This window comes from Hippocampus guttulatus, chromosome 7 (assembly GCF_054856545.1).
Source record: "Hippocampus guttulatus isolate MCC_2025c chromosome 7, RoL_Hgut_1.0, whole genome shotgun sequence".
NCBI lineage: Eukaryota > Metazoa > Chordata > Actinopteri > Syngnathiformes > Syngnathidae > Hippocampus > Hippocampus guttulatus.
This window is the reverse complement of record NC_141267.1, coordinates 10,923,610-11,166,357: the sequence shown is the minus strand read 5'-3', so window position 1 is coordinate 11,166,357 and position 242,748 is coordinate 10,923,610. Positions and strand designations below refer to the sequence as shown.

At 41.0% G+C, this 242,748-nt stretch overlaps 9 protein-coding genes and 1 long non-coding RNA gene across 33 annotated transcripts; 7 read left to right on the top strand and 3 right to left on the bottom strand.

The window, feature by feature from the left end:
* Positions 1-20,731: 20,731 nt before the first annotated feature.
* On the bottom strand, positions 20,732-34,032 carry cth (cystathionase (cystathionine gamma-lyase)). Of its 9 annotated transcripts, XR_015101369.1 has the most exons (15): positions 33,752-34,029; positions 31,865-31,946; positions 30,824-30,919; positions 30,633-30,742; positions 30,262-30,396; positions 30,104-30,161; positions 29,576-29,653; positions 28,030-28,182; positions 27,013-27,134; positions 26,698-26,750; positions 26,001-26,148; positions 23,536-23,607; positions 22,271-22,328; positions 22,113-22,140; positions 20,732-21,115 (listed from the first exon to the last, which is right to left on the bottom strand). XR_015101369.1 is itself a non-coding variant. In XM_086115549.1 (14 exons), the coding sequence occupies exons 1-13, from the start codon at positions 33,932-33,934 to the stop codon at positions 22,311-22,313; spliced, it is 1,308 nt and encodes a 435-aa protein (XP_085971675.1). In that variant the 5' UTR covers positions 33,935-34,029; the 3' UTR covers positions 20,732-21,115; positions 22,271-22,310. The 9 variants fall into 9 exon arrangements, 6 of the variants coding, with proteins under 6 accessions (XP_085971675.1, XP_085971679.1, XP_085971676.1 ...); XR_015101368.1 differs by having other exon boundaries at positions 22,113-22,328; XR_015101370.1 differs by lacking the exon at positions 23,536-23,607 and having other exon boundaries at positions 33,752-34,028.
* Positions 34,033-36,696: 2,664 nt separating this feature from the next.
* Positions 36,697-58,898, top strand: LOC147202234 (ankyrin repeat domain-containing protein 13C-like). Its single transcript, XM_086114779.1, has 13 exons — positions 36,697-37,075; positions 41,807-41,848; positions 46,839-46,943; positions 52,372-52,457; positions 53,103-53,148; positions 53,575-53,641; positions 54,000-54,144; positions 54,281-54,412; positions 54,508-54,669; positions 55,765-55,844; positions 56,157-56,255; positions 56,433-56,533; positions 56,949-58,898. The coding sequence occupies exons 1-13, from the start codon at positions 36,697-36,699 to the stop codon at positions 57,077-57,079; spliced, it is 1,575 nt and encodes a 524-aa protein (XP_085970905.1). The 3' UTR covers positions 57,080-58,898.
* A 5-nt stretch (positions 58,899-58,903) lies between these two features.
* Positions 58,904-66,441, bottom strand: LOC147202233 (uncharacterized). 4 transcript variants are annotated; one of them, XM_086114784.1, is made up of 12 exons: positions 66,127-66,441; positions 65,319-65,535; positions 62,790-62,899; positions 62,631-62,720; positions 62,130-62,176; positions 61,922-62,055; positions 61,682-61,763; positions 61,127-61,240; positions 60,054-60,140; positions 59,814-59,885; positions 59,553-59,730; positions 58,904-59,470 (listed from the first exon to the last, which is right to left on the bottom strand). In XM_086114784.1, exons 2-12 carry the CDS (start codon positions 65,470-65,472, stop codon positions 59,270-59,272), a joined length of 1,269 nt encoding a protein of 422 aa, XP_085970910.1. In that variant the 5' UTR covers positions 65,473-65,535; positions 66,127-66,441; the 3' UTR covers positions 58,904-59,269. The 4 variants fall into 4 exon arrangements, with proteins under 4 accessions (XP_085970910.1, XP_085970906.1, XP_085970909.1 ...); XM_086114780.1 differs by having other exon boundaries at positions 65,319-65,452; XM_086114783.1 differs by having other exon boundaries at positions 59,559-59,730; positions 65,319-65,452.
* Positions 66,442-66,872: 431 nt separating this feature from the next.
* Positions 66,873-84,634, top strand: xxylt1 (xyloside xylosyltransferase 1). 3 transcript variants are annotated; one of them, XM_086116342.1, is made up of 6 exons: positions 66,873-66,992; positions 67,300-67,359; positions 68,014-68,616; positions 71,145-71,292; positions 77,759-77,891; positions 82,477-84,634. In XM_086116342.1, exons 3-6 carry the CDS (start codon positions 68,098-68,100, stop codon positions 82,871-82,873), a joined length of 1,197 nt encoding a protein of 398 aa, XP_085972468.1. In that variant the 5' UTR covers positions 66,873-66,992; positions 67,300-67,359; positions 68,014-68,097; the 3' UTR covers positions 82,874-84,634. The 3 variants fall into 3 exon arrangements, with proteins under 3 accessions (XP_085972468.1, XP_085972470.1, XP_085972469.1); XM_086116344.1 differs by lacking the exon at positions 82,477-84,634 and adding an exon at positions 78,734-80,495; XM_086116343.1 differs by lacking the exon at positions 67,300-67,359 and having other exon boundaries at positions 66,896-66,992.
* Positions 84,635-89,704: 5,070 nt separating this feature from the next.
* On the top strand, positions 89,705-135,043 carry LOC147202231 (uncharacterized). The gene is made up of 4 exons (XR_015101409.1): positions 89,705-90,091; positions 102,211-102,375; positions 102,457-102,508; positions 134,504-135,043. It is a non-coding gene; the product is annotated as an uncharacterized LOC147202231 (long non-coding RNA).
* Positions 135,044-141,214: 6,171 nt separating this feature from the next.
* Positions 141,215-143,285, bottom strand: fam43a (family with sequence similarity 43 member A). The gene is made up of 2 exons (XM_086116660.1): positions 143,234-143,285; positions 141,215-143,119 (listed from the first exon to the last, which is right to left on the bottom strand). Exon 2 carries the CDS (start codon positions 143,088-143,090, stop codon positions 142,062-142,064), a length of 1,029 nt encoding a protein of 342 aa, XP_085972786.1. The 5' UTR covers positions 143,091-143,119; positions 143,234-143,285; the 3' UTR covers positions 141,215-142,061.
* Positions 143,286-143,973: 688 nt separating this feature from the next.
* Positions 143,974-149,574, top strand: lsg1 (large 60S subunit nuclear export GTPase 1). The gene is made up of 14 exons (XM_086116619.1): positions 143,974-144,202; positions 145,332-145,458; positions 145,645-145,765; positions 145,847-145,933; positions 146,023-146,109; positions 146,186-146,246; positions 146,327-146,503; positions 146,633-146,974; positions 147,131-147,232; positions 147,316-147,459; positions 147,547-147,670; positions 148,526-148,605; positions 148,742-148,912; positions 149,012-149,574. Exons 1-14 carry the CDS (start codon positions 144,104-144,106, stop codon positions 149,189-149,191), a joined length of 1,902 nt encoding a protein of 633 aa, XP_085972745.1. The 5' UTR covers positions 143,974-144,103; the 3' UTR covers positions 149,192-149,574.
* A 1,828-nt stretch (positions 149,575-151,402) lies between these two features.
* Positions 151,403-158,369, top strand: tmem44 (transmembrane protein 44). Its single transcript, XM_086115727.1, has 10 exons — positions 151,403-151,590; positions 152,349-152,475; positions 152,545-152,635; positions 152,784-152,944; positions 153,860-153,946; positions 154,034-154,204; positions 154,326-154,451; positions 154,591-154,656; positions 154,780-154,911; positions 158,184-158,369. Exons 1-10 carry the CDS (start codon positions 151,403-151,405, stop codon positions 158,367-158,369), a joined length of 1,335 nt encoding a protein of 444 aa, XP_085971853.1.
* Positions 158,370-163,007: 4,638 nt separating this feature from the next.
* atp13a3 (ATPase 13A3) lies at positions 163,008-198,455 on the top strand. 6 transcript variants are annotated; one of them, XM_086116445.1, is made up of 34 exons: positions 163,008-163,215; positions 172,833-172,920; positions 176,020-176,106; positions 176,208-176,381; positions 178,088-178,309; positions 178,503-178,573; positions 178,808-178,891; positions 180,507-180,576; positions 180,709-180,843; positions 181,270-181,342; positions 181,556-181,687; positions 181,763-181,945; positions 182,165-182,322; positions 182,844-183,032; positions 184,393-184,454; positions 185,637-185,787; positions 187,062-187,178; positions 187,375-187,392; positions 187,709-187,862; positions 188,115-188,235; positions 188,453-188,577; positions 188,748-188,908; positions 189,093-189,221; positions 189,303-189,382; positions 189,472-189,514; positions 189,615-189,724; positions 189,827-189,923; positions 190,175-190,247; positions 190,321-190,498; positions 190,742-190,920; positions 191,012-191,100; positions 191,178-191,258; positions 191,837-191,920; positions 193,538-198,455. In XM_086116445.1, the coding sequence occupies exons 3-34, from the start codon at positions 176,056-176,058 to the stop codon at positions 193,706-193,708; spliced, it is 3,765 nt and encodes a 1,254-aa protein (XP_085972571.1). In that variant the 5' UTR covers positions 163,008-163,215; positions 172,833-172,920; positions 176,020-176,055; the 3' UTR covers positions 193,709-198,455. The 6 variants fall into 6 exon arrangements, 3 of the variants coding, with proteins under 3 accessions (XP_085972571.1, XP_085972573.1, XP_085972572.1); XM_086116447.1 differs by having other exon boundaries at positions 191,878-191,920; positions 193,538-193,688; XM_086116446.1 differs by lacking the exon at positions 191,837-191,920.
* Positions 198,456-199,722: 1,267 nt separating this feature from the next.
* opa1 (OPA1 mitochondrial dynamin like GTPase) lies at positions 199,723-226,533 on the top strand. Of its 6 annotated transcripts, none has more exons than XM_086116449.1 (30): positions 199,723-199,893; positions 201,018-201,327; positions 203,695-203,791; positions 204,368-204,475; positions 205,839-205,889; positions 207,052-207,128; positions 209,818-209,973; positions 211,437-211,490; positions 211,566-211,670; positions 211,817-211,903; positions 212,205-212,318; positions 212,519-212,599; positions 212,679-212,753; positions 212,863-212,934; positions 213,300-213,399; positions 213,502-213,632; positions 213,804-213,876; positions 214,026-214,098; positions 214,215-214,330; positions 219,448-219,512; positions 219,697-219,773; positions 221,229-221,394; positions 222,222-222,374; positions 222,487-222,595; positions 222,735-222,814; positions 223,715-223,855; positions 223,935-224,051; positions 224,153-224,246; positions 224,431-224,541; positions 226,460-226,533. In XM_086116449.1, the coding sequence occupies exons 1-30, from the start codon at positions 199,814-199,816 to the stop codon at positions 226,522-226,524; spliced, it is 3,138 nt and encodes a 1,045-aa protein (XP_085972575.1). In that variant the 5' UTR covers positions 199,723-199,813; the 3' UTR covers positions 226,525-226,533. The 6 variants fall into 6 exon arrangements, with proteins under 6 accessions (XP_085972575.1, XP_085972574.1, XP_085972577.1 ...); XM_086116448.1 differs by having other exon boundaries at positions 201,003-201,327; XM_086116451.1 differs by having other exon boundaries at positions 201,003-201,327; positions 225,095-226,533.
* Positions 226,534-242,748: the final 16,215 nt, after the last annotated feature.

Genomic DNA, 242,748 nt, shown 5'->3' with positions numbered 1-242,748 from the left:
GCAAGGTCTCAAAACAATTTAAATGTGTCCTATTTGCTGATGATACAACTTTCTACTGTTCTGGAATAAATCTGAAACAGCTCCTGACAACCGTAGAAAACGAATTAAACAAATTAAAAAACTGGTTCGACAGAAATAAATTGTCACTTAACCTGAAAAAATCGAAGTTAATTGTTTTTGGCACAAGACCAATCAAACACCAAGCTAAAATTATGGTAAACTCAATTGAGATAGAAAGAGCGTATGAAACCAAGTTTCTCGGATTAGTAATAGACTCAAAACTATGTTGGAAGCCACATATCGATAACGTAAAAAGAAAAATAGCCAAAACCGTAGGGATCCTCTACAAAACCAAGGAAGTGCTAAATAAGAGATCTTTGTACACATTATACACTTCATTATTATTACCATATATGACCTACTGTGTGGAAATATGGGGAAATGCCTGCAAAACAAACACACTCCCTATTCTCAACCTACAAAAAAAAGCAATTCGAATTATTAATAGATCAAAATATACGGAACCCACAAATCCACTATTTATCAAATTAAATACGATGAAATTTTATGACCTGGTTGACTTTAAAATCGCCCAATTAATGTACAAAGCACACAATAACCTGCTCTGCCAAAACATTCAGAAATTTTTCGAAATTCGAGAAAGCAGCTATGATTTAAGAGGTACCAACTTATTCAAAAAACTCAAAACAAGAACAAACATCAAGCAAAGAAGTGTATCTATCAAAGGTGTTAATCTGTGGAATAATCTCAAAACGGACCTGAAAATGAGTAAATCGCTTGCTGAGTTCAAAAACAAATTCAAAAAAATAGTACAAACAACCTACATCAATCAGAGTTAAAATGATAAATTCAAAACATTAAATATAATGATAAATCAGAACTAAGTTGATAAATAGAGAAAGGTATATAAATATCCATTATGAATACAAGAGAAAATTGACACGAGTGTCAGGGTGTGGAAGTATATAATCCCGATACAAACCAAAAGTTGTAAAAATATCACGGTTAAGGGTAAAGTATGAGCCTTAATGGAGACTTCTTTCTTCTTACTTTTTTCTTTTCTGATTGATATAAAAATGATTTATTAGATACAATCACATAACGGGGTAGGACTAGATAAGTTTTTTACTTCTTCCTACTCCCTTGAACATAATAACTGTGTTGTATGAAGATTGATTTCTTTCTTTTTTTATCTACCTTATTTTCTGTCAAATTATTACTGTATATATGTTTTATGTTCAATAAACAAACAAACAAACAAACAAACAAACAGATCATTATTTTGGCAGATCTACTTTTTGTGACATTTTTGTTTGGTGGTGGGCATTGATATTTTTCCAGTGTCAGATATGCGTGTTGGATGCAGGATTCACTGGATGTTGTGCACCGATATGTATGTGGAGGAAACTCTTCATTCTTTCGGGTTACCACTTCCTGAATGAGCGTATCCAAGCATTATTCATTCAGCTGGGCGACATTGGTAAGAGTTTGTTGTTGTTATTGTTTTTTAAATACAGCAATGTTCAAATCAAATAGTGATGGACATATGAGATTAAACCGCGAAGAGCTGTCAATCCCACCTGCTGAAATCAAATCTAAGCGTTGAGTAATCTTACGGAACAGAAGAAATACATTTGGAAACAGGACCGTTTGATGGCACAATCTAAATTAAATTGTGTTTTATTCCTCCCCAGTGTAAAGTAAAAATAGCAGAACGGAGCAATGGTCTCTGCCACGTGTGATAACACTTATTAAAAGGTGTTTCTTTTTCAGTTGTCATGCCTCAGAGAAATTCAAGGAAGCTACCCGTGAATTTAATCCTACTTATATTTATCCATCCATCCATCCATTTTCCGAACCGCTTGATCCTCACTAGGGTCGCGGGGGGTGCTGGAGCCTATCCCAGCCATCTCCGGGCAGTAGGCGGGGGACACCCTGAATCAGTTGCCAGCCAATCGCAGGGCACACAGAGACGAACAACCATCCACGCCCACACTCACACCTAGGGACAATTTAGAGCGTCCAATCAGCCTGACATGCATGTTTTTGGAATGCGGGAGGAAACCGGAGCACCCGGAGAAAACCCACGCAGGCCCGGGGAGAACATGCAAACTCCACGCAGGGAGGCCGGAGCTGGAATCGAACCCGGTACCTCTGCACTGTGAAGCCGACGTGCTAACCACCGGACTACCGGGCCGCCCTACTTATATTTATTCATCGAGCAATTCCATTGATAAAATTGATGAAGTGTTTCATTGTAATGTGAAAATAATAAGAGACCGCGTGGCCTCTGAGGGGTGCATGTTGGAGGAAACTAATGAGTCATGGAATGCAACTTAGAATGCTGGAAGCTTATTATTAGGTGATTGTGTTCACCTCATTGAGTGTGCCACTAACTTACCAAAATGTCAGGGAGGAAATGAAGCGTGAAACTTAATGGGCAGCTTTTACAGGCCTGTGTTATAGTGTTGAACAATTTATCATTTTTCGATGGAAATTGTGATTTGAGACAACACGATCGCATGATGACTAAAGCCACATTTCTTAGCTTAGTTTTGTTTCTTCAACACTTGAGGTACCATACCACTGTTACAGAAAAAAAAGAGAACGGCTACATAGGAAGTGGATGTGCTGGAAATTAATCAATAATGAATCAAAAGTATGTTCATATTTTTAATGTTAGCCATGTTATTTGCGTTGTCTGCGCCATAATTTGCATGTCGACCTCACAGTGCAGAGGTGCAGGATGGAATTCCGGCTACGGCCTTCCTGTGTGGAGTTTGCACGTTCTCCCCTTGCCTGTGTGGGTTTTCTCTGGGTACTCCAGTGTCCTCCCACATTCCAAAAACATGCATGGCAGGTTAACGGAACACTCTAAATTATCCCTAAGTGCAATTGTGAGCGTGAATGGTTGTTTGTATACGTGTGCCCTGCTATTGGCTGGCACCCAGTTCAGGGTGTATCGCGCCAACTGCACGAAGACAGCTGGGATGGGCTCCAGCACGCCGGTGACCCTCGAGAGGATAAGCGACTTAGAAAATGGATGCATGGATGGATAAAGTACAACTGACATGTTTATAGGACAATGCAAAATTTGAATGAAAAGAAGTTGAGAGCCTGTACAGGATGTAACACTTTTGGACTTTTTTTAAACAGTAAATATGTCCAGTATGTGTGGATGGGAAGCAGGAAAGGAGGACAACAGCATTCTCCAACAATCATTTATTTTAAAAACTAAAAGCATGGAAATATCGAGATTGCTGCATTTAAAGCCCCAAAACAAGATTCAAAGTCACAAACAAACACAAGGACTTGACAATGTAACAATTAACTGGAACTGAGAGAGCAAACATAACAACCCCACAAAGACAGAATGCAGGAAAGTAAATACTGTACAGGCAAACTGACTGTGTTTATTGCATGCATCAAAATTACAAAGCCACATATACAGTATAATATTCGGCTGAAGGGTTCGTGTGAATGAGATGTATCACTTCTCTCACAGCTCTTGAATGCCTGCATGCGGTTTGCAACACAGAATATATTGTAGAATGTAAATTCAATCTCACCAGGACGGATAGTAATCAGTATAATGAATAAAAATGTTTAAAATGTTCTTTTAACTTCCAAAGTTAAAGTGTGTCAAGAGATGAGTAATCGGGAATGAAAAATGATAGCGCAGTCCACATTAGTACCACCTTCAAAAAGTCACAATGTCTTTCTGATGAGCGAGGAGTGCTAAAGCGAGAGAAATGTGCCGTCTGTGTGGAAAGTGAGGGAGAGGGGGTTTGATAAATGAAAGATAAAATTTCGTGTGCCACTCTGTTCACCTGTTTAGCCCAGTCAAGGACATTTCCAAAAGTCGCATTGTTTTGGCAGGATCACACTGCTTCGAAACAGGTGGCACTCCCTACTGTGGCATTTTCCTGCACAATCAGAATGACTAGAAGTCATTATCTGGATGTTTCGAGTCAAAGGATGAGAATGCATTTTCTGTCTGCGAGGAGAACACCATGTGGCCTGGTGCCATCTCAGATTACATAGTATTCTTAGTGTAACTGCCCCTTCTTAAATCCATCTGTGAGGGCCAGAACTGTCTGTGTGGAGTTTGGAAATGTTGTGAGTAGAATAAAGATAACAGACTAATGACTCACCCAAGGGAAAGTGTCTGTCCTCTAACCGCATCTTGCCTGCAAATTTAAATTGATGATTGCTAAAGCTCGTTAAAAGTTTTACACCCCTTTTTTAAAATCTGTCTGATAATACCACCTTTTTCTCCGTTCTGTTTAAATTTAGCTAGAATTTGTTTGATACCATGTATCCTGCTCAGGCTCAAAAGCTGGCTACATGCTCAACTGGTCACCAGTCAATCAGAGGGCATCATTGTTTTCATCTATGGGCAATCTAAACTCTTCAGTTAGCATTACTGTTTGTTTATTTATTGAACATATAAACATATAATAGACATGTTGGCAGGAAGTAAAGGGAAGTTAAAAAAAAAAACGACCAGGAAAAGACAGTCATCATTCAGCACAATTTATATGTGCAAAGGAAATAGAAAGAAGTTTAAAAAAAAAAAAACGTATCTAGTCCTATCCCTTATTTTTTGTATGTTTTAATTAAGTTGATATTAATATTGTAATGCATGTATTTGAATGGGAGAGTAAATCACCGAAAAAATGTTAATATAAGTGAAACAAAATGGTCAGACACCAGGGCTGGACAATTTGGCGCCGCACATTAAGTTCCTCTGGCCTACAGTTCTGTCTTGAAATGAGCAAAGAAAGTACATTTGCTCTATTTTCACTTGTCCATATAAATGTAGTACGAACATATTTTTGGATCACGATACGCCATGTTATTATATATTGCACTGACTGCACTATCTTTACAACTAAGGGTGTCACCGAGTCACAATAATTCGAAAACTAGCGATAATGCAATGCGTGACTAGAAACAGCAGCCCTGTAACTATTCTACATGCTGTATGTACAAAAGAACATATTTAAGACGCAGTCACAAGTGTTACTTGTGGTGACAAAAAGTTTCATGGGAAGGCTTCTGACTGTTGCTATAGCGATTGTTAGGTTAGCGCCGGTCAAGCTAAGCCGTGCACCAGAGATGGTTTGAAATAGGTTTGAAAATGCGGTGGGAACAGGAAGTGCCAAGTTCCTAAACTATTGCTGGCTCAACAATGTTTTGATAAATCGACCTTTTTTAGTGTGAAGTGTAAAGCGTCTCATCCCATGTTGTGTGCACTTGCCTCTTTTGTCCATTTCAACCACTTATGTCCTCAAACTTGTTCAAATAAACACAGATTGTTATCTTGTAAGCAGGTTCAATTGGAACATTTGTGCTCACTCAGTTCTGCGCTGTCGCAAATAACAATCAGAGCGGCCTCACTAGATGATGTGGGTTTTCTTATGTTACTCATGGAGACTCCCTTGCTGTCTTTGTACAATGTTGGCTGCTGTCCAAGCCATGATTGTTCTTGTATGCGATGCTTCTTTTCTCTCCTGACAGCAAACGGTAGCTCCCATGAAATGTGTAAAGCAAAATCTAATATTCTCTCATGAACCCGTGCACAATGGCAAAGAATATTGTGAAGGAACGGTCTGCCTTAATTCAATTGTAGAAACCGAATCTGATATTTGTGACGGTGCAAACAGGAAGTGACAGGCCACAGAAAACTGCTGCGTCACTCAGTGTTGGCGAGTCAACACTCATAGCTCAGCTCCAAGCAAAAAAAAGGTGTTATTTTCAATCTTCAATTTTGTTTCACCCCAGGGGGGCAGGAGAGAAAATATTTTATGATGAGCATCATGACAATTATTATTATTGTTATGATGATGATTGTGGCTGGTCGTTGCACTGTGTACTGATGAATCCTATTTGATTACTCATGTTTAATCTCCGTTCTCGTCAGATGTTGTTAATGTCCTTTGTCACCGGCTGTCGCCTCGACTACCAGCAGATGTTGTTATTTTGATTGTTGTCGTACGTGATATCTATCCTCCATTTTCACAGTCTGCATGCCAAGAAATAATGTACAATTTTCAAAAAACTCTGCTTTGGAGCCATTTGTTGTGTTCAGGCGCTAAATCAGACAGTTACAATAAAAAATAAAAAAAACATTTTAAAAAATTAAAAGAAAAGGTACATCACTCCCAAGTTTGGTCAGCCATAATATGAATATAAGAGCAATTTTTGATAGACGGTAAGAAAATGTTGAAAGGTCAGTGTGACTCATCCTTTTTTTCCCGATGCTCATAAATATCAAAAAGATTTGGTCTAAATGAGCCAAACAAATGTCAGGTGTCTGCATCTGAGACTCAGTCACGGAAGAATTTTGATCTCTCCAAACAGATGGCTCAATAAAGTCATCAAACTACTTTACAACCTTGTCTGTGTGTGTTTATAGATCCCAACCTTTCTCTGGGAATCAAAAGAAAAGGACTCAATTGACAAGTTTCTGTCTAATGGCTCTGAAGATCGAGGAGTCATGGACCACAATCAGCCAGGCTCTGGTTCAGCTTCAGACCATGGCGACCTGTCACTTTGGCTAATCTTGTGGAGCTGCAGTTTCTATGGAAATCCTTCAGGAGAGTTATTTACTCTGCAATACAGGTTCCAGTAAATGAGCATGTTTTTCCCCCAGCAGCACTCTAAATGCAGCATTGTTTGCACACAAAGTGAGCTTGGTATACACAATCACATGGAAATGAGTATACGCTTACCTATTTAATGCCAGCGACATTGTTGTAATTCCTCAACCAAGGTCTTGCTAATTGGTTAGTTAATGGACAATGTTTGCACGTTGTTGTGCTTGAGCCTGTTCCCTGCGACCAGTTCAGGGTGAAGTGCGCCTTTCGCCCAAAGTCAGCTTGGATAGGCTCCAGCACCTCATGCGACCATGTTCAGGATAAACGGTGTTGAAAAGGGATGGATGGATGGATGGATGTACTTGAGCCCTGCATAGCAACGCCGTTTGACTTGACGACGCTCGTAATGACCTTGAAGATGCTAAACACAATGCAGTCTGCCAAAGAACAGGAGGGACACGTGGCGGTTTTTCAAATTGGGATTTAATGGAGAACCAGCCGCAGTAAATCAATAAAGGCCTGAACTCAAAACTATGCACTCAAGTTGCAATAAAACTGCTTTGGCACATCAAAGTTGACCGCGGTGCTGGGTTTTCCATTAAGTGGCGTTATTGAGTCACAGGATTCCGTAAATCATAAACCAATTACACTAAGACGCGAGCTGGCCATCGGCTTTCACCATTAGCAAACCACAGCTGCAACGTTTTCATCACATCTCAGCGTGTCACTGTAGCTGCACCACAAAATCAATACGCAGCGCATGTAAGTCTTGTATTTAAAGGAGGAAATAAATAAATAATCAGCTGTATAATCACACCCTAAACATTTTTGCTGTTGTTGACAAAAGGAGACCTTTTTCATCTTCTTCTGCTGACTCTACCACAAAAATCCAAAGTGTCCTTTCCTGCCTCACTACACAGCCATAGGTCTTGCTACTTCCCGGCATCGCGTCTCTATTTAGCTTACAATGGCTGAAAAAAAAGGTCTCGTGGTCCTGACCTGAGACTGAACTGAATTCCAATGAGCCAATACTCCAACAAATGGACGCTAATTGCTTGAGTTTGCTCATGCCTTTTGAGTCAGAATGGAAGAAAGTAATGTATGATTTGATTTCCAGCTTCGATGGATTGGATCCTCTCAAATGGCTTGCTTGTGATTGTGCTCAGTGACCTTCTCAAAATTGTTGTAGATCTATTGTAGGTCTGAATACAACCAAAGATAAGCCTACTGATATATATATATATATATTTAATGCAAACCTGTCTGAACAAAGCTTTATTTCAGATAATTTATTAACACATTGATATTAACCCCTGTTAGTAACTGGCGACCAGACCAGAGTGTATCCTGCCTTTCGCCCAAAGTCAGGTGGGATAGGTTTCAGTTCACTCACAACACGAATGAGTCCAAGTGCTCTCGAGAAGTAATGGATGGATCAACCCCTCAAGGGAAAAACTGTAACACAAATACAGTGAATGTCGCAAAGCTAATATTCAGCGAGTAAAATGAACCATTTTTGTTTTGTTGGATCTCCGTACAACCTGCTTAAAAACTATATGGTATAATCTTTATGCATTAATGTGCAAAAAAATATCTATATCGTCTTTTGCTTTCGCTTTATCTCTGGAAATGTGCTATTCTGGAATCCTACTTGGACAGATGAAAGGTCAAGAGGAAAGTATGGCAAATGAAGGGAACAGCTCATGGAACCTCTTACCTGGTACAGAGGGTGTTCCACAGGGGTCAATTCGGAGTCCCTGCTTTTTTCTGCTTTATATTTGTACTTAGGCTATTGTTAAGTCAGTATTGTTTGTCTCTTTGTTGTCATTTTTTTGTTTTTTTGTTTTGTTTGTCTGCTCAATGTCATTGCAATTGAGGGCAATATCAGTGGTCCAAGAGATTAAATAAAGGTGAGTGACAAGTCAAAGCATACCACATAATATCAAACATGGTGGATGAAGTTGTGATCTGGGCCTAATTGGCTAATGGAACTGGTTTACTGGTGTTTATTGATTACGGTATATGTTGACAGATCCAAAAAGACACATACTGTAGACTGACACATAGAGAAAATAATACAGATAAGTATTAGTGGAGAAAGTGTATACTGTATATTCTGCTCTCACATTCAAACAAATGCCATAAAAAATATTTCATAATGCAGATTGGCAATTACAGTACTTGAAATATACTGTGAAGCAATTGTGCACAGGTTCATGAGGCAATATTAGATTTTCCTTCACACATTTCAAGACAAAACATTTGTAAATGGTCATGTCAGTTGCATGATTTCAAGCCAATGGAGCATTCTTTGCTCTTCCAGCAGACAATAAAAAAAAGAACACAGTGAGACCCACAAATAGCAGGTCAAGATGACTGTAGTGAAGGCTTGGCAAAGAACATTCAGTCTTTGTCGATCTAAAATTTCCACCGAAGTCTTAAATTAAATTAAATCTGGAAGTGAATCAATTGTTTTATTTCTAAGGCATGTTCATGGTGTTTAAGGGCAAAATCCATTCCAAGGAACCCTGACACCCCTCCCCCCCACCACACAGACTCGCACACCCCATTGTGCAATACGGTTTTACGGTGCAATACTTTTGACGTGCAATACTGTTTTCACTGTGCAATACTGTCTTTACTGTGTCCTTACTATGCAATACTGCTCGATGTGCAATACTGTTTTGTTGCTGGAACCACTACCTCAAGACCTCAAGTGATAAGCCCTACTCTCATCCTATGTTTTTCCTTTGTTCTGACTGTCTCTATAATAAGCCGCTCTCGCACAACTCTAATTGCCCCACGGGGATAAATAAAGTTTTCTGAATCCGAATCCTAAAAATTCACAGTCACTGTCCTTTTAAGCTGTATTTTTGTGGAACGACTTTGGTGTTTTAAGTTGCCCATGGTGTATATTCTTTGCTTGTATGTTTAGTGAGCACAAATTGGACATCAGCATTCAAGCCCTGAAGAATAACAATCGATGGTGACAGTAAGCAGTGTGAATGTTGTGGTGATTAGTGCTTTCCTGGACGTGACATGCCTGCTGGACAGATGGACCGCTGCACCACTGAGGAGCACATGCTTCTGTTTAAACAAATTAGCACCAAAGAGAAACTTGAATATTTAACTGCTGGCTGCACGGTTGAGTTCACAAATCACCAATATCCATGTCCCCGAACCTGACAACAGATGGTGACAGTAAGCCAAGGAGGGGCCACGGGAAAACACATACTCTATTTGCTCCACAGGATTATTCCATTGTATTCTATTAAACCCATAATCCTGCATAAATTGTTGGGTACAGTATTTAATTTTACTTTGTAATGACATAATCTGAAGAACAATGGTGACTTGAAGCCATTTTATGTCACCAACAGTAGAATTGATTGGACACCATTAACAGGACTCCTCTGACATTAAACCAGGGGTGTCCAAACATGGTCCTCCCTCGAGGACCCTGAGCTGAACATGCCTGCATTAAACATACAATATTACACTGCTCTGTAACACTTGCGTAATGAGTGCGTGGTTGCTTTAACTTAAAAATATATAGATTTTAATGAGTAATCGTATTGTTTATTCTCCTGTTTTTCTTAGTAGTATATGTAATTTATTCATTTTTATTCTTTATACAAATAATTATAATATACAATTCTCTATACAGTGTATTTATATCATATCTGCATAACTCCAAAGAATTATAATTATTTGTAATGTAGTGTATTTTTTAAAATTTCTATATATTTTCAAATTACACTCAATGTCATTTATAAATAAAAACACGTTTTCCAACACATATATTTATTTTCTTGCCATTGTCTTATTACAATTATTTACAGTTATTTATTTCATGTATTCATTTTCTTGTCATCCACAACATATTGTTACTGTCACTGTAACACACAAAAACAAGAAGGATATCTTACAAGATGCGCGGAATTGATTTACCAAGTAGGTTACATGTTGTTTTACATGTGTATAAATTGAGGAAAAAGCATCTCAGAGAATGGATGGATGGATGGAGTTTAAAATGACCTCAAGTTACAAAATATGTTTTCAAAGAAATATAATTACAATTTGGTATGCGTTAAATAATTCTTTAGTTAGAGCACAAACCAGTGACGAACTGTTGAGTGTAAATGAGCTTTGCTTGGATTTTCTGATTTATGATGTTCTTAAAGTCTGAATCTGACAGCATGTGTACTTCTCGAGGAAGATCTTCAGAATCATCGCTTCCGTGCCTAATGAGTGAATGATTGTCTTTGGTGGGTTCTTATTAAGTGTACATCACATGTTACCCGAGCAGCTGAAGCAGCAGCAGTGTGGGCTGCTGCACTCCCTTCACGATAAGGGAAACGTTATTATTGGTCCATTTCGGCACTGTGCTGTGCTGATGCGGTGCATCGCGACAAGGAGGAGCATGCAATTATTGTGAGCTGCCCAGACATGCGTTGTCGTCGAGGGCCGCTGGGCTTTTTCCAGGAATGAAAATTGGCTCGATGAAGACAAATATCGTATCCTTGGAATGAATTGTTTTGTCTGGGGGCCAGACATAAACCTTCTGCGGCTGCTTATTCTTGCATTGCTGATGATTCCCTTCACAATGATGCATGGTCATGTCTATCCATCTTCTATACCAGTTGTCCTCATTTGGGTCATGGGTGAGCTCGCGTCGATCCCAGTTGACTTTGGGCGAAAGTCCAGGCACACCCTGTACTGGTTGACAGCCAATCTTAGGCCACACATCGACAAAGAACCGTTCAAGCTCCCCGTCACCGACGGACAATTTAGAGATTTTGAGTTTTGGGGAATGGAGGAGGAACCTGGCGTACCCAGTGACACACAAGCAGATGGAGATTCAAACTTAGAATCATAGAACTGTGAGGAAGATGTGCAAGCCACTAGACCATAGGTGTCAAACTCAAGTCCTGGAGGGCCGCTGTCCTGCATGTTTTCCAAGTGTCCCTGTTGCAACACACCTGATTCAAATGAACAGGTTCAACGTCAGGCTTGCACAGAGCTTGCTGATGATCTGATCATTTGAATCAGGTGTGTTGCAACATGGAGACTTGGAAAACATGCAGGACAGCGGCCCTCCAGGACCTAAGTTTGACACCCCTGCAATAGACCATTATGCTTCCCAAAGTTTTGTTTTGTATTATTAAATCCTCAGCGTGGGCCTGTAACTGATCTGTGGGTTACCTGAAAGAGAGCATTATCACTGCACTCAGTACCGTTGAATAATTGTATGGTATGTTGTTTTGTGACGAAGTGGAATGGCAAAATGCAGCATTTCAATGGTGAGACTTTGCCGACCTTGAAGAATAAATACTCTTTGAGAGAAAGCCAAAACAGGGCATTTATTCCAATTTCACGCTGTGTATTGACAAACAAATTTCCCTGAGTCTGATTTCAGCTGCACTGTCCATAAGAATATGCAGTGCTCTTTCTAATAGCATTGTAAATTGGGTGTTGTCAGATGGTGTCAGGAATGCAAATTCAGCAGTAATGGAGTGTGACTACCATCTTTGTAAAGCGGCTCTTCTACAGCATCGCGCCCATGTGGGGAAAAGCACTTTGTGCATTCAAGATGGTGCGAGTCAACAGGTTAATGCGTAGAATGCATCCCGGCAAACATTTTTCACTCGAATGGTCATGCTAATAGCGGTATAATTCCCGCACTTTAAACAGCAAATATTTCACGATCAAATGAATATAATTCTTTATCTTTGTCATTCAGTGCTGTTGTCCTGCGAGATAGAATAGGCCACTGAGCAAAACAAACAGGAGAATTTTGTTGTAATATATCACTTGAGGAACGCATGGATGATGATTTAAAACCCTGTGTATTTATTTAATTGCAAGTCAACTGATCGTTGCTCAATGTTGTCTCCATTGATCTGGTCCGAGGGACCGAATTTACATAATCAATTCTGGCAGATCCTTTTTTTTTTTTTTTTACGTTGTGAGACTAGGGGCTCACGAATACAGCCTAAAGGTTACTGTATAAACAATTCAAAATATTGCAGATTGATTTCAAAAGCATTAGTTGCTACAGAAGATTTTTTTTTAAATCATCTTGCATCGTATCTTTTTCACTTAAAATATGGACAGTTACAACTGTTTAAGAGTTACAGTTTGTGCAATGGGAGCTAAATGCTCCAACACAATTGTTTCAGTGATGCTCAATCTCTTATTCATTCACACCTCAGAACAGTTTAACTATTTTAAAATCTCTTTCCGGTCAACCTGTCATCTTCATACAACCTGCAAAAGCAGTCCAGACATGCACTGACTTCATTTTGAGCATCATGAGGTACACTGAGGTCTTGCGGTTTTAACACCAAAGAATATTTTGAATGAAAGGTTAATATATAAATATTATGCTACTCATTTTTTTTTTATCACGGTGCGATGGGAAAAGCTCCCTGAATGTTTTGAACTCCTGTTTGTATAGCATTGTTGAATCATGCAGACTATCGCTGCATGATTCTGTCTTCTTTCTCCTTCAAAACACAAACTCATTCAAAGTGAAATAAGGGCACCTCTGCTGATTGCTGATCACTAGGGCATGCCATTTTGCCTCTGCCTCTTCCAGACATGATTAATCAACAACGAATCCATCAAGCCAACCAGCATATTTGCAAATAATCAACTCTTATGCACTTCCCCGCTCTGAAGGTTTTGATGGCGATCCCAAATTTTCCACCTTGGTTAAGGCCTTCTCTTTGCTAAAGTGCTGCACTTCTTTTTGGTAGCATTTGATTGCTTTGTTTCAAAAGATTGCCTTGGAGTACTTCGAAATTGGTGAACCTTCTGTGAACATATGATATTCATTTCAAAGCTGTGAAGCAACTACACCCTCTTGGAAAACAAGTTCAAATTTACGACTGAAGACATCTTTTCTGTCTTAGTGAGAATTGTGTTACTTAAGGTGCTCCACAGTTTCCAAGTGTCTTGTTTCATGCTGCCAGAGAAAGGCCGAATGGGTTTACGCCACATTTTGTGCCAAATTGCGAAAGCATTCGCGTTTGAGCAGTGAGATTTGGCTGAAATCAGATTACATCAAGTCTCAACACAAAAACATTTTTAACCCTTTCAGGGACAGCGGTTACTACAGTGGACAGTTGATCATGTTATCAGGTTACGGGGCGCATGAAAGGGTTAAATCGCCAAAGGACACATCAGTGTAGATGCAAATCACCAATTTTACATACTAGCCAGCAAAAATGCGATGATTTCTCCTTCGACAAGCAATTTTTGTTTGGCTTTTCATAATCTGTTATTCTGGATGCACTGTGGCCACCATGCTACCTCTCACAAGTTAGCCCTGAGGAGGAGACTCAGGATTGTGGATGAAAATATTGTTATGTTTGTAACGTACGGTGTTGGTCATCCATAGCACACCACACACTCACAGCAGTATGCACACCCATGCTGATTTTTGTTTTTTTGCCTTGTCAAGTGTGAGGTCTGTAGGTTCCATGGAGGAGCTGGACGAAACACTATCGGCGAATCTCTTTTCATTATTTCTAAGCTCTTTGAATCCGGGCTCCTCCTACCAGATATTCTATCGAGAGACTCAAGGAGATCACTCGAAGAGCAAATACATGTTTGGAGAGATGAGATGCTGTTTCCCCAAAGGCCTACATTTGCACAGAGATGACAATTCATTATGATGTGGGTCGCGGATAAGTTGTCTCTGAGCCGGAGTTACTGCAACGGCAGCAACATATTCATGACAGTTTTATGTGAAAGCAGTCCATTTCTACCAGTTGTTAGGCCGAATGATATACCTGTACACATGTTAGTTGTTGGAGCAGAGTCGATCATTGTTGTAAAATACTTTTAGCCACAACAGTTAAAAAAAAGAAATACCGGTCAATAAAAAGTCGTCGTTTCTCAGAATTCTGTGGAACAAAAACATCAGTTGGCTGAACCTTGGACAAATATCACTCCACGAAATCAGGGTCTCGACCTAAAAGGATTTTTTTTTTTTGAAAGTCCTTTGAGCTTCATGGAACATTAAAAGAAAAAAGGTTTGATCGTGCAGTGGAATGTTTAACACCCAGAAAGGCCTTCTGCGAAGAATAAATGAATGGAAGTTAAATTTAAATTCCAGAATGCACGATCGTAATGGTTGCCACATTTACTGTCACGAATTCCTGGTTTTGTAATTAAAGAATGAATTGCCGAAAGGTGACTTTGAATGGTTATTTGTCTATATTTTTCTAGAGAGAGGCTGCCGACAAGTTCGGCATGTACCCCACCTCTCACTGGTGATAGGCTCCATGTTACCCTCGAGAAGACAAGAACTACAAAAAAACGGATGGATATAGTGGTGCAATCACTTGACTTCTGAGAAGGCAATGTTCATTCACATTTCATTCAATGACAGTGTGAATGTGAATATGAATAAAATAAGAAAATAAATGTAATAATATGAATAATAATAATAATACGCACACGCACGCACGCACGCACGCGCACACACACGCACACACACGCACACACACATGCATCTTCAGAATTGAAGCCAGTATTTAAAGTGTGACACGTAGTCAAAGTGCTGTTTGGTGACATAGCGTGTACCATCCTAAACAAGGGCCAGAGGAATCAAAGGAGAGAGTTGTCAAAAGTTGTCCAGTGACTGCCTCAAAAGATTGTGGAACAAATAATAAGTTATGGATAAACTTCATGGTGTCCAATCCTGTTTCATTTTTTCAAATCATTCTGTTGAACTATAATTCAAGAGCAATGCCTGATTTTCAATGCTTAATTTTAATATTTAATTTATTATTACTATATTATTGTCGTTATTCCATCCATCCATCCATCCATTTTCTGAACCGCTTCAGAAACCCTCACAAGGGTCGCGGGGTGGGGGTGCTGGAGCCTATCCCAGCTGTCTTGGGGCAGTAGGCGGGGGACACCCTGAACCGGTTGCCAGCCAATCGCAGGTCGTTATTCCTCGATTATTTTTTCTTTCTTTAACAGAGGGGTACCGCACTTTTTTGTTCCGTGTATGTGATTGACTGGCAACCAATCAGAACTATGGTGTAGTCTGCCTTTCGTCCAAAATCAGCCTGGACAAGCTCCAGCTCCCTGACTTTCATCACAGCTGACGTGGGAACAACTGCCACTCAGTGCATCATTCATACACTCTCACCCGCTGATTGACTGGTGAATCCAGAGTGAATGTCGCACTTTTCCCTGTCTAGATGTGACAGTGATGGGGTATTTTGTCATGCTGTGACTTAATAATAGGCCTCTGATAGCAAAGATGGCAAGTTCAAGCAAATATATCAGATCTTGACAGCTATACACACACAGACACAAGTCACTAGCTCAGTGTGTGAATAATTGATGCAGCAGCTCACCTCCACAGGGTTAGGAGGTGGGAAAACATCCCCTTCAGCTTAACTCGCTCAAGCATCCATCTCCTCCAAGTTATTACGACCTCATGCAGGAGTCATTTTATTTTCTTCTCTAATCTGCCACATACCTCTTGCTCAATATCGTTTCAGGAAGGCAGTGTGAGCATGTGGTGCACTGATGATTTGAGAAAAAAAAGATGCATGGGGGGTGGCGCTCATGATATTGGGAAACAAGATGCAATTTTCTGCTTCGCTCACTCCCATGCTTGTACGCAGTTGAAAGGTTGTCATGCTGTGCCACTTCACAGATTTTAACCCCCATGTTAGATCAAAAATGGACATGTATTGACCTTCAATTGATAATGAGTGAGTTGGAAAAGCCTCTATGTAGAAGCGGTGCACTTGTCTTGAGGCTGTGAACAAAACAAAAACAATCTTGATACAGTGTGACTGTTTTGGGTCCATACATGAATTGATTGCAGAGGACACGGTTCATTCCACTTAAATACGAAGCAATTGGCACAGTGAGGATAAATATAAGCATATACAGTACATGATACTGTATACTGTACATGTGGAGGTAATGCAGAGTATGGAAGATAGTATTCATGAAAAAGAAAAAAACAATTTGTGACCAAAAATAGATTTCCATTGTATAATGTCAATCGCTGGCATTTGTATGCGGAATTTGCATCCATTTATGGAATCGTAGAAGAAAGTCCTTTACAAAGCTCAAGTTAATAAGCAAACACTTGAGGTCAACCATGTCCCAAGAATGTTTAACTGGCCTCAGTATTGTAGACATTAAACACACATTTGGGGGAGAAGATACCTGACCTAACAAGGACATCAAAGGCAATTTTGCATGAAGTACAGCCAGAGGACAATGTTTATATTGTAACAATCTAATCCTCAAGATAATAACGGAGGGATACAAAGTCAAAATTACTGCAATAAGATTCCTTTCAAGTTTTTCTGTCATTTGTGCTATGCAAGAGCAGTGTTGTTGTTGTTTTTCTAAATTTTGCAATTGCTGTATTGAATTGAATTGAATATTTAGTTCAACACTTGAGTGACAGGGTGGTAGATTGGTTCGCATGTCTGCCTCACAGTGCAGAGATGCAGGGTTCAATTCTGGCTCTGGCCTTCCTGTGTGGTGTTTGCATGTTCTCCCCGTGCCTGCGTGGGTTTTCTCCGGGTACTCCAGCATCCTCCCACATTTCAAAATCATGCATGGCAAGTTAATGGAACACTCGGTGTGAGTGGCAGCGCGAAGGATTGTTCGTCTATGCGTGCCCTGCGATTGGCTGGCAACTAGTTCAGGGTGTCCCCCACCTACTGCCCAAAGACAGCTGGGATAGGCTCCAGCACACCCTCGACCCTTGTGAGGATAAGCGGATTAGAAAATGGATGGATAGATGGATGGATGGATAGTTCAACAATGTGACCAAATGGCATCAGCAAATCTTCAAATGGTACTTTTCCAGGCTTTTGCCACAGACTTTCGGTTGTTATTTTGGGTGGGCGGGGGGGAGGTACTCCCTTCAGAGCAGCTGGAGTGCTTATTCTGTGTGCTGCAAGGCTTACGATTGACTTGGGCTGTCTTCCATGTATTTATTGCCAGTGATGAACTCCTCTGCTGATTTGGCAGTTGATTTTGTGTCACTGTGTTTTGTTTTTGTTTAGATTGCATTTGGTTTTGTTCCCCCATGTGTCCTTATTGTCGCCACCTGTTCTCGTCAAATGGGTCCCTTGTGTTTAACCAATCAGCTCCCTCAACCTTTTGTGTCTTGTCCAGGTGTTTCTCATTGTCTCGTCACTTTGCTTGTATTTAGTTCCCTGAGTTCTGCCAGTCTTGTTTGCATCATTGTGTGTCTATGTTCCCCTGTCATGTTGTGTTCCTGTCATATTTTTTTATGTGCGTTTGTTACTTTGATTATCGTGATTTTCAGGACATTATTTGTGTTTTTGATTTAGTTTCTCTAGTGTACCCTGCAAGTGTTTTTTGTGAATACATTTTGCTCAGTCCACCCTGCTCCTTCTCCTTGCCTCCCTGCTTTTTGGGGTCCTCTACCTACCACCTCACAACACAAACATGACAGAATTTTAAACAAAAACATAACACGCTGTTGATTTTGTCACTTTTTTTTTCTTTTTTTGTGGAAATAGCCAGCTATTTGTTTTAAGGTCTTTCTTTACAGCTCTCATCACGTCTCTGTCATTACCTGCTGTTGTTTTCCTTGAGATACTCATTCGTCATCTGTTGCATAGAATACTAGTGGGTTATTTATTCTTCAGGACATTCCGAATGAAATTTCACTCCAAAAAAAAGAAATTGCCTTCCAAATTTTATTGGCTATGGCCAATGTTTGTGCAATGGTTCTAAATCCCCTTTAAGCTTCACAATCACTTGTTTTTCCAACTACAGACAAGTTGTGTTGTCTAACCTTTAACCTCTATAAATGTACTTTTCACAGGGGAAACAAAATCTGAGCATGACAATATTTGTAATGGCAGTCCAACAAAGTTTGATGTGTGAGACTTTCCTCAATGACCTCAGGCACTCTGGACCACTGTTGTTCAGGGAAAAGTGGATGATTTGCTGTTCTTAACACTCAGCACAGGTTTAATTATATTCTTTTGCTTTTCTGGGAAACACAGAGACTCGGGTTGGAAAGCTTTCACATCTGTCATTAGTGTTTAGCTACATCTATACTTGTCAAAAGAGTTCGACTCAGCCTGGTTAGACAAACAAATAGGTGTGTTGCCAGAAAGTGCAGGAGAAATGACTCAATTTTGTTCATGATGTGACTTCAATCTGCAACATGAGCATTTGCTCTAAAGCATTGCAGCCAAACACATTTTAGGTGTTTTGAACAGGGTATTAAGATAAGATGGCAAAATACACCAACAGTGGATTTCTTTGCACATGTTTGGTCTATGAGATATACCTGCAACCAGATCATAAAGATTTCTATACTGTTTTTAAATACCGTATATATATATATATTCTTGGTCATGTCACACGATCTCATGACCATTTTTAGTTCTTTGTGACATACAGTATACAAAGTTTTTGATCAGTAAAATTCTGTACAGTATATTGACCAAAATGCTATGTGTGGGTGGGACAAAACACAGAGCATCAAAATCAGATCTCGATACTGCTCCTGAATCATGTGAAACATTCATCTTTAATGTGCCTGGACAAAGATATCACCACACTAATATAGCTGTTTTCATTCCAATATAGAATAATATATTGTGAGTTGTGTAGTATGGTTACGGGCAAAAAAAAAGTGTTTCATCATGTGACATGCACAATACATATGACATTAACATTCAGGATAATGTATGGTGTACATTGTATTTATCTTGTTCATTATCGGATATTTGTGTCAGTTTGAGCAAACATAGGCCTGCACTAAACTGTTAAATGGTAATATAAATCTTAAGTGGTCTTGGAGCCAGGTGGGCATGCAAAAGATGACAAAGTGGACTTTTATGAATGCTTTGTGTATTCGCTGTAATTTTACCTAGATAATAAAAACCACAGTGCATACACATCTTACTGTTGCTTCTCGGTGTGTCTCCCGAAGACAAATAGTGCCATTTGAACAAGACACAATGAGTTCAGCGGTCACACATCACATTCACCAAGACAACCAGTAGACTGGGGATATTTACAGTAGATGCAGTGAACGCCAACTTATCTGGGTGCTACTGCCTAATACGGGTTACTTTCTATGGCAAATCATCAAACGCCAGTTTTTTATTATTATTATCCATGCAGCCATACATCAATTTTTTCGATCCGCTTTATTCTCACAAGGGTTGCGGGGGGTGCTGGAGCCTATCCCAGCTGTCTTCGGGCAGTAGGCGGGGGATACCCTCAACCGGTTGCCAGCCAATCATAGGGCACACACAGACGAATAACCATCCGCGCTCACACTCACACCTCGGGACAATTTAAAGTGTTCAATCAGCCTGCCACGCATGGTTTTGGAATGTGGGAGGAAACCGGAATACCTGGAGAAAACCCATGCAGGCACGGGGAGAACATGCAAACTCCACGCAGGAAGGCCGGAGCCAGCACCTCTGCACTGTGAGGTTGACGCGCTAACCGCTCGACTTATTATCTTATTATTTTTTTCTATTGTCATTTTGATGTAACTTTTGGGTATTGATATACTGTGGAATTCCAACTCATGCACCGTCGCGAAACCGGTTTCGAGCTGCCGGTCAGCAAGTTGGCTCACCAGCTTGCCCCCAAAGCTGCAGCAACCTCATATCCCAATCAGAGTGGATGATCCAAGTGTCATCTCTGACTTTATGCGTGATCGAGAGCACATGGAAGCTGCTTTGTCCATCTCAGTTAGGCAACAGCTGGCACTCACAACAAGTACCGTTTGCTTGGAGTCTAGACTTTGGCTCCACATTTCGCTGCTTTAATCGGTGACAATGCATGTGATGAATCACACTCTTTTAAACAAACACCCAAAAAATCCCACATGGCCACAACATGACTACTCACTTTTATCTCGACTAAAACAGGCTGCATGTGGCCCACCAACATCAGCGAACTAAGTTGCCTTACAGACATATCAAGACACAAATTCACTACTTTGACAACTTTCAAGGATTGCAAATGATATATAATATGTATATAATGGCTGCGACAGAAGCCACCCCGAAATCCATCAGGAAATACAATTGAACAATGAAGCATTTTAGAGTATCCTTAAATTGTTTTATTACTTGAAGAGTACATGTACGTCAACATGTAACACTGTATCATAATCATGTTTATTTTCTCCATGTGTATTCATTATCCTCCATGTAAACAAGTTATCGGGATTGTGCTCAGCCATTTACAGAGTGTGCTGAGAAAACCAATGAGAGCACAGGGAGAACACGCAACATCTGCTCGAATCCACCTGTAAGTTACTCAGTGAGTAATTTAGTCAAGAGAATGTCAATACAGGATGAGCTGGAGTGAATTCAAATTGCTAAAGCACAAGGAGATGGAGAGGATTGCAAATTCACATTGTGAATGTTAACTTGTGATGCTGAACTCCCATTCACCCTCCTGGTGTTTGTCTTGGACGATTCCTGTTAGAAAGTGAGTCACATACAGATTGTTACGTTCCGGAAAACCGATTTAAATATACTGTATTTACGTCTCTTCAATGACTCTTACTGGCAATTATCTGTCTTAAGAGTAAGAAGATAACTTGTAAACAGTAAAAAAAAATTATATACCGGTATATATATATATATATATATAAGTGGGCATTAAAAATCTGTTTTATCCTCATGTTTATAGTACAGTGGCTTGGCATCGGGCAAAGAGCTGCTGCTGTTGTTGCCATGGTAGCAGATTACTTCCTGCTTTAATATGTTAATTAGAATACAGGTGGATGAGCCAGGACTCCACCCACGTTGTAGTGCCAGTACTAATATTTCCCTTCATAGGTGTATGCAGAGCTAATGTAACGAATTTAGCTTTTGAACATGCCCAACCTTATTTACTGCTGTCGTGTGTTTTGACCACACTGTAAATGTTGACATTTGTTCAACAGCATTATTATAATAACAATTATTATTACCGTACTGTATCGTTTCAAAATTGTGTAATTTTTTTTAATAAAACAACATTATTCATCTAACAAGCATATCTTTTATTAAATGGGAGAAAATGCATTTAACATTCATTACAAATCAAGTCAAATGAAGATATCATGTCATTCTTGCAAACACGTTTCAAAATGAATATCCAGAAAGTTGTTCTTGGTATGAACAAGTTTTATAATAAGTAAGATTCTGTCATCAAATGATTGACAGGAAAGACGGAAATCTGCGCTTCTCTTAGCGGAGTTGGTGTTATAGCACGAGCGCGGTCATTGATACATTCAGAGTGGCAGAAGAGAATGTATGTTTTGGTATGTTATGTAATGAGACATACATCGGTTGATGCACTTAGAAGAATCTCGTGTTCAACAAACTCTTCAATCTTGATGGCCTAAGATTTTTGTCTCATTTAGCTCATTTGAAGCATTTCAAAACGAGCACACAAAAAAAAACAAGTAAACTCAGATAAGATAAATACCGGTAATCTTGCTCTGTTCCCATAAAAGCTGCATCAAAAGAAAAAAAGAAATCACAAAATGTTTTTTTTTTATTGTATCTTGTTATGAATAATAAGTGACATTTTCTATTTGTGCGTTCAACTAGGCAACCGCGTGGTGGTATGTGTCAGTCACCTACATTTAAGCCCTTTCATCCCGAAGAACAAGCCCTGCAGACACTAGTTCTTCTTTGAGTTCTAGAAGAAAAAAAAAGACAATAGAGATGGATAGAAGTCAACACTCATTCATAATATTCATCCACAAAGCAGCAGGCAGACATTTTAATAACATGCTGCTAATAAGATGATGTGTTTTCCGTGCACGCACACACACACAAAAAAAAAAAAAAAGAATGAGCCGTGAGCTCCCTCCTTTGCTTGATGAGTAAAGGCGGGTGTGTGTGGGGGGCGGTGCTTTGCGAATCACATGCAGATTAACTGCCGGCACACCGGAGTGACAGCCGCTCAGAGTTATATTAAGGATGGCATCCGCTCCAAATCAGAACCCAACAGCCAAGTTTGAGACCCAAAAGTAGAATGAGAAAGCTCGACTTCTTCAGTCGGCGCCACCATCTGGTTCAATTTAATGCCTTGCTCATCACAGGTGCATTCTCACACTACCGCAGACATGTGCCAATCCAATTCCCATTTGCTACAAATGTGCTCGGGGAGGACTCGGCATATATTATTTGAATGGTGAGTCGGACATTGAAGTCTGCTGCATGAGAGCATCAGCAGGGCAATTTCTGGAAATGTACTTTACTTCCTGGCAGCGTGGCAGTGAGTGGGAAACGGTGATAAGAGAGCCAAAATCAGCTCACTCAAGGACAATTAAAGCCGTGTGCTAAAATCTATTATCAAGTCTTAAATGACATCCAAGACATTGTGCAATTAATGGGGGGGGGGGGGGGGGGACGTATCTCTACATGGATGGTTTGGCTTGAAGATGGTTATTTAGAGTACAGTGGAAAATCAAAATTGCAATCCCCATCAGGTCATACCATATTGAAACACCGATCAAATCTTTCAGGGAATCATGCGAGATCTCAGCAAAACTCATGAGACCTCACCAGAATGATTAACAAAGGGTACGTTTAAACTTTATTTGATCATTTTGGCCTTTTTTTTTTAAATTGAATGGATGGTTAACTTATTTGAACACTTCAATTATTTACAATACTACCTGTACAGTTAATAATGAGTCATTAATGATGGTGACAATTTGACCCTGGAATAGGTTATTTTTAATCTACATTGTTTCCTGTAAGAGATGACGCGTGTCCGGAAATTGATTGCGTTGGAACTTTTGAGGGTCCACTGTAATTCAGATATGATGCAGACAGCAATGGTGCACAACACTGCACAGTTAGAGAGAGAGAGAGAGAGAAAAAAGTGCACACAGAACCTGAGAAGAGGATTCTGGGAAGACGCTTGTTGAGGGGCCATCTGCTGGCCTTGCAAAGACTTTGATGTCTTTCTGCAGCAAAAATACAACACGAAGGCATACAGAGTACTACAAATGGACTTTGAATCTACAAATGGATTTTGTGAATACAAAGTCAGAAAGTGTTTTCTGAGGGCTTTTCCGAGTAGTAACTGGGGGAAAAAAAAGAAACTCGAGAAAACTATGACTAGGGTGCACAAAAAGACATCTTTCTGACTAATGGTCATGGAGCAGTAAACTGCTGTAGGGGTAGTAGACCAGAGCATCCAACAAAGTAACAATCACGTTTTCCCTCTAGCCTTCATTTGTCTTCATTTTGACAAACGTGGTGATGACTTGAGTAGATCAAGTGAATAAAAGCAAAATGCTAAATCAGATGTTATTTCCACAGTGGAGTTTTTGAACCTAATTATCACTTTTAAAGTGCAGCTTTTGTGCTAACATTTGCCTTTTGGGGGGAATGGGGATGGGGTTGGGGGGGGGTTTCAGAAGTGCAAGCGCGCAATTTGAGGTTAGTTACAAGCTTGAATAAAAACACAAGGATCCTTTTACACTGATTAATCATGACTGTGTTTTTTGAAGCTGTGCCCCGCTAGATCGCTGGATCTTTTGAGTTGAGATGGAAATGAAATACCGTATTTTCCGGACTATAGGTAGCAGTTTTTTTTCATAGTTTGGTTGGGGGTGCGATTTATACTCTGGAGCGATTTATGGGTGAAATTATTAACACATTATTATATCATTTCACATGTTATTTTCACATTTAACCACAAGAGGCCGCTCTAGACCTGTGTTGATAAAACCTTGATGAGTCTGATGTAAGCGACGTAGAAGAGGAAGCGCTGCCATCTTCCCCCTCTGGAGTTGGTGGAGTTGTTTTAAAGTGACACAGAGGATGAAGATTCCATTGGATTTAGTGATTTGGAGTGACATTGATGGTTTAGTGAACTTGTTAGCACGTTCTTTATGCTAGAGTTATATGAATAACTCTTAATATGTTACTTGGAACATACCAGGAACGTTCTCAGTTCGTTGTTTATGCGTCATGTAAGGTTAGCATGTCGTACACTTGTTCAGCGTGTTGTTTTCTATTTTATTTTAATTTTAAATTGCCTTTCAAGATGGCATGTATGTTCTTGGTGTTGGATTTTATCAAATAAATTTCCCCCCAAAATGCGACTTATACTCCAGTGCGACTTATGTATGTTTTTTTTTTGTTCTTTATTATGTGTTTTATGGCTGGTGCGACTTATACTCAGGAGTGACTTATAGTCCGGAAAATACGGTAAGCTTGCTTCCACAATTCAATTTCGACCATTCTTTATCCATCTATCTAGAGATACCTATCTAGAATGCATGAGGAATAACGTGTTGTAATATTAATTGTTGAAAACAAGCTTACAAACCTGTTTTCCAGATGTTTTGTCAAAAGCCAAATTGAAAACCTACATGCAGATCAAGGAAAGGTTTACACCTGAACAATATGTTTGATCTCAGTTATCAAGAAATTAAAAGTCTGGTGTTCTCTCTCTGGCCATTGAAACGGGTCAATTGAGTAGTATTCCCGCAGATAACAAATTATGTAAAATGCTTGTCAGGAATGATGTGGAAGTGAATTTTATTTTCTTTTATATTGTGCACTTTATGGGGACCCAAGAGAGTGTGTGTTTACTGACATTGAACAACTTTATCTAAAGCACGGAGAACTGTTTTTGACATATGATTCTGTTCCTGCTGTTGTTGTTTTTCTTTCTCGCATGACACAGTAATAAAAAAAATGTCAAATGTCTAATGATTTATTTTTAAAGCCACTTTGTTCCTGTCAAACCTTCCAGTCCTTTTTTCTGCTGTGTGATGCAGTAAATCCCTCTTGGCATATATGCACGCTTTTTTTAATGGGCGACACAAATTCTGCCCACTAACAGATCATTATGCAAATGTGACATAACTGCAAAAAAACCCCAAACAAATCTTTTGATCTATACTGCGGCATAAGCTGCACGCTAATTTGCTGTCAGGAGAAAAAAAATGGCACTAAAACAGTGCAGCAGACAGTAAGACGGTGCAGTAGTACTGTGTGGCCTACATATAAACACACCGCATAACTTTGCAGAATGTGTCTCAACACATTCTCACAGCCCTCGACAATGTGACTGACAATTTCATTTAATTCACAATTTATACCCAAAATGAACCTTTCTGAGGGCAAAGTATTTTATCCTCTGGCATACACAGCCTTAAAAGTAAAAAAACAAATTAGTGGGCAGAAATCAGAGGGTCTCATTAGAAAAGAAAGGAAAAGCATCTGATGGCAAAACCATTCATCATTTCGAAATACTTTTTCCTCACATTTCAATTTTGGGTATGGATCTTAAGATTGGGCTTTTATGAAATAGCTAGTATCTACCTGCTTTTTTGAAACTTACAGAATCAGCAGCGGCTGCAAGTGCTTGATCCAGATCTTCAATGATATCCGCCTCATCCTCCAGTCCCACAGAGAGCCTGATCAGAGTGTCACTAATGCCCAAGATGCTCCTTTCCTTCTCAGGCACCGACGCATGAGTCATAATTGCCCTGCGTTTGAAAAAGATGGTGGCAATTTGGGGTGAGTCACTTGCTTCAACGCATGGTGTGTGTGTGTGTCCAACAAAAGAGGGTTCATCCGACTTTCCGTAGGGTCAAAAACTATCCAGGACCAAATAAGCACTGTACACACAGTATGTAAAACGATTATTTGGTAATTACTAGGAATAAAAGGCAGGTACAGCAAAGGGAAGAAAAATAGCAAAATAAACAACGTCAATTTAAGTCACTTCAGTTTATGTGCTTAAAATTCAAGCATTAAGTAGAAAGAAATCTCTTAGCGCACAAAACCATATTTAGTTTGATCTCTGCTTCCCTCTTGTGGCATTTCGCCTGAAATTACAGCTCAGCCGTTTCAAACACTTCATGCTTCCTTCCACCCTTCTTTACAGCTACTTGTAAGGGCACATACAGACAAACAATCATTCACACCCACGTACAGTAATTTAGCAAGCACGGGAAGAACATGCAAACATGCCGGAGCCGAGCCCTGACCAAATACTGTTTTCACAATAGTCAATAATATGTAATTCTACTTACGGATGTTCTGCTAAACTTTCATAACCACCAAGACTCTCGGCCACGACAAACATCTGAAGAAAAAAGAAAAGAAGTCAGTGGGTGGCATCATAGTAGTATATGGCCATTGCAAAATGCATCACCGCTGATCTGACCCTAAATAAAAGATGAAGAATAAATATCAGTGGTTTGAAGTCAACATAACTCTACAAATATTGTTCATCATAAAGGGCTGCAAGAGAAACAGGCACACGTAACTAATAAGCTCTTTCCATGTTTGTATAGCTACCGTTTGACAGTCCTGAATGGCTAAAGGAAAATGTTGTGGCTAATTACTTTGAGACTGGTGAGGAAGGTGTTGGCATGTTGGAGTTTTCCTTTAATGTAGAAGGTGATCATTCCAGGACATCCTGTGCATTGCTTTTTCACCACATCATACTGCGGGTGAGAGGGCAGACCTGTCACAACAGAGGGGGGAGAAACCGTCAAAGTAGACAACGGTGTCATTACCGCATGTGTAGGTGCTCTGTCATTTGCTATGAGGATCTTGGCATCCCAAGCTATTAAGGTCCTCATTTGACGGTGTCGACAGCATATTAGTTTCACAAGCCTCCTAAATTCCATGCAACATTTTACAACTGCTTCATAATACTTACTATGAGTCAATTAAGTGAAGATAGGAAGGGTCAATAAGTTTTTCATAAGAATTCATTAAATTCCACATTCAAGTAATGCTCGTCGGTTCATTTAATGTGTTTCATAAATGCAGAGGCTCATTACAGAAAATATATTTACATTATAGGCAGAGTGGTGCTGGGTTTGTGGACCAAAATGTGTTAAGGTGGGCATTAAAACAGTGAGTGTTATGGATACAAGCTTGCATTCTCTCCTTGTGATTCAGTGTTTTTTTTGTTTTGTTTAGTTTTTATCCAGTACTCCGACTTACTTCCACAACTGACATGCATGTTAGATTAACTCAGATAGGGTCCAAATGCCACAAAAGAAGACAAGTTGGATAGAATATTGAATGTTGGATGGATGGATGTTATTAATGCACTTAAGCGTGCACTTAAAGTACACTTCCAGAACTTTATCTACAGCAAAGACTCCCAATCACTCATTTATGCACACATTTGTACCCGAATGGGCGGCTACTTCTATAAAAGGTGCTGGCTGGCCCATTGGGAGCAAATTAGGGTTCAGTGTCTTGCAATAGGACACTCCTACAGTGGAAAGTAGTGCCAGGATTCAATCCTGACACCCTTTGGTCACTGTACAACCAATTGAACGAAAAAGCCTCCCTTATGTCATCATGCACTATTCGGAGTCAGCTGCATGATTACCACACTCGACCTGGGTAGATGACGCGCTCCACTCGAGAATCAGCCTCGAGAAACTTGGCTGCGGCCAAGGCGTTCTGAAAGTGGCGCTCCATGCGCAGATGCAAAGTCTTCAGCCCGCGGTTGACAAGGTAGCAGTCAAAAGGGGATGGCACACACCCCAGAGCTAAAATGAAGAGACACACATGAAGGGAGACACTTTTACAAACCGATTTATAAAAAAAAGCCTTCATCATTCAAACATGTTTATACTGATACTTTGACCCATTGGTATGAGAGGCCCAACAGATGTTTCCTCCAGTACACCGAATATAACAGTAAAGCATGAACTGACTTTGATTTTACAAGCACCATCTTGACATATCGTAACTTTTGGACCTTGACCTTTGTAGACGAGGACCGCTTTTCAAAGGTTTTTCCACAAATGTTTAACAAAGTCACGGTATGCAAGTTGGTGTTTGCTAGGTTCATCATAATTTGTATACTTAAAAACAGAAATTAATTATGAATATGAACCAATCAGAAGCATATATTCCTTTTAAATTATGATTCAAGAGAATGACAAAAAAAAATTACCGGTCAACAGGCCTGGACAAAAATAACAGTACCTTCAACTTAATATGTTATTGCACAACCTTTTGAGGAAATCAAACACTTTTTGTAAGATGATTGAGATTTCCCCAGCACACAACAGGAACCTCCGCTATGTGTCACAGTTGGGACATTGTTCTTTTCTTGCTATGCTTCAATTTTGCATCCGTGAATGTAGAGCTGATGTGCCTTGCAAGAAAGTTCCATTTTAGGCTCATTTGTCCATAGGACATTCTCCCAAAAGCTTTGCAGCTTGTCAACAAGCAGTTTGGCAAATTCCATTCTCACTTTTTTATGATTTATTTTCAACAAGGGTGTCCTCCTTGGCCGTCTCCCAAGTCCCTTTTAGCTCATATGACAACAGATGCTGCATTCTGACACAGATAACTTGACCTTGCAGTTCACCTTTGATTTCTTTGGAAGTTGCTCAAGGATCTTTGGCGACCATTCGTATTATCCCTTTCTTCAATTGGTCATCGATTTTCCTCCTTGATCTTAAATTTTTGAATAGCATGTGTAACTGTAGTCATGACAAGCTGCTTGGAGATGGTCATGTAGCCTTTATCTGTTACTTAAAAGGCACAACTTCGTTGGACAAATTGTTTTTGATCTTTTCGCAGGGGTGCTATCATTTTTTTCCAGGCTCGTTGGATGAATTTTTAAAAATAATTCTATTGAACCACAATTCAAAAGCCATGTCCAATTTTCAATGGTTAATTTTCATGACATTTTTATACATTATCGCGTTTACCAGATTCAAGTTATTTCTGTCACCACTGTGGGTTTTTCGTTCATTAACAGAGGTGTGCCAATAATTTTGTTCATATGTGTACACAAAATGTGTCCTCTGTATTTAACCCCTCATAGTGGAGCACAGACTGGCGTTTCGGTGTCTCACTCAAAAGCACACCAGTTGGACAGGGTTTTTGAGCACTTGGCCACAGTGGCAACATGATCTTTTCACTCACCATTTTGTAGAAACTTTAGTCGGTCGTACAGATCCTCCCGGTTGACTGACATAAGGCCCATAACCACGTCACTGTGACCTGCCGATTACACGGACAGAATGTGCCTCAACCCAAAGGACATCCATGCGTGTCAGCAAATATTTGAAGTTATATATGCAGGGTGAATGACATTTATGCTATAAGTACGGTGGTCACTGTAAAAGATGCTCCTTCCCAACCGTGGATAATGAGCCTCATGTTGCTTCACCATGCCAGACACATGATTACCTGAAGCCAGGTAACAGTCTGTCTATTTTTGGAGATACATTCTTTTCTTTGGACAAATACGATATATAAAACGTAAACACTTTAATCCATGTTGCTTCAAACCCTAACCTTATCCTTCTCCAAAAAGTTAAAAAAAAAACCAAAACAAACAAAAGCCTACTGCTGAAAATGAAATAAGCATAACTGATGTTTATGTAGCGAGGCCCAGAATGACAAATAGCCCTTTTATGAATAAAATAGAAGTAGCTCAACCTGACCTACCATTCATATATTTAGTGGCCGAGTACATGCAAATATCTGCTCCCAAAGCCAAAGGACGCTGAGAGAGGACACAAAGTAAATATGAACAAATCATCGAGACATTTTTGCACACTGACTTTAAACTTGAATTTGGTCAAGTGCACTTTTCAATGTCACACCTGGAAGTAGGCAGACATGAAGGTGTTATCGACAACAACCACGATGTCTTTGTTGTGATCGTGCACCAAGTCGGAACAAGCACGAATGTCGACAACTTTCATAGTGGGGTTGGTTGGCGTCTCAATCCACACCATCTGCACAAGCAGCAAGAAAAACATAACAACCCAGGTGAGTCAGGCAGATGGTGAAAAACACGGTGCCTTCTGATAGTGCAGCTAAAGAGTAATTGATGACGGAGACAACGAACAAACAGTTATGTGACACACTTATACACCCGCGCAAGAAAAAAAGGCCCTATCAAATAGCTGTGTAAACATGATGTGAAATGTTTGCTGGAAGGTGACCAAAACAAACAGTATTCTGCACTTACTTTAGTGTTGGGCTTGAGAGCCGCCTTCAGTAGCTTTGGTTTGGTACAATCGACTAAGGTGATCTGCAGCCCAAATTCAGTAGCCACTTTTTGGAAGTAGCGGTTTGTCCCTTGTAAAGTTGCAAAGAATAGAATGTCATCACTTCGTGAAATGTAATCTACTCATGAGTGTGTATTGAGTGAGTACTCACCTCCATAAACATCATCCATGCAGATGATTCCATCCCCTGCCTTCAGCATGTGAGTGATGGTCAGGGTGGCAGCAAGCCCTGAAGACACGGCAAGGCCTAGAGCAAAAAAAAAAAAGAAAAAGCAAACAAAAAAAGAACGTCAATCAAGCATGAATATCGAAACAAATACAGTGGCACCTCGCATTGAAATGTCATTTCTGTGCTACATTTTTGTGTTTAATCAGACCTTTGGAATATATTTCTCTAAAGGCAGACAAAAACACTAACTTTGAACTACCATAGCGCATGACGTCACGTTTGTTAATTTACAAACCCTATTCCAATGAAGTTGGGAGATTGTGTTGAACATTAAAAAAAAAAAAGAATCCATCTATCCATCCAATATCCAAACCGCATATCCTCGTGAGGGTCACCGGCAGGCTGGAGCCTATTCAAGATGTCTTTGGGCAGTTGTAGGGGTACACCCTGAACTGGTTGCCAGCCAATCGCAGTGGTAAACATGACTCAGTCCCAGCTTCTTTGTTGTGTTGTGTTGCAGCCATAAAATTATAAGTTCATGATTATTTCCTAAAAACGATATAGTTTAGCAGTTTGAACATGATTTCATTCAATGGGTTTTATGGATAGTTTTCCTAAAACTGGTCTGTTAAAATGTTTTTTCCCCCATTTATTTCTTATAAATCAAAACAAGATTAGTAAAATTAAAAACTTTGAACATGGTTTATTGAATAATGCTTTTGTCATTTCATTTTTCAAATTCACAGATTTTAGATAATATTTCACATGTTAGGTTAATCAAAGACTAAATTGACAGCTAAATGTGAGCATGAATGGTTGTTTCTCTGTATAGAGTACTATGTGTCCTGTCCCGCCTCTCGCCAAACACTCAGCTCAAGCTCATCCCGCGACCAGAGTGATGACAATCGCTATATAAAATGGACAGATGGATAGCTCAAGCTATGAAAATGAATACTGGAATGGACTATGGCCATCCTTGGATGTTCCACTTCAGTCTACATGTGTACACATTGTTGCACTGACAGTGCTTTGCCCCATCCAACGCTGCCACGGCCTTCTCAAGACAGTCTCTTGTAGGGTTTCCACTGCGGCTGTATTCATAGCCCTGTATTTAAAAAAAAAAAAGACCATGCATTACAAAAACTCTAAACAATGCATGCAACTGAACGACAAAGTCAAATAAAGTAGATTCTCCTGCGCCAGTGTGTTGAAGCGACCTCAGAGCAATGCATCCCTTCAATTTCACTTTTAATACCACTGAACCCACATTACTTCCTGCATTAGTTTTCCAAAATACAGTTGCAAAGCCTTTTCTTCTTCAATGGCGAAAGAAGTGCCTTGGAGAAACAAAGTTGGGCCCCTATTCTAAATAAAAAACAGACACAACATTCTTTGTGGGACAAAACCATCTCATTGTTTGCCAGTCCAAAACAACATGTGTTAGAGTGATAGAGTGAGGGACTTTTTAAAAAAAATGTATTATGCAATGCATTCTTGTTGCTTCTAACCAAGTGTAATGATTCCACAGGAAGTTGTGAAATTCTGCGAAAAAAAATAGAATAATTTCTCATCATAGAAGTACAAAGGGTCCTTGACTTAGGACGCTTTTGACACATCATAGAACTCAAGAAAACATGCTCATATCATTTTTCATCTGTTTTATATTTATGGCTTTGAAGTGTTTTTCCAAAAGATCATTTGCTGTAATTACGACTTTACTAGGGTGTTAGCATAGGTTCATGACAGACGTCAGCAGTGGTTCCGAATTTACACATTTTCCAAGAACATCATCATGAGCCTAACGCCAATAAAACATGCAAGAACTAACAAGTCTACCCTTAATGTCATGGGGATTAATTGGTTTGGGGAATTTTCTATTTCAATAATCACGAGTGTCAATAGAAATTATCTTAGCCAAATTTATTGAAATTATTTATTCATCACGACTTATTATAATGATATCTGAGCTTTTAATTGGACCAAAGCTAAGGCGAGTATTTGCTTTATTTTCCCTATTAATCTGCATTTCATGGCTAAATGACAGGACACAATAATTTACTGGAATTATTTTTGTGGGCCCTCAAGGTTCCAAGGTCTCCAGCTTGAAAACCACTGGACTGCAGCACATTCTGACGTCTGTGCAAATTGGTCTTATCTCAAAGTGATATTGTGTACATATTACAACTGTGAATTCAAGTCATACGGGTTACTGTTTGCCTTGGAGGTAACATGTTAACGTTCCTGTGAACAGCACCATGTGTGCAGAAGCAAAGCAGATAGAGCAGTTGAATTTCATGACTACATAAATACACTTAAATACACCCAACAGTCAACAGACGTCAGCCTTCGTCCCACAGGCCGTATAATGGGCTTTCCGACTTTGTCTATAGAACATGTGGCCGATGTAAAACAGGGGCACGCTTGTGGGGTCATGCATACCAGAATCATCAAAACAATGTCAAAGGTCAGTAAACTAGCAGAAGTGGATTTGGAAAATGTGTAACTTCACGTATGCACTGGTGTATTTTCATCACCTCATAAAAGAGACATGGACATATTGGAATTATTCTGTGATGCCTCCACTGAAGAAAAAATCTCATCTTTCTTATTTCTTTATTCCTTACTTTCAGCCTATTTTTACAGTAAACTTCAAGCAAGCCGAAAGCAGCGCGCACGTCACCTTCTTCATAACTGTCTGAAATATGATACATAGTTTTATGTTACATAGATGGAATCACGGCCCCTTACGGACGTGAGAAGGACCCAAGAAGCAACATTAATCTGATGCAATCCCCTACCCCCAAATCAACGCTTGCCTGATTAGAAAAGAGGGGTTTCGAATTTGGACTTTCACTTTCGTTATGAGTTCAATGTATTCACACAGTATAAATATAGCTGTACAGTACTTACGTAGTGCTTTCCGGGTTGGCTCTGTTTAAACGTGGTTGAGAGCGATATCAGTGGAACTACGGCCCTGGAGTTCCATTGCTCTGGTTCTTGGCCGACGTGGATGGCATCGGTGGCGAACGACTTGAAAGCCGTGCCGTACCCGGGAAACACGTCGCTCCATGCACCCTCGATGTGGTTCTCCATAGCTATGCGGTCAACTTGATACGACCAGAAAGCCCTGAACTGGAAATGACAGCGCAATCGCAGCGCTGAAGCGGGGGAAGATCCCTTTGATGAACAGCGGCTCTGCCTCGCCTCGATTGGTGGACTACAGGGGCGTCTTAACACGTGACCAAAACGTAGCTGTAGCGTAACATTTCCTGTCGTTTGAAAATATAAAATTTTAATGGAATGATGCTAAATTGCAGCCGGGCATCCTGTAACATCAGTATGAAATGCTTTTGCATTTATTTTGAAAAAATACAATAAGGTATCCAAATTCTTTAAACAACTTCAATAAATCATAAAAAAAACAAGTTGAAACAAGAAGCGATGTAACGCGTCGAACGTTACTGTTTGTACGAACAACTCGATCTAAAATGGGGCTGCTCTTCCAAGAGATAGAAAATGTGGCTGCGTTTTCATCGGTGTGGGGAGCTTGGCACGTTTTACCAAGTTCAGCTTTGAATGAAGATACAGTATTATTATTTCCCATTGTATCACACTTGTAAAATATCATTTTTTTTCCAGTGTAATAAAACAATTGTGTTGTTTTCTGTGTTTTGGTTACAGCGGCCGACAGGGCCATACGTGCTGCAAACCACGGAAAGCTGCAAACACAGGAATGCCGCAAACAAAACAAATACGAAGCTAAACAACTACAAAAAAAGACAAACACACAGATGCAAACCAGAAAACACACCAAATAACTGCAAAAGAAAAACGTTTCAAGACAGAAATGCTACAATGCTGCAAAACGGTCAACGACTGCAAACATAGGGATGATGCAAACAAAAAAACAAACACATAAATGCGAAAAAAAGACATGAAAGAAATGCTGCAATCACCTCAACAAAGTGGAAGTAAACCTTAAAAAAACTACAAAATAAAGAAAAAACGCTTCGGCAATTCGAAACACACCGACTCAAAAAAGACAGGTAGAAGCAAATTATGCACGTTTATGCCACTAGAATGAAATTTTCCAGGCCACTAGGGGACACCGCGGGACCAGTCCTGTGAGACCAGATATTCTGGAAAGACCAGAGAGGAATTGCCTGAATAGTAGGTGCTATAATTGGCTATCTGTTGGAGAAAATAAAAGGTACTTTACTTCATGTCTTTTTAAACATGGACATTTACTTTTATTATATTATATTAGAGCAGCATAGTTACATGGTTCAAACCGTGTTTGTTTGTAAAAGCTTGTAGAACTTCTAATTAGCATGCAACACCTACAGTAAGTAGAATTACACAACAAAGGATGATGGTGAGCTTCACGTGTGACCAGAAAATGGGGAGGATCTGGTCTCACAGGACTGGTCCTGCGTCGGTCCTGAGTTGGTGTGTTTTGTGTTTCCACAGGGTTTTTCCCCCCATTTTTTTTGCCACCACTTTGTTGTGATTGCAGTATATTTCTGTCTTACGTTTATGTTTTTTTAACCTCTATTTATGTTTTTTGTTTGCATCATTATTGTTTATGCAGCCTTTGGCCGTTTGCAGCATTACTTGCAGCGTTTTTGTTTGACAGTATGTGTGCTCCAACGTTGGCCGTAGGTGGTGACTGTGGCACCTATACCAGCATATCGTTAGACTGGCTTTACAGGTTACACAAACGTGTATTTTCATGTTCCCCAATCACATGTTCCTGTCCCTTTCTTCTCAAAGTTCTGAAGTATGGATGAATGGTTATCCCTGTAAATGGCTGACGTCAAGTTCAGGGTGTACCCCGCCTATCACTCAAGATGGAAGAGGCTACAGCTCACCAACAGCTCACATGAGGATAAAGGGTTAAAAGACAATCATTTAACAATTTCCTTGTCATTATTTACATGAATTAAATAAAATCATGGTGGTGTTCAACTGATTCGCCCGTTGGCCTCAGAGCGCAGGGTTCGATTCCGGCTCGGGCTTATGTGTGGAGTTTGCATGTTCTCCCCGTGCCTGCGTGGGTTTTCTCCAGGTACTCCGGTTTCCTCCCACATTCCAAAAACATGCATGCCAGGTTGATTAGGCACTCCATATTGTCCCTAGGTGTGATTGTGAGCGAATGATTGTTTCTTTGCAATTGACTGGCAACCAGTTCAGGGTGTACTCGGTCTACTGCCCCCAGAGGGCTGAGAGAGGCTCCAGCACACCCGCGATCCTGGTGAGCATAAACAAATTCGAAAATAGATGGATCAAATAAAATAGAATTAATTAAAAGGTTTTAATGGTTTATTCACTCGTGTTTTATTTCATTTTAAATCATGTATGCAGTTTGTTTTTGTGACCAGTAATAATAATAATAATACATTTGATTTATAAGCGCCTTTCAAGACACCCAAGGACACTTTACAATAACAAAAAACACAAAACAATACGGGTTGAGCAGCGGCAGCCAAAACGCGCCAGCGTTCACTCAACCCGGAAGTCAGAAAGGAAGTCAGCGTCAGTAATCTCTGGTGTGAACTCTCGCGATAACTCAAGGCGGAAGACACCAAGAGAAGTCAACGAGAGGCGCTCGTGTTGTGCTGACAGTAGCGATGGGAGGATAACGAGCGTCTCGTAGTTTTTGTATTTTTTACACACTAACCACTGAAAAAAAGAATTTGCGGCGTTTTGTTCTCGTCAAGAAGCCCCCAATTAAAGTGTCTTTCGGGTTCTTTTCTTCATATTGGTTGCTTGAAGACTTCCAGCTGGCGAATTGCATCAGTTGGCCCGGAGGGTCCTCGTCACCCTCTGCTCCCCTCACGTCAGCGCTTTAAAAAATGACCGGAGAGAAGATCCGATCCCTGCGGAAGGATCACAGACCTAGTCAGGACGATGACTTGTTGGAACCCGACGAAGAGGCAGCTATCGGGACGTTTACCACATCCAAGACGAATAACAAGAGCAGGGCGAGTCGAATCTTCAGCAACCACAAGTTGGTCAAGTCAGCCTCCACGCAGCAGCAACCGCAGAAGCAGAACCAGCATGTCAATGCCAACAGTACGCTGTCATTAGCCGATGTCGTTGACGACAACAACAAAAACCCCATTATCCGAAGTGGACAAGACTTTCCGGTCCACGAATGTGTGTTCAAAGGAGATGTGCGGCGCCTGTCGTCGCTTATACGGACTCAAAACATATCTCAGAAAGACATGCATGGTGAGTATTGCTGTGCGACACACCCAGCATGAGGGGAACGTCCCAAAACACATTTTGCTCAACTGTTTTAAGTCTCGGCAAGCTTGCTTTTTAGCCAACGCAACTTAGAGAAATACTGTAAAGCAAACCATTGTTTACAATGGAACACTATGTCATTTAGGAATACACATGAAAAAAAGCTAATTCACAAAATACAATGAGAAGAAGTCGCTTTAAGTCATTAAAAAATAATATTAGGAAATTACAGTTCGTAAATAACGTATTCTAGTCAAGCAGTGGTCCTCAAAAGATGCAAAAAATCGTCAAGCCTCATTTTGTCTCAGTCGTGTCGAATAGTTTGATGAATGTATATAGTCAAGTCAACTGTATTTATAGAGCACTTTCAAACAGCCATCGCTGCATACAAAGTGCTGTCTGTACATGGAGCAATTTAACATGCACAATAAACAGTAAGACAAATCGGTAATAAAGGCGGTAGAAAGCACCAAACAGTAAAACCAAGAACAAATCTAAGTCATGCTGAATCGAATGCCAAAGAATACAAGTGAGTTTTGAGGAGGGTTTTGAAGATGGGCAGCGAGGAGGCTTGCCGAATGTTCAGTGGGAGGTCATTCCAGAGAGAGGGACCAGCAACAGAAAAGGCTCGATCCCCTCTGAGCCTCAGTTTAGTTCTTGGTACTTCTAATAATGTCTGGTCCACAGACCTGAGGCGCCGGGCTGGTGTGTAGGGGCGAATGAGCTCAGAGAGGTAAGGTGGCGCGAGATTATTCAGAGATTTGAAAACAAATAAGAGGATCTTGAAAATAACTCTAAAATGTATGGGGAGCCAGTGAAGGGATGCCAGAGTAGGAGTTATGTGCTCCCTCTTACGAGTACCAGTCAAGAGGCGTGCAGCGGCATTCTGGACCAGCTGAAGGCGCTTAATGGAGGACTGGCTGACTCCAAAGTAAAGGGCATTGCAGTAATCGAGCCGGGATGTGACAAAGGCATGAATTACTGTCTCAAAGTGTTCATGTGAGAGGAGAGGTTTTATTTCATATAGATGAGAATACTACTTCAGGATTACTGGGCTTTTTTGCTGTGAGTTAGAAACTATGGTCATTTTTCATGCACATTTAATAACTTTAAAAACAACAACAACAAATAAATAAAATGTACTGTGCTGCATCATACGTACCTAACGTGACCAGATCACCTGAAACGAGACGTCACATGTGCGTGCGTGATGCACGCACAATTAGTGTTGGTAATGCCTACGCAAATACTTTCAGCAATTGTCCTGAAAGGATTAAGCCTCATTGTTTGGCAGCAACACGCCCGAATAGGCCTCGAGAGAGATACTGTACTTCAGATGATGAAGATGAGTTTCCACAATAGCATGTTTTTAGGACCGACCTAAGTCAAAGTTTAGCCGACTGCCGGCTGGCTCGACTACCGTCTTTTGACTAAAATGACAAATTTAAATAAATCAGTAAATGCGATGTCATTCTGAATGTGGGCTTCTCATGCCTACCCTCATCTTCATTTTGGTCGGTCGGTCTTCTCTGGAAACATACATCCGTGATTGTCAACAAATGCCAAGAATAAGTTGCTACGACTGATATCTCTTTAAAACGATTAGCGAACTAGCAAGATGACATACTCGTAACATCACTTTCATGATTAGTGCGTCCCCATTCGATCAAAATGTTGCTGGAGTAGTGCATTACATCATTAAGAAAGTGTATTTTTCATTGTTCAGGTGCTTTTGTTCAGCGAGGCTAATTACTACCAATCAAGCCACAAATATTAATTTGACAAGTATCCCTTTAAAACATTATCGGCACAGCTAAAATGATGCACCAGTGACATATTCACTCTAGAAAAGATGAATTCAACCTAAGAATTGAGGATAAGAGCACAGAAAATAGATGAATGGAATATTTTTGAATGACCCCCCGAACTGGAAATGCAAATCTCATTTGTTTGTGAGTTTTCAGTTTGTGATCACCTCGCAAAGTTGTGGAAGTTCCACCTGCCAGCACCGATTCAGCAAGGCAAAGTCTGCTCAGATAAAAACAGTATTTCCGACCAAACACACCCTTGTTGTTCTTGTCTCTACTGGAATGTGGCCTGTCCTCATATCACAGCTCAGACTACAGCACAAGCAGAGGTCAGCCGTGTGGATCTTTGTTGTGTTGGAGCGCCAACTTTTGTTTTGTTCAACTGTCAAGCGTCCGTGTGACTCAGTCTGCGGCTCAGATTCCATTGCATTGGAGCTGAAACCTCTCAGGCCTGTCATATTACACAGGTTCTTTACCTTTATTAAACACTACTACTTCTCAGTGCAACCAGTATGCTTTGAGGTAGATGATAAATTCAAATTGTATCATTCAGGGTTGGCCTCTGCCTTAATCCCCCTTGAATTTACATTCTTTGTCTGACCAAGATGGAGATTTGTATGCTTCTGGCTTTGTGGGAACTATTTGTGGATGGCGCTTTTCTGTTCCGGCAAGACTCAGACTTCACATAAAAAATTTGCTGTGAAGAACCTTTCGAGGAATACCTTTGGAATGAGCTAGTTTGCCTCACAATGCATTGAAATCGGCAAATCAGAACAAGTTTAATTGAAGGCTAGGCCACTACTCTCTCTCTCCCTCATTGAAATAAATTGATCCACATTAATCATTATAATTAGTTCTTTTGGCACCTGAGTCAGAGTCTTTGGTTTTAAGTATCTGCCAATATCGAGTACCGCTCCAATGCCTCAGCAATGCGTTAAGAAAAAAAAGCTGTCCGTTGTGCGTTCAGCTCTCTCAACGAACTCTTTGACGATGCCGCTTTGCGAGGAGCCTTCTTTATATCAGGCAAGGCACACCTATTTTGGAGCATCTTTTGGCTTGCCTCTCCCTCCAAACAAGCTATGAAGACAAACCCACCTCTCTAACCCACCTCTCTGTCTCTGCCTGCAGTAGAGCTCTGTACAGCGAAGGAGACATGTCTGTGAGTGTGGGCATGTCACGCGAACTATATTGCTACAAAAAAAGCTACTACAGTTTTATTATTATTTATTTTGTAAGATATGCATGCACTTGGATCATTATATAGCTTGTGACCTTCAAGTGGTCAGAAAATAGTACAACCAATCTTTTTCACCTGATACCGAATCAGCTGAAAATCTCGTGATCAGCCCCGATTTCCAATCACGTGATTGGATTTGGACATTCCTACATAAAATATTATTTTCGGTAATCTGAACAAATTTGTTATTTCAGAAATGTGTCAAACTGTTAGCCTGTCAAATTACTCAGTACCCAAGAAGTTGCTATCATACCAGAAGAGGCTACAAATACATGAGACAAAGTCCTCGTGTGTTTTAACAAACTTGGCCACAAAAGACGATTCTGATACTGAACCCACAAATAAAGACTTGACAGTGACCGAATGGCAAACAGTCCAGAGCAGGGGTCAGCAACCCAAAATGTTGAAAGAGCCATATAGGACAAAAAACAAATAAGTCTGGAGCCGCAAAAAAATAAAAGCCTTCTATAAAACTTACAATGAAGGAAACACATGCTGTATGTATGTAGGAGACTGGACTGTCTCAGAATTGTTTGTTATTCATTCCTTTGTTTTGTGTTCAGAAACACCCCCATAGAATTTATTTTGTGATTTCCTTGCTTGATTTTTTGTTTTGGTGCATTATTTTCGCTTTTCTTAGTGTCAGTGAAGTGATCATTAATTTCCGTTTTTCGGAGGCTATCTTTGAACGCCTCTCGAGTCGAACAAGAAGAGAGAAGGCACGGAGTCGGACGCAGACGTGTCTGTGTTTGTCGAGACTTAAAAGCATAAATAAAGTGTACGTTTTAAAAAACCAACACCACAGCTCTCCTTTTTCGGAGCTGCAACACGTATCTACATCTATTTGAGCTATTTTAGCCTACTATCAAAATCTTTTTCCATTTTCAAACATTTTTTATAAAGCTCCAGGGAGACACTAGATGTTGCTAAAGAGCCGCATGCGGCTCTGGAGTCGTGTGTTGCCGACCCCCGGTCCAGGGTGTACTCCACCTCTCAGTTTGGCTCCAGTTACTCGTGACCGTAATGAAGACAAGTGTTGTGGTGTTGAAAGTTCATCTGTGAATAAATAGCACAAATGGCAGGATTTTTAAAAAGGCCTTTTGGTGGTGGTGGTTTTCTGTGGAGAAGAAATACCAGTGAAGCTCCAAGTACCACCATGCTGACACAATGATCAGCCTTTTGATGTTTGTTCCCATTCCATTCATAAAATTCCACTTAAAGCGCCTGCTGCGAGATCTGTGTTTACTTGTTTCCTAAAGCAGTTTTGGACTTTTATCAGCAAGTTTTTTTATATTGGAGTTCTTCAGTTTGTATTGTCACCCACACTTGGGTTTCTGCCAAAGAGAACCAACTTACTCTGGAATGCGTTTTCCTGCTAATCCTAAAAGAGAAGCTCAGTGAGCGCTGCTTGGTTTTCCCTTGGGGGGATGCGCCAATTTTCCAAGAATGCATTTCGAGGAATTTCTTCCCTTTGCACTTCAGTGTTTAGTTACTAATCTCATTTAACAATCCATTTCCTTGCTAAATACAGTGTGCAGTACTTTCGCAGCTGTACATCTTTTGAGGATAGGAATGCACAACACATTCATTTATACAACGTAATTGCTCACTCGTTGTTGTTATAGTCTATTTTTACTCACTGCAATCAATTTGTCTTCTTGTCTTCTCCAGGAAACACACCATTGCATCTGGCTGTCATGTTGGGGCACAAAGGTGAGCCGGTTACATTTACATCCATGTCAAGCGTTCTGATTGTCTAGTGAGATGTTCATCCATTTGACAATGCTGGGTATTAAATGAATTTTGTTCACAAATGAAAGAAATCTACAAATGATTTGTACGTTGGAACCTGAAGTTTCAAACTTAATTTGTTCCGTGCGCACGTTTGAATCAAGTCGGATGTTAATGTCACTTCCCCCCAGAATAACATTTGATGTTCACAATTAATATGTGATGATCTATCAAGCATACAGTGTAAACTTGAACTGATTTTTGTCTTCAGTTGACTTGCTGAAGCTGGACTGAAAGCTTGAGTCTAAAATATTAATTCACTGCCCCTCTGATTGTGCCAGTAAGCCATGGAACGCAGTATTGAAAAATGCATCCTCTCAGGGAACAATTCGAGCACGGTTCCACAACGAGCTGGACTTCAGACTTGTTCTCCCAATGGAGCTCAGCATGCAATTGATTCCACTTTTCCGCCATAGCCTGAACAGAATTCAAAAAGCGGAGTAGGATTGTACACGGTAGAATTGACTGTGCTAATGAGGTTGTCGGTCTTTTGCCTGAGCTGCTGCCATTTCCTCCAGGGATCCTCAAATTAGACAGACGGAGGGCTATGGCTTGACATCATACAGTCATCGGGGTGTGGCTGCCCTTCTGGGGATGCAGAGAAATTGTTTGTCTGTGCAGGCTTTTGCGTATCTTTATTAACTGTCCCACTCCAACCCCCTGGGATGTACAAGTATATTAAAAATTAATGAATAAAAGCACTCAGTAAGTGCAGACGTCCTGTAAGGTTTTATCCTCTTTGAGGTCATTGACTGAATGGCGACAGTCTATGAAAGAAATTAAAAAAAATATTGGAGAAATTCCATCATAAGCAGGGTGTGTCCTGGCTCAAATTGAGGCAGAAATGGTACCATCCTGACCATGCGCCATGACTTGCATGTATTCTGTAAATTCAACGGACTGACTTTCTTTAACAGGAAACAGACTAAGTTGATCATTCCATGCGTGTTGGATATGGCAAAAAGAAACAAAATTGTGAAAATACCTCCTTCACTTGCTCATACCTGTCAACTCATACGGTTTAGCCATAGTTCATACGGATTTTGTGGTGAATCGTACGTATATGGCCGTATCGCACAAATCATACGGATTCTGAAAATTTCCGACCCCCCCACCCTCTAACGGGTAGTTCCGCTTGCTTTTGCCCAGAATGGTGCTAGTCTACTCGAATGCTTTCATTTCCGGTAACTTTCCAGTAAATCATGTGGTTCCTAGTTGAAACCTGAGAACTGAATGGCTATTTTTTTCTGTGTTTTCAATATTTGGAGTCGGTGAAAAAAGTAACGCAGGAATACAACTCTGAACACAGTAATGCCACTAAGTAGAATGATGATTAGACATTAACCAGACATTGTATTATGGAGATCTACAATAAATATCATTGAAAATTTTGTGGGTTTTTTTCTGCCGTTATTTTGACATATAAAATGCTTTGGTATGTTATAAGAATTTTTTGCTCTTTATAAGGATTTTTTTGGTAGTTTATACAGGTTGACGCTCCGAAAAGTTTACAGGTATGCTTGCTCTTTGGGGATGTGTCATCGAGCAAAAATTAATACGGAAGAATTGCTTTTGATTGCACATATAATAAAGCGGCTGGGCTGACAGATAGGTTCGACCCGGTTCAACAATTGTCTGCGACAGCAATTAGAAAAAAAAAGAAAGCACATATGTCTTCATTTTAGATTTCCAAAGAGTGTGTGGGTCCCATGAATCTGGCTGCATAATTCCGACACTAATGTAATACGTCCCTCCTCCCTTTCCGCATGGTGAGGCATCATGACAGTCTTAAGCCGCACTAAAGGAACCTAAACATCGTCTAATGTACGAAAACTGCAATCAATTTACTTTTCCTCACATCAACCTCTGAAAATATTAGCATGAGCGTCCAAGTTTTAGGGATTTTGCAGTGTTTTCCTCTTCATAGAGCCGCTCACTACAAAGTTTATGTCACTTTACGAGAGACACACCACATTACACAATGCCACTCTTTGAAAAATGTGCAGGAATCTCACATGCAAACTTTTGACGTAGTCATCGTGTTACGTCTGCGTGCCGGACCTTTTTTTTCAGTAACGCCGTGATTGGTTGTTCCAGATAAGACTGGTCATCAATCAAACAAAAATGACATCCATGTTTCTTTATATTAATAATAAGAATACATTTCATTTATAAGCACCTTTCAAAACACTCAAGGACACTTTACAATCAAACAATTATATTTTAATGTCTTCGTGATAAGCAACTCAACATTAGTATTTCACAACACCAAAATGGCTGCTACGGTAAATTAATAAAACTAATCATAAAAACATTACTTTTCGAAATCTGTGCCTCAAATGGTATGTTATGAAATTATACATATGCAAAGAATGATGCTGAAACGCCCACATATACAAATCCCAAGTAAAATCTCGACGCTGCATCAGTGAAAGCGAGCAGTTCTTCAGGCAATGAGAAATGGCTCTCAGATTATGTAATATGTGTCTGCTAAATGTTGTCTTTACACAACATTGGATAGCATATGCCGGTAAAAAGCTTCAGGATATGTGAGAGTTACGTCACAGTGCACGTGTGTTTTATGAGCAGTAAACCCCCGTTATCAGCTGCCTCATCCCTGAGTTGAAATACAGATGTTTCTCGCAGCATGGGACACAGCTGCTTGATGTTTTACTTCTGATATAAAACCCTCATGGCAGCTGCAGTCTGATCTGCTGGCAACACAATGCTTCCTAATTCCATTAGCGAGAGACCACCCTCAGGGATCGATGGGGGGACAAAGACTGTAGCTGGGTCTCAAATTCAATTTAGGGTAGATTTACAGGAAAATGATCAGCTAATTAGTTTTTATAGTGTGTATATGGTGTTAATGAGGTCATTTTAAAAGCTGTTTGTATTCTTTTGTCCTGCAAACAAGGAGCCAAAATGAATGCACAAGTAAAAAATTGGTTACCAGATTGACAAGCTATGTTCAAACTTATTTGCAAGGTGCCCCTCTCCTCCGCTTGAAGCAAATCGAGCGCAGTTGTTTAGCAAACAAAAGCATGCCGGAGCCGGTCTGAACCTCGCATCATAGTGCTAAGTCTATTAAATAAACATATGGTGCAATTAGAATAAACTGCTTACCATACAATATTTCACTTATAATCAGGTGCAATTTATGGATGAAACTGTATGGCAGGGGTCCCCAAACTACGGCCCGTCAGCACATTTGGCCCGGCCCTCTAACCCTCCTGTTGTCCTCGGGTCAAAATGACCCGTCACCTAAATGATAATTTTTTAACTTGAAATTTTATGACTTTTCCTAGATTGGCCCCAACTGCAGAAAAATTGAAATGTTTTTTAAGCTCCCCTACGATCGTCACACTTTTTCTGTTACAAACTGACACCGGCCCCCCATCAGAGAAGGGAAAAGTTATGTGGCCCTCACAGGAAAAAGTTTGGGGACCCCTGCTGTATGGGGAAAAAAAAATAATTTACCCCTTCATTGGTATTGTACCTAATAATCCGAGTAATGCAGTATTACACCAGGCTTTACTGCCAATGGCCCTAAAACAAACTACGTACTCATGATTTTACGACAAGTCTTGCCTCGTTGAGCAAGGTGCAGGTGACAGGCTGGTTTGAGCATGTCACCTTCCTTCTCATATGCCGTCATAACTTTTCCACTCAATTTTGACACGCTGACTACATTTCAGCCTTTATTTTGAAATAATGTAACCTATTTTCTTCTATCAGCGTCTTACATAGTAAAGCGGACGACTGACCATTTGCGGCATACGGCACCGTTTTCTAATATGGCGGCTGTTTTTTATGCATCATAATAAGCACCAGCGTTTTATCGACATGCGCTCTTACTAGTTTTGTCTTATATTCAAATAAAGGAAGATCCTTCTCCACTATAAAGAATACATGAGCGTCCGACCTTTTTACTCATCTATAATTTACAGGCAGTTGATGCGCTTATCATTGTGTTACCCTGTTTTGAAAGGTTTCATCTTTGGAGTAGACAATGCTGGATTTGGAAAGTGGCTTGCAACAACAGTTGTACTAATTCTGATGCAGAAGCACTTTAAGTGTGGAGTTGCTGTACTTTATCTGCCTCAATGTATCTGTTTCAGTGCTTTAAAAAGGTGGCGGAATAGCCTTTTCGATTATGCAAGTTCAGCCTCATTAAATGAACATTGTTATGCATTTAGCAGATGACTGCACTTTGTTGCTTAGTGTCCCGCCAATGAGCTGTCTAGACGCCGCCAACCTTTTTAATGAGTGACGTCATCATGACAGAACAGGCAGCTGAGCCGGAACAACAGGATTGGTATTTGGGCGGGTGTGTGTGTGTCCCCCCCCTTTCTGCTCACTGAGCAGAATATGTGTACTCCTTAGCCGACAACTCCTCGTTATGAGTATTTGTCAACCAGTACACTCTTTGTATTGCGTTTGCGCTTTCCTTGTCGTATTTCCTTTTGCGTTCAATTGTCGCATGCATCGGCATTCATGGATGGCGGTCCTGTGTGATGATGATGAAAATAAATTACATTGCAACAGCATTTCAAGGCTCACTGCTTTAAATATTTAAATAGAAATATTGTGTAAGATTTGTAATAGGTAAAATGATTGCTATAAAATGGAAAAGTTAAAAAAAAGGTACTTTAAAATAGATACAGCAATGTCCTGCTTATTTACGTATTTATTAAATAACTTATCCTGTCCTTTCTAATCCTTTTCTAATTTTGCTGAACAACACACATTTATGTTTTTTGTGCTATTTATATGATATTCAGCCGTTTTGGGGTTCATAAGTGTACTTACGGTTCAAACAATCCTTATAAACAGGGGTGGGGGGTGGGGGTGTAAGTTGCTTGTGTTTTACACTGTTTTGATGTGCTGATTGATTCCCTTCCTCCGACAGAGTGTGCCCATCTGTTGCTGGCCCACAATGCACCAGTGAAGGTGAAGAATGCTCAGGGATGGAGCCCCCTTGCAGAGGCTATTAGCTACGGAGATAGACAGATGAGTAAGTATCAGACTGTTTGACATTGTCCTGTGAGATGAGGACATTCTCTGAAGTGTTTCAAATTTGAACTGGAGTTGAAAACAGTTGCAATCAACAGATGCAATTCCAAGAACGGAACGGTTCTCTCTGCTCTTTGGCTAATTTATCCCAAGCCCCCAATTCCACCCTCTAATCCCCACCCGTCAGTTAGGTTCTTGAATCAAGTATATAGTAATTCGAAACATTTTTTTTTCTTTTTACAAAATTGAGATACACTTTGAAAAATAAACGGTCTTGGTAGAGTGTGTATCAAATAAAGGTCAAAATCATCATCAATTTATGGGAAATAAATCATACTCCATTTAGTCTTTTACGAATATAATCATTATTTGTAGCTGTAGTGTGAATAACCCGTAATTGATTTGAGTTTGGTGAAGTCTCAGAATTTTTTGTTGCAGACACACACACTCGGTCAGTAAGAAATGGTTGACAGGAAGGAATAAGAAAAGAACAAAAGATGCATTTGGTTTGGGGTCACTTAAAAAAAATGGACAAAAATAAAGTTTTATGTAATTCTTTCAAATCGAAGCATCGGTAACTTGGCAAATCGAGTACGAGTATGTGTGCGCCGCGACAAGCCGCCGGCTCATTCTATGAAATTTGAAAGTGCGATATAAATAAAGATGTTTTGAATGTTGTATAGTCACTTTTTTTTAAACTCATTAGCAAATAGTAATGGTACTTTTTAAAGTAAACTTGCACTGAACAAGCTAAAGCCTCATCACTGTGAGTTCCATCATTACTTTACCGGAGCAAAACATCTTCCATTAATGCCATCAGTGCTAGTTGACGCTTCTCCAGCGAATTTAGCCAAGCATAACTTTTTCCCTGCTTCTCTTATCAACGCATCAGTGAGCGGTGATTACTGGCGGTGTAAAGTGATGTAATTATTGTGGGAAACGTATGAAAAAGAAATGAAGAGCAGGTGAGTGATAGCCATGGCTGGACTGTCCTCCTTACGTTCACTGCCACCGAACCATCAGCGCACCCGTGAATGGTCGCGAGGGGCACTTAAGCCAGCAAGAGAGTGTGACGCCGGCCCTGGTTTACAGTATAATTAAATTAATGTAAAACTTGTTTACTTTCAAGTGAGTGCAGTCGAAATATACCTGATCAACTTTTCAAACTTAACTCTTTCACTCCACAAGACGTCTTTTTAAAATTAGGCCCCGCCTACCAAGGACATACTTGTGTCTGTCTTTTTTTTTTTTTTTGCATCATAGAGAAGAGGAGGGTTTGATGCAATCTGTGAATGAGAATAAGCCATTTGCATTGTAAATCATGTAAAAAAGGGACCAGTAGGTGGCAGTGGTGCCTCACGTGATTGCTGAAGAATGGAAAAAGATAGAAACACAATTTTTTTTCTGCTGAAAGAAAAGAGTCCAAACTTTATTTTGGTAGGCTCCATGTTTATATAGCATTAGAACCAAATATTCTGTGGGCCTTGCGAGATCAGTCAAAATCCAGTAAAACGCTGGGATTGAGGGGGTTGCTCCAGTGAAAATGGCTGGGATTGAATGATTTACCGTATTTTCACGACCATTCGGCGCCCCGTATGGTTGGGCGCAGTCTCATTAATGGGTGCTATTTCTGTATTTTACACATAGACAAAACGCACTGTATTATTGGGCGCAATTTTAAAGTGGTAAAACATACGCCAGCTTAAACATACGGCATGCATGCGCGCACGCTAAAAACACGTTAGCTTGAAGCATACGGTAGCATGCCAAGACATACAGATACAAGCTAAAAACACGTTTTTAAAAAGGCAACGGAAGCAAAACTGAGTTCCGTTGTATTTTATTTAGCCATCGTACAATATACTCACGTTTTTCGATCAATCATCACCCAGAAATCCATCAAAGTCCTCATCCTCTGTATCAGAATTGAACAATTGTGCAAGTACCGGTAATCCATCAAAAACGCCGGGTTCCCTCTCGTTGTCAGTCACTCTCATTGCCATGTGGCTCCACAGAAATGATGCCGGCTTTGCCAAAAACTCGAACAACAGTGCAAGCAGCCACAATCCATTCGCAAATTATGGCGTAACTCGCCCGGCGCTGCCTCTCACTCTTTGTAAAGTTGTGTTTGCCATCGATCATTCATTGTTCCCATGCCGTTCGCAACTTTGCTATGAACGCCCGGTTGATGCCGATGTCCAGCGGTTGGAGTTCTTTAGTCAAGCCTCCGGGAATAACGGCAAGCTCAGAGTTCATTTGCTTGACTTGGTTTTTCACCGCTGCTGTGAGATGGGCACGCATGCCAAAAGCATAACCTATGGCTTGAAGTTTGAACTGAGCTTCGTAGGCGTGTCTCTTTGTAGAATTTATTTTCGGCGGTTCTTAGAAACCAAAACCGAAGTTGTTTTGCAACAATGCACATAGCCACACTCTATACAGGTGTTGGTACCTGCTTGTGGCGTCCCTTTAGCGTCCACTTACACGCCCACCCTTCACTCATTGGCGGACTTCTTCCCCGCATGCCTGTCGTCACTCACGTCTGCCTTTTCTCTCTCTCTCTCTCTCTCTCTCTCTCTCTCTCTCTCTCTCCATATATGTATATATACACGCCCACCCTTCATAAGGCGTCTTGTCCATTTTGGAGAAAATTTAAGACTTTTAATGGCGCCTTATAGTCGTGAAAATACGGTAAGTCTTTTAGGCATGCTTTTCACTGTCTGATATTTTCCCGGGGGAAAAAAAAGTAAACTGTGTGGATGGAATAATCGATAGAATAAGTGAGATTTTTAAGAGATTTGTTAATGGCAGCTCTAAAGTGAAGCAAGTATGGAGTTATCTAATGCTATATCAGACATTGTTGTTTGGCCTTGGCAGAGATATTCTCTCTAAGTGCTCTTGTTTCACACCTTTTTACATTCTTGAGTTCCCTAAGGATGATGCGCCTTTTGGGACAGCTTCCTGACACCTTTTATCTCAAAAAATAGGCCCTTTCGACATGCCATGTCACAATCTCGCTCCTCCACTTTCTTGTCATCATGTCATGATAAAAGGTGCTCTGGGAAAATGACTTTTCCCCCTGTAGAAATGAAGTTAAATATCTGGCTAGCTGGAATGTGCGTACAGGAATAAAAATGTTTGTTTGGGCTTGCCACCCTTTGTAAACGTGATGTCGCACTGAACTGTCATAGCAGGCTGCATTTGAACTGTAATCGCAAATTATTTTTAGAAAGACATTTTATGAATGCTCTTATTGTCTGAAGTTATTTTTAACCAATTTTCGTTTTCACCAATCTCCCAATGTGTCATTTAACTTTTTCTTGTTTGGATTCCAGCTCAAAATGAAGGAAAGTATTGTCTCGGAAATACGTTTTAGTTTTTTAGCTTTAGTTCTGGAGGTTTGTCAGTTTGTGCCCTGAATTGCCTTCTCGCCACACTGCTCTGCTGTCAGCTCGAGCTCTTTTAAGGCAGTCCCAGACATGTTGTTGTTTGCTCATTAGAGGAGATGCTTCTGCTCCTGGGTGACACACTAATTAGTAGTGTTAGTTGGCACTTGATTGATTCGGCCTCAAGGCTGGCTGCTGAACTTCAATTTTTCTCCCTCGTATGCCAGGTGAATTCAGGGAAGGCACAGCAGCTTGACAAAAATGAAGAAAAGAAATACTTTTTAAACCTACACTAATTTGACGGATTGATTTGGGGGATTTTTTTTCCTCCCCCCCCCCAAACAGTGAAAGATGAGAGAGCGTGAGTCGACCAAAAAAGCCCACCAAATCAGCGCCAAGGCCGAGGCCTACTTTTTAAAAACTCTTGGTGTATAGCACATACGTTTGGGAAACAGCCACATGCCAAAGATTGGTGCCATTTGAATGACACTAAGAAAATACTACTTGGGGTTTTGCGCGGAAGGATATTCCGGACAAACTACTTTTCTGCCAACATCCATTGACATATTTTGTACACAAACTGTAGCTTTAATTCTTTTCAAGGAGACATGACGAATTGACAGAAATGCTATTCAGTAGATCTAATTGTAGGTGAACATAGGCATATATTATTGCCCTGTAATGACTGTTTGACTGTTTTAATATTTAAAACACGATTCAGGTGTGTCTGTTTGTTGCATCCAGCCTCCCCGTTGAGTGAGTGCACATGATAGGCTCTGGGAGGCCTGCTAGGAGGCTTAAACTCGTGATGGAAAGCTCACCCAGAGTGGTGTAAACTCCCTTTTCATTACTGTAGTCCATCTAGGTAAAATATCTCCTAATTAACTCATTCAATCCCAGCCATTTTCACTGGAGCAACCCCCTCAATCCCAGCGTTTTACTGGATTTTGACTGATCTCGCAAGGCCCACAGAATATTTGGTTGTATTTACCAAAATAAAGTTTGGACTCTCTTCTTTCAGCAGAAAAAAATGTGTTTCTATCTTTTTCCATTCTTCAGCAATCAGCATTACAAAATGGCTAAGTTTCATGAAAATGGCGATTCCTGGGCAAAAAACGGAGAAAAGGAGCTTTTTGTAAAAGCATGCATTTCAAGCACGTGAGGCACCACTACACTGGTCACTTTTTTACATGATTTACAATGCAAACGGCTTATGCTCATTCACAGATTGCATCATCCCCTCCTCCTCTCTATGACGCAAAAAAAAAAAGAGTAAGACGTACAAGTGCGTCTTTGGCAGGCGGGGCCTAATTTTAAGAAGACGTACAAGTACGTCTTGTGGAGTTAAAGAGTTAATACCAGGACAGTGTCCTGGTATCATCATTATCACTAAATTGGTGTGAAGTGAGCGAGCTTGGTTGAATGTTGACGCAGTCTGCAGACTGGTTTTCCAGTGGTACAGTATGTGGCGACTGGGTCGTCCGTGAGCAGATGCTTCTCATCTTGCCCCCACTGAGTGGCAGTCAGATGATCAGGGGGACCCCCAGCCGGGCTTGTCCACACTCATTAGGCATGTGAGCCATAAAGGCACCCGCATCCTGTCGCTCTCTGTGTGTATGCGAGTTACTTGCCAGCTTGCTCACACTGAGAGCTTGCACTCACTTTGTGTGGGCCTGGCGGGACGGCACGCAACAGCATCAACATGTTTGTGTCAATTCTGCAGTTGACTATGAGGAATCAGTTTGTTATTCAGCCCAAAGACGCGCATGACTGTGTCGATTCTGAATGTTCGTAACCCACCAAGATTGGTTTGTACGCGTATGCACCTCAGGCCTTTTCGAAGCCATTCTGCTTTTCTTCCTTGTGATGTGTGTGTGATGAATCGTCGACTTTGCCCTTGCCGCCTTCAAACTGGAGGATTCCCATCTCTCATACGCTCTGGAACTGAGACCAATGTTTGGATTTGTGGCGCAGGGTCTATGATGCACAGTAGGTGGCTTCTGTATTCATGAATTGAATTGCTCATGTTTTGCCTTTGTTGTCCAGTAACGGCGCTGCTGAGGAAGCTGAAGCAACAGTCCAGGGAGAGTGTCGAGGACAAGAGGCCGAAGTTGTTGAATGCACTGAAAGAGGTATGTTGTTGTAGTTGTTGTGCTTTTTTTCTCCTTCAGTACCTTAATATGACGTGGAGCTGTTGATTAAATCATCCACTTTGCAATTTCTAATCACTTGATGGAATTTGATAACAAATTATCTATGAGTGGGTGTTGTCACTGTTAGCATCAGTTATGGTTCATTCACAATGCATGCGGGCCAGCCCATCTGTAGCGCAAGGAGATGCGTCGTTCCACTTGTAACTTCGTACGTCAAAGATGTCAAAGTGCAGCCCACACCTCAAGGGACACGGCGCTGATGGCCAAATATGAGACGTCAATCCCATGAATGAATTTCCTCTCAGGTTTACATTCTGGTGAATGCTGCTTCTCCCTGAGCTCAACTTGTCTTAGACGTGATGAGTCCTTAGGTTGAGCTTCGTTCTTCATCACTATGCAGAGGACGAGTTAGGGCTCCTTGAATTCAGAATGAGTTAATTTTGAACCTTGAGGGCACTTGTATTTCTGGCTCAAACGTATATACTGTATTCTTCCCATCTTCACATGCCACACAGTTTTCGGTGACAGTATCCCAAGAAGACGACTGATGTCAAATTGACAGTCCATTCTTCTTCTTCTACAGTGTTTAACTGCAAATAATTATGCATGTCACCTTTTTTGCAGCTTGGAGACTTTTACCAGGTACTTCACTGGGACTTCCAAAGTTGGGGTGAGTCAAATACGCCCATTTAGCACTAAACCAAGACCATAAGACTGTCAACACCATAAACTACACGGTTCGAAGAGATGGAGTGTTTATTGTCGTGGCTCTTCCATCCTTATTTCCTCTTATCACGGACAATGAAAGTATCTGTCAATGAATGCGCAGTGGATCTATTTCTAAGGGGTTACATCAAAATGTCCGTGTTTTGCGCGTCTGAGGGTACGACACCATCAAACAAGTTTTCACTTTCAGTTTCGTTTACTGCAAATGTCTTGGGTTCGAAAATATTTTGTCTTTCAGTGACACATTGCTGTTGGTGCATTTGCTACTGCGGCATTAAAGAGGACAGCTGTCCTCATAATTGAATCTTGCCTTCTCTATAAATGTCCTCCCCAATTTGTTTTGCACATCTTTCATCTTCCACTGTTGCAGTGCCTCTGCTCTCCAGAATTCTACCGTCGGATGCCTGTAAAATCTACAAACAGGGACTCAACATCAGGCAAGTCATGTCACTAAATGTAAATCAACTTAATAGAAGAGCTAAAAATAAAAAAAATGTGATTGTCATTGCACTGACTACAATGAACAACCTTTGGCTTTTTATCCGGAGCTGATGTGAAAAATCGATGACTTTATCTTGAGTGTGATCTGCTTTCGTGTCGCTTGTGAAACTTTCCCCGGCTGTCTCATATGCTAGTAAAGACACTCTCCAGTAATGATGAAGCACAAATTTCAAACAAAGTTGCCTTCCTGTTTCACTGTGTAAGCCATCCAAACGCTACACAAAGTAATGTCCTTGTTTTACTTGTCTTAGTGCGTTCTCACTCCACCCATGTTGCTTCTTCACACGTCTATAGACTGGACACCACCCTGATCGACTTCTCGGATATGAAGTGTCAACGCGGTGACCTGAGTTTCATCTTCAACGGCAACGCCATCCCTTCGGAGTCCTTTGTGGTGCTGGACAACGAGCAGAAAGTCTACCAGCGGATACACCATGAGGTTTGTGATGCACTAAACTCACTGGGCCTTTCATTAGGCACACGTTCACAAATAAATCGATTGAGCTTGATTGCAAGAAACAAAATCCCGCTGAGTGTGCCTGCTTGCGTTGACATTTTGCGATTGACATCCGCAGGAGTCTGAGATGGAGACGGAGGAGGAAGTGGACATTCTGATGAGCAGTGACGTATACTCGGCCACGCTCTCCACTAAGTCCATCACATTCTCCAGAGCGCAAACCGGCTGGCTCTTCAGAGAAGACAAGACGGTTGGTAACGGCTTGTCAACACTGTCACTGGAGATGTGGGGAGAAAAACAAACTTGATTCCTTTTCATAACTGAGTTCATTTTTCGTTGTCTTAGGAGCATGTCGGAAACTTTTTGGCGGATTTCTACTCTGTGAACGGCCTGGTGCTGGAGTCCAGGAAGAGGCGGGAGCATCTGAGCGAGGAGGACATCTTAAGGAACAAAGCCATCATGGAGAGTCTGAGCAAAGGAGGGAACCTCATTGATCAAAACTTTGAGGTGAGTCACATCTTACGGATCAGCATGACACATGGCAGAAAAACGCAACTTATCACCTCGTGTAGAATCCATATTACGTTTTCCACGCGTATGCTTTTACAGTGCTCCCTCGGCGGATTCGGTGCATCGCGGATTTTTTCAAACATATTCATAAAAATTTTATTTTATTTTTTTCATATACATGGAGTACAGTACTGCAGTGTTTTTCAACCCGTGTGCCGCGAGACATTGTCAGGTGTGCCGCGGGAAAATATCCAATTTGTACGCCTGTGCGGTCTTTCGCCCAGAAAGTAATCCTGTAGTACCCTCCCATACCGCTAGGGAGCAGAAACAGCTAGCCAATTGCCTTGTGTTTCGATGAGAGACAAGCTAATTTGTGACGCATGAATGCAGGACAACGGTGAAACAAATATGAAAGATGATAAAATACAGTTTTCTTTGTGATCATTTGATTCCAATTCAAGCCGTTATAACATCATTCTTCAATGTTAAAAACGGTTGTAGTAACAACAGCATGTATTGTATTGTATGTATTGTAATATAACACGTTAATTGTTAAAATAAGCGGGGGGGGGGGGTTCACATTTTCAGCTAGTGGTGTGCCGCGAGATTTTTTTCAATGAAAGAAGTGTGCCTTGGCTCAAAAAAGTTTGAAAAACACTGCAGTACTGTATATGTTGCTCTATGTGACTCGCTGTTGTTTTGCAGCTTCTCACGGACCTTTTGCGGACTTAAAAAAAAACACATACCTGTATATATATATTTTACCTGTATATGTTAATTGGTCGCTACTTCACGGATTTTCATTTATCGCGGGTGGTTTTGGTCCCCATTAACCGCGATAAACGAGGGATTACTGTACTCTAAAGACGGCATCATTATTTACCAGTTATCAATTGACACAGAAAAAACTGTTTCACAGTTGCAAACAGTCGTTCTCGTCACCACGAAATTTTGAACACGTTGGCCTCAAGAAAAGCTGTTTCACATGAAGTGAAATCACACCGCGTTGATGAAGTGAGACTGTGTAGCTGTTGACTGACATTGAACTTGATTTTTGTTTCTCTGTCTTTCTGCGCCTGCTGCACTCTTCAGCCTGTGAGGAGACCATCTCTAACCCCGCCTTCACCCAACACCACATCCTGGGAAGAGTACATCACTGCTGACAATGGAAAGTAGGTGTCCCTTTTAGATACGGCGGACAATTTAAGGCGTTTTAGGCCACACTCAGCTGGGATAGTTCTCCAGCTCACATGCAAGTTCTATAGGTGGTATGAAAATGAACGCTTGGATTAATTTCCTGACCCTTTCACGTTTCAGCAGCCAGGGAAATATGGGAAGAGACAAACTTGACGTTGGTCCATTTGAAAACCTCATGACATTATGCGGATATTCTTCATGAAAACGGCTTGACCTGACTCGATAGGATGTCCGCGTTGTCAACGTTAGACGTACTAACTAGCGTGTTGTTTTGTATCTCGGCTCAGAGCTCCTCACCTGGGCAGAGAGCAACTCTGCAAGGAGAGCAAGAAACACTTCAAGGCCACCATAGCCATGAGTCAAGACTTCCCCCTGAGCATTGACTCGTAAGTTCCCCCGTTGCGGTGTTAGGCCAGTGTGAATACATTTTTTTGGCAAATACAACTCGTAAATTTGACTGTCATGAAACATGGCACGCTATAAATATGGCTGATATTGTATACCTGGATGTATCTGAGTGGCACAGTTGTGACATCTGACACAGTTCTCGTTTTTGCATTCAGGTTATTGAATGTTCTGGAGGTGATCGCACCCTTTAAGCATTTTAATAAACTCAGGGAGTTTGTGCAGTTGAAGCTCCCTCCTGGCTTTCCTGTCAAACTCGGTAAGAAGGCCGCCCATCCGTCATCGGCAGTCCGTCACGCCGTCGGCGTTATTTTAACCGCGCTTGCGTCATCGTCAACCCCATTTTAGAACCATCGGATTTTCGTCTTTGTTATTCATCGCCCCCGACGAACTAACGGAAACACACAAGACATGCGGCGCGTTTACGTCAGTCGTCAGAAATTATTTTTTTTTTGTAAATGACAGCCTGAGAAAAACTATCAGTAGTTCTGGGTATCCTGGGTAGCGCTGATTCCAGTGACCGACGACAGCCTGCTTCCATCGATGCTTAGTCCGTCAGTTATTCTAAGCTTCCTGTCATTCAATTAAAGACATTTGACAGGAGACGTTTGTCCATGATAGTCGATAGTGTTTCAACAAAATCGAAGTACCAAATGTTCCTTCTCTTCTTGCAGACATCCCCGTTTTTCCTACCATCACAGCCACCGTGACTTTTCAGGAGTTTCGCTACGACAGCTTTGATGAAACCATTTTTACCATCCCTAGCGAGTACAAAGAAGACCCCAGCCGCTTCCCTGACCTTTAACCCACTCTTCAACAGGCTGGCGGTGGGGTGGATGTTTATGAAGGCAACATCACGCTCCAAAAATATCCAACTCCTCCACGACAACCTTACGGTTCCTACCTGCTAAATGCTAAATGAACGTCTCTCCACAGCCACCTGGGAAAAAAAACAAAAAAAAAAACAAGGCTGATGCCTAGCACAGTATGTAAAGCTATGTTTCCACCACGTGGGACAGGAGGGATCACTTGATAGTTTGGCATTGGGACACAACGTTAACTTTTACAAGTGTACTGTATTTAACAGTATCTTCTTCCTGGCAAATGGAAAGCAAGCTTTGTTGGTTGGGGGAACAAATCACAATTTGTCACCCAGTCACCAAATTGCACTGTATTTAGCGCCCATCTTTTCGCGGCCATAACACTGTGGCAGGGTATGCCAAAAAAGTGGCACAGCGCCCCCCCCCTTTTTTTCTTTTTTTTTTTTAAAATACCCTTCCGATCTTTGACAATGAATACGCAAGCCAAATGATGGAAACAGGAGTTGCGTGTGATTTTCACAAGAGACAAGTGTTTGTGGTTCTGGCCTCCTAACACGCCGCAATCGTATGATGCAAAGGTCTACATGTGTGAATACACTTTTTTTTTCATGTGTTAACACAGTTAGGCATTTCCTCAGATGCATTAACACTAATTAAAAATAAAAGGTACTGTACAGGGTGTTGCCCCAAAGATGAGACATTTCATAGGCGAATAATGTAGTCGATTCTTACTGAAGCGCACCCGCGACACTCATGAGGGTAGGTGGTTAAAAAGATGGATGGATGATGTCAGTTTTTTTTTACAAGGTATCTAAAAATGAACCAAGTATAATTTTCAACTTCATTTTCAGGTGTGTTAGTGTTTGTTTGACATTTGCTGTTTTTCAGGGCAACTAATGCCACTCACTATCTCAAAACAAGAGTGTAGTGTGTATTCCTGTGGAAAGTAAACATTCACCAACTTGAATGGAAATTTGGACAAAACACAAGAAAATTAATTCTAAGAGGCAAAAATTCAACTTGTCTCAAGCGGTGCACATATTGAACATTTGAAAAATGTGAAATTGATGATATAATCTCAAGTAAAGTATTATCCGTTCAAATACTGTATGTTAGAATTTTGACACAATTTAAATTCTCATGATGAAGCCTCTGTAATTTTGTTTGCCTGAGCCTGAGTGACTCAGTTATTTGTATTTCAAATTATATCAATTTGAGGGGAAAACACCTTGTACTTGTACATAGTTTTTTTTTGATTTAGCAATCTGTTTTTCTAGAATTTACTAAATCTTTTGGCACATGTAACTTCTGAGCTATTTGCTTTCCTTCTTAAATGCACAATTCTCAAGCTTAAAAGGTGGCGTTTGAAATGTTCCGAAGCCGAGGCAGTGCTATAAATGCTGCAGTTTTTTTTTATGGTACCATGTACGGTAGTCTGTTTCTTATGTCACCTTTATATGCTCCAAAACTAGCTTTGTATAATGAGTAGCTGTTGTGAGGAACGAAGAATTGTTCTTTTCGTTGGCTTTCATTTTACACAAACGAAAGCCTTCTGCACAATCTGTTCATGTTCTTGAGAGTCACTGTTTCTTCCTTTTGGTGTTTGTCCTCTTGTGTTCAACTCAAGATTGTGCGGGGGGGAGGGGGGGGGCATTTTGTCACCTGACTTGATCCAACATATTGGATTGTAATATGTTGGAAGTTGCTATTTTTGTATATACCGGTAGATGTTTTTAAAGAAAACAAATCTCTTAATTCTCTGGTTTGTTCTTTTGAGAAGTAAAGCAAACCACGCGCACACTAGATGGTGACAGTTTTCACAAGTTTTATTACGTACTTTCCTTTGCATTACACTTCAATGCATACGTATTAAGGACTGAAAGTGTCAACGGAACTGGATGTGTGATGGGTAATGCTGAATAGCGAGGGGGGAAAAGGAGTAAGTATGGCTGTCAAGATAAATCCTCCTGACATTTAGCGGGATTTCATTGAAAATTGACACGAGCACAAAAAGGACAGAAGAATTTTTAAAACAATGACCGTGTCCATATTTATTACAGTCCTTCATTCTACACCTCGCTGTTTACAGTTAATACCACACATTGTACTTCAATTGATCAGGCACAGATACGTTGTTGCCTACATTAAAAATGTCCTTCCTGTAAATGGGAATCTTAGTCGCTCATTTCCATGTCTTCCTGGTGGTGATCATCTTGGTTGACTTTGGACTTTTTGGGGGCGTGGCTTTGGCCTCTCTCCATCTCGTCGAGTCCTGTGGGCGACGAGGTGTCAGAATCGCTCTTCCTCTCCTCGTCTTCCTCCGCTTCTTTCTCACTGCCGTAGCCTTGCTCCTCTTCATCATAATCCCGCGTCACCTGAAAACAAAACGCATTCATGTCACGTGGCTGCGTTGGCCGCGCTCACTAACATAACATTCAAATCAGACCCAAAAAAAACCTTCACATCGCCTTTGTCGCTGTCTGACTTGCGGTCACGCTCTCGCTCTTTGTCTTTGCTCTTCTTCTTGCTGGAAGAGCGTTCTCTCTGCTCTCTACTTTGGTCCCTGTGCTCCCTCCGCTCTCTCTCTCGCTCCTTCTCACGATCCTTGTCCTTCTTCTTCTCCTTCTTGTGCCTTCTCTCACACAGACACAAACACACTCTGTGTCATTATTTAGTTGTCGTGGGCTAAGTCATAAGAAAAAGCGTGTTGGAGCTCACCGTCTGGGCGATGGAGATCTGGTCACGCGTTTTTTGGGGGACCTGGATACACTGCGGCTTCGCCTATATCTACTGAAATATGAGGTTCGACAATTTGAAAAACTGATCGAAAACACAAATCAATAGATTACTGTAACAATCTTTTACTGAAGAACAGCCTGCCATTATTGGCTGTCTTTTTAATGTAACAGGGTATTGAACTGACTTGAATGAACCCCCATGATGCATTGTACTTCTTACCGGTTGACACTGCGAGACCTCCTTGCACTGCTGTAACTCTTAGGTGGCGTCTTTGACCTCTTCTTGGACTTTTCCTCCTTCCTGTCCCTACATGCACAAAAGCCACGAATATGACTTCCATGATTACTTGTAGTACACTAAACCACGAATGTCAGGACCTGTTTGAGGCACGGGCAGCACGGTGTACAAGTAGATGGCGTATCTGTCTCAACGGTGTAAAATTTGGGGTTAAATTCTAAGCTCTGGGCTTCCTGTGTGCATGTCGTCCCCATGCCAGCAGGAAGTTTCTCCCCCGCTCCCAAATCAGTCATGTTCGGTTCATCAAGGACTTGAAATTTGTCTTGGAAATGATCATTTGTCCATATGTGTTTCAACGATTGGCTCGTGACTAGTCTTTCTGAAAGTCAACTCGCATAGGCTGCAACTCACTCGTGGGCCAATGAAAGGTGCTATAGAAAATGGACGGCTGGATGGATGCTTTGACCACCATTAATGCAGCCAATACAAATCAACTGACAACTGCAGTGTTGATACACAAGAAAAGAAGCCATGCACAGTTACGTTGTGACTCGGGCCCCGTCAATATGGATTTTTTGAGGCTGATTCTGATATTTTGCAGAAAAAAAATCCAAGAACTGATTAATCGGCTGATTTTAAAAATTGGAATTAATTAGATTGCTTTGTTTTTGTTCCCTTCATGCTTAAAACACTTAACTACAGGTATATAAACTTTGTAAAGAACATTTGACTGGTTCATGATACTGTCTTTTGGCATTTAATTACAGCAGAGAACAATCGGTAAAACTTGCTGATTTGTTGCTGTTATTTTTATTTTTTGGTGGGGGAGATGTTTGAACCTTATTGTCTTATGCAGTACTGTACTGATGCAATCAACAATACTCAGCCTATTTTCTGCTGATTCTGGAGGGGAGAGGGATGTTTGAATGTCATTATATTGTAATATATTTCCCCCCCAAATCAAAAATTGCCCTCCATCCGTCCCCAAATCTGCCAATTTTTGCAAAAATCGTATACAGGTATTGCATTGGTTGGGTGCTAGTTGAGACGCTGACCTGGATCTGCTGCGGCGGCTTCTGCCTCGGGAGTGGGACCTCCTCCTCCGTGGGCTCTTGGACCTCCTCCTGTTCCTCGAACGGGACCTCTTCCGAGACCTGCTCTGCGAGCGCCTGCCAGATAAGAATATATTTACAATTATGTCATTCAGTCAGTTGACACATTTGAATGTTCAGGTCAAGTTTTCACCTTAATATTGACTTTTTAAATTGTGACCTGCAATCAGGTTGTTACAGGTTCAGTGTGTGCCAATTTTGATAATTACTTCTTGATCACTGGGCTATTTTGTTGAACAACTGTTCCATGAAAGTGGAATAGTAAATGTTGGTCATTTGTATAGCACAATAATCTCAGCATGAGATGATGTCCCCACATGTTATGGTTTCTTGTTTTTACTCTTGCCATTAATTTAACTTAACAATGTAAACTTTGTCCAAGAATTACTTTTTTGCCACAATGAATTCTATTTCAACACCAAAGTGGAGGGTCTTTAGTGCAATTACATATGAAGGAAAAGCATTTTCTACCACTAAAAGAAAGAAAAGTGGTTTTACCGGTGTCTTGAGCGAGATCTGGAGCATCTGCGCCGTGACCGTGAGCGGGACCGAGAGTGTTTGCGTTTGTCATTTTTCTTACCTACCAAAAAAAAAAGACAATAATGAAGTCAATGTCATGGGACTTACAGTCCATGGCTGACTGGAAAAGGTCAGATCAAATTAGATCTGAATATTCATAGGCAGTATGTAACTTTTTTTTTTTTTTTTAAATCAAGTGTTGCAGTTCTGAAAACCCACTCCCAGGTTCAATGGCGGCAGAAATAAGGGACTGCGCCTCTCGAACACGCTTCATGGCCTCTTCAATTTCCTTGTTGGAGCTGTCGTTCTTCAAGCCAGGATTTAGGTTCAGCCCACTTGCAAGTGGATTCAACCTGCAATGCCCACAATTACAGTAGTTTTAATATTTCAAAAAGAAAACAGCCCACTGGACTATGCAGGTTCTTACTTTTGATCCATGGACTGCATGAGCTTCAGGAAGTCTGCAGAAAGGACCTAAAATTGACAACATTGGGACAGATATATAGATATATAAATATATAATATATTGAGAACATGTTCCTTAGTGCTGTAAATTATATAGAAATATTCAATATTGTTAAAACACACAAATGAAAAAAGTTTACTGACTATTTTAATAGTGATATGGCATGAATAAAAAGTATGCTAACATATTGTGGAACCTCTCGCAAATATATTTAACATATTTTTCAAAACGGTTTTCCCGTCAAAAATAAAAACAGTAAAAGTTATTCCGATTTACCAGAGTGGAGACAAACACTTACGTACAAATTACAGGCCTATATCTTTACTACAACAATTCGAGAAAAACTATTTGCACACAGACTGGACAAATTTCTTGCAAAACAATCTTTCATATTGTGTTTACCTGTTCAATCAATAAGGCAGACTGTTATTGTTCACAGATGAATGACAATTGTTACTTGACCTGAGGGTTCATGTTCGGTCCTGCTATTCCCATTGCAGCCATCTGCTCCAAGTTGGGCGCGCCGAGACTACCAAACGGCGAGCCTCCCATCTGGAATGTGACATTTGGTCATTTGAAATGTTAAGCAGAAGCCAGCTAGATGCATTTGCGGGAACTTACAGAAGCCAGAGGATTGGGTGTTGGCAAAAGGCCCGCCCCGGGCATCATTCCCGCCACGGCGTTGGCCGGAGCCAGCAGCGACATAGCTTTCGATTCATCAGGAATGACTCCTGGAGAAAGAGGCGGTTTCAGCACGGGGCAAACGGGGAACAGTGCACAACTTCCACAAGACAAGACTTGCAGACAAGCCACCACAGTTTGACTGTTCTATAGCCAAGACCAATGCAATGCACATGTTGTCTTGTCTGTAAATCTTAATCCCTGATTTATTGCTCTTTTGTCAGTATGATTTGTAGGATTAGCAGATAGGAGTTGAATAGTCACAATTACACACTGTGTTCAACACTGCCAAGATTTTATCACCTGTACTTGTATTCTAAGTCATGAACCAAACAAGCACAGCCGGTTGTCCCGTGGGATGTGCTCTCAACTTTCATTAGATGTTTTATGAACAAGCGACTCGCGCCGGCTGCTTCGCTACAAAGCACACAGAAACATTGAGATACAGAAAACAAAGTTTGTGATTTGGGTGTCAACAGGGGAACATTTCAACAGCGCTTACCAAAACACAAACGGGAAAGGCTCATTCAGATTTACCTTTTCTGGGCTTTTGCGTCTGGTTACTTGGAAAATAATATTTAAAAAAAAATACAATAATACCCTAACTCCTCAAATAGTGGCCAGGGAGTCTGTGCGTTGTGCGCTCACTCAGGTGTAAGAGTGACATGGGTGTTTATTTTCCTTAATTATTGTGGTTTTTGTTTCTTTCACAAATACTTTGTCACAACATTTTAGAAAAAAATACTACATACTGGGTTCTACAAAGTTGGACTTGACTTGATAGTTACTGAGGAAACTCAACGTCAAACTACATCAGTTTTGTGATGCTGGTTGACTTCCAAGTTTTATGTTTTTTTTCTTCAGTGGTGCTAGCACAGATGCAGGCCTTCTACTGCATGTTTTTTCAAGAAAAGATCCTGCTTTGCCAGACATGAAATTGCACGACACATTGGAGAAGTGTGACTGCAACAAAGCTTCTCAAACGGGTGCTGAACTGCAGTAAGGAACAGAAAATTTTCTTTGCGGGCAGTTATTTTGCAGCACTTACAAAAACTAAGATGCTAAACAATGATGGCCTCACATCTGGCTGAATAATACCTAAAATGAAGTAGAAAGTATAAGTGCGATGACTTTTGAGACTTGCTGTATTGGAAAATTTAACCTGAATTATTTGAGCTTTCAAACACCAAAACATCTACCATAGGAAAAAAGGAAGACTTTATTCTCAATGAGGTATTTATGTTAAATTGGACGACACACACAGATTACGGTAAATACGGTGTAAATTAAGGTGGCAGCCACTATTAGAAGAAACAGGGTACTATAGTAACAAAACAATAACCAACTTGGCAACAAGATACAACACAGCTCGGTTCTGTCAACTCTAAACACAATCTAGTATGTATAACCACAAAAAATCCTATTGGGTTATTACCAGCAAAAGCCACGATTAAAGAAAAAAATAAAATAAAATAAAAATTAAAAACATTAACATGTGCCCAAAGCTGGGGGAAAAAAAACCTGTCGGCTCAAAATAGGAAAGCTTTTATGGGGAAGGTCAATCCATGGTTGTGCAATCTGAAAACAGTCCATGTTTTTTTTTTTTCATTTGACATTTTCATATTATAAAAGAGACATGTACACTCAACACACACACGCATGCACAGCAACAACAGAACAGACACTTGAGAAACAGGATAAGGCTGCTGAGGACAAAACGGTTGGTGCATTTGCAGCAGGGCCTGGTATATAGGGCTGGCTGAACCAGGAAAAAGAACTGTAAAACACAATAACAAAAGAAACACCACTGTTAAAATGGGAGAGGCACTCAACCCTTTCAGAGTTACGTGTGGAGACGCTCAGGCAAAAAGATTACTTGGTCTGTGGGTTAATAAGTGCAATTTCTGAATTACAATTGCTGTATTTGTGAGGTCAATATTACACTTACGCAAATTCAGCACATGAAGTTGTAGGGATGCCCTCGTTTGATTTGATGATTACAAACAACTTGAGATGCCTAAATCCTGCTCTTATAAAGAGTTTGCATAACTATAGCTCAGAGAATATTCCTTGAATAGAGGGTGAAAAAAAAAAGAGTTTAGAGAGAGAGACAAGAGGGCCTTGCGAGCCTGGTGCCATTTTTTTCTAATCTCCTGTTGGCAGTAGATGACCACTTTCAGCCAGCAAGGAAGGGGCTCTCTGCAATTGACTTGTCCACTATGAAAACCACAACAAATAACAGAGAGAGAAGTTTACAGCTAGAACGCAAGACATAAATTGACACAAATTCACATTTTCCTATTGCCAAATAACTCATTAGTAACACCTCAGACTGCTCGTTAGCGATATTTGATTTGTCACAAGAAACAACAAGACCGCACGATGGTCACTGTCATTGTGTTTGCAAATCATCAAATGCACATCGCGTGATGTGCGTTCAGAGGACAGAGACAGGAAACGGACACCAACCTTCTGCAAACGGCACCACAATCAAGGCCCGGTCCACGAAGACGGTGTTGGTCAAGTGCTGGGAGACTCCCACCGAATCAGACTCAAGGAACTTTACAAAACACACACGTGAAGTCACAGGCAAGGGAGAGTCACTGGAAGAAAACACACACATGTTGTGCAAAGCATACAAACAGGGACAACCTGATAAGGCATCTTCTTAACTGAAGGCAGTCACCTTAAAGGACAAACATACTTTACAGTTGATTAGACAGAAACAATGTGTCCTGATGGAATAAAAACAGCAAACAAACATATTGCTACAACAACACAGAACAAAGACTCTAAACAAGAAAAAAGACAGTTGGCCTAAGCTGTTGCATGTTGTTATATATAATGAGATACTGATGATTTGTGGGATGATTGCAATTATGATTGAGATCTTGTATTATGACATTTATACAAAAATATAAATCCAGTGTGAGCATTCTTATTTTAGAGACACTTTTCGACTCGGCAGTTGTATTTATTGGATCATGCAGGTGTACCTAATGATATGTCCAGTGTGTTTGTTGGGCATTCCTGGGCGATGGTTAAACAAAATTTAAAAACAGTCTATTAATTAAAATCGCCGAAGAAAAAACACTAAAGTTAAGGAAAGGGGAATACTGGACATAAAAATTATGTCGTACAGTCCAATAAACGATGTTATCCTCAGATTTGACACAACTGCGCGTACGTATTAGCATTAGCTTCCTTCCAACCAGGCCTGCAAGAGTGCTTCGGGGGGAACCCATCGAAACAGAAAAGCTTCTCCACAGATACTCACTCGGGTGGAAAGAGTTTGAGCTCCTCTATGTTTCCCAGGAAGCCGAAGAGAGTCCTCATTTGTTCCGAGGTTGTGCTCGGGGAAACATTTGTCACCTGAATGACGTGCGTGCTGGAAGTCATCTCGGCGAATCTTAATCGGGCTAGCAAACCTGCGGCACTAAATGCATGAATAACATTAAAGCGGGTGGGGTAACGTTTACGGGTTAATCAAGCATTAGACGTATGCAAAAGGTAATATAGTTCTCGTCGACAAATGATACACGATCATGTGTAGAGACCGAGACAATGATGATGCGTACAGGGCAACTGTGAATAATGCTACGTTCACGTACATGAACAAGATCGTAATAATACTGTAATTACAGTAACAGGGTTGCAAGTCTGGGCGAATGTTAACTTTCTCTCAGGAGTAGAAGTTGTTTTTTTTAGCTAGCGGTTACTGCTGACCAAGAGGACAAATTTACTAATATTTGTAAATTCGAATACGTCATAAAACGCTTAATTTTCGTTTTTCATGGGACACTTTAACATTTTACTGCTTTGACTATTTTACGTTCAATGTACCTTTATTTTTGTAATACGAATAAAATCCTACTTTTTACTTTTACATTTTTAAATCGATAAAAAAAAGAAGTGCCATGTATTTTTATTTGTAAGAATTATTTGTTGCCGAAGTGATTTTAATTTTTCCAATAAATCTCAACGCAACGTTACACAGAACGCAATGACGTCAAAAGTGGGCGCGGTGAAATGATACCTCGCTTGCTAGCTTGCTGCTGTTGCAAAATACGCTATCGAAATACCGTAGTCTCATAGCCTGGCAAGGGCAGACGACAGGGTTTTTTTTTCTTTTATGGCAACAAGGTATACATACACATTTGCTTCACATTTCTCAATGATTGTATCTGTTGCATGTGTGTTGTTGAGTTCTGCAACCCTGCGGAGCGCAGTCGCGTGTTGACTACTACTTTATATTACTTTTATGATATAGTATTCTTAATTGCCTTGAATTATGTTTCGCTTCTTGCCCAGATCAGGGTGATTTTCTGGTTAAATGAAGGATATCGATTGATAGATTGGTGGCGCTCAGTAGAGACAGTTCAACTCGATGTTGTTGATGTCATGGTAAAACTGCATCACATTTTAATATGCATGTTTGGTTTTTTTTAAGTGTGAATCCTTAAAACAAGCTGTCAAGATGAAACTGCAGAGAGCATCAATTCTTCAAGATGTAAGCGAATACGTACAAACATCTTACTTTACCTCTGCTGTGCATGCAGTTCGACCCCTTTATTGATCACTGTAATTAGTCATCTTGATCACTTTTTTATGTCACGTATTCATTCATATTAAGACACCTCCAAGTTTTGGCTTCCCATTCGAAGTTTGTCATTGCATGATTTTGTGGAGGAAAACGTTTCATAAGAAAAACAGATTGAAAGCTTAAGATCCCGCGTCTTAAATCAGCACAGACGAGTCTACTTGAAAGCCTCTTACATGGATCCTTTTTGCTTCTCTTGCTACGGCCACTTCCACTCTGTGCCCCCAGTACAATGCAAAAGGTTTAGATAAAGGTTTAGTTTTCATGTTTCTCTCTCTGGTTAATTCTATCACTGTCACAGTCAGTAATTGGGATGAATTACATATTTGGAGTGTGAGGCTGATGAGTTGTATCTCTTAATTAAATTATATTCGAGTTAGAAGTGTTTTATGAATGAAAAGTGCTTGGAATAAATGTATATTGAATTGTGTTTTCTGAGAGGAAGATCTGTCATTTTTGTAACCATTTCGTGTGTATGTGGCATGCCAGTGTATGAATTTAATTGAATTTAGTTTTTAGTGTTGTCTTTGCACCTGAACTAAAGTGTGCATGTTTGTTTTTCAGGAACTGAATAGAAATGCCCCTCAAACAGTGACAAAAACTTGGTGACAGTTTTGCCTCCATTTTTCCTCACATAAATGTGCAGACATGCGCATCCTCAGACTAGCATACGTAATCATGGCCAGGGTCAGTATGTTCAGATCCTTCCAGTTTTTGCTGATTCTGGCCTGTGTCCTGGCTGTGGTGACGTTCTACTACTTTGGCTCAGAGAATCAGAACTTCTCCAGCACTACCAAGAGGATCAAGCTGTCTCAGGCAAGCCGCAACACCAACAGAAATGATGCAGACCTGACTATAGATACCAGATTCTCTGAGCTTGCTAGATCCAAGGAGAAGAAAATGGGAGAGAACGATGCTTTTCAATCCAGAAATAATGGCGATGAGACTTCGGCCCAACGCTACAATGTTCTCATGATGTTCACTAAAGTGGACAAAAGCCAAAACCTCCAGGACAAGTTCAGGGTGGCCATGTTGTCGATGGTCAAGTATGCACAGTTCTTGGAAGGAGAGGTGTTGGCGCTTCATTTTGTGAGTGATCCGGTCAGTAAAGTACTGGGAGAGAAGATGCTTCAAGAATTCTTCAAAAATGTAACATTCAAGTATGAGGTAGGCATACAAATATTTGCATTGCTTCCCATGTGGTTTTGCAATATCAAATAAAAGTATGTTTGCATTAGATTGCATGCAAGTACAGTGGTACCCTGAGATACAAATTATATTTGTCCCATGACACTGCATGTAACTCAAATCAGTCGTATTTCACTGAAATAAATGGATTGGATTGGATAAGCTTTATTGTCAAATTTACTGTATGTGTAACATACAGCACAGATGAAATGTCTTCCCTCTCAACATAAAACATGATATTAATTTGTTCCTCCACCCCCCTCCAGCCCAAAAATGAAAACATTTTTGCAATGTTTTATAATAGCAAAATAAGCACTCTGTAATATTGTACTGATATTAATAAACAGAACGCTAAGGACTTAAACAGCTCTGTAAACTGCATCAGATTTCAGCAGCTTTTATGTTACACTCCAGTGCTGATGACACCCAGCTCTATTTCTCTGCAAAACCACTAACGTACCAATTGGCGTCCCTTTGTGAATTTCTAGTAACTACAAAAAAAATGAATGAAACAAATTTTTCTTCATTTGAATGCTGACAAAACTGAAGATCTTTTTATTTGGTCCTGTGTCATTGCTGCTACTCACTTTTGTTGGCGCACTTCGCCAGAACTAAATGCACTGCAAAGAATCCGTTTCACCTTTGACCAGTGCATGCCATTTGACCATCATGTCACGAAAGTTGTCCAGTGCTGCTTTCTTTAGTCAAGAAATATTGCTAGAATAAGTCCTATTGTGCCACCTGAACAATTAATCCATACATGTTTCTGTATCTTCTCCCATTAGGACTACTGTACCTCTATAAAATCAGAAATAATGAGGTAGTCGTTCCGATATTTTCAGAGATTGATTTGGGCAGAATTTGAGACTCACCATAAGCTTTTGTGGCAATATGTTGTAGTTTTTCAACAATAAGCCACATTAAGCTTCTCAATGGTGAATGTGTATGGGGAGGAAAAAGCTTAATACGGTACCCATAAGATTCAAAATATTGTGACGATTGCTTTGATATTTTCAGACGTTGAAGTCGGCATAGGAATTTTGGTGGCGATTGGTCGTGGTTTTCAAATATCAAGCCACGTTAAGCGGGGGGGGGTTTTCATGCACATTAAGCGTTTGAGAATGTCCCGCATCTTCCTGTGCTGTGCGTTCAAGAATTCTTACACCACTGCACAAACTTGTTCTTCATGCTGTTCATAACCTCATGTCAGTACCGTCTTAAGTCAGTCAGACCATCATATTTTGACTATCTGTCCATGACGCACCTAGAAACACTACTCTTCTTAGTTCACTTTTATGTCTCAGCGTATCATCAAATATTAAACAAAAAAAAAACGTACATCAATCACTTTTTGTTTTATATATTTGTTTATCTTTTAATTACTTTTTATATGACACTGTTTTAATTCCACAAACATGAAAAACCGAAATGGTGTACTTTTTTTCCCTTTTAATTGATGAACTAATTGCTAATGCTTTATTTATACAGTATTGCACTTATATTGAACTGTGTACAGTTCTTCTGAAACATTTATTTTGTGCAATGAAACACTTTATCCCTCCCCCACCTAGCTGCTGTAGACTACAAATTTCCCCAGTGTGGGACTAATAAAGATTATCTTATCTTATCTTCACCATTGTTTATCTTCGTTCCAATATTTATTTTATTTCAAGCGCTTTGGAGTTGATGGCAATTATTGCACGAGGGGGCAGTGTTGGCTAGATAACACCATACGTGTGCTGGGAGGGATTCCAAACGTGTGTTGCAAGGCAAAAGCAAGGACACGCTCTTGCTCAATTTTCCACTTTGAGAGAAAATAAATAAACAAAAAGACATGGTGCATCACTCCCGTCCACTAAAACTTTGGTGAAAACAATTTGAAAATAGCCACCAATCAATATTCTTGGGCAGGAGAAATGTTAATAGTCTACTTTCTGGCACTTGGTACCCGATAGGCCCCATTTACACACTTCAGGTGACTAGTTGCAGACAACTTCTTCCTTGAAAAGTGATTCTCAGTGTGGTACGAGTACTGCAAGTGGTCTGCAGGTTCTCTGTCGAGATACATGAAAGAAGCTTCATCAATCTCCGCTCTTTTCTATAGCTTGTGAATAACTCTCTTTGCACTCCGATATTTTGAAGTGCTGTAATTGACGAACACGGCCAATTGGCCCTCTTGCGAGAGTGAAAAGCTCTAAAAATAAGTGAGTACACAAAAGCAGATATGATGTTTTGAACATTTTGTTTCAATCAATACTTCATAGATTTAAGTAAACATCAGCCGATAAAAAGGGCGTGCACATTGAGACGATTACAACTTGGTCTTCGTTCCCTTTTAAACTCTTGCGAGATTTCGAAATTGGACAATTTAGATCTGTTCCCTGTGCTAATTTGCTCTGGTATTGGCTATTTAGTTAATTCTTCTATTTGAATATTCATTATAATGCAGAAATAACGTTTGTAGTTTTTACTTTGACATAGGTTGCACTGTGTTACTTTCCACACAGGTGTTGTTCCATGATGTAGACGCCTTCACTCACAAGCTGTTCCCGATTGTGGAAGCCTTGCAGAAGCACTTCAGCGCTGGCTCTTGGTCTTATTTCAGCGATGCCATCTTCTTCCTCTCTGTCGCCATGCACCGCATCTTGTCTCAAAGTAAGTGCAATACCCAGCCACTTTTTGCACAAAAGAAAATGGTTGATGAATATTTTATGAAATGAAATTCAGAATCATTTTACTGGTACTCTGGTACCAGCGCAACAAACCCCTTCTTGGGCACTAATGGTCTGTGTATTTGGGGCCTCGGGACCAATGAGAACAAATGCTATTGTTAATGTTGTCATTGTTAATGTTGGCCATCCCATTGCTGGTCCAGTTAAATCAGACAGGACTCCTAAATCAGAAGGCCTGGGTGGATTAGATTGTCATGGCAACAAAAAGATGCTGAAATCTGACCCCCCATTCCCTCCCAAAATATAATATGAACCTGTATACTCAAGCTGGAGCAACCCAGAGAAAGGCCGCAAAATAGTTATGAGATTGTTGGGAATTAACAAATAAAGTTTCATGGAACAAATGTTAGAATTTAGGTTGTAAATGTATTCAGTGGGGCGGCCCGGTGGTCCAGTGCAGAGGTACCGGGTTCAATTCCAGCTCCAGCCTCCCTTTGTGAAGTTTGCATGTTCACCCCGGGCACGCGTGGGTTTTCGCCGGGTACTCCCGTTTCCTCCCACATTCCAAAAACATGCATGGCAGGCTGATTGAACACTCTAAGGTGTGAGTGTGAGCGGCGATGGTTGTTCGTCTGTTTGTCCCCCGCCTACTGCCCGAAGACGGCTGGGATAGGCTCCAGCACCCCGCGCGACTCTTGTGAGGAGAAGTGGAAAATGGATGGATTGATGTAAGCAGTGGTTCTGTTGGTGTTTGTGCCCGCTGAGAAGGCCTTGCTGGTCCTGAATCACACCACTCTTGTGCAACATTAGCATTACTAATGTGAGTGTTAATGTTACTGTTATGTGCAAGTTTTGCTCTCGAGTAAAACAATCTTAACTTGTTCATTTGAAGAAAAATAAATATTAGAATTAAGACTGTTAGTGACACCGACTGCCGAATTACTGGCTGTTTGCGCGTAATAATTGATGGTAATTAAGTGAACGTCTTTCATATTATTTTAGAATTTAATATATTAAATATAAACATATATTTGGGTTGTTTTGAGTGGGCTAGGCACTCCTCCTTGTAAGGCAGGTACAGTAGCTGCAGAGCATGTGCCCTGAGGTCCCTGGGGAGTCAAGAAGGAAGGATTTGGTCTTTTGCCCGTGTTATAGCCTGCACATGTGTTGGTTGATTGCTGCTATTTACCGGTGCCTTTTGGAAATAAATGTCAATGAATCACCAGATGGCAACAGGGCATCCACGTTACCTGCTGAATGTCTTTTTTTGAATCACCAAAATGTTTTTGTGCTTGATGTTCATGCAAGTTTTCAAATAGACTCTTCTTCTTTGTTGGCGCACTTCGCCAGAACTAAATGCACTGCAAAGAATCCGTTTCACCTTTGACCAGTGCATGCCATTTGACCATCATGTCACGAAAGTTGTCCAGTGCTGCTTTCTTTAGTCAAGAAATATTGCTAGAATAAGTCCTATTGTGCCACCTGAACAATTAATCCATACATGTTTCTGTATCTTCTCCCATTAGGACTACTGTACCTCTATAAAATCAGAAATAATGAGGTAGTCGTTCCGATATTTTCAGAGATTGATTTGGGCAGAATTCTTCAAAAGCAGACTATTTTATGACATGATCCGTTTTTCAAACACAGTTGAGGTCAAAGACGAATGACGTATTTCGAACGAAACATGGAAAATTGGACACTTTTGCTAATTTGTGTTTCGATAGATTGCGTCGATAAAAAATGAGCCGTGTTCTACTTGAACCAATGACATCTTACAGCTGCGGTGTTGTCATTTCATTGAAATGTGAAATATAAGGTTTGCCACTTCTGGGTTAAACATGTTACTGCTGTGTAACATCCGTCGTAAAAGAAATTCTGATTGTGTTACAGGTGCTAGTTGATGCGTAACCTAGCGCTCATAAAATTGATATTGATCATGGGGGCAACTGTTTGTCGTCACAGTCGGCACAAAACACATGGACTGAGAATGGGAAACACAAAGGGAAATTGATGCCCACACAGAGACTCGCGCATTGTTGGACCCTTGCAAATGACACCCTGAATCCCATCGAAAATCCGTCAATATGCATCAGGCAGACTTTGTTCATCGGCGAGGCCATAATGTTGTGACTCGTGTATGACTTTCAGAGAAACGGTGACAGTTACAGATTGCTAAAACTTGAAAACGTCTGAAAATATCAGGCTTAGAGCTATTGTTAGCTGCCATGAGTTTAATTGAGACGATGGAAATTCGTCATGATTCATTACCAGGTTGCAGGGAAACAGTTTTTGTTCTCCATGCATCCCCTCTGGAGATTTTAACATGCAAGGACTTGTTACAGTCAGTAGGGTTCTTTATTTTCCATTTTATGATCATTTGCTCTTTTGGGACAAGATCCCATTGACATCACTCACCTTGCCGGTCGCTTTGTCGTCAAACTTCTTATCACTAAGCATTCTTAAATGTGTTTGTCGAGTCTTTGACCCAATCAACATGTTTTAGACCAAAGGTGATGCAAGTCATGTGAGTTGGTCCCCGCCAACATTCAATTAGTGGTCACGCTGTGAAGCTCAATGAAACAACACGATTCAATTATATTAGGATCAGTTGGTCGCAAAGGAAATGCTTGTAATTAAATGAATATAAAGCATGATTAATTAAGCCTCACAACAAGGTGTTGAGTACAATGGCCGAGTCTGAGTCAAGTCAGGAGGTGTCGAGTCCAGACGACAGCCCTGCGTGCTACTTACTACTCGTAGCAACATGATAAGTGGCCGCTATCATTGTAAAATTGTGAAAAACAAAACAAAAACCGTAACATTTTAAACTTCCCAATAACTAATACATTAGTGGCACAAAAAAAACAACTATTGATTACTAAAGTAGATGCCCCATTCAGCAGCCCACACCGCTCTTCTCTCAAGTAATGTTCCATTTGTTCCAGTTCCAGCTGAACAAAAACAGCCCTAAAGCATGATGCTGCCATCAACATCGTTCACCGCAAATAATGGTGTTCTTTTCGTGATGAGCAGAATTGTGGTGGTGTACTCGTGTACATACTTTTCAACCTTGGTTTCACTGGACCACAGCACAGTTTTCCACACGTGTTTGGGCGATTTATTTTTATTTTTTTATCTATTCATTTATCTATCGATTGATGCTTTGGAGCAGTTTGATCCCTCTCAAAACCTTGGAAACCCTGTGCAGACCAAGCAAGGCTTGTGCAGTAAGATGTGACGATGGAAACGCATGCTAAGAGCATCTGAACTTTATTTGGGGTCAGACAGAAATACTTTAGATGCTGGCTCTTGAGTGCTGACTCCCTTTTATTATGAGTTTGGTTCATACTGAGCTTGATTGACTGATATTGTTAACAAACTTTTTTCTTTTTTTCTTTTTTGTTTTGGGGTGATGGTGACAAGACAAACATGCCTGTTTGATGACTAAAACATGACGACAAGCATCATCAGAGATGTTCCGATGATTTTTTTTTTGTTTTGTTTTGTTTTGTTTTTTGGCACCCCTGTCTGAGTCCAAGTCTTCTTTTCAATGTCTGAGTCCCAATCCATAATTTGGCATCGCTCACCAAACTCAAGTTAAAACAAGTCCTCTTAAAATATCTTCCACATTTAATGTTACTCAACAATCGGCTTGTGATAACTTTAATCATAAGCCTAAAACTTTCCACTTAACCCAAATGGACTGCTAGCGGGCGTGTGGCTAGAGTTAGCGTTGTTGGGCTAACATCAATTATTATGTGTGTGTTACTGTTATGTCAAGACCATGCTGGGCAGCAAGTGTAATGCGTTGTAAAATTGATGTTGATAGTGTTAGACTGTCCGCATGTACTCCCCTCTTTAAAATAACGAAATAAAAAAAATCCCTATTTTTAAAATCTAACTGCGCAAAATGATGTCCTCCCAAACAACAGATGGCACTAGAAAAAGTAAACTCTAGAAAAGGCAAATAAATCATGCATGGGGGATTCAAGAAGTGGAATTGAGTAATCACTGCATATCCATCCATCCAGTATCCAAACCGCTGGAGCCAATTCCAGCTGTCTTGGGGCAGCAGGCGGGGTACACCCTTGAACTGGTTGCCAGCCAATCGCAGGGCACACATAGCCAAAGAACCATTCACACTCATAGTCACACATACGAACAATTTAAAGTGTTCATTTAACCCATCGTGCATGGTTTTGCAATATGTAGGCAAATCGGAGCTCAGAGCTTCGTATCAAAATCTTGGAGGAAAAAAAACTAACAAAATGAGGCATATTGTAATGTCATGTGAATGAAGACAAAAAAAATTGAGCTTTGGATATATATATATATATTTTTTTTTTTTTTTAAAGTGGGCCCATGATGATTTCAGTGAAAAATATCCTTGACGTGCCATAAATCCAAATAAGGATACAAGTATGAAAGTGACTGCATGTGATGTTGCGGTTCTGGAAAATGGCGTCTATTCAGGATTGGCAAAAACAGAAAACAATGACCCTCAGTAAATAGCCTTTAAGTGCTCACATCAGGGGGGGATTTTAGGACCTAATGAGATTGACCCACATTCTTCCTGGAAAAAAAAAGTCTGCTTAGATAACAGTGTGCCTTTTGTTTTGTGGCCAATTTAGGTGTTACTGCAGAGTGCTATCTCCTCTGACCAGAGCCTTTAGCGCACTCCGCTCTTCTTTAATTATGTTATTTATCCAATAAAACATCAACGTTCCCACAGAAAGCGTTACAACACAAGAAAAGCAAAGACTCATTTGTCTTTATTCTATTTTGTTTCATGATATTTCTTTAAAAAAAAAAGTCATACAAGTTTAGAGTTTATTGTCCGAGAGACTTTGAGTAATGATTGATAGATATGTTTAGTTGAACAAAAATGACTCAAAAGAAAATCCAGTTATAGCCTGTGGGGGTTTTTTTTGCGGGGGGGGGGGGGGGTTGTCATTGTTGTTGTGTAAAATATACACCATATCTTCTGAAAATTGCCAGCAGGCTCCACCTGTACTGCTCTAAAAAATATATGACGTACATTCAATCAATGCGACAAACAAACAAAAACAAATCTAAATTCATTCATTCATTCTCTAAACCACTTATCCTCGCAATGCAATTTAGAACCTTACTCAGTTTGTAACTGTTACACGCTGTGTTATTATGGCTGACAGCTGCAGTGGTAAGTGGATGCTCGGCCAATTCGTGGTGATTTTCAGCGTGACGTCAATGTGGATTGTTCCATTTGTTCCATAAGTTCCGTAAGACTAATGCCACATAAAACTCTTGAAAGAAAAAAAAAACAGTTTAGCTGTACTTTCGCCCTTTTGTTCTAAATCCAACATCAGTGCTACCTCATCACAGTGTTATAACAAGTATATACCTGTACCTGCTTCCTGTTCCACTCCTCGTTGTTAAACTGTGTTAGTGCAAGCCAACAGAGCCACTCACTAGTCACAGCATTTCTCAGTTGAAAGAGCGCACAATGGCATTGTGATGAGTAGCTCGCTTCCTTGTTTGGAGAGCATAGAAAACAGGTTGTTGCTCTCGGTATGCAGCCCTTTTTTCTGTGATTCGTCTTGCACGTTTGAGCTATGTCAGAAAAGTTATGAAGATGATATTTGAAATCCAAACTTCCAAGTCATTCTTCTCCTGAAAGGATTCTTCTGGGCTCCTCCCACTAGCCCGGTCATCCACATCTTCAAAATGGGTCGCCTCTTGAGTTAGGTAAAGAGGAACAAATCATTTCAAATCACGTAAGCAGGCTGAATGTTATAAATGCCCTTGGATACTTTTCTATGATTGACTGGCGCTGTGCATTTAAGGTTGCATCTCATTGGTCAAAGTAAGATAAAGGTATAGAGTTCCAATTTTAATTTACTGCACATCTTTGCGATAAAGTCAAATTGCACATGCAGTTATTGCGATGACGATGAGCTACAAGCACAAGCTCAGATCAGTTTTAAATAGTTTTTATCCATTATACGCAAAACGGACGGTGTTCCTAAAACAACATGCCCTAATTGGGATTTTTATCAGTACAATAATTCTGATCTGTCCATGACACAATTACTGACTAATTCCCGTTTTGTTACCATGCCAACTAAAAAAAAAAAAACAGGAAGTTGAAACAATGACCAGATGAAACCTGAATATCCTGGATACACTTTTCTTCTCAAACAAGCTACTGTGTTCATCATTCAGCACCTCTGTGCTTGAAACTGGTCGATATGCACTTTGAGGTTTTTATATGCCTGCCTGACCTTTTATTGATTTGCACATTTTCATGGCATTTCCTCTTTGGGGTCCTCGGTTAAGAGTTCTGATGACTCTTTTATGTAATGTCTTGAACTCCCCCACATTGGCTCTTATTTCCTGGATGATTTGCTTGTTTGCACAGCTGCTCCCAAGTCATAGACATTGCGATTATTTTTTCCTTCTTTCAGATTTGACACGCATTGTGCAGCTTGACATCGATCTGAAGTACAGGACCAACATCAGGGACCTCTTCCAGGAATTTGACCGCTTCCCACCAGGAGCGGTACTCGGCATCGTCAGGGAGATGCAGCCGGTGTACAGGTAGCACACGTTGTCTCGTGAACATTTTCGTGATAGTCTACGTAGTGCTGTCGGTATGATGCCGCCATAGAGCCATCGAGCTAGCTTTAGAAAGCTTCACAGGTATGAGAGGCTGGGTGCATCCTAGACCGGTGGCTAGTCACTCTTGGGGCTCATAAAGACAAACAAACGCCCATTCACCATTTAGGACAATTTACCGTAGGTCCCCCAACCTCAGAAACTTGAGGCGGATGTGCTAACTTGGCCGTGGATAACATTGAATTGAGAAAGTATCATTTATTTAATATTAGTTTGCGTGACTCTGGGCGCAAAGTCTGCTGGAGGACGAATTTATTTGAGGGTTGTTGCTTCCTCCATGAGCTTAAGCGTTTCATTTAAACACACACACGCACACACACGGCTCCTCTCATTTCTCCCCTTCAACCGGTCCAAAATGTGATGGGGGGGTTTTCGCCTCAAGTGGCATCAATCAGGTTTTGTGGACCATCATTTTCTAGCTTGCAGCCTTTCAAAAGAGCTTGTCGTTTTTATCCATAAAAAGTATACAGTAATATGCAAAAGTTTGCTCATTCAACATATATTGTTTTGAGACCTGAGATCAACATATATTATTTTGTGACCTGAGATTATATTTATTAGTTGTTATCATATCAGTCAGACTACGATGTGAGTATTTTATTTATTTATTTACTAGCTGCATAAGTAGGAGTGAGGTTTTCCGTTTTCTGAAACTACTGTACATTTGTGTTTTGAATGGCATTGGCATTTGCCAAATTAGTGTATCTGCTGCCAAAAGAGGGTTTGTCGTTTATTTATTTTATTTTTTTTGGACCGTTCTTCAGGTGTTTGCTCATCAATGCCCACTGTGCTGCTGGCGTGATGACGGTCTGCTCTTTTATTCTCGGGAGATTACTGAGAAGTTGGCACAGAGACGCTTCTAATCTGCAAAGGCTTTTGTTGTCACACTGTGATTCACGTTTGCCCTCTGTGTCTTTGTTCCCTTTCTGGAGTAAATTAACAAGCTGCTGCTCACTGCTCTAACCTGACAAACCACAATCAAGGATTACAAATTTTCTCCTGCTGCATCAACTGTATGGAAAAAAAAGTGTCCATATGTTTTGTATGTTTTGGCTTGTTTGCATTTCTGTCAATAGAAATGTCCCTCCCATTGCTCACATGAAAGAATTAAATGCTGATGCATGACTGTGAAAGCACAAATTAGTCGTCAAGACTCTGGTTACGTGCATTCGGTTGAACTTTTTTTTTTTTTTTTACGTATTTCCAATTTCTGGGCATATTTTTAAATCCACCTACACACTGACTTTATGATCAAAGTTAAAAAAAAACTTTGCAAGACATCTTCCCTGATGATAAAATGTTAACGTGTGCTTGTGCTTATTTGTATGCCAAGGCTTTTCACTTTACAAGCTTTTTACTCCTCTCCTATTTTCCCACTCCCCTCCAACATCTGCATGTCACGCAACCATTACAGTATATCATCTTTTTTTTTTCCCCCAACCACACTGGGCATCAGTGTGATGGTGCGCTTGTGCATGTACAAGTTAGTATCTGGGAAGTATGATTTGACGATGTGAGGTAAGATCACCTGGAAAGTTACTATTGCAGCTGCTTACTGGAGCAAACACATGGCCTGCTCATTTCCTCCAGGTTTTGATCATCGTATCAATGGACTATTTAAATCTGGTCTCGAGGTTTTTAAAGGATAACAATTATTAAACGTCTACAGCAAAATATGTGAAGACCATTTCTGCGCACAGCTATTGAATGGTGCATATATATATTTTTTTGTCGTGTGTATCTGTAGCAGACAGCTGAATCCTCTGCCGTCCTGTTGTGACTACACCCCTTCCATTTAACACAGTAAAACAGCTATTTCACAAAGAGCAAGTCTTTGTGGCCCACACTTGATAACAAAGTCCCATAAGGTCAACCCTACTCCTGCAAGTAGTTTCTGAAGGAAATTAAAAAGTGTCCAATACGTAGTCCACGTCACTGAGGATATTACATTTTTGCCTGCATTCGATCCGCATTAGCAATGTCATATAAAATGCATTACATAACTACACTTTGCTCCTTTCAAGTTTAACAATCCAAATGGTTCTCTTCCTCTTTGGCCCAGAGGACCAAAGGTCCATGATTTCCAAAAACACAATTTGAAATGCGGACTCATCAGACAAGCGATTTGTCCAGCTTCATATTTTGATGATATAATGGACCGTAGATGATGAACGGTCCATTATATCATCAAAATGTACCGTAGATATGACCGCATTCTTTTGTCGTCCCAGCTTTGTCGGTTTGTGTTGCAGACATCAGATTCAAAATGTTTGAACATGAATTTTCCTGTCTTTGTAGTGTATTGAATTGAGTACAGGTTGAAAAGCATTTGAAATACAGCCAACAAGAGCATTGAGTATGTACTGGCGAGCCATAGTGTGCATCCTCTCCTCGGGAGAACTTTCCTGTTTTCAACAGTGAGCTCCCACTCCTATTGGGTGCTAATGGACAGAGTATTATTCAGGACAATGCTTCCTCTTGCTATTCAGACCACATCCTGCCACTGAGAAGTTCAATAGATGTGTGTGTATGTGTGTGTTGGGGGAGCAGAGGGGGGGGGGGGGGGGGCTTCACGTCTTTACACTCCAGCTCCATTTAACATGTTTTAAAAGCCCAAGAGATGAGGCCCATTTATGTAAGTGTTACAAACACAGCAGAGCGAGGAACTTTAGGAGGCCGCGTGCTAATTTATCACGAAACGTGGTCAGTTGAGCAAGCAGGTATATAAGCTCCAGCCAGTAAATAAGAACAACTTCACATTGTTCACACACAAGACCACTCAGTACGCATCCAGTGGTGCCTTTTAGATGCAAGTTCATCATGGTGCACTCAAAACACTCGCCTGAAATCATCTTTTTCTATTGAAATGAATCAATGTATGTCCAGAATGCATGTTAAAGAGCAAGAGCAGAATGGAAAGTGACAGAGACAGAAGGTTGAAGACCTGGGAGGAGCAGTTGAGAAAAGGGCATTGATTGTCAGACGGGCAAACAACCTTCGTGGAAAGCCCATTATATCGATGGACATATCAACCTTTCATTTCACAAATGACTTTCTTTAAACAGGTATGTTTATGTTGCTGAAAAGAAAGAGACGAGCAAGGGGCAGTGTTTCGAAGGTGATAGTGAGCTTTATAAAAATACAGCATATTGGATGTTGATACACTCCAATATCAATACAAATATTTGTTACAGTTCTGTAACAAATACAAAGTTCACATTTTACTTTGTATTTACATTGTTACAGGGACGTCATTTCCATTTTTGCTTCAATGTGTTTTAGAAACTGTCCTGTTTGAGTGAGAATGACCCATAGAAATGTTCATCCATCCCTTCTTTGTACTGCTTATCCTGAGTAATCAAAAGATTTCTTTTCACACCACAAATTCCTTGCGTGCATCCACCCATCATCTGATCCGCTTATCGTCACGGGGGTCGCGGGCATGCCGGAGCCTCTCCCAGCCGTCTTGGTGCAGTCGGCGGGGCACACCCTGAACTGGTTTGCCAATCGCAACAGTAACAAAAAATATATCTAATATCTTGGACGGGACAAAAGAAAAATCATGGGTGTGAACTATATTTACAACAGTGTTGTGTATTACTCCTAAATCATAAGTTATCTTATAAACAATGTATTTCTTCTTGAAATGTCAAAATGTATTCCTTTCCTCTGAGATGAAATCTTAAAATTGGTATTATAAGCTTAACTAAAGTTAAACTGTTACAAACTGGTCTGTGATTTGCTGACAATAAAGCAGACTTCTAAAAGTGTACAATGTCCAAAGGGATGCCCACGCATTAACCGATGTCAGTCGTGGTATGTCGGCACTGAAGGCTGCTGAGCTGGCATGGGCCGCAAGCACTCCTGGACCTGCTAGCTTCCTGTTTTCTACCCACTTGGCTGTTTGTTCAGCAAATGGAAGAAGAGCAGAGTTGCTGCTCGGTTTTATGAACGTGGTCAAACAAACACATTCGTAGTTAACAGCTCATTAAAAACAATTGCTGAATCATAATTTAATTGACAAATGAGTCACCGCTGTTCCCCTGCTTATAACAGCCATTAACCAATCTTTGTTTATTGCTGTTGCCACATTAGCAATCCAAATATCTCCAGGTAGTACTTGGTGCTCTTTAAATTGGCAAGATACTTTCTCACAAACTGTATTTTTGTCTTATATTCATTGTGTTTTCTCTATAAAATGTGTTTCATACTGGAGAAAAGGTATTTAGACTTGGCATTAATTCCATCTCATTTTAACCAAAAGCATTGGGCAAGGATATGAAATTACCTATATTGGGATATAAAATATGGTCCATATCGCATCGCGCTTCCTGTGCAGTGGGAAACGATTTCCATACCAGTTACACTCTTACTTGAACTCTTCTGTTGGGGTCGTCTTTACAAATGTTGTCGATGAGAACACCAAGTTTGAAGACATAGACAAGAGAACTGTTGCATTACCAGCATACTGGACATTTGTCAGCTGACATCTCCTCTTCACACGCAGACACACATTCTGGCAGTACCGCAAGGAAAACCCTCAAACCAGAGTGGGTGACCCTCCGCCCGAGGGTCTCCCCGGCTTCAACAGTGGCGTGATGTTACTGGACCTCGGCGCAATGAGGGCCTCCGCCCTCTACAACCAACTGCTGGATACGAGAAACGTGACCAAGCTGGCTGACAAGTACAGCATCAGGGGCCACCTCGGGGACCAGGACTTCTTTACCATGATCAGTATGGAGCACCCAGAACTGTTTTACTCCCTGGCCTGTGGTTGGAACCGACAGTTGTGCACTTGGTGGAGAGACCACGGCTACAGAGATGTCTTTGACTTGTATTATCGCTGTGATGGACCCATCTATATCTACCACGGGAACTGTAACAGCCCCATACCAGATGATTAATACCAGATACTGAAAATGCAGTGTTTGATATCACTTAAGACACCGTCCTGCGTAGCTCGCAAAACAACGGTGGTATTGTTGTAACTGACTCACTGCCCATTGCTGGTCGACGGGCTGCTAAGACCTTGACTTTTCCTACCAACTTGGACCACCGCCTCTGTCGACGACACGTGAAAACTCCACTTCAAGTCGCATGTTGTTAATGTTTGAATGTTATACTCATGTTCTGGTTTTTTTTGTTAGCTTTTTCTCTGCATTTTCCTGAGAAATATTAACTGACCCTCCCCTCCCCACCCAAAAAATAGTGACCCACTTTTGATCGATCTCTCAGATTCAAATAAATGTCAGCGCTCGATATTTATCACCTAAGTGTTTGAGATGTTGGCTGGTAGAGGATGTACATGAAGTCACACGACCAAACACTCTTGAAAAGAAACATTTCAAATGAATACGTTTTAAACAAATGAACCCTAAAGCTGAGCAATGTTGTTCAAATGTTTTTTAAAAAGGCTCGATTGTGAAGTCTTGATTGCACTTATGCTGACTCATGCTGTTTTTTAAGCTTCAGTTCATTTCATTTTCATAATGTTTCAGAGTGACGGATCTGTATGCCCACTTACACTGAAACAGTTTTTTTTTTTCTCTCGAGCAGGGGAGTTTGTAGTATAGGGCGTATAACATGTATAACACATTTTCACTCAGTGCACACCTGCACAATTTTAAGTGGCTCTGATCGAGACAGCATGTTAATTCATTTTCGTCGACTTTTCCTGACATTTTTTTTCTTTTTGGGAGAAGCCTAATTGTTTTGTGCGAAGACGGATTCCGATTTGGAACTGTTTCTACCGGTAATTCCCTCCACTGTAACCTAGGCCCCAGTTCCAACTAAATGATGCTGCCACCAACTTGCTTCACTCGGACCATAAAACAATTTTATGCATCCCTTTGTGAAAGGTCATGCTTTGCCAAAAATTTAAAGCAAGGTTGAACATTTTGGCCATCATTCCAAAAGTTATGTTTGTCGCAAATACAACACTGCTCATCACCAAAAGAACACCATACGTATGGTGAAACACGGTTTTGGCACCATCATGCTTTTGGGCTGTTCTTCTTTAGCTAGAACTGGGCCGATGAAGAGTTCCAAATACCAGTCAGTGTTCGCACAAAACCTTCAAGCCTCTGGTAGAAAGGCAACAAATGTCAGGAAAAGCCCACTCGAACATCTGAACTTTATTTGGGGTTAATCAGAGGCACCGTTCACACTCCCATTTATCATGAGTTTGAAGGTGAATGGTAAATTGTGAAAACGGCCACACGTAAAGAGAGTGGGCACGACCACGTCAATTGTTTGTCAAATGTCCTCTCTCCAAAAGATTTGAGATGTACAGGTTTCAGGTTCCATGAAAGATGAAAAATGTTTTTAAGCTATTTATTCTTATTCATTTCACAGAAAGTGAAATTCATGTCACAGAAAAGGGGCACCTTTTATATCAACTTTAACAGCTATCAGAAGTTATCGTTATAGTTTTCTCAGATGTTTGGCTACACTGTGCTGGCACCTAGTTGTCTTTTTTGTGAATTTTCAAAGGAAAAATAGATAAACCGGTGTGATCCAACTCTGTGAAACAAATGACTGAACATTTGTAATAATAGGTTAATCTAAGATGCAAATACTCGATCTTGAATATTCATTCTCTCCTCAACAGAAAAACCATTAAAAAATGGTGTTGGTTGAATTAGCTGTCAGCCATGGGACTCTAATTCAGTCTGATTTTGAACTTTGCCCTATGTTTCCGCGGTCAGCTTTTCGTTAAGTATCCATTGTGTTTGTGTCAGTAAATGACATGTAATATTTGTGCAGAGGACAGGTCGACGGGGCACTTGTTTCCACATACATTCATTTAGAAGGTACAAACTATGAATGTTAGTTAGTATGCAACCTTTGTTTCTCATTAGCTGCCGTTGTTGTGAAAGCGCTATATAAATCAGCATGTATTGTATTGTATTATTTAAAAAAACGCCCTCTTTCTCTCGCAAACAAGAGCTGACCTATTTCTGTCACTCGCTTAGAATAACTACAGTCAGGATCTTGGATCTTCGATGTGTTGGTATTTAGAATGATCTATAAAGTTGAGGTCCGTGAGGGACAATGAGAGGAAATTGTATTTGTCCTCGGCTTTATATGATTATTTACATTGCAGCATTGGCATAGTTTTGCCATTATGTTGCAACGGATTTGAGATTGAAAAAGTCAGCGCAAAGTCTGACGAGTTATTAAACACATTTTTTACATTGAATCCACTCAAAATTAAAATAAACACCAGTCCCAATAGACCAAACCTTGAAAATAACTCTAAAGGAAATTTGAATGCTCTTGCTGAGGGAATACCGGTTCCACGTCGAACTTTAGCAAACACTCCAACCTCTGACTCCGTCAGACCACGGAGATCGTGACACGGCATTAAAGTTGTACTTGACTTGACTTGACCTCATTACGGCACTCATGTCGAAAATAACTGTAAGCTTTGAAGTGTCTCACAATATTCTGCCCAGGCAGTCAGCGACTGTCGCTTCCTCTGATCACTTCCTGGAAGTCAGATTTGGACTTCCCCAGCCTAAAGAATGTGTGTCATTGGCCATCATTTGATTGGGCGATTTGAAATGCGAAAGACGGTGGGACAAATGAATGGGACATGGCCCCGTTCAGAGTGTTTAGGCCAGGGGTGTCAAACTCAGGTCCTGGAGGGCCGCTGTCCTGCATGTTTTCCAAGTTGATTTCAATAAGTATTTACTTCACTTTGGATGAGTTAACCATATCAAAGTTCTGCTTTAAAGCACATGGGCAACAAGGAGGACCACCAGCTCTGGCTTCCAATACAGAAGTCCCCGATTGCAGAGGCATGTCAACCAGGACAGCCCCACAACATCCTTAGCCTTCAAGAACTCTATGTAGACCTCATCCACAACCCCTTCCACTGAGGAGCATTTTATGTCACGAGTTGAGGTCAACAACGTCCCGCTCCTACTCTAGCCAGTGCTGATGATGCCTGATGGATGTAGGCCCAGACACCAGGTGCTCACCATCAAAGCCTCACCTCCAGGCCCTGCGCCACAGGGGTGCCCTGGCGGCCCCCATCCAGGTAAGGGAAAACAAGTTTTAAAAAATGTCTCTCATCATATTTGAATCGTGCTTTGGTCGCTGACCTCGGACCTGTTTGTAATAAGTGACCCAATTTAGCATCTAGGATCAATTGGATACACAAATCCTGCCACCGCGATAAGGTGTTGGCTCAAGGAGTCAATTATAATTAAATTAATTTTAAATGATTTTATTTTTCAATTTGAATAAACTTTTTTTGTTGTTGTTGTTTGGGGGTTTTTTTTCATTATTGTCGCTGATTTTTTCTTTGATACTTTGTTTTGAGCGGGGCAATGTTTTTTTTCTCAGCTTCTGTAAGACCTGACCTATCAAAGAATAGCCAGAAAATTCAGATTTTTGGGAACTGAGATGTTCCTTATAACAAAACCCACAAAAATATTTTTGCTATATCATGTTGTTTATGAGAGATTTTTTGTATCACATTTTAGTAAGCATTATGTAGATTACATGTGATATGACGATTTGGGGAAAATCATATTTTAAACCTGCAGTATCAAATTTGATACAGATGATTTAATTGTAATATAAAGAATGAGTTACTTAATAAATATGCATGTAGCAAATATGATACGAATGGCATTATAGGGTTAAAAAAATATATACTTTAATTGCAAATCTAAATGCATTTTCTTACTCACTCCATTCGTTGCTTGTTTTGTGAGGTAGACATTCAGAAAGGAGTACGAAAAAGCCTGTAAGACGCAATTTCATGATATCTGCTCATTGTTTGCAGTTGTGTGACGTCAAATAGTAGCAGAAGCAGAAGTAGGTCAGTGTGCTATAGCGCATGCAACGAGGCAGCTGCACACTATCTCCAGCTGTGATTAAGTGCCACCCAGGCTGTGTCATTGTGTCTATTCGGAAGGGTTAAACACTTAAGAACCGGATGTGCTGATGTCACTAGTGGAGGATCTTCTACGGAGGATTCACCAGGTCAGACAGATTAGACTTGGTTCTGAGATTTTGAGCTGGGCATGAATTGAAATGGAGTCATTCACACTGATTTGAAGTGAGATGCAAATGCAGATGACCAGTCGAAGAGAGGCCCCACTCCATCTTTCATGATTACGAGCTGACCTAATTTCACTACATCCATCCAATTCTGCAGCACCACACGACAGTATTTAGGCCATTGCAAATCAATACAAAATAAGTCGGTCATAAGAAAAAGATCTACACTTGATCATAAGACTTGCAACGTGAAGAGCAGAATTTGGACCCAGAACCACTTTAACTGAGCCATATTATCTTCTAATCTCCTCTGGACTGACATTTTGCATTGGCCTTTTTGCACTTGTTGAATTATAGTCAATTTCTGGTTGGCGTTTCCCTGTGTTTATGCTGATTGAGCGTGTTCTGCTGTCTTACTTCCTCCTTTGTCCTGTTCAGCTGTCTCTAAATATTTCGTTCCCTTGTTTCAGTTCAATGTTTTTCAGTTCATTGTGGGGTTTTTTCCCATGCTCCACATTTTTTTCAGACATGTGCCACTGCTTTAAACAGCTAGCTATGTTCACACTGCAGAGTAGGTTTGATTTTTTTTCTCAATGTATCAAGTATCAGATTTTTTTTTCATTTCAATAAAAACATCTCAATAAGTACAATTCAGATTAAAAAAAAAAAATCTGACCCAGGCCTCTTTCGTATGCCAGTATAAATTTCATATGTATCAGAGGTGGGCCGCCCGTTGGTTGAGTGGTTAGCACGCCGACCTCACGGTGCAGAGGTCGTGGGTTCGATCCCGGCTCAGGCTTTCCTCTGTGGAGTTTGCATGTTTTCAGGGTGCCCAAAGACAGCTGGGATAGGCTCCAGCACCCCCCCCCCCGTGACCCTTGAGAGGATAAAGCGGATCAGAAAATGGATGGATGGATGCATCAGAGGTGACTGCAGTTTGATTGCTCAGGTTGCACTTATCCGAACTTGACATCAAACGGTATGTCACAATTGATTAAAAACAAAAAACAGAAGAAACAGGCGAAAAGCAGTGGCGTATGAAAAAGCATAAAACGTTGGAACAAAGATGTTTTCGAACTATCTGCATGATATAAAACGCCCAGCACATCACAGAGTGCCATAGCGCATCACTCATCAACACACCCAGGTTCTATTTTCAGCAGCATGTATAAAATACTTTGTCACCGTGCATGTGTACCAAGTTGTGTGTGTCCTCATTCCTTGGCGGTGGCTGGTTTCCACACTTTCTATGCTAGAGTGGTGCTAATGAATCATTGGCGCTTGAGTCAAATCGACACTACTCTTGTGCACATGCTGTTCTCAAACTTGATTATACTGACAAGTGGAGGCTTTTTGATTTAGGATGACACTTGTTGATCTTGGCCTGAGGCCTGTGTTCTCAATTGGAAGCCTACATGAAGGATGGAGGGAAGGCAAGAGAGTGCCATAGAGTGTTTGTTAGTCATAGTGTTTTGGAGTGGAGATGTGACCTAAATTTAAAAAAATAAATAAATAAGCTTCTATTTGAACATGTTGAATGGACAGATCGCATGTTGAAACCTCGTTTTTAATTTAAATTTGTATGTAAATGTGTACCCTCGTGAGCATAAATGGCTAGAATAAATGAATGTCAATTTGTACATCATGTGCAACTTTGTACCATGTCGCGGTGCACAGAACGGGGTTGCACAATGCAGTAGGTCACTGTTTCATTGTTGTGGCGCAAATTCATGTGACGATGAATCTTTCAGTGCAGGAGAAGAAAGAGACATTCAGTCACTCATTCGTTTTCCAACTGAGTAAAATGAAGAAAAATAATCGACCACAACAAGAAAAGTTATTTTTCTTTGAGTGTGTTGAACCCATGTTTTTCTATTCAAAGAATACAGATGCGCCATGAATGAAACTTCTTACATATTTCATCTCGCTCAAGATGAGGATGCTTTGTGATAACTTCAGTTTGTTGAAAAGCTTCCTGAGAACATGCTTGAGAGTCTTTATTGTGAATGTATGCGGCATATCACTCATACCTTAAATCAGGTTCAACCTGTGACTTAAATGTTAGATTCTTACATTCATGTTCACAATCACACCTAGGGACAATTTAGAGTGTTCCGTTAACCTGCCATGCATGTTTTTGGAATGTGGGTGGGGACTGGAGTACCCAAGGAAAACCCACGCAGGCATGGGGAGAACATGCGGCCTCCACACAGGAAGGCCAAAGCCAGAATCAAACCCTGCACATCTACGCAGTGAGGCGGACGTGCTAACCAGTCACCGAGCCACCCTCTCTTTAGTTATGTTTTCATTCATTTCTACGTATTATGCTCCACAGAAAAGGTAGAAAGATGACTAAAAATGTCTGTAATTTTGCCCGAGGTTACTTTTGTACTCTCAGTTCCAAGTGCCGTCGCCATGTTCGTCAAGGAGACTTTAATAATACTGAATAGACAATGGTTATAAGTAGACAAGAGTCAAATAGACAATGGTCTGTGGTTTTCCTCTGCACAACGGTGCAACCTCTTCTTCCCGCTGGGATGAAATGACTCTTGGTCACAGTGACACAAAAAAATCACCATGACAGGGATAATGACAGCTAATTCATCAATTCTTTTTTTAAACATCTGAAATGGGTTGAAATAATATATTTCGAAATCTTCTGAACTTCTGTTACAATGCCAGTACCATAGCTGTCTTGGGGGTCAACTTTATTTGCGACCCTCGTGAAGATATGAGGATTAGAAAATGGATGGATGGATGGATGAATTTGTTGGTGAAACATTACAGTTTTCCCCCCTTTTTACAATTTGTACATTTTGTTGTGCTTTTTTAAAACTCTCACGCTTCGCTTTGTGTGGTTACCGTCCTTCCTCTCATCATCCTGACATACATTTCTAAATTGATGACCTACATTAACTTTCTTGTTCTTCTATCACTGCCCAGTCCTCCCACACTCTCTCTCTCTCTCTCTCTCTCTCTCACACTCACTCTTTCTGACCTCCACATGCTGTTGTCACCACTTTGTGGAAAGGTGTATGTGGACACATGCTTTCTAAGGCTTTCTGCAGATGAATGATAAATAGGGCACCGCTGCAGTGAATCTTCAGGTATGAACATTTTCCTCCCCATTGTGAATCCATTTCTTATCAGGTTCTGTCCGGTTCAATCTGTGTTTAGGCAGTCGTCTTCCTTCCATCATGCCTCAGTGTCCTTCTCAACTCTCTTGTCCCCTCTGATTAATTCGAACATATTTTTAACATCTTAACCAAAGGACAGACCAAGACACGGGGAAAAAAGTGTGCACGTACCGCGAAAGTGAATAGAATTCCTGATTGGTCAATGACAAACTTCAAATCTACACTTCAATCACATGTTGACCGTTTAATTTCAAATTCACTGTAATTGTATATCCAGGCAAAGTCGTAAAATCTCAGTCATTGTCCATACTTTTTCTGGACCTAGTTCTATGTGCTGTCTTCGTTTCTGTTCCAGTCGTTGTTGTTTAACAAAATAAGGATAAAATGAAATCTTGTTCCCCTTGTTCTGCTCATCTGTACCTTGACCACACTCATTTTATTATACTATACCGACTTGCTCCCAAAGTAGGTCATATTTTGTAGTTTGTGAGTTAATCAAATATTTCACAAAGACAACGTTCTTTTCTAATACTTTACCCTGTATTTTTGTAAAAATGAAAAATAAAGTGGAATCCTCCAAAGTGGAACCCATTCCTGATTGGCAAGTTATTCTCATTTGAGAACAACTAACTATAGAAGCAATGTCTCAAGTAACATATTAGCTGATGAGTGGATGAATGGATGGATAGATCGATAAATTCTTCCTTGACAGGGCTCATAAACACATTCACACATTCCCATCAAGACACATTGTACACAATGAAAATGAATGAATGAATACATAAAAAATTACTACAAATACTAAAATACATTACTAGTGCATGTCATAAAGTGTGTGTTGAAAAGTGAAATAAGATACAAATACAAAGTGCATGAAAAATACGACTCACCATAATATGCGACTCACTCGCATATTATGCAGAAGTGGGCTTGGTGCGTGGGGATCTCCCGTTGAGATAAATCCGAATTTTAAGTAGGACTCCTGATACTGTCAAACGTAGCCTTCTTTACTTGAAGGTCGTAAGCTCCTCTTCTGTCCGCTGGCTGGGCCTTTACCCCTTCCCAAAGAAACTTTCGATGGATGTCACCAGCTGTTCGTCGATAATGATGGTTGATGGAGAGCTCAGGGTCGGGCGGGTCCAGTCGTTTCGTGTGCAGTTGTTTTTGAACTGGTTAACGTTATTAACTGTCACACTCGTGTAAAAGAGGTTAACCAATCTTAAATCAAACTTAAAACAAATGTACTCATTCAAGAAGATGCCTCATAGACACTAAAGAGAAAACGTAAACATGTTTGCAGATCGTTACCTGTCAGTGGGGTTTTATGGCTACAGCTTTATGAGTTGTACTGTACAGTATAGGACAGGTAGCATAAGAATACACCCTGCGATTTGTAGCTGTTCATGACCTGACGTATTTTTTTACAAAATGTTCTGATTTAATTGTAGTGCTCATGTTGTACTAATCGGAACATATGTAAGTAAGTTCGATATCTGTTTTTGGTCATCGTCACTCTTGTGTCATCGCCAAAAAATAAGAATACAAAGACAAGTAAATACACGTGATGATGGTTGGAATGCCAATTGTTGTATTGAGGCATATTTTTCCAAATTTCTTTGGTTGTGCACAGACTCTAGAAAGGCAACTTCTCAGTCCTTCTTTAGCTTCTCACATGTACGCTCAGTTTACACTCGCTCAAAGAGCCCTTTGTCCCCCAGAGAGGTAAACTCTCAGTGAAAAACAGAAAACGTTATGAGAGTAGAGACAACTATGTCATGTTCACTTTTTTTTAGATTGAATGTCAACATTATTCACTACCTCCACAAGATTTCATTATCAAAATGAGGGTAACTTGGAGTGGATGGCCGCAAAGCCTATCAACTTCATTTATATTCCGTTATCTTTCACTGCACTTTGACTTCGACTCTAAGGTTATATTCTGTTCTCATGGAAGTAACATTGTCTTGAGTGTTCTCCCTCCTGAATGAGTCTTCAAATATAATTCTGCAAACAGGGTGACATTCCCTGCATAAAATTCCAGGTTCTGTGTCAAAATGTGACAATTAAAGGCCCTGTGACAACATGCCAAATATAAATGATTCAAAAACAATAACCAAGTATATAAAACGAGTCAAGCTCTTCTCTCCCGTCTCAAACACATCATCTGAATCACCTACTCACTCTTCCGTCATTCTCTGTGTTACTTGCGCATACTGACAGCTGAAAATGAGGAGGTCAAAAGCGGGCATGCCAGCAGACTATGCTAAGGGAAAAGGTATTTTTAGGTTGTAGGCATAGCAAGCTAGTTGCTGCCAATTGGCTTCTCTGTGGGAGCTTGTGTTGAAATGCTATATCGCCACCATTCAATACAGTGGTACCTCTACTTACGAACATCTCGTCATACAAAATTTTCAATTTACAAAACGCCTCAGCAGGAAAATATTCCCTCTTGTTAGAAAATGAATTTCAAGATACGAAAGGTAAAAATACAGTATGGGGTCCTAGTCGCAGCTTAGTTTCCTGAACGCAACATACCTATAGCTGCCTTGTCATTTTCGAAGGATTGTTAAACGGTAACAAAAGCAAACGTCCTTGGATCAGTTCTTTACAAAGCACCAGTCAAAAAACACTTCTGAGAGAGAACATAAACTAAAGAAGGGCAAAAAAACGATGAGGACAGGGTTAAAAGTTAAATGACCATCATTTTTATTCTTCATTCTTTGTTTTTTACATTATGAACAACCCTCAGTTATTGTGCAATAATCTAATTGTAACATGTACTGTATTTATTTTCATGTATTTTTATGCTTTAGAAAACATTTATGTCTGAATTTTGGGAGTTTGGAACGGATTAGGGCATTTACATGGAAAACACGTCTCTACTGACAAAATGTTCTAGTTAAGTAATTTCTTCTGCAACCAATTAATTTCATAAGTAATACCTCTACTTACTGTACTATGTACTATGAGAATAACACACATTTTGTTGCTCAGCATCCAAGATTGAGGGGTTGTATTGTTACCAAGTGCACCAAGCTTACGAAAATGTGACTCATTGTGTGGCATATGTAGACATTTGTGTTATAAATGTATACATGATAATGTGGTGGTTTTGACACAATTGAATGATGCTTTCATCTATGGAAGTGTCGAAAAATTGGGCATGACTCATGACAAGTCGATGTTTGCCTACTCTTCTTTTCCAAAGTTCTCTAAATGTGTCAGATTGTGCTCATAACTCCTGTGCACAGACCCATTCAAGTTACTAAACAGATCAGTTAGATTTAGCTCAGGGTCATTCGAAAATGTTCCGGCGAAGCTCTTCTTTTCTTCATTTGGATGCGCACATGGAGTCATTTTTGAGTTTTAATCTTCCTCTCCGGTACATGCAGTTCTTCTACCTTCTTTTCATCCTTTTTTCGGGGACATCCAATTCTTTGTAATGTTACTCATCCTCAGGCTGATGCTGTTCTTCATCAAATCTGTCCATCGCTTTGCAAAATGATTTTTGACCCTCGGAAATGGTGTCTTGCATAAAAACTGCATGAGTGATTTGCTCTGGGGAAAAGCTGAAAGTCACTTCTACTTTATCTGGTAACTTTCAACATACTTGACACAAATATGACTTCTATTCTTTTTTTGAATCCTTGTCTTTTGCTGTCAGGTGTCACTCAGCCAGTGTCAGATATTTCTTTCTAGATTAGTTCAACGTTTTTGAATAATTTGCTGTTAATGAAGGATCCTTCAGAAAACACAACACCAAAGGTCAGAGCAGAACAGGCTTTGCCCAGAAATCTCGAACTTGTCTCGTTGTTGTTCCACTGAATTTGATGTTTTTTGACAAACAATTAATGTAGTCAAACGCAACCAAATGCAAGACTGAACTGATTTAAAGTTGTTCTCAAAAACAAATATTCCAGTCTACTATTGACATATTAGAGCTTCAACTTTAGATTTCCACTTGTCCATTTGTGATTGTTCAATGTTTCCTTTCTCTAAGGTCAGGAAATAAGAGGTTTAAAAATGGGTCAGTATTTTTTTTCCAAGCAATTTTGTTTTCGCCAGCAAATGTTTCCCAGCACGTGAGCTGCAAAATTGCTTTGAAAAGTCAAGGCTGGAGTCAAAGTCAGCAGTTGGGTGATTTTGTGTCAAAGGGTTCAGGGTTTTGAACTCTGCTTCTGTTGTTTGGGACCAATTGTCAGGAGTGGGTGATTTTAAGACGGAACGATGAAGTTACATGTTAACAAAGGATGTGGTGGTTTTAAAATTTAAAAAAAGATTCGTTTTCACGTGATTCACTGCAAGCATGTAGAGAAAAGAGGATGTCAGGGAAACATTCAACACTTGAGACGAGAGAGTCTCCAACTGACCTATTATTTGCCTTGGAGCATGCACGGCGCGACGCCGGGGCGAGAGGCGGCTATACCCCGTCAGAAATCTGTCTAGACCCCTTCAGCCCACCCCTAACAATTTATTCACGTATTCATTTAAGTTGGAAAAAAAAAGCTTTTTTTTTCAGTTCACAAGTAGCCATTCTGTTCCAATACAATTCCTGTTTATGTATCTGTGCCTTAGTTGTACCCCATGTATGCTTGTGAGGGCAAGTAGGATCCGGATGAGTCTTTCAGTTACTTGCACACTAAGGGCACATTCGGTAATAATCACCAAGCGGGCACTGGTTCACTGAGACCATTTGTAAACTTAGAGCTTTACTGAAATTTGTCATTCGGCTATTCAGAGTGCACCAAAATTGGCCTTGGGCATTGAATGTTTGAGCTAAGAGAATTAATAGCACGCCAATCCTGATTGAGTGTTGTTGGTGCAAATGCAATTATCAATATTATTCTTGTCATTAAGCAGGGTCCAATGATTTTTGCTCACAGGCTTGAAGTCAGAAACGACAGTAGAGATGAGAGGGAAAGGAAGAGCAAGATTGGGTTTTAAATCTTGGGATCAACAGTCTGGAGTCTAAGCAGACATCTTGGAAAAGTCAACATGTAGGTCTTAGGAGTCTTCATCATATTTTTATGAGTTCAGCCTGACCTCATTGTGCAGGGATAGCGACACCTTGACCTGATATTTCATGAAGCTGCTGCTTTTGGTTTAATATGACTGAGGGAATGGTGAGAAACTATTTTGGCTTGCTGTCTGGTCTTTGGCTCCTTGTCCCACTGAAATTTGTCTCACAAAGTCATCCAATTATTTTCCACAAATGAACAGCCACAGTAACAATCATATCAATTATTGTACAGTATATACATTTTATATTCCCCCTCTTTATGTTTTCACTCCATGTAGAAGTGTTTCTAAATGAAGGTTTTACACACACACACACAGACATTAGTCATGCTCTACAAAGTCCCTCACAAAGCCTCATTAGAGAGGAGTTGCATAACATTTTCTAATTCTGTCCAAATGTTATAATAAGACTTTTTTTATTCCTGTGCTCCATGTTTATGTACTGATATGAAGCTGTTGAAAGTTCAAAAGTCTATGTTTTCCTTTCTTTTAATGTTTCTTTAAGTTGTTTTTATTTTTTTTCTTCACTCAATTTTAGGTTTTCCCAAATGTATTCTGGCTGGAATAAGAAATGCAGCTCCTTACTGGGACCCAAATACTATAAAATATGTGTGAGAATCAGTGGTTTGGAAAATGAATGAATGGACGAATACAATAAAGCACAGCTATCAAAGTTGAGGCCCGGGGGCCAGATCTGGCTCGCCACATCATTTTATGTGACCCGCGAAAGCAAATCAAGCATGTCATGTTCCATGATGCTTGCTTAAGTCTGAACCAAAATTTCAAATTGTCATATGTGTTCCACAATAACAGTCATTATTCTTGACTTCTGATTTTAAAACTAGTTATCCATCAATTTGTTGTGCGCTGCGTATGTAATATGTGGAGGGGATTAAACATTTATACGGTTCCCCAAAATTCATAACGGCCCTCCAAGGGAAACGGTAACTACAATGTGGCCCGCGACAAAAATGAAATGAGTTGGTCCGAATTGCCAGCACCAAGTCGGATTCATTTCTAGTGAGGCTTGGACTTTGCCAAAGCTGTTCTATGTCCCCGATTCAGTTGGCTTCATTAAGCCGTGACCTTGGAGAGTTTCCCAGCCAAAAGTGAAGCGGTTGGGATGAGAATCTGCACCTCCAAATCTTGAGTCCATGGGATTCAGTCAGAAAAGGTTCTTGAAGGGAGAAAATTTGCGATAAATCGGTAAACTGCCAACTCTAACCGCCAGAATGCCTGTTATCAGATTTCCAAAGATGTCGGCATCTCTAACATCTTCGACAGAAAGAATCGCTAGGAGCCCACTGTCTATCCTGCCACAAATGTTGTGTCACAACGGGCGGGTTCACTTACAGTATGTCTGATCTTTGGATCGCACAAATTTGGTCGATTGCATTGAGAGACCAGCTGATAAATTCCATGATTTTCAGATTTCTAAGAGAAATGCAGTGAGAGGCTCAGGTTGATCGAGGCACACAAGATTGAAGTCAGCATTCCAGAGGAGATAAGGCAGGGACAGAGCAGAGGAAAAAAGCGTCCGCCTTCGGTGAGATCCAGAAGAAGAAATCTGAACATGATACCTCTTGGATGTTTCCTTTTTGAGCAGGGCTGTAGTCAAATTCCACATTTATGGAGTCCAAGTCAAGTGCAAGTCACAAAGGTCTGACTTAAAAGCAAGTCCATGTCACAAAAGTCCGAGTCCAAGTCAAATACGAGTCCACAAAGTCAGAGTCCAAGTCCAAGTCAGAGATGAGATCAAGAGTAAACCTTAAGCCTGAAAAATACTATTTTCATGACCACAAAATCGGAGGTGTCATTATACTCAACGGTAGTCTTAGATGGCATGAAACAATGTTACTTGTTTTCAGAGTTTGGTCATGTGACATTCGCAAGCTGATTGGTCGTTACCTGAGCCCTGAGCAACTGCAATGTCATTTTCAGTCGACAGCAAGTGGCAGAATGGACGCCTCCTGAGATGGATTTTGCTGATTAATTCATTTTCCACAAACGTAACATTATTCAGCATCGAGTTTTCAAACGTGTGGGGTTGCATAGAATATATTATTGGACATACAGTATATATATGTACAGTATATAAGAACATTTTTGAGTCGACCTTCCCTTTAAGATTGCAGATCAAGTTAAAATGTGAAAAAGGGAAAAATAAACCCTCACATTTCTTTATTTCACCAATTTCCTATATTGATGAGACAGCATCGGCCATGTGTGTGTTTTTGTTGCTCATCCTGTAAATGAATATTCCTTACACAATGTAAAGTGAAAAACAAAGTATTTTTCAACGTCATGAATTGAATTGAAAAGATGCATTGTTACAACATGGAAGTTATTTGCAAATCTAAACTTTTCATCCATTTATTAAACAAGAGAATAACACAGATTTAACGATTTAAACTGAAAAAATGGTGTGTTGAACCACCTCACACAAAAAAAAAGGAAAAAGCCAGTTAGGTTAATTTTACTTACTCACTTTTGTTGTTCTATTACACCAGTATGATGTTTCCAGGTGGTGAAGTGGAACTCTGTGAAACTAATGGCTTTGTCACTCTCTCGCCTGATTTAGAAAAATAAGATTAGGAGGATAAATTTAGCCTCAATGCTTAAAAATAACCTGACGCAAGTAAAACAATGAGAGTGGAAAAACACAAACACGAGGCGGTTTAGTGCCAGGAAGAGCATTCTGGAGATGTCTTGACAAAGACTAATGACTGCAGGCGAAGTATTATGGACATATATTTATTTATTTCCGTACCTTTATGAACTGTGGCTCCTGGTGAATTGCTTCTCAAGGGCTTGGAATGCTGCCAAATCGGGATAAAGAACAACAAACAAAGAAATAAAGGTATTTATTACCTAATGGATTCTTGCTTAACACATCAATTCTGTCAATGTAGAACCTCAAATGATTTTACCTTGAAAACATTTGCGACTGTTAGAAATGTGAATACACTTCAAGACTAGAAGATTAAAAACTGGCCAGAAGGAACTCAGTTCTGTAAAAAGCACAATTAGCAACAACAAAAAGGCATAGACTGGCAGTGAAGTGAAAGTACAAAATGTGACGTCAGTGATGCAGTGGTCGAACTCGTATAACTTCGATGTAGTTGAAATAAATGCGTGTGAATGTTTGTCCATCTCGATATGCCTTGTGATTAAGTGGCAACTGTGGAGTCTGCTTTTCACCCAAAGTCAGCTGAAGTAGCCTCGAGCCTCACGTGAACCCTAATGGGGTACGTGAAGAGGACGACATGATTAACATTGTACATTGTGCAAACGAAATTTCATTCGGTACTCATCAGCTCATTGACGCACAGCAATAGAGACAAATAGGCATGATACAGTCTATAGAGAAACGAGGATGACTTTCCGGTGAGTGACTTCCACTAAAAATGTCACTCTTTGTTACAGCGGGCTTTCGTTTTGAACAGTATTTTTCATCCTCTTTTGTTTTGAGTCATCAATGACAAAGCATCCCTCCCACCCCCCACCCCCTCCCTGATTATTGCACGCAGAGGCTACTTTTAATGCCTAACTTCTGTGTTGTTTTAGCATGTTCTACCCATGTCTGGGCTTTTTCTTAATATGCTCCAACAAACGTGTACAACTGCCAAAAAAACCCCAACTATATTGCACATGTGACAATAACAACACTTTCACCTTTCTCTAATCTACAGGATCTCCATACAGGACTAATCAGCTCAGCTCACGCCCTATAAATAGACTTGACTCGACTTGACCAGCCAGTGATGAAAACAGTTTTGGACAGCATGGCACCTCCTGCTGATGGGATTGCCCAGCCTGCTATTTACTGGATGAGGAGACTTGGCATCCAAACCTAGACTGATAGTAAACTAGGATCCCCACAACCGAGGTCACGGAACGATTACTGTTCGGCCATATGGAACATCCATCCATCCATTTTCTGATGCCCACGAGGGTCGCGGGCGTGCTGAATCTATCCCAGCCATCTTTGGGCGGTAGACGGGGTACACCCTGAACTGGTTGCCTGCCAATCATAATCACGGCACACATAGACAAACAACCATTCATGCTCACAATCACACCTAATGACAGTTTCAGTGTTCAATTAACCTACCACGCGTGTTTTAGGAACATCAAAGGAAGTACCCGGAGATAACCCACCCAGGCACGGGTAGAACATGCAAACTCCACACAGGATGGCAGGAAGCCAGAATCGAACTGAACACTTCTGCATTGTGAGGCGGACGTGCTCATAAGAAACATATTTTTTTTCTATTCAGGAATACAATTTGCATCCTTTTTTTTTCTCAATCCCAGGAGGCTACAAAACAAGGCCCACAAAAGCAATGGTGTAATGACAGAAAGATGCAATAGGCAGAAAGCCCTTCATATTTCAAGTAAAGAAGAATGCACTGGGGAGAGGAGAAGAGGTCAGAGGAATGCTCCACGGATGCGTAAACATTCACTGGGAACTCATCCCTCAAAGCCTCTCCATAATGAGAGGCAATGCAATGCAAGTGCCAGCTTTCAGGACAGCGGTTGAGGTGATGGCATTGCTTGCTCATCTTGTAAATGAATGTTCCCTAAAAATGGGGCACTGCTGAGTAAACAACATGCATCAAACCCACACCGGATTTTTACCCGTCACCAAAAATAGAATCCAACATGATATCGGTTTGAAGTTTTCTCTTTTGAGATGTACGGTCAATTGAAGAATACACACAACCTTACCTGTCTAGGAGAAATGTTAGTTCCATGTTGTTTCTGAATCCTCAGTTGCATGACGTCTCTTTGGTCTGCTTCTGTTTTCTCGTTTTATGCCCAGTGGTTGGAAAACAAGGGATGATCTTTTTTTTTTCCGGAGGTAGATATTCTGCCCCAGTTTCAGCAAAGCACCCGAAGCCCCAAATTCTTCAAAACTAAAAGTTAATTGCTAATAAAAAAAAGATGTACAGTACTTGAATTACGACGCTCTAATATTATATCAGTGGCATGGTGATAGTTTCTGAGGGAATATGTCACCCTCGGTACAAGTCTGGGCAACATTTTTTTTTTCTCTTTCTTTTCAGATGATTTTACTCGCGCCTCTGTCAGGTCACGTTGGCTTTTTTAAGAAGATTTTCAAAAAATGTTTTATTTGTTATTATTATTTCAAACTCCCCTTTTGACAGCACATAGATGAGAATATAAAAGACAGTTTATGATTAAAAAATCCAAATTGCCATCAAGTAGACTGAAACGGTTATCATTGAACAGCCAATACATGCACAGTAAATGTGTAGTTCACATTTGATTCATCTCTTGGCGCCACCGCCAGGACCGCAAAGGTTTCATGCTATTGGCATGAGTAAGTATTGTCTAGATTGCAGATAGAATACATGTATTAGGGAAGTAGTACTGCTTGACTGCATTTTAAACAAAAAGTGGTTGGTCTCCACCGGTCGAAGCCACTGGCTTGTTTTCTCAACAATAAGAAAGCTAAGCCTTCAGAGGCAACATTTGCATGAGCCTTTGAACAGACAAAATCACATAAGCAGCGTTTCTAATCGGCTCATTCGTACTGAATGGAGCATTTGAATTCAGACAACAAGCATCGTGTTTGAGTTACATAAACCCAAATTCAACACGCTTGTGATATAACAAATTAAACACTCACTTTTTTTTCTCGACAAGATAGAGTAAATACACTGCCTTATATTATTTTAAATAAAGGCAAATGCAGCAAAGCTCACACGACTCTCATCTTCTTGAACAATACCAGAGTCGGCAGAAAGGTGATGGGTAGCTTTCATCGGCGAATAAATAATACAAAACAGTGTGTTTTTTTCCTGTCAGCTGTCTTTTTCTCACATCCTTTACAAATATTTCCCAGTGAGAAAATAATAAAAAGTCCCGCGAGAGCCATTCTGAAATGTGGTTGTATTGCTAAAGCGCCCTAATGTAAGTGTAAATGCTGTACTTGTTGTGTATGAAGCAACTTCTTTCCAAGAAGGGCCTGCCTATTTGAAAACAAACAGAAAACCGCTGTGATAGAAGCGTGCCTGTTTGAAAGCTGTACAGTATGTCCACATGTTAGATGTTCAAGTGGTGTTCAATGATATACAGTATCTGATTCATTTATTACAAAAAAAAAACATGAATCAAACTGATTTAAAAACATGACAATGAATACAACGTTTTCAGTGTGTCCTCATTCTTGTTTTACTGATTTTCCATTCACCAGAGACTTGACAGAATGACGTCTCTGATCCACTGGTTAAAGGACACTTTGATTCTGTCCTCTTTCATCTCAAACTGCTTCAAACAACAAAGCGTGTGACGGAAAAGTGGTTAGGACTGCACGACTGTCCGAGTTTTATGTTATGTGTTGTGTTTATTATTTTACTTTATGTTAACTGTTTTGTTAAGCGCTTTGTTACAGCTGCCGCTGTTGTGAAAGCGCTATATAAATCAGCATGTATTGTATTGTAACAATACAGACTCATTTGTGAAGGTTGAAAGGCTTTTCGGTCTTACAAAGAGGTTTTCGTCCTTTTTCATTCACAGTGTGTGATGCTTGAAGAAAGATAGAAAGAGAGGGCAGTGTGATTAGCAGCTCACGTTTGATTGTCAGCCGCCAGATGGTGCGGGGTTATTTCGGCCGCAATTGTTACTATAACACTGAGGAACATTGAACTTTAACGTTTTGGAATGCACAATCAATTAAAAATACAAACGGGCCTCTTGTTTCTGAATCCCCACTGAGGTCCCTTCGCTCAGCAAGTCTTGCCCACTTTTTAACCAACAAGGGATGGGCTTTTTTTTCCCCCAGAGGTGGATGTACCAAAATTGTCAGCAAAGCACTGCAACGCCAAGATGACAGGGTTTGTCAGTGCCCGCAGTGTGACAGCGAGTAATTCATAACTTGTCAATCACGCCGTCTGTCACTGGCGTTCTCAGTGCAGTAATTTCTAAAAGAGGAACTCAAGTCAAAAATTTTCTTTGCAACTCTGAATTTGGTAATCTGATTAATGTTGCATTTGGGGAATAAGAATTGGGCAGATTAATCCACTTGTTTTCATCCATCTCAGGGAGCTGACGTTTTATCCTGCACTGCCCCTTGCTGTCGACTGAAATTGACGTCAAACTGCCTTGCGAACGTAGGCCACGACTCACCTCTCTTCTGTGTTTGGTCACATGACGTTCACAAAGCGACTCATTTCGGTCTCCGGCTGGTGATGTTTACTCTCAAAATGGTGCGGGTCATATTAATGAATTATTCCGTTTAATTCTTGAAGTTAACCGCTGCATATTAAAACTTGTCATGTACTTCTCAGGGATTCGCCTGAAGATATACAGAGGGCGATTACTACTGGTGGGCCCGGGGAGGTGAGTCTCTTGGCATTCAAACATAGATGGCTTTGCAGTGTATATTCTGTTGCTTGTTCTCCATTTTATTGAATTTTGTCTCTATGCTCCCACTATACCGCAGTTCCATTGTCAGTCTTTTGTCACCACCATTTTTCTCTTTGCACCAGTGCTCTCTGATTTTCGGTGGGATCACAAAAATCCCACATAAAAAACAAAACACAACTTACGTCATACAGTATGTATGCGGAATATTTCGTTATTTCTTAATTACACTATGAATACTCCAAAACTAAACTTAATGTGAAGTTCCAGATTTCATCAAAAGTTGTCAAATAGGTTGATTGAAGCACGGTTGTATGAGATGGCCTTTACTCAGCTAACAGTAGTCCATTAAGTTTCATCATCGGTCTCAAATAAGGCCGGAAAAATGACACTATAGAGGGTCCATACGCCTATTTGCAGTTGGGCTGGAAACCAGTTTCTTATGAAAGGCTTTCAGTTTGTGTTTTGACCTACATTTAGCATGACATTCATCTCGCTGATGGAAAAATGATGGCTGAAATGAGCGGTCATAAGGCACGTGTACAGCGAGGCTCAGGTGTCTCTGACGAGGACACGTGCAGCGGCTGTACTGTTACTCTGTGTCCTCATTGCGCTGTGGTGATCTTGACATTCACCTAGTGTTAACTCTCACTTGCGTGATGGGCAGATGACTTGATTAATTAAATGGCGTCCTAAAAGCTATAAAGTTGAGGTGCTAACATGATCAAAGTTGGGAAAGTGGGGCATCCCAATTTTAATTCTGTAGCTGTATCATTTGATCCTCAGTAAACCTGTCTGCTGACCCCGCTGTTGTGACAAACTGGACATGCTTACCTACAATGCTGTCAAGAAAATCAGGTTAACACACTGTGATGGGAACAGCAGTGAACATCGCCCATTAGATTTTCTTCCTATTTGTCACAGTATTGTTCAGCCAATTTCTATAGTGCTTGTCCTCAGTGGGGTCATGTTTGAATTGGAACTTTTTTTTGTTTTTTGCAAATTTATTGCAAATCAGAAAAAAAAAAGTCATCGAACAAATTTGGATTAAATTTCCAACAACAAAATGTGGAAAACGTGAAAATCTTCTCTGATCTCGTGTAGTTTTAATACCTCGTAATACATTGAAACATTCTCACTGGCACGGGTATCACTAGTATGTGGGTTATCGCTAGAGAAAGAGTCACCGTGTACAGAGGGTCTCCGTCAATTACTCGCGGCGGTGAAGGCGAGATGGGAGGTCGAGCCAGAGGACTGGATGCAACAGGCTTGAGCAAGGCTACGTTGAACACCGGATGAACTTTCATGGTGGGGGGTAGCCGGTTCTTAACGGAAATTGGATTTATGATGGCCTCCACCACGAACGGTCTAGTGAACCTTGGTCCCAATTTCCTCGAGGTACCAGCCAGATGAAGATCCTGGGTTGAGAGCCACACCTTCTGCCCCATGCGATAGTCCAGACGTCATCATCGGTCCTCTATCCTCTGATTACCGTCTGAGACAGGGCGGCCCTGGTCTCCCTCCAGATCTTGTGGGCCCCTGCTGCAAGTGGAGCTGGACAGATGGAATTTCGACAGTGGTTGCCGATACCCGAAGGCTGTCATGAATTGGGACCACCCCGTGGCTGACAAGATGAGGGTGTGATGAGCGTATTCTACCCAGGGCCGATGGGTGGCCCATGACGTAGACTGAGGAAGGCAAACGCAGCGGAGTGCAGTGTACAAAGTCCTGGTTCTTTTTTTCTGTTTGTCCGTTGGTTTGTGGGTGATATCCGGAAGACAGGCTCGCAGTGGCTCCCAGGGCTCGATAAAAGCACCTCCATACCTGGGGAAACGAATTCGGGACCCCGGTCTTAGACAATGCCCACCGGGATCCCATGGATGCGGAAAACGTGGTAAATAAGCAGATTGGCAGTTTCTAAGTTGGAAGGAAGTTTGGAAAGAGCGATGACATGAGCGGACATGGAGGAACGGTCAACAATGCTAAGTATTATTGACTTGTCTCGTGAAGATGGAAGACCAGTTATGAAGTCCTTTGAGATGTGGGGCCATGGTCGAGGTGGAGGTCATAACAGTCGCAGCAAACCAGCCGGTGGTTGGTGGGAAGACTTCGCACAGGCAGAGCACGCTTTGACGAAGTCCTCGGCGTCCTCCCGAAGCTCCTGCCACCAAAATCTTTGTGAAATTACTTGCATAGTTCTGTTTATTGCCGGATGGCATGCCACCTTGGATGTGTGCCCCCATTGAAGAACTTCTGGGTACATGTGAATGGGCGCAAAAAGTCATATAGAGGGGCATACATCCGGGACTTTGGTTCTTTCATGCGCCTTGACCTCCCCCCGTAACATTCCCACGAAGTACTGATCTGGAATGATATTTTTGGATTCGGGTCTGTGTGCCACCGGGTCGTTTTCTAACACTTACGTCGTAGTTGGACTCTGCTGGGGTGAGTCTTCAAGAGAAGAAAGCGCCGGGGAAGAGTTTCTGTTCAACCGGAGAGCCCTTGGACAACACCGCCCCCACTCCTGCTGGAGGTACACAAGAACAAAACATGACATCAACAATCAAACCTCTGTCTTGTTTTGGATTAACTTATGTAGCCCGACTATGGAACAGTATTTAAATTTTGGTCATTATCGTGGTAGTTGGACAGGACTTTATTAGCTGGTATTTGACGTGAAAAGTTTGAGAACAACTGAAGTAAGAAACATTTTGAGATATTCGGCACCTTGACCGAGATCTTCATTCACACATTTTACTATTGAGCTTGTATTTTGCTGTGCTGCTGGATTCCTCATTCAGCTCTGTGAAAGTGTCCAAACATCAGACATTGCGCTTAGTATCCATCCATCCATTTTCCGAACCGCTTGATCCTCACTAGGGTCGCGGGGGGCGCTGGAGCCTATCCCAGCCGTCGTCTCCGGGCAGTAGGCGGGGGACACCCTGAATCAGTTGCCAGCCAATCGCAGGGCACACAGAGACGAACAACCATCCACGCCCACACTCACACCTAGGGACAATTTAGAGCGTCCAATCAGCCTGCCATGCATGTTTTTGGAATGTGGGAGGAAACCGGAGCACCCAGAGAAAACCCACGCAGGCCCGGGGAGAACATGCAAACTCCACACAGGGAGGCCGGAGCTGGAATCGAACCCGGTACCTCTGCACTGTGAAGCCGACGTGCTAACCACTGGACTACCGGGCCGCCCTTGCGCTTAGTATGCGAGTCAAAATAAACATCAGTGAGTCATGTTACATATGCCTACATTCCAGCGTGCGCAATGAGCCGCTCCGCAGATGTTTCCTCTCTCTGTTGTTGTTGTTCTCAAGTGTGCACCCAAGGGTCTCCCCGTCACAGTTAGATTTGCTGTGAAGAATACTTTAAAAGGAGCATGGCCCGGACTGAACACATCCCCTTTAAGCTGGTGCACTAATTATAAGCGTGGTCATTTTTTGGCATTGAGCGGAAGTGACAATCAACACATTGTTACACAAAAGCAGCTATACAAGGAAGTGTATTTGGAATGGTTGCAGTTCATATTCACGTCATGTTCTTTTATTTGCTTGGATACAGCTGCATTTTTATGAGGAAAAATGTTAAGGGACAAATCACGGTGCGCGACATACTGGGAAAGCTATCGTGCTCATACAGTACTACCAGTATATTGCACACAGATGTGTTTCACCACAGTCAAATATTGTAGAAACTTTTATTTCATGCAATCATATTTGTAATATAAATGTTTTTTTCAGAGGGCCAATTCTAACTGTAATCTAATTGTTTCTTATGAAGCATTACTCAATCTAATCATCAAAATTATAATATACTGTATATTTTCTATATTTATATCTATATACAGTATATATATATATTTTTTTTTTATTTTTTTTCCTGCTCTACTGACGTGTCTCCCCATGAGGAAGCAGAGTCTGGGATTTGAAGTGTCGAGGGTTTCCCTTAGAAATAGGGTGAGATGGGTGTTCGTTCGTTCGGGAGCTCAGAGTAGAGCCACTGCTCCTCTGCGTTGAGTGGAGCCATTTGAATTGGCTCCGGCATTTGATAAGGATGCCTCCTGGATACCTCCTCAGTGAGGTGTTACGGGCACATTCCACCCAGAACCAAGGCCTGCTTTTTATTTTTGAATACTTCTTGTGCGCATTTTCACACAAGAATTAACGTCCCTGCTTTGACTGAGTACACACATAAGGATTTTTTGGAATCTTAAAAGATTATTTGTCTTTGGCAGACCTTACACATAGCGATAAAAAAATGGAGCGTTTTACGGTTTTGGTCGCATTCTGTGTGGGGTGCTCTGATAATCTCAACGCAACTCTCCTGACACATAAAGATTCTCTTCCACCACCGGTCAAGAATCCGGTCTTCCAACGGAGAGGTCTCGCGTGATTATGTGACTTAACAAGCCCAAAGACGACAAGGCACTTCTAGGTATGCAAGTGTTTTCAAAGAGTCCATGTGACATCATAGCAAAGACAACTATGATTAGCCAAGTTGCCCAAGTGACAGACACATGTTTGTACTTTAAAGTACTGTAACGATCTGGAATCTGATCAATGTTATTTTTTAAACAATATGAACCATAAAACTCAAGTGGAATCCAAGTAAAAAAAGGGGGGGGGGGAACATGTTTTTCATCAAATACCATCATGTGAAAGTTTTGCCTACCGTCGGGACGTTTGATTCCGTCTTGCAGGCAAGACCAAAATGAGGCTGAAGAAAATTGTCTCGACCCTAACCAGTCAACTTTACTTTCAAATAGCGGCCAATCAAGGTCGGGTCCAGGTGACACCCTGTTTTAACAACATATCAGTGTCACATTTTAGACTACAGGGGCTATTTTATTACTGAGTGGTGTTAATCCAACACGACATTCTGTTTTTAACACCAACTTTTTACACGTGCAGCCTATCGCTAAACAATTCGTGCAAATGTGTGTGTGTGTGTGTGCATGCGTGTCTGCATGTGTGCGTGCACGCGCCAAGGACATGCCGCCCTTTTTCTGAGTTTTTCTTCTGCAGAAATATCACGTGCGTGCAGGCATACAGCGCACCGAAAGGTCTCGTGACATTTCTAACAAGGATGAATGTACACCTGTCTCTGTGGGTATTTCTAGCCTCCCGGAATGATTTTCTCCCGGACCACTTCGAAGAATGTCTAATAATAAACACGGTGTTTGAGTAATGACTTTGTAAATGGGGTCACGGAAAATGGAGACAAAGGTTCTCCGTTCTCATGCAAATGATGTGCAACATTCTGTTGTCGAACAGACATCATGCGCAGGGGCAATGTGTTGTTTCGTGTTGTTTCAGGGTGGACACGTTTGTCGACTCAGTAGGAGGTGAAAGAATCCATTAAGTGCTCGTCAGAGGAATTCTCAGCACTGTGAACACGTGGGACAATATTGAGCGACTCCCTGAATGGCTGTCACACTCAGGGACACGTTTTGTTCACACACCTGCAATGAGTCAGGCAAACTTTATTTATCAGCAGACAATTTGTTGCTGAAGTTTTGTCATTGTGGAAGACAGACGGAAATAGCGTTCTGTTCACTTGCATATTTGTTTGTGATAAAGGAGAGTCCCGTTCAAATGTATGAATCCCATGTTGTCAGTTCTGTTCAGAGCAGTGGTTCTTCACCTTGTTAGAGGTACCGAACCCAACCAGTTCATATGCACATTCACCGAACCCTTCATGAGGGAAAAATAAAAACGCAATTTTTTTTTACAAATACGCATTTATTAAAAACAGAAGAAACTTCAATAAAATTTCAAGTCATAAGTACACGTTTTTTAATTGTGCACAAAATGAACCAGACGGTGAAGGCCAAGCGAGCGCGTCATAACTAATTGACATGTTGAGTCGGGTGTGTCTTATCCTCCATGGCAGAGGCTTCGTCGAACCCCTCAGAGCGATTCACCGAATCCCAAGGGTTCGATCGAACCCAGGTTAAGAACCAGAGGATTTTTAAATGTGCTGCCAAATCAGCTGGGCTAGGCTCAACCTTATCCACAAACCCCAGTGAGGACAAGCACTATAGAAAATGAATGAATGGATATTTTTATTTGTTTTGATATTGATTAAGCCTTTCAATTTTAAAAATATATATTTTTAATTGTATTTCAATTGTATTTTCTGGAAAACCAATTCAGGGTGTACAGACAGCTGGGATAGGCTCCAACACGCCCGCGACCCTTGTGGAGATAAACGGATTAGAAGACGGTTGGATGTATTTTCTGGACATGCTGTACATTCAGAAGTATTTCTCAAGATCATCGTGTATTTCACCCACTGATCATCAGACACCCTGATTCAATAGAGGCTTGTCCCCAGTGTGTGTTCATGATCACAGTTCCGCTTTGGAGGACACCTCAGGCTTAGAGCACATGTTTGGGTAGGGTGGGTGCTTAGAGTTACGGTGTTCAAGTATTAGGGTGAACTAACTAAACATGAACCAGCAATTTCTCAACCGTAGTTTTTAGTGTGAAGATCGGAGTTGCAATGTGACTCACAGTTCTCATCATTTAGCTGGAAATTTCTGCAGTCACGATGGTCATCGGACAAATACAGTAAACGCTTAAGCTCGAAAGACTCACAAATCATCACGCGTGAAGATCAGTCAAATCTCAGGACACTCATAGCATGATGCGGAGGAACTATATTTTTGGTGCGCTTTCTCACAGTTTTCTCATTGCATAAATTATGCTAATTAGAAAATAAGACCGCTCCAAGCTAAAATTGTAATTGGGTTAGTCGCTGCTCTTTTAAAGTAAAGAGTTATTTTTTCATAAAACATTGCTGTTGCATTTAGTTTTTGGGGCCCTGCTGTTATCCGAGTTGAAACACGCGGATGTCGTCATGCCGCTCATTTAGATCAATTTATTGGATTTGGATTGGGATGAGAAATCTGAAATAGAATTGACTGAGTCTGTGTGTGCCCGTGTGTGTTATGTAACTGTCAGATTTAGCAGAACATAGCCCGCAACCACATTGTTATAACTCCAGATCACAAAGACACTGAGCAGCACACTGTGTTCTTCCGCAGTACGGTTGTGACAGGTTGCTTAATCTTGCACATCCTCATCTCCAAAAATATATAAATATATCGCAAATACCTATGTCTATTCTGGGTTACTTGCAATCCCATTGGGGGGGGGGGGATACTGAATGTGTCTGAGTCAAGAGAAAAAAACAGGTTCAAGCAACTCTACCCGACTGAGAACATACACAGAAAATATATTTTTAATTCCTCGGTACTCAACATTTAACCAATGTGACACTGAAATGACTGTAAGAGTGACTTCTGCCAAGACCGTGACTGCAAGACTGATTATAATATTTCAGTTTCAAAATTCAAATCCTTACAGGTGAGCTACAACGCCCGCAAAAACGCACTGACGTCAGTGGGATTTGAACCCAAACAAATGTTTTAATCTAGCACAGGGATGGGCCACTTAAATACAGACGGAATACCTACAAAATATGTGGATTTCCCAATGCCTGTATAAAATGGCAAAATACACATACAGTCAAAAACAAAACAAACAAAATCCAGTGCAAATGACTCATTTGCATAAAAATGGCCATTTAAGGACCGCACAAAACTGCTGAAGAAAAAAAACATGAAGTGCAAGCACTCGTTTTTTCCCCCAAAAATCAACTCACTCAAAATTTTAATCTTATCGAAGTACTCTGTTTGTCCTGCATGCCGTTCCAAATCCACAAAAAAATATACTGCTTGTGCATGTTGCAGCACAGGACACGTCTGCCATCTAACGGTGATCAGAGATATTACAACTTAAAACTAAAGTTGACCTCTGCATATTTGCGGTTCATCATCCACCAATTTGCAATTTTTTCCCCTTTTTTTTCAATATTTTGGGAGATTTTTTTACAAGTTTTACCTGGATAATTTTTTCCATTGATGTGGAAAATATATATTGAATGTTTCGTACAGTTTGGGGTTTTTTTTTTAAAGATTTTTGGGTGTTTGTTCATTTTCTTGCATTATTTTATTAACCCTAACCCTAACTCAACCCCTAACTCTGAAACTAACTTAACCTGATAGAAGTAGAAGTAGTAGTCGTACTAGAACAAATCGTGACGATGCTTGAGCTACATTTGAATTAGTCTACTTGATAAAGGTTATCTGGTAGTTTTTATGGGCAGTTATGGATCATCAGCATTATCATGAATCTGCAGTTTATACGGGATTCCTCCAAGTTTCAGGAGGCCAAAGGGGGTTAAACTTCAACTGTTGGTCATGTAATTGCGATAGCGTGGCTGAGCAGTTGAAGGTGCTAGATCAGGTATGGGCAACAAGTGGCTGCATCTGGCCCGCAACCGCACGTCTGAGAGGCCCCTTGATTAGATTTTTTGGTTAGGGTGTGCGAGCAAGAAAACTGCAGGTGAGGGGTCGGGGTTTGGTTGACTTTCAAACATTCTTCACAATTTGCTGTAGTGCTTGATCTGTCAAATGAGTTGCTCCTTTTCAGCATTCATAGCTTCTATGGTTTGACACATACCGTACACCTTCTTCAGGGCTTCTGACTAATGTCAGGCTAGAGTTGACTGTCAACGTCCACTTTTTTGCTATTGAGTGCAAAGCCACCGTGATAAGAATGAACACCTATGCCTCACAGATGGACAGGAAATTCCTTGAAATACCTTAAAAGTGCATTATAAAGTTAAAAGTAGTCTCTCAAAGAGGTGTTTTTGAAGACAGACAGCACATTTCTGAGTGGCATTTTAATCCTTTAAACCTTGTACTCTTTATTCGGCGTCTTGATTATTTGCTTCGAGGGAGGTAGATTATTTTCGGAGAGATAAAGTGCTTACAAAGGGAGCTTTCAGTTTAGCGCCATTTTGTTTGTTAAAACCCCACTCGAGTACTTTTTTTTCCCTGTGTTTGTGTGGTAATACAGCTTCTAAATATATATCTGACCCAAGCTCCAGGACATGTGAAGGCCCTCTTTGAATCTTTGTATTTACGTGCCGGGAAACGAACTGATCTTATGCAAGGCCGTGTATCCTGCTGAAAATGTATTTTAAGGGTCCTCAACACGATCCCCCAAACCTTACTCATCAGCGCCCCTGAGAAAGTTTAAAATAACGAGCCCCAAACACCAGTTTCACTGATCGACACGAAATTGGATGGACACGTCTACTGTAACAAAACACACAAAAAAGTCTCAAGGACCTATGCCTGAAAATGAACATTTTGGTTTGATGTAGCAATTTTGCATGAATTAGTATTCTGAAAAACTCCTGTTGCAATATGCAGTTGGCCCAAATGAGACCCAATCGGAAGCGGTTGAATATTCAACAGGTGGGTTGCACACAATTGTGAAACTTTTTTGTCTATGCCATCTAATGTGGCCGCAGCGTGGAATCAAATCATGGTTACTTGATATTTCTTGCAAGTATAATTCTACCTGTGTCAGGAGAAATTTCGATTTCCTCAACAGTACCATGCAATGATACAACTCTGTGTATATCCAATTATATACCTCATGTTTACCTTTGAGTGATTCCATTTGCAGTTCTCTGTAAAGCCCGAGATAAACAGTAGCAAAGCACCAATAAATCCTCTAATAGTATTTTGTGCAAGTGGGCCAATGAGTTTTGTTGTCATTTGCCGTTTTATAACAATACGTAGTGCTGAATGGACACTGACAGTGAAGATGCTTGTTTTGTTGCATTGTGCTGTGGTTTAAGGGGGGAAAGTGGATATCTGTTTCTTGGCAACCAATAAATAGTCACAGCTTGGGTGCTTAAAAAAAAAAAAAAGCAGTTCACTGTGAAAAGTTTCATTCCAGTGGAAAGTGTTAGTATTGGGGTGTTGCTGGAATTCCAAAGCTGGTCGGTTTAACTGTGAAATGTTGTAGCTCTCACATTTGAAGAAGTGCACATACTGTTTGTCACATGCCTTATTGTGGAATCTGAAACTGAACATTTTTTGGGCCAGAGAAAGTTTTGACACTGAAAAAAGCTTCATAAATCAAGTAATTATGTAACAGAACAAACTCAAGAGCCCCTCTTTCATCAATTTTGGCCATTTTTTTTCTTACATAATCTGTCTGCTATTTATTTTGGAGCACAACAGACAGTGACACCACCTGTTCCAGATCACAAACTTTGGCCAAGTGCTACCACATTCACAATATGTTCTATGTTGGAGACAGAACAGTACTGTACTGTACATTCAACTATGGACAGTAAATATTCATATATGACATGTTTGAATATGTCCAAATTAATTGCATTCCAAACAACAGTGAAACTTCGCATTAACTCAAATGCATGCCAGAATAAACAAATTGACATAGTTGACCCTTCATGTGCATTCCATTCTTATTTTTATTTCTGTTGTTTTCAGTTCCGTGGTAATAATCATCACATTTATCTTCTTCTTAACATAACAAAAATACAAAATTGTAACCCATTTAAAGTATTTTAATAGCTATGGTTAAATCAGCCATTGTTGACAAGCACCATTCATTTACAGAGGACGGAGGAGTAACGCACGCTACGGGAATGTAAAACCAAGCAGAGTTGCACTGATATTCAATTGCTGGATTACCAAACCTCTGGTAAGCAGCACTTGTATGTGACACATGTGTCACCCTCTCAAATATGTGATTTTGGCAAGTCAAGAAATGAATTGTGCATTGTGCGCTGTAAATCTTTTTCATTGGGGTATTTTGGCAAAAGCATATTACATACTCCTGGGAGATGTCATAAATTTGGGGGAAAATACTATTATGTCTCCTTTAAATGAAGAAATATTGAGGTCAAAATGTTAAAAACAATTACAACGATGGCATCTTTGTGTTGATATGAAACATGACTCAACATTCACTCTTAAAGACACACCAGTTCCCATTGCACAAGAGTGGAACAACGAATGAATCAGAATGACCGTAAATGTGTCTAGAGATAGATCCCTTTTATTGGCAGCACAGTGTTGACGCGGTTAGCACATGATCAGCCTCACAGTCGAAGTTTTGTGCGACTTTCTCACGAATGACCAAGAGCTGACCTACAAAAGATAAAAATACTAAATACAGTTCCAACAACAAAAAAATGACCATACTTTATGGACTATATGATGCAACTTTTTTCACACACTCTGAACCCTGACTCTGAAACAATAATGTTGCTAATTTATAGATTTTTAGCAATAGTGGGCATTGCGTCAGTACTGACGAAAAGTCCGTCAATCCATCACTGATGAGTTCCCATTTTGTTGGGAAAATTTAAAAAAATGGATCGACAAAGCATCAACGGAAGCGGGTTTTTGTCAAGTTATTGGAATCGTCCCAAAGCGGGCTTGGATTGACAGATCCACTCAGTCCGACAGTGACGGACTCCCGTTTCACTGATGACTGACTGAAACCCGTGCCATGGGGATGAATATACACCGGGGTTGCTTCAAACGGATTACATTGACTATGGGCTCATCTCATTCCTCTAATTGGACATTCACAAGTCCTCACTCTTCGCTTCTATGCTTACGTGCTAGCACCTCCTACCAGAAATTGCATCAAGAAGGGAGGAGCTAGAAAGATTTTGGGGTAATGAGACAATGGCTCCTCGATGTCAGCATTTGATGGGAGTGAATGTGAAGTTGTACTTGTTCATCTCGAAACAGTTTTGTGTGTGTGTGTGTGTGTGTGTGTGTGTGTGTGTGTGTGCGTGTGTGTGTGAGAGAGAGAGCAGGTGCAATGAGACTGTGGAATTAAAAAATAAATGTCAGAACAGGGAACAGGCAGGGAGAGAACTAGGAACATAACAAGCAAGAGCTATTAAAAAAAAAAGGTGGATGGATGGTTTTGGGTGGACAGCGACAATAAGCAAACAAGTGTAATCATCCTATACATTTTCAGCCATTTTAATAGTAACCCGGCTATTAACAGCCTGTTGTGTACCTATTCCTCTCTAAGGTTGAAACCAAGTCCAAGTACAGGCCAGTATGGAAACTGATTAGTTGCAGTTATTCATTGCATGAATTCACAATAACCATAAGAATAGTTTTGACTCTTGCACAATTGCTGGATCAGACTTCACAACGAAACATATTGTCATTGTGTGACTGACTGCTGGTGTGTGTTGTTGTGCAGAAAGCATGCAGAGCCCCGCCCCCCGCCCCTGAGGGTCAGTTGGCACAGAGAAAAGTTACAAATGTTTCATTGCACTCAACTGTAAGTCCTGGAAGCCAACAAGGAAAAAAACATAAAACAAGGTTGTTGTTTAATTTTTTTTCCTCATGTGGTGTCAATAATCTCACTTTGCCAACTTTCACATTAGAGAGATGTTACACTAATGTTAGTAAGCGATTTTCTCCTGTATCAGCAGGGCAGATGTCACAGTTTTATATAAGGTGTGACACCAACGTGTATTGAGTCTACTTAATGGTGTTTCTGGCTGGCTAACAAGATGAACATTAAAAAAATGAAGCCAGGATCAATATGAGTTTAAATCTTAACATACAGGAAAACATTTCATTAAAAATGTAATATACAGAACGGGAAGCCTGGCAGTTCTCTGCTAAGCGCTGCAATATCTTAGATGTGATAAGAAAATAATAACAAACTGACAGTCTCCAACCATTTTCCTTCAATGGGAGAATGGTTTGAGCCTGAGAATAAAACCTCAGCATGTGTAGCGTACATTTGAACAAATCTCGAAACTTAACACGTAGTGAACGGGGAAGATGGAGGAGGCGGTGGGAACGCATCACAACCAGTCGGACGAGCAATTCAGGAGTGCTCTGTCAATCAAGCTGCAACATGAGGAAGGCGCGAATAGTAATGTTCTCTCCGTGCCTGGGTGGGTTTTCTCCGGGTATGCTGATCTCCACCCACATTCCAAAAACATTCATGGTAGGTTAATTGAATACTAAATTGTCCATTGGTGTGATTGTGAGTGCGAATGTCTGTTTGTTTATGTGTGCCCTGTAATTGGCCGGCAACCAGTTCAGGATGTACCCCACCTACCGCCCGAAGACGGCTTAGATCGGCTGCTGATCGCACGTGACCCTCGTGAGGATAAGCAGTTCTAAAAACTGATGGCTGGACCATAAATCAACCAAAGCGACCCATTTTCAGATTTTAATCTGTTCTTCAGTCCTTCCTCTGCAGCAATTTATTAGCAGAGCAGAGCTCTGATAAGTCTGATAAGTTGTGGACAGCCATGCATAGCTTTGCCCGCCGGGCCTCTGCTTAAACCTATGGCTTAGAATACTGTGTAGACTGCTCACACACACACTTATCCAGACCCACACACACAGGACACCGCTTCCGTCCACAGCAGGGAAGCACATGCATCCATGCTTTTGAAACTAGCTGTGTGCTAAGCTTGTTTGCAACCACTAGTAATTGAAGTGGATGACACGATGTACGGGCAAGGACATTGCGAGTGGACAGAAATGTTGTGGGTGCAAATGGTGAAGAATAACCATTTTCTTCTTTACTGGTGTCCTTGTATTACCATGTATGTCCACAATTAATGAATGATAACTTGAAATGAGTAAAATACCAAAAGAGGCTGTCGGTTCTGATGCCAGCATCATTCCATGACCAAACATCCTGTCTCTTCAATCGTTCTTTGTGTTGAATTTGATCAAAAAGCGCCACCTCATTTGAAACAAAAGCGCGAGTTCATGATCAGGACGTTGGCGTCAGAGGCTGCTCTGATTTAAACACCTTTTGGAGGACTTCTTCCGGAGCCGGTCGGGACACGAGCCAGGACCGGAGTCTTCTGATTTCTTTCCTCTCCTGCACTGGCGGCAGCTCGAAATAGACCAGACGAGCAGGCCTAGTCAGAGCAGATCGCTCTTGGCGACGTCTCAGCCAAGAGACAAAACCCCTGTAGTCGTCCCCCTAATCAACAGAGACAGAGAAGGTTGCCTTGCAGGAGCCAGACGCAGATCAGCCTTAGCCGGGCACGGCAGGCTTTTGCTAACTATACAAGCAGAGATCCAGGTGAACAAGTGTATATGCCTGTTGCCTATAACAGATGTTTTTTGTCTCTCTTTTTTTTTGTTTGTTTAATTCTGCCAAGCACAGATTCAAGAAGTGATTGCTGTCAGTATTCATTCAATTTAAAAGGTGTAATTTCTTGAAGAAAAACCCCCACAAGATATTATGATGCATATCTGGAACGGGAATCTGTCATGGTTTTGCTCTGTCTGTATTTTTGTTATCAGCACCAGCTGGAGTGGAGGGCGTGCCTCTTCAGCGGTGCACCTGTTTCTCGTTCCCCATCAAGCCTTGCCTAGTATTTAAGGGCTGTCAAGTTTCCGAGTCACTGTCGCATTATTGACGTTGCTTGATGTTATGCTCAAGAGATATTTTCAAGACTTAACGGTTATAGTCGCTCCTTTTTGTGATAGTTCCTTGTTTTGAAAGTATTTTGGTTTTCCAGTTATTCTAGTCTGAATTAAGTTTGGTGTGCTTGGGCTTTTGCCATTTTGTTTTGTGTATTCTCTGGTGTCAAATTTACCTTCCCCTTTGCAAATGCTTTATGTTCATATTTGGTTTTCCTGGCTCTTTGTCACCAGTGAGTTCTGTTTATACTTCGTCGGCCCTTCGTTTTTCAAAATAAATATTTTTCTTTCATAGTCCGGGTCTGCGTTTGTGGCATCCACATAACATCTGGTTCGTTTCCAAACCGTGTCAGAATCTAAATAACTGGCCAAGTATGAATTAACACGCAATTTGTCTTCATTAGTGGGACTCCCTCTAGTATTATAGCAAAAAGACTGTGTAAGAAAATATACGTTCAGAACATATAGGGATAATTTGACTTGAGAGTTAAATTTGTTCCATAGCAATCTCATTACTCAATTTACTCGTTCTATAGTTGTAATGTACTCCTGGTAGAGCTGCAGTTGTTAAAGTGCTCTTTAAATAAAGATTACGTGGGTAGTTTATATACATTTTCCTAATTGAAATACCCTTAATCTGTTTTGTGCTATGTCAACTGCTTTTGTTGCGCGTTGTTTTGATAGCAGGAAGGAGCTAGAAATGGTGTCCGTGGCGCCGTCAGTCCAACAGGATTTTGCCTGATCTTGTCTTAGGTCTTACAAACCCTCAAGAGTGGGTCGGGGGTACCGATAATGCTCTCAACAGTCCTCAACATCCCTTGCAGTCATATTTACCGGGTAACACTGAGCATTTTATTTCACAGCATTTTCGCATAGGGAATCTGTTTCACCTCATGCCAATTGTTATAAACACCCTGACACAATTGGATTCATGTGATGGTGGTCATCAATAAATACATGACAGGGCCCATTGTTTCCTAACTCGCTGTATTGTAATGCCAAGCATACTTGGAAAGCACACCCCCTTTTGGACACCTACACGGTGTTCTTTTTTTCTCATGTTCACTGTGTGGAACATGTGTCAGACATTTCAATTAGCTGCACAATCACTCGCTCGCTAAATGAAATCCGCACGTGTTCACGATGCTTTTCATTTCTTTTCCAGTATATCATGTACTAGGAAGCCAGCCGGTGTTGTGTGTGTCCTTGAACACTTGAGAAGCGCAGATTGGTTCCTGATGCTGTGTCATTTTTACAGTGACGGTTTTGTGACAGTTGAATACAAAGCTGAGAAAATTCCATTCCAGAGTCAAACGGAATTGTCACTGGTGTTGGAAGTGAACCTTTAGAAACACTTTTTTTAGGCTATCCAATGCATGCCAATGCAAGAGGTGCTATAACCAAAACTGTCAAAGAACAATTTAACCAGTTAGAGGATAGAGGAAATTCGGAAGGGACACAGGTAAAATGATGGCAAATCCAGAACAATGTCTTTCGTGTATGTGCACTTTTAATAACAGTACAGTAATTGTTTAGGTAACTTTATCATACCTGTCAACTTTTCGGAGCGCCAACCTGTATAAACTACCAAAAAAATCCTTATAAATAGCAAAAAATCCTTATAACATACCAAAGCATTTTATATGTCAAAATAACGGCAGAAAAAAACCCACGAATTTTTCAATGTTATTTATTGTAGATCTCCATAATACAATGTCTGGTTAATGTCTAATCATCATTCTACTTAGTGGCATTACTGTGTTCAGAGTTGTATTCCTGTGTTACTTTTTTCACCAACTCCAAATGATTTGGAGTTGGTGAAAAAAGTAACGGAAATTTTCAGAATCCGTATGATTTGTCCGATACGGCCATATACGTAAGATTCACCACAAAATCCGTATGAACTATGGCTAAACCGTATGAGTTGACAGGTATGCTTTATAAACGTTCTCATTGAAACCCAATTCAGAAAAAGAAGCTAATTCCTGTTGAATGAAAAACAATGGGCTTTATTTTGGAGACGGGCGCACGTGCGCTTACCTGAAAGCCTGGCGCATCTTCATTGTCTTCTCAGGGCAAGTCTGGTTTGCAGTGTTTGGCAATTTGGCAGACTTTGCTGCTCCTTTTTGAGGGTTCCAGCCAGCCAAGAGCATTTTCTATGACATGCCTCGGCACAGTTTGGTGACAGAAAGTAGACAGTACATTAAACCAGATAAAAGCAGATATAAGTTGTGGTTCGGGTGGTGGATTTGATCAAGGCACAGCCAAGTAGATTCGGAGCTCCATGGATGTATGGTGTGGATGTCATATTTAATTCATAGTACACATAACAACAGCGTGCCTCTGAATTATTGGAGAAATCAATTCATTGAACCAATTGTTATTTTCTATCATATTTAACCACGACAGCAACCACCAACTGACAGTTAAGTTCTTGCACTGTGAGTGTGGTCAGTAATCCTCTTGTAGGGAAACAGACTGAGCCAAAAATACAGTAACACACACACACACACACACACACACACACACACACACACACACACACACACACACACACACTTCTTATCTAAAGGGTCGCATGTGAGGCGCAGATGATGAAATACATCGAGACAGGCTGACAAAGGAGAAGAGAAGTAGCCAATGGCAGGTCACTCAGCTTTCAAACACCCCTTCCAAACATTCCCCAAACCTCTGTCCTGTTTCCTGTTGACAGCGAGGCGCTATTGTCCACACGTGTGTTTGAGGCCTTCAAGTGGAACAATCGACTCAGTGTTAAGGAGTCCGAAAACGCACATCCATTTCCTGTGCGAATCATCTGTTCCATTTCACTGAGATGATCTGGCTGTTTTAACGGGGAAGGGAGCCATGTCTGAATTTGTGTGTGCTTTCACTATAATAGTGAAATTCATTCCTTCCTCTTTCTAGCCAGTGCGCATCCTGCTGATTGCAGAAAGTGCCTCTTGTCGAAATGTCTACGTGACTGGACAGCTGGGGTGTTGAGGTCACAGTAAAAGAGAGGTACTATGAAAATAAAATTGTAATTTTATGAGAATTTTTTTTTTTTTTTTGCAAGACAGGAATGACTTTTTTATGTGGGTGAAGTTGTAAAGATACAATCCGGAATGGTTTGTATACCTGCATGTAGATGAGCGCTATTAGTAGTTTTGATGTTCACCCCCCCCCCCCCAAATATATACAGTATACTGGTATATTTTGCTATAGCTTGTAGTATATTCCATATAAGGTCGTTTTAGTAACCCCCGATACTGATTACAGAGTGTAAATGAAAGGAGACTAATGAACTGTAACGACACTATGTTGTAGCTATTATTACTTAGATCCGGTTTCACCAATGGTCCAAAATCTTTGACAGTCTTCACTTATCATCCAATAAAACATAAGCAAGTCAACAGTTACAACGTTAACAGAATGAAAAGTTGTGAAGAGAAGGAAACGTTTTTGAAGTTAAATTTGGAGATGCGACATCGGTGATGTAGTTTGCATTCGATGACAGAGACAGTTTTTCTTTCAACACTAAGTACCGAGTGCAATGAATCCCGGGTGTTAAACGTTCATACCACACGGGTGCTATGAAATAAAGTCAAATTAATTAACTTGACATTTATTTGTATGGTAAAAATGCTTCTTCAGAAATCATGTTCAGTTTGGTCGTTGCGCTGTACCTCTTTTTTGTGGGCAGGATTCTGCTCTTGTTGATTGTGAGAACTGTTGAGCGACAAAACAAAGAAACCTCCAAAGGGATTCACCCTCACACCCGCACAGCCGATAATAAGGCGGGCGACAGATAGAGTTGTGGATCTATTTATAAAATAGCGCTTGTATGTTGGACAGAGTCAGCTTTGTGTGTTCCAATGCGTTGAGCTCTGGCTTTGCTAACACAAATACTTTAAAGCCGTGTTTCCCATCCATTCGAGGAGATAAGAGATTTTCTGCTATTCTGGCTGACAGGAAGTCTTTGCTCAACAACAATGAGCCTCGCTGAAGATACACGTACAAAACAAACATGCACATTCCCGCTCACATTCTTTCAAGCTCACCCGTTCCCGAAACACGTTTGTGTATGCGTGCGCATATGCATACCTACATATAGTAAAGCCCCATACACTGCTGCAGCTTTGGGACCACGCTGATGGTACACCGGCTTTAAAAAGAAGAATAACCTCTTGGTTTGAAGATCATTGTTCATTGCTGTGTGAAGTTTTAACAAACATTTCCGCATGGTGAAATTCCATCCAGTTTCTATACCGCACAGTTTGTTTAGGGACACAGGGAAGCAAGATGCACGGGTACAGTCTGTACTGCCTGTCAATCACTGGGATGACACTCACGGAGGCAAGCAAGGATTCATTTATGTTATGCTCTTGTATCTACAAATGTAGGCATTACTGTAAATTGGAATTTGGCAGTTAAACCTGGAGTGTAAATTTACCGATGGTGCATGCATTATTCAGTGAGGATTCCAAAAAAATAAAAATCTCAATCTTGCAGTATTTTGAAAAATAGTTTCTCATAATTACCTCAGGTAATTGTTGCATTACCCCACTCACCAACCAAAACACAAACATGAAATCATAATCCATCCATCCATTTGATTTATAGTGGGGGTTTTTCTTCTCATTAGGGTGCTTGATAAGGTGGAGCCGATTAAAAGATGATGCTGGGATGCATCCTAGACTGATAACGGGGTCACAGTATATACAATAGAAACAACCAGCTATTCGCATTCACAATCACACCGAGTGATAATTTCAAGCCTTCAATAAATGCTTTTGGAATGTGGGAGGAAACGTGCGTACAGTAACTCGAGAAAACCCACATTAGTGCAGGGAGGACGTGCAAACGTCACACAGGACCAGGGGACGAGGGATACGGAACCCCTGTCCCAACAGAAAGTACAATACTGTATCATCAAGAGAACATTTCGTGCTGCCAGAAATCATAATAATCAATAAATACTGATACATTTAAACAGACAGTGGTGTCTTGAGTTACAAGTGGCCAGACTTGCAAGTGATTCGAAATACGAGCTTTCGTGAGCCTGTATTGTATTTATTTATTTATTTTTGATGTAACTTATAAGCAAAATATTGAGAAACGTGGGCAGTAAACATAACTGAAGTGAATTCACAACAAACAGCAGTTTGGTTTGGTTTATGCATTCCTCTTGAGAAGAAATAGTTGTGTGACCTTTGTACATACAGTACAGTAATTCTCATCACGCAGTGATGACGTGTGTTGCTTTCATGAGGGTGTGAATTTGCTTCTACAAAGTCATTGAACGGAAATTAGTTTCACCCCGCTGGTAATACTGTTGTTGTTGTTGTTGGCAACATCCTCAACACACCGTGGTTAATTGCTCTAAAACAGACAACACTTGACACGGTGGAGTGTTTTGTGGCCTCCTCATACCTTGTGCAATAGCGAACTTGATTGTCATGCTTCTTAACCTTGTTCATCCATGGGAGGGAGGGTTGTGCTTATGGCGCTTGACGGCAACTTTGGACTGCCACTGAATATTTTTTGAACATCAAATCAAAGTCATGCCATCGGCAGTTTGGATCTCCAGAGACTTCCACACACGCGTTGTGATGCTATGCCAAGCAACTGTGGATATTTTCATTGATGAACATTGCAGCAAGACAGAGTTTGAATGTGTTCATCTAGTAGCGCTCCTGTTACGTTTGTTTCTTTGGTACACTAAAATAGTTCATTGGTCACTGTGACCTGCTGTGCATGCAAATAAAAAATATTTGTAATATACTGTACTGTATACGGTTGTATCAGAAAGAAGAAAATAATGTATCAGAATCGAACCCTGCACCTCTGCAGTGTGAGGCTGCCGCCGCACTAACCAGTCAACGACCGGGTCGCCTCATATATACAGAGGCGATTGCTCTCAGACTGCAACGGAAGCTCAGCTTCCCCTAAAATGTCAAAAAGTAAGTGATCAAATATACGTGTGTACATACAATTGTGTTGACATGTCATTTACTAAATATGCGCTACAGCGTGCTCAACTTTTGTTCCGAATCAGCTTCTTATTACTGGTTTCGACGCGACTTACTCATTCCCACAGCTTCACTGTGCTTTAAACTGTGTGGACGCTGAGCGTCGAATGCGTGGACACTGGGCGTCTAGAGAGTTCAGTGTAGGTTGTCCCCATGCATTGAAACGAGACGAGTCATTGGATCAATGTTGGTTTTGTCCCACCCATCGGACGCTCAGCGTCTCTTGGAGTCTATGGACAGTGGCCGTTTATCGGCTGGCCCGGACTCTCGGCTTTTCTACATGATGATTGGATGATCTGTCTGAGGCTGAATCTCTTGACAGCGAAATTAGCCAATCACCGATCTTATGGTGAAGGCATCCTTTACATTTTTTTTGAAAAGGAACGGAGAGTCGAGTTCACGTATAAATAAACGGACACATTTTATGATGTAGGGCGAAATTGAGCTTCCCCTCCTTGACAGACCAGCATCCGCCACTGCACACACACACATATATAAACACACCCTGAACTGCGTCCAGTTTAGGGTGTAGCTACAACTATTTACAAATGTTGCTCGGGATGTTAGGATGCCCAGAAACAACTTCCCCAACACTACAGCAGAAGCTGAAGCTGCCCTTCCCAGCATTGCCTCCTCAAGAATGTTGCCTTGTGTGGCTGCACATGTGTCACATGTCAGGATACGCCCTTGCGCATCAACGCAAAATTACTTGGAGTGTTTTTCCAATTCACACATTGACCGGTTGATTTGCTGCTGGGCAGAGTTCCTGTCCAAATAACTTATGCGACAAGTCTCTATTCAGGCAGTTGAAGAACTCCTCTGTAGTAAATATAAATAGCATTTTGCCACTGAAGTTGCTCCGTGCAGGTCATATTCCCACGCAGTGATGCAGTGGATGTGAGTGGAAGTAGCTGTTTGTCTATACGTGTACGGCGATTGGCTGGCGACCAGTTCAGGGTGTCGTCTGCCTTTTATCCAAAATCAGCTACGATAGGCTCAGGTTTCTCATGCCCTTGAACAGGATGAGTGGTATACAACATGGATGGATGGATTGATTTTGGGGCCCCTCATGCAGAGATGAATGTGTTGCTAATGTAGTGTGTTATGTCTGATGGTGCCTTCACATACGGTATTTTGCCCAATTTAGATGAAATAAAATGACAGTGTTAATCCCATTAGCTGTGCACTGCTAGGATTAAATATGAGGCGAGATTAAACAAGCACTTTGGAGTAATTGGTTCCATTGTAAAGCCTCTTATATTTCTTATGAAGTGCAGCTTGTAACAAGGCAGGATTTCCCTTAAATTGCGACCATTATCTTTGTATTCTTGATGTTTGTTTCTGTCACGGTTCTGTTTTGTTTTGTCTCCAGCAGGTGGCAGTGGAGGGCTCTCCCTCCCATTATTGTCTGTCACCTGTTGTAAGAGACTGCCAAGCCATCACCAGTTGTCGGAATATTCGCCTTGCTCATGTCTCACGTCCAAGAGCTACTTTCTAGACCTTCATCATTCACGATCTCGTTCGTAGTCCATTTCGTATTCTGGTTTGTTTCACTTTTCGTCTTTTTATCCGTGGTGTTTTTTTTTTTTTCATTGATTGGCTTTTCCATGTCGTTTTGGACAATTATTTATTTGTCTTGCCTTTTGCAAGCTCTTTTTGTTCATAGCGTTATTTAGCCCTGGTTTTTCCCAGCGATTTATGTTGCACTTTGTCGTTCTCGCAACCTTATTTTGTAAATAAACCTTGTTTGTACTCAATTTTATCCATGTCTGCGTCTGTGGGATCCGATCCTGTTCCGGACTGGTCCGGAACCATGATAGTGTCCTAGATTGACACGACATAATTTACCATATTTGCTGCGTGTGTGTGTGTGTGTGTCTGTGTGTCTGTGTGTGTCTGTGTGTCTGTGTGCGTGCGTGTGCTTTATTAATTTCATGTAAGTTTTAATGGTTATAAACTCGATTGTGCCAGCCTAGGTTGTCAAAGCAAAAGTAAAAACATTCTCAATGTTCACACCCAGTATTCAAAACATGCTCATGCTCACACACACAAAATACAATCCCATTTAATCTAATGTATCCTGACTGGGAACATTCCTGTCACGATAAATCAGTGTATTTTGCTTATTGGAGCAAACACAAGTATCTGTCAATTTCATTTCCATAAATGAAAGGATTATAGAGCCTCGTGTTGATCTTTTGTGTTCAGGCCAGTGTATTGCAGTTCCTCTGCATTCCCACAACCAATAGACACCACCTTGTACAAGATGTGATTAGCAGTGCCATTTGTCACATGGAAATGCATCATCTCTTTCTTGACTTGATATAAATTTGTAAATTCACATGTCATGGTCAAAATTTACTGTGTCAAAACTATGTCTCTGTTGTCATACAACATTTGAAAGTTTTTGTACTTTCTTCGGCTTCTTTTGTTGTTTTACTATCACAGAAAGGGTACCTGTGATGGCAAAGAGGAAAAGTGTAATCATAATACTTTCGGTGGCATCGGAAAGCTGTGCGGAATTTCTGAACCGCTTGATCCTCACTAGGGTCACGGGGGGTGCTGGAGCCTATCCCAGCCGTCTTCGGGCAGTAGGCGGGGGACACCCTGAATCAGTTGCCAGCCAATCGCAGGGCACACAGAGACGAACAACCATCCACGCCCACACTCACACCCACACCTAGGGACAATTTAGAGCGTCCAATCAACCTGCCATGCATGTTTTTGGAATGTGGGAGGAAACCGGAGCACCCGGAGAAAACCCACGCAGGCCCGGGGAGAACATGCAAACTCCACACAGGGAGGCCGGAGCTGGAATCGAACCCGGTACCTCTGCACTGTGAAGCCGACGTGCTAACCACTGGACTACCGGGCCGCGTGCTGTGCGGAATATCGACAAAATAATTAATCATAAATAACAAGTCCTCCATCCACATTCTAATCTAACACTCAGCCCAGCAAATTTCACATCATGTGCTTGATGAAAATTTCCACGGAAGTCCGCTTCTATGCCTTTCTGTGACTCTTCCAATCTGTCTGTTGCAACCTGCACGCGACACTGTGTGATTAAGTGTCAGACACTGAGCAGTTGGAAAAGTTGAGAATGGTCTGCAAGTCCACATTTCAAATTGTTTTTGGAAATTGTGGACACCGGTGTCCTCTGAGCCAAAGAGGAAAAGAACCATCCGGACTTTTACGTACACAAAGTTCAAAAGCCAGCATCTGTGATGGCATTGGCTGTGTTCGTGCCAATGGCATGAGCAATTTAAAACTGTGAAGGCACCATTAATGCTGAAAGTTACAGCATTACAGGTTGTGGAGAAACATGTACTGCCAAGCCACATTCCACACCTGTTTCAACAGTGTGCCTTTGTAGAGAATGGGTGCAGGTACTAGACTGGCCTGTCTGCAGTCCAGACCTGTCTCCCTTTGAAAACGTAGGACACGTTATAAAACGTAAAATACGACAACAGAGCACCCGGATTATCGAACGGTTGAAGCTGCATATCAAGCAAGAATGGGAAAGAATTCCTCCTACAAAGTTTCAACAATTAGTGTCCTCGGTTCTCTCACATTTATTGAATGTTGTCAAAAGAAAAGGTTATGTAACACAGTGGCTTCTTTAGAACATGTTGCAGCCATAAAAGTACCGTCTAAGTTAATGATTCTTTATTGTCAACATTGACATTAAATATCTTGTCTTTGTAACTTAAATATATTTTGATCATGATTTGCAAGTCATTCATTTTTTTTTCTTCTTTTTTTTATTTTATTAATGTTTTACACAAGGTCCCAACTTCATTTGAATTGAGTTTGTATGTGTGTCCAGGTGGAGGAAAGAGGGGGCAGTTTGCAGCAGGAGACCAAATAATAAAATTAAGGAAACGGGAAGGAAATGACAAAGGCTTTCCTCTGAAGCCACACAACTACAACTCTCCCTTTGTCATCCTGTGTGGAAACTTGGACTCACACAAACACACACGCGCATGAACGCTATGTTGTTGTTGTGACTGGGATGAAAAGTTTGGTACACAGACATAAGAGCCGAGCGATAAAGAAAAGAAATGAGGGGAGGAAAGCAGTTAAGATTAAGATTAAGATATCCTTTATTTGTCCCGCAATGGGGAAATTTGCAGTCAGAGTTCAGAAAGGAAACCACAAGGTAGGGAGAGGGAAAAAGACATGAAGATAATTGTAAACATGTAAAAATTAATAAATAAATAAGAACACTTGTTGGCAGTCTTCATTGTGACAAATGAGTAAATAATGAACCTTTGAAGGCTACAAGATCTCCATATAATAATCGAGGTGAAAAGTCACAAATCTCATTTGGTTGTTTTGCTGTGACTGAGTTTTTTTGGGTTGTTTTTCATCCTTATACTTTGTACAATAAGCAGGGTATGCAAATACCAATCATCAGAATTTGTGTAGATGCATTTGTATGTACTTGATTTTTTTAAAAATCATCTATTTAAATATACGTTTAGTCGACTACGGTAAATGTGTTTGGTTTTTTGTTTGGTTTATTTCTTACTTTTTCCTTCGGCCTCTGCAGTAAATGAGGCCTGTTTATCCACAGTGATAACATACGTGGTTGTTTCAATGTTGACTCAAACAATCAGTACAACAATACAAGTAACCTGCATCAAAAAATGCAAAAATATTTCCCATTGTTTGCTTTAACCTGCCTAGAGGTCAACACTGGCTTGTCCTCCTGTGGAGTTTGTGTATTTCAAGTTCACTTTAATGAGAAGTTGCTCTGAGGTCATTATGATTCAGCCGTAAGGAAGAGACAAAAACAAGTAAGGAATGTCAAAGGAAGGTCAAGGGCCACTTCAAGAATGTCATTGGCATGGTTGTTATCGCATATTCACACACAAGCGGCCATAAGTGTGTGGACGCACTTTTTTGGGGGGGGTCCAGGAACGTTTGGTTTTGAGGGAATTATTTAAAATCATGTCAGACGACAAGCTGTGATTGTGACAGGTAATGTAATTCCCTGTCATTCTATTGCCATCTGTAGAAACATCTTAAAGAAACGTATTTGCATTTTTGATGGTCATGCATGTAATTATTATCAATATCTCCAAAATATATTTCTGGAGTTCTTGACTGCTCATCAAGTGTGACATTACGGTATTTGTATTGGGTGTTGTATCTTCTGCATGTATAGATATGTAATTTGGCAGCTTGATAATGAAGTGCTGCCTCCACCAGGGAAAATCAATGCATTTCCTCTTTAAGATAAGATAAGATAAGATAAGATATCCTTTATTTGTCCCACACTGGGGAAATTTACAGCCTCCAGCAGGAAGAATGTGGGCAGAAAGAAGAAAGAAGAAAAACAAACAGACACCGTTCAATTAAGTGCAATATAAATACAAAAGGGATAAATCGCAGTGCTATTTACAATTGTTTTTCACATCATGTAATTATTATTATTATTATTGGTGTTATTTTTTATTCAGCAGCCTGACAGCAGTCGGTAGGAACGAGCGTCGGTATCTCTCCTTCTTGCAGCGCGGGTGTAACAGTCTCTGGCTGAAGGAGCTACCTAGTGCTGTCAGGGCGGGCTGGAGAGGGTGGGAGGGGCTGCCCATCATAGCCTTTAGCTTAGTTAGCATCCTTCTGTTGCCCACCTCCTCCAGAGTGTCAAGGGAGCAGCCCAGGACAGAACTGGCCTTCCTGACCAGTCGCTCCAGTCTCTTTCTGTCCCGGGCTGAGATGCTGCCTGACCAGCAGACAATGCCATAATGGATGGCCGAGGCCACCACCGAGTTATAGAAAGTCTTAAGGAGCGACCCCTGAACCCCAAAAGACCTCCGTTTCCTGAGTAGGAAGAGTCAGCTCTGTCCCTTCCTAATCAGGGTGTCCGTGTTTGTAGACCAGTCCACTTTGTTGTTCAGAAGAACACCTAGGTACTTGTAGGAGGTCACCCTCTCTATGTCCATACCCTGGATGTTCATCGGTGCCGGTGAGGACTGTTTCCTGCAGAAATCCACAACCAACTCCTTAGTTTTCCTAGGGTTGATCTGGAGGAGATTCTGCTGGCACCAGTCCACAAAGTCCTTCGTCAGTCCCCTGTACTCCCGATCGTCCCCCTCTGTAATGAGGCCAACAATCGCAGAGTCATCGGAGAACTTCTGAAGGTGGCAGTTTGGAGTGGCGTGTCTGAAGTCCGAGGTGTAGAGGATGAACAGGAATGGAGCCAGAACAGTCCGCTGCGGGGCTCCAGTGCTGCAGAGAAGCCTGTCCGACTCATAGCTCTGCAACCTCACGTACTGCGGCCGATTTGTGAGGTAGTCTATGATCCATGCTGTGAGATGGTGGTCCACTCCGCCGTTCTGCAGTTTGCCACCCAATAAGTTGGGCTGAATGGTGTTGAAGGCACTGGAGAAATCAAAGAACATAATTCTCACAGTGCTCCCAGCCTTCTCCAAGTGTGACAGCACTGAGTGGAGGAGGTAGATAATGGCGTCTTCCACGCCGATGCCAGGCTGATAGGCAAACTGCAGTGGGTCCAGTGCCGGGCTCACCAGCGGTCGAAGGTGGGCGAGGACGAGTCTCTCCAGCGTCTTCATCAGGTGAGACGTCAGCGCCGCCGGTCTGTAGCTGTTCAGCTCCTTAGGGTGGGGGGTCTTGGGCACTGGGACCAGGCATGACGTTTTCCACAGCTGTGGAGCTCTGCCCAGCTTCAGGCTCAGGTTGAACATGTGCTGGACAATGTCACACAGCTGGTCAGAGCAGGTCCTGAGGAGCCGGGAACTGATCTGGTCTGGACCTGCTGCCTTCCTCACATTCATCTTCCTCAGTTGGTTCCTCACCTGCTCTGTTGTGACGGACAGGCAGGAACCAGGTGACAGACTGGGTTGATGAGAGCTGGTCGAAAGAGGAGGGGGAGGAGAAGAAGTCCTCAGTGAGAGTGGTTGGGGGAAGGGACAGACGACTGGTGGGCCTTTTTTCTTGGAAGATTCTAAATTTGGTGATCAAAATTGCTTTCCGACTGGTCATCAGGGTAACAGGGTGTGATTTGAGCAATGTCTCATTTGCATGGGACAGGCTGCTCCTCCCAAAATTTTCTGAGTTGGAAAAAAGTGTGGCTTGGGCTGCCCACAATAAAAGGCCACTCTAAAAACGTGAAGAATTAATCAAATTCAAATCAACATTGCAGTGTCGTAACATACAATTTTCAAATCTTCCAGGATGCAATTTGGCAGTAGTGACTCAGCTTCATTTTGGTCGGACGATAGGATTGATTTTTTTATCGGCCTATATGTATGAATATATTAAATGTTTATTTTTACAGTGTCTAGATTAAATTGCCGCTTAAGAAGTGCATTCCACACGAAACATGAAAATTTGACAAAATAAAACCACAGATTTGCTTGCATTATTCTTGTTCTCTGATTTATCACTTATGCGATATGTTTGCAAAAAAATTGCAATGACATAGTTTTCCAAATTTGTTGAGCCCTAATTGGACCAGGACCCTCTCGCGGACCATTGGTTGTACACCACTGCTGATGATAGACGTCTCATGTGACTTTATACATGATGACGATGATGAAGAATGTTTAATTCAATTAGCACACTACTTGACCCAGTGAAATAAACTATTTACTGTTCACTCTCTTCTGGATTACTCCCAGCTCCAATCTCTTTTAACAAACAAAAGGCTGTGCTATAAACTCGGGGATGTGCCCTTTGTGATCAAAAGCAGAAGTGTAACACATGGCCCCACATTGTATGAGTACACGCTGGCTGGCCTCCAGGTGAGGGAGGCGGGCATAGCAACAGGCACGGTCGCTGAGCATTTCCTGAACGGTGTTTGGCTCCTGAGAGCCAGTGACATGCTAATTCCACATCGGTTGCGGCACGGTTGCTCCGTTGTCTCCTGGCGCTCGTGCCCTTCGTTTTAAGAGGCTTTCAGAGGCTTCGCAGAGATGAGCGGCCATCTGGCTAAACCCCTCTGCAGCCAATCACACGTGCTTTCAACACAGATGATGTCAGTGAGGAGTTTGAAAAGAAGCACGGAACACAAACTTGGCCCGGGCTTTCAACTTTTGTGCCACTTCGTCTCCAAGTGAGGCGAAAACAGCCGGCTGATACCGCTTGCTGCAAGTTCACAAGAAATATGTGATGAAAGATTTTCTTCTTTCAGAATAAATTAGAGAGTGAAGTTCAAGGAAACATGTCTTTCTAATGTCACTGATAAACAACCGTAAACTACAAAAAGTACTGGAAATAACAGAAGTCAAATACATAAATAAATAACATTGAATTGAACAAAAATAAATGCATTTGAATAAATGACCAAAAATACAATAAAAACATTTTAATATCAGAAAATGACAATTATACTGTGAGGAGCCATTCTTCATTTCTTCATCTATGTGTTAGAAACAACTGTGGAATACGTCTGCTCCTACTTCTGCAATGACTAAAATGACTACTAAAAATATTTAATGATAATTAATCATCATAATAGCAATGATTATTATTATTTTAGTGTACTTTAGTTTGCAGGAAGCATGTAATGTCCCTTAAAAACAGCTTAATGTACTTTTTGTTCTTGTATGACTTTCAAACAAAAATGAAATAATATGAATAATACAAGTCTAAATATAATTTAATGCCATAAATATAAATATATGCACAATTCCACCCCACCCCTCGCTCGCAGTCAGCTGGAATAGGCCCCAGCTCATACTCGTGACCATAATGACAGCAAGTGCCATGGAAAATGGACAGCAACAAACAAACCAGAAATAAACCTGCAATTGTACTGTAGATATATTTGTATTCACGGCAATAACTAGATTGATTCATGTTTTATTTCAGGCATGTAAGAACTTAAGAATGTACCATCATGATAAAAAAAAGACAACAAAATGAGAGTATAACACAAATCAAATGGTGCACAGCTGAAATAATTAATTTTTTGTGAGCTAAGTCGAAACGTTGAATCAAATATTCCAAATAGGTTAATACTTATTGCCGATGCACTCGTTAATTCAGATATTAACTTTTTTTTTGTTTGTTTTTTGTGAGGTTGTACTTCTTTAACCTATTGCCTACAACAGTGCCATGGGACATGTGTGTGCTGTGAGTGAGAAGCCTAATTCCATTACTTGCTATTTTTGGAAAGATCAAATGGAGATGTTCAAGAACAATCATGTGTAAGCACTATGTACAGACTTGAATTTACCCGAGGCAACTTTCCATGCTTACACTTTTAGTCTTGCTACTCTTTTATGGAGTTGCAACATTGCAAGGATCTCTGCAATTAAAGGGCTCTTTATTGCATTCCCCCTTGAAGGGGGACACATTTTTGGCACTGCCCGCTTCTAACAACTATCTGTCTTTGCTCCTTTCATGTGACTAAACCCAAAGTTCAGTCCTGTTGCTCTTGTGGTTTGGGGAAGGAAGATGCTTTTAAGACTCTCCAGCTCGTGGATGTTACATAACGGCCAAATAACAGGCGTATGTTTTTCTCTCTGAGAGCACTGACCCAGTGTCAGGATTGGTGTCACAAGAGATATATTTCAAACCCAAACTATAGACTCCCAAGTTTTCCCTTCCATTGTTGGCGATCAAACAGCACATTGGTAAAGACAGCCTGCAGAATTTGCTTTGTTCAGTGGACAAGAAGAGGAGAGAGTTGAGGCAGGACAACCTGTGGCTGCTTCAACCATGCATGACACAACATGCCTGCTCACAATACCCTGAGCATCCAACCATTCCTTGTGATTTCTTTATTCCCCTTTCCAAGCTCAAGTGGGTCACTGAGAGAATTTGTTTTGACAATGTCATTGAGATGGCCGTGATGACAGAGCTGTTGAGGATCCGAAGAATTCTTCCAGGAGTGCATGAAGGCATGGCAAAGAAGGCTAGGAAAGTGTGTTACACTCCAGGGACAGAAATTCCAAGCGGGCGGGTTAAGTGTTTGGGTTAGAGTTAGGAATGGGTTAGGGTTCGCGGTAAGGGTTCAAGTCCAAGGGTTAGGGTAGGTGGTAGTTTGAATTTTAAATACACCATTTGTCACGCTAGTTCTTGAACTTTTCTGACACAGCATATAGAAATGGACGTCATACAAGAGGATCCGAACTGAAACGCCAGTTGAAAATACAAAGACAAACTGATACATTTGCAAATCCACTCACATAGCTGTAATCACAACAATAATCACGACCACATAACTCTCTCGCTGCTGTGTGATGCAACAGAGATTCTGCCCTGAGATGCCATTGAAAATAATTGGAACGTTTATCTGGAATTTTGTAATTTTGTAAATATGTGCTTTTTAATTAAGTTTCACCCGAATTGAGTTTCAACTGCTCAAACATTTGTGTCTACATTGTGTGTGAATCTGTGTACGTCTGTTTGGAGTGTGTGTGTGTGTGTGTGTGTGTGTGTGTGTGTGTGCGTGTGCGTGTGTGTGTGTGTGTGTGTGTGTGTGCGTTCAGTTAATTCCGTTTTTCACGGCCCTCTGAATAGAGATCGTCGGTCAGCATGGAAGGATCACTCTTTCTGCACTTTTTGATCATTTATTGGAGCACTTCGCAGCAGAAGCAGTAGTCGTCGTAGTTGTAGCAGAAGTAGGCAAACATAAAGCACAATGGACACAATGCAAAGCAGACAAACAAAGCAAATGAAGTGCAAGGCCTCGCCCCGTAAAGGGAAATCACCCTAGGAAAGTGATGTGTGTCCGCTTTTCTTTACATATCTGGTAAAGAAAAGCGGACACACACGGAGCTTACCATTGGGCCATGCCAACGACGAAGTGAGTGTTTCACTAACGAAACAAACTACGATGCTGCTTTTTATACGTGTGAACGGTCACCTGTCAGTGGCAGCCCCGCCCTTCTTAAAGCGCCAGGTGAATCCAACAGTGTGTGTGTGTGTGTGTGTGTGTGTGTGTGTGTGTGTGTGTGCGCGTGTGTGTGTGTGCGTGCGTGCGTGCTCCCGCGTGTGTGCGTGCATTAAAAAAAGTATTTTTGTATAATTACTCGGGTGACTGCACCCATTCGGCCTGTTTCTCTATCGACATCCCCTTCTCACTGCAACAGTGAGTGATCGCAGTTAGCCTGTATGGAGTGTTCTTGGTAGCTCGCGTCCATCGGTGACAGCAGTCTGTGCTGTTCAGCTCAGTCAAACCATGGAAAAAAATGCAAATTGATTCTACCCATGCCAATCTAATCGCTCCCTCTACTGTAGTGCATCAGTAAATATGTCATTGAGTTCAGATGGTTTGTCTATTGATGAATAATCAAGTGAGGAATAGCTTGCTCTTCAGAAGACATTAAACAACAAGCACAAAGTGCAATATTCAGGGGTGTGTTGCAGCGATAGTCATTTATGTAACCATCCCGGCACAATGTAGATAAGTAATGTTTTATAGCAGTGTGGACTTTTACGCGTCTCTGACATAAACATTTTAACAGACTTTTAAAATGTGAGCCGACACATGACAAAGAAAAATTGCTTTGTTTGTGCTTTCTGCTTTTATAGAGTGTGGTGTACTCCAAATGACCAACACCGCATATCACATATAACCAGATAACCACTGAGAATCACAAGTCTCCTCTCCCAAAACAGATGTGTGGTGTCGTACCAAGAGTGACCTGTGAGCGACAGCATGGTGCCGCAGAGCACTATTGTAAAATACAAAGAAGAAAAAAGAGCAAGAGTTGGAGAGGACTGGCTAACTCTTATCTTCAATGGTAACGGCTATCTTTCTTTTTCACATCACAATCATGGAGTCAATGTATCGGCTGAGTATTTACATTTGTAAATACTGTACAGTGCTCCTACTTTCCACAGTAGGAGCACTGCCCCTGAGTTGCTATTCCTGCTCAGCAGAAACCCAAAGACTGACAGTTCATTCTATGGAACAACAGTGACGAGCCTCCCACTGGACAGGTTTCCTGTCTGCATTTGAATCAGGAAAATTACACATGAGGATTCAATATGAGAAAAGTAGGCCAGACTTTCTGTTAACTAAGGTAGCGCGCACATAGCCTGCTTCCCTTCCTTGCTGTCATTACTGCACAATGCAAGCTCAAAACATACTGATGGGTATCTTGGTCGACTCATAAAAGGATCCCCTCAGGTTGCTTCGCCCCCAGACAGTCAGCGTCCGAGAGGTCAGCCAGTGATTTTTCTTTTCTCTATGCTAGGTTATTATTCCATTTCCTCCCTGTGAGCGGAAAGACCAAAATAACCCTGCTGAAATCTATGGCTCTCCAGGGGCAAGGCTTTTGTGTTGCTGCAAGTGGAAAACAAGTGCGCCGCTCGCTGAATGGGACACTGCGACACATATCAAGTTTCACGGCCTCGTCGGGGTGAGTCCATGGACACAGACACCACTTATTTCACCAGACACTCTGTAAGGAGAGCTTGTGATAGTCGTGCCACTCAGCATCATGTCTCAAAGGCCTCGCGTTGTCCAAAACTCAATGGCGACAGTAAGCACTGAACTACTTTAATATATAGCCACCCACAAGTGTACGTAAATACGAAGGAATATAAGGGCCACTGACAATCAAAAAGTGATACGGGAATAATATTGTAAAATTAGGTCACTAAAGTTGGACTGTTTGAGAATAAAGTTGACATTTTATGAGAAAAATATATCTCAATATAACGCTAATATCTTTATAAAGAAGAGAAAGTCACAATCGTATGATAATAAAGTCACAATTTTCCATGCAAATATATATTAAAATCTGTATTATCTTTTTTTTAAAAATTACATTACAAGAAAAATAAACATAAATAAAAATAATACAATTATGACTGCAAGAAAAAGGCATAATGCTACAAGAATATTGTCCAAATAAATACACATAAATACAACAATTAAGTTGTAATATTCAGGGAGAAAAATGGCAAGAGGCAGGGGTATCAAACTCATTTTTGCCTCAGTCCACATCGTGGTTATGATTTTCCTTCTGAGGGTTGTTTTGACTGTGAACCCAAATAAATGTCATATTACATCGTCCATCCATTTTCAACACCCACTTATCCTGTTCAGTAAATTGATGAATAATTAGTTTTGCAATCAGAGGCCAGTAAAATCGGTTCAAATATTGCCTTCATTTTAAAAAGGGAATTGCTCACAAAAATGTTTGCAATATTTCACCACTTTTAAAAGTGAAGATAATTTCAATTTGGGTACTTTAGCCTTAAACATGAAGTTGATGCATGGAATTTCCTTTGGCAGCTCCATAAAATGATGTAACTGGCTGGATCATTTTCCTCCTCGCTGCCCATCTTCAAAACCCTCCTCAAAACTCACTTGTATTCTTTGGCATTCGACTCAGCATGACTTAGATTTGTTCTTGGTTTTACTGTTTGGTGCTTTCTACCGCCTTTATTACCGATTTGTCTTACTGTTTATTGTGCATGTTAAATTGCTCCATGTACAGCACTTTGTATGCAGCGATGGCTGTTTGAAAGTGCTCTATAAATACTGTTGACTTGACTTGACTTGACTTGGATCTGGCACCAGCACCTTGAGTTTGATGCTTTTTATACCAATGTTAAAATTAAGTTACTTGAAATTTTTTTTAAGGTGAATACTTAAATGTGATTTTTTTAAAGTTGATTCTCTTTATATTACAATTATTTTTCCTGGTAATTTTACATGTACATGGGGATAGAAGTAATTACGCTCCAAGCACTATAACAACTGAGATTAATTCCTGTGATTCTTTCAACAATTTATTCCTGCTATGAAACGTTTCCTCAGTTCTGATTGGCAAACATTGTAATTGTTGAAGATAAGCCTGTTAACATCATCACTGGAGCACTTGTACAGTATGTTCCCAAGGGTTAGCCCTATGCTTGCTATTGGTATGTGGAACAAACCTGTTGTCAAATCATGACAGTCAGAGCCTCTCAGATGTCAACCACTCATACAGTGTGGGGAGCAAAAGAACACTGTGTGCACTGTATTGGGAAGTGCATGCTTGACTGGGAAAGGAAGTAGAAGCCCCTTTGCACCTGCACACATTTCCTACGCTGCGTCAAGATTGACGACATTTTAAAAAAGCACACATATACTGTACTTCAAACCGAGTGGAAACTCTTTGTGGAAGGACCCTTTTCTTGTTCCAACATGTCGATACCCCAGTCCACAAAGCAAAGTCCATAAAGGCGAGTGTAAATGAGTTTAGTGTGTCAAAAAGCCAGACCTCAACCCTAACAAATACTTTTAGGTTGACGTAAAGCACAGATTTCGACCACTGGCAATCCCCATTATGAGGAATGGTGAGGCGGCCAAATACTTTTGTTCATATAGTGTGGCTGTAATGTTTTCCCCAAGCAGATCTCAGCCAAATCACACACCTCCACTCATTGCTAAGGCACAGTATAATGACTTCATAGGCGATGCACATTTTTTAAGGAGTATCGACGGACCATTATTCTCTGTGGGTGTTACTTCTCAGGAATTCATTGAGGCACACCATTCAATATTCAATTAAAATTTGAATGACACGCACACACACACACACACACACACACACACGGTCAGGTCCTGGAGGATGTCTCACAGAGAAGTGTAAATTAAGGAGAAGAGTTGTTGCCTCTTTTAGATTTCATTGTTTCTAGTTGGCTGCCATTAGCACTCTACATGCAGTAATTCCTCTCATCATTCTACTTTGTGACTGATTGAAATCACCTCCAGCAAGGGGTGCCTTTAATGAATGCGTGTGTTTTAATTACACTCTCCGTCATCACAAATGACAGCGTCAAGCTCAGCACCTGCCAGGAATTCTTCATAACAGCCACTACGAAACATCTAATTATGTTCACTGGGTGTGGATGAACTTGCGATGAGCAATCTGTGAAAATGTTCCCGTACATTTGCTTGACAGCTCTGACTCAGGCCCCTGTGAGATCTCCTGCTTCATCAGATCCTACCGTGAAATTCATGAATATTTTATAGAAAAATAAAAATGTTTTAATTAAAAATATGCTTTTTTTTTTACTGAAAAGAAAGACCATGAAAATGTATGCAAAGCTCAGCGATTGTAATAATCAGAAAACTTCAAGAAAAAAAGTTCTGAAGTTGGAGGTTTGAATCTGGGTTCCTACCTTTCTGTTTGGGATTTGCATGTGTTCCCTGTGCTCAAGTTGCATTTTCCAAATTCCCAAAACATGCATGTTTTGCCTGTATATATATGTATGTATGTATGTCTTGACTCACTTATGAGTGCACGTGCATGCAGCCATCCTTCTGTCTGGAAGTGCTTTTTCACACTGCACACAGCAGGGCTCAATATACTGTTGACAAATCCCTTCATTGTGTATGTGCTGCGAGGGCACGATGACGCGTCGCGGTGCTCAAGGACGGCACTTGCCGCCAAAGCACCACGCCTCGAGTTGAAAAATGTTCAACTATGGAGCGGTTTCGCTGTGACAGCAAACAGCGCATCCAATAAGAGATGGGCTGGCAGAGTGATTTCAAAATGCTAAAAGCAATAGACCGACAAGCGGGAAAAGCATTCATGCTACTTCCTGGTAGACTGCCTGGCAACGACTTCCAAATGTGGGCAACTTGCACTGGATGTGTCCTCGTGAACAACATAGCAGACAATAAAACAAAGAAAAGTGCTCTTTTTTTTCCCTTTCGACTTGTCCTGTTAGTGGGTAGAGTATGCTGCATAAATTATATCAGAGTGCCATTTGCCAAGGTGAAATGCAACAGAAAAAGTCACATTAAGCTGTGTTAATTTTCACTTATTTCATTTTGGGTTTGTGTGTGTGTGTGTGTGTGTGTGTGTGTGTGTGTGTGTGTGTGAGTGAGTGTGAAAGTCAGGTTAAGAACGACTGTTCTAAACTGTCTAAACTATGTGTGCCCTGCAATTGGCGAGGGACCAGTCTAGGGTATACACCGCCTCTGACCCAAAGTTCTGGGATAGGCTCCAGTGCACTAGTTACCCTTATGAGGATATGCGCTACAGAAGAAGAATGGATGGATGCAAAAAAGGATAAATCACAATTCATAGTACCTTTAATTATTCAACTCATATTTAAATTTGTGAATAATACTTTTTCACCCGTGACCCTGGTGAGGATAAGCGGTTTGTATGACAGAAGGACGGATGGATGGATGGATGGATGGGTTTGTTCTTGGGAACAAATCCTTCTAAAATATGCCATGTATTATTTCCATGTTTTGTACACAAGACTAAACACATGCCAGTGCTCCAAACTTGTATTTCTAACTTGAGGGCCAGTTTTGTCACGTGAGTGCTTTTTTGGAGACTCGACTGAGAGCGATAACATTGAACATGGCAACACAAGTTTATGCAGCCAGTGATTTACATTTGATTTATACTGTCTTGTAGATGGGAAGCCTCTTTCATGCTGCCAAGCCAAATAGTGAGTTGAGCAAACATCTAGGTGTTTGTTTAACAAGTAAACATCAATGGACTCTCTTTATCTGTAAGGTCGGGCAGACATTGGCACCTTTGGATGTTTGAAAAGCACTCGTCATCGCAAACACTATCATATTTTTAATAGCCACACTGTCTGTATATGGCCTTAGTTAAGCAAAGCCTGTGTGAAAACACTGTTGATTTTTGCTGAGGTGTAACAGATGTTGCTGTGACAATGTAGGTCAGGGAAAATTTCATTCACCTCGAATTGTATTGAGCTGCTGTTAACGGCAAGAGCAGCCGACAAGTGTTTTGTTTGCGTGCGCGAGGCCATGGCCACAGATCACATTTGGCGGGACACATGACAATGTCGCCTCGTCGACGCAGATACATGTGCAGTTTGCCTTCAACCACAGTCACATTGCACTGGAAAGACAAAATGGATGTTGAGCATTGACAATCATGTCGAAGTCAGTGATCAACAAAGGCAAAGGAAAAACACAACGCAAGCAAACAATGACTCACTTTGAGGTCCTGCCAGGCAGCAGAGTTTCAACCCCTGGGTTTGTTTGTATACTAAGCCGGTGGCTGAAATACAAAATTCCTTTTTGTGTCTTTGAATCTCTACCTAAATTCATAGAGAGGGAGAATATTGTTTTCAGTGTTGGACTTAGCGTGGCCAGTGGGATTCTATCAGCTGTCCTTACAAGATAAAGGTCGCCTTGCATATTTTCCTTCTTTTGGCTTTATTGCTTCCCTTGTGCCAGTTTTTTCTGCTGTCTGTGCACTGCTTCATCTCTGTACTGCAAGCCGTGCCACATGTTTCAATACATCAATAGGGATGTGTGCTTTGGTCCAGTTGTTATATCACTGAGCCTAATGAGGGGCAAAGTGGACGGTGGCATTTGTGTTGCTCGCCAATTGTGAGTGAACAGGATATTTACATTTCTTGTAAGCAATGGTGCACTGCAAAAAAAACCCAAAAGGTTTGGCTAAACTACAAATGTCAAGGCAACAAACTCTGATTAGGTTTTACGTTGGGCAATTCGACTAAATGTTTTAAGTTTTGCTCTTGTCAAAATTGGGTTTCCTGAATTTCACAATAAAGAAATAAGCTTTCAGAACGGTTATCCCTTTTATGGAACCCCAACCTAAAGATATATATCAGTAGATACAGTATATAAGTAAGAACAACTTGCTAAGTTTTGTTGTGCTACCTAACATTGTTGCCAAAAATGTGAGTAATTTATATCCCAATTTTTTTTCCAAACTTAATTACTGTTTTAGCCCAAACAACACATGTGTTTTTTTACAGTGTGGTCACAAACCACGTGTTTTGTTCTTTGTTTTTTTGGGAGGGTCATTTCTGAGTTGCACTCAAGAGAGGAATTGCTTGTTTTGTCCAAAGCAGACAATGATGATCAAGTGACACATGACTTTGTGCACATAACACAGTAATAATAAATTTTTTTAAATCATTAAGCATTCTATTAATCCCAGTGCTTCTGTTGCCTGTCATTCAGAGCCACGTGATGTTCAAACTGCCTGTGACGTGTTCTGTCCATGCCCCGAGGCTGATGACAATGAATGAGACCTCAGTGGCCTGGCAAAATAACTTCTCAACAGCCTGCTCCCATTGGGGAAAACACCCTAAAATCTATTGAAGGAAAATATAATCGAATATCTATTAACAGACTGTCTATTCTACAACCCATATTGATTCCATACAAATATGGCCTTCAATCATTTTCAGTGTATAGTTGCTGCACAATGAAAAGTGTGTCTTTCCAATCTAATCTTTTTAAAATTGGTTTTGGATGCCAAACAAAAACTCCCCCAAAGTGGAGAAACGTGCTTTTCTTTGGATGCAAACATGACAAAAGAGCGTACGTTCCCACACAAATGAATTGACACATTTGATCATGTCTTTTTTTTTTTTTTATTAATGAGGTTCACAGAGCAAACCACATTTTGTATTATTTCAGAAAAAATACATATTTATATTTTAAAACATCTGACCAAACATCTTGTATAAAAGGTATATTTTCTTTTGCACAGCAAAGATATGACATTTATGTTTTAGACAACATAACAAAAACAGACATTATGTACAGTACATTGTGGTCAATGTGACACTTGAGTAAAGTTGACAACAGTGCAAAATTAAAGAACAGAAGGGGTTGTCATCTAAAAAGACAAAACAAAAAAGGTCTGGATCCACTAAGGCAGGGGTGGGCAACCTGACAAAAATACAACCAACTATTATCATATATTATGAGTATGTGTGGGTTAAATGTTGCAATGGCAGGCTGGAGGAAATGCACTTGGCATGCCATATCAGGTTCCCCACCACCGAATAAAAGGAAAAAAAAAACGACTAAACTGAATATTTCTAGATGCTAGTCGGCACGTTTTCAACAAATGATATTATTTTTCACCAATAGGAAAACTTGGGTAAACAAGTCTTGAGGAAAATCCTCTTAAATAAAAGATGGGAATTAGTCCTGCGCGTGCTACTTTTTGGAGCACCAGAATTTGGCAGGTTATAAGCACACATTCCCCAAATAGACCCCCCACCCGGCCCCCCAAACAAATTCCTCAATATCATTATATCTCCCAAATCATGTGAATATTTGTGTAACCCCTCCTTACGTTGTTGTAGAGGCACACATTTAAGAAAGTCTGCATGCTGTCAACAGGTGTTTGTGTCAAGGAGGAGAGGAGACACGTTGGCTCAACACACAACAACGGCTTATTGTCAATATTATTCACTGTACTTTTATCTGCTCAAAGCCGTTGGAGAGTGCCTGGAGCTCATGGCTGCTGTCTATGGACGATTCACTCCCCGTGCTCTCTCCCGATAGTAGTCTGGTGACTTTGAGGTCAGCTTTCAGCGTCTGCACGTCGTTGCCTATGCTCATCTCGCCCAAATCGTTAATAATCTGAGTGAGCTCGTGCTTGCCATTGGCCACACATTCCTCCGTGTCCAGAATGTCCTCGCATTCAAAGTGCATGGCCCTCTCCTCCTCCTCCTCCCCCAGCAAGTCCTCCGTGATAGAACCCAATTTAGGCGCGCTCCGGCTGCGTTCCACCGGCGGCTTGTAGCAGCACTGGCCGTTCAGCAGCTTCCTGAGGGGCGCCAGGGGGATTGTTTGCTCCCCGATAAGCTGCTGCTGCTGATGCCGGGTGTCGTCCCTCCGCTTGAGGCGCTTGAACTCCGCCAGAGCCGTGGCCGAGGTCTGGTAGAGCAGCAACGCCATAGCTTTCGCCTTCTCCGGCTTGGACACGAGCACGGCGTGGCATCGCAGCATCACCGCCTTATGCTTCATCTCGTGCCGGTAAATCCACGCGAACACCTTGGGCAGCCTGGGATCCGCTACACAGTAAGTTATCCGGTGCAGCAGGTACAAGTGTCCCGGTCTCTTTGCCTTGTCGTCCACGTGCACCATGCGGATGCCCTGCGAGCTGATGGTGAGCCGCATCTTGGTACCATTCTTGCCCATGTCACTCTTGGCCCAGATCTTGCTCACTGCCACGTCCGTGCACCCGTCCCCCTTGGACTGGATGGTGGTGGCGTTGCCCAGGTAGAACACCGTGTACGTGGGGTCGTCGCTGGTGATCCTGACCTTTTTCCGCTTGGACTTGAACATGTTACCCACGCGGTTGAGCGCGCTCTCGGGGCACGACTTGGCGAAGGAGGTGAGGGCCGAGTAGGTGAGACTCACCGCATAGCCCTTCTGCTTGGACTGTTTGTCTTCCTCGATCAGGTCGAACTTATTCTTCTTCCAAGGAAGCATTTTAGAGCCGTTCGCAGCGAGCACCTCGACTGAGAGAGAAGGAAAAGTGAACTTTTTAAAAGCACTTATAAAGTCTAGTAAATGTTTACAGTGCTTTCTAATCCTAGTGAAGTCACGAGATACTATTCTACGAGACACCGTACTTTATGTGTCCATCCTCTAAAGTTATCCATTGCAGGATGCTGTGTGTCAAGTTGACGAGTGAAGAGGGGCGATCCAGGCGCTGATGACTATATACTGGCACAAACCATTTTGGTATTGTAGGGGGGACCGAACCAACTGAGAATGTGTAACTTGAAACGCAACAACAGATTATTAGAGTATCTATGACGCCACCCTGCGGTTTCTGCGATAGCTGCATCTCACATGGCATGCATCATTCATTTATGAAATACTTAAATAAGTAAATAAACAAGACGAATTTTCTCATAAATTAAAAAAATACAAATGCATATTAGTTCTCATCTTAGTGTTGAAATAAACTATGTAAATATTGTTCTCAAAGTTTTAATTTCAATTTGACATATTTGAGACGTTCGGTTACTGCGTAACACAGCATCATAGATAGACTAGTTTCTGTCTGCGATATTTTTCTTCAATGTACTCACTGAAAAAAATCACGTTGCTTTTTTTTAATGTCGAAGACAGAATCAGTAACGGGGAACAAAAACTGCCATGGTCGCGCTTTCTCTCAGGACATTTTTGAAAGTTGGACACATTTCGAACGTTCCAAAATAACTATGTAACTCAGGTCGGCTACAACATAAATTAAACAGATTAAACTTTATTTACAATATTAGTGGCTTTATCGTACATGAATAAATTCTTGCTTGGAATACGGGGTGATACAAAATCGAAGCTGTCATTGTCAAACCTTTACCGAATTGGTATATTCCTTTTCCGGTTATTCCAACAACAACCCAGTGCACATGTACCTCCGTCGGTGACTTTTCGTGATTTTATAGACAGATAAGTACATTGCTGTGGGGTGAAGTGATTCTGTAAAAGGTGTTATGGGTAAGAAGAAGGCTGGAGGAGGTGGATCACTCGGCAGAGCTCTGATTAAAGAAAGACTTCAGACAGGCCGAGGCAACAAGAGGGGCGACACATGGGTACGGCATTTGATTTCCCCATATCACTGTTTCAGAACGCATTACGGGTCAGATTTGTATCCCGATAGTTGTGTCTAATGACAGTTAAGTATTTAACAAGGCGGGAATGAATATGTCGTTCGACAGAGAACTTTAATTCTTCAGGAGTTTGTCAGCTCCTTTCTTCAAGTTACAATCGCCCCATTTGTTGTGGCTTTGGTTTGTCAAGAAAGAGTAGTACAGTTGGGTAAGATATAATAATCATGGCTGATTTGGACCTTTATTATTTCATTTTCTACCATGAACATCGAGCAACTGCATTATAGATCACGGTAATAAGGCAAGTTATTGTCGTTATGTTGATTTTGTTGTTTGCAGTGTAGAACAGCACTTCATAATACAGAAAGCTCTGTATAATATTCCTGTTGCTACAGGAGGTAACACGAATTTATGCATCTCATATCTATCTATAAAGTTTGAGGCTATTGCTTAATGAGGTAACCAAACTATTTGGTGCAGCGCTCAATATTAAAGCTTGTAGCACTGACACGTTACAAACTACAATACAACAGGACATCAAACATATTGCTGAATTCCTACAAAGTATTACTCTCTGAGTGACAATCAAAACTAAGGAGAATTATCTTCGTAGGTGGCCCGGTGGTCCAGTGGTTAGCGCGTCGACCTCACAGTGCAGCGGCACCGGGTTAGATCCCAGCCTTCCTGTGTGGAGTTTGCATGTTCTCCCCATGCCTGCTTCGGTTTTCTCCGGGTACTGCGGTTTCCTCCCACATTCCAAAAACATGCTTGGCGGGCTGATTGAACACAAATTGTCCCTAGCTGTGAGTGTGAGCACGGATGGTTGTTCGTCTCTGTGTGCCCTGCGATTGGCTGGCAAACGGTTCAGGGTGTCCCCCACCTACTGCCTGAGGACGGCTGGAATAGGCTCCAGCACACCCCGCGACCCTTGTGAGGATAAAGCGGATCAGAAGATGGATGGATTATTTTTGTAATGGCATTTTAACAACTGTTGCGGTAGAAATTTGTGTAAAGTATGGGCAACAGTAGTAATGTGTTCTCAGGAGCATGTTTTTCCCCCCAGCAGGTCATTGAATACTTACTGGACCGTTTTTTTTTTTGGTCTTTCTAGCTTCACACCAGTGAGCTGAATGACGGCTATGACTGGGGACGGTTAAACCTGCAGTCGGTGACTGAACAAAGTTCCATGGATGACTTTTTGGCTACTGCAGAACTAGCAGGAACAGAGTTTGTAGCTGGTGGGTGATACTATTACGTTCTCTTGTAATGAATGGAAAAAGAATACATCCAATTTGTTAAGAGACAGTAAATAATTGGATCAATATTCTTCTGCAAGGCAGACATCAATATGCCATAATTTCAAGTAATAATATATATTTTTTAACATTTCTTAATTTACTGTATTTTTTTTGTATTTTTCATAGAGAAACTCAACATCAAGTTTGTACCAGCAGAAGCTAGAGCAGGCTTATTGACAGCTGAGGAGAAAAAAAGGCTGAAGAACCTTCATGAAGACAACAAGCATTTTCTCAGAATCCCCCGACGGTAAATTTAACCCCAAAAGAAAAAAAAAAAGAACTTTTATCATTTTATTTTATAAAATTTTATTATCATATTTTTTCCCAGCCCCCACTGGGATGAAAGCACCAGCCCAGAGGCATTGCAGCTGGCAGAAAAGGACAGTTTCCTGGAGTGGAGAAGACAACTTGCACAGTAATTCATGTTCTGCATACTATTTATAAGCTTTTAAATTTCTTTCATTTATCAATGTATCAAGAATGTAACTGCTACTGCTTCCTAAGGCTGGAAGAGGAACAGAAGTTGTGTCTTACGCCGTTTGAGAGGAATCTGGAGTTCTGGAGGCAGTTGTGGAGAGTCATTGAGAGGAGGTACAAAAAAAATGCTTCCCTCTTTATCAGACTGCAGTCTTTGAAAATTGAGGTGACATTTTGTAACTTCCTGCAGTGACGTTGTTGTCCAGATTGTGGATGCCAGAAATCCGTCATTGTTCAGATGTCCCGACCTGGTTAGAGTGTATTGTTTTTTTTTTTTATATAAATTTATTTTCCATTATGTGTTATTAATTGCATTGATATGTCCTGCCAGGAGTTATATGTAAAAGAGGTGTCAGAGAATAAGGTGAACATGCTGCTGGTGAATAAGGCGGACCTGCTGACCAGGCAGCAGAGGCGAGCCTGGGCCAGACACTTTGAGAAAGAAGGCTTGAGGGCAGTTTTTTGGTCCGCCCTTGCTGAAAGTGATAGGTTGGATGCAGAAGAAAAGGTGAGCATGCATGGAAACAAACTGTAGATTCAAGAAAGGCAATGAATAATTTGTAATTGGATGACTGAAATCAAAGAACTTTTCTCCAATATTAGAATTTACTGAGAGGCACCTGTATGTGTTCCACAGGGCATGGAGGTAGAGCAGCCAGAATCTGAAGAGAGTGACCGAGAAGATGGAGCACAGCCAGACAATGAAGATTCGGGGCTAAAGGAGGCAGATGGCAAGAATGAGGAGGGAGAGGAGAGTGATCACTGGGAAGAGCTGCGGGAAAGTGTATCTGTCGAGGAGGAGGAGTGGTTTACTGCCTCAGAAGATGAGGGGCAGGAAGAGGAAGATATTGTTTGGAAATCCAATGAGACCCCTTTCCGTAATTCCACCCGCCTGTTGCACAAGGACGAGTTGTTGGAGATGTTCAAGATTGTTCACAGTGGGCCCAGATGTAAAGAGGGACAACTTACAGTCGGATTGGTATGTACATTTTTCCAACCTATTTGTTGCGTCCTTTCATTTTAGTGCAATCGGGTCTCGCAACATGCCGTGGGGTCAGAGTGGGCTAGATGTCATAGACATAAGCGTGCATCTCGAGCTGAAATGAACCATTATTCATCATTTTGCATTCAACAGGTCGGTTATCCGAATGTGGGGAAGAGTTCAACTATCAACACCATTTTAAGAAACAAAAAAGTGTCGGTCTCTGCAACTCCTGGACATACGAAGCACTTTCAGGTACAAGCATCAACCGTGTCATTTATCACTCTGTGCTGTAGACTCCTTTGGGATGAATGTGAATGTCACTTCCTGTTTCACAGACTTTGTTTGTGGAGCCGGGGCTGTGCCTGTGTGACTGCCCCGGTCTAGTTATGCCCTCCTTTGTCTCCACCAAAGCTGATATGATCTGCTGTGGGATTCTGCCCATTGACCAGATGAGAGACCATGTACCAGCAGTCTCTCTCATATCCTTTACACTTGAGAAACATATTCCCTCAAATCTTAGTATAATCTTCCCAAAAACAATGTTATGAACTTAACAAGTATGTTAAGTCTGCCAGACGATCCCTCGGGATGTACTGGAGGGCACGTATGGTATCAACATCATCAGGCCACGAGAGGATGAAGACCCCGACAGACACCCCACCTCTGAGGAGCTGCTTATGGCGTATGGATGTAAGACTACAACATAGATTGCAGCTGTTTACCTGCCGTCATACAACTGTAAAAATGGTCATGCACAATCATGTATTCTTCAAAAATGAGCCATCCGAACAATACATAATTAAACTTTTCACACATACTAATAAATGATTCAGAGAGTACAAAATTATTAAGTTCAATGATTTAAATGGATTCAAAACTGTGCAATCTACAATGCTGGAAATAATTTATTACTGGAAAATAAACAAATACATTATTATTGTCTTTACTACATCTTCTGAACTAATTTTGGAATAAGCATTGTTGTAAATAAAAGCAAAACGTGGCCCTTTTTTGCGCGCTCTATAGGACGACACCGTAAGCTTGTAAAGAAGCAATGGCGGCCCCAAAGAGATAAGCATGAACGTTGTCATTGTAGCAGTTTTACCAGGAGCCAGACAACAATTCTTCAATTAAAAAAAAAAAAAGTAAACTAGTGGCATTTCTTGATGGAGAAGATACTGTATTTGTATGCTTCTGTGCTGACATGAGCTTTCTCTTATGCAGGAAAGCCTTAATAGATATTAGACAACCTATTTGTCCAATTTCTTTTCTTTTTGAAAGTGCCATTTTTTTCCTTCAAATCTGTTTTAGTCGCTTATTTTATTGATGGAATCACGAAAGAAAGCTTTTGTAAATGTGTGTTATATCCTGGATGTCTTCTAGCCTATTGCCATTTGCCCTACCGTCCTACTCAGATACTTGACAAATCAATGCACGGGGAATATGTTTCTTCAACAAACACCAAAAGGCAAATAAAGATGTTTTTTTTTGGAATAGTGTATTTACAATTGTTGTGTTTTGAATAGTATTTTTTGTTGTTTTCAGACATGAGAGGCTTTATGACATCACACGGACAGCCTGATCAGCCCAGATCTGCCCGCTACATCCTGAAGGATTATGTCAATGTGAGTCAAATTTAAATGTACAAAATGTGGCATATATATGGCAACGGTAGTTCTCCAGAATGTAAGTTTCTCTTCAAAGCAACCGAACCGTCATGTGAACCAAATTGCCTTGCATACAGTGTTGCTTCTTACACAGGGAAAACTTCTGTACTGCCATCCTCCTCCTCACATAGAGGCTGAGGACTTCCAGCCACAGCACAGCAAATTCCAAAGAAATGGTTTGGACAACTGTGACCCTTCTTCGACCAGTAACACAGGAAAAATCAAGAGAATTGAAAATACGGTGGACAAGAACTTCTTTCATGCAGTAAATAAACAACTTCTAAACTGCATCAATCACTCCATTTTATTAGGCTGGTTTAAAGACAGTGGGTGATTTTAAATTGGATCTTTGTGTCTGTTTTAGGAGAATGTACGAGCACTCTCTAAAGGAGTCCAAGGTTTCATGGGCTACAAACCAGGCAGCGGAATCGTGGCTCCTGGAAAAGCCGGAACGGACACCATGGTGGGAAAACCTTGGAAGAAACACGGCAACAGGAACAAGAAGGAAAAAGTGCGTCGGCTGAACAAGCATCTCGATGCCTGAAGTTCTAATCTCAAATAGAGAACAATGCAAACAGACTTGAAAAACACTCAAAACCGTGCCATTAACAAATTAATGCTGAACAAAATCTGTGAATGTTAAGGCCTCTTAATCCTGAAGATGCTTTGATATTATCTTTTGGCATGCGTCATCTATAATGGACCGCTGTGGTTTGTTCGTCACCCTATGGAATACATTCCATCAACTGGCTCATCAGTTATAAATCAGAGCGCTAAGATCATGACTGATAATTATCATGCCCGGATTGTTACAGTAAGCAAAAATATCAATTCTAACCATACCTCACCCCACGTGTATTGTACAGAACCTATCAACAAATATGATGTATGTTCCAAATTAGTGTTTTGGATAAAATTATGAAACTATATGTGTGCAATGTTGTACATATTTTACACTTTCACACTTCACATTAGAGCACACTTGTATACATGCTGCATTTAAACTACTTCAGGCCATACGTGCAGAAATTATGGTATGGACACACCTATGAGGATATTCACCCAGCTACATAAACACAAATAGATGTTGGAGCAACTGCAGAACCCACATGAATCTTGGAAAGGAAATCAGTTATGTTGGAGGGTGGTTCACGTGGTAGAGTAAAGGAGGTTCTGAAAATGACTGGCAGTGATTAACTGAAATACAGAGAGGCAATTTTAAAATGGAAGTGTGTTAACTTCCGGTCGCTAGTTTAACGCACCCGTGTCCAGCTCAAGGCCTGGGGGCCAGACCTGGCCCACCATGTCATTTTATGTGGCCAGTGAACGCAAATCTTGTGTGTCAACTTGAGACGATTAAACATTGTGGTTTCGCTGTCATAATGGCCCTCCGAGGGAAGACGTAACTCCAAAGTGCCCCGCGGGAAAAAAATGAGTTTGACACCCCTGGTTTAACGCGTAGTGAAAGCGTCAAATTCTTCAAAATATACTCACAGCCTCTTCAACTGACGTCGAGTTACCATTAATTCCGCATTACCTGATTTGTTCCAGGTATCAAAATGTCGGCGAAGCGATCAAAGCACCACATCTCATTTAATGTGGCCATTTGCTGTATCACAGTACAGTAATGCTTATTTTGACAGACTTAATCCAACTTTATTTAGAGGGGATAAAAACAACCACAAAATGGAATACAAAGTCTTTATTGTTACACTCATTGGTGCAGATGCAAAAAAATTGAGTTCAGAAAAGTCAACCAATAATAAAATAATAATAATGACGAGCATGTACTACTTACTGGTGGGACGGTGGAAGACTGGTGAACACGTCCATCTCACATTGCAGAGGTTATAGTTTCGATTCCAAGCTCCGGCTTTGCTGTGCCCAGTTTGCATGCTCTCCCCATATTGGCGTGGGTTTTCTCCAGGTACTCCGATTTCCTCCCAAATCCCCAAAACATGCTCAGGATGTTCATTGAAAACTAAATTGTCCTTACATGTGATTGTGAGGGTGAATGGTTTGTCTATGTGTACCATGCTATCAGAGCCAATCACAGTCGTCTCGGAAGAACTGGTTGTCAGCCAGTCGCAGGGCACACATTGACCAACAACCATTCGCATTCAAGGTCACACCCAGGGACAATTTTCTCTTGCTCTGCCATGCATGTTTTAGGAATGTGGGAGTAAACATGCAAACTCCACACAGGAAGGCCAGCCGGCATTAAAAGCATTGATTGTGCACTGTGAGGCGGACGTGCAGCTAACCAGTCCTTGCCACCCTTGCATGAGCTTGAAGGTGAAAATGAAAGAAATGCTTTGAAGAGAATACTTTTTCTAAAATATTTTTTTAAAAAAGACTAAATTTAAAGAATAAAATTATGACGGTGAGCTGGGGATCAAAATATATTGTGCTGAACCAGAACAACAAACAATTTATCGGCATCAGCCATCTGTGTTGTTTACTTTTGTCTCGAATGCTTTGAAGTCGCACTTTCCTTGAATGCCACATTCTGCTGCTTGTACTTGAACTCGTACTATACACCGTGATAATAAATTAAATTACTAAACATAGTAGACGGATAATTTATCGGATCTAAAACAATATTTCCAGTGTTTTTTTTTTATAATTGTAATATCACCACGCCCACCTTTAAAAAAATGCGTCAGCACCACACCCAAATAAATATTGGGACCATTTTATTGGTCAATTTCTTCCCGCTGCTTGGCGCAATGCAAATGTGCTACAAACTGTTGACATGGTCAAACCGAGCCAGCAGCAGATTGACTGGACCAGAGAAGACCACATCTCGTTTCTCTCGAGTCTCCTCACGTTTTGGACGACTTCTTTCAACTCTTGTTTTACTAGTCGTGACCCAGGACAAAGTTGCATTTCTGTTCGACTTGTTTGCTTATCGTCTCTTCTGTTACTCGTCTCATGTCTTCAGTAAGTGCCTTTCACTCAAATCTCTCCCTCTTTTTTTTATAGCCAGTTAGTCCTTATTGATAAATACGGATGATCAGTTTCTTTAAATTGGCGTTAATAAAGTACTAAAATATGCTACAATGCTAACTCGATGCCAATTAAAGTGCTGAGTAATTGGACAGGTGTGTTAATTTATTGATATACACGCCCCATTGAACAAGTTGCTCAATGCGTGAGACCTCAGCGCGTCCGCCATATTGGGTGTGTCAGATATACAAGAACTGACCAGTAAATGCTCTGAAATTTATAAAGCCACAGCCTTCAACGTGCGCAGAGTTAACTCTGTTCATTCATTCACACAAACATGCTATATAAAAATACTTTTGATAGTTATTCACCAAAAACAACGTATGTAACTTTTAATTTGATGATTATAAATGTTGATTTCATGTGTGGAGGATATTAGTACGGTAAGTACCAAAACAATGTATTTTGATTCTATGTATGTTTGCATTTACAGTACTAATGTGCTGTATGCAACAAGATTACTGCGATAAAGATCACTGAAGGTTTAATATAGTAATTTAAGATGAATCTATACCATCCTGAAATTTAGATGTTATTTGGGTTTTCTGAATGAAGAACACGACCTTTTACATATATTTAAATTTTGAAATGATTACATTGGTGCTATTCATCACTCAAGGTGGTCTGCCTGTATTCCCCTGTGGGTTGCTTCTCTGAGATTTCTATTTAAGTGTTACTTCTAATCTTTCAAGTCTCGTGGGTCAGAGGTGCAAACATCATGGAGGACATCCTGGACATACTGTTACTTCCCTCTACTGTTTCCTTGGTAACTTGTGTGGATTCACTGGAGCCATTTTGTCCAGACAGCCGCACATTCAAGTAAATGCAATATTTATTGTATTTAAACACCAAGGCTCATTTTAAATATTAAGTCACACTTATCTACAGGTTTTTATGGGGCTTATCTCTGCTTCCCTGGATATGGTAAATGTTATCTCCTGGTGTTTTCCACTGTGTTTTTGCAGGAACTTGCAAGCAGGTAAGTTAAAAAAAAAAAATATATATATATATATATATATATATTTGCCAGTTTAATATTATGATGGATTTATTTCGGACATCATCTAGTCTGTAATTGTCAAAATCAGGTTGCAAAACAGCTGCTTATATGTGGCATTGTGCTTCAGAGAGAAGGCAAAGAATGATCAAGAGGCGCAGGAGATCTCACCTACTTGCAGTTTGTCTGCTGGCAGTACTCACAGGAGGTTTCCTGAAGTCAGGTGTCCTCCACAGTCCAGCAGCAGACGGGGTCTTCAGAGGGAGGAGGCTGCTTTATGTTGCCCTGCAAGTAAGATTGTGACGACTACTACTACTGCTACAAGATTTCAAGTGAGACAGAGACAGAAGAACAATGATGGGATTGTGATGTCTTGGCATCACCTTAAAGCATTTACGAATCCTCCAATTGGGCTGTTCTGCCGTCATTGTTGCATATATATGCCTTGAGGTACTAGTCACCAGCAAACGTGAGAGCTTTTGACGGTGACAGGTGACTGAAGTCACTTCACATCAAGTAGCAGTTTGGCATATATGAGTTAATATTCTTCAAGAAAGTGTCTTCAAGCTGTTTGGCACTCTCAGATGAAGGTTACTGTCAAACTCAACAGAGAATTACTGTATTGTATTTAAAGCAACCACATGGCATCTGCTACCTCAATATTAACATATAATGGGAACTCCCCAGCCACACGGGTTACCAATTAGCATCGTTGTGGTGGTGGTGTTACCCTGAAACTGTCTAGCACCTGAACATAAACGCTGCTGCAACACATGTAGACAGACCGCATAACAACATTCACAGGCATTTAGAACTTCTGTCAAGAATGACTAATGTTGTCGCACTGAGGAGCTGAGTCTCCAGGACATAATATTAAAGATTCATACTTTCCTCATTAAAAAAAACATAAATCAGTTTTGGAGGGGCTTAGGGCTGGAACATACAGTATTAAAGGTGTTTCCGTTCATTTTAATGGTGAAAGATTTCTATGTTAAACATTTGTGACGATATTAATTATTCGGATGCTCACTGAGCTCAAGTCTTGAAAGATTTTCAGAAAACAAATGTGACAGAATTCTCTGGACATCCCAATTTTTCAGAGACTTTATATTTGTACATGAACAATATCTGAATTTCAAATGGTGCAGCATTTCTCTTGAAAGCATTAAATGTATCTTTACTCCTTTTTCATGGATATTGTACTAGAACAACACTGAAATCTTGGGTTACACACTTGGTCTGGTGTCTTTTGCCATCACCTCTACCTCCAAGTTCCCCACACTTTACAGAGTCGTAAGTGATCATGTTAAACAATCCTTGTCTCCAACCAGCAAATGGCTTGCAAATAAAGTTGATTTATTTTAAACCCCCCTCATGCAGCACAGAGGGAAGACACTGTCAAGATCTCATATTTTCTCTGGAGTGCTGTGTCTGCTGGCGGCTGCCCTTTACACTGCTGCCATACTTCACTACGATACTCGGGTCAGCTTCCTCCTCAGGGTCATGCCTTGGCTGCTGTCTGCAATCTCTGGTGCCTCACTGGATCTTCTTGTATCCTGTTAATCTTGAAATAATAATAATACACATCTAAATTGTGCAAAGCACACACAACCATTTAGTTCCAAACTCAGGATCCTGCAGCAGTAGTTTTGACCTTTGACACATATGTCAGACTATAGTCCTCCACTGGTGTCACTTGGGAACGAGGCAGCAGCCTATGAGCTTTTCTGCAGAAATGGAGAGCCTCCTCAGTGACTCATACCAGGACAAAGCTGCCGGCAAGCATCATGGTAAACAGGTAGGTCTTTTTTCCTCCATGTACAGTACATCCTTCATTATAGGTCCTTTTGAACATGTTCCAAATCAAACCTTTTTGTCTGATCTAAGTGTTACCTTTTAGTAAGACGATTATGCTATTGGAACCTCTTTCTTCACAGGGCAAAAATTTCAAGTCGACCGAGATGGGCCGCTATATGGACGTCAGTATTAACACCACAAAACAAGTAAGCAATGTTAGTTCACACACTAAACACCATGTCCTGCATATAAAAATAATACAACCTCATAGCAATTCCTAAATTTCAACATATAAAGTAGGTGTACTGTATACCATACTATATTGACAGATGTACCTCAGAGAGGCAACAGTGTGTGGGAAGGTAGTGGACACCAAGGTTCTGAGCAGGACAGGCCCAATGGTACGAGTTGATGGTTGTGATACATCATGTGACTCTTCAATTGTCAATTCTGATCTAGAGGTGGGTAGGATTGGTGAAGTAATATTACCGGTACTTGGGATAATCACTAATTTGACGTTACTCATATAGGGTACTAGTACAGCACAATAATACTGTACTGTAATTTCAAGTTGGTACAAGTGCTACCCAGGAAAACCCACTAGATGGTGCCAAACTACTCTAAAACTTTACACCCAATAGATGTAAATGCAGTTTTGACTAATCTAGTTTAAGAGGTATAAATAACCATGATTTGGGTTGTGGTATGATTATAGTACAGTTGTACTTCTGCAAACTACAACAATGGAAATGTTGTGTAATTAAAACCTACTTATTACAGTGTCAATCCAAGCTCTTGTATTAGATGACTTTAGATGGTGTAATGTTGTGGATTGTTGTGTAACCAACTGCTTTGCAACGTGGAAAAAATTAACATTGAGACTTTCACATGACTATTGGGGAAGTGAGCCAATCGGAGGTCCTTCCCATGAGACAAATGGTCAGCCAGTTTGATCAGATGCTCCAGTGCGACCTTAGAATGCGTGCAATTCTGTGGCTTTATAATGTCAGAGATGATGGTTTTGATATCCATAATAGGCATGCTTTGCACACCTGATACAGTGGAACCACTATAATTAATTGTACTATTGGCAATTGACCAACATTCTTTGATGTGGAACGGCTTCTAAATTTCTAACCAAAGGCATGCATTATGCCACACAAGAGCTCTGTGTACCCGTTGGCCACAGTTGAGCAAGCATCAAATGATTAACACTGCATTTGTTTCGGTTTTTCTTGAGAGACAATTAAGAATGTGAAAGGAGTGACATGTTGACAGTTCTGATAAAACTTTGACTGAGTAGTTTGTTTCCAGTTTAAAATTAAACTATAAACAAACTAATACTGTAATATTAACTGTGGCCAGTTTATATATTCACACTTAATATTTGCACACAATGCTTCCATGGCTTATAAAGGTTTTTATGGCAGAAGTCGGATCAAAGAGAGAGTCAAATAGCTTCCTGGAATGGATTTTATTTGATGTCGATCACACTTTACTGGAAAAAAGCAAATGTGTCTGTGATAAGTTGTATCTAACAACACAAAGGACCATAGAAAGTGAATGGTAATATATCTTTACAGAACTTTAGCCACAACTGACCTCTGCTCCCAAACGAATATTGTGTTCTGTTGTTGGTCGTGTCTCCTGATTCTGTGATATGACTCTATTAATGAATGCCGAGCCAGTCATAGCCTTTTTATGAGGAGTCATCCAAATGAGACCTAGCTGTTAGCCTTGAAAAGAAACAATTGAAAAGTTACATTTTGTGACTAATCCAAAGTGTTGCTCATACTGTACCTCACTTTTGCCGGTAGATTGGATGCAAAGTTGTATTCTATGCTCCAGTATTGTGCGGAGTGCAGTTTCATAATGAAACAGAACAGTCTTGAAGCCGGGAAAGTTTTGAGGGTTTATTTCATGTGCTGCCCAATTGTTCTCTTGTGACAGTGTTGATTAAAGCTGGGCAGGTCACGTCTGCGTAGGAAAATGGGTCCCTCTTTCTGTAGGGGGCCAGCAATCTCTGCTATTTTGGGAGACTGGCTTTTTTGTTTTTCCCCTGCTCAGGAGTCATTGGAGTTCATCTGACAAAAAAACGACACCATATTTTTTTGTACTAGAGGTCACACCCCACCCCCGATCTCCTCTCCATTAATTTGGCTAGTCCTGTTTTTTTTTAATTTTCAGCAGCAAAAGGCACAGTAACCGACCAGGATTCTTTGTTTGGCCACAATGCGAGGCAGAAGGAGAAGAACTAGAGGACAAGAACTGTAGTCAAGGCAACTAATAAATGATGTAACTGCTGCCACCTTTTGCATGCGGTATCCGCCATGACATGGATTGACTGTTTACAGCAGCTGAATGCGTAATACCCAGCCAGGATTATACCTTTGGCTAAAATGCAACCTGGGATTTAAGTGAAGGTTAGCCATTTTAAACTGAAAAGCAAAAAATATTTCCAGAGGTAGAAGCAGAAGTTTTGAATCCCTGCTGCCATCGACATGTGTAGGGAACGGAGATAATGGGTATAAGTCTGAGCTCTCCTGTTCTTGGTCTCTATTTTTGTCAGGCGGAAAAAAAGACGGTTTTAGCTTACTAGTACCAGTAAAATACTTCTTTTTAAAAAAAAAAGAAAAAAAAACATATTTTTTTGGACTCTAACACACTTTGGAGTACAAGTTGACCCATTAAAAAAATTAAATAAAATGGACCATGAAGAAGAAGGGGGAAAAAACATACAAAGACGCTCCGGAACAGAAGTCACATTTTCAGGGGAAAAGTATTTTACAAAGCTGAGACCAAAATGGGAGGGGTCTGACTCTCCAACTAAATCCGCATTCCCTACTAGTGAGTGTGTTCGCAAATATGCTTTCACTGCGCACTGTTGTGGTGGACACTGCATGCCAGTGGCGGTAGCAGAGTTATGTCATACAGTGTCCAGGACAACAGTTCTGCATCATCTAGTTCTGCCTCCATTTCTTCCTCTGTGTTCTTTTGGTGTTTGGCATACTGTATATCGTACTTTTGGTGCAGTACCCCCACCTTCTTGAGCATGTTATAAAGATGGCGGCCACCGGCAGTAATGTATGATTACTGCTGTGTCAAATTACTGTGCTGCATCCTCCCAAGCCTGCATTTGAAGGTTACATGAAGGAACTTCTGGTGCGCATCGACCACATGCCGGTTTCCAAATTCACTAGACCTGTCTAAATTCGCCAACATTTATACGGTCCACGGAGGCCATTACATGAGGAGCCTTCAAAGGACCCAGCCTGACGAGGGTCCTTTGGAAGACTCAGCCTTCGAATTTGGATATAGTGGACTACTTCTATGTTTTGGCAGTTGGAAAATACTCTAATTGCATTCTCTCAGGTGGAAAGAGGGTTGTGGTAATGCACAAAGTCAAACATGATTAGAGAACAGCACTAATTTTAATATATAGTAGTCACACCTTAGTAAAATCAACAGGACTAACCAAATGATGAAAATGGAAGAAAAAAAAGTGACGGTCTAAAAAGTGTAAATGCAAACTAGATTGCTAAAATATATTGTGATGACAGCAAATGTCCTTGTTGAAATCATTTTTGGTTGAAATCTGGATAAAAATACAGATTTAGTCATAGTTTTGACAGTCAGTCCCTCTGCAATGAATGGAATGGAAAAAGGGGTCCATTCATAACTTATATTATGCTGATTATCCTTCATTATACCTGGAACTCTCCTTGTTTTGTAGTGGTATTTTGAAGAGGGAAATGCACAGTGGAGTGAACCAAACGCAAAACCCCAGAATGGAGAGGCGTTCCCCTTGCAAGAATGGCCAAGCAACCCCAAACCTTTTAACATACGCACCTATGCCTCATGTATACTCCCTCAGAATGGTGTGTCCTGTAACGGGTCTATCAGCCAGTCCAAACGATGAAGAAATGTCATCACCATGCAACCAATCGGATTATATTGCATGTGTTGTGTATATATTTGTGATTCAATAAAAAAAACATGAAAAAAAGGTACTCTTGAATACTCAGGGTTTTTTTTTACCGTTTCCCTTGGTGCACTTTGAGATTATTGGGTTGCATCATGTTTTTTGCAAATAACTCTAGGCCAGCGATTACCAACCACTCTCCCACAGCACATTAATGTTCTGAGATCATCAGTTGTACATTGGGAAATGATCAAGTTTCATGAAATTAGTTCAAGATTACTTCCCTCAAAATTGGGCCACACACTTTTTGTTGAGTTTGGTCTGACTTGATCTTAAACAATTTTTTAAAAAATCTTAAACAAATTTTTGGGTGCAGAATCTAAAACTGATCTCAGTTTTTTTCTCTATCACGTCAAGTTTTTGAGCTGTAGGATCCCCCTTAAAAAAAAAAAAGAAGAGATGCGTATGTACAGTATGTTGATAAAACACTAAGATGGAACAGTTACAAGCTTTGAAAAACTTTTCTTTGTATTGGTTTTAGCGTTAGTTTTTTCTTCATGAATAGACTATTTATTGAGTTCAAGATTTTGAAAAAGCATTGTCATAAAGTAAACTACAATAGCCAAATGACCTTCCCTCTTCTGCTTGGCCGAGCAGTAATACTTAAATACTTGAATATAACCCCAGAAAATTAATGTATGAAAATAATTTACAAAGACTAAAATGGTTAGTTTTATAAATATAAAATATAGTTTCAGTTAGTTTTCATTTTGGTAAAGGCACTCTCATTTTATTTCGTGAATGAAACAATTTTTTCAATGTTAATTTTAGTTACCGGTATTTCAGCTAGATTTCGTTATCGATACTCACCTTGGGGCAAAATTGTTCATGGTTGTCCACTTTGTCCGCCCGTCCAGAATCTGTCACGTGAGGTACCTGGACTTGTCCCTGGCTGATGACATCGTCAGGCACGTTGTGGACCTGACCACCTTCAAGAAGATGAAATCCAATGATCAACTACTCCTTCATTCCCAAAGAATTTTTCAACACTTCCATATGCAGCTTCATGAGAAAGGGTCATTCAACTTTTTTTGTAGCCATAAATTCAAAAAAGCTAGTATACTGTAATTTTTTTAAACCACATTTTACAACAACATTGAAACAATAACCATCCATCCATTTTCTTGAAGCTGTCCTAAGCAGGGGTGGGGAAGTTTGCTTATCAGGGGCCATTTCGGCCATAGTTCCTCACTCCACAGTTTTAATGCTTTGACTTCAGTTTTTTTTGTTTTTACTTCTTATTTGTCAGCACAATTTAACAAACTGATGCATGTCTTTTTTTTCCCACAACAGGAGAAGTTGGTGATTGGAAAATCATTTTACCCCTGAGCAGTGAGCTGAGTTTGATGAGGACTACGAGAACAAATTAAAGCAAGTCAACATTACATTTAAAACACAGTTCAAATGGGGTTTCAATTTTTCAATGGCGACAACTTGAGTTATTTCTTTCTTGATTCTTGTTTCTTGTCTGGGGGTGGGATGTTGCACAGGTTCATCAAGATATCCTTTATTTGTCCCACCCTGGGGAAATTTACAGGTTCCTTGAACAAGCAACTTCTGGGTAAAATATTATCACTTATTTGATTAAAATAAGACAGGATAAGCAGGTTCACACGCAGACTGGAATTTGGGAAAATGAAGTGCAAACGTAATTTATAATTTTGACTGTTGCATGGCAAAATGGAACTCCTAGCCTAACTTTTGCTTTATAGGAATTGTAGAGGGAAAAAAATAATTCACGTGCATCCTATTAAAGGAGTTATAAAATAAATCATTCTGCGATGTCATGGTGTACTTTGTTTCATTCCTAGTGAATAATGTGTTGAGGCTATCAAGACTGTAAATCAGGGCAAGAGTGACAAGGGTGTGGCTAAGAAGCAGAATAGTTGACCAGAGGTCCACAGTCCTCTCCATCATCCGCCTGCTCCAAAACCTCACGCCATGACCAGCAGCGTCCGAGGGCATTTTTAAATGAGCACTTTCCTGAAGTTTGATTGTAGAACAATACAATGATTAGATAAACTTTATGGAATGCGTGATGAAGCAGTTTCTGGTTTCCGCATTAATATCATCCATTTTCTGATCCGCTTATCCTCACGAGGATCGCTGGCGCATTGTCAAATGTAATCAGATTTTTCGCAAACTTAGGTGTGGGTGGATGCAACGCCCATGAAAAAAAAAAAAAGTGATTCAATGCGTTTTGTTTTTCCACTACACTCAGGACATCATAATGATAGCCATTTTTTACGGCAGTGGCCTGTTTTTTTCCCCCTCTTATCAGACTGTCAACATAATTGAGGGAAGCAGTCTAGCATTGTGACGTTTTTTTTCCTGACTTGTTTTTATCGGGCTCTGTTGTCAACTACTGTCTGAAAACGGTGACTAATAGTCGCCCAAATTTATATGTACAGCTCTATTCATGTCCACTTCAACCTTTGAAAACAAAAGCGATCATCACAATATTTCGGATTTTATTGATGTTGAATGTGAGCTCCCATGAGGAAAAGCCATTATCACCACCACAATGATACAGCCAAGATTAATTAAATTATTTTAGGCAGGTCAGAAGATAATTTCGTACAACTAGCCTTGGCTGTGGGATAGGCTGCGGCACACCTGTGACCCTTGTGCGGAAAAGATTCAGATGATGGTTGGGTGTAACTCCTACCAGATGAAAACGAATCAAAAAGAAGAACTGATGCTTTCTTACATTTTACTCTTTTTGATGCTTTCTTACATTTTGTTTGTAGCATCAAAACTGTCTCAGTCAAAGATATGATTTAGGTAGAAAGTGTTTTTGGATTCTTATAAGTGTTTTAATTGGCCAAGATCATAGGAAGAAACGAAGAATGATGCAGCAGTGGGAGGAGTGTAAAGTTATGCAGAGACCACAATTTGGCCAAATAAATGATCTGGGCAATTGTGCTATGTGGTCGGTGATATGTTTTAATTAAATATTTGTTGAGAACTATCCATCCAGTATTGTTCGAAAATGGATTTATTTTTACTGTATATTAAATTGAATGTCAACATTTGCTTTTTCATCAATACTTTTTACTTGTAACTTTAATGTGTCATTGAAATATCCCTGTACCTAGTTTCTGAACGACTGAAGAGCGAGCTGTTTATTGCAGTGCTTCGTGTGCTTTGGCCAGTTTTGTATGGGTTTGTATTCAGTTGAGGCAAACTAATGTCATCATAAATGCTGAGTTAGCATATCTATCTCTGGGCCTCCTCTTGCCTCTTTCAAGATCAAATAAAAAGGTGGAATCTTGTTTGCAGAAGGAATGAAGGGCATGGATTAGGACATCAAGCAACAGTTTGCAAAGGCCCGTTGTGTTGTTCTTGTCCCGTACGTCAGCGATCGCCTTACTTGCCGAAGGCATGGTCGACGCCATATTGTCTGAGCCGGGGCCTGGGGGGTCTATTCTGCAAGTTTAGAAGCAAGAAATGCAAAAAATGCTGAGTAGTTTCCTGACTACAATGGAAACTAAAGGTCAATCATTTTTTGAACTAGCTCTCAATATTTTCAGAGTACTTTTCCCACCTTGTATAGATGCATATTCTACTGTACAAATAATGAGGCATATGAATGTACTGTATGTCTAGCCAGGGATATTGTCACAAGAGGAGTGGAATTTGGACCCATAAGCAGACATGACATGGAAGTTGAAAAGTAAAAGTGTTTATCTACGAAAATACAAAGTAAATCCAGAGAGCAGGGCAGGATGCAGAAGACACTGAAGACAGCTACTGCTCTGACTGGTAGAAAGCTTGATGAATTGACAATATGTCATTGAGTAATCAGAGTTAATATACTCAGTGAAAACATTCGGCCTCTATGACATAATAAAAAACAAACCCATAACATGATTACAGCAACTGCGTAGCAACCGCATAGCAACTGATAAAGGAAGAACCAGTCAAAACAGATGTATTTGAGAAATGCAATATGTTAATGTTGGAGCAATTTGTATTGGTCAAGATATGTGGAAGACGAGGGGGAATATATATATATTTCTTTTTTTTTTTTTTTACCTTGAAAATGTTTCTGGGAAGTTTAAAAATATTTAGGTTGAAATTATTTCAATGTCGAAAAAGTTTGAAGGGGAAAACATTCTGTTATATCACACGAATGTTTTGGGAGGGAGAGGAATTGGGGAATATGACAGTGAAACGTGAAATTTAGGCTATCTGGGAATTGTTTGAATGTGGACCATATTTTTAACCGAATGGTTTAAAATGGTAAAGAAATGTGGGCGGAGAGCATTATGTAAAAATATCATCCCTTAAATGTAGGAAATTTTATTAAGAGGTTTCCGGTAAATGAGAGGAGTGGAACGTGTAGCATTTGGGGAACGTGGCTAATTTGACGTTGGACTGGTTTCAATCAGTCAAAAAATATGAAAGGAAGAAGGAGGGGGAATCTGTTACAAGTGTGAAATAGTCTGTAGAATTCACCGAACAATAAATAATAACGAGCATTTTCATGCTATGCAAATTCGGAGGCAGGTTGCACAAGTTTGTCCAGTGACGTAACAGACGTCACGTCCTGTCAAAGACGCACACAGCCGGTTCAGGCCAGTCGACAAGGCGCAAAAGTAGAGTCTCGCGGAGCTCAGCCGTCAACACAGCACCGCCTCTCCACGCATTGTCGGGTCCACACCACATTTTTCTGGCACAGAGCCGCATTTTCTGTTCAGCGACGTTCCCCCCAAGATAACAGCTGCTATTGCCTCACGATGACTCGAAGGTGATCTTCAGCGTGTCCCGGTGGTTCTGGGTGAGTGTGAGCCATCCTGCTGTCATGCTTAACACGTGTGGCGGTCGTTATTTGCCGTTGACCAAACGCTAAAAGCTAGCTGCCGCCAGTTAGAGCTCCACCTTGAAGGCAAGACATCTGTGGGCGACTGCTGAAATGCTACACGGAGCTTATGGATAGTATTTAAGGTCCTGACATGGTCGGCGGTTTGGGGTCAATGGTCTGACTTCGCCAACGTTAGCCAGCTAGCTCACTAACGCCTCACAGAATTCCCTGTTAAACCTCCCTGTTAAAAGCTCGTTCTGCTTCAAGTTCTGCCAATGCTTGTTTGTGGTTTCTTGATTGGTATTTGGAATGTTTTCACCGTGACAACGTTATGGTGAACCAAAGTGAACTCCAGATTCTAAGTGTCTGCTATCATCAAAGCAAATTCAAGATTCTGTTTACAAATCCAATTTCTCTTACGGGGGGGGGGGGGGGGGGGATAAAGTATATCATCCATCTAGCTCAAGTGTTTATCATATCCTCAACCTAGGATCGTAATTGCTCATATTTTTTTTCTGTCACAATATCAATAAAATATCCAAATCTGTTTGATTTAGAACCCCCCCCCCCCACAAAGTTTGTATCACTGATTGTTCGGAAATTGCTTAAAAAATGAAGTTAGCAGTTATTTTTTTAAACGGTAATGCGGAGTGTGGGTGTAATGCCCAATTCAACCTGTCTATGATGAACCAAGTGGTTTGAAAATCGGAATAAATCTTCCCTTTTGTTTCGTTTACTACTCGTGGACCAATTTTGCTGACTGACTGATACATTTCTGTTAAAAATATCCACAAATAAGCTCATACGGGCCAAAAATCTGAGGGCTTCTGCGTCAAAATTATTGTGAAATTTCAAACGGCGTGACTTGCCCTGAAAACTCATCTTGAATAGTGCAAATGGAACATTCCTTCATGACCAATGTGGGCAGGAAAATAGATCATGTACTTTAGTAATCAGTTTATTTGTATTTGTTGTACTGGAGATGGTTCGAGATGTTTCAAATTTGTGAAGCGTACTTTTCTTTCCTCGTGAATGCCAGCAGGGTGTAAAATACAGAATGATAAATAATGAAAAGCAAAATACAGAAAGGCACACCAATACTACTACTGTACAATAAATAAATATGAGACAAGCGAGGCATAAGTTGACTTTTTATACGGAGGAAAACACAAACTAAAATACAATTGCGTTGGAAAGTCATGTTGGGACTGAACAAATCATGCAATATCACACTGTACAAGGTCAAAACACACCCACTTCATCTCTGTTTAGCAATGTATTCACAGTAGACGTGTCCCTACATTTGCAGGTAGCAAGTTATGCTAAGATAATATTAACGCTCTTTCATTTCACAAATATTAAGATTAAGATATCCTTTATTTGTCCCGCAATGGGGAAATTTACAGTCAGAGTTCAGAAAGGAAATCACTGGGTAGGGAGAGGGAAAAAAACCCACGCTCGAACTATCCTCTTCTGAGGATAATTTAAGTCCAGGATAAAAAAAAGACCCTAGCACATAAATAAGCAGATGACAGTTACAACAAGTCACAAGACATAACATGTAATGAGAGGGCGGATGAATGGGAAGGGGGGGGGGGGGCGACCGCGACGCAGCCCGTCTGACCAGCTGCACGGTCACCGAGCGCTCTGCAGATCATTCTACGTCGCAGGGGAAAAAGAATGGAGCGATGAAGGCGGTGATGATAAGAATCTTTATGCGCATGTGATTGTCATTAGTTTCTATCTCCAACTTTCCACATCTTAAAGATAAGATAACCTTTATTTGTCCCACATTAGGGAAATTTAAGATTAAGATATCCTTTATTTGTCCCGCAATGGGGAAATTACAATCAGAATTCAGAAAGGAAAAACGCTGGGTAGGGAGAGGGAAAAAACCCCACGCTCGAACTATCCTCTTCCGAGGATAATTTAAGTCCAGGATAAAAAAAGACCCTAGCACATAAATAAGCATATGACAGTTACAATAAGTCACAAGACATAACATGTAATAAGGGGGAGGATGAATGGGAAGGGGGGGGGGTAACCGCGACGCGGCCGAAAAGACCAGCCGCACGGTCCACCGTTGCGCTCCGCATTATCGAACCACGTCACGGGGGAAAAAGAATTGGAGCGATGAAGACGGTGATAACAAGGATGTGTATGCGCGTGTGGTTGTCCAGTTGTGTATGTGTATGCGTGTACAGGTCATAGCTACATCGTCGAGGTCTGCTCATCATGAAGACAGTCCCGGCTTATCAGTCCATGGCCGAGAAGGAGGGGGGTGGTGGTGGGGGCCCTAGACTCCGTGCGTATTTCCATCCAGGGGAAAGGCTAGATAGCGTTGTTTGTTTTGGAGAGACGGCCGCCAACAATTCCAGACAGCCTTGAGTCCTTGGTCTGTATCTCCTCAGTGGCGCCGATCAGTCTGATCCAGAAATTCTTTCCGCAGCGTGGATTCCAACGTCTCCATGGTATTATCGATCGCGCGGAGTCGCTCCAAAATCACAACAATATTGCGATTGAGCTCAGTCACCGCTTGAGTCTTAGTGTTGGACATTCGCGCCAAGCCATCCAGAGTGACCGGCAGCTTCTTCACTTCCAATAGAGCCGCTCCCGTCGGTTGAATTTTGCGATAGAACAGCAAGCTGCCAACACCAAACAGCAGCATACCTGTTATCAAAAGGCCAATAATGTAGATGTCTTCCACATCCTCCACGGACAGTACTGTCAGGCACACCGGTCTCCACTTTCTCCATGGATCCAGGGCGTATCCGGCAGCAAGTGTCCCCGGAGGGCAAGCAGGCTCCCCACTGCCCGCTCTTTTCATCGAAAAATTTTTGTCGATTACATCGAGAGACCAGCCAACTAATTCCATGGTTAGTTCTTCGGATGAAAACACGGTAGGAGGCTAGGGAAAAAAAAAGTTAGACAAAAGACAGCACAAAAAGACTAAGTGGCGAGCAGGGAAAAAAAAAGGGTGGGAGGGCAGGGAGCTGTGCAGAAAGCGTCCGCCTTCGTCGAGAGCCAAGCAGAAAGGGAATTTGCAGTTTACAATGGTTACAGGTTTTCATGCATGTTTATTCTGCAGCCTGACAGCAGTCGGTAGGAACGAGCAGCGGTATCTGTTGTTCTTGCAGCGCGGGTGTAACAGTCTCTGGCTCAAGGAGCTACCCAGTGCTGTCAGGGCGGGCTGGAGTTGGTGGGAGGGACTGCTCATCATAGCTTTTAGCTTAGCGAGCATCCTCCTGTTGCCCACCTCCTCCAGAGTGTCCAGGGAGCAGCCCAGGATAGAACTGGCCCTCCTGACCAGTCGCTTCAGTCTCTTTCTGTCCCGGGCCGAGATGCTGCCTGACCAGCAGACCATGCCATAATGGATGGCCGAAGCCACCACTGAGTTATAGAAGATCTTAAGGATGACCCTTGAACCCCAAAAGACCTCAGTTTCCTGGGTAGGAAGAGGCGGCTCTGTCCCTTCCTGATCTTAACATGATATCTAATCTGCAAAGAGCACACAGTGCATTTCAACTTGTGTTACTATGGTATCAGTACATTCTAACAAGTGATGGTCGGTTTTACACGAACATGTTACCTACCTCTGTGTCTGTGTTGTCATGGTGTCACATGAGTAGCCTACTCCATGTACTGTATTTTTACATACTGCACATTTTCTCATTCAAGAAATACATGAACACAAATTTACAGATTTTGTTTTTCTTTGATGATATGACTGTGTCAGAGATTTTCTCGGACAAAGTTAAAGAAATGACTCGGCACAGAGGAAAATTGTCTTCAATATTGGCGGGAGCGGATCTCTTAGAGTGAACGACGGTAGTTGCGCCTTTGTGCACAGGCATTTGGGGGTGCTGGATACGCACCCAAACGTTTAGATGTGCCCAGATTAAATGAAACTTTAAACATACAATTTTGCTCATAGATTCCTCTAACACTGTGTAATAGGTACTACGTTTTTTAAATGTCTTAAATAGGCTTAAAAATCTTAAATTTAACTTGAAGACACATATAGGATCCCTGCAAAGATGGAAGGATAATTTTCCTAAATGTCAGCATGAGATGTGTTGAAATATTTGAGAGTACCAAGCCTCTGCTTTCTTTGTTGTAAAAGAAGTACTGGTAATCCAAGGACATGTGGTTTGACTTAAATTTAAATTCTGCAGGGTAGTTGTATTTTCTGAGGTCTTGCCTCCAAAATTACAGTTTGTTTTCCTTTGGACTGCATCTTGGGACTTCTTCCATTCACAAGTCACACTCAAGTCAAAATGTTTCTTGAATCACGACTGCTAGTGTGAGTTAAGTGATAAATTGAACCACAGAATGATTGTCAAAAATTTTGAAACATGTGACATAGACTATTAATCTAGTTAGGCATAGAGGAAGACATAAAATACATCTGAGGCTCAAGAATAAGATAACATTTAACGATCCCAAAATGGGACACTTTACACACTTCCAGCAGCAAGTGTGGATACAGGAAAAAACAAACAAACAAAGCAAACCATCAATATTGTTAGTAGGTGATAACTGCTCAGGGGTGGCAAGGGACAACTTGTTTAGTCCATCAGGGGGAAACGAAGTGTATGTGGTCATGGATTTTTGGTAAGGCCTTTTGTGATAAACGACATGATTGGCCGTTGAGTGGAGCACAGCTTTGCTATTATGGCCAAAGAACAAGAGGGGAAGTGATAAAGAAAGCACATTGAGAGCGTAGCACGATGATAACAAAATGCATTTTCCTCTGAATACTTCCATGAATTATGGGTTTTGTCATTAGGTCATGGCTCATTGTTCCCCACTTCCTTCATGTCTCTCCTTCAGAACAGGCCAGAAAGGTACAGGTCACTATGTGTAAAATATACACAGACTAATCCTGAGCGCTTGTACAAAGAAACATTTTTTGTACTTGGCTAATATTGCTTAAAGATTTTGAGCTATCATAGTGGCAAGCCTGGAGAGTACAGAAAAGTCTTCAGGATTTGACCAGAAATTATCAGACTTTTCAATCTGTCCGCTGCTATGATTTATCCCCCTGACAAAAGCGTGCTGACACAAGCTGCCTTGTATTCACTTTAAAGGCCAGAAAGTGGAATAAAGTTTGTTTAAAGAGGGTTTTCAGGCATGAAGCTGCTAAGATTTAAATCTAGTCTCACTTCACCCCACCCACTTCTCCCAATGAAAACGCCCCCCCCCCCCAACTCACTCACACGTCAAGGAAACTACACTGCTATCATGTGCTGTTCATGATGAAGTATTTCCAGAAATGAAATGTTAACGGTTTGCTGTTATATATTGGGAATGTTCAAAACGTTAAAACATTAGCTTAAAAAAACATTTTTCTTTTTCCATTTTCTCACAATCAGCATGAGACAATAGTGAGATATCATTAGATTTCCAGTTTCAGAAGAAAGAAACGGACAAAGATACCTTTTTGGAAAAGCATGCGTTTCGAGCATAATTTCAAGTATTCCACCACTTTTTTTTTTTTTTTGCCATAGTGACACCTCAAACATCTAAAGACTTTCCCCTCTATGAAACAACACCAAAAAAGGGCTTTTGGTAGCAAAAATATTTATCTGCACTCCATTGAACTGATGACATGAACCATAAACAGAAGGGGAAACAATGAGTTCAGTGAGTGTATGCTCATGTAAGTGCACTGTACGAATGCATGTGCGTCCCCTCTACTCTGCAATTCCGTGCGTGTGCACGTGTGTTTGTCTCCCTCACCTTGCAATTTATGCTTTTTTTCCCCATGATTTCTCTTACCACACAGGTGTCTCATGTTCTGAGCTGCAGTAATGGAATCTTGAGTGTAAAATGATCCACGCTGTCAGCTCTGAGGATGAAATAAACTTAACAATATAGACTGTTGTTAAAAACAGTGGCACTTTTGTTCATTTATTTTGCTGTAAGTGTCATGTTTTTTGACATCATTGAACTTGAGCGGGTATGTTCACAGAAATAAAGCCACAACTGCCAAAGAAAATGTTTTTTGGTTCATGACTTATTTTGGAGTAATGAACATTGATTCCATTGTTGCCTCTTTATCTGTGTGTAATGCATAATATTTTTTAGAAGAGCAGAAAGTGTTAGCTATTGGGTAGAAACCTTGTGTGTCTATTTTTGAGTTTTCGTCGACTAAAGCTATGGCTAAAATTAATTAGCATTTTTGCCCAAAAAACTAAGATTAACTCTAAAATGGCTACCAAAAACAACACTCATTACTATAATCAATTGAGTACTGAGATAAAGCTAAAGGTCCATGATTGTCCCTTACATGTTCTCTGTTTGTCATTCCACTGTGGTGACATACTGTGAATGTAAACAAAAGCCGCAACACATCCTGGTAGCTTATATACTTCCAACTATGAAACCGTCTATGTATTAAAGCAGGGGTGTCAAACTCATTTTTGCCGTGGGCCACATTTTAATTCCTATTTCCCTTGTACGGCCGTTATGACTGAAACCGAATTTTAAAAAGTCAATAACGGTTTATTCAACTATTGTTTAAGTTACTGTTATGAGGGGGTTGGTTCCAAGAAAATGCTTGCAATATGTCTCTTATTGATTGATTACATAGGAGAATTAAAAAGATTTTGGTCTAGATTTTAGCAAGCGTCTTGGAAGTTGACGTTTAATTTGCTTTTGCGGGCCACATAAAATAATGCGGTGGGTCAGATCTGGCCCCCGGGCCTTGAGTTTGATACCAGTGTGTTAAAGGAACAAAATACTCCACATTCTCAGGGAATTAAAATATTTTCTGCCTGCCAAAATATGTCATACCAAGTGCCTTCTTGTTTCAGCTTGCTCTCCTGATCATACAAAAGATATGCCTCAAAGTTAGTTTGAGCCAAATCGGTTTCTTTTTGCCAAGGTTTGGCAGTTACATGTGACAAAACGCCTTCAAATTAGAGTACCGTATTTTCAGGACCATAAGACACACTTAAAAGTCTTACATTTTCTCCAAAATGGATGGGGCACCTAATAATGCGGGTCACCATGTGTGCAGAGTTCCAAAATCAGTGAAAGCTGTTGTGACTTTGATGAGGGGTCTGCTTGACTGACGGATTGTCAGAGATGTTTACTCGGACAGTTGAACAAACAGACTCGGGAAGAGATTGCCTTTTCTGCCGGCAAGAGGCACAGTTTTCTACGAAGCCGCCAAAACATCTCTCGGGACAAACAATGGATACCTTGTTACTTCAATGGGTAGATTTCACATGAATTGAGACACTGTAACAAACTGAAGACATCTTATCATGTTGCCCTCTCGAAGTTGAACCTTCCCGCCGACATTATCAGTTAATGAGGACTTGGCATTATTCAGTTCAAGTTGGCCCTTTTTTCTGTGTGCTCCATTGTGTACAAGTTGTGAGAACATACCGTTCGAGGTCAATCAAACATACTGTACTACAAAATGAAACTTTTAAACATGATAACCGAGTTCGTCTATACTCTATCACGGATGTTGTGCCGACAGCTGCTTACATAGAGGAAAGGTGGAAGTAACTCAGGACAGGATGCGGACGTTAAAGTGGGAAGGGTGGGCGTGAAAGAGGATGCTAAAGGCACACCCCCAGTAGGTGTACATAGTATATATATATATAGTATGTGCATTGTGCAAAACAACATCCCAAAAATGGCACCTACGAAGAGACACACTTGTGAAGCACAGTTGAAACTGCAAGCTATCAGTTACGTGGAGGACCAAGGGAATCGAGCAGCTGCGAGAGAATTCACGATGGTGTTGATCAAAAAATAAGGTGAATACATTGTTAAATATTTCAATACAGTACAATCAAACTCAGTTTTGCTCCTGCTGCCTTTTTAAAAACATACACTAGCGTACATTCATGCTAACGAATTTTTTTTAAGATAGGGTATGCATTCTCATGCCTGCGTCCAATAGTACAATGCGTTTTGTGTATGTGTTAAATACAGAAATAGCACTATTAACTGACAGTAGGCCTTTTAAAACAGTGCGCTGTATGGTTGTGAAAATACGGCAAAATAGTATAGGTTTTTATTTCTCGACACATCTCTACAGAATTTCACGAATTGTAATTGGTCATACTGAATTCAAGTTTGAACTTGTTTCTTGTGGAAAATGTGAGCTATATTATTCAAGCAATTTCGTCCATGCCAATACATGACTTAAATGTCAGTTATTGCAGGGTTTTACACTAAGTTTTGCACTGGTAAAACTGGTGCGACCAGCTTTTTTAGTTGGTCACACCAACACACGATTGGTTGCACCCATTTTTTGGGGCCGTACACCATGACCATATTTACTGATGTATAGTTGTCTCAGTTGGCATACCATAGTTTTGTATGATGCAAAGGTTAATGGGGACTGAAGATATATTTGCGAAACGTTTTACTGTAACACGTTTGTTTGCAACAAAGAGCTTGGGGCTGTGGGGAGGCATTGTTTTTTGGTGTCAAAAACCGACACAGTATTCATGTGTTCCTCTACACTAAGATTGCAGTAAAGGGGCTAACTTTAACCTTTGCTAGCATGCTGCCAGCGGCACACGTAAACAGTGCATCATTGGATTGACATGCTTTTTTTTTTTTTTTTTTTGACAAGCAATGTTATGATGATACTGCAGCCAATCGTGTGTCATTGGCTGCGTGTAAAATTGTAGGATTAGTCCCATTATTTGCGGACGTATGTTTCTGCTTCATCGCCACGGCTTTTGTCATTGGTTCCCTCAGAGCAATTTTAACAGACAAATTTGCCCTCTGCCAGTGGTGCAAATATTTACCTTGCCATACTCTGTTTCAACTCGGCAAATGGGCAGTGTGCACCTTGAATTTTGTCTGATAGATATGTTGGGCATAATTTGAATTTGGACAGTTCCTATTCTCTCTCATTTTCTTTTTAGTTTATGCAGCAGGACAGTACCGGTAATCCAAAACACACTCGAAAGTCAACTTCTAAATGCTTTAAAAAAAAAAAAGAAAATGTTTTTAAAGTGGCCTAGTCCAGAGTTGAATCTGATTCAAACAGCGTGTCTTGACCTTAAAATGGCCAAGCACGTTCAAAAATACTGAGTTAGGTTTTGCTGAATTAAAACAAGTCTGGGCCCAAATCTCCACAGGGATGTAAGACTCATTTGCAGTTACAGAAAACGCTAGACTTCAGTTCTTTCTGCTCAGTGTGGCTGAACCACTTCATTATGTTGAAAGGTCAGTTACTATTTCACACATGACTAGGTGGCTTTGAACCCTCTCTCCTCCGATCTTATGTTTACCTGGGCTATCTTTGATATTTACATCTGTTGGATTATTTTAAATATGAAACTCTGGGGGGAAAAAATGGAATTTAAGGAGGTAGTTAATGTACTTTGCCAGCAATTTATGTAGCTGGCTGGCATAATCTGTGATTTGTTTGCAACGTGTGCTCACAGATTAACAGCTGTCTACAGAGTCAAGCACACACACCACAGGCATTGGCTAATGTATTGATATCCGTGAGCCACAAATCAGTAGCCTACCAGACAACTGGTAGATACATTCAGAGAGCAGGGTGATGTGTTAACATGAAGTTTTTGTGACTATTTTTGTTCCCCTAGGGTTCCAGGTTGGTGTGGGAAGAGCAAGCTAACTGCAGGAGACCACCTGGGGCAGTTTGTCCTAGGCTCTCAAGGTCGAAGCAGGAAGGTTGGTACATTCTTTTTTGAAACATGGTTTTAGAATGTTTTCTGGGGTGTGTGTGTGTGTGTGTGTGTGTGTGTGTGTGTGTGTGTGTGTGTGTGTGTGTGTGTGTGTGTGTGTGTGTAGGGGGGGGGTGTTCCCTGTATGCTGTTGTCAGTTTGCCTTCCTCTCCATGGATATCCTTCTGTAAATTCAGGGAACCTTTTTAATAATGGTGCTGTTATCAATTAGCGAATGATGATGATGGGCCGATATCTGTGAAAAGATATGTGATCGCGATATGCCGATCAATACCTTTCCTCGCCGATCACAAAAAACAGTCACCAACAGCTCAGCTCATACTTTGCAGCATCTAGACAGCAGCCTGTGTGAAGTGTAGTGTCCCCCTTTCCTGCACTTTACCAAAGCAGTAACTGAATCATATGTCTGTGGATGCTCTGCACTGTCAATTTGAAGTGTTCTGTTTTTGTTGAATGAAGGGTTCAAAATTAAAATAGTATGTCTGTTTTAATCAGATTCATGAATGATTAAAAAAATAATCGAAAGTTTATTTGATTTTGAAAATAATTTATGAGCAGCTCTAAAATTTGAAAATAAATGCAGCTAAACCAGGGCAATCTCACTCTTGGATGATTGGTATCGAAATCAGCAGCATAAAACCGTCATTGGAACTGCCCTATTTTCCAGAATATAGCGGGAAGCAATAATCATGCGCATACCCAAGCCAAGAGAGGATCACAATGATTGCAGCAACCACTGTTCAATAAATGGGCTGTAGGCACACGGCACTTGTGTATTCAGTGTAAGGTGGGATGTTAACGTTTGGTCAACATGTAAAGACATATAGTAATGACAAAAAAAACTAGGTTTGAACGTAAAACCCGACCTGACACTGAATGTGGTTACTCCAACCAACGCAGTGGTGTACCACTATCCTCTTTAAGTAGAAACTTTTGATGTCAAAGTAGTAGCACAAACCTTTGAATACAGTGTTCCTATTATATAACCCCAAGTTATTACACATTTAACAACAGAGGTTAATTTTCAGCCCGATGGCATCCAAAGAGCTTGTAACATATTGACAATAGATACTGTCATGCAGTCTGACCTTTCCACCAGAAAGGCTGAGTATGTTGCCATGCATAGGCCATCGACGTTATTTTGGGACTAAATGAAAAACTGTAATGTTTTCCACCACTTGCCAACAGCTAGTACAGGAATTACGCCACCCCTACTAGTTTGCATAAGATACAATACACACTGAGGTCATACTATAGACTTCCTACTGGATCATTTAGGACTCAAAGCGCAGCCTTGATGCCAAATAATTCAACCACAAGTGACATTTATGGGAAATCTGCACGATAGTAACTGGGAGGTACTTTAGGAGCCTCTTTTGTGCAATTTCTGAAGTTTATTTTTGCAGTGTTTATGATTTTGTATATTTGATAACTGAAAGAATTATAGCTATCTTTAGATGGCAAAAGGTATTTGAAGGGAATGTGCTAGAGGGCTGCTGTTGTCCAATACTAGGAAGGGTTTGGTCCAGAGCAAAATATTCCGCTGGATGCTGCACCGCCCATCCATGTATAGTTTGGTTGATAAGATCAGGTGTGGGTGGGAGAGGCAACAATTGCCCTTTACGTGCATCATGTTAGGTCTGGTGGAACTGATGTTTTCTTAGTGTGCTTTTGATGTTCATGATCTTGAAAAACATCTCTGGAAACGGTAACTAAGTATATCATCCCCTACAAAAGTGTCGGAACAGTATGGTCAATTCCTTTATTTTTGTTGTATATTGAAGACACTTGGGTTTCGGATCTAAATATGAATGTGCCAGGAGTTCAGAATTCCAGCTTTTATTTTATTGTACAGGGAGTCTCCATGGTAGAAACACAATGGGTTCCAAGCAGCTCCTCGTAAGATGAAGTGTGAATAAATCAGAACACATTAATTGTCAATCCAGAATTGTCATTTGAGATCATTTAAAAAACAACAACAACAGCAACACATACTGTAGTATGGTGGCGGAGAAGAATTGAATAGGTGTGTGGAAAAAATTAACATGGCTTCGCCAAAATCAGGAAATTAAACCGGGATGGGGTTTTGTATGCTGGACTTCCGATCACACCCCTCAACTATTACTTTCATGGAGGAATTATGTCAACAAGCACCATAGTAGGATTGAAATTGAACTTGTTGAAAGCAAAGATGATGTGCATTAAGTTTGGAGGAAGTGTAGGAGAACAAGTAAGAAGTTATTATTTGTGAGAGGCAGACTTGTCATATCGCAGAGATTTCTTTGGAGATGTCTTCGGTGGCCAGTTAGAAATATATTCGGTGTGAGCAAGCTGCGCTGAGGCTGCTGAGGTGGAAGGCTGAGATGATCATCCTAATTTTTGTGGTGTTTCACCGCTGCTCGGAAACGTGACAGCCAATGAGAGGTCTTTCTTCTTATCATCGTCGATGAGTGTTGAAGATGCACTTATGGAGAGGTGCTGCTTGGCGTGCGTTACAGGAGATAAGATAGGGGAGCTCCAGCACTGAACAGTATGATGTGGCACGCAGTTAAAAATATGGCATTATACCAACATTTGACATTTATGGACATCAGTCAGTGGTCCTATATCCAAATCTTCGTAACTCGGGACCGCCTGCATTACATCTAGATGTGTTACATATCTCCAAACAGAGTGCCTTTTGTTTGAAGCCACCCGTGTTTCAAGTGAGAAAAAATATTGGAACATGTGACTGATGGGTGTTTCTAGTTCAGGGGTAGGGAACTCCCAATTCCTCGAGAGCGACATCCTGCCTATTTTAGGACTATCCTTACTCCAACACACCTGATTCAATTGATCATGATCGTTTCAGGCTTCTACAGAGCTTACTCATGATCTGATCTTTTAAATGAGGTGTGCTGAAGTCGAGAGAACTCTAAAACAGGCAGGATCTGGCTCTTGAGGAACCGTATTTTCCTACCCCTTTTCTAGTTACTCATTTGTTGCCTTTTAAACATTAGGTTAGTCAAATGTTTGCAGGAATTCGACGATCTTCCCATGCTAATGTTGCTTGTTAATGTCGTTAATAATGCTTTTGTTCCTGCAGTGACAAAGGAGGGTGCTTTGCATTCAGCTTTGAATTATGGAGAAGGAAGACCTAAAAGTCCTCAACAAGGGGGAAGATGAAGAGATGGTGAGCATCCTTGATTGACGTGGCAATCTGAAATACACACATTTTTCTTCGTTTTACTAACTTAGTTTTGTCGTGCCTTCCTTTCTACATCCGCTTTCAAGGAGTTGCAGGGCTACCGTTTGTGCCACTGGCGACTGGTACTGGTGGGTCTTGGGGTACTCTGTACAGGGGGCTTCCTACTTCTGCTGCTCTACTGGATGCCAGAGTGGTGCGTCAAGGCCACCTGCATCCCTACCACAGCCTGTGATGCCGAAGTGGTGTTGCTGCGTTCCACGGTTTGTACTCTTTGTTGAGAAAGCCTAGTGAGGCGTTTTCCTCGATGTGTCATACTTGATGACATTTAGCATGTCATTCCATTTGTATTAAACATTGTGCAGGTACGTAGGCACGAGAGCTCGGACTCACACCCAAAATGGCCATTTGCTATTCGTGTTCATGTTAACAAGTGTGTCCTGAATGATCTTGAATTGAACACTTATTGTACTTTGACTGAAAAAAACACTTCATATTACAACAAATCAAACATCCAGTTTGCTCAAAGTAGTAAGTAAAAGGAGTGTTCTTACCACTGGGCCTGGGTGGTGGCGCCAGTAAACGGCTGACGATATCCCCAGATACCCGTATTTGGTGCAGGGCCGAAAGGGAGGACGCCGCAGGTGGTGTTGACCGCCTTTGCCCAGTGCTGATACAGAGTCTGTCCTCCCCGACCAAATTGCATCATTCAGGTGTACGTCTTGACCATCGTTAAAATATATGTACATTGTGTTTTCGAACAATACTTAACGATGACCATATTTATCATTTAATATGGGTAAAATAGTGAAAGCATGTGGCCAAAATATTGCGAGCGTTACATAGCGTGTTGAGTACCGGTCCATTCACATGATGAATTTGATCCCAATTACTGTCTTTGTTCTCATTCATGTCCTCTTCCAACTGTAATGCTTTGCTAAATTTCAGTCCATGGTGGGTTCAAACTCATCAGATAAGAGTGACCCCTTAATTTTCCTCCTTCTTGACCTTAAAATATATATATAGATATATAGATATAGATATATGGGCGGCCCGGTAGTCCAGTGGTTAGCACGTCGGCTTCACAGTGCAGAGGTACCGGGTTCGATTCCAGCTCCGGCCTCCCTGTGTGGAGTTTGCATGTTCTCCCCGGGCCTGCCTGGGCTTTCTCCGGGTGCTCCGGTTTCCTGCCACATTCCAAAAACATGTATGGCAACCTGATTGGGCGCTCTAAATTGTCCCTCGTGTGAGTGTGGGCGTGGATGGTTGTTCGTCTCTGTGTGCCCTGCGATTGGCTGGCAACTGATTCAGGGTGTCTCCCGCCTACTGCCCGAAGACTGCTGGGATAGACTCCAGCACCCCCCGCGACCCTAATGACGATCAAGCGGTTCGGAAAATGGATGGATGGATGGATATAGATATATATCTATATATCTATATATACTGTATATATTGAAGTCAGACGTGCAGTATTTTGGGGAACATCCATGAGTTGCTTTTTTTCCCCCCCAAATGAAACATTTAAATGATCATAGCCCAAAAGTGGTGATTACATAATTTCTGCCATGTGTTACATAATTTCATTTTCATTCAACATTGTACACAAACACATTACAGCAATAATCAGGTAATTTACAGAAGTAGAAGCCATTTGTTGCCTTGGCGGGGTCATAAAAAGGAGCCTTGTTCATGTCACATTAAAATGAACGAAAAAGAAAATTTATTTATCTGAGAAAACAGGGATTAGTATTCTGTAAAAATCATCCTCCAGGAAACTTTGGAGAAGACAGTGGTAATTCCTGAGAAAATAAACAATGATTTCGTGTAGATCCAGCCATAACATTGAGAAATTTTAGACTTGCCAAATCTGCATAAACTCACAAATTTTTCATGTGTACAGCATTGCATTCATGACATCTAGCCTTAGATATGCGCTCATTTTGTCAATTGAAATTGTACGTTTGGCCAGGATGAATTCCGGCGCTGGTTCCTGGCTAAAGTTCGAGTGATTCTAGCCCCAGGAAGCAACCCCTTCTACAACCTGGAGACCCAGACCACCTCCCCTTCTTCCCCTTCCTGTCCCTTCTCTTCTTCCTCCCCATGTATGGCCAATGGAGACACACGCCAATCTTCTGATGGGATCACCGCTCGGGAGCTCATCAGAAGATATGTGGAATACCAGCCCACAAAGGTAGGAAGAACACTTGTCTTTTCTGTGCACTCCATTTATACACATAACCAGTGCAAGTATGGTTAATCATGATTGAAACCTGAAAACCTAATGGATATAAAATCACTCATCCAAATCGCTGACATTTAATGTACGAAGTGATGTTAAAGTGATGTTCCTTCAAATAGAATTGTCTCCTTTTTGTGTCTTTCAGATGCGTTATTTTACACTCCACAGCACAAAATATTACTGGAATGACAGAGCGCAGAACTTTGAAGTTTTAATGTAAGTAGTATACGTTTTCTTTGTTTGCGATCTGTGGAGTCATCAAAATTGGTTGGTTTTTTTGGAGGGGGGGCGGTGTTTTTGTTTTTTTGCACCACAGTGTGCACAATGCCACAAAATATAATCTGCATCTTTGTTTAATAATATTTTTAACATGACAGTTTTTAAGTGCTTTCCCTGTGAAAGCTATACTATGAAGTCAATTTTGTCGACTGCTGTGACTTTGTCCGACAGTGGCCTGGAAGATCTCAATGTGACTGCTGCCACTCTCCACTCAGAGCACAGCAAAGGTCTAACCAGGAACCAGCAAGACTACAGGTAGTATTTGGGTGACATAATTCAATTTTTGGTGGTTGTCACTTGACCATTCATCAACTGGCATTTTGCTTCTTAAAGGACCTATCGTGTCAAGATGGTCTATTTTTAACTAATACGCTCAATCAATTTGAACAAAACAAGCCTATTTAATGTATCTAACCTTGTGGTGGCCTGTATTGTGTCTTTTATTTTTTTCAAAAAGTTCTAACGATAATTTGATGACATTCTACAAAAAACAATGTAAATCTGCACTTTGTTCAAAGAACAATTATGGATTGAAGGTGCTTCTGAACAACAGCTCAGTTTCATTTTTAAATTGCTTCATAAATCTTCTGCAGACCATTGCGCAACAATATACTATGGCAAAGGTGTCAAACTCAAGGCCTGAGGGCCAGATCCGGCACTCCATGAAATCTTCTGTCAGAATGAGTATAGATGTTCCTTGTGAACATTTCTAACGATTTCATTCAGTTTCTCTGAAAGTTATCCGCCAAATTTGATATGTTGTATGTAAAGATCTACGGTATCAAGCTACTATAGCAGTCAGAAAGAAAAATATTTGTAGAAAATTGATATTTATTTTAATATACATGTTGATTTGCTACTTGTGTCATCCTGGAGGATGTAATTTGTGGATCTTAACAGAAACAGTAACACCGTAATTCTATTTTTTTTTCTCCACATTAATTTGTAAATAAAATTTCTGAACAGTGCATGAAAAGCGGGAACATCCGAAGTAACAAACAAAAACTCTTGTACCCTCCCATCAAGGATATTTTAAAAGGATTCAGAGAGCATCATTATATGCAACTTTAATCTTAATTCATTATCCCTTTGCTACAGTTGTGCCGAAGATGTGGTGAGCACAAAGGTGTACAATAAACTCTAACATGTTCAATTGTGACGGTATTAGAACACCTATTAAATTTGTGAGGAAGCATATTTCCTTGTGCATATAGCTGACAACACTGCCGTTGCACATCATCATCATCTCGGATAATATGGTCCAGGTATTTAACCTTGGTTACAATGTTGTTCGGACAGATAGAAAGAAGGAAACATTCACATTTGATCCTCCTTAGTTTTTGCCTGTCACTGTCACTTTTCTTAGGGTTATATCGGATGTCATATTGCGCTCCATACTCGGCACATACTTGAAGCAGTTGCTGTAGACCAGCACTATAAGGTGACATTACAGCTAGGTCATCTGCAGGTTACAATACCCCCCGCAGTCTTACTCCATTGATGTGACAGGAAACCTAACCTAACCTCTGTAAGTCATGGTTCAAGACACGGAGTTTTGCTGAATTGTCGATGCAGTTCATTCTTTGAGAAGCTCTCAATACTCCACACTGGGATCCTGGTGTAAAACATGGTTTTCCACGAAAACCAAACAAGTTGTTAGCAGCAATGGCAATGTGTGATTTTAGGCATTTTACATCAGCTGGTCATACTTTTTAGCTGACCAAAAACACCATGGGTCAGTAAATATAAATACAGATAGAGAGTTTGGCCTTCCTTTATTTGCCAGTATATCATCATTCTGATTGAGGACAATATGGGCATTAGAATGGTTTAACTTACATTTGTTTGTTCATTCATTTTAATTTTTTAGGAGACTGTTTTTTGGATTGAATGAAATTGAAGTGAAAGTGCCTTCTGTTTTCAAGCTGCTTATCAAAGAGGTAGGACTCGTGAGGATGATTAAAAAACATTTTATAAATCATTTTTATAAAATGTCCAGATTCAGAATTTCAATTATGTTTTCTCATTCCAGCATTAGTCCATCTGACCTCTATCACTTTCTTCTTTTATAGGTCCTAAATCCTTTCTATATCTTCCAACTCTTCAGTGTGATACTGTGGAGTGCCGATGAATATTACTATTACGCCATTGCCATTGTTATCATGTCATTTATATCCATAGCTACCTCTCTCTATACCATCAAAAAGGTAAGCATTTTGAGACACTATAGCACATAACCATTGCGTCAAACTCAATCCAAGTACAGCAAGTGTGCCTAATACAGGTTATGAAACTTTGGACTTTGTCAACGAGCTTATCAAATTGAGAAAAAAATGACCAGAATTTCCGGACTAAAAATAATACATCCGATTAAAAAGCTCCAACACCTAAATTTAGCCATTAAAAACAGTTAGTGTGGTACAAACCATGTCTCAAAAACTAACAAGTACCATTATTTTTGTCCAAGCCTTTGACTTTTTTTTTGGGTTATACTGTTGAGCCACAAATGTCACATGTTTTTTTATTATTATTTCATACATTCACCTTTACCCCTTTACCCTCAATTTATGATTGTGCATTGTTTTTGTTTGTTTGTTTTTATCAAGAGGTATTTTCTTCTCTCCGTTCTCTAGCAATATGTCATGCTTCACGATATGGTGGCAGCTCACAGTATTGTACGTGTATCTGTATGCCGAGCCGAGAATGGTTTGTCAATTTTTTTTTCAATTTTCCCTATATCAGTGGATAATCTTTGGCTTTAATATAATTATGATCTTCATTCTTTGTATTACTGTTTAATAACTTCATTTCTTGTGCAGTTCATTGCAAAACACTTTGCTTCACTCTGATCATAGGACATACATGATCTTCCTCAAGTTTCCCTTATTTGTCTCTCACATGCATTTTCTTTTGTGGCAGATATTGAAGAGGTTATGTCTACTGATTTGGTGCCTGGGGATGTGATAGTCATCCCCAGCAATGGGACCATTATGCCCTGCGATGCCGTGCTGGTCAGCGGCACCTGCATTGTCAATGAAAGCATGCTGACAGGTCAGAAAAGCATTCTGGTATTTTGAAAGTGGCTTGCAAAATTCCATGCGCTAATATCAGGCTACCTTTCAACAGGTGAAAGTGTTCCAGTGACAAAGACCAACCTTCCAAACCAGTTGCCAGGGGAAAGTGGCGATGAGTCTATGAGTGCCTATAGCATTGAGGAGCATAAGAGACACACACTCTTCTGTGGCACAAACGTTATCCAGACACGTTTTTACACTGGTGAACTGGTCAAAGCTGTAGTAGTCCGCACAGGTAGACGTGTCTCTCATGTGTATTACTACTTTTTGTTTCCACCCAAAAAAATCATGCTTTTTTAAAATTGTTGTCTCACACATCTTTAAACTAACCACTGATGAATCCATCATGCCTTTGACATAGTTTTTATATTTTGAACGTGTGATTCATCCTATGCTGATAACACTTACGTGTCAATTGACTTGTTCAAAACCATAAACTTCTCATCTCACCTAGGCTTCAGCACAGCCAAAGGCCAGTTGGTACGCTCCATTCTGTACCCCAAACCCACAGACTTCAAGTTGTACCGTGATGCCTATCTTTTTCTGTTGTGTCTGGTGGGTGTGGCTGGGATTGGCTTTTTCTACTCCATCACCCTTAGCATCATGAACAAGGTAATCTTTGTGAACATGGCAAAGGTGGCGAACTCTAAAGCAACTTCTATCAAACAAAAAGCAAACTAATGTACTATTGAAGTAAGAAATATTTTAGGAAATTATCTGCAAAACCAAAACACTGGAACACTGTGGTTACAAAATAAGCAACATCAGTATTCTGTTTGTCCCTCCAGGGCAGATTTATCTAATCATAATAATAATAGATTACATTGTCATTACTTTTCAAGTGAAAAACATGTCACCAAACTCTGGGTTTGAGGTAGAACAAGCAACAGCTAGAAAGTGGAAACTGGCCACTTTTAACATACTGCATACAGGATGATAATAAATATAATTCAACCATACAGACAGTTCATTTAGACATTCATATATATATATTTTTTTAAACAAAACTGTTTAATTACTAGACTATTTTGGATTAGTTAATACTTTAATTTCAATGGCCCTCTCAATAGTTGCAAGATAATGTGTTTTGTACCAAGCAGTAGTTGTAACATGAATCTTTTCTGGCTTCCCAGGTGTCACCTCAGACCATCATCATTGAGTCCCTAGACATCATTACCATCACAGTTCCCCCAGCATTGCCCGCAGCCATGACGGCTGGGATTGTGTATGCCCAACGACGCCTTAAAAATATTGGCATTTTTTGCATCAGCCCACAAAGGATTAATATTTGTGGGCAGATCAATCTGGTCTGCTTTGACAAGGTGAGTACCAAGCTAAGTGATAAATGCTTTGTAAAGTGAAACTTTTTTTTAAAATTGTGTTTACGGGTGCCAAGATTAGTCGACGAGTCATGATGACGTTGCTGATCAAATTTGTCAATTAATAGTCAATGAGCTTTTTATGCATTTATTTATTTGGCCCTGTATTTTTCTCTTGAAGCTGCCTCGTTTCCAACTCCTCTCATTTGCTGTATGCCATGTCTATGACACACATGGCATTAGTGTCATGTCTAATCCGTGTTGGCAACAGAGTTCGAACGTTATTGCACATTTCATCAAAAATTCTTACTATCATGCAAAACTCCCTTGAATGGTTTCACGGCAGTGATAAAAATGAAGCATGTTGTGGCTGATGTGTGGTATCATTTTCTTACACACATAAGGACAGTTGTCTCTTGAAGTTAGCATTACCACACGCAGGCTCACCTGTTTTCTGAAGCTGAGCCATGATTGATTGGTTATCTGAGCTCCATGCAACTGTGATGTCGTTTTCAGTCGACTTCAAGGAGCAAAATGGCCGGCCCTTGGGATGGACAAAAACGGGTGGATTTTACTGTTTAACTCATATTCCACAAAAGCATTATCAATCAGATACCCGTTTTTAGACTAGGGGAGGTGCATATAACATGTATTGTAAAGGACATTTTTAGGTTGACTTCCCCCTAAAACTAATACTTCTTTAGCACAGTGCATTTTCCCAATTTTATCCATCTGATGTCATTTCCTTCCTCAAAAAAAATTTAAAAAATTGTGGCACCCAAATATATATTTCTTGTTCTTATAGTTTCATAGTATTAGTGTAACTCAGCACAGTGAATAGTTTTTGGTTCCATTTTAAAAATGCACTTAACATTTACAGCTAAAAATTTAAGGCCACATGATAGTCTCTCTTCCAATTTAAGTTGCCCCATCATTCATATACATGTTAGGAATGCTGGTTGGTGCAAGCTGCAAAGTTGAGTAAAAGTTTAAAGTACAATCATTTTATTTGTCTTTACTGTTAATTTGCACACACCTTAAATAATTCAAGATGTGAGATAACGATGGTTAAATCACAGCAGCTGCTTGCTGGTGTGATATCAAGGAATTTACATAAGAGCCGATTAGTCAACTAATTGTGACAACTGTTCATGATTAGTCGACAAGCAAAATAGTCAGCCGAATAGTATTTGTTTCTGTCATTTTATCATGTCGTTTTATCTCTGGCTGTGAGTTATTAAAAACCTAAACGTAGTCTGCCAGGCAGCAACTCCTATCTGAATAATTATTTTATTACATTTACTTATCGTTCATGTTGTAAAAATATTAAAGGTAGATTATCTGTACCTCACTCTTGTGCCAGACAGGAACTCTGACTGAAGATGGTTTAGATCTATGGGGAGTCCAAAGAGTAGAGAATGGCAGGTAAGGTTACATTATTCTACATTTTACTTTAACATTAGCGATGAGGAATTGTTACAGTGGGATGAAAAATGAGGGGAACTCTTGAGAATATCTTATGTTTCGACATAAATTGGTTCGGAAATGTTATCTGAAGGCCACCGAAGTCACAAAGAATAAACTTAACAGAATCTGCTTAAACTAACACCACGCAAACAGTTATGTTTTCACATTTGTATAGTGAATAACATGTAAATATTCACAGGACGGGGAGGAAAAAGTAAGCGAACCCTTGGATTAATGATAGACAAATAAACAGGTTGGCCCTCCTTGAGCAGCAATAACATGAACCAAACCGTGTATTTGCAGATTAGACGTGCAGGTTAAACTTTGGACCATTCCTCTTAACGAAACTGTTGAAATGTTATCAAGATTCTTGGTGTGCCTGCTGTAAAGTGTGTCTCTTATGAGGTCATGTTACAGCATTTTGAACGCGTTGAGGTCAGGACTTAGACTCAGCCCACTCCAGAACATATATTTTCTTTTTATGATGCCACTCTATTGTTGTTTAGCTTCTGTGTTTTGGATCATTGGCCTGTTTGCAACTCCTATCCTCTTTTGAGCTTCAGCTTTTGCGCAAATGGCCTAAGTTCTTCAGCAAAATATCTACATAAACTTGTAAATTCATTTTTCCATTGATGACAGCAAGCTCTCCCAGACCCTGATTTAGCAAAGCATGCTGATGTCACGATTCTCCCTCTACCGTGCTTCACTGTTGGGATAAGGTTCAGACATGGCATTGTGTTCTCCCAATTCAACTTTGACATCGTCTTTCACAAAATAGTTTTCCAGTAGTGCTGTGGCACGTCCAATGTAGGTAGCAACAGCATCTCCCTTGGTGCTCTCCCATCAGCCCCATTCTTGCTTGTTTTATGTATGCTGAATGTTTCTGTAGGTTCTCGCTTTTTTAAAAAAATTATTCGATTTTGGGGGCGGTGCGGTTACCTCATTGAACATTCTGTGGCTTGCTCTTGGAGTCATCTTTACAGGACGCCAACTCCTTGGAATATCCCATGGAAAATTGTGCGTGCGTGTGCGTGTTTATTTTTTTTCAGAGGTGGTATTTATTCTCTTGTGATTCAATCTAAATTCTAAATGTGTTTTTGCCGACATTAATCTGATCCTCCTTGTTATTGACCTTTTCAGTTTCCAGCAATCAGATGAAAAAGCCTCCAAAGAAAATCTAGTGAAGTCCCAGTTTGTTGCTTGTATGGCTTCGTGCCATTCTCTCACCAAAATAGAGGGCCGGTTGTCTGGAGACCCACTGGACCTCAAAATGTTTGAAGCTACTGGTTGGGTAAGTTCTGTACCTACATAATGGTCTAAAATAGAGGTCCCCATTTAGTGGATCCTATGCTACCTGCAGCTTCAGAAGCGAGTGTCTGTAATTCTCATGGCATTAACTCAATGTGCCAACCCTCACGGTTTTATGGTATTGATATAGGTGTCTATAAACGGAAGTGAATGAGTAAAAAAAAAAGTTGACTCCTGTCTGTCATTGGTTGTAAAATTTGTCACATGATTGACATACAGGGCAGCCAGGCATGTTGGGGCCAGGGTATATCGTTGTGCATGTCACATGCCTCACAATGTACACTGTGTATAAAAGTTTGTGCAGTTATGCAATACATAAATATATTTATTGTGTTTCTAAAAAATTCTAACTATATTTTTACATAAATAAGGTGGGGTAGATCAATTGGACTTGGTCATTTTATAAGTAGCTCCCCTGCTGAAAAAGTGTGGACACCCCAGAATGCAGTTGAATGCATTTTCTCAATCGAAATAATCCATGGGGACCATATTCCAGTTGGCCATAAGTCATTCGGAGTGATGTGTTTGAAACCAGAGTTGGGCATGGTTTCATGAGTGGCTGACTGCCAGCCACTAGTTTTGATGCAATTCAAAATTTGAATTGCCCGTTGAGAACCGTCTCCGCGTCACAGACACTAACAACTGATTAAGTGTCTGTGACAAATAAGTGTTTCTGGGTTCTGTGCGTAAGCAAAGCTGCCAGTTGTGACAGTCTGTATTTTGTTTTAAATGTCCCCTCGTAACATTTATAATATTGAACATTATGGATATTCGCTGGATGTTGCATTATACAAAGAGGTTGAAAACAAGCAAAATACTTGGTAGATAATTCCAATGTACTGTATGTTTACAACAAGTCGCTGATGCAGCGTTCTTCTGCAGGTAGCTGTCACCGTTCACTTATGGACAGTGGACATTAAGCATTTGTTTTTATTCTGGTTCTTAAAAGTGTGAGTGGGGTGATCCATCTTTGCAACCGGCCTCTCAAAATACCCGTATTCTCTTCATTATCGACCGTTTCCTCTCTTTGTGACCATCTTCATGAAACAATACCCGATACAGGGTCGTCGTTGTTACTTTGCACTGTCGGGAAATTTGCAGTGCTCAATCGCTTGGTGTGCGAGGTTGAGGTCTGATTCTTGTCTTTTGTGACAGTTAAGACAAGATTGCTGTAGTCCTGGCCTGAAATGGATAATTGTGCAATTGAGAGAGAGAGACTTTAAAATCTAAATAATAACTTCCACTTTCTCTCCCCAGGTTCTGGAGGAAGCCACTGAGGAGGAAACAGCGCTCCACAATCGTATCATGCCAACTGTGGTTAGACCCACAAAACAGTTGTTGCCCTCACAGCCCTCATCAACAGAGCATGACATGGTAAGTCAGGCTGCTTTGAGTGATGATTGTGATGAGAGATCCCAAAGAGCCCACAAAGATTAGGAGAGATAACAGTACTCTTTTGTAATGACATTTAAGAATGATGAATTCAGTCCGATTTTTTCCAGTGGAACTTTAATCATTTGCAGAAAAGTTACTATTCTTTTTAATGATGTCTGTCCTTTTCACATTCTAGGAACTTTATGACCTGTCTGTAAGTAGTGTATTTTTTAATATCTATTCAATTCCTTCTTGCTATCTTCCTAGTTTCTCCAGGAAGTATTAACATATAAAATGTCTTATGGCAGGAGTCTTAACTTTATAAAATAATGGAAGTCAAGATTTATTTTATTTTAACTTTCTGCCTTTTGACATTTGAGGGATTTTTGCATGACAAATTGTATAGAATTCTTGATGTTTAGCACCTCAGGATATGTAATTCGTGGTCTATGAAAGGACACTTGACTCTGCATTTCTGACATGCCATAAGGAATTGACAAAAATCTGAATCTTTGTTCCATCCTGTGTAGTCTCAATATGAGATAGGTATCGTGCGGCAGTTTCCATTTTCCTCTGCACTGCAAAGGATGAGTGTGGTTGCTCGTCTATTAGGGGAGAAACGTATGGATGCCTACATGAAAGGGGCACCAGAAGTGGTGGCACGCCATTGCAAAACAGAGACAGGTGAGCCCTCAAGACTTTCCCTACCATGTCAGTGAACATTTCGTCTTTGAAGTACTATGAGATTGTAGTAAAATGCTTGCAGTGTTGCTGTGGCAATTGTAAAAATGACACACACATTGACACAGACTATGATTTCCACTAGCCTTTACTGTACTAACACCCCCCACCTTGCCTTTTTTTTTTATTTTATTTTATTTATTTTTGCCTAAATTGAAACTGCAATGCTCATCTTTATCTCACTGTGTTTCGTAGTGCCAGATAATTTTGCTGAGGTCTTGGAGGGCTACACCAAGCAAGGCTTCAGAGTAATTGCTTTGGCTCACCGTCGTCTTGAATCCAAACTCACTTGGCACAAGGTCCAGAATATAAACCGGTATAGTGCCTTTTTTCATATGGAAAATGCAAACTGTGGATTGGTAGTTGTAATTTAGCCTGATTTTTATTGTACTGTTGAAAATTAAGTAATCAAACATCTACGACAACCGTACTTCGAAACATAGCATGTAATACTCTATACTATATTTCATTTAAAGGAAAACATTTTTTGGACTGAGTCGAAACATGTATATGTATATCTTTTCATAAACTAGAGATCACATCGAGACAAACATGGAGTTCCTGGGTTTAATAGTCATGCAGAATAAGTTGAAAACAGAAACGCCGGTAGTACTGCAGGATCTTCACAGAGCCAACATCCGTACTGTCATGGTTACGGGTAAGAATGAACTGCCGGGCAACTATACAGATCACCAGAGCAAAAAAAAAAAAACAAGCAGCATTCTGTTTTCACTTTTCTTTTTAAGTAATTTAAAAAGATGACATGAAAACCGTATGCCACTCCTACCACTACATTAATCTTGGAATGTTTATTCTATGCATTATTAGGAGATAACATGCTGACTGCCATCTCTGTGGCTCGGGATTGTGGAATGATCCTGCCACAGGACACGGTCATCATTTCAGATGCCATCGCCCCACATGATGGACAGACTGCCAGAATCACCTGGAGGTGTGCTGACAAACCGAGTATGGCAGCACATCTGGAGGTTAGACAACTGCAAAAACACACAAATGTCTTGCTTAGTCAGACAATGATTTCTCTGTCAAAATTGTAGCTTCTGCCCAAATGTCATTGCTTAAGGACAGTAAAAAAAATGTAAATCATAGTTGTGTGTTAATATAATCCAATAAGGCTGTGAAATATATTAAAACATTATTTACTGTTGTTAGGAAGTGAATATCAGCCTAGAGGATGTATGTCCTATAGATGAGCCCAAACAGCAAGAGCGGTACCATTTTGCTATGAGCGGAAAGTCATTTGCGGTCATCTCGGAGCATTTCCCAGACATGCTTCCTAAGGTGTGTTTCCTTATTAGAAGCCACTATTGTATAATTGAAGACGATCGATTTCTAATAATTTTTTTCATATTCATCATAAAGTTGGTGCTGCATGGAACAGTGTTTGCCAGAATGGCTCCGAATCAGAAAACCCAACTCATTGAGGCACTACAGAATGTGGAGTGAGTATAATAATATTTATATTATCTGTGATGATAGTGTAAAGTAAATTTTGACACAGAGTCATTCTTGAAATGTCATTTTCTGACAGCTACTTTGTTGGGATGTGCGGGGATGGAGCGAACGACTGCGGGGTATGTCACAGGCCTTTTAAATTGGTCAACTAAAGAGTGACAATGTTAAACATACATTTTATTAAACCTACATTTTTGCCATTCTGCTTTTTTTCCTCAGGCTTTAAAGAGGGCTCATAGTGGCATCTCTTTGTCAGAGCTTGAGGCATCCGTAGCTTCTCCATTCACCTCCAGAACACCAAATATCTCTTGTGTCCCAAGCCTCATCAGGTAGGTTTCTAATTTAAAATGTTATCTACTTAATTCAAATAGTTTTGGGGGGTTTTCATTCCCGTGATAGCAAACTAACAAGTGCTCTCTGACTTTTCACAGGGAAGGCCGCGCTGCTCTAATCACCTCCTTTTGCGTGTTCAAGTTCATGGCCCTTTACAGCATCATCCAGTACATTAGTGTGACGCTCCTATACTCTGTACGTTATATTGTTCTGCTCACTATCAGCTGCCTATAGGTAGGGGTTCCACCAGGGGCCCTGTGAACACAAACACTGTGGTCCCATCACTTCAATGGTGCAAATTGAAAATACTGTATGAGGGCCCCTGTTTACTATGAGCCCCTTGAATCATATTTTCTCGCTCTTATGGTACCCCTACCTGTAAGATTCATGGGAAAAGCGGTGAATTGCTTCATACAATGTAAATCTCTTTTCCCCCCCCCCCTTAGATTCTCAGTAACCTGGGAGATTTCCAATTCCTTTTCATCGATATTGCCATCATCCTTGTCGTTGTTTTCACCAGTAAGTTTTGGAGAAATTGGATGTAAGAAAATGAACACTAGCATTTATTGGTGGCTGATTTCTCCCTTTTCAGTGAGTCTAAACCCGTCATGGAAAGAACTAGTTGCACATCCTCCTCCATCAGGCCTGATCTCAGGGCCTCTGCTTTTGTCTGTGCTGAGCCAGATCCTCATCTGCTTTGGCTTCCAGCTGTTTGCATTTGTTTGGGTCCAACTCCAGCCCTGGTACACCATCTGGACACCGCTTTCAGAGTGAGAACATGACATCACTCATGATCAGGGTGTTCTTGACACAATATGAAATTTGCCACAGCTTTAAAGTGCTGGAAAAACGTTAAAATGTTGTTTTGAAAGAGCGCAAAATATGTACACTTGAATTGGAAAATGACTGTCAGTCTTTTATTGTTTAGAATGTTGAATGTATAAAACAATGATGTAACTGTGGTTAGAATTTTCACCTTTTAAGGCTCAGTGGCTATTTCCTTGTTATTGCAGTGCCTGCAACGTATCGTCACGCACAAATGTGTCCAACCTCACCGAAACTGAAGTTGATGCCCACAACATTCAAAATTATGAAAACACCAGCCTTTTCTATGTTTCCTGCTTCCAGTACCTTCTGGTTGCCATTGTCTTCTCAAAGGGCAAACCTTTTAGGCAGCCAAGCTACAAGAATTGTACGATTTGTCGGTTCTCAACACTTAACAAATTGTAAAAAATTGGACATTTACGTAACAGTATTCTTAATTCTTTTTTATGCTCCATTAGGGCCGTTTGTCTTGACTGCTTTGATTTTGTATATTTTCCTCCTCACCAACATGTTCTACCCTGCTAAAGCCATTGATGAAGTTCTACAGGTAAAAGCGTGAAGAATATCTGATTGCACAGAAGGAAGGAGTTGTTTGTTTGAGCATTTTTGTTTTGCTCTTCATAGATTGTTTGCGTTCCTCTTGATTGGAGACTAAAACTTCTGCTTATTATCGCCGTCAATGCTGCCGTGTCTGTTGTGGTTGAGGTAAGATTCATGAATCAAAATGGTAACAGATGATTGTTTTCTCATGAAGACTTTTTTTTGTTTATTTCTCATGCAGTGTCCTCATCTTTGTCTCATTGCCTTGAAAGCAGGATGGCTTAAATATGCTGTTCTTTTTTAGACTACTACTCAATGTTTATCAGAAACATTGTGTTTCAGTTGAAACAATGACTATTTAAAGTGCATGACAATGGACAGTCTGTGCATTCTTCCTTCACTCAGTGCAGCAGTTATAACTGAGCTTCCTAACTCTTGGCTGCCTTTACATGCACGCCATGCTTAGCATACAACCTCGATGCTACTGTTTTGCTAACAGATTTTGATAAAAGAATCAAACAAAATCATTTGACTTATGATCAAAAATTGTGCTAATTGTCATCGTTTGTGAGCTTATACACCTGCATATTTTCCTCTTGGTTGTTTTTGTCCAAAATTATGACTTTATTGCAGTAATAAAAGAAAAAAACACATGAGACCCGGGAGAAAAAAAAAAATTTCAAAACTCCATGCAAATCAAATTAGCCTCTCTGTAATTCTGTCCCCTGCCCACTGCGCCACAGACCTTCATCATTGACACCGTCTTATGGAAGTTTGTGTTCAGCAGAGACAAGCAGAGCATCACTTCTGCTGCCCCACCACCACAGGTTGGGAAATACTGACATCTACTATTGTAGCCCTTTAATTTTTCGTGTGTGTGGTGTTCCCTCTCCCCGTTTTCTTTTTGGCACATCGTGATCAACAGTAATAACATTCCGGTGGTCATCTTACCAAGGCCTTTTTCCCCCATTGAGTTTATAATTGCCTACCCCTCCTGCTCCCTCAGTCTGCTGCCCCTCTCGTTGCAACTTGCTAGCCTCAAAGCTTTACTTGCTGCATTTGCCTCTTCACTCCTTATAACGGGTGCTTACCGAATTCTCTCAACAGTCAGTTACCCATCTTGCCACCTCAGTGAAATGTGTGTTTGAAGAAGGCTAATCATCAATGTCTTCACCAATATGTTCATATTTGACTCCTTTGCTTAATATGTGGTCTGCTGTGAAAATCTTTAGTTTTATCTGTTACTCCACATGCTTTTTTTGTGAGTTTTACAGGTTGTGTTAGACAAAAAAAAACTCAGTAAATTGTCAATTTTGTTCTTAAGTGCATGCAAATCTGTTGTAGTGAAATAGTCCGGCGCATATTGCCTAAAGCGTTACAAATGTATTTATGAGATGGTCCAAAAGGGAAACAATATGCAATCGACCAAAACATTGCTTTCATTATCTCCTATAGCTACAATTTACAGAAATCAAGACTATCTTACTGAATACAATGCATTTCAGATTGATGACTTTTGAAGGCCTTCAAACAATTCAAGAAAACGGGAAAAATTAACTTTACTAGTGACTGTTTCTTGCAATCACATGAGCTTATAGCCCATAAAGTTGTAAACATTTGAGATACTATCCTACTTAACGGGTTGACGTGACTTTTTGAGGTGCTTTAACACTCCACGGGCAACTTCCAATAAATTAGGACTTGGCGTTTTTTTTGTAGTTAAACAATAGTGCTGGCTCTGTGTCGCACTTATTTGGGCTTTTTTTCTGCAGACAAATGCATTTGGGTAGGGGAGTTTTCAAAAGCAAGGAGCTCTCTGTCCACTTCCACTTGTTTTACTTCTCAACTCTCCTTGCATTTTTATAGTGTGTGTCGTGAACAAGCTACAGCTGAGTGACCCGCAAACGTCATCGTCCCACAATGCATTGCACACTAGTTGTAAAGTATACTGGTGCATCTCAATTAATTTGGATATTCTGGAAAGGTTAATTTCAGTACAGATCGTTTACTTTTCAGGTCAATTCCTACCTATTTTTAAATTAACAATGTACTATTGTAACATCTTGAAATAGTGAATTTGGGGGTTGTTTAAGATGTTCTCATCGGAATTATAAAAACAGACTTTTTTTTCTATGTAATTACTCCATAAAGAGTTTCACATTTTAAATTGAAATAAATTAACTTCCAGTTTGATTATTTTTGATATGCACCAGGATATTAAGAGGTACAATTTGATCGTTTTGGGCAATATTTTTTTTTTAAAAGAATCGTGCATTCCTATAAGAGTTTCATGTTGCATGCAAATGAGTATGCCTGTCTCCCATGAGTAGAAATATTTTAGAAAAACTCCACAATGTGTGACATTGGTTAATGAAATCTCCCCCATATTATTGCATTTTCTGAAATGCGTATTTTATTTATGTGTTGGATTGTTGACATTTCAGAAAGGCATTGAGCTGTCGGCACACAAGTCTCTGTGCTGCCCGAGCAAGGTGACCCACAAGGCTCGTTACATGCATCTGGCCCAGGAGCTCAGCGTGGATCCCGACTGGCCCCCAAAACCAACCACGACTACTGAAGCCAAGGCCTGCCCTGAAAATGGTTCAATTTCCTAGCACCCCAGAGACCCCTACCATTAGCCAACACTTTGATACAATAATTATCAAAGCAAAGAATATATTTGCACATTAACTTATTGAAGCACTCGCTTGATCTCTGCTTGTCACTGGTCTTGATGATTGTATAATACTGTAGCTCCCCCCAAAAAAGTCAACCACTCAAACTCATTTGAATAATGATGTCTGGTTCACCCACTTGTGGGTTTAATGAAGTGAAATGTAAGAATTTTACATTTTGATATGGAACTGAAGCTTGGCGGAGGTTTAGAAGCTCTGTCCAGGTAATATGTTGGGATTGACATGCATACATATTGGAAACCATCGAGATGCAACTTGAAAAATATATTTGTATTTTTAAAGATTGCAGGCAATTGTATTCTGAGTCAGATTATGAAAGCGCCCAGTGCCATATTGGTGTCTTGGAAAGATTTTTCATGACAAAAAGTAGTTATTAGGCTACTGGAGAGCCTTTTTTTTTTCTAATCCATGACCTACTCAGAGTGAAACAGTAACTATAGAAACAAGTGAATGGAGTTTTTGGTTAATCATGTTAGGTTGCTCAGTTTTATGGTAGTTCTGTCACTCCATCTTACTTTTAAGGGCATTTATTTATGAAGTGGATTGGTTGACTGGCTGCAGGTGTTTTGCTGCATGCCCCACTTGCTGCCGTGTAGTGGTCATTAACAACCATGTGCAGTAGATGTTAAATTTGAGCTCCGTAATTAGCTAGGTACTGATTCATAAACGACAATTTAAAAAAGGATCGTAATCCCCAAGTGCTAATTGAATCACTTTTAGGATACTTGATATATGTAATTACGCGCACGCGCGCGTGCTTGAAGGCTATTTTGTCAAATGCACCGCGAGTCGTAAGACTGGAACTTCTCAACTGCTGCAGTCAACTTTATGGCGATAAATATGGAAAATATTTGGCATATTTTAATGGTGGAAAACCCTTCAAATCATAAACCTGATTAAGACGTGTTCTTGTTGAACATACAGGGTGGCCACAGTTGATATAGACTTCTTTTGTCTCTGGACAGACCTGAGCCGATCATCCTTTGACATATTAAGTTTTGCAATTTTTGTAAGCGTATTGTATCACTCCCTTTTCCCATGTCCCTCCAATTGACATTGCAGCAGCACTGCGAAATTGCCACCAGGCAAGTTTGTAATCGGCTGCAGTTCAAGCTAGTGTAGCCATTTCTGGATACTGATCCTGGCTTGCGTCCACGCCGGCTTTAGGAGTTTGGTGTTTTCATCAGTGATAATAGTAGCAGCAGACCTTATGCTACATGGTTTGTCAAGAACCAATACTGGCATTGATAAGTTGAATCATATAATACACGTTGGAGCAGTGTGATGACCATTCAACTTGACAAACTGGCGCAGAACTGCAGTCGGGGACAGAAAAACTCATTGCCAGGTGTCCATTTTGCAACTTTACGCCAGTGTCAATTGGCGAGCCGTGGGCAAAAGGAGTGATAGTCCAAGAAAAATTGTAAAGCCCAAGATGTAAATGCTGATTGCATCTGTCTGAACTACACCATAAGCGGAATACAAAATAAGGAAGTGTATACCTGTAGTTAGTTTTCGGACTTGTGTTCTTGTTGATAATCTAGCGCTCCATATACATCGTAGTTACTGATAAGTCAGTGGCAGGGACTTTAAAAGCTAGCGAAATATTTATTAAATCACATGAAATACCCACTATACTGATGAACTCTAATGACTTTCTGGACAGAGAGAGACTGATAGACAATCTCTTCTTGAAACCAGCCAGCAATTCTTTTCCACCTGAAAAAGACTGATTTTGATGCCATGGCACCAACAACCTGCCTCTGAGACTGACATGGTATCACTAATTTTTCAACATGGCTTTTGCTTTGCTGCTCTTACAAATGTGATCACTCATGATGTCTAAATCTCAAAATAGACTTCTCTCAGTGGCAAAATGATTCGGTCATTCAGACACTGGTCATGCAAAGACATACATGGTGGATGTTTTTCGGATGTTGAAATGTTGTTGAGCTATTACCGCAAATGATGTTAAAACTGCACCATTGTGAATGTCACTCCGAAACATCAAACATACCGAGAGATACCGCCCCCCCCTTTTTTTCTTTTTCTTTTTTTTTTTTACTTTACAGAAAAAGAAAACAATTCTGTGCTCAATTCTGCTATAAATCTCTTCCCATGGAAGAATGATTAAAGGTGCACTGGTAATGCATTCTGCATCTCATCAGCTCGCTGCTTTGCCATGTTGGAAAGCAACCCTAGTGCAACACTGAACTCGTTTTGTCATTTTAAATCCACACAGATTGTTGTTGCTGTATATAAGGGCTATGTAATAATTTCAGTGCTCTTAAATTTTTTAATCGATGCTCCTCCCAAGAACATTTTGCTAGTATCTGTTAATAAATGTACCATTTGGAGACAGTACCTGTTTTTAGCTGGTTAGCTGCTAACAGTGTGGTAGAATCAGATGGTTATGTGACTGTCATTGTATAGCAAGCTCATAGCAAGGGAAATATTTGCACTGCATCGATTTCAAGCAGTTAATTCTGACGAGTACAATACTTTTTCAAGCAACATACACAGGTGTCAAACTGCGTTCCTCGCAGGCTGCTATCCTGCATGTTTTAAATGTTCCCCCCTCCAACACATCGGATTCAAATGATCAGCTCATCAGGATCTGCTGGAGCCTGATCATTTGAATCAGGTGTCTTGGAGGAGGAAAATCTCTAAAACTGTGGTTCTTAACCTTGTTAGAGGTTAAGAACCCAACCAGTTCATATGCACATTCACCGAACCCTTCATTAGTGAAAAATAAAAATTTGCTTTTTTACAAACGCATTTATTAAAAACAGAAAAAAGTAAACACAATTAGTAGAAGTATAAAGTACACGCTTTTTTAAAAATTGTGCACAAAATGAACCAGCCAGTGATGACCAAGTGGGCGTGTCATAACTACTGGTAATTGACATGTTGAGTCCAGTGGTCTTAACCACTGTCGAACCCCTGAGACTGATTCACCAAACCCCTCGGGTTCGATCGAACCCATGTTAAGAACCACTGCTCTAAAACATGCAGGATAGTGGCCCTTGAGGACCAGAGTTCGCCACCTATGCACGGTCTAAAACAAAGAGCCAAAGCTTGTCGGCTGCAATATCTGAAGAAGTTAATTCTGAGGTTCACAGAACTCTGCATTTGTATGCATTTTGTTTCAGTGGCCGGCCCAATACAGTATATTCTCTTGGTCTCTGCATCCAAACAGTCAATATTATAATGTTCATATTTTGTTACCAAACATAAGTTAATTTACTCAATTTTTTCCCAGTACGCGCAGCATCACTAAAATTTTTCAATGGCATTAAAAGTGCTGACGTTGCTCTTAAGCCATTTTTAATGTGTCTGTATGAATTCACTTAAATTAACCTGTGACCAGTTCTGTTTTTAGAAGTAGATTGTTTTGTTATGTATGCAATTTCACAATGGTTGGGATTTTGCCTGCTTGCAGAATAATTCAAAAACTCGGCCAAAATTTTGGGATCGGGACCTAACATGCCCAAGCTTTTTAAAATGTGCTAAATGCATAGACCACCTAAGGCACACATGTATTATGAAGACAGCAACATGCTACGGATGCAAAGCTGCTACTGTTTTCAGACATTTAGCCTGATTGGTTATTTGAGAAATAAGCTGTATAGTCATTCTGTACACGGAAACTCCTTTTGAATTTAATGAGAGTTGAAAATATGAAAAGTTGGATTCTATTTCGAGATTTTCTGTGTGCACAAAAATCTGAATATATGATTATCTAAAAATATATAGGTTTTTGGATTATTAAGGGCTAGTGTCGTGGTACTTTTTATTTTTTTACAATCAGATGTTTGATTAATTTATACATTGTTTTGTATTTATTTTTATGTTCACTTTCATATCAAGTTGGATTCATTTGTACTTTGTCTCACTTGGGAATGAATCATGGGCATTTTCTTTGGGTGTTGGGTTTAGTTATTTGAAAAGTGGAACTAGGTTGCTGCTATTACTTGGATCATTATTAATCTGGTTTGGATCTATGATGTATATGATAAATTTCTACTGTAGAAGTTAAGAAAGTGGGGATCTGATGAATGCTAATCTGAATGAATTGACTCACTTGCCACTGCTTTGTAACAATTGTTTGACTGCACCTTTATAATGAACATTCAAATTCCGACAAAAATGTCATTGTAATAATAGATTACAATAATTAACAATTAGTAATTAATTAATTCAACTACGCTACAAATTTGCCAATTTTGTGTGACTGCTATATTGAATCCCTGGATTTATGTAGAAATGTTGCTTTAACACAGGTACAATGATATGCTGACAGGTAGGATTAGCTTCCTATTACAGTATCATGGTTTAATGACAAACTGTTGATTGGCATTTGAGTCAGCTACTGAGTGTCTAGGCTCAGATGGGCTATTCCTCAGGGGTATATGTGTATATCGAGCATATAAAATGATCAAAGTTGATACCCAAATGCAAAGAGGTGTCGCTATTACCGACAAACTATCAGTACAGCTAATTGGATCTGCTTTTATTGGCAGCTTCTGCACATCCGTGACCGACTCAGAAAAGGTGTACATTGTGTTGAAATGTTTCTACCTAATAATTTATTGTATATTTATGTTTTACCCTGGCAATTGTATTTTAGCCTTATTTTGTTTCAATAAATGTTTTTAAACAATTATTTACATGTCTATATTTTTTGACATTCAGGAATATAAGATATGAAGCACATCACCCTCTATTAGTACAGTTAGGAAGCACCAAGTCCAATTTCACAAGTGTGATGCAGAACTTGAGAACAAGGTAATTTTACTACGTATAAGATAGCTGTCCCTCGACTTTATCAGTGGGCACCTTGTATAAAATGTATTCTTATTTTAACACATTAAAATAACTATGGCTGCGCAATCTGAGCTCCAGTACAAGAACGCTACTAAACATCCATTTCCAGTCATCATTACTGCATAAGAACAGTGCTCAGTAATGAACTGTCAATGTTGCAGCTCAACAATTCCACCCTCGATTGGACACAGAAACAAGCTGAAGATTGAGCCGAGGGGGTGGTGCCCCCCGGCATCCACCTGTTCAACAGAACAGCACACTAATTGTGTATATACAGCATGTTGAGGGGACATCAAGCTAGGAATGAGTGGTATCGACTCGGGACAACTACCAATCACTGCACAGGTTTTAAAATAGGATAAGGTTTTCAAAATAGGGTTCTAAATTAGGTGTTGGGTTTCAAAGTAGGGTTTTGAAATTGGGTTCAGATTTCAAAGTAGGGCTGTTAGGGCATGATTCGGCACCCCGCGGCTCAGCGTGCGGTTCAGCGTGGCTTGGGCAAATAAATTCTAAGTGTCCGAGTGAAGTGTATGTTCGTGGTTTGAAAAACGTGTACTGTATGTTCTTTGTTCTTTGGCCGTACAGTAGGTGGCAGTGTTGCTATGAACTACTGTAGAGATGAAAAATGAAGGAGAGGAGTTCTGTGATCGTGACTATACAGTACTGTAGTAAGTGGTGTACGACCTACTGTCGTGCTGTTAAAAGCATGTTTAGAAAAGAGTGTTTGGCTCCGCTCTGATCTTGTTATTTTGCCAATACTTTTAGTAACAGTAAACATCTTGTAGCGACTGTTAATTATGAATGTCTATTATGACAAATATGTTGTGTGCCCATGTAAAACATAGATAACAGTGAAAGCTTAAAAAAATGTGAAACATTTATTTTGAACCAATTAATACTTTATTTCAAATACTGGATATTTCAGTCATTAAATACTTGATTTTTTTAACGTCATTGCATTATTTAATATTTCATTTTGGGACTCGTGAGATCATCGATGAGTACAGTTCAGGTGTTTTTAGAGCACAGTACATGTATTTCAACTCATAGGGAACTGAGGCTATGTTGGGTTCCTTCAGTGCCTATTTGTGTGTAGGACCGGAACACCGGAAGTGGGCTGTCATTCTAGCTTGTGTCCTTTAGCTAACGAGACAGGCGAGGGTGTATCTTGTGGAAAGATGCATTGGGCAATGCTTTATGTGTGAATTTTCAATGCATCTGTGTCATCTCGCCCGTAACAACAGCACCATGTTGCGCGTTGGGAGTATAGTTACGTGGTAAGTTTACATTTACCAATGGACCGGTCTTCATCATAACATTAGCCAGTCGTCTACGATGAGGTGAAAAAAGACAAGCAGCACTCGCCTGCCCGACTGTCTCAGAAAAAAAGCCTTGTTAATTGTAGTGTGTAGTAATATGAAGTTGTTCAAATGTTTAAGATATGTTAAGACTTTCAAAGCAATATGTAAAATACCATGAATTAGACCGTGAGCTGGCCTTTCTCTGTGTATTTTGTCGTTAGCCTCGTCAGACGAACAGCGTGCTTGATAAAGAAAACGAATGATTGCACACTTCAGAAAATAGTCAATGTATATTTTACTTGAGTAAATGACGTGTCAATGCATAACCTTGATCACATTTCACATCATTAACTCGAGTTGTTGTTTACGACCATGCATTTCGTCTTGATGTCTTGGATCGATTGTGTTTTTGTGTAGGCACTCAGTACCGGTCAAGGTTTCGAGTACACTTTCCCATTAAACCGCATGACAGAAGGCTGTCCAAACTCGTGTTGTCACGATACCAAAATTATTAGATCATTGATAATATACTTGCTTAAAAGACACTGAAAGATCCCATGGCAAAAACTTACACAGTAATAACAATGGATGCATAGATGACAACATTTTGAATTTCAAATTATGTGTGTTTTTATTCATTTAAACTAATATTAGGTTGTTGGGAATATTAGGGCAAATTATATTTTCCCCTTTTGGTAAAATAAAATTAAAAGAACTTGACAGCAGACAGATAATTCTCTCACAGCTGCTGAGATTTGTAGCTTTGTTTGAAATATAGAAGGAAAGCGTCACTGAGTTAAGATTTTTATCCCAAAATGTAAATGTGTGAAAAGCAGCCTGCACCTTTTCTTCTGATTTTGGAAATTTCAAAATTGCCCTAGTTGAAAAGTGAAATATGTAGTCATTTGTGTGAGGTTTACGCAATACCATACAATACAATACAGCATTGTTTAAATAGAGCTTTAGTGCATTTGTATTGCAATAGTGAGAAGTTTAATAGGCCTGCCAGACTTAGTTAATCCAAACCTGATACTTCATATGTTTACGGTGGCTTTGAATCAAGTCCATTTGTTCTGTTTTGTTAGCATGGCATGCAGGAGTCTGGTCCCCACCAGGGCAGGGGTGAGATTTCGCATACCACTTCAGAAGCTACACCCTCTGTACCGTGCCATCCACCACCGTTACTATGGAAACACCAACTCTCAGCGTCCACCTCATCGCACAGCGGCCCGCTATTTCACCTCCATGTCACGGTTGCCCATGCGGCCACCAAAGCCGTCACCGGGATCTGGAGGGCGTAGCTACCAACAGAAGCGCAACTTCTGGGTGGCCCGACTTGCTGCGAGGCTTTTGAAGCTGCGATACATTCTGCTTGGCAGTGCAGTGGGAGGAGGATACACGGCGAAGAAGGTATGCATTTGGTCTGTATATCTGTATCTATATGGTATCCACCTCTTATCTCTACTTCTCATCCAGATCCTGATTGTAATTTAGAGCTGTATTCCCCAACTTTTTTTCATGCCATGGACCAGTTCAAACAAGTACATGCCCCTTTGTGGATCGGCAACCATTGACGGTGGCGATGGGAGGGGCAGTGGCGGCTTGGGGGGTTGTCCGTAGGGTGCAAGGGCATTTAAATGCAGTCATCATCATGCCTTTACTTTGTTCCTTGCGAATTTTCATGAATCAGAAGATAATGCCATTGATTGTTGCTTTGGTCCAATGGTTGCACGGCTCGATAGTAGCGGCTCAACTGTTAATGCTGCTTATGCAAACTCGACTTGCATTTTCATGCTTTCCACATCATCATTCGAGTGCTACTTCAAGTTCAAGTGATGCAACAGGATTGTTGTGTTGCCTGTTTTTGAGAACATCGATTCATTTATTCAATGTTTCTTTGGAGAAACTGCCACACACAACAGTCAGGAACTTCTGTCAAAATAGCTTCATCTTCGAAGTGATAATGCCAAGTCATCGCTGTATGTTTGTCTGCACGTTCGATCATTGCTTACTTCTTACTATTATTTTCTGTTGACTTCTACTTGCAATCCACAGTAGATAACGAAAAGCTGGACTGTGATTGGCTGCTGTCACACATATTTGCACCAAATCTGATTGAATAAATACCTTCACAGCTTGTCACCATAATATCACCATTCCCAATCATATAGTATCCCAGCCCACAGCCTGTTTTAGCGTGTCATATGGAAGGTAGTCGACGGGGTGGGATGAAAGTAGGGGGTTGACGTTAAAAAAATATTTTTAAAAAAAATCCTCGTCTCACCCCTCGGGTGGTGTCCGTCCCTCATTCAGCTCGGGTCCTCTACCAGAGGCCAGGAAGCTTGAGGGTTCTGCGCAGTATCCTTGCTGTTCCCAGCACTGCACATTTCTGGACTGAGATGTCCGATGTTGTTCCCGGGATCTGTTGCAACCATTCATCTAGTTTGGGGGTCACTGCCCCGAGTGCTCCGACCACCACAGGCACAACTGTCACTTTACCTTCCAGGCTCTCTCCAGCTCCTCTCTGAGCCCTTGGTATTTCTCGAGTTTCTCGTGTTCCTTCTTTCTGATATTTCCATCACTTGGGACCGCGACATCCACTACAACGGCTTTCCTCTGCCCTTTATCTATGATCACGATATCTGGTTGGTTCGCCATTACCATCTTGTCTCAGGTGCCTCTTTGCAAAACCTACACCTTGGGTCTTGTCTGGTGTGGTATATCTGGGCCTCAATGGCTCTGGTGCTCAGGGCCTGCTCCTGAGCAGCCAGGATGAGTGCCAGGAAGTGGAGATGGGCGAGATGCGATATATATACAGTAATCCCTCGTTTATCGCGGTTAATGGGGACCAAAACCACCCGCGACAAACGAAAATCCAAGTAGCGACCAATTAACATATACCGGTACATTAAAAAAAATTGCCCCAAGTGGGCCTTGCTTAAGCAGAGCGCGTGGGTGTGCGCACACACACACACGCAGGCCAGCATTCCCACGGAGTGCAGCAGATTGTTTATGATTAGTAAATTTAAGGATGATTAGACAATTAAGGATGGAAGAGACCTGCTTTTGTTCTTATAAGCCTCCCCCCCTCTCTCTCTCTCTCTCTCTCTCTCTCTCTCTCTCTCTCTCTCTCTCTCTCTCTCTCTCTCTCTCTCTCTCTCTCTCTCTCTCTCTCTCAACCACACACACAATTTTTTTTAATGAATATTTTCAAAAAAAATCCGCGATGCAGGGAGCCGCGATAAACGAACCGCGAAATAGCGAGGGATCACTGTATATGTATGTATGTATGTGTGTGTGTGTGTGTGTGTGTGTGTGTATATATATATATATATACACACACACACACTGTATATATGTATGTATGTTCTGTAATGGAGGCAGTTGGTCATACGCCAAATGTGTGGATGTGACAAATGAAAATATGGGCAAGTCCAAACAAACACAAACCTGCACCACGTCAATATAATCGTTTTCCACTTATTTGAAGCTAACGCTGTTCGCTCATGCCAATCTGCCTATCCAAGCAAACTCAATGCAAAGTATTTTCCTTTTCACCCCCTGCACCCATTTTATATTTCTTGTGAACACTTTTTCTCTGTTCGCAACCCACTCAGAACTTGTCTACAACCCACGTTGAGTAATCAATGTACTTGCTGCCTTACAGAAATCCTCCACCCCGACAAAAAAAAAAAAAAAGGCGCTAATCATAAAAGCTAAGATTATTGTTCTAAGTTTTAGTATGAAGCTTGCTCACCGGTGTCAATATAATTACAGACCTATGACGAGTGGAAGGATATGCTGCCAGATTTTAGTGAATACAACTGGGTCATTCCTGACTTTGTGTGGGAACTCAGCGAACAAATAGATCTGGGTAAGTGTTTCCATTTTTGTGCTCTTAGGCAGTGGCTCCAAGCCTTTTTTGTCTTGTGTACCCCTGAACCCTTTTGTCGTAGCATACCTGTATTATATGAAACCCACAAAGAATCGGACCCCTTTGAATAAGTCCTATTTGAAGAGGCATATTTAACTTTAAATATCATTGCAAAAAATTGTTAACAAGATAATATAAGAATAATCCGACCGACTGTAACTCTTTTACTTTCTTTTCATTATTTTTTCTGAGCTTTGAGACAATGGAGCTGACATGTGGCTGTAGTGGTTTTATCGCAGCTGTGGCACAGGTGGCTGTCCCTCAGAAACAAGTTGTCAAACACAAAGACCATTTTATTAACGGGCTTATGAAATGACAGACAATATTTACTTGTCATATTGGAAATAAATTTTTATACATTGACTGTTTTCCTACCCCTACTGTGGTTGTGAGACACTGCACTTGAGTGAAAGACAAAAACAAACTTGGACTACAGTGAGACAGTCAAATGCATTGATGACAAAATTATGCTTGCATTTTATTGAATTACTTAATTGTCAATGTTTTCGTCCTCAGAGAAACTTTCCAAAGCTCTACCGGAGATGGAGGAAATAGCCAAACTGCTGCCTGACTTTGACAAGATAGGAGAGAACTTCACTTTCATCAAAAGTCTCCTGACCTCTGGTGAGTTATGAGACTCAAACATGCCTCATCCATCCTCCTAAAAAGTCACACAAAACTTGATGGTTGAACACCTTTTGGGGTGGGGGTGGGGGGGTTATCACGGCAACAGATGAGGATGTCGTCACTGATTTGCGCCTTGCTTTGACCAGCGGTCATCTTGATGATTTGTACGGATTGCATCAAGGTGTTGAGTGATAGTTGTCATTTTTGCAGTCCAAACATGCGGATCGAGGGCAGTATTAATTATTTAATTGCAGCGTCTGTGCATTTGTCTCCCGTTGTCACCACATTTGGTTTGTTTCTCCCGGCCTCGTCGCTTCTTGTTTTCATCACAGCCACATATCTCGCTCCCAAATACACTGTTGCTTTGTTATTGGTCCACCCCACCAGTGGTTCCGCTTGGAAAAAATCAGCGGGCTCGGAACAAGATGGATTCTCGAGGTTTTCTGAACTCACAAATACCGTAAGAATTCAGCTTGCAGGCAAGTTTAGTCAACCAGTGCATCAGAGCAGATTATGTATGATCACTATATCGAAGTTTCCAATATGGCAGGCACTGTGCCGAGGCTTGCAGTCATTAAAATGAAGTATGAAGTCCTCTTAGTTAGAAACACCGCGAGGGTGTAATTTGCTATGTGCTGCTTTGCTTTGTGTGGGCTTGATCTGATGGCTGTGGTGGCAAACTGCTCAGTGAGCCTAAACAATCAGTTCAAGATACAGTCGAAGCTTAACTGTCCATCACAACACTGTTTGGACCTCCACAATTTGTTCCGATTTCAAAACCTGTTTTCCCCATTGGAAGTAATGAAATGAATTTGTTCCTGGGCCAAATTGGCCAAGTGTAGAGGCAATGTTTTAAGGAATACTTTAACATTGCTTTTGCACATCCATGATAATGAAGGTGTGATTCTTTTGACAGCTGAGGACTTGCTTCAAATCATGTTAACATGGATCTTTGTCTTGCATATGAGACTTGTGAATGTGAGAGAAATCCACAAACAAGATAGAGCACACTTTAAATGTGAAACTACCTCAAGCAAGCAGATGCAGTGTGTAGTCAGCTTGTTGGGGACATGCGGCCGCACCGGCTATACTTACACCTTGAAGTATGCTTTGTACGTTTCAAGCCATTAATATACATTTACAGTAATCAGAATACAGTGTTTAGGACTGAATGCACGTTTTGATTCAAGTAAATGATGCCACTTAATTGCTCAAGCATGTTTTGTTTTGCACATCATTTCAGTGTGGCCCTGCATTGACCATCATCCCTCTGCTTCTGTCTTTTCATCATTATTTTCTGATGTTGTTCCTCCTTTCTCCTGCTCCCCTGCCCCTCTTTCCTCCTCCACATTATTCGCAGGTGTGAGTTTGGGTAGTGAAGTCAAAGGAGCTTCTGGTCTGCTTCTGTTAGGTGTGTACACCAAAACTCAAAAGTGCTACCCGCTTCCCTATTTTCTTTATGCTGTTTTTTTCCCCCCTTTAACCAGCATTTTGTGTGGTTTCGTCCACTTGGGAAGTCATTGCCATGCTTAAATGTTGGCTTCCATTTAGCTGCTATCAACAGTCAATACAGGTCCTTAATTTAATGGGCAGTGGTTTTCTCACTGCGCTGAGTATAACTCTTAAATGTTCAAAGTCTCAAGCATTCCTTTGAATTTGCTTGGAACCATTTACTTCACGCAAGTTGAAATTCAATTCCCAATTCCCATTGAACATGTATAGCTTCTCTTTATTTAGTTAAAAATGTCTTCAATGCAAACACTTTTTCCCCTTATTTTTTTTCCTTTTCCATATTTTTTGAACCTTTGCCAACTAGTGTATTTATGCCTCCTTTGACTTCCACCCTCTCTATTTCCGATATTTAAGATGTGTTTTTAATTGCACAATCTCATTCCGCTTTTAGTTCATGCTCAAATGTTTGCAAAATTCGCATACTTTACTGAGGTGAAACACCTTTGCATTGAGTCATAAAAACGCAAAAGGAATCTGGCATAATTTTCTCTTGGTCAGTGCATGTGACTTGCATTCATTTATTATCAACATTGCTTCAGTCACCCCCCCCCCCCCCCCCCCCCCCACAAAAATAGCCGTACATTTCTGTTGCCACCTACATGAATTGTTTGTATTTGATAATATGCTTTAAATAATTGTGAAAATAACTTGCTGAATGTAATGACAAAAATGATTTGATTAATGTCGCATTTATAGTTTGACAACTACACTGCATCAAGCCATTGTCACAGCTCTTGATATGATGCAATGCAGTTCTACACAACCGTGAACTACAACCTCACTAAAACGTACAATGTTGTTAAACGATTGCCTCACAGCCAGTGTGCAGAATCATATAATGGGATGCTTTTATTGGAACTCATCAGATGCAAATGACCACACTATGTATCCATTTGAAATATTTAAGATATTTAACCTTTCATAATATATATATTGGATATACTGTATAGGATATATCATTGCAAGATTTTCCACACATTTGACATTTAGCAAAGGACATCATCACCTATGTATTACCAGAAAATATTTCGGAGACATAACGAATGCCATTTCTCTGTTAGAAACTTCGGGAGACCCGCCATTAAAAGCGACAGATGCTTCTACAGCAGCCTCACAAGATAACAAGCACTACAAAAAGGTAAGTTCACCCCCCAGCCTCACATATCTGCCTCCTACTTGGCTCTTCTTGCTCACCAAATCGGCAAGATGTGTGGTGGAAAAATCTTAAATCACAATCATATTTTGTTTTGGCTGTGAACATGGATGACATTTAGCAGCCATGATTATAGATGCAAAGTTATCATGCTCACACTTGTTTTCTGCCCGTTGTGGAGAAATTAACACATACCATTTTTTTGCTTCTTTCCAAATGTCCAAATTTTTAAAAACCTGAGACCTCACACATGATGTAGACATTACCAAGTCTGTGCTAACTGTGCCTATAGGGACATATTCTCCTATGAACTAAAGTCAGAAAAGCCGTACAGCTGCACGATTTTCAAGTGTGCAGATTCTCCCAATGACTGCCATTCACGCAACGCACTCATGGAAGTTTATGCACTACAGGTGGAACACCCCTGGGCGTTCGTTCCCTGTCTCGCCCAGCACATATTGTCGGAAAGTCTTAAGACTGCTTCGTCTTGCACATACCAAAGGTTTTTGTAAGTCTATTGCCACCTGAGAGTGAAACATAATTTCGCATATTTTGAGTCTCCGTTCTGACGGGTGACAGTTACACCCCGGAGCTGACTGTGCGGGGCACACCTGGCCAATGTACCCCTATATTAATTGGTGAGCAAAGAATTCGGCATCAGTGACCTTTTTCTCACCTGCGAGGAGCACTTCCACCTGCTGATGGCATTTGAAAGTGCCATGAGTTTGATTTCATTTCCGTTCCATACGGTTGTTTTTTTTTGTCAAATGATAGTATATCATTTTTTTACACGACTACTTTAATTTCACAATATGAGATCATCCAGAAGTTTGAATAGTACAGCAGCACTAGCTCTCAATTTCTGAGTGCACCAGCAAAAAGGGTTTTCAGTGTAGAGGTGACATTGGGATAAGGCATGCAACAGAAAGCCTCATGTTGTTGACATTCCCAAAAATACAATTAATTAAAACGAGGCAACCTACCTTGCGTATACCTGGAGTACTAAATACTGTTTGCCGGATTTTGTTGACATTTTCAGGGAGAAATGTTCATTTTGTTTGGGAGCAGTACCTTTCATTGATGTCATGTTTATTGATAGTTTAGTTGATGCATATGAATCCCTAAGGGAATGTTTTCAATGTAAATGAAATGAAAATAAACAATAAAAGAAGTGATCTCCAGTATTTTTACAGGTTGAGAAAGATTGGCAATTTAAAAAATGTCAATGGATGGGGAAGACTGGTGCTGAGTTTGTAAGAGTATCAATTCAATATGAACACACATGATAAAATGTTGGTTCTTCGGTTTAACATACAAGGTTTCAAACGGCGTGAAATGAACTAGTTTGTGCAGCAGTGGAAGAACACATTGTCACCCTGCACATAAAAAAGACGCGCTCAGTTACCACTGTATTGACTGTTTTTCCATATTGTTTTATATCTATGACCTGGAAGTGTTTTTTGTTTGATTGTTTTTTTTTAATACAAATATACCAGTATGCCATTTATTTTGATTTTATTACTGTGTTAGTGTCAGTTCGTGATAGACTGCATTTCAACTTGTGTACATATTCTTGTTACTTCGCCGCTGGGGGAACAGAACCCCGTTGTAAACTGAGGACCGTACGTAATTGTACTCACTGTGCGGCAGTATTTGTTTATACACACTACTGAGGTGTGCCTTCATGTGTCAGGTCATCTTTACTTCATCCCACCTTCTTTGTCCCTTCTTACCCCCCCCCCCCCCCTTTGTTTTATGTATTTGTAGGAATGGTTGTAAAATGTTGCGATTCTCCCCCTGATGCCCCCCCCCCATGCAATAATTTGCGTAAAATGGCACGCAACTCATATCAATATACAATACATGGATCAAGTTCTTTTAGGAGGACTTAATCAAGATTTGAGGTCACTCATGGTCAGCGAGAGGCCTTCGCTCGATCATTCACTTCATACCAATTTGTAATTCTTTGATTATAACCTCTGCCAAGTATCCCGGAATCGTCCTTGCTTTGTGCACTGGGGCACAGTCTCACATAGTTGGAAGTATGTCAGTGTCCAAAAGGTCGAATTAAGCCATTGAAGGGGTGTGCCCCAAGACTTTTGTCCATGTTGTGATGATAGATTAATAAATTGTTCACTTATTTACAATGCCAGATGTTGCACAAATATGTTGTGATGAGGGTGGAGTGACCTAAATTTCATGAGCTGTTGTTCTAGTATCACTGCCACCATGCATACTTCAGTGTTGAGAGATGTCATTTATTGGGGGGGGGGGGGGGGGGGTCTATGGAAATGTGGTTTGAATCTGGAGCAGTGAAAAACCTTTGATAGTGTTGCAGCTCATCTATTGTGATGAGCATTGAAGACTATAGAGGAGAAATTAATGATGCCACTTGCTGAGAGGTGCTGATTGTGGTCCTGGTATTAATCACCTCTCCTGCCTTCAGTTTTGCAAAGTTTGGCCTCAGACTTTGTGTTTCACTGATGATGGTGGCAAGATTGCCAAAGCTGAATCCTTGACTGAATAATGATGCACAAGCAAGAATAGCAACAGCACCAGCACCAATGAATGGTGCGCTATGCGTCAGCCCTATGTGCGATATAGCAATGGCCTCATGGGCTGGTTGCTGTTTGTGCTGCTCCTCCCTGTCTCTCACTATGACGTACCCCAGCAGGGTCTGCTCGGCGAGCTCATTCTTATTCAGCAGCAGATCCAACGGCATGAGGAGGAGGTCCGGCGGGCAGCTGCTGCCAATTATGCGCGTCCCCCACCGCCAGAGCCTGCTCCCACTCCGCCTCCGAACCCCAGCCCCCCTCATCACACACGCAAGGTGAAGGTCCCACCATGCCCAGAGCCACCCTAATCCCCGCAAAAAACACGTAAAAGGTTCACAGCTAGTCCAATCTTGTACCGATGGTGGACTACATTCTTCGATGGAAAGCATTATCGTGGGATAGATTTACACTGCATGGTTCAAGTGACACAATTCGAAAACATTTTTTCTTCTTCTATCAAGTGGCACGCTTGATATGAGTCATGGCAGTATGAAGAAAAAAATTGAATATCTTCAGCTCAAAATCACAAGGCCTTTTCCCAAATGTGGATGAAAATTTAAAAAGATGAGTACCGGATAGCTGCCAAAGGCGTAGCTTGACATTGTAATATAGGCACCCTTGTGTCTTCCCAAAACACTAATAAACAATTTTTAAAAAATACACATACTGTAAAATGTAATTAAATATGGCCTAAATGTGTTTCATTAGAGGTGGATCAATTGGTAAATAAGGAACATCATCACAGATGGTGACTTGTGCAAATATTGTGAAGGTTACCCTCATTTATAAATCAAATTTAAAAAGTTGTATTATTAATTACAAACGTTATATATAATTTTTTTCCCCTCCCCCATATGTTCACTATTTTGACTTTGACTTTGGACTGATGTACAACTTTTGTTGTTCATCAGTCCAGGCTTTCCATTGTTTTTTCCCCCCCAAAAAGCTCCAAAGGCTCACCTATATATTGTCAGGCTACAATATGCTGTGCTTGTCGGCAAGCCACATATGGACCATCATTGTCTGGTCCCAGATGCCACTCATCCTCCACAATTGTGCTCCTTTTTCTGGATGGGAGCATGTGGTAAAGAATGGAAAACCTCTGCATGGTGTGTGCTATACCTTTTGAAACATCTGTGGTGCAGTCAAGGAGTGTGCAAGATGATCGCTTCTAAATCCAATTGTTTCGTATTTCTTAACATTCCAACAATCTACCGCTGTTTGTGCATTTCATCAAGACTTAACAGACTTTTGATGCTTGTCTTCACGCTTTTCCTGCCAAATCCCATTTACTTCTGTGAGCTGTCTCCCCTCTGTTGTTGATGATTCTTGAAAACAAATCTGCTGCACATGTACAAGATATGTACCTGAATGGGATTTGAATGAATAATTTCTCTTAAAATGGCCTGTGAATGTTTTTGTGATCTCTGTATCAATTTAAGAGCTGATGTCATTTGGTGTGAACTCTTGTTTTGCATCACCTCAGGTGAAAGGAACAAAACGCTAGCAGAAAAAGGACTGTGTACCTGATATTTTTTTCCCCCGCTGTCGCTTTATCCTTCCATCATACACTTAAATTATTCTTATTACGAATCGATCTCGTTATGTAACAAGGGGTTGTGTGGGGAATGGTCAAATTTCATGCTTGAGCAGAAGACCCAAAGTCCTGCAACAAAGAAGCATCAATTCATTTTGTCATTTTTCCTTGTTTTTTTCCCCCTTCTTCTTTGATTATTAGTCCTCGGATAAAGAAAAGATAGATCAGCTCCAAGAGGACCTGCTTCGTACCCAGGTAGACTCACACTTAAACATGGACTACTCTGTCAGAGACCTGGCTGACTGGCAGTTTCCTGTCATCTGTTCATAGCTTAAGTATCAACGCATGTTGGAAAGACTGGAGAAAGAGAACAAGGAGTTGAGGAAAGTGGTTCTGCAAAAAGATGATAAAGGGATTCACCAAAGGAAAGTAAAGGTTGGTTGCACTAAAAACACACAGTTTCAAACCCAGCTATTTTATGAAGTATTTTCCATCTTTTCCAAAACCTAAGAATGGACAATTGGTATGACACCACAAATGACAGGAAGTTCAATGTGTGTCTCTTCTTGTTGTTTTTGTAGAAATCCCTTATTGATCTGTATTCTGAAGTTTTGGACATTCTGTCCGACTATGATGCCAACTACAACACACACGACCATTTACCCAGGGTAAGATGCACGCATTTGCTAAAACTCATTACTGATTGAGTGATGACAAGATGGTCAGTTGTCATAGTTTCTTTTGAATTCAAAGTTGTGACTCATAGCTTGAAAATCAGAAAAAATATTTGTGTGCAATTAGAAAAACATGGAAACCTGACCAAATTCTATTTTCTGTTTCTTGCATTTGTAATTTATTATAGATTTATTTTGTAATATTTCAAAATCAGTCCTAGCTTTCTGTAGTATCCAAACCAGGGGTGGATCCTTTTTCCTAACCTTTCTTCTCCCACCGTTACCTTCTATGAAGGTGGTTGTAGTGGGTGACCAGAGTGCTGGCAAGACAAGCGTCCTGGAGATGATTGCACAGGCCAGGATTTTTCCCAGAGGCTCTGGAGAGATGATGACACGTTCTCCTGTTAAGGTACATGGCACCAGAGTGAATGTGGTTTGTTGTGTTTTTTTTTTTTAATAAATGGACATATAGCCTGGAAAATTATGAATGACATCAGTACATGTATTTGAAAATACATTGATAGAATCTGTGCATAGGAGTATGTTCAGGCAACAAAGTGTGCATGTTCATAGTTTTGATAGATTTCACAGTACGTGTTCTTTCTGCAGGTGACACTCAGTGAAGGCCCCCACCACGTGGCTTTGTTCAAGGACAGTGGCCGTGAGTTTGACCTGACAAAGGAGGAAGATGTAAGATACAAAACGTCTTTTTCTGTCCATCTGGAGCATATGTACACAGAAATGTACTTGTCTTTTTTGTGTTGTACAGCTGGCTGCTCTGAGGCATGAAATTGAGCTGAGGATGAGAAAGAGTGTGAAAGAAGGACAAACTGTCAGCTCCGAGGTTTGTACATTAGTTTGCCATTTGAACTGAAAGCGTAGATTTTTTTTTTTTGGTTTGACATCTAAATGTGTTGGTTAATGGTGAATTTGATTGTGTATTAAATTAACAGACAATATCCTTGAGTGTCAAAGGCCCAGGAATCCAGAGAATGGTCCTTGTTGATTTACCAGGTGTCATCAGTGTGAGTAAAGCTCTGCGTTTTTTTTTTGTTTTGTTTGTTTCTTATTCTCGCGTCCATTTTCTGTATACCACTTATCCTCATTAGGGTCACGGGTAAGCACAATCCTATCTCAGCCAGCTTTCGGCAAGAGGCAGAGCACAACCTTGAATTAGTCACCAGCCAGTCACAGGGCTTTTAGACATTCATTCATGCTCAGTCATGCTTTATTTTTATGTTTATTTTTTTAATTGCTACTTATTCTTCCACTTAGAGATTTTCAATGTTGTCTGTAGCTCTTTTTAGTACGGTAATTCATTAAACAACTCATGATTTTTTTTTTTAAGTGCAGTCCTTTAAGTGTTTTTTTTCCCTTATGTTCTTTCCAGACGGTGACGACAGGCATGGCATCAGACACGAAGGAGACCATCTTCAGGATTAGCAAGGCCTACATGCAGAACCCCAATGCAATCATCCTTTGCATTCAGGGTAAGCTGTGATCTTGCATCCCCAATTAAAATGACTATATTGAAGCTAGCAGGTAAAAGTGAGCAGTTCCGAAAATCCTTTTGCTCATCTATCTCCATCCAGATGGCAGCGTAGATGCAGAGCGAAGCATTGTAACTGATCTGGTTAGTCAAATGGACCCCCACGGGAAAAGGACCATCTTTGTGTTGACCAAAGTGGACTTGGCCGAGAAGAACCTGGCCAGCCCGAGCAGAGTAAAGACTGATTTTTAGTCGTTACAAATATGTGTGCAGACCATTTGGTTTGGGAAATAGAAGCTATAAATTGCTCCTCCACAAGAGGGCACCCATCCCAAATATAATGTGATGCTCATAGATCGCCGTAGCGAGGTATAAAAACAAAAATCACTCTCTTTATTATTTCAGATCCAACAGATAGTTGAGGGTAAGCTCTTTCCCATGAAGGCTCTGGGATACTTTGCTGTCGTAACAGGAAAAGGTAATTCCCATTGGGGCACACATTATTTCAATATCAACTGATTTTGCCAATCTGATATTCTCTTTTGCCTTGATTTGTTTTGAATAAGTGTTATTTTGTAATTGCATTTAGTCATGACTGAATTTCTCCTCCTGCCGATCCATGTATAGGAAGCAGTGGTGAGAGCATTGACTCAATTAAGGACTATGAGGAAGACTTCTTCCAGAACTCCAGATTGTTGCGGTAAGCGCAAACAGTGCAGTGATTCTTTGCATTTATACATTGGTTAGAAGGTTAAATGCAGTGTCTTATGGCGTTGATTAGTGCTTCGCTGACAATCAATTGTCCTATGTCACTAGGGACGGCATGTTGAAGGCCCACCAGGTGACCACAAAGAACTTGAGTTTGGCTGTCTCAGACTGCTTCTGGAAAATGGTGAGAGAGTCTGTGGAGCAGCAAGCTGATGTCTTTAAAGGTAGGATCCCTGTCACTGTGAGTTTGTCATTTCCTTTCTTAAACCAAATACAGTGCTTAACAAATTTTGCTCTTTCAGATGAGATGTTCAGGTTAAAAATCAGCTGTCTACCTGCAAGCTCATAGAAAAGGAGCGCTCTTTTGAATTGCAAAAATGTACATATTCTTATGAGAGGAGACAGGTGCTTTGGAACAGGAGTAAGAGAGGCCATGTACATGTACACAGGTGAAAAGACCATCACTAAACAGGAGGTCACGGTGGCTTACACTACCATCCTTTCATCCATTCCGAAGAGACTGAATGATTTGGTCTCCAACAAAAACCAAAAAGACATTCCACTTTGACAGTTGAGGTAGCCCCATTATGTTTATACAACACAATGGAAGATTAATGAGGGGGTTTTAACCCAGCAACTTGTTGATGGACAGAGACCTCTTTGCAAGGCCTCTTAATGTCTGTGGTCTTGTATACCAAATGTTAATTAATTCATCAGGATTGAAAGTAGGTTTTACTGATGCACTGATTAACATTAACTCAATGTTCACCTAGGTATTTTTCATCCATTGGCTTTGACAGTGCCAGTAGGACATTCTCTTAACAGCCCCCCCCCCCCCCATATTTCCCTTTGCAGCTCACTTGAGTGGCTGTACTTTTCCTATCCTGTCACTTTTCCTATGTTAGGTCTGCCCTCCTGTGGCAATTAGTTGCGACAATCACAGGCTAAGAAAACAAGAGATTTATGGCTGTGCTCCTGCAGTTCCCATAGGCCTGTTGTGTGCTGTATCGATCCACAGCTCATCAAATCACACTTAGAAAGTCTCCATCCCTGTTCAGAGCCACTGTGGCACCACAACCCAGCAATGAGCTTAATATCCAATTTGAATAGGAAGCAAACACTGGCTTGATATCAAGATGGCCGCTTGTGCGCCAGTGTGTTCGGCGACGCTCCTGCCATTTCGGGTTTTTTTACTTTTCGCAATGCTTGTTACCTCCCTAGCAGCGTCTCGGTTGGTTTATGATCGCCGATCGTTGTTATTGATTCAACAACACGTCGGAGATTCGGCCGCGTTTTGGCAAGACGGTGGTGAAAAGACGCTACCTCCGTTCTTGGCTAACCTGCCGGCTAATCTCTTCCGCGTTCGCTCGCCCCCTTCACAGAAGCGCCGCCGCCGCCGTCGCCGCCGCCGCGGCAAACGTAGCGGTCAGCTCGTGAAGCTAAAACGGGATCTGAGACACACTTCGATCGCTCCGGCGTGGTGTGCCCTCAACCCCGTCGCCTCGTGCTTGCTAACAGTCGTTGGCTCTCCCATCGCGCCACGGCATTTCTACCCTCCACGCCTTTCTCGGGGAGGAATCCAGCGAAAGCTTTTGAGGGAATTCCCCCGGGCTCGGCGATCGGAAGAGGCAATCCCTCCCGTTGCTACTCCCACAAGGATCGCGTTGTTAAACGCCCGGTCGCTGACGAACAAGACCCATATTCTGAGGGAGTATTTCCTTTCCAATGACTTGGATTTCCTGTGTCTGACGGAGACTTGGGCAGGTACTGGTGAGTACAACGCTTTGCTTGAATTGTTGCCACCCGACTGTGGTTTCCTCGATACCCCGAGGACATCAGGCCGTGGTGGAGGAACGGTGAGCATCTTTAAGAACAATTTCAAATGTAAACGGTGCACATTCACCACATCGGCCACCAGCTTTGAAGCAACCTTCTTTGAAGTCGGTCGTGTTTTCCCGGTGCTCTGTGCTGTCATTTACCGTCCTCCTAAATACAACAAAGACTTTTTAAGCGACTTTTCAACCTTTCTTGCGGAAATCAGGCTGAGATATGATCATATCCTCCTAATGGGGGATTTTAATATCCATGTGTGCTGTCCGGAAAAAACGCTAGCAAAAGACTTCTTAAGACTTATCGACTCTTTTAATTTCGTGCAGTATGTGACCAGCCCGACACATGAACAAGGTCATATTTTAGACCTTGTCCTTGCTTATGGTCTACCGGTGTCAAATCTGGAAGTCCTTGAAAATGGGATTTCTGATCACATGGCAGTTTTATTTGACGTAGTCTTATCGCGTGCTGCTGTGAAATCTGCCGCTCCTAGTTTTAAACGCCGAATTTTTAACCCTCGCACTGCTGGTCGTTTCTCTGATGCCTTTAATAACCTTTGCGTATCCTCGTCTAACACAGAGGAACTCACCTCTTGGTTCAACTCATCATGCTGTGCCATCCTGGATTTGGTGGCTCCTTCAAAAACTGTGCTCCCAAAACCTAAACCCGAGCCATGGTTTAACGACATTACCCGCGCAGCTAGGCAGGGGTGTCGCAAAGCCGAACGCAAGTGGAAAAATGACAAATTGCATGTCTCTTATCAAATTTGGAAAGACTGCTGGCGTAACTACCAGCTCACAGTAAAAGAGGCCAAAAGAGAATATCTGTCGGACCTTATTCAAGCTAACCGTCACAACCCACGCGCACTATTTAAAACAATAGATTCTGTACTCAAACCCCCTCTGCCTACTTGCTCGGATTCTTCACCCGAGATGTGCAACAGATTCCTTCAGTTTTTCATTGGTAAGGTCTCTACAGCTAGGACTCCGGTCTCAAATACCGCATCTGACCCCTCTGTCCATGTTCCATGTTCAGCTGTGCTAAATTCTTTTGAAACTGTGTCCTTGGCGCTTTTGGAGGATGTAGTTCGCCAGACAAAGCCATCTGGCTCCCCTTGCGACTCTCTTCCCCCGCACTTCTTTCAGGAGGTTCTCCCGAGTGTTGGCGCATCAGTCTTGGATATCATCAACAGCAGCCTCTCTTCTGGTGTAGTTCCCCAACAGTTTAAACATGCTGTGGTCCAACCCTTGATCAAGAAAGCTGGCCTTGATCCAGATGTGCTGTCAAGTTTCAGGCCCATTTCCAAGCTGCCTTTCATTTCCAAAATTCTGGAAAAAGTCGTGCACATGCAGTTGAAAATTTTCTTGGATGAACATAACATCTTGGAGGTCTTCCAGTCAGGTTTCAAGACGATGCATAGCACGGAGTCAGCCCTGTTACGCGTTTCTAATGACATCCTCCTGGCAAATGACTCTGGAGACCACGTGTGTCTAGTTTTATTGGACTTAACTGCAGCATTTGATACAGTGGATCACAGTATTCTGCTGTCTCGTTTGCAGCACTTGGTGGGCATTGGCGGCAGTGCTCTTGAGTGGTTTAGGTCCTATTTAGCTGACAGAACCTTCTGTGTCAGCCTTGGCTGCTCTGAGTCACGCACTGCTCCCCTGTCATGTGGTGTTCCACAGGGCTCAATTCTGGGGCCTCTGCTGTTCTCGCTGTATCTGCTCCCGTTGGGTTCCATCTTAAGGAAACATGGTATTCCCTTCCACTGCTATGCAGATGACTGCCAGATCTATGTCCCACTGAGCAAGAAAGACGCCTTCTCATTAAGGCCACTCCTATCCTGTCTGGAAGAAATCAAAACCTGGATGGCACAAAATTTCTTGAGATTCAATGAAAAGAAGACAGAGGTGATATTGTTTGGTCCCAGTGGCCCTTGTACATTCCATCCTGTAGACTTGGGCCCCCTGTCTCCTTATCTTAAGTCAACAGTCTCAAACTTGGGCCTTAAACTGGACAGTGATTTCAAACTCGATCGGCAAATTGGTGCCGTTGTTAAATCCAGCTTCTTTCACCTTAGACAGCTGGCCAAAATAAAACCTCTCCTCTCACATGAACACTTTGAGACAGTAATTCATGCCTTTGTCACATCCCGGCTCGATTACTGCAATGCCCTTTACTTTGGAGTCAGCCAGTCCTCCATTAAGCGCCTTCAGCTGGTCCAGAATGCCGCCGCTCGCCTCTTGACTGGTACTCGTAAGAGGGAGCACATAACTCCTACTCTGGCATCCCTTCACTGGCTCCCCATTCATTTTAGAGTTATTTTCAAGATCCTCTTATTTGTTTTCAAATCTCTGAATAATCTCGCGCCACCTTACCTCTCTGAGCTCATCCGCCCCTACACACCTGCCCGGCGCCTCAGGTCTGTGGACCAGACTTTATTAGAAGTACCAAGAACTAAACTGAGGCTCAGAGGGGATCGAGCCTTTTCTGTTGCTGGTCCCTCTCTCTGGAATGACCTCCCACTAAACATTCGGCAAGCCTCCTCGCTGCCCATCTTCAAAACCCTCCTCAAAACTCACTTGTATTCTTTGGCATTCGACTCAGCATGACTTAGATTTGTTCTTGGTTTTACTGTTTGGTGCTTTCTACCGCCTTTATTACCGATTTGTCTTACTGTTTATTGTGCATGTTAAATTGCTCCATGTACAGCACTTTGTATGCAGCGATGGCTGTTTGAAAGTGCTCTATAAATACTGTTGACTTGACTTGACTTGACTTGATATCGGGTGCATGTGTGGCTTTGTATAAAGTTGGAAGTGTTCACATTGATGAGAACTAAACCACTATTGAAAAGAGTGTGCAATGGTCCCAATCCCTCTTTGCCTTAGGGGGTAGTTAAGTGTGAAAGTCATTACCCAATTTTGGTCTATCTGGCACAATGAGCAGCAGTCTAGGAGTTGGGATAACATCATACCCGTGAAACACACAAGGTCATGTCATGTTATGTCTGTGCTGTCCTTGCTTCTTGGATTACAAATCGCTACATTCCCTTGTTTCACCATCTTCATTGTTTATGTCTTGTGACCTGTTGTAACTGTCATATGCTTGTGCAGGAGTTTTTTGCCTCACTCAAATTATCCTCAAATGAGGGTAGTTTGAGCGTGGGGTTTTTTTTCTCCCCCTCTCCCTCCCTTGTTTATTTCTGACTTTCGGGTTGAGTGAACGCTGGCGCGTTTTGGCTGCCGCTGCTCAACCCGTATTGTTTTGTGTTTTTTGTTATTGTAAAGTGTCCTTGGGTGTCTTGAAAGGCACTTATAGATAAAATCTATTATTATTATTATTATTATTACTTAGTGTAAATTTCAACCTTGATCATCATCCAGTCATGAACATCTGTAAAATTACACCTTCATACTTAATTTTGCATTTCCTTGCATGTCATATTAAATAATTGTCATGAATTATTTGATCATAATTGAATTACTATACTTTTTTTTTTTCCTTGTAGCATCCCGCTTCAACCTGGAGACGGAGTGGAAAAACAACTACCCTCGTTTGAGAGAACTGGACCGGGTAAGAAAAAAACCCCCACAGTGTACCTCCAAAATATTACAACATATTCCTCTGAAATACACCTTGTTAACATGAGTGCAAGTAAAAGAAACATCCACGTATGAACTGTCTTGTCCTAGAAATAACACTTCAATGGATAAACTGAATGGAATTGTTGTCTGATATTGGACATGTCTGTTTGCAGAATGAACTCTACGAAAAGGCCAAGAATGAAATCTTGGATGAAGTTATCAGCTTGAGTCAAGTGACCCCACAGCACTGGTAAGATCATTTAATAATAACCCCCCCCCCCCCCCCCCCAAAAAAAAAACGTTAGGAATATATGCAAACATTTTATTTGATAAATGAACATTTTTGAAAAGCTGGCAATTGCCTTGTGATGGTATTGCTACCCTGGAGACTGGCACTGCCGGTGCTCTACACAATGTTGGTCCATGCCCCAATTTCTACTTAGGCACTGTATATGAATTTAAAGAACCCCATGTGAATAGAAGGAATACTATGGTGGACTAAATGTGGATGTGCGTGACAGTTAGGCCTGTCACAAACTAATCTCTTAAGAACTGATTAACTGATCACTTATTACATAGATTACTCGAGTAATGTTGATGTGCCCAGTATGCTAGCCATCATTTCTTTGGAATCAATATTCTTGATCAATGGTCCATAGACACAAACAGGGGTGGTCCACAGGGGCGGTTCTGGATCAATTTCACTGAGGGGGCCGGGCTGGGGCCAGAGGTTTTGATGGGGGGGCACATTCAACCCAGGGCTAAAAAGACAGATTCGAAATCTTATTTGACTTTTTATTTCTTCAGACTTTGAAATTGTAGTCATAACATTACAGTGATGAGAAAAAAACAGTATTAGGAGGGCTAAAATGTCTGCAAGCGTAACAATACGTCTGTTGACAATATTCAAGCCAGGGGATGGATGATAGGGTACCAGCCTGCCGGGGACAAAAATTGCAAATACACTGAAGCTAGATTTTTTACATGCATATAATTATCCAAATTTTAAAAGGCAATGTCTTGTATATTGATCCTGTTAAATAAAAATTAAAATAAAAAGGGAGACTAAAAAACACACACACACACACACACACACACACGCGCACGCACACACAAACACGCGCGCACACACACGCGCGCACACACGCACACACACGCAAATAGCACTCGTGTAGTGGTAATTTCCTTCTCTGCGGACTGCTTCTCATTTTCCCGCTCATTTTTAAATGGCGCAGCGCACTAAAGGGTCCGACTAGAATGTTAAATCACGCACCTTTCGCGTCGGCGACTCGGCACGACTGCGTAATCTGCGCTCGGAGGGGGGGCCACAGGGGGGGCCAGAATCGGTGCTACAGGGGCACTGGCCCCCGTTGCCCCCCCCCCCCCCCCCCTCGAACCGCCACTGGTGGTCCACTTATCCAACATCCACTATTTGAGATTACACTGGGGAGACTTAACCACGAACAGGATCATAAAATGGTATTGGAATCTACCGTCAAGTGCGACCATGGCTCTGTTGATAGGGCCTTGTTTTCTCAGCAACACTTCATTGACTAATTCCTCATGGTTCCAAACACCCTTGGATTAGCATCAGCATATCATGACTGTTTTTATAACAATCGAATACCACAAGTCATAGCTGGACGCTGTCACCCTTTATATTGAATCTTTTGAATTGTGCATGTTTCATTTTGTATGGTAACAGGGAAGCCATCCTGCAGAAGAAGTTGTGGGAGCGTGTTTCCACACACGTGATAGAGAACATCTACCTACCTGCTGCACAAACAATGGACTCGGGGACCTTTAACACCACTGTAGACATTAAATTGAAGCAGTGGACTGACAAGCAGCTACCACACAAAGCCCTTGAGGTAAAAACTTGATATATGTCGATCCCTCCATTGAGCTGTGCTTGGATACGGTACAATGCGATTATTTAAAAAAAATAACCTATGATTGAGTGGTTTGATAGTTGGATTTTAATTTTAATGGTGTAAAAATGTATTCTGTTGGGCTGTCTGTCTGGGGAGGTGACTCAGTCATTCCACCCCCAAAATATATTCACCAAATATTGGGGAAAAAGAAAAAAAAGCAGCTAGTACTGTATAGTTGAATCTGCGGGTGCCAAACTATGTTGTAAGTATGCAATGGTCCAAAGTAATGGTAATGGCCAAAAGCAATGCAGTTGTACACTGAAGCGAACAACAAAACAAGATGTTGAATTGATAGCTCTGAGTGTGTGTCAATCAAAACTCAACATCATTGGCTTTGGAAACATTTTTATCAGTCTTTTGGGGATTTAATTGCTCCAACAGATTTGAAAAAATGTTGATTTAGATTAGTATCACCTTAAAAAATAGGCATAAAGGATTGAAGAGATGTTGTGCGCTGTTACAATGTAATGTAGGCACATGGCTGACATGAATGCTTGAATAGAATTCCTTTCATTCCTCTCATGAGACAAATAAAGTATATTTCCAGTGTGCATCTCTCCAATAAGACGTTTCAACACGTATATAGATGCAGGTCAAGGACGGTTTATTTGAAAGTGGAACGATAGGACTTGTTTGATTTAGTGGGATTACAATTCGTATGATACGGTACCGCTCAGTTTTCGAGGGTATGATGCAATGAGTTTGTCATTGTTATTTTAGTTCTTTTTTTCAGCGTCACTCAACAACACTGATCTTGTTTTTAGGTTGCTTGGGAGACGCTGCAGGAGGAATTTGCTCGCTTCATGGCTGAATGTAAAGGCAAAGACCAGGATGACATTTTTGACAAGCTGAAGGAGGCCGTGAAGGATGAAAGCATCAAGAGGCACAAGTGGAATGAAAGGGCCATGGACAGCCTGGTAAACATATTGTCAACATATTCTGACTAACTGAATACAAGGTCATTTACATCAGCTGGCCTTTTGTAATGATACATCTTACAATGTTCTTGTTGTGGTGTGTGTCCATCAGAGGGTGATCCAGCACAATGCCCTAGAAGACCGTTCCATCACGGACAAGCCTCAGTGGGATGCAGCAATTCAATTCATGGAACAAACCTTGCAGTCACGCCTCAAAGACAGTATGTGCTGTGCTTCATGCTGGAAGCTTTATTCCATTAGAAATGTGACAAGTGACCGCCTTTGTGGAATTTTCGACAGAAAAAAAAAGATGGAATGAGCACTTCAAACCCCTTACAAAATGTATTTTGTATTTTGCAGCTGAAACTGTAATCAAAGACATGGTGGGTCCAGACTGGAAGGAGAGGTGGATGAACTGGAAGACCCGAACATCAGATCAGGTAGTGCTTCTACACTGTTCAGTGGCTCAGTTTTATAGATAGCTTGGCCGATCACAATAGTTACCATATCAAAGTTTTCTCCTTATCCTAAGCCCTTTCCAGCTAAACTTCAAAGGTGGCTGGATTACTGTATCGACTTTTGGTTAAATAAATAAAATGGCCACCCTATTTTTTTCCCAGACTTATTAAATTGTCATTGACATGCCTGTTTGTTTGCATGCGTCGTCAACATTAAGTCACGCACGCTGCTTCTTTCTCTCTCCAAACACCCACGGTGCAAACAGCGTTGAAGCATAGCAGAAGAATTAGCCTACTTGAAGCGACATTTTCCGATGGCTGTAGTTTCTCCATTTACATGAAGTTGAGCGACATAAATGAAAGGGGTTCCAAAGCCTAACGTCACAGTGTCATTTTGGGAACATTTTGGATTCAAGTCAAATAAATGTGGAGTGGCCACTAACATTAGTGAATCGATACGAGACATTTGTATGAAAAAAGTTGCAGCATCACAAACCTCAAACTCCATTTAAAATGCAGCCATCCAATTCAGCTGCTAACAAAAAACATGCGGGGATATGAAGGGCCGTCCATTTCCGGACAGTTTGCAATTATAATGTTTCACAGACAGTGTTACGTTCCTTATAACCGATCCTCTTGTGGAACATTTGCAGCCATAAAATTCTCAGTTGATGATTATTTGCTAAATTTATCAGGTGGTACATTGAATCACTTGTCTCTGTTGTGTCTTCAATTTACTAAAAGGTTGAACATTTTTCCCAATCATTGTATTCTCTATTCATCCAATGCCCCAACTTGATTGGAATTGGGTTTGTAATTTCTGAGACAATATATCATCCACCACATGATCTAAATGCGTCACCTATGTCATTCACTTTGCAGCATATCCGAAATGAAACAAAATCTGAGCTTGAGCGCTTGCTGAAGTTGCATGATGAGCACACGGCTTATCTGGCTAATGACGAGGTCACGACAGTCAGGAAGAATCTGGAGGGTCGAGCCGTCGAAGTAGACCCAGTGCTCGTGAGCTCACGATCCCGACGTTTTATTGTAATTCTCTCATGATGTTCACTGAGTAATAATACCTTGATTTTCACTCTAGATCAAAGACACGTGGCATCAGCTCTATCGGCGACACTTTTTGCAAAAAGCTCTGTCCCACTGTAACCTCTGCAAAAGGGGCTTCTACTACTACCAGAGGCACTTTGTTGACTCTGAGGTAAGAGAAAAGAAGAAACATTCCAAGGTTGTCATTATCACTGTCACTTGAGCTGTATTGTATATTGTATACTATAACTGGGGTGTTGCAAATGTTCCCAGTTGGAATGCAATGATGTCGTTCTGTTCTGGAGAATTCAGAGGATGCTGGTCATCACAGCCAACACATTACGACAGCAGCTCACCAACACTGAAGGTAAAGACCAGTCCAAAAGCTTTTGGATGGCCAAAGTTTTTACTTGTCAATTAGTCTTGGATTGAAACTGATTGTTGCAAACTGTAGCTGTTAGAGATAATATCAGATGTAATATGGGTGTGTCTTGTACTTGTTGACTAAAGAATAAAAGAATAAAGAATTCTTTATTCTTTATTCTCCTCAGTGCGCCGACTGGAGAAAAATGTTAAAGAGGTGCTAGAGGACTTTGGAGAAGACACGGAGAAGAAATCTCAGCTCATCACTGGCCGCCGAGTCCAACTTGCCGAGGATCTCAGTAAGACATCATTTTAACTCATTTGTACTTTTTTATTTATTTTTTTTGAAGGGTCTAACATTGCAACAATTCCAGGAGTTGTCCAGGTGGTCAATAGGTGGCAGCATGTTTAAAGAAGACACAATTTTTTTAAATTTAATGTGCAAGATGGTAGAGTTAAAATAACATTAGCCTTTGCCACCAAGATCCTTTATGAGAGCAGTAAGATTGCCTTAAAATCAAGGTCTGTTAAAAAAGGAAAAAAAAATCTTGAATTGATTTTTTTTTATCTGCCCTTGTTTTCAAGTATCTTATATTTAGGTTTACAAATGCAATCTTTTCAGAATACTTTCTAAAGTATTTTCACTTCCCCTTCTAAGTTACGAATACTGTCATCAGGTGGAATCCCTATCTTCAGTTAGCAGAACAAAACCAAAAAAAAAAAACACCATTTGTTGAGCCATTAACACTGCTTCATCAAAGAGAGCAAGCCATTTTAAACTTTACATTGGTCAGTAATTTGTTAAAATAATATAGAGGGACTGACCAATTGTATTGTTTTTTTTTTTTTAAGGAAATTGACCACATTTGGACATTGGAGGTTTTGGCCCGATGCTAGTGATCTGCAAAACAGCCTCAGGAGGGCTTGTGGTTGGGCCCTGCGAGAGAATTAATACTTGGGTTTCCACATCAACACTTAGCTTAGCGCTTGCCACCAACCAGAACAGTCCAGTTACGATTCAACGTCCCGTGTATTGCCGGGTCAATCAATCTTTCCCGTTCGCTTCATTTCACACTGTTGTTTCCTGCCCCTTCGTCCATTGAATTATTTCATTGTAAATCCTCCCAAAATGTCAGTATTACACTGAGTCTGTGTAGCACTTTTCTCGTCAGCCACATCAGAACAAGTTAAGCTCTGAAGCCCGAGCTGGGGTTTTCCCTTGTTTTGATCATCCCCACAGTCGGCAGCCTACTTTCTGTACACCTCCTAAAGTCCTTTTCATCCATGTGGACAGATGTTGGTAATCCTGCTCTGATTGGCCCGGATTGAGTTACGTGGGCCTGTGGTCCCCCACTCGGATCACTCTCAGTCGCACTTGTGGCGGAGCTCAGATCATGTTTCATTCTAGCCCACACCTGCTCCTTTGACTTATCGGCGTGCCCCCACAAAGGCTCCCTTAATACCTCTATTAGGTGTCGTAATCTGCCCCTAATGCCCCGCCACCTTGTCTGAGTGTGTTAACAGAGCATTAAAGGTTGGGAGTTTGAATTTTCTTCCCTCTGGTGAAAAGATGAAAGGGCGTGTTTATGGGATGTCATTTGGCTGTCGGTGTTGCAGTTTGTATGACACAATTGTTTACACTAACTTTAAAAAATGGGTGGCATCCATGCGTGTTCTGTTTGAGCGCTCACCTCACAGCCAAAACAATAATGGAGGAACACGAACACAGCTATAGCCGAAGTGGCATCAGTATTTAGGATGATTCGCCAGCAAATTCAACATCGGCTCTTACTGCGGCTATCCTTGTGATGTCGGGTATTCCCCTCACTTTGTCATATGAAGGTTGCCCGTAACTCATTTTTGAGTCACAACACACACACAAAAATCGTCCAAGCGATGGCCCGTAACTCAAAAGGTTGCATGAGTTGCATCACTTGTATGTCAAGTATCACTGTACAGTACATTCATCTCTTCTTGGGTCAGGTCTTACTACTATTTTGGGGACTGGTCCTGCTTTTGAAATTAGTACAGGTTGTCCTTGGTTTTTGATGGAGTTCTGCTCCTATGACTCCGATGTCACTTGATTTAGTCAAAAGACACCCTCTAGGTGTCTGAGGTACCTCACCTATTCCTCGTGGTACAAATTAATGACCTACCCCGTAAAGTTGATTGGTGATTTCTCTCAATGTGTTACTGTGGAATCCTGATTCTTTGCAGAGAAAGTTCGTGAGATCCAGGAGAAACTTGAAGCCTTCATCGAAGCGCTACACAAGGAGAAATAAAAGACACAGGTAGGGTATTTTGGCATATGTAAAATCACGTTTATTTTGAGATGATTCTCTCATGTCTGTTCTGCCACTCTGCTTCACAGAACTGTTGCGAATTAAAAGCAATGTTTTTCCCCTCAACAGAAAAAAAAATGCACTGATGAATAGAATTTGACCGTCATCGGACTGCTGGATGTCACACACGTCTGCCACAGCCGACTCATCTGCTTTTATTACTCACACCTTCGCTCCCTCCTCCTCCTCGGACATTCATGGAAAGATGGACCTTTTCACTTGGGATGTAATTTTCTTGTTCTTTTTTGGGGGAGCTGTCCCGGTCAAGAGTGGGACAGGACTTCTCATCGTGAAGTCTGATGGAATACAACAAACCATGACAACACGGAAGAAGAAGGCTGCATGTTTGTGGCTGTTTGCCCCCTTTTGAACATTCATTCTGTTTCGTTGCACTAAAGATCCAAAGTGTTTGTGCTTTCCCTTCAAACTTGGCTTCACATCGGATCTCCATGTATCATAATGGACAGAATCAATTGTGGATCTGGACACATTATTATTTAAAGAATCGTTTCTGCTGGACTGAAATTTAAGAAAGCACTTATTAGTTAATTATGCCCACAAAGTCCATACAATATACTCTCGCATTGCATAGGTTGTTCATCTGTGTGTGCGCGAATGTGTTCCTTTGTACGCCTGTGTCATTGCCACGTCATGCTTTCATCATTTTCACAACCGATTACATATTCCCGTGTACCAAAAGATTTTACTGAAATAGTTCACTTTATTTAAATGTGTAAAAACAATTGGTGGAAAAAAAATAAAAGGTTAGCGTGTCTGTGTGTAATTTGGACAAATAGTTAAACTTGAAAATATTGAAATAAAACTAATAGTGAAAGGGGAAAATCTTTCTGGTTTACTTTGAACACAGCAACTGGTACACATGACTATTTAATTATAATACAAATTGTGCATAGTACCGGTACAAAAAAAACAATCCCTTCCAAAGATAATTGTTCAATTTTGACTGGTATTAATTTAACATGTTTAAGAAAGTATTTTTCGATCGGGTTGTAGTCAGCAGCAGTGTAGCAGTGCACTGAATTGTACCCACCGCTATTTCTAATATTTTGCACAATGTCAACTACAATAGTTATTTTTCGCTTATAGATCAGATCCACGTTTCTTCCTCATGTCAGCTTGATTTGTACCACACTTGACTCTTGTCCATCTAACAATTCCTGTTCCTACTTTGCATGTGTATGTGGCTCCAAAGACAAAATAGGCACGGTGATGTTGAATAAATGGCGCTTATGTCACAGTCTCATATGTATGAGGACAAGCAGACTTGTCCGAAACTAAATCTCTGAGATGGTTACTAAATAATCTATGTTGAAAGTCATGTTCAGATGGTGTGACCCAACATTTATTTATTTATTTATTAGATTTGTGCTTAAAGGAAAGAAAAATAAATAAATTGACAAATGAAAATGATTTCTTTTCACGACTTCTAAACGTCTCAATTAGCATTAGTTCACCGACAAAATTATATTGTCGTTTATGTATATTAGTATGAGTTCATCCAGAGTGATCTTGGGCCACTTGGAGACATCTCTGATCAGTGCTCTCCTTGTTTGGACTTAAGGTTTGGGACAGCTGAGACTTTGTAGGTTTGCAGCGGTCTCTCAATTCAACTTGATATACCACTTTTGGAACAACCATTGCTACATACAAAGACTTGAACATTGAGTAAAAAGGAGTCATACAATGTAGACAGTGAAAACTAATTAAGTTAATTATGAATTCATAAGTATTAACCATTGAACGAATCACTAAATTTATCAATGAATAGAAGTACTGTAGACAAAATGCTAGAACGTTGTCAAGTAACAATACTGAGCCTAACCCCATCCATCCATCCATTTTCTGATCCGCTTCATTCTCACAAGGGTCGCAGGGCGTGCCGGAGCCTATCCTAAGCCGTCTTCGGGCAGTAGGCGGGGGACACCCTGAATCGGTTGCCAGCCAATTGCAGGGCACGCAGAGACAAACAACCATCCGCGCTCACACTCACACTCACACCTAGGGACAATTTGGAGTGTTCAATTGGCCAGCCATGCATGTTTTTGTAATGTGGGAGGAAACCGGAGAAAACCCACGCAGGCCCGGGGAGAACATACAAACTCCACACAGGAAAGCCGTAGCTGGAATCGAACCCAGTACCTCTGCACTGTGAGGTCGACGCGCTAACCACTGGACCTCCAGGCCGCCCAAGCCTAAACCCATAAAATAAATATGTTTTAGAAACGGACGGGGGTGGGAGGGCTTGCCGAATATTTAAATGAGGGGTTCATTCCAAAGGGAAGTGTTTGGCCCGCTGTCCTGAGACACCGGCATTGTGGTTGAGGAGCTCAGAGAGATAAGGTAAGGAGAGACCATTAAAAAATGTATAAAATAGAAGAATCTTAAAATGCCTCATACTCTTTCCATTTCAATGTGATTTCTTGAACACCGCTCGTGAAATATTTTCACTTTCTCATCCTGCTTGAAACTTCTCAGCAGTATCTCAGACGTGCCGGTGTGTTCTTCGGTCTTCATGATGCAATTTGCGCTTTAAACAGACCTCTGAGACTATCACAGACAGAGCAGGTGCATTTATCTTGTGATTGATTATACACAGGTGGACTCTATCATCATCATCAGTCAGATTGAGGTCAACAGTGGATCAGGAAACTTCTGGAGTCAGTCGGCTGCACATAAATGCTTCTCCGAATCAATGGCTGAGCTCAACTGACATCAAGCACGATCTGCCGGAGAGGAAATGACCGCCCTTGGCCATAATCTGAGCAAATAGTTGCAAGGTAAATAACTCTAAATGTTAAATTGGGCAAAAAAAGTAATTGAGCAAAATAAAATGTTGATTAATTCTCATTGAAAGTAACTCTTCCTGAAGTGTCGAATAACACCCAAAATGTATTGCTCATGAAGGTATTAAGCCTTTTATGGTTACAGTGCAAGTAGGAGTCCAACATTGTCCTTTAACTGAACGGGTGGTATTTCGCCTTTCACCCCCCGTCCTCTCCCTTTCTTTCCCAGCCCATTTGATTGGCTGTACTTAATTGTGCTAGCCTGCCACTTTTCCCATGTTAGCTCTGCCCTCCCTCCCGCAGCAATTAGTGGAGACACTCTCAAGCTAAGCGAAGCAGAGATTTATGGCTGCGCTCCTGCAGTTCCCATTGGTCCATTGTGTGCGGTATCGATCCACAGCTCATCACATCACCACCATCCTGGTTTGATGCCACTGCAGCCCCACAACCCAGCAATTAGCCAAAGCGCCACTGTGAATAGGGAGCAGTGGCTTGGCATCGAGTGCGCATGGGGCTGAGTATGCATGTAGAAGCCTTCGCTAAGTCATCACCTGATTTTCGTCAGATTTCATACATGTAAAACACACAAGGTCAGATCACGTCATGTCTGTACCGTCTTTGCATCAACCAAAAGTGCAGGCATGTGCACAGATAGACCCCCGGTTGGTGGTACAGATAGACCCCCACTTGGTGCTGTACCACCAACCGTGTTGCCATGTGTCGTCCAATTTTTCGATATATTCATCAGTATTAAAAAGATAACTTCATGCAATAAAAGTGTCAGAAATTCCCCCAAATGTGTTTTGATACCTCATGCAGTAGGGCCAGATGTATGCACTCTGTTTTGTTGTGCTCATGTGCTTGCCATCATTTTTTGCGATCGATGACTTGATGAATGGTCCATGGATATAAACGGGGATTGCCCTGTTAATCCAACCTGCGCTATTGGAGATCAAGCTTATTGACAATGAAGATGGCTATCCAGAACAAAGGGGGAGCAGATTGAAATATGAGCATCCGTTTGTGATAAATGAGAGCCATAGTTCTGGCTTGGTCTCATGGGGACGTGATGTGGTATTGCTCCATTGTCAAAATGCCAGAAGGGGATTTGGTGGGGCAGATTTAACTGCCAGCATGGTCCAAATCTGTATTGGAAACTACAGTCAAGTACAATCACAGCTATGGTGATACACTTGAAAGTGAGTCAGTCAAAAGCATTTCCCTCTTGTTTTTTCACCGTCACATCACTGGCCAAATTCTGACACCCTTGTTACGCCTTTGTTTGTCTGTGAAGTTGTGATATTTCATTTTGTACCATCGCAGGGAAACCAACCTGCAGAAGAAGTCGTAATTGAGAGCATCTACCTACCTGCTTTCAGTGTAGTCGGGGACCTTAAATACCAGTGTTGACATGAAACTGAAGTACGCACAAAACCTTTGAGGGGAAAAACTTTAACAATATCTATCCTTTAATTTAATTGTTCTCTGGTCTACATTTTCTCGAAATAATCTTTGAATTATTTCACATCTATTTTCTATCCATTATCTACGGCTTATCTGGGGGTCGGGTTGCACAAGCAGCAAGCAGCAGCTGGGAAATCCAGGCTTCACTCTCCTCAGGCACTTCTTCCGACTCTCCCGCAGGGATTTCAAGGTGTTCCAAGGCCAACCGAGAGACAGTCTCTCCAAAGTGTCCTGGGTAGTCCCCGGCGCCTCCTGCCGGAGGGACGTGTGGCTCCGCAGGCTCAGCCGTCAGATGCCTTCTCTCTTAAGTGTAGTGTGTGTGTGCGCAACATCCTCATGACCATAGCTGAAAAGGAGTATGCAGTCTGGAAAAAAGTGACCATACAAGATTAGTTGGTTATTTACTCATTTCTCTGAAACAAATTGGTTTCAATGAAAATATTTCATTTTCCAGGTCAGAATATGAATGGTTTTCATTTTGTTGCGGAAAAAATGGGACATCCTGCCCAAGCACGCCCTTTAAGATCATCACCTGCCACCCTGGGTCCTTAAGGAAGACCCTAAAGCTCCGAACTGCCACCTTGACACTGAAACAGCCCACTGCTCCAGTGTGTGCGCCACGAATTTACACAAGAGCATAAATAGCTTTTCCTGAATTCAAATTTCTCTCTCTCTCTCTCTCTCTCTCTCTCTCTCTCTCTCTCTATATATATATATATACACACACACACTGCATTGACCTCACAGTGCAGAGGTACTTGGTTCAATTCCAGCTCCGCTTCCCTATGTGGAGTTTGCATGTTCTCCCCGGGCCTGCGTGGGTTTTCGCCAGGTACTCCGGTTTCCTCCCACATTCCAAAAACATACATGGCAGGCTGATTGAACACTCTAAAATTGTCCCGAGGTGTGAGTGTGGGCGCGAATGGTTGTTTGTCTCTGTGTGCCCTGTGATTGGCTGGGAACCAGTTTAGGGTATCCCCCGCCTTGTGCGGGGGACACCCGAAGACGGTTGGGATAGACTCCAGGACTCCCCGGGACCCTTGTGAGGATAAGCGGATTGGAAAATGGATGGATATATATATCTACATATATACTGTATATGTATACATCTACATATACATATCTACCTCCTCCACTCAGTGCTGTCACACTTGGAGAAGGCTGGGAGCACTGTGAGAATCATGTTCTTTGATTTCTCCAGTGCCTTCAACACCATCCAGCCCAACTTGCTGGGAGGCAAACTGCAGAACGCCGGAGTGGACCACCATCTCACAGCATGGATCACGGACTACCTCACAAATCGGCCGCAGTACGTGAGGTTGCAGAGCTGTGAGTCGGACAGGCTTCTCTGCAGCACTGGAGCGCCGCAGGGGACTGTTCTGGCTCCATTCCTGTTCATCCTCTACACCTCGGACTTCAGACACGCCACTCCAACCTGCCACCTTCAGAAGTTCTCCGATGACTGCGATTGTTGGCCTCATTACAGAGGGGGACGATCGGGAGTACAGGGGAATGACGAAGGACTTTGTGGACTGGTGCCAGCAGAATCTCCTCCAGATCAACCCTAGGAAAACTAAGGAGTTGGTTGTGGATTTCTGCAGGAAACAGTCCTCACCGGCACCGATGAACATCCAGGGTATGGACATAGAGAGGGTGACCTCCTACAACTACCTAGGTGTTCTTCTGAACAACAAACTGGACTGGTCTACAAACACGGACAACCTGATTAGGAAAGGACAGAGCCGACTCTTCCTACTCAGGAAACTGAGGTCTTTTGGGGTTCAGGGGTCGCTCCTTAAGACTTTCTATAACTCGGTGGTGGCCTCGGCCATCCATTATGGCATTGTCTGCTGGTCAGGCAGCATCTCAGCCCGGGACAGAAAGAGACTGGAGCGACTGGTCAGGAAGGCCAGTTCTGTCCTGGGTTGCTCCCTTGACACTCTGGAGGAGGTGGGCAACAGAAGGATGCTAACTAAGCTAAAAGCTATGATGGACAGTCCCTCCCACCCTCTCCAGCCCGCCCTGACAGCACTTGGTAGCTCCTTCAGCCAGAGACTGTTACACCCGCGCTGCAAGAAGGAGAGATACAGACGCTTGTTCCTACCAACTGCTGTCAGGCTGCTGAATAAAAAATAGCAACAACAATAATATTTAATAATTGAATGATGTGGAAAACAACTGTAAATAGCACTGCGATTTATCCATTTTGTATTTATATTGCACTTAATTGGACGGTGTTTGTTTGTTTTTTCTTCTTTCTGCCTACATTCTTGCTGCTGGAGGCTGTAAATTTGCCCAGTGTGGGACTAATAAAGTATATCTTATATACACACACACACACACACACACATGTCTACTCTAATAAAGTAGTCTACCTAATCACAAATAATTTCCTCTACATTTATTTCTCCTTTGACAATTCCGGTCTTGTTTTTAGGTTGCTTGGGAGACGCTGCAGGAGTAATTTGCTCGCTTCATGGCTGAGTACAAAGGCAAAGACCAGGATCACATTTTTGACAAGCTGAAGGAGGCCGTGAAGGACGAGCGCATCAAGAGGCACAAGTGGAACGAGAGGACAACGGACAGCCTGGTAAGCACACTGTCAACAGATGCTGGCTAACTGAATACTAAGTCATTTGTGTCAGCTGGCCTTTGGTGATGTTCCTACAATGTTTTTGTTGTGGTGTGTGTGGATCCCAGACAAGCCTGAGTGGGAAGCAGCAATTCAGCTCAAGGAACAAACCTTGCAGGCATGCCTCAAAGACAGTATGTGCTGTGCTTTGTGTTGGAAGCATATTTGTCACTAGCACTCTTAACATGTGATTTATTTGTTTTTGTTGGGCTCGTCTGTACCAAAAATATACTTGATATGTGCAGGTATATGACGTAGCGGTACTTTAAAGCTCTATAATGTGGTCCGCAGAGTAACTGCTCAAAGAACATGACATCAACTGTATGGAAAGACCAGTGGTGTGAGTTGAGTCCAATCCGGGCTTCAGCCTTTGTGTGTGGAGTTTGCACTTTGTAATCGACTGACCTGTGGGTTTTGTCCGGCTTCCACCCACATTCCAAAAACCTGCCCGGTAGGTTAATTGAAGACTCTAAATTCTCCGTTGGTGTGAATGATTATGCGTTTGTCGGCGCCCTGCTGGCGACTGGTTCAGGGTGTACCCCGCGTCTCACCCAAAGTCTGCTGGGATAGGCTCCAGCACTGCCGCCACCCGAGTGAGGATAAGCGGTACAAAACAAAAAATGTTCATTGCAACACAAGGGATGTCAAAGTGGTCAGTAGATGGCAGCAATGGCTAAGGAAGCGGCAAATGTGAAACTATTCCGCCTTTTGCCAAAAAGAATTGTTCGATAACAATGCCGTCTTAAAATCAAGAATGTCTTTAAAAAAAAAAGTCCTCATGAAGTGTGGATTGGAGTCACAGAATAGTTACAAGATTTAGGATTTGTAGCTTTTTAATGGCTTCTTAAAAATACTCTTCAACAGCAAATTTTAATCAGAGACCGTCTAATCTGTCCTCAAAAGTACCATTGACACAGATTTAAAAGAAAAAATACATGCATTTTTCCCCCTAGAAAATGATGTTTTTGAGATTTTATTTTTTTTCTCCAACGTTTGACCTGTACAAACTTGCACAATACCATGTATTGTAACCTATAGCTATTACGTAATATATTGTTGTTGTTATTTTGACCTGATGTGCTGTAGAGAGAAAAACGAGGGCACATTTGGAATCAGTCCAAAAAAAATCTTGAAAAGTTAACTTATATCTTTGAATTTTAAAATAATCGTGAAAAAATGTTGTTCCGTGTACAGTAATTTACAAATCAGAATAGAATATCCATTGTTTATGCACCTCTTAAAATGGCAATCCTGGCATCCTGATAAGGGATCATTGTAAACTGATGGAGTTGATCAAGGCAAGGCAGATTGGTGTATCTGTGTGTTTGATTTGCTTGACCAGAAGGGGAAACTGTCTGAAGAAAGCACACACAGTCCTTTTATTAGTTCTTTTTGTCCTGACAATCGTCCGTGCCCATATCCTTGAAGAGCAGGATGCAAATTTTATACTTTGCCTAAATACACATAGTTCCAGTATCATATTTATGAACAGCTCTTACAGTCAGCTCCACACGAGTCAGGTTAGCAGAGTGAAGCTCGAAGGACAAGCAGACCTACAACGGACACATTTGCAGGCCGAACAACGAACAAAACAAGCTTTTCTCTCCCTTAAAAACACCCACACTTGGGAATGGCAGGACCCGCGTCGACTTGCAACTAAATCCCAAACTTTGTCAAACAGACTCGACAATCTCAATTCCCAAATCCTACTCGGCAACAGATGTGGGAATGTAGTTGGAATCTCTCGTGTCGTACAGGTTTGAACCATAGCACGACACACCCATGCACACTTCTTCACATGGAATTTAAAAAAAAAAAAACATTGACGATGTATTCTTGAAAACTGCTGTTTTGCTATCTGCCACTTCAAAGTGTCACTTTTTGCACTAAGGCTCCAAGTTACAGTCAGAATATTCTTTTTTTTTTTTTTTTCCCTTAGCAAAAACTCTTCATCGAGTTGAGCCTGTCAGGGTAATGGTTGAGCGGCATTTCTGGGTCATTAGCTGTCTGACACTTGTTCTGCTGAGGACGTGTATGTGTGTAAGGCAGCCGATGTGCATATGTGGGCTCCATAAGTCCGGCGTCAACTGCGGATGGGCTGGCTCATTGACACGGCCCAAAGCACAATGGTTTCTTGGAGGAAACTGCAAAAGTCTGCAGAAACATTTTGCTACTATTCTTTTAAATACATTAGCAGGGTTGTGGCCCTGTTTATGGTTCGGCAAAGTTGCCACATAGCCAGATAATTCCGACAGCCTCAGTGAAGTGGTCAAAAAGCAGCAAACGATATCAGCAATCCTCATCTTCAGAATTAACCTGTATATATATATATATATATATATATATATTTTTTTTTTTTCCAAATGTTAGTTATGGACAGTACAATCGTTAATGTGTACGAGTATATGTACTGAAACATCGTGGTGCTCATAAAGTCAAAAAGTTTGGAATTTGACCCACATTTTCTGGAGAAATGAGCAGCTGCATAATGTCAGCAGAGTGAGAATCTAAGGATTAATTCCTCAAGTGGGTTTTGCCTTTTTCTTTTCTTGGTGTTTTCGTGTCACCACAGAAAGCTAAATGGCTGATGGCAAACAGGAGATGAGGAATGAAATAAAACTTTTTGCAATCTAGCAGTAGCATCATGACAAAATTGGTCTCTTTACTCTCTCAGGACAATATGGCCAAAGTAAGAATGAGTTGATGCATCCCTCCCCTTTTTGCGCTATCCTTGCTTTCCTATACGCTATGCAAGTCGAACCGGAGAAAACCAAAGTCTGGACACTCCTCGCACTGCCCTCACTACTCTGCATTGGTTAAATCCACGTCACATACAGTAATTGTTTATGGACATCACGTTGTCTCTCTTCCTGACATTGATTTGCATCAGCCTTTTTTTTCTTTGATATTTTTGGTGATTTTTGGAAAAAATGGTCGGTTGTGTGGCTTTAGGTTTCGGTAAACCCGACATGAATCAAATGCTAAACAAAATCCAGCATTGTTATATTCAAGAACATCAATTTCATTTGGACTTAAAAAATATTTGAAAAAAATTTAACACAGGTTACCCTAGTGAGGATAAGGGGTTGGATGATGGATGGGTGTCCCCCCTTGTTAAAAAAGAAACGATCGTACCGGTATGTTGATTTCAAAGTTGAAGCCCGTTTCTTTTATCGTTCACTCATTGGTTATGATGATAAAGTCAGGTTAACATAAACTATATGTGTTGTGAGGATTTTGTGTAAAAAAGGCCTTACACATGCCTGGTACAAGTCTGAAATAGTCAATTGCGTTGCATCGTAATGTCATGTCACGCTTTTTGCCGCCCTAGCTTGTTACTACCCACATCTTTATTTTTCCCCAACGGTTTTGGTGTCAAAGCTAAGTGTGTGCTGTTTTTAAGTTTGTTTACATTGTCACAGTAAGACTTATTTTTATAGTTGAATGTTGAAATCTTAGTTACAATACCATAAAGGCAGATGAGTTCAGCTTTTCTTTTTTTTCTCTGGAAATGTTCATTAAAAAAAAAAAAAAGTATGCCCAAGGCAAAAGTAGGCTCGTGTCCTGGAGCAGATTATTTCCGTTCCTATCGTACTCTTTTGATTTATGACATTTACTGAATTGTTGCCTCACTCTTTTCCCCAATATATTGAAAGGAATAAAATTCCAAGAGGTCATTTTAGGTCAGGCCTCAATTATGACCTGAACAGAGGTCCAAGTCAGCCCACTGGCCAAATTACACAGCGGCATCATCCTGCAGCCATCGTACTTCCCTCCACCTGTAGCTGTTTCACCACCTTTGTCATAATCTGTCCAGTTGACCTTTGTGTCTGTGTTCCTCATGAAGAGCAGGTCTTCAATTGACCACCTCTGATTGGAGCGCAAGAAGAGGAAGAGAGAGGGGGAAGGAGGAAGAATAAACACACATTACAAAGGCAGAAATCTGCTCCTCGGGGCAGTTTGCTGTTTAAGATCCATTTGCCCGTACTTGCAGAAAGGCTCGCTCCATCTCAGGTTGCAAATAGGGGTCAGGTGTGTGCATTAGTGAGTGAGAGCGTGAAAGCTGTGCTAATCAGTGCTTCGGATGACAATGTGCGAGGTACGTGTGTTTGCGTGCGTGCGTGCGCACGTGCTAGTGAGCGCGTGCCAGACCAGCTGTATGGCACCTTGCCTCCGCTGGAGCGAGGCCCGGGCTCAAACGTGCAAGCACAGGCCTCTGCGGAGACCCACTTGGATGTTGCTCGGCTTTTTAGCTGCACCTCATTGAAAATATAATTTGTGTGTATTGCACTGGAAAAAGTAGACACAAAAATGTCGGCATGTTTCCAGAATGACTACTCGCTAATGAAGTGTGAGATGTCATGTTCATTATTGTGAGAAGCTTCAGAAAGTGTACAAGTGGGGGACATACATCATCAGTCTTGGAAGCGGATGACTATATGGAGAAAGTTTGGTATTCTTCACCTTTTTTTTTTTTAAACTTGAAGTGTCCTAGTTTGCCAGTGGTCCTCATCTCTTTTATTTATTTATTTTAAATATAAATAGACAGTCCCGAAAAATCAGATGGCTGCATTTAATCTGAATTGGGTTCTGTGTAAATCCTGCCAAAGTGATCATGCTAAAGGCAATCTTCCCGTTATGAGCTAAGTTTGAGCATATCACTAGAAAATAGTTTCTTGTGAATTTTCTTGGGGAAAAAAAAATCTTCTGCTTTGAGACTCTGGAGGTTCCGTGTTCCACAGTAGTTAAAAAAAAAAAGGGATTTTGTGTTAAGAAGTCTTTGCACTTTGGTTGCATGCGCTCACTTTCACTCTCTTCTTATTTAATGGAGAAGACGAGGAATCCGGTAACGCTCTGGTTGTCTGGGCTTGCACACTGGAATGTCTTCTCCGCCTTTCCTTTCATCTCCTCCTCTGTGGAGCCGCTACCTCCAGAGTGATTAACAAAGGCGCAAAGAGAAGTGCTCATCTGTTTTCCTTTGCTCGAAGGATGACGCGTCATCTGGACGTGCCGCGTGCGCGTGCTGCGTCTTCTCGGGGATGAGGAGCAGCAGTTTGTTCTCTGGCACAAAGCTAGAGAACTTTTTTTTTTTTTATTTTGACGTGGACTCATCAAGACTACATTTTGGACCCCTGTCTTTGTACTACTTCTATACTTTATAGAGCCAATGTAGGATCAAATCCTGTTCAGTGATCTTAGGTGTAAATGTTGGTCTATCTGGATCACCGTCTCACACAGTTTCAGCAAACGGATAATTAAACGCATGCTGACATCAATGCCAGCACCTGGTGGGGTGCGTAACAGACGTGCTGGGCAGGAGAAGTGAGTCCCCGGTGTCAAACCTCACACCGCAGTCCTGTCATTCCAATATTCCCTTTCATGAAGCCGTCACCCCGCCACTAATGTTAGGCCAGGAGCCGAAAAATCTGCAGCTTAGCTTCCACCCAGCAGGTAGCGTGAACGGAACTTTCAGTATGTACGCTATGCCCTGCGACAGGACTGCCGACAAACTTGGCGACCGCCATCGAAATCACTCAAATCATATGATGACATGGCTTGTGGCTAGACGGCTTCACTGCTTTTGTCACGTAACTCAAGTCAAAATATGACACTAAGTAACAACATTTCATTCCCACAAACCGGATGAAAAATTTTTCTCTGCTGCAATTTTTTCAGAATTTTGGAGTTCTGCTTTGTGGCTGACCTCGAGCTTTGACCTATTCAGACCTTTGCGCGTCTTTCCTCCTCTTTGGCTGCGCTTTCCCCCGAGAATCTGTTTTCTCGATAAGCCCTGCAAGTAGGAGGGCTGATTCATTGCTCTGTCATTGATGTGGTGTTCAGTCGATCATCACTGCTCTTTTTTTTTTTTTTCCATGTCTTTCTTGACCTGCTTTTTTTACGCGGTGACAATCTACATTTAGTAACAAATCAAGCCTCACGTGGAGGAAAAAGGGAACTTTCTGGTTGTTACATTAAGAGATTGTCTTACAAACGATGGAAAGAGCAGGTTGTTCAACTGTTCCAGGTCCTCAGCTACACCGTGACCTTGGCACTCATCTGATGTCAGGTTTCGACGTGCATGATGACAAGCTGTGTCTTGAATTTCATACTGGGTCTCTAGTGACCATACATACTGTGAGATGCTGCTGCTGCTATTGTTGTTGTCAGTATTTTGGAGGCTAAAGAAGCCTCAACCTTGGCACCTGACCTACTGTTAAAATCGGTCTGTTTCTTTCCTATTCCCTGAATTGTACCTCCAGTCAGAAAGAGCGGAGCATCCATCTAGAAAGAGGATTGTTTTGTTTTCGCCTCTGGGTGAGCTGTGAGCCTCGCTGTCCTTCATTCTCTTAACCCTTTCTTTCGTCTGCTGAATGCTTGTCCAGCAGGGCCGTGCAGAGTGCTCAAAAGAACGCAGACCTCCATCATGTTTTTTTTAAAATGATTATTTCAACATAGAAATGAATACCTCACAAAGGTATAACCACTTAACTAGATTTTTACCGCGGTGTGCAATCAATTACCGTATTGGCCCGAACATAATACGGCCCTGATTAGAAGACGACCCCCTCTTTTTCAAGACTCAAGTTTGAAAAAAAGACTTTTTGCACACCAAATAAATTTTTATACAGAAAATAATTACAGTACATCTGAAACAAATGATTATAACAATATATTTGAGAGAAAAAGTATCTTATTTTACCTCATTCAAATCTTAATATCTGAACATTTAAATATGTAAACTAAAGTGCAATCACATTCGTAAATGAATGGCTTCTCGTTTTTGAAATGTAAATTAGATCATAACTTCTCCTCAGCCTGCCGGTTAACCTGGCCGACCCACTTTTCTCCAGATTGTCGCTATGTTTCTCCATTTTCTGTTATCTCTTCTATTATTTTCTTCTCTTTTCCTTCTTACCGCTATTTTTTATTTTTCTTCTCGTGCTACTGCTATTTTTATTTTTATTCTTCGTGACGGGTTCACTTTAGCCTGGGGAGTCAAGTTCAGCATTTGCTTCATTGATATCTGGCGCCATCTAGCGTCGTGCATGGGTATAATGTCTAGACCCTGAATATAAGACGACCCCCACTTTTTCAGTCTTATTTCAATGCAAAAAGCGCCGTCTTATATTCGGGCCAATACGGTAATGTTGAACGAATGCCTACCCGGTAAGAGGATAAACGGACAAACTCCCAATGAAAATGTTACTTCCTTGGCTGGGGTAATTACAGGTCAATTAACAGCTTTCTGGTGCAGCTCTCCTTCTGCTGTGCTCACACCATAGCAGGCTTAGCGGACTCTGCAGAGTAAGAGTGAACGACATATCATTTCATGTGGAGATCAAGCGGCGAGAAGGTCTTGAAAGAAGGGATTGGGCTTCCCTCTCTTTTTGTCAATGGGCGAGAATCCCTCCGCCCGCAGTAGCCCACACAACAGCCCCAATATCTTAAAAGAAGGGGCCTCCGGGATAGAAGCCAGAGGATTATGGGAATATTCATAATGACGTAAAGGGACGAGCGGTTGAATGACTGTGTTTTGGGGCTCATCTCCTGAGTAAACAGGAATGTAAATGGTGTTTTAGATCTCTACTGCCGCTGTGTTTTGTTGGCTCGTCACTATACAGTGTCAAGAAAGCCTCGTTGTAGTCTTTGATTGGGTGAATAAATATCTGTTTCTCAGTGTTTCTACATATTAACTTTTTCCTGAAAGGCACTATTCATTCGTACCCTTGCTCTTAAACTGGTTTTAAATTAACGAGGCACCTCAACTGAAGCGAATCATTACTAGATGTACTTGTTGTGATTTGTTTCATTTTATTTTTGTAATGAAAGTTTAGTTGTCCAGGCTGGACAATTAAGCAAATGGTTCTGTGCTGAGCCCCACTCTTTGCACATAATCTCCACCGCTGACGAAAAGCAGCCGGGCCTTTTGCAGTTTTGAAAAGTTGCGTCATTCTATGCGCAGTATTTGCAGGACTTCTCCAGAGCACCAAGCAGCAATTTGAAAAGGCCTTTATAATGGATGTCTCCTCTTACGTCCACAGGTATGATAGCACATAGTCACTATTCTTTCTAATGATGTGGTAACATTTGCAATATGCTAATAAACAATCCTAGTTGTGGTGGTTAGTGAGAAGGTGAGTAATATCATAACCATGTTCGTCTGAACAATTCAGCAGAATGTGAATGTAGGGCTGTCGAACCTAACGACAACATGATGGGTAGGTTTACCCCCATCTTACCCCAAAAATCAGGACTAGGGTGAATTTTTGTAACGCAAATATAGAGTGAATTTTAAGTTCCAGGCTCTCTCTTGCTTTATTTAACAAGACTAGTTCTACTTTTGTTTGAATGGTTTCATACTTGGCTTTTTACTCCAGATTAACTGCTGCAATATCATGCGAAAGGGTAGTGAAAAAGATGAAAGGCAATCAGATGGTGCCATTTTTGTGTCGTTTCTTACTGTGTGGACAATTTATGGTTTGGCATGCAAATTACAGCACTTTGATTTGTCGGTCCACAAACCAGAAACAGGTAAACCGCAAAATCCCCAGCGGACTTGACTTCACTGCATTCTGTGCTAAGAGCCCTTTGCATGGCAAGTAGATAATGTAGCATGTAGCCACTAAAGGCAGGTAGACATGAGTCAGACCATAATCGTTCGCTACAAATGCAAGAGATTGGTTCGCCTCCATCCCAATTTGGAATAATCTCATCAATGAGCAAATTCTGTGCTAAAAATACCTTTCTGTCATAAGAGATCCAGGTTATAAGAATTAAACTATAGGCAGAAAATTGAAAGCAGTTTTAATTGTTTGCTTATTTTCACAATGGGGTTTTCTGTGCCTTTACCTATCCCTTTTTTTCTGTAAATCCTTCCACAATTTCAATATTTGGTGTCTTTATTGAAGGGTGTCGGAATAGCTCGGGATAGGGCTTGAGAGTGTATCGGGTGAGGCTGTGTCATCTCGTAAACTACAGAGGAAGTGTCCAACAACAGCAGTGGATCAGTGTCTGGTTTCAGTTTGGTTGCTTTCCTATGTCAACCAAAGGTCCAGTGATCTCCCTCCCATCATCTCTCACTGTGGGTGGAAAGATTTTGTTTTTGCCAGCCGCAAGCAATAACTTTGTAAGCCTCCAAATGATTACCTTCTCTGGCCAACTGTTAATCAAGAAATGCATCCATTTTTTAGCTGCCCTAATAAGGAGCCCACAGAGTCTGTGTAGCACTTTTCTCGTCAGCCACATCAAAACAAGTTAAGCTTT

What these genes read in the sequence shown, in the direction of transcription:
- cth (XM_086115555.1), bottom strand. Translation starts at nt 33,934, where the DNA reads ATGGAGAACCACATCGAGGGTGCATGGAGCGACGTGTTTCCCGGGTAC. An exon ending in TCATGTCTGCCTACTTCCAG is followed by an intron (nt 30,162 to 30,261) that starts GTGTGACATTGA and finishes GTCCTCTCTCAG; the next exon opens with CGTCCTTTGGCTTTGGGAGC. An exon ending in GGCCACTAAATATATGAATG is followed by an intron (nt 29,654 to 30,103) that starts GTAGGTCAGGTT and finishes TGTAATCGGCAG; the next exon opens with GTCACAGTGACGTGGTTATG.
- tmem44 (XM_086115727.1), top strand. Translation starts at nt 151,403, where the DNA reads ATGGTCAAACCGAGCCAGCAGCAGATTGACTGGACCAGAGAAGACCAC. An exon ending in TTACTCGTCTCATGTCTTCA is followed by an intron (nt 151,591 to 152,348) that starts GTAAGTGCCTTT and finishes TAATCTTTCAAG; the next exon opens with TCTCGTGGGTCAGAGGTGCA. An exon ending in GTGCCTCACTGGATCTTCTT is followed by an intron (nt 154,205 to 154,325) that starts GTATCCTGTTAA and finishes CACATATGTCAG; the next exon opens with ACTATAGTCCTCCACTGGTG.
- opa1 (XM_086116448.1), top strand. Translation starts at nt 199,814, where the DNA reads ATGTGTGAATTTTCAATGCATCTGTGTCATCTCGCCCGTAACAACAGC. An exon ending in GTTGGGAGTATAGTTACGTG is followed by an intron (nt 199,894 to 201,002) that starts GTAAGTTTACAT and finishes CTGTTTTGTTAG; the next exon opens with CATGGCATGCAGGAGTCTGG. An exon ending in GAGGATACACGGCGAAGAAG is followed by an intron (nt 201,328 to 203,694) that starts GTATGCATTTGG and finishes ATATAATTACAG; the next exon opens with ACCTATGACGAGTGGAAGGA.
- atp13a3 (XM_086116445.1), top strand. Translation starts at nt 176,056, where the DNA reads ATGGAGAAGGAAGACCTAAAAGTCCTCAACAAGGGGGAAGATGAAGAG. An exon ending in CCATTGCAAAACAGAGACAG is followed by an intron (nt 187,863 to 188,114) that starts GTGAGCCCTCAA and finishes TGTGTTTCGTAG; the next exon opens with TGCCAGATAATTTTGCTGAG. An exon ending in GTGTGACGCTCCTATACTCT is followed by an intron (nt 189,924 to 190,174) that starts GTACGTTATATT and finishes CCCCCCCCTTAG; the next exon opens with ATTCTCAGTAACCTGGGAGA.
- fam43a (XM_086116660.1), bottom strand. Translation starts at nt 143,090, where the DNA reads ATGCTTCCTTGGAAGAAGAATAAGTTCGACCTGATCGAGGAAGACAAA.
- xxylt1 (XM_086116342.1), top strand. Translation starts at nt 68,098, where the DNA reads ATGCGCATCCTCAGACTAGCATACGTAATCATGGCCAGGGTCAGTATG. An exon ending in GCACCGCATCTTGTCTCAAA is followed by an intron (nt 71,293 to 77,758) that starts GTAAGTGCAATA and finishes TCCTTCTTTCAG; the next exon opens with ATTTGACACGCATTGTGCAG. An exon ending in GAGATGCAGCCGGTGTACAG is followed by an intron (nt 77,892 to 82,476) that starts GTAGCACACGTT and finishes CTTCACACGCAG; the next exon opens with ACACACATTCTGGCAGTACC.
- lsg1 (XM_086116619.1), top strand. Translation starts at nt 144,104, where the DNA reads ATGGGTAAGAAGAAGGCTGGAGGAGGTGGATCACTCGGCAGAGCTCTG. An exon ending in GGTTGGATGCAGAAGAAAAG is followed by an intron (nt 146,504 to 146,632) that starts GTGAGCATGCAT and finishes TGTGTTCCACAG; the next exon opens with GGCATGGAGGTAGAGCAGCC. An exon ending in GACATACGAAGCACTTTCAG is followed by an intron (nt 147,233 to 147,315) that starts GTACAAGCATCA and finishes CCTGTTTCACAG; the next exon opens with ACTTTGTTTGTGGAGCCGGG.
- LOC147202233 (XM_086114780.1), bottom strand. Translation starts at nt 66,248, where the DNA reads ATGACTTCCAGCACGCACGTCATTCAGGTGACAAATGTTTCCCCGAGC. An exon ending in GACCGAACATGAACCCTCAG is followed by an intron (nt 62,177 to 62,630) that starts GTCAAGTAACAA and finishes TGTCAATTTTAG; the next exon opens with GTCCTTTCTGCAGACTTCCT. An exon ending in TGCCGCCATTGAACCTGGGA is followed by an intron (nt 61,764 to 61,921) that starts GTGGGTTTTCAG and finishes TTTTTTTGGTAG; the next exon opens with GTAAGAAAAATGACAAACGC.
- LOC147202234 (XM_086114779.1), top strand. Translation starts at nt 36,697, where the DNA reads ATGACCGGAGAGAAGATCCGATCCCTGCGGAAGGATCACAGACCTAGT. An exon ending in CTACGGAGATAGACAGATGA is followed by an intron (nt 46,944 to 52,371) that starts GTAAGTATCAGA and finishes TTTGTTGTCCAG; the next exon opens with TAACGGCGCTGCTGAGGAAG. An exon ending in ATCACTGCTGACAATGGAAA is followed by an intron (nt 55,845 to 56,156) that starts GTAGGTGTCCCT and finishes ATCTCGGCTCAG; the next exon opens with AGCTCCTCACCTGGGCAGAG.